The 264,162-nt window shown below is 43.1% G+C and overlaps 2 protein-coding genes and 4 pseudogenes across 7 annotated transcripts; 3 read left to right on the forward strand and 3 right to left on the reverse strand.

Annotated features, from left to right (window-relative positions):
- The first annotated feature begins 25,552 nt into the window (after positions 1-25,552).
- Positions 25,553-25,929, forward strand: LOC113268601 (heat shock factor-binding protein 1-like; annotated as a pseudogene).
- A 10,154-nt stretch (positions 25,930-36,083) lies between these two features.
- KIF3C (kinesin family member 3C) lies at positions 36,084-68,301 on the forward strand. Of its 5 annotated transcripts, none has more exons than XR_003321937.4 (9): positions 36,084-38,132; positions 55,850-55,951; positions 56,593-56,715; positions 57,720-57,838; positions 58,318-58,434; positions 65,140-65,248; positions 65,425-65,597; positions 65,837-66,867; positions 67,347-68,301. XR_003321937.4 is itself a non-coding variant. In XM_026520253.4 (8 exons), exons 1-8 carry the CDS (start codon positions 36,597-36,599, stop codon positions 65,928-65,930), a joined length of 2,373 nt encoding a protein of 790 aa, XP_026376038.2. In that variant the 5' UTR covers positions 36,084-36,596; the 3' UTR covers positions 65,931-67,103. The 5 variants fall into 5 exon arrangements, 2 of the variants coding, with proteins under 2 accessions (XP_026376038.2, XP_026376047.2); XR_007190774.2 differs by having other exon boundaries at positions 67,438-68,301; XR_006411502.3 differs by lacking the exon at positions 67,347-68,301 and having other exon boundaries at positions 65,837-66,008; positions 66,199-67,103.
- Positions 68,302-97,268: 28,967 nt separating this feature from the next.
- Positions 97,269-226,089, forward strand: ASXL2 (ASXL transcriptional regulator 2). Of its 2 annotated transcripts, none has more exons than XM_057308963.1 (12): positions 97,269-97,599; positions 144,431-144,513; positions 172,262-172,370; positions 175,778-175,928; positions 190,437-190,552; positions 193,942-194,071; positions 194,860-195,003; positions 203,161-203,324; positions 205,575-205,671; positions 207,897-208,002; positions 210,432-211,149; positions 215,063-226,089. In XM_057308963.1, the coding sequence occupies exons 1-12, from the start codon at positions 97,543-97,545 to the stop codon at positions 217,541-217,543; spliced, it is 4,356 nt and encodes a 1,451-aa protein (XP_057164946.1). In that variant the 5' UTR covers positions 97,269-97,542; the 3' UTR covers positions 217,544-226,089. The 2 variants fall into 2 exon arrangements, with proteins under 2 accessions (XP_057164946.1, XP_057164947.1); XM_057308964.1 differs by lacking the exon at positions 97,269-97,599 and adding an exon at positions 97,609-98,188.
- LOC113270745 (FAU ubiquitin-like and ribosomal protein S30) lies at positions 112,213-112,641 on the reverse strand (annotated as a pseudogene).
- LOC113247727 (U6 spliceosomal RNA) lies at positions 124,358-124,448 on the reverse strand (annotated as a pseudogene).
- Positions 226,090-251,773: 25,684 nt separating the features above from the next.
- LOC113268589 (40S ribosomal protein S11-like) lies at positions 251,774-260,912 on the reverse strand (annotated as a pseudogene).
- Positions 260,913-264,162: the final 3,250 nt, after the last annotated feature.

The raw sequence follows: 264,162 nt of genomic DNA on the forward strand, positions 1-264,162 counted from the left end.
AAAAAAAGATTTTATCCATTTGTTTGACAGGGAGAGAGAGCACAAGCAGGGGGAGCAGCAGGCAGAGGGAGAGGGAGAAGCAGGCTCCCTGCTCAGGGCTTGATCCCAGGACCCTGGGATCATGATCTGAATCAAAAGCAGATGTCCAACTGACGGAGCCACCCAGGCGCCCCTAGATCGAAACAAAATAAAAGTGAGGAGGGGATTCAGTTGTACCTGGAGATAGGGGCACCTGGGTGGCTCTGTCAGTTAAGCATCTGCCTTTGGCTCAGGTCATGATCCCAGGATCCTGGGATCTAACCCCTCATAGGGCTCCCTGCTCAGCAGGGAACCTACTTTGCCCTCTGCTCTTCCCCCTGCTTGTGCTCGTGCACTTGTGCTCTCTCCCTCAAATAAATAAATAAAATCTTTTTTAAAAAATTGTTTTTGGAGATAGATGAAATCAATACTGATACGCCTCATAGATGTGAGTGATAGCAAAGTGAGAAAAAAAAAACCTAAATAATTTGGTTTGGTTTGAAAAAAGAATAGATTCTTGCTGCTTGTTTTTATGCCTAATTACCAAATAACATAACAGTTATTCAAATTTTAGAATTGGTGACAGATTTCTTTGATCACATCGATTGATTACGGAAGCTCAGACTTCATGGAATTGTCCACTCATGAAGCTGGGAGCTCAGCTCTCAGCTGTCACCTGTCAGCCCTTACCCAGTCCTGCTTCCAGGGCTTTGGACTAAGCACCCAGTTATTTGCAGGCTGTCCCACCTCCTTCCTGGAGCCCGAGAGAGGATGGAAGCATGGGGTATCCAAAGCCTCCACGCTACATACAATTGAGTTAGACACTGCCAAGATAATATCTGAGGGCAGCCATCTCAACTGTCCAAACTACTCCGAAAGGAAACCAGGCCGTTGCCACGTAGCTTGTACAACCAGCATTCCACTACCTTTTGCCCTGCTGTGAGCAATGGCATCCGTGACAGCCATGTAGAAATCCTCCGTGGATTTCTTTGCCTTGTTTCCATCACTGCCAGTCCCCCAGCCCTCACCCATATTCACACTCACTTCCTTGTGGAACAGACATTTGTCAGGTGTTTGGCTGCCCAACATTGAACCCCCTTCCTTTGACAAGCAAACCTCCACGGCAAGCTGCCGGGATGCAGAGCCCTCCTCCCACTGTATTTCCCTTCCCCAGCACCCATGCCCCCTCCCCCAAACACACATCTGCCAGCCTGAAGCCCCAGCCTAAAGCTTTGGTACAGGGGCTGAGGACACAGAGCAGCAGGCACAGTGGGGCATGTCCTGAACAGGCAGTGGGGTGCAGCAGCAGTACTTGGTTCCCAGCGCCCCTGTGAGCCCCAGAGCCGGACGGCATCCCAGGCCCAGTGCTGTCCACCCTGGCACTGCAGGCTGTATCTCTTTGGTGTGCACGGAGCAGTGATGGCCTCATGCAACCCCTGCATGTGCAACCTGCTTGTGCCCTAATTCCTTGGCCTGTTTCTCCAGCTTCAGTAATTCTGAGAGCTTCCCAATAACCCTTCAATAAACTTAGTGTCTGCTTCTATTTACCAAAGTCGGTTTGTGTTGCAACCAAGATCCCAGACTATCACACTTATTTCCGGTAGAACTCCTATGGTGGGGGTGCCTGGGTGGCTCAGTCGTTAAGCGTCTGCCTTCGGCTCAGGGCGTGATCCCAGCATTCTGGGATCAAGCCCCGCATCGGGCTCCTCCGCTGGGAGCCTGCTTCTTTCTCTCCCACTCTCCCTGCTTGTGTTCCCTCTCTAGCTGGCTGTCTCTTTCTGTCAAATAAATAAATAAAATCTTTAAAAAAAAAAAAAAAAGAACTTCTACAGTGACTCCAATTTTGCCTGATGTTCCTGCCACGTTCACTTTCCCCATCTCATTTTCTGCTGACCTTGCTGCGAGGACCTGCCACACCTCTGCTCACACTTGGCCTGTGTCTGCCAGTCTCTCTCATAAGGCTGCTGTACCTTTGATCTCTCTTTCCCATGACTCCATGGCCTCCCTCTAGCCCCCTCCCTAGGACTCAGGCACCCTGTGCTCCCAGCCCATCCTGAGGCCGGGAGAGCTGGGCAGTCATCTAACCCTGTCGCAATGTCAGCACTGGACTTAGTGCTGAGAGGCGAGAGAGTCCTTAGATACTACAAGGAGGGGCCTCTAGGAGGACAGAGGAGGGCCGGCAGGGAGATGGGAGGATAGCTAGACTTTTCCTATTGTTATTATTTTATTTAATAATGCAGGTTTTCATTTACTAAGTTCCTGCACTGTGCTGTCCCTTTATATGCATGATCTCATGTTAATACCTCAAGGTAGGGACTAGGATAATCCCCATTTTCAGATGAGGAAACAACAGTTTGAAGAAATTGGGGTGCCTGGCTGGCTCAGTCTGTGTGAGTACGCCACTCTTGATCTCGGGGCCTTAAGTTCAAGACCCATGTTGGGTGTAGAGATTACTGTAAAATTCAAAAAAAAAAAAAAGAGTTTGAAGAAGTTTAGAGGGATGGGAAAGATGATGCCCGGTATCTCCTTCAAAATAATTGGAGGGAGGGGAGACAAAGCAAGGTGTGATGGAACAAGATTGTCCTCAGGTTGGTAATTGTTCAAGCTGGATAATAGATATACGGAAATTCATCACACTATTATGTCTAATTTCTCCATATTCGAAATTTTCCATAATTAAAATTATGTGTTGTTTTCTTTGAAATTAAGAAACTTGATCAAAGTTATAAAAATAATAAATGATAAAGTTGGGTCTTGATTCCAGACCCTCCAGACTTCAACACCCGCTCCCTTAACCTCCACACTGGAGTCTTGACAAGGTACCTAAAAAGATCTAAGAGGAAAAACTTGGTGATTTTTCAGAGGATTCAAAGGGGATTCAGAGGCCTCTTGGCTAATTTCTGCTCCTGTTTTCCAGGTAAATTTTGGCAAGGATCAACAGAGTATGGCCAGATATTAATCCCCCATGCCTAGAGCTTATTAAAGAAGATGTCCTCATTTCCTCTGCCTGTTTCTGAGGAGATGCAGAAGCAGCCCATGAGGCTCTGGCAGCCAAAGTCTTCTAAAAACACCCAGGCAACAGCTGTCCTTGGACTGTCACCTGACTTGCCAGGCCCTGAGTCAGCGCCACTCCCCCGGCCCAGCCCCCACTCCTGAGCCAGATCTGACTTGCCCTTTCCTGGCTGGACTGAACCGGTTGGGCCAGCCCAGCCCTGCCCTGTCCCAGCATCCTCCTCAGTGGGTTCCTCTTGCTCCCTTACTCTCACCTGGGGTGCCCACCTTTGCACCTCTCTTGTCATCCAGGACAGCAAACTCATGCCTGAAACCTGAACTCTGAAGGGAGCCAAAAGACCCCCTCCCAAATGTTGGAGACTTGGACAGGGCCCTGGAATCTGTCCTTGGACAGAAAAAATGAACTGCGTGCCAGCATCTCCTACTATCTGCAAAGGAAGTCTTCCTTCTCTGGGTGACTCTAGGATTTGCTTTAGGAGAAAAGCAGAAAAAAAAAAAAAAAAAAAAAAAATATATATATATATATATATATATATATATATATATATAAAATATTTATGTATAAAAATCATCGATATAATTTATAAATATATAAATATATAATTCATATATGATTTATTAATTAGATAAATTTACTTAATTAAAATAAATTAAATACAATTTATAAGTATATAAATTTATAATATATAAATAAATATATATACAAATATTTTTGTATATATATATTTTGTGTATATATATATATATATATATATATATATATATATATATATATATATATATATATAAAGACACTGCTCCTCTGCTGTAGAGGATTCCACCCCTAGGCTCAAACCCAGAAGAGTCTGGGTCTGGGGAAATATGGAGACCATATTTTTGGTCTGTGTTTCTGTGGAGAAACTTCTGTGGGTCCTCCCATCACTGCCTTTTTTTGGTCTAGACATAAAGCCAAAGGAAGTGCTCATATGACATACTCCCCAGGTGTTGACGCTCATTAAGCCCGGCACTGGGCGACTGGACAATGCAGACACTGGCCGCCCTGCTAGGTCACCAGAGTTAGCTTTCTCCCTGATGTCAGCTCCGTCCCTCAGGCCTCCAGGCCAGCCTGCTCTGAATCCTGGCTGTGCCACTTAGGCATGTGTGACCCTAGGATAATAACTAACCTCTCTGAGCCTCAGTTTTCATCATCAGTAAAATAGGAATAAAATACCTACCTTGCAGGTTTGTTGTGAAGGTCAAACAAAGTCGCCTATGTAAAGCACTCAGTAGGTACACAGCACACGTTGGTTTCCTTCACCTAGCCTTGGAATTGCCTTCATCTTGCCTTTCCTGTTCAAATTAGACTGATAGCAAAGGTTTCAGGCCTGAGATCAAGCACTGCTCTCATGTCTTAATACTGGACATTCACACCAACCTTCCCGTGGATTCCCACACGGGCCAGCTGTTTCTGATCATCAAAATGCAAAATTCCAAGCATTATTTTCTTAAATTAAGAGTTTTGATCCATTTGTCCATGTCAATTAATGTTGGTTCCAAGTACCCATCTTTTTTTCCCCCAAGCACCCAAAGGTCATTTATTTTATTTTATTTTTTCTTTTTTTAAAAGATTTTATTTATTTATTTGACAGAGATAGAGACAGCCAGCGAGAGAGGGAACACAAGCAGGGGGAGTGGGAGAGGAAGAAGCAGGCTCATAGTGGAGGAGCCTGACGTGGGGCTCGATCCCAGAACGCCGGGATCACGCCCTGAGCCGAAGGCAGACGCTTAACCGCTGTGCCACCCAGGCGCCCCAAAAGGTCATTTATTTTAAACAACCCAATGTTGAAATGTATAGCATCAACAAAAACTCACTATAGTTTGTTTCCTAACATGAAGCTGGGCCAATCACACTCCATCCATAGCCGCACACATGACCCAGGCCATGACAGTGAAAATCTAATTCTGAATTTTAGTTGGAAAGGCAAAACTTGCTAACTTGGAAGGTTGTAATCTTGTAGACATTGGTGGCCATTTACTACCACTTGGGGAGAGTCTGCCTGAGAATGAAACCAACATAGAGGATAGCAGAGCTGAGAGATGGAAAGAAAGGGGTTCTTGGATGACATCATTTGAGCCTCTAGACTCAGCTTTCCCTAAAGCCAACCAACCCCTGTAGCTTTTGGCTATGTGAGCCAATGCATTGTATTCTTTTTATAAACCGGTTTAAGCTGGATTTTTGTTGCTTGCAAAAGAAGTCCTGACTAATACACTATGAGTGTTGTTAGTTGAGCAATAGAATATATCATCTAAAATGTTGTGTTTTAAAGTTTTTTTATTTTTATTTTTTTAAGTAGGCTCCACACCCGGCATGGAGCCCAACACAGGGCTTGAACTCACAACCCTGCGATCAAGACCTGAGCTGAGATCAAAAGTCGGTTGCTCAACCGACTGAGCCACTCAGGTGTCCCTAAAATGTTGTGTTGTTTTATTTTATTTTATTTTATTTATTTATTTGACAGAGAAAGACACAGCCAGCGAGAGAGGGAACACAAGCAGGGGGAGTGGGAGAGGAAGAAGCAGACTCCAAGCGGAGTAGCCTGACTCAGGGCTCAATCCCAGAACGCCAGGATCATGCCCTGAGCCAAAGGCAGACGATTAACGACTGAGCCACCCAAGTGCCCCAAATTCTTTTGTTTTTTAAATATGGTGTGAGGTAGGGGTCCAAATTCTTTTTTTTTTTCTCACATGTGGATATCTTGTTGTCCCAGCACCATTTGTTGTACTTTTCCCCCACCGACACAACATTATTTTTGTAAGCATGTTACAGAAAATATTAATGTGAATTTACATTCTCTGAACATACCCTAGTTGCTTCTGTCAACAATGTTGCATGGTAGGGACTGGGAGAAGGGTGATTCTCTGTGGGCAATTAAACATTTGGCCAGAGAATATTATAAGTATGTGTACAATGATGTCCAAAATTTGGTGCATATCACAATCATCTGGGGAAATTTTTTTAAGTGGGAATCCCCAAGCCCCACCCTAACATACTGCATCAGAATTTCCTGGAGGCAAGGTGGGGAGATAGGCAAAATAGGTCAAGGGGATTAGGAGGTACATACTTCCTGGGGCACCTGGCTCATTCAGTCAGCCAGCATTCAACTCTTGATCTTGGCGTTGTGAGTTCAAGCCCTGCATTGGGTGTAAAGCTTATATTTTAAATAAATAAATAAAAATAAAGGAAAGAAAGAAAAAGAGAGAGAGAGACGCACTTCCAGTTATAAAATAAATAAGTCATGGGGATGAAAAGTATAGGATAGGGAATATAGTCAATAATATTATAATAACTGTGGTGACAGGTGCTAAGTACATCATCATGGTGAACACACCATAATGTATATAATTCTCAAATCAGTATGTTGCAAACCTGAAACTATACATTATATGTCAACTATAATTAATTTTTTTAATTTTTAAAAAGAAGTTTAAAAAGTCAGTTAATGAAATCTGAAAAGATCATAGTTCAGAAACAAACAAAAGAGGAATTTCCTGGCAACAGTCTATTCCATATATCAAATCATAAAATATTAGGGCTGCAAGACCCCATAAGACTACATATCATCTCTTCATTTTTAAATTGATTATATAACTGGAAGATGATTGAATTTTGCCCTCACTCCCTGTACACATCATCCATGTCAAAGCCAGACTGAGCACTCTGTTTGCATCCCCCTAATACATTCCAATTCCAACGTATTTAGGACTAATGAGATTTTACCGAAGACTTCATGGGAAGATGGAGAAGAAGATTACATCACATACCACAAAGCAAAACTTAATTAGATCCCTCCATTTGACCAGTTAGACCTGTTCTTCCTTCAGAAGTTTTCTCCGGGGGCACCTGGGTGGCTCAGTTGGTTAAGCATCTGCCTTCGGCTTGGCTCATGATCTCAGGGTCCCGGGATCAAGCCCTATGTCATCAAGTTCCCTGCTTGGCAGGGAGCCTGCTTCTCCCTCTTCCTCTGCCTGCCACTCCCCTGCTTGTGCTCTCTCTCTCTCTCTCTCTCTCTCTCTCTGTGTCAGATAAATAAATAAAATCTTTAAAAAAAAAGTTTTCTCCATTACCAGGTCTTTTCTCTCCACCCCTCCTACTACATAACTTCTGGAATTCCCTTTTCTTCCCCAAACCATTTAGCTATGGCATCGAGTTTCTTTTTTTTTTTTAAGTTTGTTTATTTATATATTTATCCTTAGTAAGCTCTACACCCAACATGGGGCTCAAACTCACAACCCTGAGATCAAGAGTCACATGGTCCTCTGACGCTTCTGACGGAGCCAGCCAGGCGCTCCTGGTCTCAAGTTTATATACCATGCTCCACAAAGTAAAAGCACACTAGTTGCCTAAAAAAGCAACTGACTCTCTTTCCTCAAGCATGCTCCTTGGGAAGGTGGGGAGGTGTCTCTGGTCATTCTATGGTCATAGGGCCATATCAAGATTTCCTGCTTATTAAGAACAAGACGCTGGGCTAAGTATCAGACAAAATGGCTTACTTAATGTCACTGTAGCTCCTTAGTGGCAAACTGAGTGTGGAACTTTCATCATAAGGGTTGAAGCACAAACTCTGAACCACCTGTATTCATCATCTTCAGGTTTTTTTGCTCCATAGCCTGTGGGACATATGGAAAAGGTGTTATTCCTTCATTTTCTAAAGACAGAAAGAGAGGTAGAGTGATAATGAGTGACTTTGCAACTCAGATAGAAGATGGTCTCGGTCGGAGGTCTAGGATTGTTCATCTGTAGCAGGATATATGAATTGTAGCTGAAATCTCACTGGGAAGCCACAGCGGGAAATGTAACCAGGAAGGGACACTGTGTAATCCTGGGCACAGTAATTTGAGGGAAAGTCTAAAAAACCCAGAGCATTAAGGCTGATAAGGCGCACTGAGAAAGGGGAATGGGGGCAGACTGTCAGTGTTTCTCCCACAGTGACAGGAAAGAGATGGCAGCGTTGGGCAAGGCAGGATCCTGTTTGGCAAGGAACATCTGTCCTCATGTAGGAAAGCATGACTCATCAGGGTGCCCCAGCTCAGTGACACAGTCTAAGATCTTCCAAGTCCCCTTAGTCCAACTCTGTATTTACCAAGCAACTCTCAGATCCACTTTTGGCTTCCGCAGCACGCCTTCCCACAGAGTAAAGAATGTGCTGACTGGGGTTTCTTCAGCCCTATTGTCAATTATGTTTTACAGGATGAATGAATAATGCTGCATCTGGGCTCTGTCTCGTGGGCCTGCTGGAGAGTGAGTTTATTCATTTAACATTAATTCAACAAATATTTATTGAGTGCCATCTACGTGTGCTCTTGTGATACAAGATAAGGACCTATCCTCACGGAGTGCACTCGCTAATGAGGAGTGACACAGAACAAAACAAACAAATCAATAGGTGACTTCAAACTGTGATACTCCACACCTATGTTTATTGAATTCCTTCCAACAGGCTCAGCTGGACCCCAGGTTCTGCAACCCTCCCCCTCTCATCTTGCCCAGGATGACTTAGGAAGTTTTAGCCCAATCTCAGAAGACTCAGCATGAAATTTCCCCTCTGGTCTGGCCTGGACCCTGAGAAGCTGTTTCAGTAACTAAGCTTAAGATCCATGGCATTCTTCATCACCATAGCTCTGGCCCCTGGGCCACCGTCTCGTTTCCTACCCACGACTTGATAACCGCGTCCATTTGTTCATCCCACAGACACTTTCTGAGCTCTTACTGAACACTAAGCAGTTTGCTTGGGGCTGGAGATTCGGAAATGAGTAAGACATGGTCCCCGCCTTCTAGTTCACAGTCCAAGGAAAGAGATACACATTAATGGTTCCCCTGCTTCTCCTATGGGCTCGGAGGGACGGAAGTGCGGGGTGACTATGTGGACAGAAGGAAATCCCAGAGTCATACTGGAGAGTGGTGTGGTCAGGGAAAGTTTCCCTGAGGAGAGGATCTTTAAATTGAGGTTTTGGAGGGTTTTTTCCTAATTAAGTTCTATTTTCTTTACAAAAATAACAAATGTTGAAACTTTAGAAAATACAGAAAATGAAGGGCACTTAAAGCCAACCCATAGAGCCACCATTGATAACACTTTGGTGGCATGGACCTAAGGGTCTCGTCACTATTTGAGCCTCATTTGCTGTTTTGTTTTGTTTTTAAAGATGTATTTATTAATTTTTAGAAAGAGTGTGAGTGGGGAGGAGGGACAGAGGGAGAGGGAAAGAGAGAGAATCTCGAGCAGACTCCCTACTAAGCAGACTCCCTACTGAGCGTGGAGCCGGATACAGGGCTCAATCTCACAACCGCAAGACCCTGAGATCATCTGACCTGAGCCAAAATCAAGAGTCAGACACTCAACTAACTGAGCCACCCAGTCAGCCCGTATTTGAGCTTAGTTTGGAGGTGCAAAACTTTGGAAGCAGGGAGGAGAAAGTATATGGTGAAGGCAATTGTCTTTAGGTTGCGTCTAAGAACCAGACGTAATAGATAAAGGTAAGAAATATATATATTTGCTTTGTTCCCTGCAATATTGCTGGCACCTAGCCAGTACAGGGCAGAAGGTAGTTGTTCAACATGTACTGGTCCATTAAAAAAAAAAAGAAAGAACAAGATGTAATGGAAAGATGAGCCTTTGGATATTAAAGCGTAAGAATGTAATTCCTTTGGGATGTGTGGGTGGCTCAGTCAATTAAACGTCTGCCTTTGGCTCAGGTCATGATTCCAGGGGATTAAGTACCACATTGGGCTCCTTGTTCAGCGGGGAGTCTGCTTCTCTCTCTGCCTACCACTCCCCCTGCTTGTGCTCTCTCTGACAAATAAATAAATTCTTAAAAAAAAAATGTAATTCCTTCTCTGAGGCCCAACATCTGCAAAATCGAAAAGAGAAGGTCCTGGGGTACCTGGCTGGCTCAGTCAATAGAGCATATGACTCTTGATCTCAGGGTTGTAAGTTCCAGCTCCACGTCAGGTGCAGAGATTACTTAAAAATAAAAAAAAAAAAATTATGGGTGCCTGGGTGGTTCAGTCCGTTAAGTGTCTGACTCTTGGTTTTGGCTCAGATCATGATCTCAGGATTGTGAGACTAAGCCCCACATTTCGCAGTCTGCTTAAGATTCTTTCTCTGTCTCTCCACCCCCTTCAAAACAAACAACTAAATAAATAATAAAAATAAATTTAAAAAATAAAAAATGTTCAAAAATTATGAAAAGGAAAAGAGACAGTCCTGAAAAAAGGCCATGCGAGGCCATGGTCTCTTGTCATTTGTTACCAAATTTTTATTTTATAATTTGTGGTTTTGTTATCATGTTCTTTGCCTAATCAAATGTCACAAAATGTTCCTTTCATACGTTCTTCTAGAAGGTTAACAGTTTTAGGTCTATGATCCATTTTGAGTTCAACCTTATACCTGGTATGAGGTATGTGTCAAGGTTCATTTTTTTTCCATACAGATATCCTGTCTCTACAGCACCATCTGTTTGAAAGAATATCCTTTCACAGTGGCACTTTCGTAAAAAAATCAATTGATTTGATGAATAGGAGTTTATTTCTGGACTCTGCGCTGTTCCTTTGATCTGTATCCTGCCAACTCCTGGTTTTTTTAAATAAAGTTTTATTGTAACACAGCCACACTATGCATTTCTGTGTTGTGTGTGGCTGCTTTCATGCCACAATGGCAGTTGGGTAGTTGTTACAGAGACCATATGGACTGCAAACCTAAAATATTTTCTATCTGGCCTTTTAAAGAAAAAATTTGATGACCCCTAGTCTATATGTTTATCCTTAGGGAGATACCACACTCTCTCGACTACTGAAGCTTTATAGTAAGTCTTTTTTTTTTTAATTTTTTATTTAAATTCAATTTAGTTAACATATACTGTATTATTAGTTTCAGGGGTAAAATTTAGTGATTCATCAGTTGCATATAACACCCAGTGCTCATTACATCACGTGCCCTCTTTAATGGCCATCACCCAGTTACCCCATCCCCCTACCCACCTCCCCTCCAGCAGCCCTAAGTTTGTTCCCTATAGTTAAGAGTCTCTGATGGTTTGTCTCCCTCTCTGTTTTCCTCTTATTTTATATAGCAAGTCTTGATCAGACAGTGTAAGTCCTCTAGCTTTATTTGTCTTTTTCAATATATTTTAGCTCTTCTAAGCCCTTTGCCTTTCCATATAAACAGATTTTGATTGGGACCACATTAAATCTAAAGAACAAACGTGGGAGGATTGCTATCTTAACAATACCAAGTCTTCTTTTTTTTTTTTTCAGTTTATTTAACTATCATCTCTACACCCAATGTGAGCTCGAACTCATATGACCCCAAGATCAAGAGTCACATTTTCCACTTACTGAGCCAACAGGTGCCCAACAAGATCCAGTCTTCCAAACTATAACATTACATTCCGTTTATCTAGTTCTTCGTTAATTTCCCTTTACAATGTTTTGTTGTTTTCAGTGTACAGATCTTTTTCGAGATGTATTCCTAAGTCGGCTTTTTTAATGGTATTATGAGTGGAGTTGATTTTTAAATTTTGATTTTCTGGTTATTTGTTGCTGGTGTATAGAAATACCATCAATTTTTACATATTGACTGTGTGCCCCGTCTAACTGGTAAGTTTTATTTATTGTAGTCGGTTCTTCTTGGTAAATTCTTTTTTTTTTTTTTAAAGATTTTATTTATTTATTTGACAGAGACAGCCAGCGAGAGAGGGAACACAGAAGGGGGAGTGGGAGAGGAAGAAGCAGGCTCCCAGCGGAGGAGCCCGATGTGGGACTCGATCCCATAACGCCGGGATCACGCCCTGAGCCGAAGGCAGACGCTTTAACGACTGCGCTACCCAGGCGTCCCCTTCTTGGTAAATTCTTAAGGGTTTTTTTTCCCCCACACACAGCAAGGTCATCTACAAATAAAGACAGTTTTACCAAACACAGAACTATTTGAGCTTTCTATATCTTTACTCATTTTATCAATTGTCAAAAGGGAGAGTTTAAACTTCCAACTATGATTACGGGATTGTATGTTTCTCCTTTTAATTCTATCAATTTTGCTTCAGTTTTGATTTTTCTCTTGAGAATATGTTTTATTGCAGCACCTGGGTGGCTCAGTTGGTTAAGCAACTGCCTTCGGCTTGGGTTGTGGTCCCAGGGTCCTGGGATCGAGTCCTGTGTCGGGCTCCCTGCTTTGCGGAGGAGCCTGCTTCTCCCTCTCCCTCTGCCTGCTGCTCCCCCTGCTTGTAGAGTCTCTCTCTCTCTGTCAAATAAATAAAATCTTTAAGAAAAAAAAAAAAAGGAGAGAATATGTTTTATTTTCTTGGTCTTATATTTGCAAGTAATTTTGGATTGCTGTTTTTATGAGTGTTAAAGAATGTGACTTTGTGGAGACGCTAAAGACGGTTATTGTGACGGTCACTTTTATGTGCCAGCCTGGCTGGGTCACTATGCTTAGATATTTGCTCAAACCTTATTCTGGATGTTTCTGTGGGGGTGTTTTTGTTTTTGGATAAGATTAACACTGAGGGGTGCCTGGGTGGCTTCGTCATTTGGGCGTCTGCCTTCAGCTCAGGTCATGATCCCAGGGTCCTGGGATCAAGCCCCGCATTGGTCTACCTGCTCAGTGGGGAGCCTGCTTCTCCCTCTCCCTTTGCCTGTCACTTCTCCTGCTTGTGCGTGCTCTCCCTCCGTCAAATAAATAAGTAAAATCTTAAAAAAAAAAAAAAAGATTAACATTGAAATCGGCGGACTTTGAATAAAGTAGGTTGTCCTCTACAATGTGGGTGGGCCTTGTGTAATCAGTTGAAGGTCTTACTAGAACAAAGACTGACCTCCCCTGAGCAAAAAGGAATTTTGCCAGCAGAGCTACTTCCTTAAAATCAATTTATTTCTCCCTCTCTCCCCTTGTCCACACACAGACACACAGACACACAGATCTGGCTCTGTTTCCCTGGAGAACCCTGACTAATACAGCTATGTTTCACCAATGAGTATTATTTCCTTTGTTTTAGCAGGAAATTTTCCTGGCTAGGCTGGAATGACAAATCCCACTTCTTGTGCAGCCTCTTCATTCTCTGTCTGTTCCATGCATGAGTGGTTCAAGCATCAGTCAGAGATATGTGTAGAGGCTGCTTTTAGGCAACAGGCTTGAGCACTGGAAACTTGAGCAAAGCAAAAGGGTCCACAGCAACCACCCAGCTGACTGCAAACAGGTTCATTAAGTGAACCACCTTAAAATAGCCATGGACCCTAACTGACCAACCACAGCCAGACACAGTTCCTAAGGTTACCAAAGAAGGGAAAATTCCATGCGTCCCCATACTCCCTCACTCTGCCCTATAACTGTGGCCCCTCACCACCACTTCGTAGCAGATAGTCTCTCCTTTGCTGTCCTGCACCCCCCCCCCCCCCGCTCCCTTCTGGTGCACTCAATAGACTTCTATCTCCTTCGTTCTCCCTTGTGTGAATTCTTTCACCACCCAATTGCCGATCCCCACCCAATTGGGAACATCCACAACATGGCTAGATAGTTAGGAGATCTCCTCTCTGGTTCTTTCTTTTTCCTTTCTTCTTTTTTTTTTTTTTTAAGTTTGTTTGTTTGTTTTAGTGATCTCTACACATAAGGTGGGGCTCGAAAAGACCAAGAGTCACGCTCTTCCCACTGAGTCAGCCAACCGCCCCTGCCTCTCTCCTCTCCAAGGTTCCACTCTCGTCGGTCTTCACTGTTTTCCTGGCTCCTTTTTTTCTGGTTTCCCACATCAGAAGGACTATGTATTTTTCTCTGTGAAGCCGAGGCCTTTTGTGTGCAACGTGGGATGCACTCCTCCCTGAGCTAAGAGAACATCTCCGTCTGACTCTGCCCACCTGCTTCTACTCCCTGATCACCCTGTGCCAACCCCAGCCTCCCTTCGGTTTGCCTTTGGCTGAGCCTGCATTGTGTCTGCCCTGTGCACGAGTCAGCGAGGTGGGTCAGAGGTAGAGACAGAGTGGATCGGATTCTGTTCACTCTCCAGCATCTTCAGGTAGTTCCTTTTTGTATTAAGCCCAGGAGTGATCACTGTTTTCTGCAGGGAAGAGTCACATGGTAAAATCTTTATCCCATTCGGAAGCAGAGTCTCAGCTTTTGTATTTCTGAAAAAGTTTATTTCACCTTTATTATTGAAAGCTATTTCTGTTCTGAGTTGGCAGTTTTTTCTTTCAGTGCCCTTAGGGATGTGTCTCCATTATCTTCTGGCTTGCACGTGGCCAACAAGAAGGCTGCTACCATCCTTATCTTTGCTCCTCTGCACAAGCTGTGTTTGTCCTTCTGGCTGCTTTTAACGTTTTCTCTTGATCATTGTGTTTTAGCCATGTGACTATGCTGCGCCTTGATGTGGTTTTTCTTCACGTTTTCTCTGTGTGGGGTTTGTTGAGTTTTTCTAATTTGTGGGTTTATAGTTTTTGCCAAATTTAAGCAATTTTCAGCCATTATTACTTGCAATATGTTTTCTGTCCTCTCCTCACCTCATTGCCTTTTTCTGGGATTCCAGTTACGTGCATGTAAGGCTGCTGAATGCTGCCACCACTCACTGATGTTCTTCTTATTTTATTTTATTTTATTTTATTTTATTTTATTTTATTTTATTTTATTTTATTTTGTCTTGTCTTATTTTTAAATAGACTCCACACCCAGCATGGAGCCCAATGAGGCTTGAACTCATGACCTTGAGATCAAGACCTGAGCTGATATCAAGAGTCCGAAGCTTAGGGGCGCCTGGGTGGCTCAGTCGTTGGGCATCTGCCTTCAGCTCAGGGTGTGATCCTGGAGTCCTGGGGTCAAGCCCCACATCAGGCTCCTCCGCTGGGAGGAGGAGCTCCTCTCCCACTCCCCCTGCTTGTGTTCCCTCTCTCCCTGGCTGTCTCTCTCTCCGTCAAATACATTTTAAAAATATTAAAAAAAAAAAAAAAAAAAGAGTCAGAAGCTTGACCAACTGAGCCATGCAGGTACCCGCTTATTTTGAAAATCAGTCTTTTATCCCATCAATGTTGTATTTTGGATTTTCTGCTGCTATGTTTTCATAGTCAAGAATGTTTTCTTATTTAATGTCTGATCTGCTATTCATTCCATTCACTATATTTCTCATCTCTAGGATTTTGATATCTCTTTTGTACCTTCTATTCACTCCTCCTGATGCCTACGCTTTCCTGTACCTTCTAGAATATATGGGATATATTTGTAATAGTTGTTTCAGTGCCCTTGTCTACTATTAGCCGTGTCATTTCTGGATCTGTTTCTATCGATTGATTTTTTTCCTACTTCTTTGAATGACAGGTAATTTTTTATTAGATACCAAATATTTGTGGGGTTTTTTCTAATTTTATTGAGATACAATTAACATACAATATTGTATAAGTTTAAGGTGTACAACACAATCATTTGATACATTTGTATGTTTTGAAATAATTACAAGTTTAGTTAACGAGGCGCCTGGTTTGCCCAGTTGGTTAAGCATCTGCTTCGGCTCAGGTCATGATCCCAGGGTCCTGGGATAGAGCCCCATGTGGGGCTCTCTGCTCAGCAGGGAGTCTGCTTCTCCCTTTCCCTCTGCCCCTCCCCACCCCCCAGCTGGTGCACATTCTCTCCCTCTCAAATAAATGAAATCTTTCTAAAAAGAAAAAGGTTGGTTAACATCCAAGAACTACTTTAAAAAAAAATTTTTTTTAATACTTTATTTGTCAGAGAGAGAGAGAGCGAGCACAAGCAGGGGGAGCAGCAGGCAGAGAGAGAAGCAGGCTCCCTGCTGAGCAAGGAGCCTGGTATGGGACTTGATCCCAGGACCTTAGGATCATGACTCAAGCCGAAGGCAGCCGCTTAACCAACTGAGCCACCCAGGGAGCCCAGAACTACTTTGTTTAAACAGCATAGTGACTGGACAAGCCTACAGGTTATGCTATGCCTGCTACAAGTGTAGCTGCCCTCTGTCACCACGCAACACTAGTACAATCCCATTGACCAGATTCCCTGTGCTGTGGCTTTCATCCCCGTGACTTACTCATCCCATACCTAAAAGCCTGTATCTCCCACTCCCCTTTTCCCATTTTGCCCATCCCCCCACCACACTCCCCTGTGGCAACCACCAGTTTGTTCTCTCTATTTATGGATCTGTTTCTGGTTTTGGGGGGGGTTTGTTTGTTCATTTGTTTTTGCTTTTTTTAGATTCCATATACGTGAAATCATATGATACCAGATACTTTGAAATTTATATTGTTGGGTACTAGATTTTTTAAAAACTCTTTTAAATACTTGGTGACTTTAGTATAGGATGCAATTAAGCTACTTGGAAATAGTTTAATCCTTGCAAGGCTTGCTTTTCAGCTTTGTTAGGTGGGTCCAGAACAACTCCTAGAATGGGACTAATCTGGCATTCACAACTGGGGTCACTTTTTTCTGAGGACTCTCTGCCCAAGGTGCTGGGATGTCGTCTTGCTCTGACTGGTAGGAACACCAGCTCTTCCCAGCCTTGCATAGCTGTGCTGGCTCTCCCATCTCCTCATCCTCTACAGGAGGAAATGGCCCAGTGGCGGCCATTTCTACACACACATGTACTGTTTGGTACCCAAGCAAAAATTCAAGGAGACTCCTCTGCGGATCTCCAAGAGTTCTCTCTCCCTCTCTCTCTCTCTCTCTCTCTCTCTCTCTCTGTGTGTGTGTGCAGTAGCCTGGAAGCTCTCTCTAGGCAGTGAACTGAGACACCGGTAGGACTCATCCCATTTGTTTCCCTTTACACAGGGATCACTGTCCTGAGGTGCCTGTTGTCCAATGTCTTCAAACCATTGCTTCACATATTTTGTTCAATCTTATAATTGACTAAGGCAGAGGATACATCTAGATTCTGTGACTTCATCATTGCCAAAAGTAGACATTACTTTAACTCTTTGAAGCAATCTTTTTTTATTGAAGTGTAGCATCCACACATAAAAGTGTCCAAATCCTAAGTGTCCAGCTCAACAAATTCACAAAGTAAACCCATCCGTGTGACTATCCTGTGTTAATAAATTCATGTTCTTTTCCAATCATCTCCTGTCCTCCCAGAGTAAACTTCATTCTCCTTTCTAGCACCACAGTGCTTCTTTTATATAAATGGAACCATGTAGCATGTATATTCTCTTATGTCTGGCTTCTTTTGCTCAACATTATGTTTGTCAGATTCACCCATGTTGTTATGTGAAGCAATAATTAATGCATTTTAATTGCTGTGCAATATTCTATTTTACGAATATACCACATTATTCCTCTATTCTCCCATTGGTGGGCATTTGAGTTATTTCTAGTTTGGACCTATTATGAATAGTGCTGCTATGATCATGTTTGCACGTGTGTGTGTGTGTGTGTGTGTGTGTGTGTACGTATGTATGTATTTCTACCAGAACTGCTAAGTCATAGGCTAGGCATCTCTTCCATGTTAGTAGATACCCCCAAATAGTTATCCCAAATTTACACTCCTACTAGCATTGTATGTGCGTTCTAGTTGCTCCATATCCTCACCAACACTTGTTATTATGTCTTTTTCATTTTAACCATCTTGATGGATTTTACTTACATTGCCTTTCAGAACACCCCATGGGCACAATAAAACTACCAAGCGGAATGAATATATGGTGTGCCAGTTTGAGACTCCTGTATATATGGTGTTTCTTCCCAATGTCTGTGAGCATTTCCCAAAGCATTCCATTATTACTTTTGTGTTCATCAACATTATTTGAGCAGAATTTGAAAGCTATGTTAGATGATTTACCAAGTGAATATATGGTGAGAGGAAGGACCAACAGGGCCATTCTTGGCAGTGGAAGTAATATTTGGGAAGGAAGTCATAAAAGGACCTGGCTCAGGGTTGCCTGGTAAAATTGGCATGATTCTTTCCTTTGTCTATGGAAATGGCACCTCCAAGAATTGCACAGTGCACAACCCATGAATCTGTACACAGCAGCCATGCCTTTCATGGTCAGGAATGATAAGAAATTTGTTACAACTGGAGGGCAAAGTGGATAGGGTAGAGAAGCAGAAGAAGATATATCCAGAGTTGGGGCAACATAACCGACTTGGATTTTGCCAGAGGCTTACTTTAAAAGTCACCCCACCCCCACCGCTACTAGATGAAGGATTGTATAGACTTCTTCCTCTTGGATCCCTCAGCCCCCTGAACCAACAGGGCTGCCACTGAACTGGGGCTAAGGTGAAACCCAATCAGGAAGGAGAAATGCTGAGCACACTCCAGTTTGTCTTGCTACACAACTCTGGTCTCAACAAGTCGAGGAACCAACGCCCTGTCCTTCCTCTATTTTGGGCTTCCTCTCTTGCCTACAGCCTCAGCACACTCCTCTGCCTGGTAAAACTGGGTAAACCTGGATGGGAAGTTGTGCCCCACCTACCTGACCTTTAGCTTTATGTTACTGAGTCACTGGGGGTGGATCCTGGGAGCACAAGAAAGTGAAAGGAAAATCCCAGGGTGCCCACATATCTTCCCTATGGCCTGCCAGAATGAAAGGTATCCCTCCAAAAGAAAGAGATTCTTTGGGTTGACATTCTTTGTCCTTAAGTCCTCCTTACACTTTGTACATATGTGTGTCTTGTACACTTGTTCAGGGCATTAGATGATTGAAGTAGGCCCCCCATCAGGCTGGAAGGAAGGGACTATCTATTGTGGACCAGAGAAAGCAGGGTGTCTTTCAGAAGGTGAGGTTCAAGTTGGAGCTCTGCCTTCCTTCCAGTTACTTGAACAACGTGTATTCCATAAAGTAGAAACTGGGACTGCTGGAAGAGTCCCAAGGAATGTCAGAAGGAGACTCTCTCTTGGCTCTGGTTACAAAGGGAGTAACTCTGGAGAAATAAGTGGTAAGAGGGCACATCCCCAAGGAGGAGACAAAAGCCAGGACATGGAACCCAGGAAAAGGGCCCGGAGTGACACCAGGATTCTGAGACCAGAGTAAATATCATGAGACCAGAAGTCAGTGGGAGATTTGCAGGCCCTGAGACTAAGCTAACTATGACATAAGTAGAAACCCTTCCAACCTAGCTTTTTTCTTGCCTACTTTTCTCCTTCTTCGCAAGATCAGCTTTTTAAAAATTCTTTTGTTGGGGCGCCTGGATGGCACAGCGGTTAAGCGTCTGCATTTGGCTCAGGGCGTGATCCCGGCGTTATGGGATCGAGCCCCACATCAGACTCCTCCGCTGTGAGCCTGCTTCTTCCTCTCCCACCCCCCCTGCTTGGGTTCCCTCTCTCGCTGGCTGTCTCTATCTCTGTCAAATAAATAAATAAAATCTTTAAAAAAATAAAAATAAAAATTCTTTTGTTTTATGTTTTAAAGGTTTTTTAAATATATTTTAAAGAAATCTCTACACCCAGCATGGGGCTTGAACTCACAACTGAGAGATCAAGAGTTCCATGCTCCACTGAATGAACCAGGCAGGTGCCCATAGGATCAACTTTTTTTTTTTTTTTTAAGATTTTACTCATTTATTTGGAAGAGAGAGAGCGTGCGGGAGTAAAAGTAGGAGCAGGAGGGAGAGGGAGAGCAGGCTCCCCACTGAGCAGGGAGCCCGACTTGGGGGGGGGGTCAATCCCAGGACTCTGGGATCATGACCTAAGCCAAAGGCAGATGCTTAACTGACTGAGCCACCCAGGCACCCCAAGATCAACTTTTTTTTTTTTTTTTTAACAGAGATAGAGACAGCCAGTAAGAGAGGGAACACAAGCAGGGGGAGTGGGAGAGGAAGAAGCAGGCTCCCAGTGGAGGAGCCTGATGTGGGGCTCGATCCCACAACGCCGGGATCACGCCCAAGCCAAAGGCAGATGCCCAACGACTGCGCCACCCAGGCACCCCCCAAGATCAACTTTTAAATCGACTAACAGAGATACACAGTACACTGAAAATGTGTTCAGTGTGGCTTGGTCTTAGGAGGTGAAGTAGAGAACAAAGACACAGTTTCTCCCCTCAAGGAGGCTACTAAGTAACTGGAGAGAGAAGAACAAGGCCTGTGAAACTCCTAAGCAACAGTGCAACTGATAGGATTTTTTGTTTCTCTTCTAAGCCAAAATTAAAATTATCATGAACTCCAGGAGCAGACACCAGCTAGGCAACAGTAAGAGAGTTAAGCATCCCAGGCAGAGAGGAGGAGCTATCCTGGGACCCAGAATTGTCTCCTGTTCATCCGTAAGCGTTGATGATCCTTGTGTGAACTGTCAAATAAACTGTAATATTCCTAAGAAACAAATAAACAAGACAACGAAGACCACATCTAGTTAAATATTAAACGACGTGGGTTGAGGGGTTCCACAGGCACCCAAGAGGTTCTAGGTGCTGAAGAAGTTCCCTTGTCCCTGGGGGTGGGGGGGAGCGGAAAGGAGGGCAGGCTTTGGATAACCAAGCAAAGGGCATTCTCAACAGGGGAACAGTGTGGGGGAAAGGCAAAGAAATCATCACCTTCAAAATCACTCCCATTTCTCTTGAATTTTTAAGTTTTCATACAGTTTTCATAGCCCTGATGTATTTTTTATTTTCCCAGTAGCTTTGAGCATTTGGCAGAACAGAGATTCCCATCACAAGGGAAGTGAGAACTGGAGAGTACCTGTTGATCTTGTTTGCTGTCTCTCATCTTCTGCAACAGGGACCCCGCTTTTCCTTGGAAAGCACCTTCTCCACTCTCAGACTCCAACCAGAGCTGGCCCACCACTTTCCACAGTAGTTCAGGGATGGGCACGTGACCCAAGCAGACCAATGAGACACATCCAGAACCTTTGCTAGAACTGAAGAAGAAAATAAATATCCTAAGATTTTTCAGAAAAGTGAGCCATTACATTTCTTTCTTGATTTAAGCCAGTTCGAATTTAGTTTTTGTTACTCACTATTGAAAGAGTTCTGATTGAGGGGCCCCTGGGTAGTAGTTGGTTAAGCATCCAACTCTTGGTTTCTGCTCAGGTTATGATCTCAGGATTGGGAGATCCAGCCCGCTTTGGGGCTCCAAAGTGTGTGGAGTCTGCCTGGAATTCTCTTCCTTGCCTTATGCCCCTCCCCCCACTCACGAGTGCTCTCTCTCAAATAAATAAGTAAAATCTTTAAAAAAAATAATAAAGGGTCCTGATTCAGAAAGCTTAGCAGTATTTTTAAAATCAGACAGTCAATAAATGACAGGGAACTAGAACTAGGTTATAGATTGTGTGTTTCTGATCCTACGCTCTTAGACAAAGTGTAATGCTTAGAGTCAATTAGTGTGGAAGGCAATTATTAGGCCCTATGGGGCCAGCCTGATGGGGCCTGGCTAAAAGACATGTTAGGGAAATTGGACAAAGAGTAGGAGGCCTCAGAAGGTTCTGGAACAATTTAAGAGACATTTAAAGAAGATAATGGCACAAACAGTGTTCTGTTTCCTAACATGGGGGATGGTTACAGCCCACATACATTCGTGCTAAATTAGGCATATATGTTTTGTAAGTTTTTCTGAATACATGGTATACTGAATACTTTTTTAAAAGATTTATTTACTCATTTATTTGAGAGAGCGCGCACAAACGCACATGAGTCGGGGAAGCGGCAGAGGGAGAGGGAGAAGCAGACTCTGCACTGAGCCAAGAGCCTGCTAAAGGACTTGATCCCAGGACCCCGAGATGATGACCTGAGCTGAAGTCAGACAGCAAACTGACTGAGCCACCCAGGCCCCCTCCCAATAATTTTTTTAAACAAAAAAGAAAACAAATAATGTGGTGGGACTGGTCTATAGAATGGGGTGGAAGGGAGACACTCTGGCATCAGACACGCAGGAAGGAAGCTGGTTCCAAGGGGGAGGCTTGGGGTAAGGAAGGGATGGAGTAGAAGGGGGGCGGATAGGGATGGAGGAGGATGGAAAGGTCAGAGCCGCTATCTCGGTGAATGAGAGCATTAGAAAAATGAACTCCAAATACTGGTCATGATGGTGGAGACAGGGCAGCTGAGAGGGAAAGACTTGGCTGGAGATGTTAAAGGGCAGCGTGGGAGGGTGGTTTCATTTGGAATCCACTCAGGTGGGAATTTCCAAGCTGTCCATAGTATTCGGTTGGAAGGAATGGAAGCCTCCTCGGTCCAGCTCAACTGGGGAACTGGAACGTCAAAAAAAGAAAAGGCTCTTCCCTCTGCCCTTCTCTGCCCCTACAGACCACTTTCTTCTGTTTACTGGGAGGGAGGGCACACCTGGCAGAAGCTGGAGCGCCCTGGGAGCCCCACAGGCAAGCAAGGTTACTATCAAAGCAGCCAAGCAGATGTGCCAGCTAGAAAGGCTATTAAAAGTGTGTAGAGGTGACCAACTGGGTGACAAACAGTCCTGGTGTGGGCAAGTTCTAAGGTCTGCGTTCGAAGAAAGCAGGAGAAAAGAGAGACTGGCTTCAGTCTGGGAAGGAGAGGCAGGCGAAGACCTGAAGATGAGGGTGCGAGAGGGTCTGTAGCCAGTGACATTCTCTCCAGGATTCTTGTTTTCCCATCCGCCCGCCACCCCCACCCCCTCCCACTGCCCTGCAGCCTCCAGACTCCTTAAAAGCTGCCCCCGCTCCCTTGCAGCCTGCTTACTGCTGGGACTCCTTAGCGATGGGTTAGCGAGGTCTCCAACTTTCTGGCTGCCATAGCCAGGCCCTAGACACCCTCCAGTTCATTCACTGTTCGTTCATTCATTTACTCAGAGAATATTCGTTAGGTGCCAACTACTTGCCCGGGGTGGGGCCGTGATGCTGAGCAACATGAATGAGGCAGAGGTTCTCCGTGGAGACAGCGTGAACCTACCTCTTCCTCCCAAGACGCCACACGCTCCTCACGCACGCACATGCACGCATGCACGCATGCGCGGCGATCGGGCTTGCCTTCTCGGTGTGGATCCTCCCCAAAGCCTCTGACTGGGAACCCAGCTGCGGGGCACGTGGTCTCTGTGGGACACACGCAAATGGAGAGGAAGTTAGGCCTGTAACTTAAGGCAGCTGGGGAGGAAGAGGGTTCCGACATCCTGGAGGGGCCACCCCAGATGTACACATCCGCCACCTGGCCATTTGCTGGTGGCCTGGGGAGCGCGTAACCCTGAGTGGCAGGCACACCCTGGGAGAAGAGCACCCTGCCGCGATCTCGGGTTCTGGGCCACTTCAGGCAGTTCTGCAGGCAAGCCCCTTTCCAGAAGGCCAGGGAGGGACCCAGGGACCCGGTTCGAGCCTGTACATGCCTGCTACATTGTATTCCTTCGCCGAATCCTGGCCTGGCTCCCGGAGCATGAAGGTCCCCTCCTGGAGAGGAGAGTCTCTGGGCGGGACCCTATGTCCTATAAATGCAAGGAGCCAGTCAGTTAGGGCTCCAGCTGGTTGAATACCCAAGGGTTTTCGTGATGGAAGGTCCCGGAATTTTCTTTTCTTTCTCTTACTGGGGAATTATACAAAGTAAATGAAGAATAAAGAGGAGAAGGAGAAAGAAGAGGGGAGAAGAAGAAAAGGAGCAGATAAGGAAGGAACAGGTGGAGAATTCTGAAAAGCGTTTTTTAACAAAACACAGCTCTGATCACAGTATTTCCCCTGCTTTTAGTAACTTCCCATTGCTCATGAGATAACCACAGCCTTCTTTACTCTCTCCCTGACCTCCCCATCCCTTCCAGTCATATGGGGGTTCTGGGGCCTGCTAGGATGTGTTCACACGTCTTATGGGAAATTGCCCCATGGGGTTGCAGCAACTGAAACAGGGAGTATCATAATGGGGCCCATCCTAAGAAGCAGAGAGAGCAACAGAAAGGGGGTTTTAGTCCTGGTTCTGTGACTGTAGGACCATGGGAAAATCATGGTCTCTAAGCCTCCCTCTCTTCACCTTCTCAGTGGTCAGGGCGAATAATCCCTGCCCTGCTTCGCTGGTTATTGTGGGGCTCAGGTGAGATAAAGAGCCTAGAAACCCTTTGTGAATTCTCAAGTACTGAACAAATAAAGGATTGTTCCTACCACTGAGTAAAGTACCTCGAGAAGTGTCAGCGGCCCACCCCTTTCCGATGTCAGCGCTCTTCTGTCTAATAATCCTCATGTCATTACAACACTTTCAGCTGTTCCAAGTACTTTTGTATACATGTGCTCCTTGTTCTGACTCGGTCACGGTGCGGGGCCTGGGCAGGGCTGCCCCTTGCTGGGCCTATCCGGGCACCAGCTCACAGGGGTGAAGTCACCAGGAGGCCCAGTGTCACGGGGCACCAGGTGACCGAGCCAGGCTGGAGCTCAGGTTTCCTGACTCCAGCTCAGAGCCTGCTCCCAGCTCCTGGGGCCACTCTGCTCCCTGCTCATACCAGCTGTTGTTCTCTTTCGATTCTAAACCTTCGGAGGGTACAGACAGGATCTTCTCAGGGGATTAACTTCCCCTTGGCAGTTAGCATGGCCTTTGGGTGGAAATATCACAGAGAACACCTGAGCCTTTACTGGAGACACAGGCTTGGGTTTTGAAAATCTACTTGCCCTGGCCCATGGGAGTTTGTCCCAGCTCCTTTGTCGCTCCTCTGTGACAGCAGTCAGCCAGCACTCAGGCCAGAGATGTGCATTTTGGACCACCACGGAATCCTTCCTCCAAACACCATTTGATGGCTCCCTCTCACAGCTAGAGGGTGTATTCCGTGTCAGGCTGCGGGGCTGGGGAGAGGCAGAGAAACACACGCATGCTCCCTGACTCGCAGCAGGAGAAACAGCATCGCCTGAGAAACAGCAAAGAGGATGGTGTGAGCGCCCTTTCGGGGGGGGGGGGGGGACACGATGACCCTCCAGGATGAGAGACGCTATGAGCTCAGAAGGTCAGAGATCCCCCGGGTACATGGGGAGGCAGCGAGGAAGCTTTCTGGCTGAGGACACCCTCGTCCCCCTCCCCCAAGTCAGTGTCTGTGTCAGACTGAAACATTCCTGCAGTGTGTGAATCACACCAGGAAACCGCCCCTGCAACATTCCAGGACACAACAGCCAAGACCTTGGTCTGACTGCCGATTGGTGGTGGGGGACCAGGGGAAAGGGCACCAGACTGGGCAGTCTGCAGATGCAGGATTCTGTGCCTTGATCTCCACACAAGTCAAAGAGAGTCGAGTGCTTTTCCTGTCAAGGTCAAATGCCAGGGTGGCTGGAGTTTTGTCTCAACCCAGGTCTCTTGACTTTCCCCTATAGGCACCCCCCACTTCGGTGATGATGGCAAACGTGGCTGACAGGCATCAGGAGAACCATCTGGAATTCAGGAGCAGAGCAAGGCTAGAAGGTTAGCGGGCAATGCCTCCCACCCCCACCTCACCCTTGCTTCCTTTTCCTGAGTCCCAGAGGGCTTGCATGAGGTTGTTCCCACAACATTTAAAGTAGTATTTGAAAAAACAAAAAGGTCACGCTAAATGTGCAACAATAGGGAGAATGGTCTGAAATAAATTATGATCTGAAATAAATTATAAAGTTAAGTTGCCATCTAAAACAATAATGCTTTTAGAGTCTAGATGACAGTTGAGACTTCACTGCCAAGCTGGAAACGGGGCAGATGGCCGAGGCTGACCCCAGCACCCACAGGATCTCACCTTGGTCGTGCAGACACTCCTGCAATAGATGCAAGATAAATGTCAGACTACGTCCGACCAGATCATGGGAAGAATTGAGGACATGAGTTGTCCCATTGATGACCTGGAGAAAAACATTGCAGACCTCATGACACAGGCTGGGATGGAAGACCTGGCAGGTGAAGACAAGATACCTGCCACAACAAAGAGTTGAAGGTTGCTAATTTACATGGAAATCCGGAATACCATTTTTACAAGCCAAGAGAAGACCGAATAGCTTTTTGAAGCAACTACTATGTGTAGACAGGTTTTCTCTGATAAAATGTGCATTCTTCTTCTTCTTTTTTTTAAAGATTTTATTTATTTATTTGACAGAGAGAGAGAGAGTCAGTGAGAGAGGGAACACAAGCAGGGGGAGTGGGAGAGGAAGAAGCAGGCTCACAGCGGAGGAGCCTGATGTGGGGCTCGATCCCAGGACCCCGAGATCACGCCCTGAGCCGAAGGCAGATGCTTAACGACTGTGCCCCCCAGGCGCCCCTGGAGTGTGCATTCTTCTTATCACATACTGTCCAGTGAGTTTATAGGGTGATTCTCCCAGTTTCTTGAACATGGTAACTTCACATCTTGGACCTTGGTCAGTTATGCTGCTAAATATTAAACACTCAAACCTGACAGTTTCTATATAAAATTGTCAAACTTTTTAGTGTAAAAAAAAAAACACAACAGTTTTAAAAAATAATATAGGAATATATCTTTGGGACCACGGGTAGAGGAAGAGTTTTAAAGCAAAACAGGAAAAGTGCTAATCAAAGAAAAAGATGGAGAAGTATGTCTGCATTCAATTTAAGGAATCCTGGATGTAAAATGGCACCACGGAAAGAATGAAATATCAGGCCACAGAGATGTTTGCAACACATCTAAGAAACAGAAGGTTCAAAGCCAAAATATGAAAGAACTCCTATGAGACAATAACAAGACAGGTAACTCAGCAGAAAAATGGGCAAGAGGGGCGTCTGGCTGGCTAGTCGGAAGAGCATGAGACTCTTGATCTCGGGGCTGTGAGTTTGAGCCCCACGTTGGGCATAGAGATTACTTGAAAAAATGAGCAAGAGATATGAAGAGGCAATTCACAAAAGAAGATATGAAACATCAGCAGGCATATGAAAAGATGTTTAATTTTATTTGCCATCAGGGAAATCCAGATTAAAGTCACAATCCAAAACTAAGAATGCCCATATTAAGTGTTGGTTCTGATGGGCAGCACCTGGGACGCTCATAGAGCGTCAGTGCAGCATGTTACACCCAGTTTGGCAAACAGTTTGACATCATCAACTGCAGTTGAAACTTGCATGCTCTATGACCCAGCAATTCCACTCCCAAGGATACGTGAAACAGGAATGGGTTCAATGCGCACAGGAGACACAAACAAGAATGCTCATAGCAGTATAACCTGTAATAATCCCACATTGGAAACAACCCAAATGTCCATCAAGAGTAGATGATAATTTGGGGGTGCTGGGTGGCTCACTCGGTTTGGCATCTGGCTCTCGACTTTGGCTCAGATCATGATCTCAAGGTCCTGGGATCGGCCCCACACATCAGGTTCCTTTTTCAGTGGGGAGTGTGCTTGAGGATTCTCTCTCCCTCTCCCCCTACGCTCTCGCCCCTCTCTTGCTCTCTCATTCCCTTGCTCTAAAATAAATAAATAAATCTTAAAAAAAAGAGTAGGTGATAGGTGGTATAGTCATACAATGAAATACTATACAGTAATAACACTATACACAACAGACACAGCATGGATGGATCTATCAAATAAAAGAAACAAGAAAAAAAGCCAGGTACAAAAGAATACACACTGTATGAATTATAAAACCTCAAAAATGGGCAAAACTGGGGCACCTGGCTGGCTCAGTTGGTAGAACATGTGATTCTCAATCTCCGGGTCATGAGTTCAAGTTCCACACTGGGCGTAGAGTTTACTTTAAAAAATGGGCAAAACAGGGGCACCTGGGTGGCACAGCGGTTAAGCGTCTGCCTTCGGCTCAGGGCGTGATCCCGGCGTTACGGGATCAAGCCCCACATCAGGCTCCTCCACTGTGAGCCTGCTTCTTCCTCTCCCACTCCCCCTGCTGTGTTCCCTCTCTCGCTGGCTGTCTCTATCTCTGTTAAATAAATAAATAAAATCTTTAAAAAAAATAAAAATAGAAAAAATAAAAAAAAATGGGCAAAACAAAACTATATCTTTAGATGGTAAAAGAACAAAGAAAACAAGCAAATGAATATCATAAAATCAGGAGTGGCTACCTTAGACGGGAAGGAGAGAACTGCGACTCAGAGGGTCCTGCAGGGGACTTCCGGGATGCTGGTAATGTTCTGTGTTTAGCCTGGGTGGCTGGTACAGGAATGTTGGGTTTTTTTGGGGGGGGGTTGTTGTTTTTGGGGGGGTAGAAATTATTGTTTTATAATAATTCTTTAAGTGGTATATTCATGCAATGCAACTTTCTGAGTGTGTTTTTTTCAACCAAACTATGTGAAATTGCCAATATCAACCATTTTTAACCTACAAAATGTCAATTTCAGATGGATCAACCTAGTATTTCACAATAAAACCCAGTTTACATTAAGATAAGCTGCCTTCAAACTGATGATTGTAAAGGCCATTAATAACTACATTTCCTTAATTACTTTATTTAAATATTTATTTATTTGAGAGAGAGAAGTGCATGTGAGCGAGTGAGGGGAGGGGCAGAGGGAGAGAATCCTCAAGCAGACTCCCGGCTGAGCAGGGGCTCGATCCCATGACCCCGAGATCACGACCTGAACCAAAACCAAGAGTCGGAGGCTCAACTGACCGAACCCCCCAGGGGCCCGTCATTTATTTATTCAACAAATGTTTCCTGAGGGCTTCTGATGAATCAGGCATACTTCTAGGCACTGGACTAGAGACTCGAATTCTGTCATGGTGCTCTCAGTCTAATGGATTTGAAAACGCAAGTGAATGAAGTGGAGGAAAGAGGCCACGTGAAGCCACGGGAGGAAAACCCCGTGGCAGAAGGAAGAGCGGGTGCACAGGCCCCATGACTGGAATGTGCTCGGCAGGACTGAAGAACAAGGAGGCCAGTGTCACAAATTCAAAGCGCACCATGGGGAGAGTCTGAACACAGGAAACGGGAGAAGGACTCAGGGAACCATCACGAAGGCCCATGTGTCCAGCCAAGGGACTCTGGATTTTATTCTGAGAGTGCAGAGAGGCCATTGGAAGGTTGAGAGCAGGAAGTGGTATGATTTGATTTATAGCGTAGAAGGAAGAGTCTGGCTGTTCTACGGAGAAGGGGAAGTAGGGGGTGGAGGCAGGGATTCCTGTCAAAATGCTGCTGCAGTGTCCAGGTAAGGGATGAAGGTGGCATGGACCAGGGTGGCCGTGGTGGCAGCCCACAGTGTGTGGGAGTCAGGACTGGTAGGTTTTATAGGTAGAACCCAGGTAGGATTTGTTGATGGGTTGCATGGACAGTAAGCAGAAAAATAGTTGATAATATATATAAATATATATTTTAAGATTTATTCTAGTGAGAGAGAGAAGAGTGAAGAGGGGAGGGACCGAGGAAGAGAGAGAAACTCAAGCAGACTGTCCGCTGAGTGTGGAGCCCGCCCGATGCAGAGCTTGATCTCATCACCCTGAGATCACGACCTGAGCCAAAACCAAGCGTCGGACGCTTAACTGACTGTACCACCCAGGTGCCCTGATAATGTGTATATTTTTTTAAAAATTAGGACGCACAATTTTATATATGGTATGGTGAAAACTCTTCAAAACATGCTCTTGGGGCACCTGGATGACTCAGTCGGATCTTCTTGATCTCGGGGTTGTAAGTGCAGGCCCAACGTTGGGTATAGAGATTACTTAAAAATAAAATCTTCAGGGGAGGGGGGTGGGGGAATGGGATAGGCCGGTGATGGGTAGTAAGGAGGGCACATATTGCATGGTGCACTGGGTGTTATACACAACCAATGAATCATTGAGCCTTGCATCGAAAACCGGGGATGTACTGTATGGTGACTAACATAAATATAATAAAAAATCATTATAAAAATAAATAAATAAATAAATAAATAAATAAATAAATAAAAATAAAATCTTCAGGGGCGCCTGGGTGGTTCATTCAGTTAAGTGACTGACTCTTGATTTTGATTCAGGTCACGATCTCGGGGTGGTGAGACGCAGCGCCACATTCGGCGCTGCACTCAACACGGAGTCTACGTGATTCTCTCTCTCTCCCTCTCCCTCTGCCCCCCCCCACTTGCACACTCACCCTCTCTCCCTCTCTAAATAAATAAATAAAATCTTTAAATAAAATAAAATAATAAAAATAAAATCTTAAAAAAAAAAAACAAAATATGTTCTTAAAGCATTTTCCTAACAAGAAGCTCAAGTATGGAGAAGTAGAAGAAATCCGTTGGGGAGACAAAATATTTTCATCAATGGATGGATAACACGATTAAAAAGCCAATGCTAATTAGACATAGTCCCAATGGCCATAGGAGGGAAGGAAAGAAAGAGACACCCCCTCCCCCACTGCCCTGCCCAGGCCTGGAGAAGGCAGGAAAGTGTTTACTGGGGAGGCAGGATTTGATATGGGTGTTGAAAGAAGGTAGAGCTGGTCCAGGTAGGGGACGGACTGAAAGCAGAGCCTCTGGGCTGAGTGATAGAAAGAGCACCACCCACTTTGGAGTCCGAGACCTTCAGCTCAAGTCCCAGGACTGCCAGGAACCACCCGGATGAATGTGAAAGTTAGATAAAACGTCTGTAATCCACCTATTAGGTGCCCAATAAAGGGTAGCTACTAAGACAGTGTTTTCTAATATTCAGATTTTTTTTAATTTTCAGATTTTTCTATATTTTGAGTGGAGGGGATGAGGAGTTGACTCATCTCCCATTTACCAGAAAATATAGCAGAGAAAGGAGAAAATAAACTGTTGGGAAAAGAAGAGCTGCTAGCAATCTAGACTTGGACAGAGCCGGGGGTCTCCAGTTAGATAATCTCACAGCGGTGGATAGTCCAGACTAGGAGCTCAGCCGGTGCTTCTGTCACATAGTCATGTCTCCCTCTGCTGGCAGAAGTTGGTTTTGCAGGGTAACCCCAAATCCTGAATAATTTGCGTCTGAAAATTTGCAGGCCCCTGGATTACTAAAGAGCTAACACGTTTTCTTGGTATAATCTCACCCTGACTGGTTCCTGGGACTGCACTGGAAGAAGATGCTTTTATGGGAATCCCCTGGGAAAGAACTGTCATTGTCACAGAAAGCACAGGGAAGGGAGTTTCTTCCTCTCACCAAGCCAATAATGGGTCTGGGCTCCTATGAAACCGTTATTCAAACCAGTACTGAGAAGCAAGCATCCTGCCACGTCCACACGAAGCTCGCCTTGTGGCATAGGAGACAGACCACCAGGGTTGAATGTTTGGAGTCTGAAGACTGACTGTGCCACCTGATGGTGGGCTGTCCTTCCCTAGTCACTTAGACTGAAGCTTGGAGTCCTCCTCTTAATGGGATATTAATATTTGCCCCTCTCCTGGGGTGACGTGGGAATTAAGTGAGAAATACATGTGATAACACTTTATTAACTGTAAATCATTCTACAGATGTAAGGATTTTTTTTTTTTAATCATTGCTTCTTTGTCTTGCCTCCCCATTTCCTTCCCTGAAGGTCTTGGAACATTCATTCATTCATTTGCTTAACAACTGATTTTGATTACCTAACGTGAATATAGTATCATGCTAGGTATGGGGAAAGGAGACACAGAGACAAAGAGGATAGCTCCTGTCTTCAGGGGGCACACGTTATGGGGGGGATGGGAGAGACTCAGGTAACCATAGTACAAGGCAGACTGATGAGTACTATAAGGCTAATTACACAAGGAGCTATAGAATTACGAGGAAAGGGAAGATTAATTAGAATAGATAGAATTAGGGGAGTCAAAGTAGACTTCCCAGAGGAGCTGATATTCATACAGGGCTTTCATTTATTTCATTTATTTATAAAATATTCCCTGAGCACATGCTGTGTGCCAGGAACTGGACTAGTCATTGTGGATACAAGATGAACAAAACAGAGGCACCTGACTCGCTCAATTGATGCAGCAGGCCGCTCTTGGTCTCAGGGTCGTGAGTTTGAACCCCATGTTGGGCATAGAGTTTGCTTGGAAAAAAAGAAAAAAGAAAATGAATGAAACAGTCATGTTATATCTTCACAGAACAACAAAGTGGTCAAATAATTATTTAATTACAATTATGCTATGAGAGAAAGTACAGGGAACAATAAGAACATATTACAAAGGGATATTAACTAGGTGGGAAAGTCAAGAGATATACCCTTAGGAATTGACATTCAAACTGAGAACTAAAGCATGAAGACTGGTGTCTAGGTAAAGTTGGTGAGGATAAACATTCTATGGAGCAGAAACAGATCCTGTGTAAAGGCCCTGTGGTAGGAAGTTGGAAGGGAGCTAAAGAAGGTCATTGTAACTAGAGCCCAGGGAGCAAGGTGAAGAGTGCCATGAGATGTGACAGGAGATCTGGCAGGTACCAGACTGTATAGGTCTTTGGGGGCTACATTCATGATTTGGACTTTAACTTAAGAGCAGTGAAGTTCAGACATGTGTTTTTAAAAGATTACTTTGTAAAGAATGGATGAGTAGAGGCGAGAGCATACCTAGGGAAACCGGACTGGAGGCCATTGAGGGACGCCAGGCCAGACAAGATGGTGGCTTGGGTCATGATATTGGCTGTGGAAGTGGAGAAGAAGTTGATAGATCTGACAAATATTAAGAAAGTTGAATTGAAAGGATTTGGTGTTTGGAGAGATATATGGAGGGCGGAAGAGCTGTTTACAGAGCTAGGGACCATTCTTGGAGGACAAAGTTTAGAAGGGAGGATGATGAGTTCAGTGTGAACAAGTAGAATTTCAAACACACGGGAGCCATCCAAGTGGCTATGTTCATTAGAGAACTGGGTATATAGATTTGGAGCTCAGAGAAGTCTGGGCTGGAATATGAATTTAGAAGTCACTTAGACATTAATCAAAGCCATGAGCTATAGTGATCATTATAGGGTGACATTGAAAGAAAAAGAGGGCTTAGGACCTTAACGAACACCATGTAATGTTGGAGTTGAATGAGGTCAATTGGTTAGGGAGACTGAAACTGAGCAACCAGAACTCATGAGAGCTGGAGGAGGAAACCCAGAAAAGTGTAGGGTCATGAAAACCACAGGAAGTGAGTGAGAGTTTGCTGAAGAAGGAAGAAGTGAGTTATGTCAAAGGCTCCTATTGAAAGGAGCCTTCTAGAACGGCACCACGGGGTTACTGATACCCTTGGCAAGAGGAATCTCTATTGAGCAGTGGTAGGAGAAGCTATAATGAGTTGCAAAACAAATAGGAGGTGAGGCTGTGTGGGCAGAAACAAAGTTAGGAGAACATTGCAGAGACGCAGCATGAGCAAAGTCATATGGAGGCCCCCAAATTATGGTGTGTTTGGAGGACTTCAAGCAAACCCAAGTGTCCAGAGACTTGAGTGTAGAACAGGGAGAGGGAAGGAAGAATGGCTGACAAAGATGATGCAAAGGGAAACACAAGATGTGAACAACCTTGAATACGAAGGACAAAAGGAGGGAAGACTACGGTTTCTTGAACGCCTTCTACATCCTCGGAATTCTACATGGTCTCACTTAGTCCTCGTGTAAACCCTGTGAGTAACGGCAGAAGTCTTATCTTCACTTTTCCCACTGAGAAAATAAGCTATTCAGAGAGGTTTTACTTTACTCAGGATCCCACATCTTGTGGGCAACAGGATTCCAGTGTCCCTCCCATGTAAGAGGATCTGGGCAAGTACAGTGCCAGGTGGTGGGATCAAGTGGGGACAACGGGGCCAGAATCCCTTTCATCCAGCAGTGCCATAGTGTCAGGTGAGTTAGAAAGAGCAGAGAAAGGGTAGTCCAAAAACCAAAGCCAAGTGCAACAAGAAAATAGTCCAAGAGCCAAATGGTTGGTCCATCTAGAACTCAGGTTGCCAGAGCCAAGAAAGGTTAGCCTGCAAAGCCAAAACCCCACCCAGTCATTGATCCAAAAGCCAAGGTAGTCACAACATGTAGAGCTTGATCAAAGAGAGGGTTGGGGAAATCCAGGACGCTTCACAAGTAGGCAAGCCAGCAGCTCAACCTCAAACTTCCGGTCAAACTGCCATTCAGGTCCTGGAGATTTGAAGATGGGGAGGAGGTAGAGAACTAAACGAATAGGTCCTCTAGAGAATAACATGATTGGAAATGTTTTGTGCAAAGATCCTTCTGGTGTCTCTGTGGAGAGCAGCCTTGAGGTTTCAGATAACACTACCTCCTCAATCTGGATCTCAGAGAGGAAGGACAACTCGGGCTCAGTCCACAGAGGCAACTGCCCTCTGCAGAGTAGAACATGGGAAGGACAGTGGCTCAGTCCTCGGACTTGAGGAATTATACCTAATTTGTACCCTAGAAGAAAAATACCAAACCCGGACCTGGTCTATCGAGGATACTCAAGAAAGCGAGAGCTGTCAGGCAAACCAAGCAGGCCACAAGTTTGTGTTAAGGACTTGCTTCAAAATAAGTCTTCTCAGGGACGCGTGGGTGGCTCAGTCAGTGAAGTGTCTGCCTTTGGCTCAGGCCATGATCCCAGGGTCCCGGAATCGAGCCCCGCATCGGGCTCCCTGCTCTGTGGGGAGCTTGCTTCTCCCTCTCCCTCCGCCTGCCGCTCTGCCTGCTTGTGCTCTTGCGTTCTCTCTCTGTCAAATAAACAAAATAAAATCTTAAAAAAAAAAAAAAGTCTTCTCAGGGGCGCCTGGCTGGCTCCATGGGTGGGGCATGTGGCTCTTGATCTTCACTAGTGAGTTTGAATCCTATGTTGGGTGTAGAGATTACTCAAAACTAAAATCTTAAAATAAAAGTCTTCTCATTGGCAGAATAGTTTATTCATTGTTTCATTGTTTCACTACATAGAGTATTATTGGTCTTCCCCTCTCCAACTGTTTTATTTTTTAAAAAGATTTTATTTATTTATTTATTTATTTATTTATTTATTTATTTTACTTAGGGAGGGGAGGAGCAGAGGGAGATGAACAAGCAGACTCCCCGCTGAGCCCCCCCCCGGGGGGGGGGGGGCTTGATCCAAAGACCCTGAGGTCATGACCTGAGCCAAAATCAAGAGTTGGAGCCTTAACTGACTGAGCCACCCAGGTGCCCTCTAATTGTTTCAAACAGATGAGGAAATTGAGGCTGGGGCAAGGTAAGCGATTTCCCAAAGTCACACCATTGGATGGAGTTCAGAAGTGCAAGTCGAACCCAAGCTTTGTTTTATGCAAATTCTGCCTCTGCTACGGAATAGAAATTGATCAGGGAAGGCGTCCAGGAGGAGAAGTGCCTGGACTGCGCCAATGGCATGCCACCAAGTATAGAAGGGTGACAGCGCCCTCTGGGCAAAGGCGCAAGGATGCAACACAGCACAGCCAGTTAAGAAAACAAAACACGGTTCTCAGAATGTGAGCTCCTTGTGGACAAGAAGGTCCAGCTCCTAGAATGGGGCCTGGGGCTCAGCAGGCACCGGGTAACTGTTTGAAGGAATGAATGTCTGGAACGTAGATTCTCTGTGGGAGAGTACCTGGAGGTGAGGCTGGGAAATCAGGCCTGGGGTCAGAAGATGGAGGGGCTTGTATACAATATGGAAGGCTAGAGGAGGAGGAGGGAAGGGGACCTGGGTGCATGTGCAGAGAAGACGCGAGGAGAGAATCAGCTGGAAGGTGGTTCCAGGAGACAAGAGGAAGGCCAGAAGTGAACCAGGCTAGGGAAAGGGAAGGGCAGAGTCAAGAAACATTCAGGAGCCAAAGTGCCTAGCAACACTGAAGCGAAGGAGTGACATGTACACGTCTGCAGGCTGAAAGGCAGGAGCAGTGGAGAGATGGAGGATGGTGCCTTTGGGGGGAACAAGTGTGGGGGATGGATACCCCCCGTCCCAGGTAGGCTGCCACCTCAGCGGTTCCCCGTAGGTTGCGTGCCAGGGAGGGAGGGGCCTCCCGGACTGGTGAAGGCATCAGCAACCTGCCAGAACCGGGTTAACAAAGGCGGGACTACAATTCCCAGCATGCTCGGGCACAGTGGGGTGACGGCGGGCGGTGGCTGCGCCGCACCCGCCTGGTGGGCGCGGGACCTGGGTCGGCACCCGAGCCTGTCATTCCGGAGGGGTCTGCGGGGGTGCGAGCGGGAGATGCACCCCTGTCCCCCGCGCACGGGCCGCGCAGGGCTAGCGCCTCCCACCCCGCGGCCCCGCCCCTTGCCCCACCCCAGCCGGGCGGCTTAGCTGGGGCCGCAGCGCGGCGGCAACATCACTCTCGCCGCCGCTGCTCCGCCCCATCCCCTTCTGTTTTTCTCTCTCATTCTCCGGTGGCAGCGGCGGGGAAGGTGGAGGCAGGGGCAGCAGCAGCCGCGCTGGCTGCAATGAATGATCCCCCAGCGCGGGGGGAGGACTCCAGGTGAGCCTCTGCCCTCGGGAGGGCCGGGACCCCCGGCCGCCCAGGACCAGCAGCCCCCGCCATGGATCCCTAGAAGAGGAGGAGGAGGAGGAGAAGACAGCTTCGCCGCCCACCCCCATCCCATTTTCCTCTTCCTTTATCTCATTGTTGCCGTAGCTGTTTACGGCAGCGCTCCCTCTGCCCCAGCATGGGGCGGGCTCCGGGCACTGCCATTCGGCCGGCGCGGCTCCCGCGGCTGCCGGGGGATTCTGCCTAATTATCCCCTGCCCGGCCGGTGCAGCGAGGACCGGAGAGCGGTGGAGGCCCGGACTGCAGCAGCGGCGGGGCCACCTCCCAGCATCCCCACCCTAGGAGGCTGCATGCGGATTGAAGAGCGGTGCCTGGGGGCTGGGCTGGCCCCGCTGATCCAGACCTAGGGAGGATAGCAGGACCGCCCAGGCTGCGGAGGGGCCCTGGGGGCAGGAAGCACAGAGCGGCAAGATGGCCAGTAAAACCAAGGCCAGCGAGGCCCTGAAGGTGGTGGCCCGGTGCCGCCCCCTCAGCCGGAAGGAGGAGGCTGCTGGTCACGAGCAGATCCTGACCATGGACGTGAAACTGGGCCAGGTGACCCTGCGGAACCCCCGCGCTGCCCCAGGGGAGCTGCCCAAGTCCTTCACCTTTGATGCCGTGTATGATGCCAGCTCCAAGCAGGCGGACTTATATGACGAAACCGTGAGGCCCCTGGTAGACTCAGTGCTTCAGGGTTTCAATGGCACCGTGTTTGCCTATGGCCAGACGGGCACCGGCAAGACCTACACCATGCAGGGGACCTGGGTGGAGCCCGAGCTGCGCGGGGTCATCCCCAATGCCTTTGAGCATATCTTCACCCACATCTCTCGCTCCCAGAACCAGCAGTACCTGGTCCGGGCCTCCTACCTGGAGATCTACCAGGAGGAGATCAGGGACCTGCTGTCCAAGGAGCCTGGCAAGAGGCTAGAACTGAAGGAGAACCCGGAGACCGGTGTCTACATCAAGGACCTCTCCTCCTTCGTCACCAAGAATGTCAAGGAGATTGAGCACGTGATGAACCTGGGGAACCAGACCCGGGCCGTGGGCAGCACACACATGAATGAGGTCAGCTCCCGCTCCCATGCCATCTTCGTCATCACTGTGGAGTGCAGCGAGCGGGGCTCAGATGGCCAGGACCACATCCGTGTGGGCAAGCTCAACCTGGTGGACCTGGCTGGCAGTGAGAGGCAGAACAAGGCAGGTCCTAACACAGCTGGAGGGACGGTCACACAGTCCACAGGGAGTGGCGGTGGTGGAGGTGGTGGTGGTGGTGGAGAGAGGCCGAAGGAAGCCTCCAAAATCAACCTCTCGCTCTCTGCCCTGGGCAATGTGATCGCTGCTCTGGCGGGCAACAGGAGCACCCACATCCCCTACCGGGACTCCAAGCTGACCCGGCTGCTCCAAGACTCTCTGGGGGGGAACGCCAAGACCATCATGGTAGCCACTCTGGGGCCAGCTTCTCACAGTTACGACGAGAGCCTCTCCACCCTGCGCTTTGCCAACAGGGCCAAGAACATCAAGAACAAGCCCCGGGTGAATGAGGACCCCAAGGACACGCTGCTGCGGGAATTCCAGGAGGAGATTGCCCGCCTGAAGGCCCAGCTGGAGAAGAAGGGGATGCTGGGAAAGCGGCTCCGGAGGAAGAGCAGCCGCAGGAAGAAGGCTGTGTCAGCGCCCGCTGGGTACCCCGAGGGGCCAGTGATAGAGGCCTGGGTGGCTGAAGAGGAGGATGACAACAACAACAACCACCGCCCGCCCCAGCCCATCCTGGAGTCAGCCTTGGATAAGAACATGGAGAACTACCTGCAGGAGCAGAAGGAGCGCCTGGAGGAGGAGAAGGCGGCCATCCAGGATGACCGCAACCTGGTGAGCGAGGAGAAGCAGAAGCTGCTGGAGGAAAAGGAGAAGATGCTAGAAGACCTAAGGCGGGAGCAGCAGGCCACAGAGCTGCTCGCGGCCAAGTACAAGGTAAGGGCCCCAGACAGCTGGGGTACTCCAGAGGTGCCCAGGGGGATCTGGGCTGGCGGGCTTTTCTTGGAGGGTCTCTGATCTGACCTGAGGGGAGGTGCCCTCCCTCAGCAAAACACACTTGCCCTCCTGCCAAATACTGCCCTGGAGCAGCCAGGCAAATTCCTGCAATTCTGGGCTGCCGGGCAGAGCCTCCCAGGAGCATGTAGGACAGACAAACCACACACACACACACACACACACACACACACACACGAAGCAAAGCAGGCAGGTGGTCTTTCAAGCCAACGAGCCTGGGCTGGTCTGACCGACTGCCTGTCAGTCTCTGCTGGTGGCCTTCTGTATCAGTCAGGTCCGCGGGATGACCACGCAGGTCCTGGCCTCATTTGGGTGTGGGTTCTCGTGCATAGCCGTCTCCCCTGGGACCTCCTCCCTCTGCAGCACCTGCACACCTCACACCATTTTAATAACGTCTGACATTTGGATAGCACTTGCCAATCTACCCAATGCCCCTACAGACATGATCTCATTTGATCCTTAGCCATCCAGGGTCCTGGTTCTTAAATCTCCATGTTATAGGTGAGGAATTAAGACTCAGAGGTGACATGGCCAAGGTTCCATCCTACCAAGTGGCAGAGCTGAGCTGCAACACATGGACCTTGTGCTCTCTCGGTACTTGGACGGCAGGGCAGGACTAGGAACGGACCCTGCTGCCCACGAAGGCAGTCCGTGGGACCCATGCAGTGCAGGGCCCAGTGCTTGGTAGCATCAGGAAGGAGATTCAGAGATCGCGGAGAGGGTAGGAGAGAGCACTGGGCTCTACCCCGGAGAACTGGAGTCTAGGCCTCGCTATTCTATCGCTCATCGAGTGACCTTGTGTAAGTTGCCTCCTCCTTTCCTGAAGCCTCAGTTTCCCTTTTTGTAAAATTGAGGTTGCCTGGGTGATCTCTGAAGCTCTTCCAACCTGAGACACAAACTGGCCCCCACACCCAAGCCTCATCCCAGCAAGATCTTAAGTTCCCATTGCCCTGAGAGCTACCCGAGCTTTCCTGAGCTGTTCCCCTACTGATGGGGACCTCCAGGACCACGGTGGGGCTACGCTACAGAGGCCCCTGCCAGGCACAGCCACAGACCTGTTAAATTTCATTGCTGCAGATGCCACAACTCAATGTTCCAGGCATTTCCAGGTCCCTGGATTCCTTAACGCTGAGGGCTGGAGGAAAGACACAGGGAACCAGGAGCTGATTGCTTGCCGGAGAGAACAAAACATTGCTATTTTTTATGCCCTCTCAAGATTGTGGGCTGAGGAGCAGGGAACCCAGCCCGGGGAGGGAGAGCGGCTGCTGCTGGGAAGCCGGGCACATGAGCTGTATGCCATTGTCTGTGTTATGGGAATGTGCTGCTGCACCAGGGGCTCCGGCCTGGCATCGTTAATATTTAATTCACCTCCCTGAGCTCAGCAAGGGTTCTGCTGAGGTGCTTCCTCCAAGAATGGCTCAGGGGCCTGGCACCTTTGGGGCCATCTGGGGAGAAGCAAGATGTTACCCGAGTAGTTAGACTCAGCCCTCCCTAGGAGGAAAGGAATCCAGACAATCTGGTGCTTTCCACTGGGAGATCTTACATGGGCAATCTGTCGTTAGTTTCATTACCAAGGGTTCCCCCTTCCCCCTTGCTTCCCTTCTCCACCCTCATTCCCCTTAAAGCTGGGAGGTAGTGGAGGCTAAGACAGTACAAAAGCACATTTCAGCCCTGAGGAAATGGGTAGAGGGGTTAGTCTGAAGGATCCAGTGGATCCTTGCCATTGGGAACAATGGGATCTCCCATTGTTGGCAACTGCCTGGCTCCCTCAGTAAAATTCTTGGATCTAAGACGGTGGGGAGCACAGTTAATAGGACAGTCAAGAGGTCAGGGCAGCCAGCGCCAGAATTCTTGCACTAGAGACACGGTCCACAGAACCCTCCTTCTTAGAGCTGGCAGAGGCCTTGGGAAACTGAGGCCTGGACTTGCCCAGGGCCACACAGGTGAGTTAAGAGATCCCAGACTCTTTATGCTTGATCCAACCTCTTTCCATTACACCAGAGTCCTGATGTTACTTGTGCTACTTGATAATCAGAATAATTCATTTTTATGTAACACTTTGACATCCTCATCTCAAGCAACCCCAAGAGATGGGTATTCCTGTTCCCATTTGACAGTTAGGAAAACCAAGACTGGGGAGCTTGGGTGACTATCTCCATGCTCCTGGCTGAGAAGTGGTGAGTCCAGGACCGGGACCCAGGTCTCCTCATGCTCCCAGACCTATGCTCTTCCCCAAGTCATCACCATCCCTCCATATTTGCTCACTGTGTGACTCAGGGCGAAGGCCTTTGCCTCTCTAGGCCTCAGGTTTCTATTCTCCTAATGAGGGGAAGTCTGACATATCTCCCTGGGGACTGGGTGAAATGGTCATTATGTGCCAGGCTTTCAGACATTAGTGAAGGGGGCGGGTGGCTGGGAAATTCCAGGAGGAGAATGAGTCGGTATCCTGTGACTTCTTGTCACACCCAGCCCAGGACAAACAGCAACAAGCAGCTCAGAGTGGAGCCCAGACAGAGGACCCCAGCCTCTTTGTACCTCCAAGGCACTGCCTGGTTCGGTGTTGGATCTTTCTAGGATGGAGGAAACAATTTGAGGGCTTTTGAGGGATCACTAAAGAGGGGAGGAGCACATTAGAGATAATCCCAGGCCTGCCTATTTCACAGGTTTGTGCCCAAGATGAAATGAAATCATTAGTGGGAGAGCATTTGAAATAAGTTGAAAGTACCAAATAAATGGAGGGCATTAGCAGGCACGGGGTGGCCTCTGTCAATCCAGCAGGGGTCCAGTGATCTGGGGGATGACATCTTTGTTGTTAGCTTGACTGTTTTCTCCCCAGCCCTGGCCAATCCCAGCAGCCTTGCCATAACCCTACAGCTCTGGAAGCAGAGCCAGGCAAGAAAGATCTAGGAGAACTCAGAAGACTGGAGCTTGGGTCCCTCCTGGAAAGGAACTGAGCTTTTGCTCCCCATCGGCGATACACTCCTCGGGTTCCCACTTCTGAGTTCGGCATCGGCTTCCCAAATCGCCTCCCCCCCATTCCCTTCTTCCAGTTCACACCACCCTCTGGGGGCAACTAAGCCGTTGCCGATACGACCTACTGCCCTCATTCACTCTCTGACTCATCTTACAGTCTGGCTCGCCTGCTTCCCCTGCCTGCCACCTCCAGGCTCCCCATTTCCTTTGTTCTCCCCTCACTGTGTACAAACACCATGCCTGTCTCCTTGGAGTCTCCTTTCATCTCTCCTTCCATATTCACTGTGGGCCCCAGGGGATGTGAGGGTGTGCAAATGTGTGAGGCCTTGCGATTGTGATCAGTGCCCGGTTTCTCACTCATCATTAGCAACCCTTCCTTACGTAGTATCCCCCAGGGCTTGATAGCATGCTCGGCCTAGGAGGAAGGGGGTGCGGGGAAAGTCACGGACCCACAACTACGGCTGTGGCTCAAATGTTCGTGCACAGTGCACGGACCTCAGTGAGGACGGGTGAAAGCGTGTGGATTGGTTGGGAGAAGGTCCACTTTACTCACATTGCATTGTGCGAGATTTTTTTTTTTTTTTAATGACTGCTTTAATTTTGAACTCAATTTTCTGAGGGATTGGACCAGGTGAACTTTGATCCTAGGTACTTCGTAGGAAAGAAGAGTGGCTGGGGGAGGTCAGGGCTGTAGAGGACACAAAATGCAGGTTCTAGAGAGAGGAGTGGAAGAGGCATTGCTTGTTGATCCCCGAGTAAGCAGGTCTGGAGGGAGAAGAGCAGGCAGATCTTGGCTGGAGCCCAGCTCTGTCTGTGGTGGGCGTAGAAAAGAGACCCTGCAGAAGCAGCCCCCACAGCCGAAGGGATGAGCTCATCGCAGAGAATACAAACTGCCCCGAATGTTTACCGTCCATTCTGTGGCTCCCTCTTTTTCCCCACCTCTCAGCACTGGGATTAACCATAAAAAGGTATGCCAGGAGGGAGTTTCAACCCCAGAAGCAGCAGTAATCACAAAAATAATGCTGTTTCCTTAACGCCTGCTATGTGCTGAGCACTATGCTACGTGTTATGTACAAATGATCAAATTTCATCCACACAAGCACCTTCCAAGAACGGTGTTGTTACTCTTCCCATTTTGTAGCTGAGAAAACTGAGGCCTGTAGAGGTTAAGTAACTTGCCCAAGGCCTCATAGTTTGTATGTGGCAAATCCAGTTGAGCCCAGGTTGGTTTAACACAAAATGTGCTCTTCTTTTACCCTTCAAGATTTGGAATGTCGGTTTGGGAGCTGGTTGCTAGGAAGGTGGTGAAAATTGGCAGAAGCTCGTGCCTGGAATTGGAGGTGACAAAATCCAATGGGCAGCTGGAAATGCACCAGTGGAGTCTAAGCGCAAGCACGAGACTAGCAGTGGAGATTGGGGCCCCGTCTGTAGAAGAGAGCTCAAATGAGACCCGTGGCCTCTGTCCTTGACACTCTCTCTGTCTAGTAAATGACTTGCAGATCAGGGCCTCCCATCCTGGTCTCTCTGCTGACCTTACTTGCTAGAGTGCAGTATTCAGATCACGCGCATCAGACACGGCCAGGCCTGGGTTGCGTGACTTACTAGCTCAGTTACCTCATCTATAAAATGAAATAATAACAGTGCCGACATTGGTGTTATTGAGAGGATTAAATGAGATAATGTTAAAGCACTCTGCACACTTCCTGGCATGTAAGCACAGCTGTTTATTACTGCCTACTGGACAGTTTCACTTGGCTTCACCTTGAAAAGTCAAACACACCACATTCTAGACTGGCATTCAAGACCTACCAGAGACTGGCCGCCATATATCTCCTCCATCTTGCCCACCCAGTAGGAGAACCTCACAGCCAGCTGATCTACCCCTATCTTTTGACCCTAATATGCACCTCACTGCCTTTCTGCTGACGGCACTGTTTTTATATCCTATGTTGTCCTGGTAGCCGGGGGCAGGAATTATAGGAGCAGACTAACCTTGATATAAAGAACTCCTTGACACCTAGAAATGGGCCACTTCTAGAGGTAGCAGGCTCCAAATCCTGGAAGTGCTCAAGGAGAAATGGAGTGTCAGGGATTCATGTATCAGCAAAGCCATTGAACTAGATGGTATTTAAAGCCCTCTTCTCCTAAAATTCCTTAATTGTTAAAAATACTATTTTTAAAAAACTATTGTATTTATTTGAGGGAGAAAGAGAGAAAACACGAGTGGGGGAAAGCAGAGGAGAGGAAAGAGCAGGGAGCAGATGTGGGGCTCGATCCCAGGACCCCGGGATCATGACCTGAGCTGAAGGCAGATGCTTAACCGACTGAGCCACCCAAGCGCCCCCAAAATACTATTTTTTTAGAGCAAAATATAAAATGCTCAGTTTATCTTCTTGAAAATTAAGATCAGAGGGTTTAGATTCTAATATATGAGTTCAATCAATAAAAAATAATTTTCAGCTCTCTCTCATGGCCAATTAGAGAAAGACAATGAGACGAAGAAGAGAGAAGAGAAGGGGGAGAAAAACAGGGAAGAAATAGAAAGGGATGGGGAAGACGGGAAAGAGAAGTGGAGTCATAAAGGCAGGGAGGAGGGGGGAGAGAGTGGGTAGAGGGGTGAACAGCAGGGCTTCTGGGGAGAAGCCCCAATAGGAGAGAAGGTGCTGTAGAGGATAGGTAAATACCCATCGCTGGCAGTGTGACCATTTAACAGAGCTATCACGAGCTGGGGCATTTTGTAATGTAAGGATTTGACTGCCAGGAAGCATTTAAAACTAATAGATTTCCATCAGAGGTTTGGGGCTTCAACTTACATGGAGGCTCTGCCGGCCTTTTGGTCCAGTGTTGGGTTTCTCCCAATGTGCGTTGGCCAGAGGAGCGTATTATACATTGCCCTTAGAAATTTCCAGCCCCCAGATAGCACGAGACTGGATGAAGTGGCGGTGATAATGTTTCCTTTGTGCTCTGAGGGCTAGAGGAAGGGCCTGGAATTCAGCTGGAGAAGGGCACCCTTCTCTGGCCATGCCCTGCTAGCCGGTTGCACCTGGCCAGTCTTGCATACTTCTGGAGCCTTCTGGGCCTGAGAGCTGCTGAACCTGGTGGCCTCAGAAGATAAGCAAATGGTCCCTGTTTGCATAAATGCAGCCCTTCAGCCCTGCACACTGCGCAAGGCTCACCCCTGTGCTCAGAGTTCACAGGGCACCAGCTCTTGTGGTTTGGCGGATCTAGAATTTTTAATATCCTGAGAAATTCCTGGGCATTAACCCCTGGTCAGACTAAAGAGTTTCTTCTTAGTTGTCCCCCTTTCCTGCCAGAGGTACTCGGCAGAGGAGGACCAGGCCCTGGGCTGGTCTGTCTCTGTAGCACTAGGTAATGGACCAGCAGGCTTTCTCCTTTCTCGAGGTGAGCCTGCAGAATGATAATGGCAGCAACAGTAATGATGATGACTGCTACCATTTCTTTATTATTATTTTTTTAACTTTAAAGATACTTATTTATTTATTTATTTGAGAGAGAGAGAGAGAGAGCACGAAAGTAAGAGCACAAGCAGGGGGAGTGGCAGAGGGAGCCGCAGAGGCAGAGGGAGAAGCAGACTCCCCACCAAGCAGGGAGCCCGACGTGGAGCTCCATCCCAGGACCCCGGGATCATGACCTGAGCCAAAGCCCATTGCTTAACCAACCGGGCCACCCAGGCGCCCCAACAGCTACCATTTCTTGAGTGCATGTCTAACGCCCAGCATGCTGCTGTTTTCTTCTTTCTTTAATCCTCACAACAGCACCACGAAGTAGTACTATTTTAATCTCCATGTGACAAATGAGGATACTGAGCCTCCTTGAGGAAGGAACAACCCAAGGTCACATGCCTAGGAAGTGGCAGGGCCAGAATAGGAGCTTCTGTCTGCCTGACTCCAGCACCCATGATCTTTCCCTCCGCGCCGTAATACCAACTTCGGAAATGAAGGTTCATGCCAGACCCCTGGCTGATAGGCCCCAGGGGGAGCTCTTGTCTGCTGAGATGCTTAACTCAACCATCCCTGTCCTTATGATGCAACCCCCCAGCTTCTAACTCACCTGGCTCCATGTATTCATGTAATCAACAGATCTTTTTGAGTACCCCTGGCCAAGAACATAAATCAGTAGGTATAGTTAATGAAGTCTTCAAATTATTTAGATTTCTGGGAGGAATCACGAGAATTCACTAATAGTGGTTATTTCTAGGAATTTTAATGGGGAAGGGGGGCTTTTATTTTTTCACTTTATACTTTTTTTTATTTTCACTGCAGGCATGTATTACTTCGTTAAATAAAAACTAATCTAAAAAGTTTAGGGGAGGGGCGCCTGGGTGGCTCAGTCGTTAAGCGTCTGCCTTCGGCTCAGGGCGTGATCCCAGTGTTATGGGATCGAGCCCCACATCAGGCTCCTCCGCTAGGAGCCTGCTTCTTCCTCTCCCACTCCCCCTGCTTGTGTTCCCTCTCTCGCTGGCTGTCTCTCTCTGTCAAATAAATAAGTAAAATCTTTTAAAAGTTTAGGGGAGAAAAAATAGAAAAGAAATGTTAACACCTGGTTGGAAGGTTGGCTTAAAAATAATGAGTAACTCAGGCGCCGGGATGGTTTAGCCGGTTGAGCATCCAACTCTTGAATTTGGCTCAGGTTATGATCTCAGGGTCTTGGGATTGAGCTCTCTGCTCAGCAGGGAGTCTGCTTCTTCCTCCCCCTCTGTGTTCTCTCTCTCTCTCTCTCTCTCTCTCAAATAAATAGAATCTTAAAAAATAATAAATAAAAATAAAAATTAATAAATAATAAAAAAGTGAATAATTGAGGGAGATCCAGGGTTGATAATAATTCTCAGCGGTACCTGGTTATTGGCAATCCTGTGACCTTAGACAAGTCCTTGACCCTCCCGGGGGCTGTAAGAAATGACCAGTAGATGACTCCTTGCTTCCTGTATCCTTTGCTGATTCACCTCAGAAGCAGCGGGTCAGGAGGCCAGGGTTAGAGGTCAGCCTGAATGACGGGCAGTGGCAACTGGGGAGGAATGACCAAACGTTGCCCAGGAGCTGCAGGCCATATGACCCCGGATGACCCACCTAAGCCCTTGGGCCCTGTGCCGAGGCTGTCAAATGCTGAGTCTGCCCTTGATGCCTCCCTAGGTCTCAACCAGTTCTGACACTGTAGCATTCTGTTGTCTGGACGGAGGGAAATAGGGGAGAAGGAGGAAGGTGGGGATCAGGTCTGAGGTGCTCGTGGATTCTCACTGAAGTGGATGGGCCGATCTTCTTCTTCCTGGTTTTCTCTGAGGGGCATCGAAGCACGAGTACACCCAGACCCTGTCCAGGACAAGGTTGCGAGTGGAGCCCAGCTCACCTCACTCCCCAGCCAATACGGTTCCTGATCCCAAAGTGTTTCCTTCTTGATGAGAGAATTCCTAGCATTTGAGAGACCCACCATTCCTGTTGTGTTTTGAGCCATCCAAGGAGACTCAAGGTGGGACACAGACTGGGGTCTCCTGATGTCTATTCCCCAGGGCAGAGAATCACTGAAAATAGCACTGTTCTTCCCTTTACTGTTGTCTCTTTTGTTTCTTTTTCCCTTACTGCCGGCTCCTTGAGATCTATCACCAGGGAGCCCCAAAAGGCGAAATAGGTCTGTGACAGAGTGGCTGTAATAAGAGATAGAAGCAAAGACCAGTCCACTAATTGGGTTTTTTTGCTCTTTGTGATGAGTCGTGAGTACCGGTTAATCAGATACCGATTGACAAGTAACCGCTGACCTGTGATTGCACTTTATAACTTACCAAGTACTCTCACGTCTGTTATCCAACTTTCCATTCTTACCCACGCCTTCAAGGTTGGTGGGTATTCTCTTCCGTTTTACAGATAAGAAAACTGAAGTCCAGGGGCTGACGCCCTAGATTTCAGAGCAAATAGGTGGCAGAGTGTGTGCTAGCCTCCAGGCTGCCTGACGTGCCCAGTGCTCCGCACATCGTCCCTCTACGAAACCTGGGAGGTGGCCTTCCCATGAGCATCCCAGGACTTAGCCTCTCTCCCAGATGCCAGCGATCCTGACAACCTCCTCCAAGCCCGTGATTAACACTCTAACCCACTCATCTCGAGGCCCCCATAAGACGCCTCAGGCAGAAGCATTTTCAGCAGAGACCTGCCTGCTTGAGCTCGCAGAGAAGGGAATGGTGCCCTGAGCTTTCCTGATGGTTCCTGAGTTGGCAAAGGTGCAGACACCACATGCCACTGCTGGCTCTCCAAGGCTCCTTCCTGCCTGAACCCAGGAGACAGCTGTGGCACAGGGACAGGGCCACCAGTGGGATTAGGAGGCTGCCGTTTCCTGGCTCCGTAACCTGGAGGGAGTCAGTTCACCTGTCTGAATCTTAGTTTTCTTTTAAGGCGAATGGGGATCATACTTGTTATCTCGCGTGGTTCTTACGGTGGTTAAATAGGATGATTGATTTAAAAGGACCCAGGCCAGCTACAGGCGCATGTCAGGCTGCATCTGAGACCCGTGTCTCCTGCGGCATGGGAGAGATTAGCTGGCAGCGGCCGAGCAGAGCCTGTCTGGCTTCTCTGTGAAATCGTACCTGATGGTATCTTCTGAGAGGCTGGCTGGGCCCGGCTGTCTCCACTCCGGCTTTCCAGATCAGTCCTTCATGAGTACTGGGGCCTCCTCCCTCCTCCTTCTGGTCTTGCACCCCAGTTACTCCTGGAATAGGAAGGGGTGAGCCTCTGAATATCCTGGGCTGGGTCTGTAGACTTGCATGGTCCGTATAATGAGCTTGACTGTTCATTGTCCCGGCCGCTGACCTGCCTCTAATACCTGGAACCAAGACTCTGATCAAATTGGGAAATTATTCGGAAAGAACATAGTCAATGTAGGAGCAGATACACATAAAAATTCCTTAATTATGAGACTCCAGGCTTAGACTACGCCATCTCTGGGCCTCAGTTTCCTACTCTGTAAAGTGAAGGGGCTCGGGGTCGAGGATTGCTGAGGTCGCCTTAGTTACGCTGTGCTTTGTAGCAGTCTCTCAAGAGTCAGACCACGGCCCTGGAGCTCCCCGCCCTCCCTCTTCCAGCCCCTCAGCGGCTGCTGGCCTTTTAGTTACACTGGACTGATTGAGAACCAGTAGGACCAAACCCAGTCCTGTCTGCCGGCCCCACCCACCTATCTTTTGCCTTGAGGGATCACAAAGGCAGCATTAACTCTGGGGGCTAAGAACTCCAGGGAACTTTTCCTGGGGACTAGGACCCCTGTATTCCCAGCCCCTCTGTTTAGGATCCCCCAGCCCGAAGGGGACCTAGGGATTTGAGACCTCCCTGTCCCTCCCTGCCCTCCATAGATGATAGAGCAGAGATCTGAGGAAAAAGAGCAGATGGCCACTGGTATCCTCAGAAAAATGGAGGAAAATTAAAAGCAAAAGCAAACAAAGCAAAACCAAACCCTGTTTCTAAGCAAAGAACCGAAGTTGTGCATGGTGTATTTCAGAACGTGAGGGTGATGCTGACAGCATGGGCTGAGCCTGGGGAGAGGGTGGGGGCTGAGACCTTGCACCTGGATTGGGGCCTACCCACAGATTTTGTGCCAGGACCAACCCCCTCTTCTAGCACAAGACAGGCTCTGTCAGGCAGGCTTGGCCGATAGTGTGGGCTAGGCAAGTGGGCAAGCCTTGGCGAGTCACCAGAAAGGCAAATTCAGTTGTCATGCAGACCACGTCTGTGCTGGGTCTCAGCGGGACCAGCAGAGAAGCACAGGGGCAGTGGGCGAATGGAATGGGGTGATAATGGACAGTCAGACATATCCAGAATTCTCTTCGTGGAGCCCAGGACCCAGCCGGAAGGAGAGATCTTGAAGCAGAGTTTCAGGTCCAAGGAGGAGAACTAACCTGAAAGCCGACGAGCAAGATCCAACAGAGAGAAGCCTGTCCTGGGCATCACATCGCGGGGGTGGGGACAGGCTGAGAATTTGGGGTCCCTGGTAGTCTTGGCTGATACATCAGATTCGAGGCCTGATTGGCAGCTCAAATTCCTCCTGACAATGTCCAGATGGGTTTCTCGAATCCAGAATTTTGAATGAGAAGAACATGGGACTAGGTGTGGGTAGCTGGAGAAGGTGAAGGCTGAACAAAGAATTGTTTGGAATCAGAGGTCTTTCTCCTTCCTTAAAAATCACCAAGAGGGGCGCCTGGGTGGCTCAGTCAGTTGAGCGTCAAATCTGTAAAAAAAAAAAAAAAAAAAAATCACCAAGGAAGAAAAGTAATTAAAAAAAAAAAAACACATAAAGGGGTTTGTCGTGAAAGGAGAGATCAGACCTCCACAAGTCCACCTCAAAGGTATAGAAAATATAAAATCAATGGGGAAGGGTGCCTGGGTGGCTCAGTCAGTTAAGCATCTGCCTTCGGCTCAGGTCATGTCTCAGGGTCCTGGGATGGAGCCCCGCATCAGGCTCCCTGTTCACTGGGGGTCTGCTTCTCCCTCTCCCTCTGCCCTTCCCCTGCTTGTGCTCCTTTGCTCTCTCTTTCAAATAAATAAAATCTTTAAAAATTTTTTTAAATTTTAAAAATAAAATCAATGGGGAGGCTCAATTTTATATCTATAATTAGAGCAAATTTTTAAAATAATGATAATCATGCCTATGATACTATAGTAAAAGTTGATCCATTATTTATTGCTGGTGGTAATTTAAGTGGTATAATCTTTTTTTATTATTATAAACATTTTGTCTGTCTTAGAACATACTGCCAGGTTACCTTTCTAACAGATTATACCGCTTAGGGGCGCCTGGGTGGCTCAGTTGGTCAGGCGGCTGCCTTCGGCTTGGGTCATGATCTCAGGGTCTTGGGATCGAGCCCCACATTGGGCTCCCTACTCCGTGGGGAGCCTGCTTTTCCCTCTCCCTCTGCCTGCCGCTTGCCCTGCTGTGCTCTCTCTCTCTGTCAAATAAATAAGTAAAATCTTAAAAAAACAACAAAAAAAAAGTCCCTGCTGGGGCTCCTGGCTGGCTCAGTCCGTAGAGCATGCAACTCTTGATCTCGGGGTCCTGAATTCAAGCCCCACGTTGGGCATAGAGCTCACTTTAAAAGAAAAAAAATGCATCCCTAGAATCCCTTAATAAACTCTTAGACATTTAATACAGTCCTCCTGAGATAACAAATTCCAGAAATTTATTACCTTCTGTAAACAGTAGAACTTCCCTTTATTTATTTTTATTTTTTTAAGATTTTATTTATTTATTCGACAGAGAGAGAGACAGCCAGCGAGAGAGGGAATACAGGCAGGGGGAGTGGGAGAGGAAGAAGCAGGCTCCCAGCAGAGGAGCCTGATGCGGTGTTCAATCCCAGGACTCTGGGATCACGCCGGAGCCGAAGGCAGACGCTTAACAACTGAGCCACCCAGGCGCCCCAGAACTTCCCTTTATTTGTCCTAAAAGTCCAAAGTATAGGCTCTCCCTCTATGTACCAGGATTGATTGGAAAAGTCTGGATCATTCCTTTTCACACCTATTTTATTTTATTTTTTTAATTAACTGAGCTCTGTGCCCAACCTGGAGCTCGAACTCACTACCCTGAGATTAAGAGTCGCACGCTCTGCAGACTGAGTCAGCCAGGGGTCCCCACACCTATTTTGATCATATAGTTTCCACGTCTATCCTCTTAACCTTTCTTTGTCTTTGCACACCAAAGAGTCCTATTTTTTAATAGCCCTTGGATGGTTTTAGCTGTCCTTCTCTGGATCTCTCTCTCCTGCCTGTCCCCAGAGACGCACTGAGGGAACTACACACAGCACTCCAGATCCAGCTGCATCACCATTTTATATTAGGGTAGGATGATTTTTGTTTTGTTTCCAAAAAGCCTTCATGATGGTGGCTGGCCAGATGCTAGTGGCTTTTTTAGCTCTGGCAGCATATTAAGCCAATGTCTTCTGGGAACAATAATTACTCCCCCACCTCCTGCCTTTCTTTTTCTTTTTTCTTTTTATATTTCATTTTATTTTATTTATTTATTTTTTATTTAAAAAAAAATTTTTTTTAGCTTATCACTGACGGCACTCCCAGCTATCATTTAATGAGCAGAGCTAGGATTCCTTTTTCCCAGAACGTAAAACTGTAATTGAAGCTCATCTGACATTTTTTGTCAGCTCAGTGGCCTAGAATGCTCTCGAACATTACCACTTAGGAGGATCTGGGGGCATCTGTGGAGCTGGGTGTCTGGCCAGTGCTCTCTTTCTTGCATGATTTCGAATGGAGATCAGTCCTGTCTTTTCATATCTGAACATTTTTCCATCCAGAGACGTGCCTGTTTCTGTTTCCTTTCCCTAATCCACCCCCACCCCTGCGTTATGAGAAAGTACTTCCCTTTCTCTGCCTCCTCCCCTTCCCCCCCACCCCCCATCTAACTTTGACTAATCTCTGATCTAGAACCATGCCATTTTAACCTCTAAAGGGCTGGCCACTGGCTTTCCCGAGTACCGGAATAACCGTGGAGATTAGTCAGACATGATTTCCTCCTGCTGGAAACATGTCGCTTTTCTTATAGCAGGTTTTGCTCCCTAAAACATTGAACAGAACAAATGTCTGGAGTAGAAACAGCATGGGCTTTGGAGCCAGGCCGACCTGGACCTGGATTCTCCATTTAAGTTGAATGGCCGTGATGCGACCTTGCATGGATTCCTTACGCTGTCTGAGCTTACAGGAGGAAAATGACGGTGCCTTAGTGTGCCCCTTAAAGCGTGTCCCACAGGCCACCTGGGGATCTCATTACAAAGCAGATTCTGATTCACTAGGTCTGTGTAGGGCCTGAGATCCTGCATTTCTTTTTTTAAGATTTTTATTGAGAGAGCGAGCACAGGTAGGGGGGAGGGGAGAGGCAGAGGGAGAGGGAGAAGCAGGCTCACCACTGAGCAGGGAGCCCGATGCCGGGCTCGATCCCAGGACCCTGGGATCATGACCTGAGCCGAAGGCAGACATTTAACCGACTGAGCCACCCAGGCGCCCCTGAAATCCTGCATTTCTAACAAGTCCCCAGGTAACACTGATTCTGGGGGATCTCAAAAAGCCCTGATTCTTTAATGTGAACTTTTAAAGACCACAGATGCCTGGGCCTCATCACAGGCTCCCCAGCCCCTTTGCAGTTTGATTGGCCGTGGGGTGTAGTCTGGGCGCTGGGCCTGGGAAAAGCTCCCCAGGTGAGTCTACTATACATCCGAGTTTGAGACCCACTTCTTTTTTTTTTTTTTTTTTTTTTTGCTATAAGGTAACTGAATTTCTTTTTATTTATTTATTTATTTAATGATTTTTTATTATATTATGTTAGTCACCATACAGTACATCCCCGGTTTCCGATGTAAGGCTCGATGATTCATTAGTTGCGTGAGACCCACTTCTTAAAGGGTTATTAGAAGTCAATGTGGAACACCCGACATGCAAAGACAACGATGGTTTTTCTTCCTCCTTGTTCTTTGCCCTGTTCTCTCTCCACCCTAGTCCCCAGCCCTTCAGTCAGTCAGTCAGTCAGTCAGTCAGGAAAACCAGGGCATCAGCAGTTGCCCTGTGCCTTCCTCACTAGACCCCTCCCCGGAGCACCTGGCGTGGGAGTTTCTACAGCCACTCATGAGGGGAAGGGCCCAAGACAATAACGCGACGTGGCCCGGCCGTGGGAATTTTAAAAGCTCCCCAGTGATTCTAATACAGCAACCAAGTTTGAGAAGTCATGCCTTTATGCGGTGGCAAAGAGTGACGAATGCTAGAATGCTGTAAGTTACCAAGGGGAGTGCAAGGACTCAGGGCTGGAGTGTCCCAAAATAGGAAGCCAGGCCAGGCACCAGGTCCCTAAGATCTCATGACCCGGTAGTTAAAGGGATCAGTTATCCATGGCTCCAGCAGGAGGGGGTTTCCTGCCTTGTCTCCTTCTTCCCCCATCTCCACCCTCCTGCCAGGTTTCCCAGATGCTCAGACCCTGCTGCTCTGCCCCTTTGCCCTGCAACAGTGAGTGTGGGTTGGTCCATTGATGGAGGAGAAGCTGGGATCAAGGGTCAGTTTTTTTTGTTTTGTTTTGTTTTCAAAGATTTTATTTATTTGATAGAGAGAGACAGCCAGCGAACGAGGGAACACAAGCAGGGGGAGAGGGAGAGGAAGAAGCAGGCTCCTAGCGGAGGAGCCTCATGTGGGGCTCGATCCCAGAACGCCGTGATCACGCCTTGAGCCGAAGGCAGATGCTTAACGACTGTGCCACCCAGGCGCCCCGTCAAGGGTCAGTTCTATTCTGGATAAGAGAGCCCAGGGAAAGGACTTGGAACCCCCTCTGGGACGACCCCAGGGATTCCTTTCAGTTCCTCAAACATTCATTGAGTACTTGCTATGTGCCAAGCACTGTGCCAAGCCCTGGGACCCTGAGGTCTGAGTAAGACAGGATCCCTTCCCTTGAAGTTGCTCACAGGGGAGACAGGATGTAAGCAATAATGGGCCACCAAGGGAAAAGAAGAGCAGTGTGTGCTGGTTGTTGAGGAGGCCCAAAGGAGGAAACGTGCAGATGTGAGGGGATTGGAGAACACATCCCAAACACTCAAGCTGGGTCTTGCAGGACAAGTAGTGGTTTTCCAGGTGGACGTGGAGTGGGAAGAAGCCCAGTGTTGTGAAAAGGCCCAGCACATTGCAGGAGCTGGAATTCTTTTGGCGGAGCGGGTGCACAGAGCGTGCGTAGTGAGTAAGCAGTAAGAGGAGGCGGGGAGGCCGGGCCAGCCCACCGGGCAGGGCACCGCGGCAGACTTTGGGTTTCATCCTGCAAGGAATGGAGGCCTTTGAATACTTCGCAGCAGAGGAGAGGCACGCTCTGACTTGTGTTTCTGGTGACTGCCCCCGGGCTGTCATGTGGAGAGCGATGGAAGGGGACGCTGAGGCAGGAGGGAGCTGATGGACTGTCGGGGGGAGTCATGAGGATTGAGGTGAAGTCAGCAGGTGCACTCGTGGATGGAAAGGTGGGAACGGTGGGAGCCCTAACAAGAAGGCAGACCTGATGGGATTTGATGACTGGCCCAACGTAGGGGAGGCATGAGACACACGCAGGGCAAGGCCTGGGGCGAGGGACGTAAGGTGCACAGGGCACAAAATTTAAGGAATCGTTCACTCAAAGGATCGTGCAGGTGCTGGCCTTGAGTGAGAACGAAGCGTCTAGGCTGGGTTCAGGCCTGTGCTGTGGGGGTGGACCGGATGGTGAGACAGCCCCCCCCCCAGCAAGGCCTGGGGGGAGGTGCATAAGCACAGCTGGTGGCAGTGGTGTGACAGTGAGGACCGGCAGCTCCCCAGGGCCCCTGGCTCTGCGGCAGCTCTGCCCTTGGCCTCTGAGGACGCGTGGGGCCGCTCTGACTGGCCCACCTTCGCGCAGGGTCCCACGGCATCCTCACACAGCCCAACCTCTGACCCCCCAAAAGCAGCCCTCCACCCCTGTCCCGCTCTGTCCCCAGTGGTGGGGCCTCCACAGGTGGCAGAAGGGCCCCCTGCCCCCACGTGGCGACCGCACCCCCTCCTTTGAGAGCCCGCAAGCAGGTCAGCTGGTCCCACTGGGAAAAATTCCAGCGGGGAGGCAGCCAAGATCTTCTAGTGGCTTCCGGGTGATCTCAACCTTCCGGGAAGCCTGCGATGAAATCAGAGGACAGCTGGAGTGCCCTGGGGCAGCACCCTCCGAGCGGCCCGAGTGAAAATGCATTTTATGGAGTCCCAGTTTACCCAGTTTCTGCGAATCCATGATCTGCTAAGCCCCAGAGTCCACCAGCGCCTACGGCGTGTCTGTGCCAAGCACCGGGCTGGGGGCTTTCACACAGCACAGCGGCTTACGGAGTGGGACTGGGGATGGTGGGTTCGAATCTTACCTCTTCGTGAACTAGCGGCATGACCTTAGGCTAGTTACTCTCGATTTCTTCAGTTGTTGAGTGGGGAGAGGAAGAGTAGCTTTCTCTCAGGGTGAGGACGGAGGTAGTGTTTGCTCAGGGCTTAATTCAGCCCCTCGACGGCAGTGCTCAGCAGTACTTGTCCGCCATCCTGGAACAGAGGCTGTTCCCATGTGACAGATGTGAGAGCCGAAGGGGCTAACTTGGTCTCGGCCTTGCATTTAGTGGGCCGAACCCCGGTCTCCCGGCCATCTCCAAAGCTCATGTGGCTTCTGGGGCCTCATACTGCCCCTTAGTGCTGCAGAGTCTTCTCCCTTTGGCTTTTCTTCTGCTTTCCATGTCAGCTGAAGATTACACCTGTGCTGAGAGCCCTCTTCTTGAGTCGGGAGCCAGTTAGCTAAAGAGCTGGGCTGCCCGGGGACGGTATCTGTGCTCCCCACCCTGGAATACCGGCTGGGAGCTCAGTGCCAGGATTCAAAAGCCTCCTCATGGTGAAGCAACCTTCCATCTGTATCCAGAGCAAACAGATCAGGTGCCTATATTCCCCGTGGGATGCCCTCTCTTTGCCTCACCTAATGGTCTTACCGACAATGGGAGCCTTGGCTGGAGCCTAGGAGACCAGAGGGGAAACTTTGTTTTGGTGAGGGCCACAAGGCCCCATCTGGGACACATCTTTTGTCCACTTCTGGAAGGACCACAGAGCAGGGAAGCCAACCCTCTCACCTGGTGATGCTGTGGCCATCTTTGAAAAGCCCGTCTCTTAACCCCTCTGTGTCTGCAGGCCATGGAGAGCAAGCTGCTCATCGGGGGCAGGAACATCATGGATCACACCAACGAGCAGCAGAAGATGCTGGAACTGAAGAGGCAGGAGATTGCGGAGCAGGTAGGGCTGGCGGCTTCAGGTCCCGTGGGAGCACATGGCCTGGAGGTCTTGTCTGGAGGACACAGGGCAGTGAGCCATCAGACGTGCTACCCTGGGTCCCATGGGTCCACTAGCCCAGGGGCCTGCCTCTGTCAGGGACACAGCCAGCTGGGGGGTGAGAGGAAGTGTTCCCCGTAATGTCAACTGCTATAGCTTGCCCGGTGTTAATTCCCGGGCCTTCCACAAGGGTATAAGTTCTGTATGATGATGTCCTGAATCGTCAAGAACCACACTTTGTTCGTCCTACCAGTCATCTATGATACCACATGGGGAGAGGGTGAGGCAGCTGGGAAGCCAGTGTATGGGAATCTATGTCGGCTTGACACTCCTAGAATGTGCGAGCTATTCGGGATGGGGTCTCCATCCACAGGGGGCAATGTGCGGCAAAGACATGGCCATATGAGCTAAGAAGAAGGTTCAGAGAGGCTCCACTGATGATGCATAGGAGCAGGGGCCATGGGCCGCTCTCTTCTCCTTCCCGGCATCTGTGGCCGCAGTGGAGCCAGATCCCGTGACAGGCAGAGTGAGCTTGTCCCCTGAGCTCCTTGGCCCTCCCCGGTACACGCCGCCCCACTGAGCCCCTGTGCCCTGCCTTGGCCTAGAAACGCCGTGAACGGGAAATGCAGCAGGAGATGATGCTCCGTGACGAGGAGACCATGGAGCTCCGGGGCACCTACACGTCCCTGCAGCAGGAGGTGGAGGTCAAAACCAAGAAACTCAAGAAGGTGAGAGGCCGCAGGGGGCTGAGGGCCCTGCAGCCTCTGCCCAAGACAGTCACCCACCCGGGGGGTCTGTGCTTTAGGGCCCCTTCCCCGCATTGCTCAAACTGTTGGAACCCTGAGTGACTTCGCCGGGGCTGCCGGGCTGAGGAGCGGGGGGAGGCGGGGTCGGTGCTGGCGTGCACCGGAGCCTCTTCTCCTGGGCCAGGCTGGGCCTGGGGGGCTGGGAAGGCCTTCACTTCCAGTCTCCCATTGCCATCGTCACAGCAGTGGGTAACGTCCCCTGCACAGTGTCATCAGTGGGTCCCAGCTGGGTAGCCGGGCCCAGGATAGGAGTGTCAAGGAGGCCTGAGGAGACCCAAGGCTGGGGGAGCGGGGGAAGGGAAGGGATGAGACTGTCTGATCTCAGGAACCCTGCAAAGTCCACAGTCAGAGAAGGGCATGTATAGGGACAGGAAGCGGCGAACGCCAGCCCAGATTCTGGGAAGAACCTGGAAATCCCATTGGGTTGCCCATGTGGCTGGCCCAGAGCAGGCTAGGCAGAGGCCCAGCCACAGTGTAGTTTCCAGGGACAGAGCTACCTCCTGCGGGTTCGGAGCAGGATAGCAGGCTCTCTGCTGCCCTCCACACCCCCACTCTTGCGGACTTAGGCCCCCTCCCCTCCGGAAGCCCTGCACCAGCAGTTCTGTGCTTGGGTCCTGATTCGGACTCTTCTCTTACCTGGTTGTGTGACCTTGAGCGACTGTGTACCTGAGTCACCTCTTCTGTAAAAAGAGGGGGTTGGGACTAAAAGGTCTCTCGGGTCCCTTTCAGTTTGAACGTTCCCCAAGGCTAACGGCAGCAGAGAGGGAGCGGGGAACAGGCCCTAGGGAAGGAGGGACAGGACGGCCCTTTGAATAACCTGGACTCGACTGGTGGAGCCTGAGCCTGCGGCTTCGGGGCCCAGGCCGGGTGACGGGGGCCTCGCCGCCACACCGCGTAGCCTCTGAGCGGCGCCTGTCCCCACGCAGCTCTACGCCAAGCTGCAGGCGGTGAAGGCAGAGATCCAGGACCAGCATGACGAGTACATCCGCGTGCGGCAGGACCTGGAGGAGGCGCAGAATGAGCAGACCCGGGAGCTCAAGCTGAAGTAGGACCCCCTCCTCTTCCCCTTCCTGGTCCTCACAGCCGTCCTTCGCTGCCCGGCCTCTCCCCGAGGGGCTTACTTGCTTCCTCAAGGCCTCGTTCCAGCCCTTTCTTCCCCCAGGAGTCCAGGTGCCTTAGGAATACAATGTGTCTGAGGGGTGAGGACGAGGTCTAACTTCCAGAGTTACGTGTATCTCCTCTGTTTCCTTCTCCTTCCTCTGCTCTGCCATAACGATGAGCCCCCAGAGTGCATGGTGGGTACTGGTCAAGAGTAACCCATAAGGCCCTGAGCCTTCAGTCTTTGCACTGGAAGCAGGGATTTCAAGTTTTGTGATTGCTGTAGGGATCCTCTCTTCCTCCAACTTTCTGGTTTTTCAATCTCTTCCGTTCCCTCTGCCTCTTTGCTTCTTGCTTCCACCTTCGCGTGTCCCGTGTGGTCTCTCACTCCCCGGTTCCCCATCTCTACCTCATTCCTGCTCCCAGGTACCTAATCATCGAGAACTTCATCCCCCCTGAGGAGAAGAACAAGATCATGAACCGGCTTTTCCTGGACTGTGAGGAGGAGCAATGGAAATTCCAGCCACTCGTGCCCGCCGGAGTGTGAGTCTCTCACTGCCTGGTCTGGGCACACCCCCCCCCCACTAGGTTGGGGGTGGCCAGGGGCCTGCGGGGAGACAGAGGTCTCTGTGCATTTGGAGATGGGTAGGAAAGATGCAGGTGGAGGATGGATTTCTCAGGACCTAACGTAGGGGACTTCACGAAGGAAGGGTGTTCTGCCCAAAACAAAATGTCTCAGGTGCCCCGCGAGGGCCCTAAGGAGGGGAAGAGCATCTTAGCCTTTTGGCAGTCCCAGTGAACGATAACATTTTGGTCAGTCTGGTGAATATTCATTTGTCAGGTGCTAAAAATAGCAACAATAGTTAATATTTGCCTTACTGTGTTGGGCACTGTGTACAGGACTGTACGGACAGAAGGGAAATCAGACACAGTCAGAGGAATGCAGGGATGTGATCAGATCAGGAAATGATAGTGGTGTGACCCAGGCTTTATAACCTCACGCAGCTCAGCTTGGTGATTCAGCATTTCCACCTGTTTCCATATAGCCTAGCTCCTAGGTACCCGTTGCATCCACTGGCTGGGTGTGTAGCTCCCTCTGCTGGTGGCTATGAAGAATAACATGCTACTCAAACCCAACACAGGGACTGCCCCACTCAGCTGGACCACTGTCCCTTAATTGAAAATCTGTGTACAGAGCTGTTTAGGAGGCTGGATACCAAAGCACTTCCCTGGAGTTTCTTTGCTCTCTCTGTCTTAGGAATATTAATGACAAGATAGCGCAAGATTCTCCCCAACACTGGGTGGGGAGCTAGCTATAAAGGTCTGTGGCTTCCCACTGGGGCATCACATGCCTACTCAATCTCTCTACTGTCTAAAAGGCTGACCCGGGGGCGTCTGCCTTCGGCTCAGGTCATGATCCCAGGAGTCCCACATCAGGCTCCCTGCTCAGCGGGGAGCCTGCTTCTCCCTCTGCCCCTCACCCCACTCGTGCTCTCTCTCTCTCCCTCAAAAATAAATAAAATCTTTAAAAAAATAAAACATAGAAAAATAAAAGGCTGACCCCACCCAAGCTGACACTATGCTACTTTGTAAGTGGTAAGTTCATGAGTTGAGGACTTTTCAATGGTGTTGCTTTGGACTTTATTCAAAGCTTCCCGGTGATTCTGCAGGAAAGCCAAGTTTGAAAGCCTCTACTCTAGTGCCCTCTACTGGAGGGAGATGCTGGAGAGGCTTCTGATCAATAGGTTGATTTTGTACTTAGAAGAGTTCCTCAAATGAAATTTTGCAGGGGCTCCTAGCTGGCTCAGTTGGTAGAGTATGCAACTTTTGATCTTGGGGTTGTGGGTTCAAGCCCCGTGTTCGGTGTAGAGATTATGTAAAAATAAAATCTTTTTTTTTTTTTTTAAGATTTTATTTATTTATTTATTTATTTATTTATTTATTTATTTATTTATTTATTTTAGAGAGAGAGAGAGAGCATGGGCAGGGTGAGGGGCAGAGGGAGAGGAAGAGGGAGAGGGAGAGGAAGCGGACTCCCTGCTGAGTTTGAGGCTCAATCCCAGGACCCTGAGGTCATGACCTGAGCTGAAAACAAGAGTCAACCACTTAACCAACTGAGCCACCCAGGTGGCCCCGGAAAAGGTTTTTAAACCTCTCCGAACCCAAATTGCTTCACCTGTAAAGTTGGGATAGTAAATGTACCCTGTAGCATTGTTGAAGTTGAAATGAGATAATGTGTGGGAGACTCCAGGCCACAGAGGAGATAATCAATAAATGGGTGCAGTCACACCAATAAGCCAATATTGTCATTACAGGGACTCCAGAGCAGCCAGTTTGCCTTCATCCTTTAGAAGTGTCAGACAAGGGCAGTTTGGTTTACTGCTCTTGTTTTAGATTTTGATTTTTTACCCAGGCATTCTCCAAGTTTAGAGAGGGAGCATTCCTTGCTTGAAATAGAATCAAGATAGTTAAACCGGTTTTGTGATAGAGGCAAAGTTTACCTCAGTGAGAACATTCTCAGCTCTGGGTTGAGTCCCTAGCTTTATTCACAGGTCTGTGACAACTGAGCTGAATCTGAACAGGGAGAAGTTCCAGCCTCCCCGGGCAGGGTAGGGCAGTGCGGAGGGAAAGAGAGTAAGCAGAGGGGCGCCTGGGTGGCGAAGCATCTGACTCTGGATTTCAGCCCCGGTCATGAGCTCAGGGTCCTGGGCCCAGTCCCGATCTGCACTCAGAGGGGAGTCTACTTGAGGATTTTCTCTCTCTCCCTCTTCCTTTGCCCCTCCCCCTGCTCGTGTTTTCTTTCTCTAAAATAAATGTAAAAATCTTACAAAGGGGGCGTAAGTAGACATGCAGGAGAATGCTGCAGGGTGGACAGCTGGCCTTCGGGGACAGAGGGACCAGATCACACAGACAAATCAGGCTCGCTGTGGCAGATGATTGGGAATGACCTGGAAGGAAAACTCACCCTATGATGTTGGATGCCAGTTTTCAGAACAGAAGAGAAAAAGGGGGAGATAAGACAGTGGATAATGACATCGGGGTCATCCCCTAAGACAGAGCTGAGAGATACCTTTATAATATTAAGGGGAAAAAATACTGTGATAGCAGCCATATAGCAGCCAGGGTGGGTCCTGGGACAATTCTTAGGATCTACTCAGCATATAACTATTGTGGGTCTCTGTTGGGAGGGGTGGATGCAGGCAGAGCCAGGCCCCTGCTCTGGGCTGTCAGCCACAACCTGCCTACTAGAGAGGGATCAATCATGGAAAGTAGGCCTGGGGCAGAAGAGGGAGTAGATGGGAAGTTTGGTGTCCCAATTACAGACTGCCCTCCCCCAGCCCCTTCTTCCCGAATGCCACCCAGAATAGCCCTGGCATCTTTACTGGGTCAGGCTGCCAATTCACACTGATCCACTGCTCCGCTCGCCCAGCCCTGTCCCCCGGTCCTATTCCCAGAGCTTGCAGCCTGCAAGCCGCTCCCAGCCCCAGCCTGGCCTGGTGTTCTCCTGAGAGACAGTACAGCATCCTAAAAAGAGTATTTGGGCAGATCCAGTTCCAAGTGTCTTCCTAATCGTTTGACCTCAGGCACAAAAGGCATTTTGCTGGTCTGAGCCTCAGGCTCCTTGTCTGCCCGGTCTACATCTCAGGAGGTTGTGGCAAATTCAAATTGGATATGTAGACACACCTTCTAAATGAGAAGAGGTGACGTCACTAACTCCCCACCCCCCCACCCCGTCCCCTTGAGTTGCGATGGCCGCTGCTGCTGTGTGCAGGCACAGCCTCCCCGCCCCGCTCCTCTCCTCCCCCAACCCCCTCCTCTCCTCCTCCTCCCCTCCCCCGCCCCCCCCCCAGGGGCCACACAGCTGCAGAGTGAGCTGGGGCTTCTACAGTTTCACCCTTCCCTGTTTTTTTCCCTAAAGTGGGGTCAGAAGGGCCCCCTAGGTGGGGTCCAGCACTCTTATGTGCTTGATAAAATGAACCACAAGAATGGCATTTCTGCGGCAGAAGGCAGGCACTGTTCCGTCAGCTCCTGCTCGTGCCACGAGTCAAGGACAGGATGTCCTATCTGTGAAGTACTCGGCCTGTTTCTTCTCTTCTGTCTGCCTTTTGGTTTTTTTGCATTGCTCCTTTGTATCCCTGCTTGAAATTAGCAAGTTGCGTAGAGAATAAATAATCATCACAGCTGCGGGGGTTGAGCCTTTGCTGTGTGCTCTGCTCACTGCTTGTCTCGCTTCATCTCAGCAGTTCTGTGTGACGCGGGAGGGGGTGGGGGGTGGGGACAGAGGTTTTCAGCCACTTCCCAAGGTAACAAAGCTGTAAGAGGCAGAGCCAACATTCAATCTCAGAGAGTCTCACTCCAAAACCAGTGTTACTTTGTTTTAATGGAAATACTTTCTTGCTTTCTTTCCTATCTTTGTTTTGAATCGTAAAAGCAATACACCACACTCGTCACACTGCTGAAGGGAAGAAGTCTGACATACTGTGAGTGGCTAGGATAGAGAGCAATGGAAGCTTTCATAGGTATAACCACTTTGAAAAGCAATTTGGCAATATCTAGTAAAGTTGAAAATATACATACCTTACAATGGAACCATTCCATTCCTAGGTATATACCCCAGGGAAACTGTTGAATATGAACTTGAAGATACCTGTATAGAAATGTTCACAACAGCACTGTGATAGGAAAAAAAAACAACCTAGATGTACATCAATAAGAGAACATTATACATATACATATATATGATGTTATATTGCAACCTTAAAGTGGTTAATATAAGCAAACTTGAATAATCTAATCTAGGGGTGCATGGATAAATCTTAAAAAAATGTTGAACAAGCAAAAAAAAAAAAATGCAGTATGTATACCAGACAGTACAAATTTTAGAAATAGGCATACAAATACCCATGTATATTGTTTATGAATATCCACATAGATAAGTAACTATAAAAACATGCACTGTGTTGATTAGTGCCAAATTCAAGAGAATAATTAACTCTGGGGAGGGAAAGATAGGAGTTTTCAAAAATGCCTACATTTTACTTCTTAAAAAAAAATCTGGGGGCGCCTGGGTGGCACAGCGGTTAAGCGTCTGCCTTCGGCTCAGGGCGTGATCCCGACGTTATGGGATCGAGTCCCACATCAGGCTCCTCCGCTGGGAGCCTGCTTCTTCCTCTCCCACTCCCCCTGCTTGTGTTCCCTCTCTCGCTGGCTGTCTCTATCTCTGTCGAATAAATAAATAAAATCTTTAAAAAAAAAAATTTGGCATAAGTATAACAAAATGTTAAATAGATGATTTGACAAAGCTGAATGGTAAGCATACACATATATATTGTTTTCTATACGTTTCTGAATGTCTGAGATAATTAGATATAAAGTGATATATTTTCATTATAAAATAGTTCAGATTTTGCAGAAGGGCATAAAGATAATAAAAGTCACCTGTAATCATACCATCCAAAAACAACTATTAACATTTTGTTGAATATGCAGACTTTTTTCTAAACATACATACACATCCACACACATTTCTTTTTTTTTCTTTTTTCCCCCTTATTTATTTATTTGAGAGAGAGAGAGAGCACAAGCAGGGGGAGCGGCAGACAGAGGGAGAAGCAGACTCCCCGCTGTCCACGCTGTATCCCAGGAACCCTGAGATCGTGACCCCAGCCAAAGGCAGATGCCCAACCGACTGAGCCACCCGGGTTCCCGCCTAAACATTACTTTAAAAACAAAACAAAAACAGGGTACCTGGGTGGCTAAGCATCTGACTCTTGATTTTAGTTCAGCTCATGATGTCAGGGTTGTGAGATCGAGCTCCGCATCTGGCTCTGCTCTGGGCAGGGAACCTGCTTAAGATTCTCTCTCTCTCTTTCCCTCTGCCCCAACCCCCGCCCAAGCAAAAAACAAAAAACGGGCGCCCGGATGGCTTAGTCTTTAAGCATCTGCCTTTTGGCTCAGGTCATGGCCCCAGGGTCTTGGGATTGAGCCCCACATCGGGCTCCCTGCTCAGCAGGGAGCCTGCTTCTCCCTCATCCCCTGCTTGTGTTCCCTCTCTCTGTGTCTCTCTCTGTCAAATAAATAAAATCTTTAAAAAAAAAAACAAAACAAAAAAACCCACAACCGTCATCCTTTTATTTGCTTTTTTATTTATTGTGTTGTGGAAATCTTTTCATGTGCACATGGAACCACACAAAGATTTTAATGACTCCATCATATTTCTTTACACATTTTTTGGTCCCTATTCCTGCACATTTGGGTTGTTTCTAGTTTTTTGCGATTGTAAATGATATCGCAGTAAACGTTCCTCAGCCAAATCAAGAGTCAGACACTAAAACCAACTGAGCAACCCAAGGGCCCCAAAAGCTTTTCGTTTCAGCGAAGTCCTATTTATCTATTTTTTCCTTTGGTTGCTTTAGCTTTTGATAGCATATCCAAGAAACCGTTACCTGATCTAGGGTCATGAAGATTTACTTCTGTCATTTATTCTAAGGGTTTTATAGTTTTAGCTCTTACATTTAAGTCTGTGGTCTATTTTCAGTTAATTGTTATAGATGATGCAAGGTAAGGATCCAACTTCATGTTTTTGCCTGTGGACATCCAGTTGTCCCAGTACCATTTGTTAAAGAGACTGTTCATTCCCCCATTGAATGGTCTTGGTACCCTTATAGAAAATCGATTGTAGATATAAGGGTTTATTTCTAGACTCTCAATTCTATTCCATTGATCTGTATGTCTGTCCTTATGCTGGTACCACACAGCCTTGATTACTGTAGGCTTTGTATTAAGTTCTGAAACTGGGACATGCGAATCCTTCAACTTTGTTCTTTTTCAGGATTGTTTAGGCTATTTGGGGACCCTTGCATTTCAAGCTTGATTTTTTAATCATTCTTTTTGTACTAACTCTTAAGAAGAAAAATGAAAAGAGGAACCACTAATCATCAATGGTCTTGCATAGTGGGTGAAATCAGCATATGAATCTGAAAGCTAAAAGAAGATTGGATTTCCTTCATTTCATCCCTTAGTCAAACCTTTTTATTGTAGAAAAAAAATAGAAAAAAAAAGTAAAGAAATATATGCTTTCTTGTGTTATAGTGTTTATTTGTCCGGCTGTCTTAGAACAATGAGAAGAAAATTCCTGCAAACGATGTGCAGAGCCTCCTGCCTACTTTGAATGATACTTAATTCTTCAGGATATTATTTTCCCCATTTTCAAAAGAAATCCGCTCTAATATAGCCTCTTCCCCACAGCAGTAACAGCCAAATGAAGAAGCGGCCAACGTCTGCAGTGGGCTACAAGAGGCCTATCAGCCAGTATGCTCGGGTTGCTATGGCCATGGGGTCCCACCCCAGGTACAGGGTAAGAAGCTGGGAAATAGAAGGGGGAAGGAGAGAAAGCCCAAGGGAGGCAATGCTCATCATCTCTGCTTGCTCAACTTACCTCGCCAGCTTTGCTATACCCAATATTGACTGGGCGCCTAAGAGCTAGGATCATCAGGGCCACTGCTCACGTCTGGTCTGATGTTCTCACCGCAGGCTGAAAACATAATGTTTCTGGAGTTGGATGTGTCCCCTCCAGCCGTCTTTGAGCTGGAATTCTCTCACGACCAAGAACAAGACCCCCGTGCGCTACACATGGAGAGGCTCATGCGCTTGGACAGCTTTCTGGAAAGACCTTCCACATCTAAAGTTCGAAAGTCCAGGTCCTGGTCAGTACCACTGTGGTTGGAGTGGGCAATGGACTTAGGAGGCATGGAGACCCTATGGGCTGGTTGAGGCCGAAGAGGGTTTTGGTTGTACCTGTGAGGCATTAAGGGAGGGAGAGAACTGGGGTCATCCGGGAGGAGGTCCCACAGCAAGCAGATGAGGGAAAGGCAAGTCCTCACTTTTCTGTTTCCTGCTGTTTCCCAGCCTCCCCATTCACCCACCTCATCCCTACCCTCCGCAGGTGCCAGAGTCCGCAGCGGCCTCCACCATCTACCCCACATGCCTCACTGGCCTCCGCTGCTCTGCGCCCCACAGCAGTGCTTGACCACGAGTGACAACCCTCCATCAGGCTGCCCGTCCAAGAGCCCCCTGGGACGGGGAGCCAACCCTGGATCATCTCACCGACGCTCAGTGTGCGTGCGTGTGTGTGCATGTGCGTGTGCGTGAGGGGGTGAGAATCTGGCAGACCGTGCCTCGGCCTGCTCTTCTTAGCCTCCTTTATTTAATTAATGTTATTTATTTGTGGAGCTCGGTTGTGGGGAGAGATGCCCTCGCCTGAGCCTGCCGTGGTCACTGCATAGCCTCCTTTCCTTCTGACTTTAGACCCTCCCCATGTCAGACCTCAAGCTCCTCCCGTCAGCTGCTCCCACAAGGGAAGGTAGCCAGTGCCTGAGAAGAGAGTACTTTTTCTACCTGTCTCGCTCCATAATCCATCCCCTCCTATGCTGACGGTGAGCAGTTCCTAAGCACTTTCTGGGACTAGAAAAATGCTAGATGTCCACAAAGGACCAGAGACGTCCTGACAGTGTTGGGCCTATGCTCCCGGCGAAAAGAGCCCTGCACTTCACTTTCTGGACCTCAGACAACCTCTTGTGGCCTCTTGGGCTCCTTTTCAAGGACTTACATGACCTCACCGACACAGCTCATGCTCTTCGGCTTTGGCAAGAACTCATGGCTTACCAAACTCGGCTTCCTGGCCACCTTCCCAACCTTTGGATGGGAATTGTGAACCAGCCGGTTGCTGCCTCTTCGGGACCTGCAGAAAATGAAACAGTCGTGGAGACAACATGGACAGTCATCAAAGGAAGTCCCTTCTCTGAGTCCCTTCGTTTCTGTCCCCTTGGAGAAGTAACTTGGATCAACAAGCGATCAAGCCAACTCCCCATTTTTGAGAAGCTGCTCCTTCCTGCTGTGGTCACTTTCCTCTGCAGCTGCCTGGATCCCAGGTCATAGTGGGGGAATCAATGTCATTCTCCCCCTGGCTACACAAAGGTATTGGAACCTGTTGCTTCCCCCTTCACTTAGCACAGGAGACAGAGAGCCGGGCACAATCTGCCAGCTTTGCTTCTGCATCACGTTTGTTGAGCACTGTTTTGTTGAAAATGGATCCCTTCTTCAGAATTGTGCAAATTGGTCCCTAGGGAAGTACTCCCCACCTCCTTTTGTGACATCCTAAGATATCTCCAGGTATCTCAAGTAATAAGTAAATTTCTACCAAAAGAAAGAAACTAATTTTCATTGATTTACTTTTTAAGTGTGTATTTTGGTAGAGGAGTGAAGAGGTAATCATGAAAGAAACAAGTGATTTAAGATCTCAAAATGCCCTAATAGTGGCAATCTCTGGTTTCCAGAAATACAAGGATTTTAGTCATTGTAGAAAAGCGTGAAATTGACAAAGCTGCTTGAATTTGGTGAGTGGGAGGTGGGGGCGGGGGTGGGGGCTGATTACCTGGTTCTTCTCTTTCCATCAGGAGGTGAGTCCTTCTTGCACAGTTCAAGTTCTGCTCTAAGGACCAAGCTACGGTTTGGTTTAATTCAATGATGCTATCATTTCTGCCGTAGTTACTGGACTAGATGGTTGGACAACTCAATTGCCATTTGCTCCTGTCCTTCAAGGAAGTACCGTTCTTCATCGGAGCCCAAGAGATTATTTGAGACTCAGGATTCAGGTCAGAGGTTTGGCTGTGTCTGGGACAGGAATTATGTGTAGAAATCCCCCAGGTGGCCTGGGCCTCGGGGGACTTCATGCCCACATCGAGCAGCCTCTCCCACTGACCTTTCTTGTTTGTGGATGAAACCGCACGTATCACCCCCATTCATCACTTGGACACATCGACTCTGCATCATCTGGTCACTTGACCCTCACAGTCTTATAGCACAAAATACCCAGTTTCACCACCCCCAGTCTGCGGGCTGGGCCCGAGGTGTGTCGGAGGAGGAGCTCCTGCCTGCGGCTTTGTGTAAATGTGTATGTGTGTGTGTGTTTGTGTGTGTGTGTGTTTACCTCCGCTCTATGCGCCGGGGACACTCTGCACTCGGTGTGCGCTATGCTGGGAACAGGGCCACCGGGGTGGTTGGATCTCAGTCTCTCTGTCTCTCTCCTTTCCCTTTTGATGTATCAAACATTTGACTGACAAAGTGAAGGCCTTGATAAGGACCAAATTTCCATGTCTGTTGTATGGTCTTTATTTAGGATAACAGTTACTGCAGTGGCCCATTCTTGTCACTCTATACATATGACTATACGGGGACATATGTAATATATAAATATATATAAAAGAACATTACCCTCTGTCTCCTTGGCTTCAGATGAGGCCTCTCTGTTGAGCTGAAATGCACCTGCAGCTCGCCGCTGCCGGCAGCCTGCAGCCCAGCCCTGTTCAAATTAACACAGTCGATAATAAAGGAATGAGTATCGTCACAGAATTGGTCGCCTACCTTCTCTTCCCTCTGTTCTTACTTACACTGTCTCATGCACTTTCTCCTTTCTCTCTCTTCCTTGTCTTTCCAAGGGGGGTTGGAGAGTATTCGGAGCTCAGCTGCAGCTATCAGGACCTTGGGGGAAGAATGGGCTGCTTAAAAGGGACCCGTCTGCCCAGTAGGGCCGGGAGGCAGGTCCGAGGCTCTAGCCTGAAGTCTGTGCCAGAGCCGTGGGCAACAGCTGTTCGTGTTCTGGGCGAACGGCCCCACCCAGTTCACCCTGAGCTAGTAGCAGATGTCAGAACAGCCTAGATGTCCGATTAACTGTCGATATCATTTCACAGCTTTGCTCCTCCACGGATCGGCCAGGAGAGATGAGAGCGGGTAGTCATGAGCGAAAAGCACATAGATGTGCCTGGCATGTGGTGGGCGCTGAATTACAATTGTTCAAAAGACTAACATCCCATTGGGGTCTCTTCCCAGGGCTTCTTTCCCTTCCTCTGGGTTCTGGCTATTGGTTCCCTGTAGCATGGAGGTCTCATGGGAAATGAAAAGTACTCGCTGCTAACACACACACACAAACAGAAAGCTCCTGACTCCCAGGGAAGCGCCGGGGTTGGCCTGGTGTCCTGAGCCAGTTGGTCTGGCAGGGAGGATGCTTCTGGAGGGGCCCCCGGCCTGCGTGCACTGCGCCCGCCCCCAGGGCCAGCGCTGGAGTGGCTCTGCTGATGGAGATCTGCCAGGTGTTGTGTTAGGGACGTGCCGTGCACACTCACTTCATCGTCCCATGTGGAAGGCGTTGTCACCGGTTTACAGACGAGATTTAGGAAAATTAACTAACTGGGCTAAAGGCGTGGTTAGCGACGAGGCTGGATTTCCACACTCTAAAGCCTGTGCTTTTTTTCCTTCTCTGCCACCCCTCGAGCCCAGCCGCACCTCAGGAAAACGGATAGGCACCCCGTGTGTTTTATAAGGAGTGAAGGCCGGGGACGGAAGGGCAGTGGTGGGAAATAAAAACCAAGGTCCTATTTTAAAGCCACTCATTTCTCCTGTTAGCAGTGGGGCCACCTGTATGGCTGACACAGGTGGTTTTCTAGAGCTTCCCAGAAAAGCCGAAGCTCTCCCTTGGTGCCTGGGTCTTTTGTTAACTGTTTGTTGATAAAGAAGCTGCCAGGTTTCACTTCCTCCAAGGCCGGGCAGGGGTGTGTGTTAGTCATAACGCTTGGCCACAACTAAAGACGCATTTAAGATGGCCTGAATGAAATGAGGACACAGAAAAGCGTGCCATGGACCCCAAGGGCAAGGACAGAACCAGTCCTCGGGAATCATGGAGTACCGGGGACTCCAACACCACAAAGACCCTCTCTAGGTCACCAAACTTCTTTCTGTGTGCGGTTCGCGCTCTTTCCTCGGCTGCTTCAGTTCGTGGTTCAGACAATCCATCTGCCAGCAGCAGCTCTCTGTTGACACGGTCCCGTCGTCCGGAGAGACTTGAATCTCAGTCCCAGGGCCAAATCCATGGGAACGTGACTCTAATACGGTGCTTTGGGTCAGGTGGGTGGAAACATGGTATCTGACCAAGACCTCCAGAAGTTCTACTGCTGTAACCATGTGTAGGGAGGAGGGGTGGAGGTGAAGATTTTCTCAAGAAAGATGGTGGGGGTAGCAGTGGGGATGGAGTGTGTTCCGCTCGGCCAACGTAACAGCCGTCCATGACCAGCGCATCTGTGACCCACGGTGGCTTAAGAAAGGTCGTTCTAGGCTCATCCTATTATGCTGATTAGTTTTCTTACAACATGGTCCAAGGCTCACGTGCGTCAAAATTAACACCCTCAGAGATTCCACTTCATTAAGTCGAGGACAGATCCATGGGGGAGACACTATAGGCTGCCTTTCCAATATCTGTTCTTCTTTTCTTCCTTATTTACAAAAATTGTGCAAGGAGAGCCGTGTACCCAAGTAAAAATATTCATATTCCTAGACTCTCCTGCAGCAACAGGTGGCCATGTGATATGGTTTTGGCTAAGCAGACGTAAATGGAAGTCGTTAGGAATTTCTGGAAATCTGTTTCCTCTTCCCCTTTCTTCTTCCTTCCTAAAAGTCACATGTACCTCCTGGAAATGCATTCTCTCTTTGAACAACTATTTATTGAGCACCTGTTACTCATACCTTCATTCCAGGCATTGTTCTAAGTGCTGGGAATATAGCAGTGAATAGAATAAACAGAAGCCCCTGCCCCCCCACCCCTCCCCCGCTGGTGCTTACACTCTAGGGTGGGGAGAAAAAGACACTGAACAAGAAAAACACATTGCATGTCAGATGGTGATAGTGTGGTTGAGAAAAATAAAGCAGAGAAGGGAGACGGGGAGTTCCCAGATGGTTGGGGTGGGACGGAAGGAGTTGCAGTTTTAAAGCCTTTACTAAGAAGGTGACATTTGAGCAGATTTCTGGAGGTGCAGAAGGGGACTCCAGGAGAGGAAAAGCAAATGCAAACTTCGTGGGTGGGAGTACGTCAGGTTTGTTCAAGGAGCAGCGGCCATATTTCAACCCTGAGGCAACAAGCACAACATGTGAGGGTTGATGGAGCGGAAGATGTGGAGAACCAAGTTCCTGATAAAGTTTGTGCCGCTGTACCAGCCTGGGTCTGTCCACCTCCGGATTTATAATGACGGCAGACAGGGGCACCTTGCTGGCTCAGTCAGTGGAGTGAAGCTTGCCACACTTGATCCCGGGGTTCTAAGTCCAAGCCCCACATTGGGTGTAGAGATTACTTAAAATCTTAAAAAAAAAAAAAAAAAAAAAAAAAGAATAATAATGGTGGCAGACAAATCCCTACAGATTTAAGCTAGTATTAGGGGGATTTGCCAGGAATTTGCATTTGAAATGAGCAGCTCCAGGTGATTGCAGTGAATACTCACTAAAGTGTGAGAATCTCCATTGCAACCATTTGCAATTCCAAGCCAAGCTCACAGTGGGCCAGCCTTTCAACACCTGCCAGCGCTGGGGCCCTGGGCCTGTGTAGACACCAGGACCACGCTCGAGGATGGTAGAAGAGGAGGGCACAAAGCACCCCTCAGGGCCTGTGGAGCCCCTGTACTCAGTCATGTATCATTTTTTCTAAACAACTGGGCAGAGGGAGGGGTAGAGTGCTACCTTCTTTGGGCTAGAAAACCAAAGTGATTATGTGTTCACATCTGAAGCTCCTACTTGGCTACAAGCAAAAGTAGACCCAGAAAAGGAAAGTGATTTCCCAAAGTCACACAAATGGTTAGCAGGTGAGATGGGCCTGGAAGGCATAAGGATTTACTAATCTAGCTCACTGTTTATGTTTTCTGTTGTGTGTTGATTTTATTTTTATTTTTTAAATAATTTGAAACTCACAGAACAGTTGCAAGATTGTACTAAGAACACACATAGACTCTTTTTTGTTTTTTTAAGATTTTTTTTTTTTTTTAAGTAGGCTCCATGCAGGGCTTGAACTCATCACTGTGAGATCAAGACCTGAGCGGAGATCCAGAGTCCACTGTTCAGCCGACTGAGCCACCCAGGCGCCCCCAACTCCTCCACTTTCAACCCAGCCTCTCAGGGTTCGTTTTGGTGTTCCCATTTTTCATATTATAAAGTCCTTTCCCTGACAGATGAGACACCTGGCTTCCATTAACCCCAGTGTATTTACTTATTTGCCCAATTCCCTTGTGCGTGGCCAATTTCTTGACCCCCAGAGGACTGCCACCATGCTCAGTTGTCCTCCTCTCGTGGGTGCCGAACTTTGCCAGACCCCCTTCGCTGCACAGCCATGCCTGGTGGCTTTTTAACTCAGTCGATAAGGAAAGGAGGGAATAAAGAGGGACGACGGGAGAGACATATTCTCTTTGCGGCAGGAACCCTCCCTGATTTTACGTTCCTTTCCATGTGCAGCAGCAAATTTCGAAAAGTACAGGAAGACGAGAAAAGAAAAATGTGAGCTGCCCCTGCTCTAGGGGTTTACAAATAGAACAGTCAGGTGTGAATATTAAGAGCAAAAAGCCAGGGGACGCCTGAGTGTCTCAGTCGGTTAAACGTCTGCCTCCGGTTCAGGTCATGATTCCACAGGCCTGGCATCGAGTCCAGCATCAGCCTCGTGCTCAGTGGGGAGCCTGCTTCTTCCTTTGCCTGGTTCTCCCTCTGCCTGCTCTCTCTCTCTCTGACAAACAGACAAATACAATCTTTAAAAAAAAAAAAGAGAGCAAAAAGCCAGCACGCTCATCACCCACACTGATGCCCAAAGTGCACCCATCAGTTTCCGTCTGGCACTCGTCCCCGCTGGTGAGGTAGCTTTATCAGAGACCCTCCCCTGTATGCTCCAGGCAAGTCAGTCAACATCCTGGGCCTCAGGATCCTCATAGAAAGGGTCAAAGTGATGACCTTCCCCTACCCCACCCGCTCACCAGCAGTTACTGATCATAAGAGACACTTCAGAATTTTATAAAGAATAAAGAACCCTATGTTATTATTATGGTTGTATCAGTTAGGGTTTAAGACTAGCTGCCTAATGGCAATCCACAATAATTGGGGCTTAAACAAGACAGAAAATGTATTACTCCTTCACATAATATTATGGGTCTAAGTGGACCAAGGCTAGTTTGGGGACTGATCAGGCTGTTCCATGAGATTAGAGACCAATACTCCTTGCATACTCTTGGTTCAACATCTTTAGAGTGTTGTCCTTGTCCACATGGCCGAGACACTCACCACCACACCTGCATTCCAGTCACTGGAAGGGAAAAAAGAGGTAGAGGGCATGCCCTGTTCCTTTATGGGAGCCTGGAATTTGCATAATCCTATTGGCCAGAACTTTGCCACACCTACCTTCAAGGTGGAAATTTGTGTCTTTATTCTAAGTGGCTGATTATCAGGGATTTTATTATGGTACTTACTACTGCATGTATTGGCCCTGTTCCCGCTCGCAGGGTATGCTGTGTGTTCTTTTTTTTTTTTCTTTTAAGATTTTATTTTTAAGTAATCTCTACAGCCAGTGTGGGGCTCGAACTCACAACCCTGAGATCAAGAGTCGCATGCTCCACCAACTGAGCCAGCCAGGAGCCCCCGCCCTGTATTCTTTGGGCTTTTCATGATGGCCTCTGCAAAGTCCAGATGTGTCTCTGCCCGGAATAGCAGAGACAAGGTTTGCAGGATTTGGACCTTATACAATTTTGGGGAGAGGGGAGGAGAGCCCTTATTAAGAAAAAGGACAAATATTATGAAACAAAATTAAATATCAAAGTATTTGTTTAGAATGAGAAAATAAATCAAAACATACGACATAGTTTAAGAGCTGAAAAATACCACCTTGCAAAATTCAGAAAAATAATACAATATTGGTATTATTTAAATACCTGACGGCCATCTCTAAAACCTTTGCCCTGTATTTCTCTACTGTGCATTTTTTGGATGCCTCTGTCTTTGACAGCAATTTTGTAATGTTTTCTAGCCAAAAAATAGAAAAATAATTCAGTCTTTTTGTTATTGAGAGTTTAGAAGCTTCTTTCAGCTTCAACTCTTTATTGGTAATGCCATGTAAATTCTTAGAATTATGGTTAAAATTGGGAAAACCTCTATCAAATTTGTTTTTCATCTATGAGCTCTAAGATTTCAGGGCATCCTGAGTTGTGTGTGTGTGCAGTAACTAATCGTAAACACCATTTGAAATAATAATGCTTATTAACCAGTTTGTTGACAATGTTCTAACTGTGATGGCTTCATATGAACTTCTGGTATTATTTTCACATGTCAGTATCCGTGGGGATGCAGAAAACACGCAACATACCCACAGATGTACTAGCTCTTTTAGTATGGCTACAAGATTGTGCCTGTAAACACAAGAATCCTGATAAATTCTCTTGTGCACAATTTCCATCAAAAAGAGGAAATACAATGAATTTTAGGCTTATGGTTACATACACTGTGTCATGTATATTCCTAACGAGAGGGAATTTCCAGTTTGATCAGGCATTGCAGAGAACCAAACGGTCCAGTTACACGGTTTTGCACATCTGATAGTTGGAAGAAATTTCTGCAGACTAGCTCTTCTCTGTAAATGTCAGCCTTGTCTCTCCTTCACTACCCACCAACGTCTGGTGCCAGGCACTGCACGACTCTTCATTATCCTTTTGTAACGTCTGGCCTGGCGTCTTCACGTTTTGCCACCAGGTGAGCTGGCAGAGTGGATGACAGACATATTCCCGGCAGCCCTTCCTGCACTAGGTCAGCGAGCCATAATGTATCCATACACGCAAGTGACTGTGAACCACAGAAATACATCCCGCTAAACCAGACTAAATTTGTCTCCAACTCAACTTCTCTTTCGTTAGATCTCAAAAATGCCGCAGCCATGCCATGAGGGTATGAAGGAAGTGGGAGTGGAAAGACAGTGGTTTTAAGTAACTGCAGTTACAGTATCTTTTTTTTTTTTTTAAGATTTTATTTATTGAGAGAGAGAGAGAAAGAGCAAAAGAGAGCAAGAGCAGGGGAGGGGCAGAGGAAGAGGGAGAAGCAGACTCCCCGCTGAGCACGGGGCTGGATCCCAGGACCCCAAGATCATAACCTGAGCTGAAGTTCAGACCCTTACCCGCCTGAGCCACTCAGGCGCCCCTAATATATCTTTGAGAATTTTTTAAGGAATATATGACCATATAAATACATTGTTAAAGCCCCTCACTGGGCCCTGCAAGCAGGGGTGTCCTGGGGTTTAAGCTTCAGCAGCTTCCGAGTAAATTTACCTCAGTCCCTGCAGCCACAGCGCAGAGCTTTTAAGGCAAGTGCTTCAAGTTAGAAAGCCTCACATTCCCCTTGGCTACCTTAGCCCCCTGGTTTTTCTGCTGTCCCCTCCATGGCACTTCACCTCCCCAACCTCCATCCCAAAGACGGCTCTCCTCTGGATAAAGAAAACATGAATAGGCAAGCATCCCCATGGAAAAAATTCTTAATGTGAAACAATTTTTTTTCTAAGTTTATTTATTTTCCTAGTAATCTCTACACCCAATGTGGGGCTCAAACTCACGACCCCAGGACCCAGAGTCGCATGCTCTTCCAACGGAGCCAGCCAGGTGCACCAGAAACTAGTTCTTAAAATTTAAGAGCAATAGATGCCAAGTTAGAAAATGTGAAATAAATAAATAAACATACACATACACGCACACATATACACAGGAAATTAAACAATACCTAGATAAGTAATTTTACTATTTCGATCTATGTATTTGGGGGACTATAGAGACGGGGTAGCTAAGAGCTTGCGCAACCCAGTCTGGGAAGGCGCCTGGTTCACAGGCCGCATTCCCGCCGGCGGAGCTCCTCCCGCGGTGCGGCTGAGCCTGTGGCGGGGCTGAGCGGTGCGCATGCGCAGGCCCTCCTGCGCTCCCACACGGGTTAGGCACCTGGGCTACACATGTGGTACCGCGTGGAACGTGTGTTCTGTTTGGCTAGCGCTCTCCTTTCCACGGTGCCCTTTGAACACATGCTTCCTCACCCAGCCATCTGTTCGGTCTCTCTCCAAAGGAGAGGATGAACAATTTCGAGAGCCACATATTCACGCAAACGTTCACTTGTGATGCCCAGTCTGTGGGACCTCCCTTTCCTGAGCTAGTGCCAACCCTGCACTGTAGATGATGAAACAACATCTTTATTTAAAAATAGGCATAGGGGCGCCTGGGTGGCTCAGTCCATTGGGCGTCTGCCTTCAGCTCAGCTCAGGATCCCAGGTCCCTCAGTCTGTTCCTTGCTCAGCGGGGGAGCCTGCTTCTCCCTCTCCCACTGCCTGCTGCTCCCCCTGCTTGTGCTCTCTCTCTGACAGATAAATCAAATCTTAATAAAAATAAAAATAGGCATAAAGTCTGATGACACAATTAGGAGACCCCCACAAAAAGGAATCTAAGTTCATAGAGATTCTTCCCTCCCTCCCTCCCTTCCTTCCTTCCTCCCTCCCTCCCTTCCTTCCTCCCTCCCTCTCTTTCTCTCTCTTTCTCTCTCTCTGGTCAGTGGCCCACAGGGGATAAACTCGTAATTTAAAAACAAAACAAAAATAAATTGAAAAAATAAAAACAAAACAGATTTTTTTCCTATTTTTGAGAAAGAATGCTAACACATCTTACGTACATTTTTAATGAGGAACTGAGAACATAGAACTAATAAATATATTTTTAAAAACCCTACTAAAGTTCTGCAACTTGTTGCGTTTGTATCTGCCTGGTTAAGAGACGTTAGAGAGAGAGAGAAATGGGTTTGCAGGAAAGAGAAAAAAAGAAAGGTGCGAGAAAGCTCTCCAGGGGCCTCATCCAGAAAGCCCAGGATCTGGAAAGGACGACGCCCGGGAGGCAAGGACTCGGTGGGAGACAAGAGGGAGCTCAGCGGGAAGCCCTTTGTGCTCACGCAGCTACAGGGTGCTGGGAGCTAAAGGAAGTTAAAGCTGACCTTTGAATCCTTGTGACTGGTGCAAGAATTTCAATGTCACCGCTACAAGGAAAACTAGGCTTTTTCCTTTTATTATTATTATTATTTAACTTTTGAAACTGAATGCTAAAACAATAGCTCAGTCTAAAACGATGGAATTGTTTGAACTGGGAATTCTAAAAGTTTTGCCAGCATCTGAAGGAGTGACTTGTGTTGCAGATGCTTCCCCCCACACCTCAGCTTCCTCCGTAGTGCAATTTGACAGCTCTCCTTAATCTGCAAAAGCTGCCTGACTCATCTTTGTTCTTGCAGAGATCAGGGCTGTCGTCTGCCACAGTACTGACAATTTACAGTTGCTCGTGGCCCTTTCCCCTTGTCAAATTAAATCCATATTTTGATTGCATTTTGTTCTAGCAGGATCAGATGCAGTGGAAACGGTAATAAAAACAGCTCAGTGAAATGACTTGGAGGAATAAATTGATTTTGCCCTCAGTGCAGCAGGGAAGATGGTGCTCATCACTCCCAGCCTCTCCCAGCAACCAGAGTCCCCAGAGACCAACCAACGCCTTACACCTCCCGGGGGAATCGCAGAGCTCCCAGGCCGCCCCCTCTCAATTTGCTTTACAAAGGGAAAATGATTCTCAGCGAGGTGTTGGAAACTTGCATTCTATCCGGCAAAAGGGGGGAGGGTAGTAGTGAAATATTTAAAAGGAGAGCTAGAGAGTGAAGGGGCAGAGGAGAGCCAAAAAGATTTCAACTAATGCGCACCCCCGCCCCCACCCCCAGCTCTACAAAATCCCTGTGACCAAGTAGGCAATGGAACCCAGTTTGGGGAATGATGATTTGCAGAATTCTTCATTTCACCAATGAAGGGTTATCATTGTGTCATTTCAGAAGGGAAGGGAGCTGCATTCTCTCATTCGTTTGGTGACTATCTGCTGATGCTTACAAGGAACCAAGCAGTGTGATGGGTTGTTCCGACAGCCTATAGCTCACCATTGCTCACCATTTCCCCTGTCCCCATCATGAGCCTCCTAACCGGTCTGTCAGCTCGGCCTTGCTGTCCCCTCCTGCCCCTCCCCCATGGTACACCATCCCCACAGTAGCTAAAGAGGCATTTCACAGCAAACAGGTTGTTTTTAAAATGCAAAAGGAGGTCACACTCATCCTCTGCTTCGAAGTCTCCAATGGCTTTATGCGGCACTTCAGAAAATCCTGTCCGCTTTTAGGACCGTCTTGTATCCCTCTACCTTCTTCAAAACATCCTGCAGCTACACTGGCATTTTTAAAGTCCTATTTTGTTCCTCAAATAGGCTCTGCTTGTTCCCTGCTCGGGGCCTTTGCACTTGCTGTCTTTTTCTTGGAATTGCCCACACTCCAGATTTTTAAGTGGCTGGCTCCTTTCCATCATTCAGATCTCAATCAAATATCACCTCAGAGAGGCGTGCCCTGGTCAGCCATCTAAAGTGGCCCCCCCAACCAGATCATGTTCCACTCCCTTCCCCTTTTTTATTTTCTAAAAACGTAACAGTTAACCATTATCTGAAGGTAATTTAGCATTTGATTATTGACCTCAGTTCGCAAAGTGTGGCCCCGGGACCAGCAGTTTTAGCATCCCCTGGGAATTTATTCGAATTGCATATTCTCAGGCCCTACTCCAGACCTACTACATCAGAGCATCAGACCTTCTGCAGGTCGGGGCCAGAGATCTGCATTTTAACAAACTCTCCAGGTGATTCTGGTGAAAAATGAAGTTTGAGAACCACTGCCTTACACTAAATATTGCTTCTCTCCCCTGTGCCCCGCCTAGAATGCAGACTCCAAGAAAATAGCAGCCCATCTCTCTTGTCCTGCGCAGTGCTACCAGCACTGAACTCACAGGAGACACTCGATAAAATAAATTGTTGAATGGTGACAGATTGAATGAATGCTGGATCTGGTGCATTGCGTTCTGCCTCAGGGGCCACGTGGGAGAGACACAGCAGAGAGGGGGGAGGGTTCTCTGGGTCTGCTGGTCACCTTTCCACTAGCGCTTTTATCTGCATAGCATACTGATCTTGCAGGCTAGAAAAACACGAAGAAGGGGTTCTGAGATTAAAGAAACACTTGAAAACTGTGGTTCAAAGTGTTATTAGTTACAGTTTGGAAACTTCAAGTGTGTTCAAGGTCCTTCTGAGAGAGCCAGAAGGTCTGTAGATTTGTAGATGGTATTCAATTAGAGGGGAAGGATAATATCTTTTTCTTTCCAGTTCTGTAGAGCTCTTAGAGGATTCGACCCAGAGCAGGCTGCTGATTGACAAAGTGGCTTTGTCTTCCCTCAGTCTTTCTGCTTTGTATCAATCTTGGAATCTTAAAAAATAAATAAATAAATAAATAAATAAATAAATAAAGTGGGGGGTGGGGCTCTAAACCAATTAATCCTGTCTCCAGTGCTTTCTAAAAGCTCTCCGACTGCAAACACCAAGTCAACACCCAGTCCAGATCAGGGAGGAAAAACCCTATCTTTGCAGAAGACATTGAACTTTAGGAAAGGTTAGATCAACACCAAGAACAATGGAAGGGCCTTGGGAGCCTGGCCTGAGAAATAACATGCTGGCTTGAAGCAAATACTACGGGCCAGGCACCACTCTAGATACCAGGGTTACAAAGACTCAGAGAATAAAGTTCATGTCTTCAAGGAAGTCACAATCTGGGGAGAGACAGGTGTGTACACAGACCAGTGTCAGTGCCGTAGGAGTGACCAACTGCCTAGTTTTGCCAGGGAAAGATTTCTGAAGGAGGTGATATTTGAACAGATTTGGAAGGCTGTGTCTTGCTCAGGAGGTGAGAAAGGAAGCACAGTCTAAGCAGAGGAGGTAAGTGTAAAAGCAGAGATGAAAAGGGGCAGGCAGGGTTCAAACACAGTGAACAGAAATGACTGATTTGTTAAAATATATATATACACACACACACACACACACATTTAGGGAAATTTGAATACTGACTGGCTAGTTAATGAGATTATGGAATTATTAATTTTTTAAAATTTATTTGATAGAGATAGGAAGTAGCAGACTCCCCACCAAGCAGGGAGCCCGATGCCCGGCTCAATCCCAGTACCCTGTGATCATGACCTGAGCAGAAGGTAGAAAGACACTCAACCAACTGAGCCACCCAGGAGCCCCATGGAATTACTTATTTTTAAAGTATGTTAATGATTTGTGGTTATGTTGTAAATGAGTCCTTATTTTTGGAGATACATATTGAAACATTTCTGGATGAAATGATGTGATATCTGGAGTTTGCTTTAAAATAGTATGGGCCTAGGATATACCATTTAGGCAAAATTTAAAAAGATTTTGGGAGGAGGTGGATATAAAATATAACCCCCACTTCTCTCTGAAAGAAGCCTCCCTGGAAAATTGAAACACCCAGACAGGGCTGAACTACTTTATAGGTAGACCAGATGACCCTCTCTTGGCCAGTTGGAGAGACATCAGGGTAGGTTCTCTAAACACAACTTCCTTAAACACTACAGAGATTAGAAATATCACTATTGGAGAGTATTTCTTTGATACTAAAATTTATAAGAGGGAACATACATTGTGCACTTAGCAGACTATAATTATTAATAACTTTATGCTAATAGTGTCTTAAATTCATGTCGTATCGTGACATTTACAATTGACTTTTGTTTTTTTTAAAGATTTTATTTATTTATTCGACAGAGATAGAGACAGCCAGCGAGAGAGGGAACACAAGCAGGGGGAGTGGGAGAGGAAGAAGCAGGCTCATAGCGGAAGAGCCTGATGTGGGGCTCGATCCCATAACGCCGGGATCACGCCCTGAGCCGAAGGCAGACGCCCAACCTCTGTGCCACCCAGGCGCCCCTACAATTGACTTTTTTAAAAAAGATCTTATTTACTTATTTGAGAGAGAGACAGAGTGAGCATGGAGAAGGGGGAGAGGGAGAGGGAGAGAGAATCTTAAGCAGACTCCATGCTGAGCACAGAGCCCCACATGGGGCTCGATCCCATGACCCTGAGATCATGTCCTGAGCTGAAACCAAGAGTTGGCCACTTAACTGGCTGAGCCACCCAGGTGCCCCACAAGACATTTTTAAAGTTTATTGTTTTGACTAATCCCTACATCCAACGTGGGGCTTGAACTCATGACGGGGAGATCGAGAGTCACATGCTCTTCTGACTGAGCCAGCCAGGTGGCCCAATACATTTTGATTTGCCTTATCTCATCCAGTACTCATGAGGGGGCCCTACGTTAACAGACAGTATTCCTTTCATTTCCCTCCAGATCCTATAACTACTGGGGTTTGCATTCAAAAAAAATTTTTAAGTTTTATTTATTTAAGTAATCTCCACACCCAGCATGGGGCTCAAACTCTGAACCCCAAGATCAAGAGACACATACTTCCCTGACTGAGCCAGCCAGTTGCCCCAAATTCAAACTTTTTAACTCCCAGAATAAACTTCCTCCCTACATGTTTCAGTCAACGATCACTGTATAACAGACTACCAGAAAACTCGATTCTCATACATCTGTGAGCTGCCAGAGGAGTCCCAGTCCTGGGTGGAGTCACTCATGTGCCTGCACTCAGCTAGTGGCTGGGCTGGGGTGGCTGCTGGGGTACCTTGCTTCCCCTGGCTTCTCCCTGTGGCCAGCTTGGACTTGTTCACTGTATGGTTGTCTTAGGGTTAGTTGGACTTTTTTTTTTTTATAAAGATTTTATTTATTCATTTGACAGACATAGAGACAGCCAGCGAGAGAGGGAACACAAGCAGGGGGAGTGGGACAGGAAGAAGCAGGCTCCCAGCGGAAGAGCCTGATGTGGGGCTCGATCCCAGAACGCCGGGATCACACCCTGAGCCGAAGGCAGACGCTTAACGACTGCGCCACCCAGGCGCCCCAGGGTTAGTTGGACTTCTTACATAGCAGCAAGATGCCAAGAATGAAAGTGGAAGGTATAAGGCCTCTTAAGACCGCATTCAGCGGTGCCTGGGCGGCTCAGTTGGTTAAGTGCTGCCTTCAGCTCAGGTCATGATCCCAGGGTCCTGGGACATGAACACTGCCTCAGACTCATCCTGCCCATTGTTGCACTTTTACATAAACGGAATAAACAGTATGTACTCTTCTGTGTCCGGCTTCCTTCACTCCACATTATGTTTCTGAGATTCGTGCATGTTGCTATGCTTGGTTGTAGAGGAGCCTTCTTGCTATGTAAATTTCCCACTCTGGCCTCCCCACCCCAAGAGTCTGAAATGTACCATGTTTCTCAAATTTATTTCATTGCTGTCTGAGGTTGGGGTCCTCAAAAACAGACTCTGAGACACGAACATAAGTGCAAGGAATCTATGGGGAGTTGATCGCAGGAAGCACTGGTCAGGCAGTGAGGAAGGAAACTGAAGAAAGGAAGCCAGGCAGAGGAGTTAACGAGCAAGCAGAGCTCAGTCATGAGGGAGATCCAGCCAACTGTGTAGAACCTATCTCAGCGGGGTCCCCCAGAGAAGCAAAGAAGCCGGGGTGTGTATATACCACCTCCTTTCAGTTACTGGTTCAGAGTTGCTTCTGAGTACATGAACACTCCGGCCATGGCAGTCCGCTCCAAATGTGGGCTAAAGAGGCACCAACAGAGAAATCTGGCAGGCAGAGGGTTGCAGGTACTGGCAGGAAAAACCCATCAGAATGAGGAGAGGTGTTGGCCAAGGGAATATGCAGGGCACAAACACACCGTGTCCCACTCTGCTCTACTCCTAGCCCACCTGAAGTCCGTTCTGTCATTGACTCTTCAAGGTGGTAGCTGGCAACGATATATAAAATTTATATAAAAGTAATTGAGATGAGTTCAGAGAACAGCCTCACTCCATGTGATTGCACGAGTCCTACAGCTGTCCTGATGTCCAACATCTCCCTCCTCTACCACTCATTCTGGTCTCCCTCACCCGCAGTCTGGTCTTCGCTGGTCTTCGTTGCTTGTCTCCATCCTTGAGGAATCTGTTTGAATGTTTGGTTATGGAGCCCTTGCCTGAGAACCAAGTGCTCTGAACCACGCTGGTGTTTTGAGTTACCTGTTATCCGTGTCAACTCATAACTCTTGAAAGGTCAGGATACTCCCTTTTCCCCATTGTTCAGTTATTCTAATAAATGGCCAGTCCCCCTGTGGAAGGAATAATGGCATCACTACTGTATATAATTGTTGCGGCATTGTAGGGTCCTTCCTCAAGGGGACTTGGCATCCCCTTCAACTGATGGGCTCCAGATCTGGAAACTGGGTGAGGGTTGATGATTTTCCATCATAGTGGCTGACCTCAGCTTTCTACTCACTCGTATAATTTTATGTCGCTGCATAACAAGTTACCACAAACTTAGCAGCTTGGAACACACCCTATTGTACTCACGGTTTCCATGGGTCAGAAGTCTAGATATGGCTTAGCTGGGTCCTCCCCCTAAGGTCTCACAAGGCTGTAATCAAAGTGTCAGGTGGGCTATTTCCTTTCTGGATGGCGCTCCCTTCTGGACTTTGGAGCACTCTTCCAAGGTGAAGTCTTTATTCATGCAATTCGGTTTCTTTCAGTTGTAGGACAAAGCGAGCGCTCTTGACACATGGCCCTGTCTCTTCCAGGTAGTTCACCTCTTAGCCGCTTCCTTATTCAAGGCCAGCATCTCAGGGCCGTTGACTAAGATGGTGTCTTTCATAACATAACCTAATTGAGGAAGTGACTCTCCCATCACCTTTACTATACTCTATTGGCTAGAAGCAAGGTGTAGGTTCTTGAGAAGATGGGATTATACAAGAGTGTGACTCCTTGTGGGGGTGGGGGGGCTCACCCTAGGCAGAATGTATCTCTTTCACATTCATTCTTGATCTTTTTTGTTGTTATGTAAGTTAAGCAAGGCCCCTATTTTCTGCCCATCTTTCCTGTTCCTAGGTGTCTAGGAGCCATTGCCCCTTGACTCTGGGATGATCTTGTGACTTGCTTTGACCAATAAAAATGGCAGAAGTGATGCTGTGCCTGCAACAGAGCCTACCCCTCAAGGTGCCTGGCGGCTTCAGCCTCTGCCCTCCTCAATGCTGAGAACTCTGTGTACAGAAGCTGGCGTAGCCCAGTAAAGAAGAAAGGCCATGTGGAGGAATACGGAAGTGTTCCAAGCCAACAGCCAAAGCGAATTGCGAGGCATGTAAGCGATCCCAGGTTGGACCTTTCCGCCCAGCTAACCACAGTTGAACGCAGCTACGTGAGTGAGCCCCGGCAAAACCAGAAGAGGAACCACTGAGTCCACCCACAGAATCATGAGAAATAACAAATCGTTGTCTTAAGCCACTGGTTTTGGAGTGGTGTGTCACACAGCAAGAGGTGACGGAAGCACGTGTTTCTAGTCGAGCTCCAGTCAATCGTTGTTGGATGGTTGCTCTGGGGACATTAAACCCTGGCTTTTCTGGTCTGCCCCGCTCATGAGTCAAGCGTGCTCTAGCGATTAGGGAAAACTCTCAGGCTGGGAGTCCCACATGTTCGCAGGAAGGAGCTGTCAGCATATACAGGAACACTGCTTCTTGGGCGGATGTGACGGAACCAGCCGCATTTCCTACAACCTCAGTAGCTCTTCTTCTCCAACTTGTATGTGGAGTGGGGGTGGGAGGTGGAGACGAGGAGGTTTCTTTGAGGAACTGCAGATACTGGAGAGGATGATACCTCCGGGAGACAGCACCAGCTCGGGGAAGAGTTTGCAGAACACAAAGGTGGGGGCTGTCCAAAACTGCGACGGTGGGGGGGTGTCTCCTTCGTTCCTTCCGACTTCTCTAAGAGCTGGAGTTCTCACAGCCTGTTCTGAGCCTGCATGCCTAGAATCCCACATTTTGCCTGCTCTCAGATTCCTCTCCATTGCTCCCTGCTTCCTAGTGGGCGAGCCCACTTACTCACCCTGGCTGGACTCCTCACTAGCCTCCTACCAACCCACCGTTCTTCTCACCTCTCAGCACCTCCCTGTCTTTCAGCCTCTGTCCTTGAGGTCCCCACCCACTCCATGTCCCTTCCTGTTCAAATCTAATTCATCCATATCAGCTTTTCCCATATCAGGACATCTAAACCTTAAGGAGTTTTAAAAAGGGATTTGTCAAAAACAGATCTCATCAGTGAGATGAAATTACAGAAAATCTCAGGTGTGATTTTCTCCATTTCTGCCATTGCAGAGGAGATGATATTTAAGGTTGCAATAGATGCGATATCCTCAGTTGCAGAGCTGTTCCCAGGTATCAAATGTTGTGAACGAACATTTCAAAACATCTTGGAAAGTTACCAGAAGAAATCTTTCTTTTGTCTGAACATGCAAATAGATAAAGAGAAGGGGCGCCTGGGTGGCGCAGTCGTTAAGCGTCTGCCTTCAGCTCAGGGTGTGATCCCAGCGTTATGGGATCGAGCCCCACATCAGGCTCTTCTGCTATGAGCCTGCTTCTTCCTCTCCCACTCCCCCTGCTTGTGTTCCCTCTCTTGCTGGCTGTCTCTATCTCTGTCAAATAAATAAATAAATCTTAAAAAAAAAAAGATAAAGAGAAGCAAATTTTGTGCATATACTGACATGAGCTGTGTTCCTGGACTTGGAATATAAGGAAGTGGTTCTACAAGAGACTGATGAAAGAAATTCACTTCCAGTTTATTAAGACCACAAAAGCAAAAATCACAGCATTTTGCATTGGGTATCAAAAACACGCAGGTTTAGAATATCCAGATGCAAAAAAAATTAGAAGAAAAATTTAGTCTGAACCCAAGGATCAAAATACATAGTATATTATTTACCACTCCTCTGAATTGCAAATGGTGGCAAAAAATAAATGAGTTGGTTTAGTTTTCTCCATCTTAACGTCTTCTCCCTCATAATAGCTAGTGAATGTTTTTGAGCATCTACCACGTGTCAAAAACTTCCATTCACTTGATCTCATCCTCAGAGCAACATCCACTATGCCAACTAGTTCTAGTTGAAATGCATGACCACACATCTCAAAAGGAGTCTCAATGCTGCCAAGCAACCCTACTACACTTCTCCAGTATGTTCTCTCCCCCATTCTCCCGAACAAGTATTTCACACATTCTCATCTCTTCTCAAAGCGCTCACATCGTCCTCCACTTCCTCAGTCCTGCCTACCTCTCCCATCTCTCCCCAGACCTCTCTCCACCTCACTCCCTTCTAGGTCTTCTTTACATTCCAAGGACACACCAAACTCTTTCTTCTGCCTCAGGGCTTTCAAAAGTCTCTTTCCCTCTAATTGGAATGCTCCACACCCTCATCTTCACAAGGCTAGTTCCCTCTTGTCTTTCTCCTCTCCTGTCTCAGCTCAAATGTCAAATTCTCGGAGAGGCTTTCCTTGTAATCCAAAGATGCTCCAACTTAGTCACTGTCTTGCACATCATCTTGCTTGTTTGTCTTCCAAGAATTTATCAACATCCAGTACTGTCTTATCTCTTTATTTCTCCTGGGTCTTCACTTAAACGAAGCTTTCCTACATGGTTTTGTTCTGTACTCGCAACATCCAGATGTGAGCCTGTCACATAATAGGGACTCAGAAATGAATATCTACTGAGTAAATTACCCGAATTTTGGGCAGATGAGGAAGCTGAAGATTACAGATTCTAAATAAACTGCTTATGTTCACTTGGGTAAATGACAAAGTTGGGACTTGAACCTAAATCTACTTAGGTCCAGGCTGTGTCCCCACCTATGTAAACAATCTCTTGTTAGGACGAACATTTAAAAATGTATTTGGCCTCCGAGGAGCATTGGTGAATGTGGACAGCATTTAAGATAACTTCAGAATGAATAGTCAAATTCCTCAGGCAGAAAACCAAGGAGATGCTGAGGACATCTGGCTGGACAAAGCCCATGGTAACTAAGGAGTAGTGCAGCCCGGCTATTCCCAGCTTGTTCCTGGCTGGCCTCCAATTCCTCTGCCTTCCTTCCTGCTTCCTGCATCTCTGAGCCTTTGACCACCTGCAGTACAACACAGTTGAAGCTGGGCTCTCATACCCATGAAGTGAGCTAGTTCATGCCTGTCAGTAGCATTGAGATTTGTGCCTTAGAAAACCTGGAACAAGATACTTTCTGTGGGGACCTGTCAACTCTAAATCTTTGCTTATATGTCAGCCTAAATTCTCAGGAGGTTGCCTTTTCAGTTCTTTGCAGAAAATGGGAAACTTGTGTTGACATTTCATCGATCCTCGAAATGACTAATAGAGGGGCGCCTGGGTGGCTCAGTTGGTTAAGCAGCTGCCTTCGGCTCAGGTCATGATCCCAGGGTCCTGGGGCCCAGCCCCGCATGGAGCTCCTCAGTAGGGAGCCTGCTTCTCCCTCTCTCTCTGCCTGCTGCTCCCCCTGCCTGTGCTCTTTCTATCAAATAAATAAATAAAATCTTTTCCAAAAAAAAGACTAATAAAAGGTGAAGGAGAGAAAATGAGGACCCTTTTAGGGCACCTGGCTGGCCCAGTCAGTAGAGTATACAACTCTTGATCTCCGGGTTGTAAGTTCAAGCCCCACATTGGGCATAGAGCTCACTTAAAAAAAAGGGGGGGGGGGCGCCTGGGTGGTTCAGTCGTTAAGCATCTGCCTTGGGCTCAGGGCGTGATCCTAGCGTTCTGGGATCGAGCCCCACGTCAGGCTTCAGGCTCTTCCACTGGGAGCCTGCTTCTTCCTCTCCCACTCCCCCTGCTTGTGTTCCCTCTCTCGCTGGCTGTCTCTCTCTCTGTCAAATAAATAAATAAAACCTTTAAAAAAAAAAAAAAAGAAAAAGAAAATGAGGACTCTTTTCGTTGTTATTTTAACTAGCATTCAGGAGAATCTTCACAAGTAGGTTATAGCCTCAAGGAATGCTGGATTTAAGGGATTATTCATTGGATTTTCTTCAGAAACCAAGATCCAGACAGGTTATGATATTTAAATATTTATCATATACCTGACATTATTTTCAGTTTTCAATGTGTATTTATTTTATTTTTACAACACCATGAAATAGATACTATCACTATTACACCCATTTTCCACATGAGGAAACTGAGGCCCAAAAAGATTTTGAAAATTTGCCTAAAGTTACACACTAGTACGTGGTGGAGCCAGGAATTCATTCGCTTGGTCTGACTCTGGAGCAGGGATTCTTAACTACCCCCTATTTTTGTTTTCATTTGTTTTTACTATGGATTCCTTAGGCAGTTTGTGGAAGCCTGTAGACCCCTTCTCAGAATCTCTTCAAATGTGTAAATAAAATACATGGGATGACAAAGAAAAACATTCATATTGAAAAATAGTGATTAGCTTATTAGAAAAGCAAATTTATGTTCTACTGATACATGTGCTTCATTATTAATGCATCAAATAAGATGCAGTGGCCGTTCTAATAATACTCAAGTTGTGATCAACGTAAAAGTATTCCTGGGTATCTCAACTGCAATATAACATGGAAATATCTGTGACTCCTGTTCGTGACAAAGTCGTAAGTTTAAGGTTAGTGAAAATAAAGATGTACTTTAGTCTAAGCTAATGGACCCCTCCCCTGGACTGCAAGTTAGGACATAATGCCCCCTGAAGTATTACAAGACTCTCCTAACTGGTCTCCTTGCTTCCGGTCTCATTCACTCTCCCTGCCCTGTCCACTTTCTCACTGGTTGCCATTCCTCCATGGAGACTTGCTGGATACCCTCCCTTGCCCTATGATCCGTAGAGTTTATCACCTACTCTTCTGTGTCACTTTAGGATCTTGTATGTACGTTTATGATTGCATGTATAGCAATGTATGGGATTTGTTAGTAGGTCTTTCTTAGGGCGCCTGGGTGGCTCAGACATTAAGCGTCCGCCTTTGGCTCAGGTCGTGATTGGGATTGAGGTGTGCATCGGGCTCCCTGCTCAGCGGTTAGCCTGCTTCTCTCTCTCCCACTCCCCCTGCTTGTGTTCCCTCTCTTACTGCCTCTCTCTCTGTCAAATAAATAAATAAAATCTTTATGAAAAAAAAAAGGTCTTTCTTATTTTATTATTTTTTTAAAAGATTTTATTTGACACATAGAGAGCGCACAAGCAGGGGGAGTGGCAGGCAGAGGGAGAAACAGGCTCCCCGCTGAGCAAGGACCCCCCCCCCCCCCACCAATGCAGATACAGCTCCATTCCAGGACCCTGGGATCACATGACCTGAACCCCAGGCAGACACTTAACTGACTGAGCCACCCAGGTGCCCCGGTCTTTCTTATTTTAATATGAGCTATTTGGGAGTAGGGACAGTGTCTTGTTTATTCATTCCTTTATCTACTTATTCATTCAATAAAAATGTATTGAGCACTTCCTGTTACAAGGTGCTATTCTGGGCACTGCAAATATAATAAACATGACAGACTCAGGCCCTGTCCTCCCTGTTTGCGGGCTTGCACTCATTTCTGGTCCTCAGTATTTGGCTCATGGTTGAAATATACTAAATTAACCTGTTTAATTGAATTGGATTGCGTATTTCAAAGATCATATTACCAGCTGGCAGAAATTGTCCCTAAAAAAAGGTTTCTTTTTTAAAAATTTTTAAAAAAGATTTTACTTATTTATTTTAGATAGAGAAAGAGAGACTACACGTGGAGGGGCAGAGAGGGACAAGCCGACTTTGTGCTCAGCATGGAGCCCAACTTGGGGCTCAATCTCAAGACCCTGAGATCATGACCTGAACTGAAATCAAGAGCTGGAAACTCAACCGACAGATCCACCCAGATGCCCCTAAAATAATGTTTCTTTCTTTCTTTCTTTTTTTTTTTTTAAGATTTTATTTATTTATTTGACGGAGAGAGAGAGACAGCCAGCGAGAGAGGGAACACAAGCAGGGGGAGTGGGAGAGGATGAAGCAGGCTCCCAGCAGAAGAGCCCGAAGTGGGGCTCAATCCCGGAACTCCAGGATCACACCCCGAGCCGAAGGCAGACGCTTAACGACTGAGCCACCCAGGCGCCCCTAAAATAATGTTTCTTGAGAAGTTCCTCAATCTTTGTATCTTCCTATAAATTGCCACATATATAGCAGACATTCAAAGATTCCTTTCCTCTAGGCTCCTGCTGGCCCTGCCAGCAAGTAAGCTAAATCTTGATGCTTAGTAGAGAAATGGGAACAGCCAGTTATTTATAAGTTTTGCAGGAGGGAAGAAGAGTTGAGAAGGTCGGATATAATATTTTCTGGTCGGATATAATATATAAGATATAATAGCCAACATTATGGATAGCTTCCAATGTACCAGACACTATTTTGGGTGCTTTACATGTTACACCTCATTCAGACTCAGAATAATCCTTGTAGAGAGAACATAGGCTTAAAAAGGTTCAGTGGCTTGCCCAACTTCTGATAGGTAGAAGTACGCAGGCGTGGGAATTCCGGCCCAGTCTGAGCCTAGCACCTCTTCTCCTATGCAGCAACTGCTACTGACTGATGTAGGGTCAGAGGTGAGGACTTGAAACACCTACAGCGTGCCTCCTGGTCATGACCTAACTCAAGGCAAGCATGTTTGAGATGGCCAGCTGGTTAAAGCTGAAGTCCGTGGTGAGGGCACAGTTAATGAGAGCAGAGCTAACAGTCCCTGTTCTCTGGCACATTCAGACTGCACTGTTTATCTAATATTGCATTTTTATAACAATTGCTCAATCTATTTCCCTCTGGAACTAATGTTGGTCCTACTATCTGTGAAGCTACAGGAAGAAGTCTCTTAAAAAGGAAATTCTCTTTGGATTGTCATTAGACAGAATTGGATAAGTTCTACCAAGCTGGGGTATTTATTTAAGTTAATTGCAATGTATTCTGATATAATGATATAAATAATACATGTGCATTATTTACCTAATTTACCAAACTGAAACGTAAGGCAGAAAAACGAGTACCTGGGTATCTTTTTCACATATGGACAGAAGTATGGGACGCCTGGGTGGCTGCCTTCCGCTCAGGTCATGATCCCAGGGTCCTGGGATGAGTCCCGTGTCGCATTAGCAGGGAGCCTGCTTCTTCCTCTGCCTGCCGCTCCCCTTGCTTGTGTGGTCTCTGGGAAATTAAAAAAAAAAACAAAAAACAAAAAAACAACTTTAACATATGGACAGAAGTAACTTCAAAAATGGTTTTTTTCCTTCCCCAGTCAAAAGATATAGAGTGGCTGAAAGGATAAAAAAGTAAAACCCAATTATATGCTGTCTAGAAGAGACTCTCTTCAGCTTTAAGTGCACAAATGGACTGAAAGTCAAGGGACGGAAAAAGATATTGTATGCAAATGGAAACCAAAAGAAAGCAGAGGTAAGCTATACTTACATCACCCAAAATAGACTTTAAGCCAAAGCCCGGAACAAGAGACAAAGAGAATCATTATATAATGGTAAAGGGATTAATTCATCAAGAGGTTGTAATATTTGTAAATATTTACCACACAACATGGAAGCACCTAAATATATAAAGCAAATATTAACACTGAATGGAGAAATAGACAGCAATACAATAGTAGGGAACTTCAATATCCCACTTGCAAAAAAGGATAGATCATCCAGACAGAAAATCAATTAAGAAACATTGGACTCAAATGATACGCTAGACCAGATGGACTTAACAGACATTTATAGAACAGCAGCAGCAGCAGAATACACATTCTTCTCAAGAGCACATGGATAGATCATATGTTAGGTCACAAAACAAGTCTTAATAAATTTAAGAAGCTTGAAATCTTGTCAAGCATCTTTTCTGACCACAAGGGTATGAAACTAGAAATCACTTACAAGAAGAAAACTGGAAGCTTCGCAAGTATGCAGAAATTAAACAACATGCTCCAGAACAATCAATGGGTCAAAGAAGGCAAAAGAGAAAGAAAAAACCATCTTTGAGACAAATTAAAATGGAAATATAATATATCAAGACTTACAGAACGCAGCAAAAGCAGTTCTAAGAGGGAAGTTTATAGCAATTAACTCCTACATTAAGAAAAAAGGAAAGCTCTCCAATAGAGAACCTAATTTTACATCTCAATGAACTAGAAAAAAAAAAAGAACAAATGAAGCCCAAAGTTAGTAGAAAGAACAAAATAACAAAGATTAGAGCAAAAGTAAATGAAACAGAGACTAAAAGACAATAGAAAAGGTTAATGAAACTAAGAGACTTTTTTTTAAAAGATAAACAAAATAGACAAACCTTTAGCTAGACTAATCAAGAAAAAGAGAGAGGACTCAAATAAAATTACAAATGAAAGAGGAGATATTACAACCGATACCACAGAAATTTGAAGAGTTGTAAGAGAGTATTATGAACAACTGTATGCCAACTAATTGGAAAACCTAGAAGAAATGGACGAATTTCTATAACACACAACTTCCCAAGATTGAATCATGAAGAAACAGAAATCTGAGCAGAATGATTACTAGCAAGGAAATTGAATCAGTAATCAAAAACCTCCCAACATGGGGCACCTGGGTGGCTCAGTTGGTTAAGCCTCTGCCTTTGGCTCAGGTCATTGGGATCCAGCCTTGAGCCTTGCATCAGCTCTCTGCTCAGCAGGTAGCCTGCTTCTCCCTCTCCCTGCCTCTCCCCCTGCTTGTACTTTCTCTCTCTGTCAAGTAAATAAATAAAATCTTTAAAAACAAAACAAAACAACAACAACAACAAAACCAAAAGGAAAACCTCCCAACAAAGAAAAGTCCAGGACTAGGTGGGTTCACTGGTGAATTCTACCCAACATTGGGAAGAATTAACACCAATTCTTTCCAAGTTCTCGAATAGAGAGGAAACACTTCCAAACTCATTTTATGAGGCTAGTATTACCCTGATACTAAGCCAGACAAGCATACTACAAGAAAAGAAAATTACAGGCCAATGTCCCTGATAAACTTGAATGCAAACATCCTTAAAAAAAAAAAAAAAAAAAAAAAGCAAACCATAGAACAATGAAACCAGGAGCTGGTTCTTTGAAAAGATCAATAAAATTAATAAACTGCTGGGACGCCTGGATGGCTCAGTTGGTTAAGCATCTGCCTTCAGCTCAGGTCATGATCCCAGGGTCCTGCTTCTCCCTCTGCCTGCTGCTCCCCCTGCTTGAGCTTTCTCTCTCTCTAATAAATAAATAAAATCTTTAAAAAAATTGATAAACTGCTAACCAGGCTCATCAAAAAAAAAAAAAAAAGAGAGAGAGAGAGAGGACTCAAAAAACGAGCAAACCAAATTCCACAGTACATTAAAAGGGTGATACACCTTGAATAATTGAGATTTATTCCAGGGATGTTCACTGTCTGCAAATCAATGTGATACACCACATTACCAAAATGAAAAATAAAAATCATATGATCATCTCAATAGATGCAAAAAAAGCATTTGACAAAATTCAACATTTTTTCATGATAAAAACTGTCAACAAACTAGGTGTACAGAGAACACACCTCAACATAATAAAGACCATATTTGACAAGTCCAGAGCGATCATCATACTCAATGGTGAAAAGCTGAAACCTCTTCCTCTAAGATCAGGAACAAGACAAGGATGCCCACTCTTTTATTTATTTATTTATTTATTTATTTATTTATTTATTAAGATTTTATTTATTTCTTTGACAGAGAGTCAGTGAGAGAGCACAAGCAGGGGAGTAGCAGGCAGAGGGAGAGGGAGAAGCAGGCTCCCCACCAAGCAGAAAGCCCAAAGCGGGGCTTGAGCCCAGAACCCTGGGATCATGACCTGAGCCCAAGGCAGACGCTTAACCAACTGAGTCACCCAGGCACCCCTAATTTACTTTATTTTCCCTAAGTAATCTTTACACCCAATGTGGGGTTCAAACTTATGACCCTGGATCAAGAACTACATGATCTACTGACTGGGCCAGCCAGGCACCCCAAGGATGCCCACTCTTGCCACTTTTATTCAACATAGTACTGGAAGTCCTAGCTAGAGGAATCAGGAAGAAAAAGAAATAACAGGTAACCAAACTGGAAGGGAAGAAGTAAAATTTTCTCTATTTGCAGATGACATGATATTACATGTGGAAAAACCTAAGGATCCCAACAAAAAACTGTTAGAACTAATAAACAATTTAGTAAAGTTGCAGCATATAAAACCAATATATATGGAGGGCCTAGTGGCTGTCAGTTAAGCATCTCCCTTAGGCTCAGGTCATGGTCCTGGGGTCCTCGGATCCAGCCCTGCATCAGGCTTCTTGCTCAGTGAAGAGCCTGCTTCTCCCTCTCCCTCTGTGTTCTCTCTCTCTCTCTCAAACAAACAAATAAATAAATGTTAACAAAACAAAACAAAACCAATATATAAAAATCAATTGTGTTTCTACACAGTAACAATGATCTATCTGGAAGAGACATTAAGAAAATGCCATTTATAAAAGCATCAAAAAGAATAAAATACTTAGGAATAAATCTCACCAATGAATGGAAAATCTGAACACTGAAAACTGTAAGACATTGACGAAAAAGATTGAAGAAGACACAAATAAATGAGAAGGTATTCTGTGCTCATGGGTTGGAAAGATTGTTATTTGTTAAAATGTCCATACTACCCAAAGCTATCTAGACTGAATAAAATCTCTATCAAAATTCCAATGGCATTTTTCACACAAATGTGAAAAACAATTCTAAAATTTGTATGAGACCACAAAAGGCCCTAAATAGACAAAGCAATCTTGAGAAAGAATAAAGCTGGGGGCATCACACTTCCTGATTTCAAGCTATATTTTACAAAGCTATAGTAATCAAAACAGTATGGTATTGCTACATAAGACATGTAGATCAATGGAGCCTAATAGCCCGGAAAAACACCTACACATATATGGTCAACTAATTTATGACAAAGGAGCCAAAAATACATGCTGGGGAAACGATAGTTTCTTTAATAAATGGTACTGAGAAAACTGGATAGGAAATGTTCCTGGTATCAGACAGACTTGGCTCTACAATGGAGCTCTTTTTTTTTTTTTTAAGATCTTATTTATTTAACAGAGAGAGACAGCCAGCGAGAGAGGGAACACAAGCAGGGGGAGTGGGAGAGGAAGAAGCAGGCTCCTAGCAAGAGAAGCCTGATGTGGGGCTCGATTCCAGAACGCTGGGATCACACCCTGAGCCGAAGGCAGACGCCTAACAACTGTGCCACCCAGGCGCCCCTACAATGGAGCTCTTAGCCGATGAGAAAGTTAAAGATTATGTGAACTAGGGGTTCAATATCCAGGATTCAGTTCAATATATAATAATATCATTGTCTACTTTGAAGGGACAATCAGAAATTCAGTCCATGTGGGTAGAGAGGTTGGGATAGTGGGAATCCATGGTTGTAATTGTGAAAACTTGAGGAACTGGCCTCAGGAATTGCCAGTCTTGACTTCTTGCTTATGTGAGCAAGGAAGTGAAACCAGAATGACTCCTCTCTCATCCCATCCGGTGGAAAGCCAAAAACTCTAAAAGAAAGAGCACAGAGGGAGAGTGAGAGGGAGAAAAAGTCAAAGTCAACTGTTCTATTTTGTTAAAAAAAAAAGAATTTTTTTTTTTTTTTAAAGTAGGCTCCATGCCCTCACTGTGGAATCCAATGCAGGGCTTGAACTCACAACCCTGAGATCAAGACCTGAGCTGAGATCAAGAGTCCAATGCTTAACTGACTTAGCCACCCAGGTGCCCCAAAGATTTTTTTTTAAACGATTTTATTTATTTATTATAGAGAGAGCACAAGTGGGGTGAGGGGAAGAGGGAGAAGCAGACTCCTGCTGAGTAGGGAGCCTGACGCGGAGTTTGATCCCAGGGACTCACCAATCATGACTCGAGCTGAAGGCAGATGCTCAACTTGACTGAGCCACCCAGGTGCCCCAACCCCAAAGGCTGGCTTTCTTTTTCTTTCTCTCTTTCTCTCTTTCTTTCTTAATATTTGTCAGAGAGAGAGAGAGAGAGAAAGAGAGAGAGCACAAGCAGGGGGAGCGGCAGGCAGAAGGAGAAGCAGGCTTCCCTCTGAGCAAGAAGCCCAATGTGGGACTCAATCCTAGTACCCCCTGGGATCATGACCTGAGCCAAAGGTAGACACTTAACCACCTGAGCCACCAAGGTGTTCCCAGAGGCTTTATTTTTAAGTAATCTCTATATCCGAGGTGGGGCTTGAACTCACAACCTCAAGAGTTCACGTTCTATCACTCTACTGAATGAGCCAGCCAGGTGTCCCTAGACCTAGGGTTTAGAGGGAGATGGTACGTATCTTGAGTACTATGGATAGTGCTAGAAGGATTTGTGAAAATATACCCATTTCAATAGCTGTTTTTTTTTTTCTTTGGTGTAACAGCTCCTTTTGAAAAATTTAGTTAAAGTTATGAATCCTTCTTTTTTAATTAATTAACTTATTTAAAGTAGGTTCCATGCCCAATGTGGGGCTGGAAGTCAGACCCAAGATCAAGAGTCACACACTCTACCAATGGAGACAGCCAGGAGCCCCCTGAATCTTCTTTTCAAAAATGCACAATTACACACAAAATACTGCTTACAATTTTAGGAGGTCCGTGAACTTCTGACACCAACCTGTGGACTACAAGTTAACTACTGCTCTCACCATTCTTTCCTCCCAAGAGGCAGCCTCTCAGTCCTATTTTAGAATACAGTAGAGGGCTTGGTTTACTAAACTAGACCAGAAGCAACTTCTGGAAGCAGATGTATTTTGTAGAACAGGAGGTGTTAGTACACATATTCTTTTTGCTTTCCAAAGTATGAAAACATGGATAACAACGATGGAAGATGCCACATTCTGGATTCTTCAGGAGGCTGTTATGGACACTACAAATAATGATTTCTGACCACAGACATAGCCGAACCGTTCAGCAAATATTTACTGGGTGCCTGATATTTACAGGCACTGTGCCTGTGACTGAGGTCACCCAGATAAAAAAGACACCATTTGGGTCCTTGATGAGACTCTTCACTGAAGAAAGAGCCTGAACGTAGTTACTGGCAGCCTTTAAAAAGGGGGTGGAGAGGTCATCTAAATTTGAGAGGCATTGTGGGAGATGAAAAAGAGGCTCTGAGTTGGCCATTTGATTCTTGGTTTCTCCACATCCTTGACAGGTGAGCTTGGCAAGTCACTCAAACTCATCTATCATCTATCGAAAGTGTTAATAAGCAGACAAGAACTGCTGCAAATCGTCAAAAAGATAACCTTTATAAAAATGAAGACGGACAAACGAAAAAACCCAAGTACGAGGCTTATTGGAAGTGACAGCTAGGAGGGTCGCCCTTTGATGGAAAAGCCAGGCTCTTCCAAAGCTCTAAACCCACCACGGAGCCCAGCATGCGGTCAGAATCTGCTCAATAAGCCTTCCGGGATGGATCAAGTTCCGCTTCCGCAGGCAGATTTTCGCTGTAGGCGTGAGCGCAGGACGGCCGACGCACATCAGCGTCGGACCTCCCTCCCGCGCATGCTCCAAAGAATAGGCGGAGAGCGGAAGGGCGGGGGAGTGAGGAGACGCAGCCGATCTCCGGCTCGTTCGCCCTGCAGGCCCGCGCGGGAGGCGGGGGCGCGCGCGCGCACGTTCGCGCGGCCGGCTGCGTACAGTAGTGACGGCCGCGCGGGAGCGGTCACGTGACCATAGCGGCTGCCTGTACAGTAAGGACCCAATATGGCAGCGGCGGTAGCAGTGGCAACGGCAGCAGCAGGACCGGCCGCCCCATAGACCCCCGCCCCCCCGCGCACCACCCCGCCGCTTCCTCTGCTTGGGTGCTCCTCCGGCCTGACTTCCCCTTTCTCCCACCTTTCCCGGCACCGCGGGAAAAGCATCGCAGGGCAGAGCAGGCAGGGCGGGCGGCCGGAGCCCGGACACAGGAGCCTCCCAGTCAGTTCAAGACCCGACATGAGGGAAAAGGGCCGTAGGAAGAAGGGCAGGACCTGGGCGGAGGCCGCCAAGACGGTAAGGGGGAGGGAGCGAAGGGGAAGCCCGGGAGAATTTTGTTCCCTCGCCGCCTGCCGGTCGCAGGGGAAGGGAGGTCATTGGCCCAGCGACCCGGCTGAAGGGGGCACAAAACCGCGCGGAGAGGGCGGCGGTTAGTGTCGGGGTTGTGATCCCTGTGGGAATGGAGGCGCCTAGCGGAAGAGGGTCGCCGCGGGGCTGTGGCTTTTCCCTGCGTCTGCGACGAGTCCCTTTGGTGTTTTGAAGCTGCCTTTCGGGGTCACGTCGCTCTCACCTCCACTCTGTGGTAGCTCGCGCCCCGGCATGGGGAAGTCGGTTGTGCTTGCACAGTAACCGGTTCTTCTCCCTTGTGCGGCTGAAGAGCCCCCATTGGATGCAGATAGGAGAAGGCTTGTGCGTGCACCCAGCCCCGGAAAGAAGAGAGGAGCGCTGGTTCTTGGTAGAATTTACCCGCTATAGCGGACATGCCGCCTGACCCCGGGTTCCCTGCTCGTCTGGGCTCCCAGATCCAACGTGAGGTCACGAGGCTCTTGTTTTTGTTTGCTGTTGAAGCTGAAAGTGCAGGAGGTGTTTAGAAACGAAGTAACAGGTGGGACTTGTAGAATTTTTTTTTTTTCTGTTTCCGTAGAGACCTACTCTGAACAAGGCAGCAATGCATGGTGGGACGTGTAGTTTACCCGGCCTTGACTTTTCCGTAGCTAAAGTGATGGTGGGTTCACGAAGTTGTAATTAGTAGGTAAAACCATCTTTTTTTCCCCCCTAATTTTTAATAAGGAGATTTAGAGGTAGGATTTAAGTGATCAGTGAGACTTTTATTGTGTTGTATGAAAAAATGAAAAGCGTGTATGTATGTAGAAATGAAACATTAGGAGATGCAGCAGAAAAGTAATAGGACATAAAACAGCAGCATGTTAGTGTTGGCAAGTGAGAAAGTGTGGAGACGTTGTCTTTAACGGTGAATCATGTCAGTAATACTTGTATAATATGGAGAACCCTTCTGAATGAACCCTTTTTATATGATGTACGGTTTATTTTTTAAATGAGGTGTTTTTTTCTGATTATGAAAGTAATAAATGTAAACCGTGGGAAAACTTGGAAAATTATAGGAACGTATAACGAAGAAAATAAGAAATCACGTATTTCCCCCCTCAGCTATATTTGCTAATGTTATTTGTTATATTACCATCCAGTCTTTTTATTTCCCCACATTTGGATCCTGCTGTTTATTCAATCTTGCGCATTTTTGTAAACCTTGTGCGTTTGTTTTGTAAATTTGATGTGATAGGGGATTTGATGAGTCTTAAGCTTGTATTTCTGTTTTAGTTGGAAATGTGAAAAAGTTAGTGAATAAATAAAAGCACATTTTATTTATTGAGTGTTATCACTTAACAGTCTTTTCATAATTGTGGCTGTGCTAATAGTTTTCTTCTAAAAGATAAACCCTAGAAATTTTTTTGGTCCTGAGGAAATTGCTTCTTCACAGAAGGCTGTTACACTTTATTCTACTTGATGAATACCTCAAGGCTTTTTCTTTTTATTAAAAAGATGGCAAATTTTAATTGTAGGTAAACAGACCACAACCCTAATTATGTTAATTAAGTCTCTAGAATCTTAAGAGTACTTTTGAATTATGGTCTCTTTGGATAAAATAGTCTAATCATTAGGAGATTGTGACAAGTAGGAAAATGTTTCTTCTGCTGTTTAGATTTTCCTATAATTAACATATGTGTTCATTCATAATAAACATTTCATGCCTGGCTAGCTGTGTGAAAAATAGTATCTAAAAGATGGAAAGTCTAGTTTATTAAGTAGAATACTGAGTGAGTTCTTGAAGGGATCAGTGTATTAGCAGCTTGGTATTATTATTTGGTTCTGGCAAATGTAAGGCCTCAATCTTAGTAAAAATGAATTTTAGAAGGAGAATGGTTACACTAAAACTTTTTTTCCCCTAGTGGGCAAAATGTAAAAAACACCCTACTCATTTTGGTTTGTTTTATCATCTGTAAAGTGAGGAATTAAACTAAACCTCAGTATTTAAAAGGTTTCCGTTTGTAGAAAGGACTATTTAGAAGTAAATGTAGAGGGAATAGATAAAAGTAAATCTTTATTTTTTCAGAATATTGAGTTCGGAAAATTAGTGATTTGACAAATGAAAGTAACTTTGACCTAAATTAAGAAATGTTTCATATATTTATAAGATCAAGAGGACTAGGAGAAGTATGTCTTAAGAAACTTATTTCATAGGCATTAAGGTCAGGTGTTCTAGGAACAGTTTGAGCAAGGAAAGAATAAAATTATTTATGAAAACAAGCAATAGCCGCTTCTTGTTTCGTTGTGTTCTTGGTACCTGCATTGTAGAGCTGTCCAGTTTTAGGGAGCACTTATTAAAATGGGGCTGTATTTCTGAGCAATAATATAGCAATAGATAAATAAAATTATATATACACACACGTATGATGTGGAGGGTATGTGTGTGGATGTGAGAGCTATGGGTTGATGTAAGGTTATTATAAACAATCTGAAAAATCAAGAAAATAAAATTCATAATTACTGTAAGATAGTAAAATTATGCCAAAAGGCTGATTAAATCTAAAGTATATAGACTGGTTCCAATAACTAGGGACACCAAAGAGAGGGATAATGAGTTGAGATTCCACAGAACTTGAATGCTCATTCACTACACTGGACCATCTGCCTACTGATCTTATATTTGCCCTATATAAATACATTAGTTATAAAAATCATTACTCAAATATTTAGTTAACAGTCGCACATGTTTTGAATTTTAAGGATGGCAGTGATGGTGATGAAATGATTTGGGGTTAGATCTGTAGTATAGTGTTTGGTTCAATTTGAATAGAAAAACTTAATAGTAAGCCAGAAATCTTAAGAACCATTACACTGATTTTAGAATTGTGGGCAAAGTTATGCTCATTCTTTAAACAAAACCAAGCAAAAAACCCCCAAAATATGAAAACATAAAACCTCGTATCATCTAAATATTTAATGACACCCTGAGGAGTTTAGCTGTTTTAATAAAGCAGAGCTTTGGAAATAGTACAATCCTGTTGATCCTGTTTTTCTTTTGACTTTTCCCTTGTTAACGGACCACAGCTAGGGAGGCATTGTCCTAAAAAGACAAGTTTGTTGTGATTTTAAGTGGAAGGGACAGAGAGGCAGACCTTAGAGATTGTACATTAGAGGTACTTTTGGATATCTTGGGAATAAGGTGATTAGAGTATGAGAAGTGAAATAAGTATGGGTGTTACAGGTGAGGAGCACAGCAGTGTGTCTTGTAGATCTTTAGCATGTGGTTTGTAGACTGACGAGAAGGTGTTTTTTTTTGGGGGGGCAGGATGCTATCTATATAGATTTCCCTTAGTGGTTAATACTATTTTGAATGAACATAGATTTTTATTTTTGTCATTTACCTAAAGTCATTTAACTTTGGGGAATAAGATGAAGGATAGAAAATTTCTGTTTAAAGGAGTAATCAGAGTCTAATTACTTTGTGTAGGAAGTATAGAAAATGAAAAGTAACTAAAAGTATAATAGGTGCGCCTGGGTGGCTCAGTTGGTTAAAGCATCTGACTCTTGATTTCACTCAGGTTATGATCTCAGGGTTGTGAGATCAAGCCTTGCGAAAGGCCCACACTAAGTTGTGAAGCCTGCTTAAGATTCTCTCCCTTTCCCTCTGCTCCAGTCTTAACTTAGAAATTTTCAGGACCCTTAATCTTTATTTTGAGTAATTTTTTTCTTAAAAATTATAAATACAGGGCTGCCTGGGTGGCTCAGTCGTTAAGCAGCTGCCTTCGGCTGGGGTCATGATCCCAGGGTTCTGGGGTCGAGCCCCACATTGAGCCCCACAACGGGCTCCTAGCTCAGCGGGGAGCCTGCTTCTCCCTCTCCCTCTGCCTGCCGCTCTCTGTTCATGTGCGCGTGCGCTCTCTCTCTCTCTCTCTGTGTCAAATAAACAAAATCTTAAAAAAAAAATAACTGGGGCACCTGGATGGCTACCTTCCACTTGGCTCATGATCCCAGGGTCCTGGGATTGAGCCCCACGTCAGGGCTTCCTGCTCTGCTGTGAGCCTGCTTCTACTCATCCCCCGCTTGTCCTCTCTAGCTCTCTCTCTCTCTCTCAAATAAATAAAGAAAATCCTTAAAAAAATAAAAATAAATTATAAATACAAATATAGACTTAAAAGCCAGGCCTGGTTATGTCCCTTTGGATATATATTGACCAGTCCAGAGTCATTTTTAGTCTGTATTTGTATTGTATTTGTAGTTGGATTAAAAATCTCTAGGAGAGAACATGTGTTTTGGAAAAACATAATACATCTATTGCAGTTATTTATTTATTTATTTATTTATTTATTTAAGATTTTATTCATTTGACAGACAGCCAGCGAGAGAGGGAACACAGACAGGGGGAGTGGGAGAGGAAGCAGGCTCCCAGCCTAGGTGCCCTATGCGGGACTCCATCCCAGGACTCTGGGATCAAGCCCTGAGCCGAAGGCAGACGCTTAACGACTGAGCCACTCAGGCGCCCCTATTGCTTTTATAATACAGACTATGGAAGGTAAAACTGGGCAAAATCTTGGTTTGTGGAATACATAGAAAATAGAATGAGAAAGCATTGGGATCATGGGTTAAAAATTGAGAAACTGCTCTGATCCATAATTTTCAAAATACTAACTGCATATTTATATTTATTATTCCAGCTTTATTGGGGTTTAATTGACATAAAATTTTAAGATACTTGATACATTCATGAAATTGCTATTTGCAAGTCTGTTTGTGCTAGGTGATTTGATGTAACACTCTTCACTTGACTGATCCTCCTTCTTGCCATAACATTAAAGTTACCCTGTCTTTGCTTCTTGAATTTTGTATTATTTTCATTTCACCCTTATTTCTGTCCTGTTTTTATGTGCCTGCTTTAAAAGCCCACAAACTAACTAGTTGAATGAAAAATCAAAATCTTTTTTGAACACATAAATTAAAAATTTCTATGAAACATACTGCTGCTACTGCATCTCCTAGAATTCCGACAGGAGCTGAGAAAATAGCATCCCATTTGCAGAATTCTTGCTATTTCCTCCTCTACAGATTCTGTCTTCTCTTAAAAGGCTGTGCAGTTTTGCTGTTGGTGAAATTTTGCTGTCGGTGTTTTCACTACAAAAGCTGTTTGGAAGGAGACCACCGTGTGGAAGATAAAACTACAGGGAACTGAGTAGTATGGTTTGTTAAAACCTGCCTTGTCTTTTTTACCAGAGACCTCTGAATGCCCCTCTAGTTCTATAGTCTTTCCTTCCATGTTGCAGAGACCATCCTCATAGTTTATAGTAGTGTGCAATTTAGTATTTTTCTTTTTCTTTTTCTTTTTTTTTTAAAGATTTTATTTTTAAGTCATCTCTGCACCCAACATGAGGCTTGAACTCAGAACCCTGAGATCAAGAATCATATGCTCCACTGACAGCCGGTCGCGCACCCCTTTAGTACTTTTAGTACAGTTTGATTTATCACGTTTGTAATGTTGTTTAAAAGGTTATTGGATATACTAAATTTTACAAGAGATATCCTAAATTTTAGAACTCTTCAAATATGACTTAAAAACAATAGTATTACTTGCTTTGAGTTTCTATTGAAGTTATATAGGCTCATTCTTAGAAAAAGATGGAACAGAAGAGTGTAAAGAGTTAATCCTTGATCAATGAAAATGGGAGTAAGTGAAAGTCTGCATACTGAAATAATTGCAAATGGAGTTACCATACTGAAATTATGGTTGGTAGTTCAAATATAGCTTTCTGGACTTTTAACCCTGTATGTGGAGATAATACATAAATGTGTGTATACCTATTTATATTTTATATACAGTTCTGCAACTTGTTTTTTAGTTATGAATATCATGGATGCCCTTTTTTTTTTTTTTAAGATTTTATTTATTCATTTGATACAGAGAGAGAGAGAGCGTGCCTGCGAGCGTGGGTGCGCGTGAGCACAAGCAGGGGGAGTGGCAGGGAGAGGGAGAGGGAGAAGCAGGCGCCCTGCTGAGCAGAGAGCACCATGTGAGGCTTGATCCCAACACCCTGGGATCATGACCTGAGCTGAAGGCAGCTGTTTAACTGACTGAGCCATCCAGCGCCCTATCATGGATGCCTTTTAATGTCATGACTTAACATATCTGCCTCATCACTTTAATGTTTTCTTAATAGTCCACTGTTTTTAGATGTACCATCATTTAAAAAAAATTGGTCCTTGAGTTTTTGACGTGTAGGCCATTTATAGGTTTTTTCCTTCAGTACTTCAGTATCTGCATGTGGGCAAATATGTATGTATGCATGTACATTGCGTGTGTGTGTGCACGTGCATTTGTGTGAATGGAATAGTTAAAGAGTTTGTAAACTTGAGTTTGTGCCAATTTATATTCCCCTCCAAAATTTTGAAGGTTACTGGTTTTTTCCTACTTTTCTCTTTTCCAAGGAATTTATCAGTCTTTACTCTTTGCTACTTTGATTTACATTTCTTTTGTTCAGTAGAACCTAGTGGAAATGTTCTATATCTGTACTGTGCAACACAGTAGCTGCTAGTCGTATGAGGCCATTGAGCACTTCAAATGTGGCTAGTGTGAGTAAGGAACTGAATTTTGAATTTTTCTTAAAAAAGATTGTATTTATTTATTAGAGGGAGAGAGAGCACGGACGCACAACTAGGCAGAGGGGCAGGCATAGGGAGAGGGAGAAGTAGGCTCCCCCATAAGTGGAGGGTTTGACACAGGACTCAATCCCAGGACCCTGGGATCATGACCTGAGCCAGCGGCAGAGGCTTAACTGACTGAGTCACCCAGGTGCCCCTGAATATTTTTTTTAATAAAGATTTTATTTATTTATTTGAGGGAATCCTCACAAGATAGCTTGAGCAGTGGCGGGGGTGGGGGGAGAGGGAGAAGCAGACTGCTTGCTGAGCAGGGAGCCTGATGATTCAGTGATGTGGGGTTTCAACCCAGGACTCTGGGATCATGACTGGAGCTGAAAGCAGACACTTAATGGATTGAGCCACCCAGGAGCCCCTGAATTTTCAATTTTGTTTAATTTTAATTTAAGTTTAAATAGCCTCATTTGTTTAATGGCTGCCATTATTGGACATTGCAATTATAAAGTCACTTCCTATACTTATTGACTCTCTGGATGTTTTTCAGTAAACTTGTCTGTTCAGATCTTTTACCTTTTGTTTTTCTTCCTGGTCTTTAAGGAAGTAGTTTTTTTGTCATACGTGTTCTAGCTCTCGATTCCATTTTTGTTTCTTGATTTGACTGATACAGGCTTTTTTTTTTCCTGTCCAGATATTTTTAATTGTAATGTAAACAGATTTGTCAGTCTTTACTGTTTGTGCTTTTCTAGGTTTTGAGTTGTTTTCCCCACTTAAAGATTGTAAATTGAGTATACTTTTTTTTTTTTAAAAAAGATTTATTTGTGAAAGCCGATGAGCAGGGGGAGGGGGCAGAGGGCAAGGGAGAGAGAGAACCTCAAGCAGACTCCCTGCACGGGCAGAGCCCAATGGGACTCTATCCCAGGACCCTGAGACCATGATCTGAGCTGAAATCAAGAGTTTGCAGCTCAACTGACTGAGCCACCCAGGCACCCCAAATTGAGTGTAAATTTTAAAAAATGTTAGATTCAAAGGCATATCTTCCTTTTTTTTTTTTTTTTTTTTTAAGATTTTTATTTATTTGTTTGACAGAGAGAGACAGCCAGTGAGAGAGGGAACACAAGCAGGGGGAGTGGGAGAGGAAGAAGCAGGCTCCCAGCAGAGCAGGGATCCCGATGCAGGGCTGATCCCACTGGGACCACGCCCCGAGCCAAAGGCAGCCGCTTAAGGACTGAGCCACCCAGGCACCCCAAAGGCGTATCTTCAATAAAATACATGTTTTATTGTGAACAAATAAGAGGAATTCAGTTTATATTTTAGTAAGACTGCTGGTGGAAGACAGACTTTTTTTTTTTTTAATGTGTGCTCTATGCCCAGTGTGGGGCTTGAAATCATGACCCTGGGAATAAGAGTTGAATGCTCTACCACTTAAGCCAGCCAGATGCCCCTAAAGGCAAGACTTTTACCTGTTTTTATCTGCAGAGCTTAACTCACTTTATTGCATGAGTGCTAAGTCTTTTTTTTTTTTTCCACCTTTTTTTATTGGAGATAAAAAAGAAGACCCCGTTCTTTCAGGAGAGCACAATTTGAATAAAGTTAGTCAACTATAATCAGTATTGTTAGGAAAACTGGTCAGGTATCTCTTGTTCTGAGAAAAATGATTCCAAGATACACCAGGGTATCCAAAGACCCTTTTGAGTTATGGTTGGACATGGGGAATTTTCTTTTCTTTTAAAAATTTATTTTAGAGCGAGCACATGGACATGGGTTGGGGGGGGTGCAAAGGAGAGGGAAAGAGAGAATCTTAAACAGGCTTCCCACTGAGCCTGGAGCCCCACGTGGGGCTTGATCCCATGACCCTAAGATCACCCTGAAATTACTACCTGAGCCAAAATCAAGAGTTGGGCTCTTAACCTACTGAGCTCCCAAGGCACCCCTTGACGTTGGGAAATTTCTGTGATGATTCTTACTTCTGACCTTGCTTAACAAAGCTAAAATTGGTTAATGGTAAATGCGCATGTACTTAGTACTAGGCATCAGGGAACACTTATAAAATCTTATAGTGTCTTTTGAGTAATTTGATCCATCTTTTGGTAAAAATCATGTGAAGACTTTTCATTTGAAAATTCTTTGGCTGCTGACATTTAAAATTTGATACTTCCTTTAGAATTGACTGTCACTGGAGTTCACAGCTTGGGATGGCCCAAATCATCTTGAATCTTTAACCCACTGATACCTGAATTATTTAGTAGCTGGTTTAGCTATATTCAGTTTCAAATAAAGTGCTTAATGGTGTTAGTGACTGACTTCTAAATAGTAACATAAAAATTTTAATGTGTTCCTGTTGATTTATAGAGATTAGTATACATTTGATTTGAGTGGTTTAGACAATTTTTAAAAAAGATTTATTTAGGGGCGCCTGGGTGGCTCAGTTGATTAAGCGTCTGCCTTCAGCTCAGGTCATGATCCTGGGGTCCTGGGATTGAGCCCCACATCAGGCTCCCTGCTCTGTGGGGAGCCTACTTCTCCCTCTTCCTCTGCCTGCTTCTCCCTATGCTTGTGCTCTCTCTGCCAAATAAATAAAATCTTAAAAAAAAAACCCCAGCGCTCAAATATTAAAGTAAGAATCATCTGGGGAGCTTGTTAATAATGCATATTTAAAAAAAATTTTATTTTTAAGTAATCACACAATGTGGAGCTCGAACTCACAATCCTTAGTTTGGATCACATGCTCAACAGACTGAGATAGCCAGGTGTCCCATATAATGGATTTTTATTAAGTAGGTCTGCAGTGTAGCCAGAGATTCTGCATTTCTTTCTTTCTTTTTCCTAAGATTTTATGCATTTATTTATTTGAGAAAGCAAGCACATGGTGGGGAGGAGGAGGAGCAGAGGGAGCAGGACAAGTAGACTCTGCGCTCAGTGCAGAGCCCGGTGCAGGGCTCAGTCTCACAACCCGAGCTGGAACCAAGAGTCGGGACGCACAACCTACTGAGCCACCTAGGCACCCCCCAGAGATTCTGCATTTCTAACAAGTTCCCAGGCGATGCTGGTACTTTGGTCTAAGGACCAGATTTGGAGTTATAGGGATTTACACTATGCTTTCTCAATTTTCCTGATGTTAAAATAGAGATAATAATAGAATTTACCATTTGGGGTGTTAGGTGATCAGGTTAGAATGTCTGAAAAGTTCCTTGTATAATCCCTAGTATAAGTACTATTTGTTGATGTTACTGGAAGGTTAATAAATACGTATTTTTTATTTTATGTTTTTTGAATGGGAAAATGAAATACTGTGAAGTTACTTCTTAGCAAATAAGCACAGGTTTGAGACTATTGTAATGAAAAGCCAGTTTAACCTCAGGGACCCCATTCGCCCCCTGTTTCCCAAGGTGAATGAGACACAGAGTGAAACTAGCTTTGAACAACTTTGGGAACTGACTGAAAGATCCATCTCTTGCTTCAGGAGATTCTGCACAAAATCCCACTCTTGACTTAGACACTGTGAACTGCCTATGGAGAGGGCCATGTGGCAAGGAGTGGCAGGCAGCCTCCAGGAGCTGAGTGACTCCTGGCCAAGAGCCAGCAAGGAAACAGAAAGAGACTTGAAACCTGCCAACAAGTAAGCTTGTTAGTAGGCTTGGAAAAGAACCCAAAGCCTCAGATGAGTTCACAGTCCCAGCTGATACTTTGATTTTAGCCTAGTGAGACCCTAAGTGGAAGACTCAGTTAATCCATGCTCAGAACCTGACAACATAGAAACAGAGATAGGGTCGCCTGGCTGGCTCAGTCAGAAGAGCTTTTGAGTGTTGATCTCAGGGACCTGTGTTTGAGCCTCACATGGGGTGTAGAGATTACTAAAAAAAATAAACTTAAAAAAACTGAGATAAATTTGTTTTAACCTAAGTTTCATAATTATTTATAAATAAGCACAAAATAAATTTGTGTTATAGAGGCCATATAATAGCAAACTAGTAGTAATACTAAAATTTGGTGGAGAGGGGAACATGGCAGGGTTGGTCTCAGAATATTTTGCCTGGGTATTAAGGGATGATGGATAAAACAGGTGAATATGAGTAAGGGCATTTTAAGCAGAGGGAAGAGCTGAAAAGAGGAAAAGAATTTAAAAATGTAGGGAATGTTCGATGCATGGCTAATTTACCTGTGAGTATTGTAAAGTATAGTGAAAGATACGGCCAGAAAAGGTAGGTTGGGGCTAAAATGTGGAGAGCTGTAGAAGTTGGGCTGACAACTATTTTTATTCTAGGAGCCATAGAGCGTTTTTATGTAGGAGATAACATCACATCTGTATTTGAGCAGTTTGGGTCATTTGTGGGATTTATTGTAGAGAGGTTATGAGGGTGAGAGTAGGGCTCTCTTGAATTAAACGGGTAGGAGGTATACATTTTCTATATATCATTCAGAATTTTTTCTCATTTTATATCTGGTATACCTACACCTATCCCATTTACAGCTCTCCAACAGAAGCCTTTTTTTTTTTTTTTTTTTAAATAAAGATTCTACCTATTTATTTGATAGAGAGAGAGGGGAAACACAAGCAGGGGGAGTCGGAGAGGGACAAGCAGGCTTCTTGCTGAGCAGGGAGCTCGAGGTGGGGCTTGATCCCAGAACCCTGGGATCATGACCTGAGCCGAAGGCAGCCGCTTAAATGACTGAGCCACCCAGGTGCCCCTCCAGTAGAAGCCTTTACTGAAGTTCTGCTAGTCTTCTGAAGTTTTCACACGTACAGGAGGTTGTGGAATGCTGTTGAGCACAACAAAATGTTACTATTTTTAAGATGAAAAAAGAAAGCAAAACTTTCCCAGTTATTCTAGCTCATGTTGATTTTTCAATTCCTGAATGACTGTTCTTTCCATACTACTGTCCTCTGTACCTGGTCTTCAGGTTCGGGCAGGTGGTAGAATCAATCAGGGCTGTGTGTTGCACAGCTCCAAGAAGGAGCCATTTGTACTGTATTTTATGTGACTACTACTACCTGGAGTCAGATACCGCGGTAGCTCTGGGATGCATGATGCTCTTTATGAAAACACCATTAAATATTGGTTATTTCCCATTTTTTCATTTAGTACTGGATTTGCTTCATACGTATTTCCCAGGTTTGTTTTCTAGTTGACAAGAGGTAGCAAGTGACGCAGATTTAATGAAAATGATTGTTTAACTTTCTGTGGACCTCCCACCAGGAATTTGTAGATTATTTAAAGGGGTTTTGAAAGTTGTCTATGAAGAATATATAAGTCTTATGCTTTAAAGCTAATCTTAAAAGTTGTCTGAGCACGTTTGTGATTTGAATTGTCTGTGCCTCGAAACCCTGTAATTTGTAAATGGCTTCACTCTACTTTGTATCATTTTTAGATATTTTCTTACTCTTTATTTAATCAAACATTTTTGTCAGTCTTTTTTCTTATTAATGATCAAGATGAAGTTTGATGTTTTATAAATTTTACTTCACTTTATTGTTTATGAACCTTGGTTCAGAGTTAGGATTACTGTATTTTTCACTCTGTTGAGATTTGCTTATTATTGAAGAATAATTAACATACCATATTGTATTAGTTTCAGTTGTACAACACAGTGATTCAATATTTATATACATTATGAAATGTATATAATTTGTCATCAAAGTTTTTACAGTATCATTGACTGTATGCCCTATGCTGTACATTATATCCCTGTGTCTTACTTTACAACTGGAAGATTGTACCTCTTATCTTTTCTTTCTTTCTTCTTTTTTTTTTTAAGATTTTATTTAGGGGTGCCTGGGTGGCTCAGTCGTTAGGTGTCTGCCTTCAGCTCAGGTCATGATCCCAGGGTCCTGGGATTGAGCCCCTCGTTGGGCTCCTTGCTCAGCGGGGAGCCGCCTCCTCTCTTCTCCAGTTCCCCCTGCTTGTGTTCCCTCTCTCACTGTCTCTGCCAAATAAATAAAAATCTTATAAAAAAAGGATTTTATTTATTCATTTGACAGAGAGAGAGTAAGCACAAGTAGGGGGAGCAGGAGACAGAGGGAGAGGGAGAATCAGGCTCCCCGCCAAACAGGGAGCTGGATGCAGGGCTCGATCCCAGGACCCTAGGATCCTGACCTGAGCTGAAGGCAGACATTTGATGACTGAGCCACCGAGGCGCCCCAAGATTGTACCTGTTAATTCCCTTCACCTATTTGGTCCATCCCCCACTCCCCTCTCTTCTTGCAACCATCAGTTTGTCATCTATATCTATGGGTTTTTTTTTTTTTTTTTTAAGATTTTATTTATTTATTTGACAGAGCCAGCCAGCGAGAGAGGGAACACAAGCAGGGGGAGTGGGAGAGGAAGAAGCAGGCTCCCAGTGGAGCAGGGAGCCCGATGCGGGGCTCTATCGCAGGACCCTGGGATCACGCCCTGGGCGGAGGTCAGATGCTTAACGACTGAGCCACCCAGGCGCCCCTCTGGGTTTGTTTCTTCTTGTTTTGTTGGTTGGGAAATCATACGGTGTTTGACTTCACTTAGCATAATACTGTTTAAGTCCATCCATGTTGAAATATAAAATAAATATATTTTAGTTATAGTAATATGTCACAGGTTGCCTTAGTTTTGCAAAAGTTTCATGAATTATTTAGATTATGGAAATAATATTAACTTGGAAAAAATGCTTATTCTACTGTTTGACACAATGTAAACATTTTGGGATATTTCCTTCTAGTCTTTGATACTTTTTTTTTTCTGTGTGGTCGTAATTAGTCTCTCAGTTTCTATTCTGCTTTTTCATGTTAAAAAATACTTTTATGTGTTATTTTGTGGTGTTGCTAATATTAACCCTTTTTTATCGCTGAAGAATATTCCATTATGTGGTTATGGCATAAATGCTCAACAGTATTTAAAATAGAAAACTTAAAATGGCCACTTTAATGCTGTAGTGACTATCTTATTTTCTACTTACACATAGCTGTGGTACCTCACTCCAGTATTTTGATTTAGAAGTTTATTTTAAAAATTACCATATAGTAAAAAATTGACCTTTTTGTTACACGGTTGTGTTGAATTTAACACATGCAACCACCACCACAACCACAACAGTCGTTACAAGCCAGGAAACTCTTGTCATGCTTTCCTGCTGTAGTTACCCTCTACTTGTCCATAACACTTGGCAACTACTGATACGTTCTTCGTTACTAGTTTTGTCTTTCTGAGAATGTTATAAATGGTATCGTATAGCATATGACCTTTTGAGATTGGTTTCTTTAATTCACTTTAATGCCTTTGAGATTCATCTATGTTGTTTTGTGTATTAATAGTTCATTCCTTTTTCTTGCTGAGCGGTATTTCATTGTGCTAATGTATAATGGCTTATCCATTCACTGTTCAGGAGTTTATGGGTTGTTTCTGTTTTTGGCAAAGAAGGGAGTTGCAGTAAATATTTGTGGGCAGATTCTCTTTCGAACATTAAGTTTTCATTTTTCTAGGGTAAATACCCAGAAGTGGGATTGCTGTATGATTGGTAAGTGTATGTCTATCTTTGTGAGAAACTGGGAAACTTTCAGAGTGGCTATATCCTTTTGCATTCCCACCAGCAGTCTATTTGAAATGCAGTTGCTCTTCATCCTTGCTAGCGCTTGGTACTGCCAGCATTGATTTTAGTCATTCTTTTTTTTTTTTTTTTTCAGATTTTATTTATTTATTTGAGAGAGAGAGAGAACATGAGCAGGGGGAGAGGCAGCGGGTAGAGGGAAAAGCAGACCCAGACACCCCCCCCCCCAGCAGGTAGCCTGATGCTGCAAATGATCCCAGGACCCTGACAGCCAAAGGCAGATGCTTAACCCGCTGAGCCACCCAGGCGCCCCATTTTAGCCATTCTAATATATGTGTAGTGGTAAATCATTGTGGTTTTGATTTCCCTATGGCTTATGTTGTTGAGCATCTTTTCTTTTTCTTTCTTTCTTTCTTTTTTTTTTTTAAACTGAACTAAGTGTCTTTATTGGGGAAAGCCAGGATTACAAGGGACGACTTCAGAGTTGGCACTGGGGCCCTTTCTCCTGCCAAAGATGGGCACAACATTGACAAAGCGCCGGTTGTACTGCATCCGCCACTTGGCTCAGCCTGTCTTCTTTTTCTCCTGTTTGGCTACCTTAGGAGTCTGCCCTCTTACTTTCCCAGCACGGGCCAGGGAACCATGGACTTTACCTCCAAGCGTGAGGCCGGTTACTTCCAGGGTGGTCAGAGCCTCTCCGTCACACTGACCCACAGTAGCCTCATCCTCTAGAGGCATGGCTGCTGGGAACATGACTTGATCTTGTGGAGCAGTGCCCTCCGGTGAAGCTATATGAGCCTTGATCTGGGCGACTGTCTCCTGCCCAGTCACCTTATGGGTGTGTAGCTCCTGGGCGCCGATAGAGAACTGCATGTTGGAGACAGAACTGCGGCCACTGCAGCTGCTGCTGCAAAGATGGAGTCACAGAAGAGGAGGGAGCAAGGGTGCTGTGTCCTTAACCGCCAACTGTGTGCCACGTCACTCTGGAGCGTCTTTCTTCGTGCTTATTTTCCAGCTGTATGTCGTCTTTGGTGAAATGTCTGCTCAAGTCATCTGCCCACTGTTTAACTGGGTTGTTTATTGTTCTGCTGATGGAATTTGAGAATTCTCTATGTATTCTGGGTACAAATCCTTTTTTTTTTTTTTTTTAAAGATTTTATTTATTTATTTGACAGAGAGAGACAGACAGCGAGAGAGGGAACACCAGCAGGGGGAGTGGGAGAGGAAGAAGCAGGCTCCCAGTGGAAGAGCCTGATGTGGGGCTTGATCCCAGAACGCCAGGATCACGCCCTGAGCCGAAGGCAGACGCTTAACGACTGCGCCACCCAGGCGCCCCCTGGGTACAAATCCTTTCCTGGATATGATTTGCAGATACTTTTTTTCTCATTATAGGGGAAAGCATTCTGTCTTTGATCGTTAAGTGTACTAACTGTAGGTTTTTTGTGAACACTTATTATCAGGTTGAGGAAGCTCCTATATAGATACAGATATAGATATAAATATAGATATAAATATAGATATAGATATTTGTTTGTTTATTTTTAAGAGTTTATTTATTTGATAGCACAAGCAGGGAGCCTGATGTGTGGCTCAATCCCAGGACCCTGGGATCATGACCTGAGCTGAAGACAGACACTTAACTGACTGAGCCACCTAGGTGCCCTGTATTTTTTATTTCTAGAGAGAGAGCATGAGCAAGTCTGGTAGGGTGGGAGACAGAGCGAGAGGGGGAGAGAGTCTTAAGCAGGCTGCATGCTGGGTGTGGATCCTGATGCAGGGCTTGATCTCACGACCCTAAGATCATGACCTGAGCTGCAGTCAAGAGTTGGAAGCTTAACGGACTGAGCCACCCAGGCGCTCCCTAAAGTTTACTAACACCGAAATCAATACTCATGACATTTTTCTGGTCATTCATGGACACGTACAGTGTGACAAAAATTTGATTCACCTGATGCGTATATTCCCACCTGAGGTCCCTGCTCTGCCTTTTCTTATCAGATACATCATTTGAAATATTTTCTCCATTCTGTGGGTTGTTTTTTCACTGTTTTTGTTTTTTGTTTGTTTGTTTTAAAGACCTGTTTTTTTTTTATTTATTTATATTTTTTTTAAAGACCTGTTTTTAAATTATCTCTCTACCCAGCATGGGGCTTGAACTCACAGTCCCAAGGTCAGTAGTCTCATGCTCCCACCACCTGAGCCAGCCAGGCACCCCTATTTTTTCACTTTCTTGATATCTCCTTTGGCATACAAAAACTTAAATTTTGAGTAAAGGTTCCCCCCCCCATCATTAGATAATTTGTTTTTCTGTTTTCATGTTCACTTCCTCTTTTGCTATTGATTCATTCAGTGAGGTGTTTTTTTTGTTTGTTTTGGTTATTTTTCAGTTCTAAAATTTCCATTTGGTTCTTCTTTATATTCCACTTTGTATCTTCCTCTTCCTTCAAGAGTGTTTACCTTTACTTGGAACATTTTATAATAATTGCTTTTAAGTCTGTGAAACATTTCCCCTATCAGGGTTATTTTGTTGCTTCTATTTCTTGATTTTCTTTCCCAAGCAAGTTGAGGTTTTCCTGGGTTTTGCTATACCAAATAAATTTAGATTGTAATTGGTACTCTGTGTCTTGTTTAAATTTTATGGAGAATGTTAATAGTTTTGTTTTAGCAAACAGTTGACTGAATTGTGTTTAGGCTTCAAGTTTTGACCAGCCTTCTGTGGGTTGTTGTTTAAATGCCAGTTAACTCTTCAGGGACTTTTGACTGCTATTTGGATTTGTCCTTTGTGTGAACCATCATAGTATCTGGGATTTGGGTAGTGGTCTTCCCTGTGGGTTGTGAAACTACAGCCTGTGGGCCAGATCCAGTTCACTGCCTATTTTTTTTTATTTTTTATTTTATTTTATTTTTTTTTACACTGACTATTTCTATAAATGAGATTTTATTGGAACACAGCCATGCCCACTTGTTTGTATTTTTTGTGGATGCTTTCTCACTTTAGTAGTCACAGTTGAACAGTTGCGATGGAGACTGTTGGGCCCACAAAACCTAAAGTATTTACTATTTGGCCCTTTATAGAAAAGTTTTACTGTCCCCAGTCTATCCTATAGTTCATTCTCAAAGTTTGTCTATACTGTTTTAGTATCCAGTCCACTATGCACAGCTCAGGTGTTAGCAGAGGAGTTCATACACAATTTTAAGAGGTCACTTTCCTGAGTTCTTTTGTCTGATTCTGTGGGACTCCCATTTTTCATCTTTGGCCAGAAATTTTCTTTATTCCACTCTGTGTTTTTCCTACACATGTGTCCCTCTTGGGTCAAGCAGCAGGAGACAAGAGAGGTTAAAAGAGCAATGGGGTTTTGTCTCATTGTCTTGGTACTGTAACTCCTCTGATATGGTGGGAAAGGTTTCCCTCCTTTGAGAGTTTTAGGCACCTATTTGACTCTGTTATTGTTGTTGCCACAGAATTACTTGGGTTTGATGTATGAGAGAACAAGGAAAATTAAAAGTAAGAAAGAAAATGGGGAAATTCTTGCTTTGTTGCTGTGCATTAGGAGACTCCTATCCTAATGGAACTGTCTACATTGATGCCCATCCGTTTCCAGGTTTTGGGCTATGGTGAGATCGGATTGAGAGATACTAGAGGGGGAAATTTGTTAAACTCATTGCTAGTTGGTGGTATTTTGAATTCTGGTCTTTTCCAATCTGTCTGCTACCATAAACTTCATTGGATTTGATTTGTTAATATTTTGTTAAGGATTTTTGTATCTGTGTTAATGAGAGATATTGATCTGTAGGGTTTTTTTTTCCCCTTCTGGTTTTGGTATTAGGGTATTGCTGGCCTCAGAATGAGTTAGGAAGTTACTCCTTCTGCTTCTGTCTTCTGGAAAGGATTGTAGAGAATTGGTATAATTTCTGCCTTAAATGCTTGGTAGGGGGGCACCTTGGTGGCTCAGTCATTAAGCATCTGCCTTCATCTCAGGGCGTGATCCCGGAGTTCTGGGATCGAGCCCTACGTCAGGCTCTTCTGCTGGGAGCCTGCTTCTTCCTCTCCCACTCCCCCTGCTTGTGTTCCCTCTCTCGCTGGCTGTTTCTCTCTCTGTCAAATAAATCAAATAAATCTTCAAAAAAATGCTTGGTGGGGTGTCTGGATGGCGCAGTTAGTTAAACGCTGACTCTTGGTTTCGGCTCAGGTTTTGATCTCAGGGTCGTGAGATGAAGTGCCTTGTCCAGCTAGTTGCTGGGAACAGAGTCTGCTTGAGATTCTCTCTCTCCCTCTCCCCCTCCTGCTCTCTCTCAAATAAATAAATAAATAAATAAATCTTAAAAAAAAAAATGTTCAGTAGAATCCACCAGTGAACCAATGTGGGCCGGGTGTTTTCTGTTTTGGAAGGTTACTAGTTATTTATTCTATTTCTTTAAAAGATACAGGCCTATTCAGGTTGTCTTTTTCTTCTTGTTGTATTTTGACAGATTATGCCTTTCAAGGAATTGGTCAGTTTCATCTAGGTTATCAAATTTGTGGGCATTGAATTGTTCAGTGTTCTTTTTTTTTTTTTTTAAAGATTTTATTTATTTATTTGACAGAGATAGAGACAGCTAGTGAGAGAGGGAACACAAGCAGGGGGAGTGGGAGAGGAAGAAGCAGGCTCCCAGCGGAAGAGCCTGATGTGGGGCTCGATCCCAGAACGCCGGGATCACGCCCTGAGCCGAAGGCAGACGCTTAACGACAGAGCCACCCAGGCGCCCCTGTTCAGTGTTCTTTTATTATGCTTTCAGTGTCCATGGGATCTGTAACGATGTAATGATGTCCTCGCTTTCACTTATGATACTAGTAATTTGTCTTCTTTTTTTCTTAGTCTTAAGTTTATTGATTTATTGATTTTTCAGAGGACCAGCTTTTGGTTTTACTGATTTTCTCTATGATTTCCTGTTTTAAGTCATAGTTTATTGCTCTGATTTTTGTTACTTCCTTTCTTTTTTCTTTTTTTGAATATTTTATTTATTTATTAAAAGATTTTATTTACTTATTTGTCAGAGAGAGCGAGCAGAAGCAGGGGGAGTGGCAGTCAGGGCAGGGAGAAGCAGGCTTCCTGCTGAGGAAGGAGCCCAATATGGGACCTGGGATCATGACCTGAGCAGAAAGCAGATGCTTAACTGATTGAGCCACCCAGGCATCCCACATTTTATATATTTATTTATTTGAGAGAGAGCGAGAGAGAGAGCAAGAGCATGAGCAGGGTGTTGGGGAGAGGCAGAGGAAGAGGGACAAGCAGACTCCCTGCCCAGCAGGGAGCCCGACTTGGGGCTCGATCCCAGACTCTGGGATCATGACCTGTGCCAAAGGCAGACACTTAACCAACTGAGCCACCCATGCACCCCTCATTTCTATTATTTCTTCTACTTAAATTTGAATTTACTTTGCTCTTTTTCTAGTTTCCTAAGGTAGAAGCTTAGATTATTAATTTTGGATCTTTTTTTTCCTGATGTATGAATGTATGCATTCAGTGCTGTAAATTTCTAAGCACTGCTTTTCCTGCATTTTGAAATTTTGATTACTTGTATTTGCATTTTCATTTAGTTCATAATACTTTAAAATTTCTTTTGAGATTTCATCTTTAGTCTGTGTATTATTTAAAAGTGTGGTGTTTAATCTCCATGTATTTTGGGACTCTAGTTGTCTTTTTTTCTTTTTTTAATGGCTGTGTGTGTGTGTTTTATTTTTTAATTTTTTAAGTTTTATTTTTTAATTTTTTAAGTGAGCTCTAGGCCCAACATGGGGCTTGAGCTTACAACCCCAAGATCAAGATTTACATATTCTACTGACTGTGCCATCCAGGAGTCTCTCTAGCTATCTTTATGTTACTGATTTCTAGTTTAATTCCATTATGGCCCAAGAACAGACGTAGCATGATTTCTCTTTTAAATTTATTAAGGTGTGTTTTATGACTCACAGTGTGCTATATTTTGGTGCATGCTCCATGTGAGCATGAGAAGAAGCCATTTACTTTGCGAGTCCTCAGCTGCTCCTTTCATTCTGCTCAAGTTTTTTAGGTACATTCCAGTGGGAGTGACAGGGTGGAATATATTTACCCCATCTTACCTGGAATTGGAACCTATCCCTGTTTTTGGAGTATTTCCTTTGGGGAGATTAGAGATATAGTTGGTTATAATTTGCTCTTGGACTTACTGCCTTTTTTAAGGGTTGTATTTATATTGATTGCTACAAGCAATGTATGGGATCACCAGTTTTGCCACATAGTGGATACATTTTAGGGCTAACATTTTTTTTTAAAGATTTTATTTATTTATTTGACAGAGAGACAGCCAGCGAGAGAGGGAACACAAGCAGGGGGAGCGGGAGAGGAAGACGTAGGCTCCCAGCGGAGGAGCCTGACGCGGGGCTCGATCCCAGAATGCCAGGATCATGCCCTGAGCCAAAGGCAGATGCTTAACGACTGAGCCACCCAGGCGCCCCAGGACTAACATTTTTTGGAAGTTATGAGATAGCTGGGAAGTTCAATTATAATTAAATAATATTGCCTTACATGGCTAGAAAAGCTTAAAATATAAGTAATTATTATTTTTTAAAGATTTTATTTATTTACTTGACAGAGCAGAAGCAGGGGGAGCAGCAGGCAGAGAGAGAGGGAGAAGCAGGCTCCCTACTGAGCAGGGAGCCCGATGTGGGGATGGATGCCAGAACCTTAGGATCCTGACCTGAGCTGAAGGCAGATGCTTAACAACTGAGTGACCCAGGCACCCCCAAAATATAAGTAGTTAAACACATATATCAGCCTGAAGTTTTTGTCTATAAAATTCTGGTTTCTTTTTTGTTTTATTTTTTAAAAAATATTTTATTTATTTATTTGAGAGAGAGAGTGTTCATGCGTGCGTGTGCACATGCATAGGAGCGGGGGGGGGGGGCAGAGGGAGAGGGCGAGGGAGAAGCAGCTTCCCTGCTCAGCAGGGAGCCAGAAGGGGTCTCATCCCAGAACCCTGGGCTCATGACCTGAGCTGAAGACAGACTCTCAACCGACTGAGCCACTCAGGTGCCCCATAAACCCATATTCTTTTATTATTACCCCTTCCTTCCTTTACCAACTTCCCTCTTTTTTTTTTTTTTTTAAAGATTTTATTTATTTATTTGAGAGGGAGCGCAAAGAGCACAAGCAGGGGGAGGGGCAGAGGGAGAGGGAGAAGCAGGCTCCCGCCAAGCAGGGAGCCTGGTACGGGGCTTGATCCCAGAACCCTCAGATCATGACCTGAGCCAAAGGCCGACGCTTAACCGACTGAGCCACCCAGCTGCCCCTGAATATTGTCAATTTTAAAAAAGTCAGGTCTTTAGATTTGTAAGCTAATGGAAGGAGCAGTTCTTAGGTGAATATCTTAGGTTGGCTTAAGTTAGGATCAATTTGCAAACACTATATGTCACTGTCATATCTTTGGAGATTCAGTCTATGGAACATTTAATTTATTTAAATATTTATTGAGGACTTAACCATATGTCAGGCACCATTCTGAGATCTGTGGATGTAGGAGTGAACAAATCAGGGGGAAAAAATCCCCGTCAGCATGAAACTTTACAATATGTGGGTGGGTAGAAGACAGGCAACATAGTAAATACGTAAATTATATATGTATTATATTAGTGATAAGTGCTGTAGGCAAGAGGAAAGCAGGATGGTTGGGGAATGCTGGCTGGGATTAGAGTGTTTGCAATTTTAATTGCGTATTCAAGGAAGGCCTTGCTGAGAAGTTGACCTTTGACCAAACCTTTGAAGGAAGTGAAGGATCAAGCTTTGCAGATACTAAGGGAAGAGTTCTATACGGAAGGAGCAATTAGCGTGAAGACTGAGGCAGTAATGTGCCTGCTTGGTCTAGTATTATTGGTGAAGAGGCTGGTGTTGCTGGAGTACAGAGATAAAGTCATGGAGGTAAGATGTGTCATTACTAGGACCAAACTGTGTTCTCTGGGATTCTTGGTAGGTTTTACTTCCTTTCTGTCTCAGTTTACTCTAGCTTCTCTCAGTAGGACATGTTGGATGTCCTACCAATAACCCAAGATCTCCTGGAATGATCTGGATTGGCACTGGCCTGTGGAAAGTAGTTTACATAGGGTATCAGTCTTCCTCCTTGTGGCATGTAGTGGCCAAGGTTTCATCAAAAAATTTATAGAGCCCTTTAAGGGCTTTAGGAAGATTATGGCATTTTAATTTTAAGTTTTATTTATTTATTTTTAAGATTTTGTCAGAGAGACCGTGCACAAGCAGGGGGAGCAGCAGGCAGAGGGAGAAGCAGGCTACCAACTGAGCAGAGACCCCAGTGCGGGACTCAATCCCAGGACCTCATGACCTGAGCCAAAGACAGACACTTAACCGACTGAGCCACCCAGGTGTCCCAAGCTACATGGCTATTTTTGTAGTGGAATGTGAACAGGAGTGATGTGTGTCACTTCAGAGTTAAGCTATTTAAGGATAGGGTGTACTCTCTCCACGTGTTCTCAGGTTAGATGTAGAGAACTTCATGGCCTAAGGCATGGTGAACCACATACTGGAAAGACTCTGGTTACTTGAATTACTTGCTTGAGAAAAACTGTGCAATGACTAGGAATCAGCTGCATTGAACTGTTAATAACATGTCATAACTGAATAACTGTTGATAACCAAATAACAACCTGTATTGTGTTAAGCTAATGAAATTTTGAGATTTGGTTACAGCATCTAGTGTTACCAGACTAGTGTTATCTTATGTGTCAAAAAGGCAATTATTAATATTCACTATCTGTTTAAAATCTTTTAAGTAAAAGAAAGTATTAAATATCTACATACCCAGGTGGATAAACACGCATAGAATTTCTTTGTGTGGGCAGTTTCGATATAGTTGACTGTCTTGCGAATAGTGGAAATGAAACTAAGCATATTGCTTTTTTAAAAATTTATTTTATTAATTTTTTTTTAAAGATTTTATTTATTTATTTGTCAGAGAGAGAGGAAAGAGAGAGCACAAGCAGGGGGAGCAGCAGGCAGAGCAAGGAGCCCAATTCAGGACTCAATCCCAGGACCCTGGGATCATGACCTGAGCCGAAGGCAGATGCTTAACTGACTGAGCTATCCAGGTGCCCTTTTTTTTTTAAATAATGAAGCACAGCAAGCAATCCATTGTCTGATCACTTTAATTTTGCGTTTGGGCAGAAGGATACATTTAACAAAAAGATTTCTTTTTTTTTTTAAAGATTTTATTTATTTATTTGACAGAGATAGAGACAGCCAGCGAGAGAGGGAACACAAGCAGGGGGAGTGGGAGAGGAAGAAGCAGGCTCATAGCAGAGGAGCCTGATGTGGGGCTCAATCCCATAACGCTGGGATCACGCCCTGAGCCGAAGGCAGACGCCCAACCGCTGTGCCACCCAGGCGCCCCAACAAAAAGAATATTTCAAACTAATAGCCAACATCATAATGATGGTGAAACTATAGAGACAGATATGTGAAAAAGTTGGAAATATGACAAAACTTGCTATCACGACTTTTATTCAGCATTGTTTTGGAAATTGTAGGTATATCACATGAAAAGTGAGGTATAAATATTAAAGAGAAAAAGTATTGCTGTTTGTAGGTATTGTGATTGCTTATTTAGAAATCTCCAAAGAATCAACCAAAACCTGTTAGATTTAGGTAAGAGTTCAGAAGGTGATTGTTAGGGTAAATATAAACGTTTCAGTAGAGGGTGCCTGCAAGGCTCAGTTGGTTAAGCATCCGATTCTTGGTTTTGGCTCAGGTTGTGATCTCAGTGTCATGAGATCAGGCCCTAAGTCAGGCTCTGTGCTCAGTGCGGGGTCTGCTTGAGATTCTCTCCCTCTCCCTCTGCCCCTTAACTCCTGCATGCGCTTACACAGACTCTCTCAAATAAATACAATCTTTAAAAAGTTTTTCTTTCTTCTTGTTTTCTAAAAGATTTTATTTATTTGACAAGAGAGAGAGAGGGAGCAGGAGAGCGAGCACACAAGCAGGGGAAGCAGCAGGCAGAGGGAAAGGGAGAAGGCAGGCTCCACTCGATCCCAGGACCTTGGGATCATGACCTGAGCCTAAGGCAGACGCTTAAGTGACTGAGCCACCAAGGCACCCCGAAAAGTTTTTCAGTAGAATTCCTTTATACTAATAATTAACAAAATATAATGAAAAATATAAAGTATTTAGAAATAAGTTGAATAAGAATTGTGTAGGATCTAGGTGAAGAAAACTGTAAAATCCCTGAAAAGGATGAGGGAAAGACTTGAAAAATTGAAGAGATCCAATTTGTATCTGGGTGGGAAGAATCAGTATGATAAAAATTTCAGTTCTTATCAGGTAAGTTTATAAATTTAAAACAGTTCCACTGTGCAAAACAAAATCAAAAGTTCAGCAGGGTTAGACTAAAAATATTTTTTAAAAGAAGTGTAACATTAAAAGAAAGGTATAACATATTAGTAGATGTTAAAATGTATTGCAAAGGTACAGTGATTAAAGCAATGTGACACTGATGTGGGACAAGACAAGACTGGTAAATACTATAGATGTGAAAATCCAGAGACCGTGACATATATTTAAGAAATCAGTATAAAGGTCGTGTTGAGAAACCTAATCATCTTGGGGGAAAATGTATATATCTGCCTTCTGTTACACACCAAAACAAATTATAGAAGAGTTGAGATTTTTAATGTAAAAAAAAAAAAAAACGAAGCCATGAAACTAGATGTCAGTAACTGAATATTTGCTTTGTAATGGGGAAATGAATGGTGGATAAACCTGAATAAACATAATATGTATACAATACAAGTAATAAATGCTCTTGGCAAAATTTCCAAATATTTAAGTGTATAAAGACTTTTACAGGAGCTCCTGGGTGGCTCAGTCAGTTAAGTGTCTGCCTTTGGCTCAGGTCATGATCCTGGGGTCCTGGGATCGAACCCTGAATCGGGGTCCCTGCTTGGTGGGGAGCCTGCTTTTCCCTCTCCCTCTGCCCCTCCCCGCTTGTGCATGCTTGTGCTTGCACACGCGCGCACGCACGCGATCTCTCTCTCACGTAAATAAATAAAATCTTAAAAAAAAAAACAAAAACGGGCGCTTGGGTGGCTCAGTTGTTAAGCATCTGCCCTCAGCTCAGGGCGTGATCCCGGAGTTCTGGGGTCGAGCCCCATGTCAGGCTCCTCCGCTGGGAGCCTGCCTCTTCCTCTCCCACTCCCCTTGCTTGTGTTCCCTCCCTCGCTGGCTGTCTCTATCAAATAAATAAATAAAATCTTTTAAAAAAATAAAAAATAAAACAAAAAAGACTTCTACACCTCCAACTCTTTCCAGAGGTAAATATTGATAATGACTAAGGTCATTAAGATGTAAGGACAGAAATTTTCTTTCCATCTATGTAATTCCACCCCCCCAAATTTTAGAGGGTAAAGCAGTTAAACTATATATAATTCTGCAACTTGCATTTTTCACTTAATAGCGTGTGACTGTTTTCATATACCTGCTCAGAGTGCTACATTGTTGTTTGTCCTCAGAATATTTTATTATGAAAATTTAAAATGCAGCTAAGTTGAAAGAATTTTACAGGGAATACCTGTATACCCACCACCTAGATTCTATCATTAATGTTACTGTCTATCAATCACATTGCTCTTTTTAAAAAGTTGTGGTAAAATACATATATTTTACATTGAATGTGCAGTTCAGGGAGCTCTCTAGTGGCCCAGTTGGTTGAGCATCCGATTCTTGATTTTGGTTTGGGTCATGTTCTCAGGATCGTAAGTTTGAGCCCCGAGTCAGGTCAGTCTCCGAGCTCATCGGGGCTTGAGATCTACTTGAGATCCCCCCCCCCCCCCCGCTCGCTCTGTCTCAAATAAATAAATCTTAAAAAAAAGGGTGCAGTTCAGTAGCGTTAAATATATGCACATTGTTGTGTGATGAATTTCTAAAACTTTCCCAACTTATAAAACTGATTTTTCTGTACTCATTAATATTCCTCATTCCTCCTCCCTCCACAGTACCTGGAAGCCACCATTCTATTTTCCATTTCTGTCAGTTTGACTACTCTAGATACCTTATATAAGTGAAATCATACAATGTTTGTCATTTCATGATTCACTTTTTTTTTTTTTTAAAGATGTTATTTATTTGAGAGAGAGGGGGAGAGAGCATGGGCAGGGAGAGGGAGAAGCAAGGAGCAAGGACCCTGAGACCCTGACCTGAGCCGAAGGCAGATGCTTAAAGGACTGAGCCACCCAGGCCTCTCAAATCAGTACTTTTGTATTCTTTAGGTAAATACCTGGTAGTGCAATTGCTGGATCATAGGGTAGTTCTATTTTTAACTTTTTGAGGAACCTCTATACAGTTTTCCAGAGTGGCTGCACCAGTTTGCGTTCCCACCAACAGTGTAAGAGGGTTTCCCTTTCTCCACATCCTCGCCAACATCTGTTGTTTCCTGTGTTGTTATATTTTAGCCATTCTGACAGTTGTGAGGTGATACCATTGTAGTTTCAATTGGCATTTCCCTGACGAGTGATGTTGAACATCTTCTCATGTGTCTGTTAACCATCTATCTGTATGTCTTCTTTGGGAAAAAAAATTTGGAATGCTTCACGAATTTGCATGTCATCCCTAATCTTCTCTGTATTCTTACAATTTTGGTATATGTGCTGCTGAAGTAAACACTGTTCTGAATATTAGCTCTTTAGCATACATGATTCGCAAATAGTTTCTCCCATTCTGTAGGTTGGCTTTTCACTGTGGTGATTGTGTCCCTTGATGCATAGGTTTTAAATTTTGATGTAGTTCAGTTTATCTCTTTTGTTATCGGTTGTTTTGATGTCCACATTGCTCTTTTTCATGGTGGCATATTCCTCCTTTATTTGGTTAATTATAAATCTGTTTTACTAATTACTTACTGGAATTTAGGCCATTCCAGTTTTGTGATGTCGCAAAAATATTTTAAGTAAATGCTGTACATATTTATTTGTGCTCTTATAAGAATATAGCCATAGAATTAGCTTTTATATTAGAATTGGTGGGTCAAAGATATAGCCATCCAGGGCTGTAGAGTGCCAAATTGTGCTTCAAAAGGATTGTTCCATCTTATGGCAATGGATGACAGTATCTGCTCCCCACACCCTGACAAATAATGGGTTTTTCAGTCTTTTTCACTTTGACCAACTCCGTAGGTGGAAAAAAAAAACTGGTTTTGATTTCAGTTTCTGTATTTATGGTTGTATGGCTGTGGTCGAACAGCTTTGTAATGTTTACTGACCACTTGTATTTGTTTCTCTGAACTACCCTTTTATACCCTTTGCCAGATCTTTTTTTTTCGAATTGTTTTTCTCATTTATTTATAACAACTTTTTTTTTTTTTAAAGATTTTATTTATTTGAGAGAGAGAGCACGAGCAGCAGAGGGAGAGGGAGAAGCAGGCTGACCGCTGAGCCTGGAGTCATGGCCTGAGCTGAAGGCAAACACTTAACCAACTGAGCCACCCAGGCATCTCTATAACAACTTTTTCTGTGTGTGATATATTTTCCAATTTTTTCCCTCGTTTTTCTTTAGATTTTGTTTATTTGTTTGTGTGTGTACATGTGCATACATGTGCAGACATATGGTACCAAGTTTTTCATTTTTATGTAGTCACATTCGGTGAGATTTTCCTTCTTGTTGCCCTGGTTTTGTGTCATTCTGTGGAAAGCATACTTAAAAGCAGAATCCATAAAGGACAAGATTTGACTGCATAAAAATGAAAAATACTTTTGTGGGTCAAAATAATAACTTGCACATGCTAAAAAATATGGGGACGGTTAAAAGGAAAAAAATCACACATTGACCTACTACGCAGTGGCAACCACCGTTGGTATATCAGGTTAATTTGTTTCATTCCCCCCCCCCCAATTTAATCTTGTTTTGGTTTATGGAGAATTATTAGTATGTAACATGGTCACTAATGTTGAGATAACACTGGGCTTACTAATTGTGGAGGAACGATGGCTCTTATTTCTCGTATGACCTCTAGGAGTTCGCTAGACCTCCTGTCAGCTGGTAAGGAGGTGGAAGGGCAGGCGCTGGAGCAGGGAGTATTGGTCTTAGGAGGTCGTCATGGTGAGATTCGTCAGTCTGTTCATAGAGAAGTGACTGAATTATGTTGTCTTTTCCTTCCTTGTATTGTGCAAATGTCCCTCATTATTTAATAAAGTTCTCTTTGGACAGTGCCTGCAGTTTTGTTTTGTTTTGTTTTTTTTAAACTTTGCAAGGGCAGAAAAAGGGTATTTTAATCCACTTTTTCACGGAGCTTTAAATAGAAATTGTACGTCGGGGGGGATCCTGTGGGGGTGGCGGTATTAATCACAATGAGAAGACTGAGTTTTCTTCTAAAAGGCGAAATTCAGTAAATCTAGGTTGGAACTACCTGGTTACCTGTCCTCTTCAGGAGCTTTTTTTCTAGTTCTTCTTTGATTAAAACCTGGACTGTTTCATCTCTGTGAATGAGTGCATTTCAGTATGTGCAGACAAGAGTAAGAGACTAAGATAAGTAGGAATGAGGGGCGCCTGGCTGCCTCAGTTGTAGAGCACGTGACTCGATCTTGAGGTCATGAGTTTGAGCCCAATGTTGGGTGTGGAGCCTACTTAAAAAAATAAATTAAAATATTAAGAAAAATAAGTAGGAATGATAAATGTGTAGTTAGCTCCTGAAATTGCCCATTTTAAGTACCTAAGATTGAGAGGGAAGTGTGTCACTGAGGATGCGAGCAGACTTCATGGGTGAAATGAGACTTCAGGTTGGTTCTTTGGAGCAGGGATTTAGAAGCCCAGATTCTGTTTGATGTCTGTGCAATTTCTCAGTCCTAAGACAATTACCTTGTCTTGGTAGCTTCAAAGCATTGCTTTCACTGGTTTCTGGGAATATTTCATCATATAGTTAAGTAATTTACAAAGCTTAAATAAAAAATAATGTTTTTTTGTTTTTGGGTTTTTTTGCTAAACTAGGCTAAAAGCTTTTTGTGACTAGTAGGCTCTAATTATTGCCAGTGTATTCACCATAATTAGCTTTACTGTTATGAACCCGTGTGTATGGATTCAGAATATAGATTTGTTATCTACTTCAGGAGATCTTAATCTTGATCTAGGAATGGGCTCTATGTCGGGACTATTTTGAAAATGGTAGAAAATTTATCCCAAAATGGTAGAAGAAAGGAAAAGAGAATTTGTTGTCATTGGAAAATCTGGGGGAAGAGCTTCAGGTATGGTTGGATTCATTGTTTAAATAAAGGCATTATCAAGATTTTGTATCTCTTGCTCTTTCTCTTTTTGTTTGTCTTTGGGGTGTTTGAACACTATTAGCTTCAGTCTCCCATCATCTAAGTTTAAGTCCAGTAGTTCCTGGGGCAAAAAATGTCTTTCACGTGTTGTTCTGCTCCTATAGCCCTAGTTTGAGTCTTCTGCCCATTTCTAAGCGAATTACTGAGGCCAAGAGGTTGGAAAGTGCTCATTTGTTTCCTGCTTTATTGCTAGTGTTGGTTCCCACCATATGGACTGAGAATGGAGGAGGGAGGTGGATCTCCAAAGGTAAATCAAGGCCTTTTAACTAGAGAAATGTTGAATGGTACATAAGTGGTTAAAATCACAAATCTACCGTAAGCTTCATGGGGTCTGTGGACCCATAGAAACTAACCATAAAAATTAATTTTTTTTTTTTGAGAAGAGTTTTCATAGCTGTCATCAGACTCTCAAAGGGGTATGCACCTGTACAAAAGGTTAAGTTTTTGATACGGGTCTGGAGAGAAAAGGACATTTTTAACAGAGGATAACTTTGTTACCAAAGGTGTATGTGAGAATGATTTTTGAGAGACAGTGGAATTGGATTAACTTAATCCTGTGAAGATAGTATGTTGAGGATAGTAGAGTATAAATTTGGATATTTTAGATGACTTGTTATGTGATGGAACTACAGTTGACCCTTGAACAACATGGGTTGGGGGCACTGACCCCCCACACAGTTGAAAACCTGAGTGTAACTTTGGACTCCCCCGACCTTAACTACTTATAGCCTACTGCTGACATATGCCTTCCCGATAAAACAGTTGGTTAACGTGTGTTTTGTATGTTATATGTAGTACATACTGTGTTCTTACAATAAAGTAAGCTAGAGGAAAGAAAATGTTAAGGAAATCATAAGAGAAAATACATCTGTAGTACTTTATTCTATAAAAAAAATCTGTGTGTAAGTGGAACCGTACAATTGCAACCCATGTTGTCAAGGGTCAGCTGTATGGAAGGTGCTTAGATATTTGTTGAAATCAGTTAATATTTGTTGAAATCAGTTAATATTTGTTGAAATCAGTTAAATATAAAAAAAATTCAAGTAGTTTAAGAAAATAAGAGAAACACTTAAAAATAATAAGTTGCTTCCTTCTTTTCCATAATTATGCCTTTCATTTACTTTTTTTTTCTTTTGTCTAGCTACTATAGTTGTGATTTCCTTCTTGGTCCAACATTTTTTTGGGGTAGGGATTAAGAACAATTTTAAGGGCTTTATTTTTTATGATTTATGGTTTTATTGCATTACGATCAGAAGTTTGAACATTTTATGGTTTTTGTAATTATTGGGCTTCCTTAAAAACAGGCAATTTTTCTAGCCATTTTCACTAGTGATTGTGAGAAAAAGTAGTTCTTGAAGAGTTTGAAGTTTGATATCTTCGAAATCAACCTTATTCATTTTATTATTCATATACTCTTATCTGTCTTGTAATCGTAAGTGGGAATTGTAGTGAAAGGAAGATTGGGAGAGACGTGCACCCTAAGTTTAATTAGGAGCTATACCAGCTCCAGTTTTTAATTTTTATTTATTTATTTTTTAAAAAAGTATTTATTTATTTATTTTAGAGAGAGTACGCGTGTGTGCACCCCCAAGCGGGGGGAAGGGCAGAGGCAGAGGGAGAGGGAGAGAAATCCTTAAGCAGACTCTCTGCCGGACCCTAGGACCCGTAGATGATGACCCGAGCTGAAACCAAGAGCTGGTTGCCCAACCAACTGAGTCACCCAGGCATTGACTACTCCCCCCCCCCCCCCAGCTCCATTTTTTTAGTGTGTGGTTAGCTTACTTAATTTTATTGGAAGTTTTTATCAGGGATGGTCTAACAACCCTAGAATTTGGAACCTACTTTTTATCTTAGAATCCTTTTACTGAAGTACTTTTCCGGTAGTAACACTTTTGTAGAGTGGTATTACCAGCGTTGTTTGCCTATTCTTGTTCCTTCTCCTTTGATAGCTGGCTCATCTCTTTGAGGGTTTGTAGCTTACAGAGGGCTCAGAGTTGGCCTTTTTTGATGACAAGTTTTGGATACTCCACAGCAGCAGTAGCTAAGCTTTATCAGTTTTCATGAAAGGAAGGCTCTATGCTGTTGGGTTCATAAACAGCCTTCATCCCTGTCATCATGACTTCTTCATTTGTGGGTCTTTTGCATGTGTACATAATGGGTCAAGACAGTCTGGAGCATTTTGTTCAACCTGGGAGGGGTTTAGAATTTCTGGTAGGGTTGCTAACTCCTCTGCACTCGTGGGCTGCCCTGCTGCTGTTTGGGTTTCCTTGGCTTTGGAGAAAGCCCTGAGACAGAAAAGTGGAGAGACTCATGGAAACTTGAGATAGGCCTATTATCAGCATGAGGTGGGACACTGTTAGTGGAAGTGGGAATTGTCCACAGCGAATGTAGCTGAGTTCACCTGTGGACTCGGGATATGATACAGGGCACCAACTGTTTCTGCTACATACTGTGCAAAAGATGGGAAACAGTCCCCAAATTGGAAATGGCTAAGTAAATCATAGTGTGTCTATGCAATGGAATATTATGCAGCTATAAAAAAAGAATAGATGCTTTCCATATAAACATAAGGACCTTCAAGATATCCTAAATGGATAAGGTCATATAGTGAATATTGTGTGTGACTTGCTGCCTTTTTTTGTTCAAAAGTGAGAGTGTTTGCTTATGATTCTTTTAATGTTAGGAGGATATGTAAGACATGGGGAGAATAAGGGTGGACAGTGAGGAGGAGGAGGGAATAAAACTTCACTGTCTATTTTTTGTTTTCTTTAGATGTGTTGTTTGTTTCTTCTTTTTTTTTGAGCGCGCACACACATGCTGGGAGAGCAGCAGGCAAGAGGGAGAAGCAGGCTCCCCGCTGAGCAAGGAGCCTGACGTGGGACTCGATCCCAGGACCCTGGGACATGACCCGAGCCAAAGGCAGACGCTTAACTGACTGAGCCACCCAGACACCTCTGTTTCTTTGTTTTTTAAGTAAAACCACCCTGATGAAATATTTATTACTGAGTTTGAATTTTATTTTCCATGTGACTAAGTAAGCTAAAACTTTTCGTAGCTTTTGAGCTAAACTATTCAAATGGGCCTTTGCCTTTGTTTTGCCCTTAAATATTCCCATGTCTGGCAACTTGTCACTCAGTTCTCAGTTACATGTCGGGTAGTCACTGAGACCTGACTACTCATTGAAATCATTTCTCTTACCATTTGCTGTCAGCGTTATCATCCTGTTTTATTTTGTGTATTGTACTTATCAGTATGTGAAAAAAAAATTTTTTTTTCTTACATACTTGTTGCCTGTTGCTACCATTAGAAAGCTCGCTTGCCTAAAAGCAGGGCCTGTTGTATATCGTCTGCTGTCTCTTGGCATCCTACTTTTATTTTTGTTTGATGGCCATACAATTATATACAAATAATCTTTTTTGTAAAATATCTTTTTATGCAAATATCTTTTTTCCTAAAGATTTATTTATTTTTTCCCCAGAAAACTTGATCCTTTCTGCTTCTCACCCCTCTTTCCCTAACTTTTTCTGTTGGATATCCCTTCACTGTCTCTGTTGTATGGTCATTTCAGGCATAAAAACAGTCTGATTCTCAGTATGAATAAGTTGAGTTTAATACAGATCATTTCCATCCTAGCCCATTTTCAAATTTTCTTCCATAATTTGTGCTTACTCTTGAATTTCAGGGAGTGTGGTATGTTTTTCCACTATTCCTTCATTTTGCTTTAATTTTGTTTTTTAAGATTTTATTTATTTATCAGCACAAGCAGGGGTAACAGCAGGCACAGGGAGAAGCAGGCTCTCTGCTGAGCAGGAAGCCCCACTTGGGGCTCCATCCCAGGACCCTGGGATCGTGACCTGAGCCGAAGGCAAATGCTTAGCCGATTGAGCCATCCAGGCACCCTAATTTATTTAAAAATCAACTAGTTGAGGTTGTATGCCAGCTTTATTGAGGTGTAATATTTATTTCGTGTAATGCACACGTTTTTAAAAGTACAGCTCAATTCATTTTGACAAATGTGTGCATCTCTGTGTTACCACCTTAGTCTAGGTATAGAACATTTCTGTCTTCTCAGAAAGTTCCTTCATTTTCTTTTGCAGATTAGACAAAGCTTGTCCATACGTAAGTTTTCTTTTATTTTGTAGTTTCCTCTATATTTGAAATATTGCATAACTTTCATAGGAAGAATTAAATTTGTTTCCATGGTTCTTTATATCTTTTTATTATTTTTTATCTAATAGTTGTCCCGTCCTTTCTGCCACTCTCTCTCTACCCTAGTTGTGAACTATAGGACTTGTTGTTACTCATCTTTGCAGCCCCTGGTTTTGGCACTTAAAATTGTAATTGTAATGTATTTTAATACAAGTAATTGTATGTTATGGTAACAGTTAATTTTAGGAGTAGTATGCATGTGTAACTGATTGAGAGAGGCAGTATAGCGTAATACTTAGGAGCAAAGAATCTTGTCCTCCATCACTTACTAGCTGATGGGACCTTGGGCAAGTTACTTATTTTCTCTGCCAAAGTTTTCACATCTGAAAAAAATGCCATAATTATATCTACCTTATAGGTTTATTATAAAAATTAAATGGGCTGATGTATGTAAAGCACTTCAGACAGTACCTGGCACTTAACTGCCAGGTAAGTATTAAATCAAGAATTTTGGGAGAATTAGGTTTTGAGAATTTTTTTTTGCTTGAACTAAGGTGTGTGCATAACATACAGACTTCTTGGATAATCAGGTAAAAAGAATCTAAGTGGAATGAACTAGATCAGAATGACTTGATAGAGCTGTTCAGAATTGAGGGACCTTTAAGTAAAACTATACTTGTGAGTTTACGAAGCCAGCCTATGTAGTAATCTTCTCTGGCCATCTCTAGCTGTCTCTTTTTATTTAGATATCCTCAGCCACTTCTTGCATTTAAGTTTCTGCCCTGAATCTACTAACTTATTTGCATTTGCATTCAACCTTTCATCCTTCTTTCTTATTTAAAACAAAACAAATATTTTTACTATTGTCTAAAGCCAGTTTTGCCACCCGTGTTCCTAATTCTGTCAGTCAGCCACCACGTTTTAGACCTACCATATGATAGGCACTAGGGCTACTCTGTGAACAAGACAGAAGGTCCCAGCCCTTATGGGGCTTATGTACCACTGGGCAAGACCAATGATTTAAAATGCAGTTATAGTAAGTGCAGTGTGATAAGCACTACTCAGGTTGTATAGAATACTGCTGTAGGAGAGTATTGATTTTTGAAACCATGTGAGGATGAAAATGTGCAAGGAGATTAGAAATTAAGAGAGAATCCTGAGGAAGATCAACATTAAAGGATTGTGGAGAATGAAAAGTCCGTGGAGAGGTAGGAGGAAAAGGGGAGTCTGGTGTCACAGAGCTGAACGGAGGAGTGCATCTCAGGACAGAGGTAGTGATCAACAGTATTGCTAAGCAGCCAGGTAAGGTCCTTTTCCCTCTTTTCCTTTTCAGATATTTGGCTCTATTATTCTTTCAAAATTCCATGGATTGTTATTATCTGTTTAGCTTCTAAACTCACATAGAGAGTTTTTGTATGGTTAGTTTGGTAGGTGGGGGATTCTGCATCCTTGGAATTCATCTTGTTCCCAAGTGTGAAATTCTAAGTAGCACAAGGTTGGATAATGAAGGATTTGTCCAACTTGATCTGAGTAATCTATTCGCCTCTCATGTTGGGATGGGGGAGAATTGGGCAGCTAGGGATACTTTCATTTCCTTTCATCCTGGTTCCGTAAAACTTGTTCAGGTCCATTTGACTAAACAGTTTTTCCTTGACTCCTTCATTTCCTTCACTGTTGTAGGAAGAATTGTTTTAACTCCCTGTTGACACCTCTGGACCTCCCATTGAGTGCTTAGACCCTCTCAGGTTTGATTTCTTCCCTCTTGATTAAGTGGAATCTGAACTTGTAAAGCTAATTAAAGAGCTCCTTGTTGCAAAATACAGTGGATTTTGAAGTTGTTATCTCAACTCGTAGTCGGTTTTTGAAGTTGCTGACCATTTCATCCTTCTTAGAATGCTTTTGTCTTTGCTGAGGCACCATGTTCTTCTGATTTTCTTCCTATTCTGGCCACTCCTTAGTTATTTGCTAGTTTTTCTTCTCTGACTCTTTAACATTGGTATGTTGGTTCTATAGCATAGGCTTTCATCATTCCGTATATATCCTGCGTGACCTTATTCATTACTGTGACATCAGTCACACCATTTGAAGCTTTTGGATAGTAAGCCATATAACACTCATATAAATCTATAAAGATGATCATATTTTCATCTGTACATTTTAAGTGCAAAGTGAAATCATCTAGATGATGTAAAATTTGGGCTCCACATATCTGTGCATATCTGGAAGGAACTCATAAGTGCAGCAATAATTGAAATACTGCTGTTATTTAGAGTTAAACTCGAATCTTAGGGGCTCTCTAGATTATTCCTGGTACTCAAAGTATAATTTTAATATCTTTTTTATTAGCTGGATGTGAGAGTCTGCCAGTAAACAAATAGATGTATTAAGCACACTTTATTTATTTATTTATTTATTTATTTATTTATTTATTTTTAAAGATTTGAGTTATTTGATAGCACAAGCAGGGGGAGTAGCAGGCAGAGGGAGAGGGAACAGCAGACTGAGCAAGGAGACCGATGGCGGGTCTTGATCCCAGGATGCTGGGATCATGACCTGAGCTGAAGGCAGATGTTCAACTGACTGAGCCACCCAGGCGCCCCTTAAGCACACTTTAAAAAACAATTTATTTTATCATGTTTTAATTCAGTGTGGTGTTAATTTTAATTCTTCTGAGCAGAGGAGCGTGGCTGGTGACTCTTGATCTTGGGGTCGTGAGTTCAGGTCTCACATTGGGCAAAGGGTTTACATTGAAACAAAAAATTCTTATGAGTAGCTACTCCGATTGTCATAAAGTAGTTCTAAAAATTGTGTTTTGTAAGTAGTTCCATGAACAATTCCAAAGGAATGGTACTTTTGTTTGATAAACACTGCCCTCCTGTGGTTAAAGTAAGCTAAATGTTTTGTAAAAGCACTGTGATCTTTTTGTTTACATTAAACTTGCGGTAAAATAATGTAATAGTAATACAATATCATAATAGTATGTAATAGTAATTTAATGGAATACAGTGTTTTTGCTCAGATATATATGTGACAATTTTGTTCCTTTCTCCATCTCTCACTCTTGGGTGTCTCTAGTGTGCGTACCTTTTTTTTCTCACTCTGTGCATATTTTCTTATTGAAAATTAAGTGAATTCAAAGTTAGATGTAAATGAAAAGATGGAAAAATATTAAGCTATCGAAGGGAGAGGAGATAAATGTAGACGTGCTAAAAGAAATAAAAAGAAAAGACCAGTCAGTTGTAATATGTGAAGTTAACAGAAATCTCCATTGAAAAGCAACAATAATGGAAAGATGAATAATAAACTGGAAAAAATATTTGTAATAAATGTGACAGTAAAAGTTTTATTATTTCTTTATCTTAAAGTTTTACTATGCTGAATGTGAAGATAGAACTCATACAAATGGAATATATACTAAATGGACAATGGTCATGAATAACCAGTTTGCAAGTGAGGAAATACAGAAATTAATTCACAAAAATATATTAAAATTCATAATGATATTCCATAAAATGGTATTCATAATATATCTGATGATGCTTCCAACAAACAACCCGACTTCACTGGTTACCTTTGGAGCATACTACGAAAGCCAGCTAATTCTCAAACTCATTAAAAGAAACAAGGACTTAGCCTTTTTCTGTGTGAGCCGTATGTCCTTCAGGTAACCAAATAGTAGATGGAGGAAAACCTTTCTTTTTAGAAGTGTTCTAGCTGATGAATGAAGAAGGAATGGTAGACTTATCGCCATTGTGAACACCTAAATAAAATAACAAGTCTAGATGGTGATCATCAGTGGCTGCAAAAAGAACTAGGTTGGAATGATGGTGGGAAACTTTATAATAGTTTATTGTTTATAATTTAAAATAGTTTGTAGTTTATAAAATGAAACTTTATAATAGTCATTTCCGAAAAAGAGACCACAGATATTTTGTCTGTTCTGATGTGGTGTGACAGGAAGTATACAACACTTCCTATGAAGTGTTTTTGCTAAAATAAAATCTGAATCTGAGTAGGCCTCTAGGTGTTAATTCTGATTTTCAGGAAATACAGAGACAAAGAACTATACAATTAGCAAAATACAGAATGTGGGAAACTATAGTACAGTCTACCTGGTTTCTTCAGTAAATAAATTGGAAGAAAAAAGAGAGAAACCCATAAATTAAAAGAGAGTTTAAGACCTGTGTTAAGTGATATGTAGGGGTCTTTGGATACTGATTTGAGCAAACCAACTGTTAAAAAGGTTTGTTTTGGGGGCACCTGGGTGGTGCAGTCTGTTAAGCTCGGGTTGCGTTCTCAGGGTCATGAGATTGAGCCATGGGTCAGGCCTTGAGCTCAGGGCAGAGTATGCTTGGGATACTCTCTCCTTCTTTTTCTGCCCCTCCCACTTGTGTGTGTGCTTGTTCACTCTCTGTCAAATAAATCTTTAAAAAAAAAAAGTTTTTTTCATGAAAATTGGGGACATTGTCTAAATAATTTGATATTAAAGAACTATATTTTTTGAAGGTTTAAATGATATTTTTCTTTTTTAGAGGATGAGTCATTTTTTTGGCGATTTAACTAAAGTATTTATGGATGAAATGTTTGAGATTTGCTTCAAAATCATCCAGTTTGTGGAGGGAAAGAAGCTGGTGGTATAGATGAAATAAAATATAAGCCATGTGTTGTAATTGTTAATTGTAGTGTTCTCTTTACTTTTGTATATGTTTTAAAATTTCCATAATAAAACATTTAAAAATAGAGTACTTCAGTCTTTAATTGAAAAACATTTCTGTTTCTCCCCCTAACTAAATGATTTATATAGCTCTAAATATGGAGAAAATTTAGCACAAATAATTTTCTTTTGTGGGTTTTTTTTTTTTTTTAGATTTTATTTATTTATTTATTTGTCAGAGAGAGAGAGAGGGAGAGAGCACAAGCAGGGGGAGCAGCAAGCAGGGAGAAGCAGGCTCCCCGCTGAGCAAGGAGCCAGATGTGGGGCTTGATTCCCGGACCTGGGATCATGACCTGAGCCGGAGGCAGACATTTAACTGACTGAGCCACCCAGGCATCCCCACAAATAATTTGCCTAGTATTTATTTTTATTTATTTATTAAAATATTTTATTTATTTATTTGAGAGAGAGTGCCAAGTGCGTGGAGGAGCCGGGGGGAAGGGAAAGGGACAAGCAGACTGCATTGAACGCAGAGCTCCTGAGATCATAACCTGAGCCAAAACCGAGAGCCACCTAAGTGCAGTATTTAAAGGAACTAGTGATAAACATTTTTTTTAAAGGAAAATAAGTTATCTCTTATGCAGTTTTAACTAACGGATTTATATTTTATTTTATTAAAGAATAGTAGACCTAGAAAATCTGTGAAGTCCTCACTAAAAGGCATACAAAAATTTTAGGTCTTCAGTTTTAATAACTTTAATGTCTTGTGTTAAAATAACGTATTTTTGTATGAATAGTAAAATGCAACCATATTAAAGTAATTCCTTGCTCTGGATAATAAATGAGAACATATTAATTTTTATCATTACCATTACCATGAATAATATAAATGTTTTAAATTCTGAATATGCCTCATTTGAATAGTGGCTTAGTAGTCACCTTTTTTTTTCTTTAAAGATTTTATTTATTTATTTTTAGGGTGTAATTTTATTTTATTTTATTAACACATAATGTATTATTTATTTCAGTGGTACAGGTCTCATCAGTCTTAACACAATACACAGCGCTCACCACAACACATACCCTCCCCAAAATATTTTATTTATTCATTTGAGAGAGAGAGAGAGCACGAGTAGGGTGAGGGGCTGAGGGAGAAGCAGGCTGTCCGCTGAGAGGGGAGCCTGATGCAGGACCCAGAACTTCGGGATCATGGCCGAGTCCAAGGCAAATTAATGCTCAGCCAACTGAGCCGCCCAGGCGCCCTAGTAGTCACTTTTCAATTTAGATGTGATATGTCAGAGAAATTTTTTTTAAGATTTATTTATTTATTTGAGAGAGAGAGAGAGAGAGAGCGCGCGCGCGCACACGCATGCAGGTGTGTGGGAGTGGGGGTGGGGGAGGGGCAGAGAGGGGGAGAGAATCTTAAGCAGACTTCCTGATGAGTGCAGAGCCAGACTTGGGGCTCCATCTTCATGACCCTGAGATCATGACGTGATCCAGAATCAAGAGTTGGATGCTTATCTGACTGAGCCACCCAGGTGCCCCTAGAAATTTTTATTTTTAAGATATTTTATTAATTTTTTTAAAAGTTGGCTTTACACTCAATGTAGGTCTCAAACTCATGACCCTAAGATCAAGAGTTGCATGTTCTGACTGAGCCAGTCAGCTGCCCCGTCAGAGAAATTTTTATTAATTTCCATTTTCTAGCTCCTTGGGCAGACAAAGAAGCCTTATTATGATTAATTAATCAAAATATTTTTGCATATGAATGCGAGTGCCTTATTCAGTGATATTTCACTCTTGTTTTTTTCTTGCAGAATAGTCTTATATCTGGTCTTTTATAGTTGGATATCTGTAATGTAAACAGGATTTAAAGTCTAGAGAAATGATATGATTGTGAAGTTCTTGGCATTTAATGTAAAATTATTTCATATCGTAAATTTTGCTTCTTGTGTAATGTTTTTTTTGTTACCAGCAGGAATTAGTGTAGGGTATTGTTAATTATCTGAGATGAAAATATTGGAAAAATCAAAGGGCAGGTAGCCTGAGAGAAGCATGCTATCTTCTTTGTTTTTCTTTCTTTTTTTTTTTTTTTTTTAAATATTCGGCTTTTTAAAAAAATATTTTATTTAGGGGCGCCTAGGTGGCTCAGTCATTAACCATCTGCCTTCGGCTCAGGTCATGATCCCGGGGTCCGGGAACGAGCCCTGCATTGGGCTCCCTGCTCAGCGGGAAGCCTGCTTCTCCCTCTCCCACTCCCCCTGCTTGTGTTCCCTCTCTCGCTGTCTGTCTCTTCGTCAAATAAATAAATAACATCTTTTTTTTTTTTTTAAAGATTTTATTTATTTATGTGACAGAGAGACAGCCAGCGAGAGAGGGAACACAGCAGGGGGAGTGGGAGAGGAAGAAGCAGGCTCACAGTGGAGGAGCCCGATGTGGGACTCGATCCCGGCACGCCAGGATCACGCCCTGAGCCGAAGGCAGACGCTTTAACAACTGCGCTACCCAGGCGCCCCAATAAATAACATCTTTTAAAAAAAATCATTTATTTATTTGACAGAGAGCGTGCATAAGCAGGGGGAGCAGCAGGTAGAGGGAGAAGCGGGCTCCCCACTGAGCAGGGAGCTGATGTGGGGCTGGATCCCAGGACCTGGGATCATGACCTGAGCCGAAGGCAGCCGCTTAACCCTGACTGTGCCACCCAGGCGCCCCTCTTTTGCATTTTTCTTCCCCCTTAATGAACACTGGTGAAATTTTAAATGAGGGTAGTATCAGAAATGTGAACTGGCAAACAGTTTTGTCATATAGTTGATTAATAAAAACAAAAGCCACTTTGGTTTATCAGCCACTTACAGTAACTTAAGAATACTGCAGAATGTGTTATTTCATTTTCCTATTTATGAGAATGTTATAACCCTCACTCTACCAATGAAGGATTAGGGTTTAGAGCCTTTAGTCACCTAGGATGTATTCTTAGAGCTATTAGAAGCAGGCTGTTTGACCTCTGTACCTATGCTTTGAAATACTTGAATGTTTTCCATTAATTAAAAATTTTTTTCAGCCGAAATTCCTTGCTTATATTAATAGCTCTTACAGAGACCACAACAGAGTCTCAGTCAATGTACTATTGTGTGTCTGTATGGAGAGGAGTGTTTGTTATAAGCACTTGATACCATTTAAGAAAATCAAGCAGATTTGTGCTCTTATTTAAATTTGTGTTATATGTTTTTAGTATTCAGGATTTCCTAATGATAGTAACAAGGTGAAATTTAATTGCCCCCTGGATGATTTTATCCGTTTCCCTAGAAATCCCTTCTAATTCTTGACCAAGGCAAGCAATAACATCTGTTGGACAAACTGGTCTTCTTTTGTCAACTCCTGGGTTTTCAGTATGGTTTACAGAAACCTCTACATCTTCCCACTTTCCCAAGTAGAACTTGCAGCAGCAGAGTTCCTCATAGATTTCAGTAGCTGTGTGTTTTCTTCCAGCAATCAAATGGGTCGTTTGAGGGGAAGTTCTGTGTTGGAACTGCATCTGCCTAGAATATGGAGCATGATTTATACCCGTAACAATGCTTTTAATGTAGTTTTCTGCTTTGGGCCAATAAGTTGTACAGTTTTACTCTTTTAACTTGTTGATAGAAATAAATTTAGTTTGGTGAAATCATTACTTGGTGAAATCATTGGTTCTACCTTCTGTAATGGAATAAACGAAGTGTATTTCTAGTTTTCAGACATCTCTGTCATATTTCTGTGATGTAGTTGCTAAGTTTCTTGTTTTTGTTTGTTTGTTTGTTTTTTAAGTAGACTCTGCGCCTAACATGGGGCTCAAACTCATGACACTGAGACCAGGAGTCCTGTGCTCCACTGACTGAACCAGCCACGCATCCCTGTGGTTGTTAAATTTTATATATTTTTTATAATTCTATTTTTTTTTTAAGATTTTATTTATTTATTTGACAGAGATAGAGACAGCCAGTGAGAGAGGGAACACAAGCCAGGGGAGTGGGAGAGGAAGAAGCAGGCTCATAGCGGAGGAGCCTGATGTGGGGCTCGATCCCAGAACGCCGGGATCACGCCCTGAGCCGAAGGCAGACGCTTAACCGCTGTGCCACCCAGGCGCCCCTATAATTCTATTTTTTAATCTGATTTTTATTATTTAGATCAAGTAGCTTATTCCCTCATGTCAGGGTCATTAACAGAGGAAATGTAAATGTCTAATGATGTGAAAAATCCAACCTCATTAGTAACTAACATTTTAAGCTTATAGTATATGTATATTTAAAATAGTTACCAAGGATTTTTAAAATTATACAAATGCTGGTTAATGGTATGGTTAGACTCTATACTTCTGGTGGATAGCAATTTGGTAATATTAAAATAACTTTATGCAGGAATTCCACTTGTTAGAAAACTTTAAAAAAATAATCAGAAACATTTGGCATTTGTTGCAGTAAAAAAACCCCAATAACACACAATTATTGACAATATGCTATTTCTTCAGTTCTAAGCAAAGCAGCTCAAAATAAAATATTCTCTTTGATGCTCATAGTTGTTCCATAAGTTAAAGATGTTCTTATTTTAATTTTACTGATAAAATTGAGGCTCAGAAATTGACTTTCCAAAGTCACAAAGCTTTAAATGGTAGAGTCAGGAATAAAGTTAGGATCTGTCTCACTTTCTAAGCCTGTGTTGGTATAGTGTCTCAGGATATAGTGCCTCTTTAAGTGATTCTAATATGCAACAACAGGAAATAAGGATTAAGTGAATCAGGGTGTATATGTGTATACACATTCAGCGGAGTATTATGCTGCTATGAAATATATCATTAATATCTCAAGATTTGCAAGAAAGGGCTTGTGATAATATTAAAACAATACCAACTGGTATATGCAGAAGAAATCTCAACTGTGTACAGTGTTACTGAAAAACTCCTGGAAGGGAGTATGCCAAAATGTTAAGTCCTGTTCTCTCTTGGCAGAATCCCTTTATACATACAATCAAACAAAACCTTTTTTTGTTTTGTTTTGTATGCTTTAATTTTCTAGAATGAATATGTTTTATCATTGGGGAAACCCGTGTTGCTTCACATATGGTGCATATGACTTTGTATAGTAACTCAGCACCTGGAATTAATTTCTTTGTGGAATACCATGAAATGTCATTGGAAGTTGGTGAAACACCCTTGTCTAGCTTTTATTTTTTGTTTTTATTTTTAGTGGGGGTGACGCAGAGGAGAGAGAGAATCTTAAGCAGGCTGCACGCCCAGCCCGATGTGGTGCTCTGTCTCACAACCCTGAGATCATGACCTGAGCCAAAGTCCAGAGCAGGGACACTTAACTGACTGATGTTACCTAGGTGCCTGAAGCCTGATTAATAATAGATTTTGAGAAACACACCCAAAATATTTGGAATCTTCCCAGGCCCCACCAGGATCTTGTTTTTCATTTTTATGTACTTGCTCGTTACTAAAGCCCGAGCCAGGAACCTACCTCTTGAAGTATCGACTTAATTATAGACATATGTGGAGGCTGACGTTTTCATTAAGCTTATCTTGTCATGTTTCAAAATAGACCTGTAAGGAAAAGGTCTCTGTCTGATCTTTATAGTTGAATGTCCCATTCCCATCTTAATCAAAATAGTAAGTGACATTTCTGCAATCCTGTTAGGTTTTTTTTGCCTCTGCAAGTAAGAACCTACCCATCCAGCAGAAGCACAGTTTTTATCATTCCAGTGCATATTTTAGTTAACAAAATAAATATATTTTTTAAATCATTGAACTGTTTGCTTTGTATAAAGTGTTATTATTATCTTCTTTAGCTTAGGGAATTAAGATTTTTACCATCTAAGTTCAGGCTATGCTTCATAACTTCTCTGAGTCTTACTGTAAAATAGACATAACTAAACCTCTTCTGCTCTTTCTTGGATTGTTGTGAGGATCAGATGAAACAGAAATGGCTATGCAATATTTGTAAACCGTAAGGCAGTTAGAAATATTTACAAATAAGGGAGAAATGTAAAAATTTTGTATGTATTATCTGGGCAGCACTACAGGAAGATAGTCTTTATAGGAAGATACTTTTTTTGTGGGCTCGGGTTTGTTTTTTTAGTAGCTATATCAGTCTTTTTTGTTCTTATTTGACCTTCTTTTGTGTGTATATCTCTATATAAAAGCTCTTTTTGTGCTACATAAGTTGGTATAACCATTATGGAAAACCATATGGAGTTTCCTCAAAAAATTGAAAAGAGAACTACCAGCAATCCTACGTCTGGGTATATATCCAAAGGAAATGAAATCACTATCTCGGAGAGAGATCTGCACCCTTGTATTCATTGCAGCATTATTCACAATAGCTGAGAAATGGAAACAACTTTATTTTTTAAATTTTTATTTTTATTTTTTAAAAACGATTTTATTTATTTATTTGACAGATAGCACAAGTAGGCAGAGGGAGAGGGAGAAGCAGGCTGAGCAGGGAGCCCAATGCGGGGCTCGATCGCAGTACCCTGGGATTGTGACCTGAGCCAAAGGCAGACACTTAACCAACTGAGCCACCCAGGCGCCCCTGGAAACAACTTTAGTGTCTAACAACAGATAATTGGATAAAGAAAATTACTATATGTATGCAGTTGAATATTATTCAGCCATAAACAAGGAAATCTGTCATCTGTATATTAGCTGTATACAGAGTGAAACAAGTCAGACAAAGACAAATAGTGCAGATTTCCCTTAAAAATCCACCCCCCCAATCATTCTCCGTTGGATTTAAAGAGACATACAGTAAGATAACATAACATCAGAATGCCTAATATACAATCCAAAATCACTTGACAAATGAAGAACTAGGAAAATGTCAAGAACTCATAAGGAAAAGACAACCTACACACAAATGTTGGAATTAGCAGACAGACTTTATTAAAATATTTTATTTATTTGTCAGAGAGAGAGATTGAGTACACGTGCACAAGCAGGGAGAGTGGCAGGCAGAGGGAGAAGCAGGCTCCTGCCCAATTTGGGATTCGATCCCAGGACTCTGGGATTATGACCTGAGCCGAAGGCAGACACTTAACCAACTGAGCCACCCAGGTGTCCCCAGACAAAGACTTTAAAGCAAGTATTATAACTATGCTTTAAGAAGTCAAGCTTAAAATCAGTAGAGAATGACGGGGGGGTGGGGTGTCCTTTTTTTGAAGTAGGCATTTTACTTCGTTAGGTTCAGATGACAAACTTCCAACCCATTTTCTCTGCACTAAAATTCCTATGTTTTCAAAGCGTTTGCAGAGCTGTTCTGATCTATTCTGCATGTGTACCACCTAGTGGCTGATTTGGGAACCTGGTAGTATGATTGGGGTCAGATACACATATGCATAGTTCTAGACTGACCCCAGGAGTGTTTATAGATCTTCACGGTATCACTTTCTCGAGCTCCTTTCTCTTTGCAAGTTCCCTGATACTTTTTGGCTCCTAGTGACCCTCTTCCTTGTCCCATGGCTAGACATTTGGGGCTTCATTTCTCTGCTTTGCTGTATACTTCCACAACGTCTGCCTTTGATGCCAGACAACAGGATGGCAGAGAAAGCTGTGTGGCTTCCCTTCATATTTACGGGAACAGAAGGATTCTACTTTGTTGGAGTTTTAGGGCCCTGTTCAGCCACTGCTGATTTTATCACTGCCAAGACTGCTGCCCTTGGCTTGTTTGGGGGCATAGGTCAAGAGGAAGAGGGAAAAACCCAGAAAACTCTGTCTCCTTAGGGGCCCCTTTACTGATCCTCAGACTAAAAAAAGAGAATTCTTTTGGAGCCATTTCTGTCTGCACTTAGTGGACAATTCTGAATATGTACTGCCCTTGAGTCTAGGCTGAGTGGTCCCAGAGGAAACAAAACCAGGAAACTCACTTTGGGGTTAGTATAATTTCTAGTTGTGGTTTCCTCCTCCAGACCCACTGCTCCCATTTTCAGAGGCCTTAGATAGCTGCTCCATGCATTCTGTCCAGGTTTTTAGTTGTATTCAGCCTGAGAGAAGGACAAACTATGCTTAACTCCTTTTTTTTTTTACCAGAACCAGAACATAGATACCTTTTAATATTGCTACAACTGTATTATTCATTTGTTTTGGTTAAGAATTTACTGAGCATTCATCCCCTACCTAGCTTTGCTGGAAATGTAAAGATGGATAGTCTTTACCTCTAGTAGATCCACAGTTAGGCGTGTGATATGGGGGTGGAGGCAGAAAATAAACATTTCATATTGCACATTAATAATAATTTAGTTATTAATCTTATCCTTTTTGATCCATTTCTACTTCAGGACTTGACATATTGTTTGTGGCTGAAAGAGAGAAGAACCTGTTTATATTCCATTAATTTTCTGTTTTTCTTATTGTCCCAAAATATAAGGGATGGAAAGTCTCTGGATATGTATGTGCTGGATGAAATTAATACATAGTTTTAATAAGAATAAGAAATATAATTACATATATAATTATAATAACAAAGTAAGAAGAAATAATTTATTATTATATACTTGTTTCTCAGGTCTTAGAAAAATACCCCAATACACCCATGAGTCATAAAGAAATTCTTCAAGTTATCCAGAGAGAAGGACTAAAAGAAATCAGGTGAGTTATTTAAATATTATTAGTAATAATTATAATACTTGATTAGAATATTTCATAGTGTACAGCAGTATACAGTTAGTCCTGAAGATTGATGATTTCGTAATAACTGCTTTGCTAATTTCTGATTTGTTCAGTTGTCAGATCTTTGACGTTTTCAGTCATAGCACAGTTACAAAAACATAAGTAAGTTAAAAAAAATTCTTAGCTGTGTCCAACCCATGCACTTTAATTCTTAGGAGGCCTGGAGCCATCTTCAAGTCTTCATCTATGAGTTCAGGCTTTTGATTTAATAAGCTTGGTCATTAGCAGGTAAAAAATATTCTCTAGTACATGGAGAATGCCAGAGGTGGACAGTCTAGGAAGAAATAACCTTGGCCAAAAGGAATAAAATGGAAAAGATACAAACAAAGCAATATATATTTCGAATAATAGTTTTATGTACAACAAATAAAACAGCTTGGGGTCAGTTAATACAGGACCAAAGATAAAATACACTTTAATTTCTAAGAGCCTTATATTAGCAATAGCACATAATAGTCACTTCATAATCAAGACCCTCTGCCATCAAGAAATGTTAAAATTATGGTCAACATACTTGGTATTGTAAACGTGGAAATCGGGGAGTCTACCTGACAGATATTTATTAAGATGGAAAACATTGCAGTGCTTTAAAATTGCGACCAGTTGTTCTCGAGTGGGGGTGGTATTCTGTAGATGCCGTTAGGGAAAGTGTTCAGAATTTATGGGGTTATTTTTGATTTTCAAAGTTTCTAGAAAGAAGTGGAGCACTGTAGCATTTAATGTTCAGGAAACAGGCATACTAAATGTCTCACATTGTGCCAGACAGTCCTTCACATGAAGAATTGTTCAGCTCAGATGCCAGAGTAATAGTGAGATATGCTGAAATATTTGTAAATGGACAATAACAAATTTTTTGATACATAGCTATTGCATGTTCCAGATTTTAATTCTCATTTTCTTTAATACAAAATTGAGTTTCTGGCCCTTTGCTAACACAGCTTAAAAATTTTTGTTTTGACTTCTGGCCAAATGTCAGTAGGCTGGGAATAAATTAGGTTTGTTTTATTACTATGAAACAGTGAAGTATAAGTATTATTTCAGTTTATGTAACATATGTCTCTGAGAAGTTGTGTGAACATTTGTAAATTAAAACATTGAAATGCATTTGAGGAATTAGCTTTTAAACATTTTTGTAAATTAAAAAAATTGACTATCAATGATACAATTCTAAATTTTTATTTGAATTAGGTAAGATTTATTAGATTAAAATTAAAGCATAATGCCTATTTATTTTTTACTTTTTTACTTTTTTAAAAATTTAAATTCAATTAGCTAACATACAGTGTATTAGTTTCAGAGGTAGAGTCCAGTGATTCATCAGTCTTATGTAATACCCAGTGCTCATTACATCACGTGCCCTCCTTAATGTCCATCATCCAGTTACCCCATCCCCCCATCCCCGCATAATGCCTGTTTAATACCACCAATTTGTACAAAGGTATAGGAGAAAAAGACAGTGATTTTCGAGATCTGATGAACAGTTCTGCTAGGGTATTCTAATATTCTTTTATACCGCTGTTGACTTACAGAATAGGAATGAACAAGAGATTTCATTTTTTTTCCCTTAAAATTAGACTTTTGATACACTGGGGAAATTGACCAGGATATCTGGTGTATAGAGACCAGACTCCCATCAGCCCCTTAGGTCTAAATTCCAGTTGCAGGTCATCTAGCTCCAACATACTAAGGCTCTATGACTTTACACTTGTCATTATCATTTCTAGGGAGCAGGCAAGAATAGTAAGTAAAGAATAGTAAATGAATAAAGAAGGGAAAAAGAAATCTAGAAAAGTAGCAAGATGGTAGAGTCATCAAAAATAGCTTCTGGCTTTGCTTAGTGATAACTTAGATTTATAAGTAGCTGTTCTTGGTTAAACTATATTGTTGTGGGGGCACCTGGGTGGCTCAGTCATTAGGCGTCTGCCTTCGGCTCAGGGCGTGATCCCGACATTCTGGGATCGAGCCCCACGTCAGGCTCTTCCGCTGGGAGCCTGCTTCTTCCTCTCCCACTCCCCCTGCTTGTGTTCCCTCTCTCGCTGGCTGTCTCTTAAAAAAAAAAAAAAAAAAAAAAAAAACAACAACTATATTGTTGTGATGCAGTTATATGACCACAAAGCAGTTCTAAGTCACCAGTGACTTCCATTTTGTTAACTCCATGGAACTTTTAGTTCCTGACTCTTATTTAACACAGCTGAATACTGCTGCTTTCTTGAAACTCTGTTTTGTTACTTGAAGCGACCACGGACATTCCTCCTTCCTTTTCAGCTTTTTTGCTCATTACCTTCTAATTTAGGTGCAATTTTGTCCATTCCCCATAGCTTTATTTATTTATTTATTTTTTAAAAAGATTTTATTTATTTATTAGAGAGACAGCCAGCGAGAGAGGGAACACAAGCAGGGGGAGTGGGAGAGGAAGAAGCAGGCTCATAGTGGAAGAGCCTGATGTGGGGCTTGATCCCATAACGCCGGGATCACGCCCTGAGCCGAAGGCAGACGCTTAACCGCTGTGCCACCCAGGCGCCCCCATTCCCCATAGCTTTAAATATTATATGTTGTCAGTTCTCAACTAGGTAGGGAAGCTGTTTCGCACCTCAGCCTTTGTATATGCTGCCTTCATAGTGGGGAACGTGAGTTCTCTCAGTTCCTTCTTATTTTTCAGGTGTCAGTTTGAATATGTCTTTGTCAGAGAACTTTGGCTGACTATACGAGCTAGAACAAATTCTTTTTTTAGTGTATTATAGTGTTCTGTTTATTTCTTCATACCACTTAAGGATTGAAATTACGTATTTTTGTGATCTTAAAAAAATCGCATAGCTTCTCTATAGCTTACATTAAGGTAGCTCCCTGAGGCCATTGACATCTGCTGTTTTTTCCCCCTTCTCTTTTATGCTTGGTATATGTCAGACATTGAAAACCTACTTGTTAACACATATATGAAGTATCAGGGGTTGGAAGATCTTATTCAGGTGCAGTTACAGCATATGCTCTTGCTGCAGTGATGTGTTAAATGATAGTCTTATAATCTTTAAAGTTTTTAGATAGGTTACAGAATGAAATAGTTAATTTCTTTATTGAGGTTGTGCTACTTCTTACAGTTAATTTTCATTCTTCAGTCTTTAGTACATGGCTTTCAATTCTTTTTTCCATTTGTAGTTTTCCCTGTGTTTCCCATTCTGAAGAAGCTCACTTAATTTTGATTATTCCATGTTATGTTATTTTATTTTAAAATACATTAAAGTGGAAATAGCCCAAATGTCCATCAAAAGATGAGTGGGTAAGTAAAGTGTAGTATATACATTCAGTGGAATATTACTCCCCCTTAAGAAGAATTGAAATTCTGATACATGCAGTGTGGATGAACCTGAAAAACATTATGGTGAAATAAGACAGACACAAAAGAACAAATAGTGATGTGGCAGCAGGGAAAAAAAAAAAAAGGACAAATATTGTACAGTTCCATTTATATGAGATACTTAGAACAGGCAAACTCATAGAGACAGAAAATAGAATAGAGGTTACCAGGGGCTGAGAGTAGGGAAGAATAGAGAGTTATTGTTTAAATTAGTATAGAGTTTCTTTTTGGGATGATGAAAAAGTTCTGAAAATGGACAGTGGTAATGGTTGCACAACATTGTGAGTGTACTCAGTGCCACTGAAATCTACACTTACAAATGGTTCAGATGGTAACTTGTATGTTACTTATCTTTTGCCGCAAGCAACCAACAAAAAAATATTAAAAATGAAGTGATTGTCTCCTAGCTGAGAAAGACTGAGGTACTAGTAGTCTTAAAGAGTTTTTCAGAGACGCTTTCTGCAGTCTTTGAGCTATACAGTTTTATAAGTCTCGGGGTCTGGTCAGCAGACAAAAGCTACATGGTAGTTTGAACAGGGAAGTTATTCAGTTAACTGGCTAAGTTATTTCTTGGTTAGCCAGAAATTAACTATTTAAAGGGAGGAAACAATACCTGTAGGGCTGAGGCACTGTGCCCTAAGAAAGAGTAACTTTCGAGATCTCCCTCTATGTCACAGGTTGCGATTCAGATCTTGATGGAATAGGTGGGGCTCTGGTCCAATGGATGACAAAGTTCACTGGTGCTGTAGCCTGGGCTGGCAAATAGGAAGCTGCCTACTGGGTATTAGTAGAACTTGCTGGAAAGCCTCCTGCTGGCACCTATCCCACATTCACAGGGGAGACAGCTGAGGCACCAGCAGAATTTTCTGGGAAGCCACCCACAGTCATTCTGCTGAACCTTGCTGAAGGTTGGGTGCCATTGAGTGTCCTTCATCTTGCTGGGTGCTGCCTGTCATAAGAGCAGGCAGGCAAGAGCACAGTAAAACCTGGAAGAAAAGCCCCCTTTTACTCTGCAGTGTTCTTCCAGCGCTTTGCTGACAAAACTTAGTATCAGGCCAGCTGGCAAAGAGAAGTGTTATAGGGTCTAGCTCCATTACCACAGAGAAGAACAAAGAAGGTTGGATTTGGAGCTAAAAGTCAATAAATTGATAACTAGCACAGCAGCCTTCAGTAGTTTTTCAGTAGAATAACAGATCATTGTCTGGCCCTACACACCTCTTTGGTTTACTTGATTTGTTTCCACCTGCACTCTAGCTAAACGGTTACGCGGCTGTTCTCCGTATGGGATCTAAGCTTTCTCACCTTAGGACGTAGATCAATCTTTCATCTTGACTTTTTTATGAAAAAATCTTGGCAGTCTTTCAAAACCAACTCATATTTTTTTTTTCTTATTTATCCTGTTTATCTGGTAGATTATAGGGGTTGGGTTTTTTTGTTTTTGTTTTTTTAAGATTTTATTTATTCATTAGAGAGGTGGATCACAAGCCAGGGGAAGAGGTAGAGGGAAGGGCAGAGGCAGAGGGAGAGGGAGAAGTATACTCCCCGCTGAGCTGAGAGCCTGGTGTGGGGCTTGATTCTAGGACTTGGAGATCATGACCTGAGCTGAAGGTAGACGCTTAATCAGGCTGAGCCACCCAGGCTCCCTCTCTCAAATAAATAAATAAATCTCTTTAAAAACAAAAACCAAAACATTCTATCTGATAATCATCCCAATCACATAGGGATGGTTTACTGGTTTACTGTTATTAATTTTACTAGTTTGTCTTTCTTTTTTTTTTTTTTTTTTTAAGCTTTTATTTATTTGAGAGAGAGAGAGCACATGAGCATGAGTCGGGGGCAGAGGGAGAGGGAGAAGCAGATTCCCTGCTTAGCAGGGAGCCTGATGCAGGACTTGATCCCAGGACCCTGAGATCATGACCCACTTGGAAGGCAGACACCTTACCGACTGAGCCACCCAGGCGCCCCTTGTTTTTCCTTCTTATTTTTTAGTTTACTGTCCCCTCCCTGCGTCCTTCTTTTGAATAATATGAAGGTTTTGCAGTATAATATATTTTATTTCATTTATATTTTAGTTCATTTCTCTTTACCTCACAGGGTATAGTAATATTAAATGCTTTAAAGTTTTTGTCTAATTAAGTCTGACATCTGGATAATCTCAGGGTTGGCAACTGTCGATTATCTTTTCCCCTGAGAACTTCTTACATTTTCCTGGATTGTCGTTTATTGAGAAATTTAAGGTTGTATTCTGGACATTTTGAATATTATGTTGTTTTAGGCTCTGTTTTTCTGTTATAAACCTCTGGAGAATGGTGATTCCTTCCTCTGTTCCTTCGTTCCTTCCAATCTATCCAGTTGTCCTCAGACTACATGTTCTCTCTTATCTTCTGTAGGTGTTGGTTCAATAATCAGGTCGTTTTCAAAGCGTCTGCTCTACTGTTCTGGATTTCATGCACATGCCACTCTGGATTATTAGTCTGAGATGTGAGCTGTGGTTCAGTTCTCAGAGCCTTTCCTGTGTCGGTTGGGAATGTCCCAAGTATGCAGAGCTCCAGAATGAGCCCATGCCTTGTGTGAGAATTAAGATATTTCCTTCCCCTGTTCTCTTCTCTCTGGAATACCATCTCCCCTACCTCCAGCCGTCAATGTCCTTTTTCCTGTCTTGGCCAGAAAGATAGAGCTTTTCTCAGAATTTTATCTGTCCCTTACAGTGGTATGTCTCTTCAACCAGAGTCTGCTCTTTAGTAAAATGGTGAGAAAACCCCCAGAAAACTCACTATGTGAGAATTTAGCCAACTGCAATGTTAGATGGAACAGTCCACATGATTGACTTCACTTATTAGTCCCAACTGCTTAGTTCAAGGAACTCCAAGACTACTCTCAAGGCTCGATAATTTGCTGGAAGTACTTGCATAAATCACTGAAAACTTATGATTATGGGAAGGATACAGGGAAAGGATACAGATGAAGATTAGCCAAGGAAAGAGATATATAGAGCAGAATTAAGGTAAAGTACCAAATACAGACCTTAGTAGTCATCCTCTCCCTATGACTTAGGATAGTGTTAAATATCAACATCAATGTGTGGTAATATGCATGGATATTGCCAATATCACTCAAGCCTTGGTGTCTAGAGTTTTTATTGATGGTTCATCACATAGGGATGGTTTATGACCTATTTGGCTGATTCCAGTTTCTAGTGTCTAGCCCCTCTAGAGATAATCTATACTGTGTGACCCAGGCCCTCACTCTTAATCCTGTTGTCAGTGTGGCTAAAAGCTCCTACCCTAAATTACAGTGTTGCTGTCTGACTGTCTTCAGTCTCTCATAGGGCCTAGTGATTATTTCTTAGTCCAAAGGAAAAGGCCAGACCTCTCTTTGGGTAAAGGTAAATTGTTTACTACATACTCCCATATGAATCAAATTTGACTTCCCAAATGTGCCAGCTTTCTTAATTTTTAATGTTTAAGATAGTTGCTTTTTGTTTATTTTTATTTTTTTATTATATTATTATTTTTGGATAAGATAGTTGCTTTTTAAAAATTAACATATAATGAATATACTGTAAAAGCATTTTAAAGCATACAGTTCAGTGTTGTTGTTGTTTTAAGATTTTGTTTATTGAGAGAGAGGGAGAGAGAGCACAAGCAGGAGGAGGGGTTGAGGGAGAAGCCAACTCTGTGCTGAGCACAGAGCCTGATGTGGGACTTGATCCCAGGACTCTGGGATCCTGACCTGAGCCAAAGGCAGACGCTTCACCGACTGAGCCACCCAGGTGCCCCACAGTGGTTTTTATTTAATGTATTCACCCAAAACATTTCTATTACCCCCAAAGAAACCCTGCAATATTAGCTGTCACTCCCCTCCTTGCCTCACCCCTAGTAGCCTAGCCCTAGGCAACCAATAGTGTAATTCTGTCTCCATGGACTTGCAGTTTTGGATATTCCCTATAAAGGAGTCGTAGAATATGTGGCCTTTTGTGACTGGCTTCTTTCATATAGTGTAATGATTTGAAGGTTCATTCATATTGTAACATCTATCAGTACTTCGTTCCTTTACTGCCAAATAGTATTCCGTTGTATGCACATGCCACATTTTGTTTATTCATTCATACATTGATGGACATTGGGGTTATTTTCACGTTTTGGCTGTTATGAATAATGCTACTGTGAACATCCGTGTACATGTTTTTGTATGAGAAGTTGCTTTTTGTGTTTTTGTCCACAAGCTTTAGTTGAAACCAGCCAGAGGGTGAGAGGCTGTTTTGGGTCTGCTCTATGCTTACCAAGTCTCACTCACTCAATCTTAAATCATGAAATTGGATTGAGCCTTAAATTCATGGAATTCATGGAAACATGAATTAACTCACAAATTTCAGTTCAAAATCATTTGTGTTTTTCTTTGGCTTCGACAGAATTCTGGATTTTGGTGTAGCTTTTGTGTTTTAGTCATTTTTAAATTGCTGTAAGGGGGTTTATCACAGATAATCTGGTGTAGGCTATTTAGCAAATGTTTTATGACTAGTGTTTAGAACCTCTGTGTTGACTAGTTCCATAATTGGATCTTGTTTTTTATACCAAATAATAAGTGGATGTGAATAGAACACGGCAAACCAATATGAATCCATTGGTGTGGTTAAATGTTTGCGCATTGCTCTGTCCAAATTTGTAGTCAGACCTCAAAGGGAAATAATACACCTGCCACAAAACATTTGTATCTGATAATTACAAGATGGTGTGTAGTCTGAATTAATGATTTAGAGAACTGTATGTATGTAGATGAATATAGTTTATGAAGAACGGACTGCAGCATTCAGGAGTTGAAGGGGTTAAGGAGACTAGTAAAGGTTCTGTTTTACTAGAGTAGATGAAATGTGGTTTGGATTACCTGAGTAGTGCTGGAGACAATAGACTGATTTGAGATACGTATTTCAGGACTTGCTGTTGGATTGGATGTGGGAAGTAAAAGGAAGGAGGAAATAAATGATTTCTAGGTTTCAGGATTACATAGCTGCCATTTACTATAGAAAAGAACCGAGGAATTAAACTGGTCAGGAAAGGAGCTGATAAGGATTCACTGAGCATATACTTGTGGGTTCAGAAAAGAAGTTTTGAACCTCAGGAGGGGGGAGAAGGTATTCAGGTGCAGGGCCTGGCTATGTTATAAATCTCAAGCTAGCAGTTAAAAGGTGGAATGATCTGGAGCTGTAGAGTAGTAAGTATTTGTTGTCAGAGGTGAATACCTAGTACCTGTTTTGGACATCAGTGAGTAAAGTGTTCTCCTGGTGTGTTATAGAATCCAAGAGTACACCCTTTTCTTTTCATGATACTATACTTTCGCTTATGTTACAAGTCTAAGTTAGTAATGTGGGTACTGAAGTCAGTTACTTAGATGTAAAGTTTTACTTTTGGAAAATTGCAAATTGAAGCAAAGTATGTATCCTCCAGCTAAATTATAAATGGTCTTCCCACCCCAGACTGTTTTGCAGTGACTCTTAGGCATTTTATTACTTCAGCATTGCAGTATATATCTAACAGCTAAGAACTCAAGAGATTGTATAAGTTGAAGATTGTGGCTTATTAGAGAGCATCTAAGCACAGACATTAAGTACGCATACTATGGGTAAAACATACAAAGAATAGTCTGTAAATCAAATGCTTATGTATGCTGTGAGACCATTCCTGCTAATCCTTGCTGTTACCACTCATTACTTCTTTTTTCCTTAGTCTTTTGTACAACAGGTTTTCCCCCTTCATCAGCTGTGGCAGCCATTGATGTTTACAATGTACTTTTACAGCATTAAGTTGGGACTTCAAGTCTTCCTTCTAAAGTAGCCATTGCTTTTAGTGCCTGCCCCCCACCCACCAAGTTTTCTTAACGTGCTCTGTTCATCCTATTAACTATATTACCTTGACTCTTCTTTTACCTGCTAATAGAGTTTTTAGGAAAGAATAGAAAAATAACAAAATAATTATTTTCTGAGACCCTGTTCTCTTACGGGTTTTTCTTTCCATTCATAATTAGAAGAGGAAAGACAGGTTAGGAAGATACTTGGTTTTATGAATTAACATCCACAGATTGAGCATTTTCTGAATTAGACCACTTATGAGTGGTCACAAGGATTCTTGATATATAATAATGATTTTGGCGAGGCATGAATTTGAATCTAGTACACCATAAAATGGATGTGGGAGAGTTAAGTTTTGTAGCTAATAAGAGGGTAGTCACCTACCTAGCTCTTAAATTAGGCTGATCATTGCTTATTTGTCATCTCACAAAGAAGTGAAGTATTCAAAAGCATTGTGGTTCTTTAATGGAAAAAAACCTGGAGAGGAAGACTAAGTGCTAGTCATATAGTAGCATTGGCAGATTTGGGGACAAACAGATGACGTCCTTGTGGGTTTCTTGCAAATGAAGTTTATCTAGTTGTTTACAACATCATGGTCCCAATTAAAAGGGTAATCTCTTGCATTCCTCACCCTTTTGTCCCTCCCCAACCGCTTTTCTAAGCCACTCACATTATTTCGGTCACAAAATTTGGCTGAAAAAGATAACTGGGATATCACCATTATATCCCATTTTATTGCTGAAGAATTAAGGCCCAGGGAGATTGGTCAGGGTCATACAAGTTCTGTGGAACTAGAAACCCAGGCTTAATGCTTCTTGTTTTGTTCTTATTAGTATATCATATGGCCTCTACATGCCTAGTTCTCCCTACTCTTCTGATTCGTCTCTTTGCTCTCTTTTTCAAATCAAACTTATATTATGTGCCGACATATAATAACTTTAGGATAGTTGCTGTCTAACTGTAAATGGCTTTCTGGAAGAATTTGAAACAAAAACCCTCAGCCATTATAATAACTTGGCTTCTGAAAGGGCCAGTACTTTTTTTTTTTTTTTTTAATGTGAAGCTTGAACTCATGACCCTGAGATGAAGACCTGAGCTGAGATCAAGAGTCATGCTTAACCTACTGAGCCACCCAAGGGCCAGTACATTTTTAAAGAACTTACGGTAATGGGACATTTAAATCGATCTTCATGTTGTTGTATGTTGTTGTTTTGTAGAGCTACAGTTTCTTCCCTAGCAAGAGTTGTTTTTCTGTTTTTTGTTTTTTTAACATCTCAGCCTTATATCCCAAGCTCCTTTAGAGTTGGAATTGTAAAGAATCCTGGGAACGATCTGGCAAAGATGCTCAGTAAACTTTTGCCAGATTGAAATTTTACCTCTTGGGAGGAGTCCCAGTTGAATTTGATTAGTATTAATACATTTACTTATGAACAAAATAATCGCTCTCGTATGGTCTTAAAGTATGTTTTAGCTCATCTCATACCAAAAACTAATCCTAGCACCAATTTTTTTCCTGTCTGTCCTTTCGTAAAATACGTAGCAAGGGAAATAAAAGTCAACATTCGATACTACTTTTCAGCAGAAATCATTATCTCCACAGAATAGGTCATTGGACTGTTCACCAAGCTGAATTGTCTTAAGGTGATTTACTAGAAAGAGCTCAGTTTTAAGAATGAAGAACATTATTGATTAAATTGATACCATACTTATCTAAAAATTAACTGACTTTGAGTTTAGCCTGTGTTTACTTTATCTGTCCATTGCAGTCTACTTTCAAGCACACAAACCTTGTAGGGATGTCAAAAAGGATTAATAATGAAAAAACAAAAACTCCCAAATGCTTACATATTGACAGAAAAGAGTATTTTTGTCTATTGTATTCAGCTTCATGGTAGTGAGTTCATTATGGATCAGAGGGAAGCTAATAAACCTTAGGGTCCATAGCTGAGGGCTTTATGATGGCTCCTTGAAATTGAAATGCATGGGAAGAATATTAAAGAATATTCATTGTATCCACATTTAACTCCAGACTGCTTTAATAGTGTTAGTATGCCACATAATTAAGGTACTGCAGCTGCTATCTGAAATGGTTTAGACTATTTAGCTGAGTTTAACTGTGCGTTTTTAGACAAAGTCATATTTTGGGCTAACTTGTAAATCCTAAAGAATAAATGAATGTTTTATATAGCAAAGTGGAGGGAGGGTGCTAATTTGAAGAATTGTGGATATTGCTGGGAGGGGAAGGGAGAGTTTATTTTTTGACTTTATTGTTAAAATTAAAAGTTTTTTTTTTCTTTCTTTCATTTTCTTGGGTGCATTCCAACTCCAGAAGGTAAGAAGTATTACTTTATTCTAAGGAAGTATATACAATGATAAAGTCTCTTCTACAAGTTAAATAGAACTCATCTTTGGATGCATGATTTCTATAAACAGTCCAAAAACTAAGTAAGAGTGAAATTACTATGTAAATATTTATTCTTTGTGCCCTTTTTGTCCTTGCTGTTTGTAATAATCATATTTGGTCATAATTTTAGAAACCAGTCAACATTAAGTTTTAAAATTATCATTTGACTTACTAGCATTGGGATACCTAGTGTTCTGCAGAAACTATTTCAGATTGAAACTGTGAACTCACATTTGGTTTATGACTATAAGATTGGAAATATATATGTTTTTGCTCTGATTTAGAGAGCATATTGGTAAAATCCTCTGTGGGAATGGCACTTAATTAAAACCAGGCTAGAACAAGTTAAAATTCATAGTTCGGATGCGTTACTGAATTGGCTTTTTTTCTGTGTTGACATAGCATTTTAGACCCTCTGTCTCAACAGTTCCTGTGTTACAGTTAACATATTATAATTATCTGCCTTGCCTGTGAGACTTGAGAACAGGAACCACAACAATGTATTTTCACGTAACTTTTTTTAACTCCTGCTAATTTGCATTCCATTAAGTTCATTTACAAGAATCTATTCATTTTTGAGTATCAGTTTATGGAGAAAACCTTAATCCAGGTTGTACAAATTAAAAATATTTAAAACTAGATAAGAAAAGTTTCGTGTGTGTGTATGTATGTATCTATGTTTTGAGGGGGACTTATATTGATTAGGTTCTTTAGGTACAAATAACAGGAACCAAATATGAATAATTTAAACAAAATGGGATTTTTTTGAAGATTGTGGGATAGCTCATAATCTCAACGGAAAGAAACAGCTTCAGAGATCATGATGGTAGCTAGAACTAATGGATGGGGTCATCAAGACTCTCTAGCTGGGATGAGTCAGTCTATGTCTACTCTGTTCAAGGTTAAAATTTAAGGAAGAGTGAACCTGGCTGGCTTACTGTCTAGGTGTGGTGAGATATCTTAACTTTCCAGTGGGGTAGGTCATAGTTCCCCAGAGCAGAGTGCACATTCTTTCCAGAAGAAGAGAAACAGCAGATGTCCACTGTATTGCTCACTGCAGAAAATTAGAGTGCAAAAGAAGAACATAAGCTACAAGCAATTGTAAGAAATAACCCTTTATACAGATTGTCCCAGTGGTAACATATGCAATACCTGAGTACAGTATCACAACCAGAATATTGCTTTTGCTACAGTCTACTTTGTTTTACTTGTACTCATTTGTGTATATGTATGTATATGCACATGTGGATGTATATTCGGCTCTGTGCAGTTTTATCACATGTATAGATTCATGTATCTGCTACCAGTCAGAGAACAGGTTCATCAACAAGAGGATCCCTTGTGCTGCAAGTTTCACAGCCACACCTCCCTAGTGCCACCTCCATCCACTCCCCTTAACCCCAGCAACCACTAATGTGTTCTATATTTCTGTAATTTTGTCATTTCAGGAATTTATATTAATGGAATCGTATGAAGTATGTAATTATTTGGAATTGGCTTTTTTTTTTTTTTTGGTGTAATTCCATGTAGATTCATCCAAGTCGTTGTATGTGTCAATATTTCATTCCTTTTTATTGCTGAGTAGTATTCAGTGACATGGCTGGTACCACAGTTTATTTAACCACTCACCCATTGAAGGACATCTGAACTATTCCTGCCCCCCTGCCCCCCCCCCCCCGTTTTCGACTGTTACAAATAAAGCTTCTATGAAAATTTGTGTACATGTTATTGTGTGAACATAAATTTTCCTTTCTCTGGCATAAATGCCCAGAAGTCCAGTTGTTGGGTTGTGTGGTAAGTGCATGTTTAGTTTTAAAGAGATTTTTACATTGTTTTCCAGAGTGGTTGTACCATTTTACATTCCCACCAGCATTATATGTGAGATCCAGTTTCTCTGAATTTGAAATTAATTTCTTGTAAATAGCGTATAGTTGGGTTGTGGGGTTTTTAAGCCAACTTTGCTAGTCTTTGCCTTTTAATTTGCATATTTACATCATTTATGTCTAAGGTAATTGTTGATAGATTTATGTCTGCCATTTGATTATTTGTTTTCCGTTTGTTTCCTCTGTTTCGTGTTCTGTTTTTCTTTTCTTGCCTTCCCATGGGTTATTGTTTTTAGGATTCCATATTGGCTTATTTATACTGTGTTCCCTTTTTATCTCTGCATAATTTTCTCAGTGTTTGCTCTGGGTATTAAAGTGTACATACGTGATTTATCAGTCTGATGGTATGAACATTTTACCACTTTGAGCGAAGTTTGGGGAAGCCAGTCCATTTAGGGTCTTATCACCTGGTGTAATTTTTGTTTCAATCATCAAATATTAGTTAAAAATTCATGAGAAGGGTAGTCTCTTGCACGTACCCTTATTTCTATTCTACCTTCTTTCCTGATGCTCTAGTATCCCCCTTTTTTTAATCTTTTTTTTTTTAAAGATTTTATTTATTTGAGAAAGAGTGTGCAAGAGTGTGGGGGGAGGGGCAGAGGGAGAGGGAGAAGCAGACTCCCCCCTGAGCAGGAGGAGCCCGATATGGGACTCAATCCCAGGACCCTGGAATCATGACCTCAGCCAAAGATAGCCGCCTAACTGTTAACTGATTGTGCCACCCAGGCTCCCTCCAGTACCCCTTTTATGTTTTTCTTAATGTTTGAAGAAATTCCTTTAGCCATTCCTTAAGAATGGGTCTGCTAGCAACACATTTCTTTAGTTTTACTGTTTCTGAGACTGTCTTTATTTTTCCTTTCCTTCTGAAGGATAGTTCTTCAGATATAGAATTCACAAGGAATTTTAGAATTGACCATTTTGTTCAACATTTGTAAGACATTGTACCACTTCCTTCTGGTCTGTGTGGTGTCAGATGAGAAATCTGCTGTTGATTAAATTAGTGTTTCCCTACAGGTAAATGTGTTGTTTCCCTCTGACTGACTGCTTTCATGACTTTTGTATTTAGTGCTCAGAAATTTCATTATGTGTCTTTGTATGTGGACTTCTTTGAGTTTATTTTATTTAGATTTATTGAGTTTCTTGAACAGTTTTGTTTTTTTTTCACCAAGTAAGAAAGCTTTTAGCCAGTAGTCCGTTGAGTATTCTGTTTTGCTTTTCCTTCTGGAACTCTAATGGTATGAACTTCAAATCTTTTGTTATTATCCCACAACTCCCTCAGGTTCTGTTAATTTTTTTCAGTGTTGTTCACATCAGGTAAATTTTGTTGATTTGTCTTTAAGCTCATTGATTATCTCCTCTGTCATCTCCATTCTACTATTGAACCCATCTAGCACATTTTTACATTTCTTATTGTACTTTCCAGATTTATAACTTCACGTCTTTTTACAACTTCAATTTCTTTGCTGATATTTGTTACATTTTCATTTGTTTCAAGAAAATTTGTAAGTGCTTATCAAAGAATCCTTTCCTTAATATTTCAACATCTATTTTAGTGTTGGTGTCAGTTGATTGTCTTTTCTCATTTGGGTTGTAATTTTCCTGGTTCTTGGTATGATGAATGATTATTACATTTGGATCCTGGGTATTTTAGTTGTTATGTTAGGAGATGTTGGGTCCTATTAAATTCAGATCTTTCATTTAAGTGGGCATTCACCCTGCTTGGGTTTACCATGTGAGAACTAGACTCCTTTGGTGGACTGTGGTTCAATAACGATTTAATTTTCAAAGCCTTGCTATGCTATTTTGGTCTTCTTGTTTTATCTGGTGACAGAGGCTCCCAGTGATCTCTGCTGCCTTTTTTCTGAGGGGTAGAAGGCATTTCCACAGACCTGGCTGTCTAATGCCTCTAAATGTGGGGTAAAGGGAGTCTCCAGCCTGTGGGGGCAGAGAGGCTTTCCAGACCAAGTGTTTATGATGGGACTGTCTCTTCCTTGTGCCACTGGGCTGCTCAGCATCTCTGGGGAGAGGGCTAGTATTCCCAGGCCCACAGGGATATAAAGAGACTTCCTGGGCTGGCCTGCTGCTTGTGTTTTGATCCCACTTGCAGGTGCCACTTTGCCTTTCTGTTTGTACTCTTTATTTTAATTTTTTAGAGGGGGAAGATAAAGGAAGAGGGAGAGAGAGAATCTTAAGCAAGCTCCACACCCAGCACAGAACCCAAGGTGGGGCTCTATCCCATGACCAAAACTGAAACCAAGAATCTGATGCCTACCTAACAGCCACCCAGGCACCCCTAGACTTTATTTTTGAGGTTTGAGGGAAGCTCATTTGCAGTCAAAACCATTTAATTATATAAGCTTTACCTTAACTCTGAGTTACTTCTGTGAATTGGAAAATGCTAGGAATCGGTAAAATCAATGAATCAAGTGGCTCCTTCAAAATTTTGAATCTTGAGGTGCCTGGCTGGCTCTGTTGGTAGAGTGTGCAAGTCTGGATCTTGGGGTCGTGAGTTTGAGCCTCATGTTGTCAGGTTGAACATAGAGATTACTTTAAAAAAAAAAAAAAAAGTCAAAATTCTGAATCTTGATGTAAGTGACTATGTCAAGACCGAGAGTTCCTGTTCAAAAGCAGAAAATAATTGTAATAAGTAGCTTTGGCTCATTAGCTATATAAACTATATTGCTAAATGAAAAAATGCCAAATAGGACAAAGATACAAAATTACAACAAATTCTTTCTTCTTAAAGTCCTTAGGATTTTTAAAAAAGATTTTATTTTTCTATTTTGAGAGAGAGAGAGAGTGAACGAGCACTACTTGGGGGAAGAGCAGAGGGAGAGGGATAAGCAGACTCCGTGCTAAGCGCAGAATGCAACATGGGGCTCGACCTCACATTGAGATCACAACCTGAGCCGAGATCAGGAGTCTGTCGTTCAACCAACTGAGCCTGCCAGGCACCCCAACAAATTCTTATTTTTTGAAGTACTTAATCATATCTGTTGAATTTTATTCTCCAGCTTATTTCTTTTGGAACTATGTCCATAGCTTATATTGACAAGTATTCTGTTTTTAGTTTCTATTTTCTTCACTGCTACTTCTTTTACCCTGAATAGTATGCCCTCATATGCAGCCCTCTCCAACTCTTTAGTTCTGAGACATGCCGTTCAGAAACTTGGCGCAGCCAGGTAAGACACGTTAGCATCCTGATGACCTGAGATAAAGGCAGTTTGGTGATACTGTTTTATATGCAATAATTTCAGAGTGACCTTTCTTAGAAGGATTGTGTTTCTCTTAAAGTCTCTATTTTCTTTTTGTTATGTATTTCTCATAAGATTGAAAAGCAAGATGCTTCAGTTAATCAATAGTGGAAATGGCTGCTGGCTAAGATAGGAGTCAGGTACTTTATGCATATGATCTGTTTAATCTTAAACCCTCTGAAGTCTTTATTTCTTAGACAAAAAGACATTGAAGCAATGAAAAATTACATAACTAGTTAGTGCTAAAACATGAGTCCACATCTGTCTGACTCTAAAATATAAGTCCTGCTTCTGTTGCCTCACTTTTGAGTGGGATGAGGAGACTGAGTAAGGCTCTTAAAGAACTCTTTTGTATTTCTCGTTAGGTGAAAAGTTACGGTGTTCTCCGAAGTCCTTCTGTATCGAAAGTTTGTGATTTTCTTTTTCTTTTTCCTTTTTTTAAAAGATTTATTTATTTATTTATTTATTAGAGACAGCCAGTGAGAGAGGGAACACAAGTAGGGGGAGTGGGAGAGGAAGAAGCAGGCTCCTAGTGGAAGAGCCTGATGTGGGGCTCGATCCCAGAACCCCGGGATCATGCCCTGAGCCGAAGGCAGACGCATAATGACTGCGCCACCCAGGCACCCCGAAAGTTTGTGATTTTCTAATCTAAATACAGTTGAACCTTGTTGTTCCATTTATTTACTTTAAAATAAAACAGAATCAATCAATGAAGTAAAACAATCACTGGACCATATTTTTGTCCCCCCCCCCTTTGATGAAATGATTTTGCTCACATCTTACTGGTACCGGACAAAGCATGCTTTTGAAAAAACAGTAGTGGGGGGAAAGGAAATAATGGGAAGATAAAGATGAGAGGATAGAGAGCGTATACAGACAAATTTTTTAGAGTCTGTGTTTATTTCTGTGACCTCCCTCTCCAGGCTAGTCCTAGATTTACTCTCTTACTTGTTTTATGCCCTTTCACTACTCTGCTAATCCACAACTCTCATTTTGGGCTCCCAACTGGGCTTCTCCAAAAATGCCTATTTAAAAATTTCCCTGCACACCCTTTCCCTCTCCCGTGATTCTTTCCCATTTGTTTCTTGGTATGTCTGGGGAGGAAAATAGTTTGAAGAAAAACTAAGTCATTAAAGTATGGATGGGTCAGATGCTATTTTTAAAATTTAAAAACTTAAAGTTATTTTCCTTTTAAAAGTAGATTCGTTGTTATCCAAATGAATTTCTTGTTGGAAGAATTGCTGGTAACATGACCAAGAGAGAGCAAGCAAAAGACTTAAATGAAAGAGTTTTTTAGAATACACAATTTCCAGTGAATTAAAAACCTACCAAGATTATTTATTAATTTGGTGATTTATAAACTCCCTATGTTTCAACGTAAGGGTGCTGTTGAGTTTGGTTTGGTTCTGTGTGGGTAGGTATGCCGGAAAAATCAGTTTTTAAAGTTATGTGGTGCTGAATTTTTAGTTTGTATGTGGATAATGATTACTGTACACATGTATCTGTGTTTGTATAGGTAGATGTATAAGTGTATCGTGTGAGTGAAATATTCTTATGTGTTTATTATCTCTGTATATTTAAAATTGACCTGAAATAGGACATTCAAGCATCTGTTGGGGAAGTTAGATGACTCTACATTTCTTTTAACCTTGGAAGTCTGAGACTGTTATTTAATCCTATTGAAATTCAAGAGATTGAGCTTGGAAGGATAAATATAGAGTGTGTAATAGTTTAGTCAGAGATAGGGAAGCTGATTAATTGAGGCCTAGTTTTGACAAGCCTGTTCTGTAGGAGGGAGTACCAGAAAAATGAACAAGAGATTGGGATTAGAGATTAGGCTAGGTAATTTATTGCAAGGGGAAATATCAGTAAGAATAAATAAGATTGGTGAAGTCTCTTAAAGCTTTTTTATCAATGGCTTGAAATGGGCATAATAAATAGTGGAGGACATTGGTGAATTTTATTTTATTTTTATTTTTTTAAAGATTTTATTTATTTATTTGTCTGGGCGAGAGAGCACAAGGAGAGGGAGCAGCAGGCAGAGGGAGAAGCAGACACCCCACTGAGCAAGGAGCCCCACACAGGACTGGATCCCAGAACCCTGGGATCATGACCTGAGCCAGAGGCAGATGCTTAACCAACTGGGCCACCCAGGCATCCCACAGTGGTGAATTTTAAGGATGGACTGTAAAGTTTATTAAATTTCTTTGAATTGGTTGCAGGAGGGGATGCTAATGAGAAGAGAACCAAAAATGCGAAAAGGTGTAGACTTTAGGATTTTTATGAAGAATCTTAAAGTACATGAAGGGCTGTCCTATGGAATAATGAAACAGTGTTAAATGGTTTCCCTCACTCACAGAGATAACTTATTGCAAGGTCATTTTGGAAAATTCAAAGTACAGAAAATCACAGATTTTCTCACCATGATAGCCACTGATTCCCAGGAAAAATCAAGACTAAAAATGGAGTTACAGGAAGACGCATACTTGGCTTAGCTTAAGGAAGAATTGATGAATTATTGGAAATGCTTGAGGACTTAGTTAGCCTCCACCACCTGATATGCTGTGTGAAAGATTGGACGATTACCTATTGATGATTTAGGAGGGGCTTTAAGCGCCTGTAGTAGATGAGCTAGATGACCTATGAAGCGCCTTGTCAACCTGTAGATTTGTCTGATTCTTATCTGTAGGTATTGCCTAAACTGAGAGTAAGGTAAAGAATGAGTAAGAGTTACAGGATTTTATTTGACCTAGCAAGTCTATTTTTGGGTATATACACAAAGGAATTGAGATTAGGGACTTGAAGAGATCTTTTTACACCAGTATTCCTAGCGGCAATAGTCACAACAGGCAAAAGACAGAAACAACCCGGATGGCCACTAATGGATGAATGGATGAATAAAATGTGGCATATATATTCAAGGGACTATTATTCAGCTTAAAGAGAGAGGAAATTCTAACATATGCTACAATATGGATGAACTTCGAAGACACTGTACTAAGTGAAATAAACCAGAGCCAAGAAGGGAAATATTGTGATTCCACTTCTATGAGTCCTATTTATAGAGACAGAAAGTAGAAGAGTGGTTGCCGGGGGTTGGTTTTAGGGGAGAAATAGAGAGGTGTTTAATGGGCATAGAGTTTGAGTTTTGCAAGATAAGAGTTCTAGAGTTTGGTTGTATTAACAGTGTGAAGGTACTTAAGTGTAAGTGAAGTGTATACTTAGAAATGGTTGAGTTGGTAAATTTTATGTTTATAGTTACGTATATAGTTATTTCTCATTGTGTTCAGTTCTTGAATTGATAGCAGAATTGCAAATATGGCTAAATTTTTTGTTACTGCACATTTAAAATTAGCACCAACTTGCCTCATCTCTCTGGTGGGAAGGAAATATCAGTTAATCATAAATTAAATGATCGTTTAGTGTGTGTGCACACACTAGGAAATAAAGGCGTACCATCTGGCTCTGCTCAGTGCCAGTTCCATTATTTTTATTTTATTATTTATTATTATTTTTTTTAACAAGAGATTGTGTGCATGCATGGCAGCAGGGGGAGGGGCATAGGAAGAGGGAGTGGGAGAGAATCTGGGCTTGGAGCCCAACTGGGGGCTCATTCTCCATCCAGAGGTCATGACCTGAGCCCAGATCAAGAGTCAGATACTTAACCTACTGAGCCACCCAGGCACCTTCTGTTATTTTTGCATTAAAAATGTAAGAATATGGGGCACCTGGGTGGCTCAGTCGTTATGCGTCTGCCTTCAGCTCAGGGCGTGATCCCAGAGTCCTGGGATCGAGCCCCACATCAGGCTCCTCTGCTGGGAGCCTGCTTCTTCCTCTCCCACTCGCCCTGCTTGTGTTCCCTCTCTCGCTGGCTGTCTCTCTCTGTCAAATAAATAAATAAAATCTTTAAAAAAAAAAAAGTAAGAATATGTACTTACGGAAACCTCTTCTTCCTTTTTAATATCACCAACACTTACTACTTTGTGCTTACATGATGGCTCCTCTGTAAATGTTCAGTGAATGAGATACTAGATTAACTTCTTTTCCACTTTTTCAAAGCAACTTTATTGGTGTGCCTGGGTGGCTCAGTTGGTTGAGTGACCAACTCTTGATTTGGGCTCAGGTCATGATCTCAGGGTCATGAGATCAAGCCCTGCATCAGGCTCCGTGCTCAGCAGATTCTTTCTTCCTCTCCCTCTGCTCCTATTCCCCCTCATGCTTTCTCTCTCTCTGAAATAAATAAAATCTTAAAATACAGAAGCAACTTTATTGAGGTATGGTATACGTACTATAAACTTCACCCATTTTAAGTGAACAGTTCGATGATTTTTAGTAAGTTCACTGGGTTGTGTAACCATCACCATAATCCAGTTTTAGAATACTTCCATCTCCCAGTAAGATCCCTCATACATGTATCCAGTTAATAGAAGTTTCCACCATCAGGCCCTACTCTACTTTCTGTCTGTAGATTGAACATTTCTGGATATTTCATATAAATGGAATTATATATGGTAACTGAAGTTACTTCTGTTCTTGGGCCTTGTGGATAAAACATCTTAATTGTATTTCCTTACATGAGGTGGATTCAGCATAAAACTGTAGCACTGCACTTTTTCCTTTCCTAACCCTCCTCCCCAACTCTGCCATCTTGAGCATGGATAAGAAAAATTAGAAGCTGCGTTGTCCCATGACAATTATGTAATCTTTTGAGGTGTTCTTGTTTAGCTGCCTCAGGTGTCAGGACTTCCCTTGTACTATACTGTACTTGGCATTGATCTCCTCAGTACCAGGGTATTACTGCATATTCAGACGGTAACTGTTTCTTTGAGTTATTCAGTTATTGTTATTTCATTATATAATTCTGGAGTTATTTTCCTTGAAGATCTATTCCTGCCATCATGGGAGGTGTAGCCTGTTGTACTTCTCTGCCATTCCTTCATTATTCATAAAAATAAACTCTGCCAGGATTCTGACTTTTTATATTTTCCTGAAACCAAATCTAAAGTTTTGTTTTAATTGGTGTAGTGTTCTGGGGGTGCCTGCGTGGCTCAGTTGGTTGAGTGTCTGACTCTTGGTTTCGGCTCAGGTCACGATCTCAGTGTCGTGAGATTGAGCCCTCATGTTCTGCTTGAGATTCTCTCTCCCTCCCTCTGTCCCTCCCCTGCTTGTGTGTGTGCTCTCACTTACTCTCTATCAAATAAAAAAAACAAATCTTAAAAAAAATATAGTGTTCTGTATATCTTATGGGTTATCCAAACTTCTGTTTCCTTTAAAGGAAAATTATACCCAGATTTGCAAGGAAAGGATTGTGATGGCGTTTGTATGGCTTTTACCACATCTTTTTACCAGATGTATGTGTCATTTACTTTCATTTCTTGAGTTTTACTTTAAGGAGTTTTTTTTGGTTTGGGTTGGGTTATTTTGGTTCTGTTTGGTTTTGGTTTGCTTTTTTGGGGGGGGGCGGGTTCCTAGGTACTAGATCCTAGATCCCAATATTTGTTTCTTTCTCTGAGTTAAAGTACTTTATTATTTAAAAAAAATCTTTTTAATGATTTTATTAATTTTTTTGACAGACAGAGAGGGAACATGAGCAGGGGGAGTGGGAGAGGGAGAACAGGCTCCCCGCCGAGCAGGGAGCCCGATGCTGGGGCCGATGCCAGGACTCTGGGATCATAACCTGAGCTGAAGGCAGACGCTTAACAACTGAGCCACCCAGATGCCCCTATTTTTTTTTTAATTTTTAAAAGATTTTTAAAAATATTTTTATTTATTTTACAGAGAGAGAGAGAGACAGAGTGAGCACAAGTAGGGTGAGAGACAGAAGGAGAGGGAGAAGCAGGCTCCCCACTGAGCGGGGAGCCTGACTTGGGGCTTGTTCTCAGGACCCTGGGATCATGACCTGGGCCAAAGGCAGACACTTTACTGACTGAGTCACCCAGGCAACTCAGAGATTTTCTTTCTCTTTTTTTTTAAAGTAATCTCTACATCCAAGATGGGGCTGAAACCCGGAACCTGGAGATAAGAGTCGCAGGCTCTACTGACTGAGCCAGCCAGGCCACCCCTGAAGTACTTTAAATACACAGATCGCAGTCTCTATTCCATAATTCTAAAATCCAAAATGCTTGAAAGAATTTTTTCATACATTTGATAGCAAAACTCATTTGACAATAGCACTTCTCTTAAACTGACATAAAACTATATATATTATTAGTTTATCCCACTTAGCATAAATACTTGTTTCAGTTATGGGATGCTGTCCTTAATCCTCCTGATGGTGTTACATAATAGATGGCATATCATGTTACTTTTCTAAAATTCAAAAGATTTTTATGCCTAAAACATTTGTCCTTAAGTGTTTTGGGTCAGGGATTGTGGACCTATGTCTCTATTTATAGCTGATTACGGTGTGCTGTGGCTTTGTTCCCCTGTTTGTCTTTGCTTTTCTGAGCTAAGAAAGATTTCTGCCTTGGACCTATCCACAGACCCTAGTTTATTGGCCTAAACAGAGTGTGTACTTACTACTGAAATTGAATACCATTAGATGGGGCAAGCTTTTACCAGATGGATTATTGAACTATTTACTTGGTCTTTCTTTCTTTCTTTCTTTCTTTCTTTCTTTCTTTCTTTCTTTCTTTCTTTCTTTCTCTCTCTCTCTCTCTTTCCCTTTCTTTCTCTTTCCCTTTCTTTCTTTTCTTTCCTTCCTTCCTTCCTTCCTTCCTTCCTTCCTTCCTTCCTTCCTTCCTTTCTCTCTCTCTCTCTCCCTCTCTCTCCCTCCCTCTCTCTCTCTCTCTCTCTCTTTCTTTCTTTCTTTCTTTCTTTCTTGGTTTTATTTATTTATTTGACAGAGAGACAGCCAGCGAGAGAGGGAACACAAGCAGGGGGAGTGGGAGAGGAAGAAGCAGGCTCACAGCGGAGGAGCCTGATGCGGGGCTCAATCCCATAACTCCGGGATCATGCCCAAGCTGAAGGCAGACACTTAACGACTGAGCCACCCAGGCGCCCCTGGTCTTACTTTCTTTCTGAGCAGTCTTTTTCCTGTTCTTCTGTTTTCTTCTTACTGGAATCTTGGCTCCACCATTTACTAATTATATGGTCTTGTTAATTAACACCCTTATATGTTAGTTTTTTCATTTATAAAAATGGCATAACAATTTTGCTTGCCTCAAAGGATTGTTGTGAGGGCTAAACCGAATGCTTCTTAGAATTTAGCACTCCTTTTGTTGTTAATGTAGTTGTTACTGATTCATACATGTCCTGTTGGTTACTTCACTAACATATGGTCAATCGTTCCCTTATTAATGGACTTTGAAGTCATTTTCAGTGCTTTGACACTTTTAACAATGCTGTATATGATCCTTCCATATATGGCTGTAAATCCTTGTGGCCTTATTTTTGTAGGATAGATAGAAGTGGGATTGTTGGATCAGTGGGCCCTAATATTTTTCATTTCAATAGATACTTCCATGTTACTTCCCTAAGGCAGAATTGAGATTGGGTGGGAAAGGCACCAGTTTTTAGTTCTGCCAACAGTCTATTAAGAGTGCTCATTTTCCCATAACTGTACTAGCAGTGGATTTTATCATTTGCTTCTTTGTTTTTTATTTAATTAACTTATTTATTTATCTTTAAAGATTATTCATTTATTAGAGAGAGAGAGAGCACGGGTGCACAGTCACAGGCGGGGTTTAGGGAGGGGCAGAGGGAAGGGGACAAGCAGATTTCCAGCTGAGCGTAGAGCCTGATGTGGGGCTCCATCCCAGGACCTCAAGATCATGACCTGAGCTCAAGTCGGATGCTTAACCGACTGAGCCACCCAGGTGCCCCTGTTTTTTATTTTAAAGTGATTATAGACTCACAGGAAATTGGAAAAATAGTCCCATGTATATGTCATCCAGCTTCCTCCAGTGGTAACGTCATATAACTATAGTACAATATCAAAATCAGGCAGTTGATGTTAGCACAGTACTGTTAACTAAGACTTGGGTTCTTTTGGTTTCTTGCAGTCTGATCAGTGGTATCTTGATTTTTTTTTCCCTTTGATCACTAGTAAGTTTGGGTTTCTTCATGTGTTCCAGTGACCATTTATGTTGCATGTTTTATGATCATTTATTCATATCCTCTATCCATTTTTTAAAATTAGTTGTGTTGTTTTCCTAAAAGCAGCGCTCTTAGGATTATTCATTGTTTTGTTTGCCATTTGTTTTGCAGTTACTTATTTCAGCTTTGTATATACTTTCTATAGTTTGGTTGATCTTGTTTTTTTCCCTACGTAGAGCCTTTTATTTTTATTTAGTCAATTTGTTTCTCTTTTGCGGTTCTTAGGTTTTCTCTCTTAGTTAGAAATTTATCCATCTGGCAGGATATATACTATTTTCCTTTTTTTTTTTTCCACCCTTTAGATTTTATGTATTTGAGAGAGAGCACAGGCAGGGGGAAGGGCAGGGGAGGGGGAGAAACAGACTCCCTGCTGAGCAGGGAGCCCAAGGCAGCTTCATCCCAGGACTCTGACATCATGATCCAAGCCGATGGCAGACCCTTAACTGACTGAGCCACTCAGGCGCCCCCCATTTTCTTTTTAATACCTTCTACTTTACTTTTTGGTCTTTAATCCATTTGGAATGTGTTTTGAATATATTGTGAGAATTATTTTCCCCATATGTATAACACGCTATTCCAGCACTATTTAACGTGAATTATTTTATTTACAACTCTTTCAGTTGCTTATGACTTAAAATCTCAGCAATTCCAAAAGTAGGAATGGATCAAGGCAAGGCTTGATACAGTGGCAAAAGTAATATTGCTAAAATTATTGCTGTCCCCCCCCCCCCCAGGTTCAGTGCCTTTTTGGGTGTTCTTTTTCCCTATAGTCCTTACCCAACCCTTCCTTACATAACCCTTATAGTTACGGGAAAATGAGCATGGGTCCTGTGTGTTGTTCACCCCAGTCCCAGATATTTTCCTCATGGTCACATGATTGAAAGTTTTAGGCATTACTTCCTCTTACTGCTCAGGGGAAGAGAAGGAGTTTCTGAAGCTTCTCAGCAGAAATGCCCAAGTAAATAGCTCCTTAGATTGTTGCCCCAGATTGAGTCATGTGTCTGTTCCTGAATCTACACTGTGGGAGTGGGGAAGAATGGGGGTGCACACAAAAATGCTGATTGGCTTTTTCAACCAGGAAATGTGGTTTAAGAGTTTGGATTTACACCTGTGATGCGCATGGGATTAATTCTGTCTCAGCCACTTGTATGAGTGTGGGAAAGAGATAATGTTTTTGGGAAATTTTAGGTATTGTCTCCAGAAGAGGGTTTGGGTCGATGCTGGGTAGTCAAACCACAGGTGACCAGATCATGACCCTGTTTCCTTCCTACTACACAGATAATACGGAAAGGTACAGAATTGTACAAAAGTCCCAGAGATTGTACCTTTTACATTTATTATGATCTGTTTCTGTGTTTTGTTTTGTTTTAGCAACAGTCTAGAGTGTTCGTTTGCCTATTTATCCTGTCTTAGAAACATACTGTTTCAATAATTGTAGCCTAGAGTACATTTTAATATCTTCTTAAGAAGGCTCCCATCATTTTTCCACCAGAAATTTCTTATATATTTATTTGATACAAACTTTGGGATTCTGACTAGAATCGCATTATGTGCATTTTTAAGATGGAAGTTCCAAATTATATAAAAATAATTATGAGAATCAACCTGGAGACTCTCAGAACTTTCTTAACAAAAAAAGTTTTTTTTAAATTTTCTTGGTTGCCCTCCGTCGTCTTTACAGTTTTTGACCCTCAACAGTTTTGTAAGTACCAAAAGATAATGGACCCCTGGTCCTGCTCTCCCCTACAGAGAACGCCTATCTCTAAGTACATCCAGGATACCTAGCAGCCTCTTCTAGCAGGCTTATTTGGGTTGAGCGGTACCGGCAGAAAACTAAGAGGGAGAACAGCTGGAGATGTGCAGATAAGCTGCCTTATCCCTCAGGTATTAGGAGAGAGTTTTTTTTTAATTAACGGTGCCACACATCTTCCATTACATTGCTATTTGTTATGTTAGGTAAGTACAAAAAGATAGGAAAAGGAAATGCAGTAACAGGAAAATAATACATATTTTTTTACAGATATTTATTATATGCCTAATACTCTAGAAATACAGTAAATGTATATTGGAATTAGTAAACATTTAACCAAGGTGCTGCATAGACGATAAATATCCTAAAAACCTACTTTATACCTCTTTAAGTGATACCATGATGGGTACGTGTGTGTGTGTGTGTGTGTGTGTGTGTATACACACACATGACATCACTGTGTTGTACACTTGAAACTAATATGTCAGTTATATCAATAAAAAATATTAAAAAATAAATACAAGAGACCATAGAAATGTGTTCATTTCACACCTCAGGTTCAGTCTGTTGCAGCAGTGTGCACGGAGAGATATATATACGTATATATATACGTATATATATATAAAATTTTTCTTAAAGGAGACTAATATTGTTTATTTGAATCTGTAGGTATGTTCTTTCCTCCCCGTTTTACTTGACCTGTAAAGCTTGTATTAAATGAAGGAGAATGTTGTTATTGTTTTTTTTTAATTTCAGCTTTACTGAGGTATAATTGACAAAATTTTAAGTGAAATACAATATTTACAAAATATATTTGTAAGACTTCTGTGAGGTCCATGTTTTCTTAAATGTTAAATACTAGATCAGGATTAAGAAAATGAAATATGGGGATGAATTTTGCATCTGTTTTCTCCGTGGCAGCCTCTCTGTAGATTGATAGACTTTTTATAGTTTATAAAATGTGTTTATGTCAAATGATGTTGATCAGTTAACTTTATCTTAAGTCAGTGTTATGTAGGATACTCAGAGACAGAAACTAATCATTGTGTTCCTCTTGTTCTTTTTTTTTTTTTTTTTTGCAGTGGGACTTCCCCTCTTGCATGCCTGAATGCAATGCTGCATACAAACTCCCGAGGTGAAGAGGGCATCTTTTATAAGGTTCCAGGTAGAATGGGAGTATATACTTTGAAGGTAAATATTTTTGTTAGGGCATCATTTATAAAGTAAAAACAGGAAGTGACTACATCTAAATGATACTTGCATCATAGAGACAGAGCTCTGTTCAGCTTATTTTCAGGAAGAGGTAATATGTTCAACTCTGTATCCTGTACATTTTTATACTAATCTGTGGCCATCTGTAGGTAGACCAGAGAGCTAACTTTACTTTTTATTCTTTATGATAATGCTGTCTTGAAAGGATGAACTGAAAATGACTCCCAGTGACTTTTTAAAGGACCTCAAAACATTTGAATAATGACTGTTACCTCAGAGTATACAGCCTTGATGCTTTATATTACTTTGTTATTTAATTCTCTGTTACAGTTCAGAGCTGCTGTTCTTTTTTTGTAGTGGAGAACACCCAAGTTCAGATGATTGGATTTTCTTGTTTTGTATTCCCCAGATAGTGTAAGAACTGGAATGGGGACCCAGATCTGACTGAATTCTTGAGCTCATGTTCTTTTTACTATAACAGTCTTGCTGATTTCTAATTCTGGCACTGAGAAGGCACCATGACTTATCAGTGTCCCTTCAGTTACAAACAGGAAAACCAACTCAAATGAGCTTGATTAAAACAGAGAGTTTATTTGTTCATATAACTGTAGATTCTAAGAAAACTCAGCCTGGATCCAGGAGCTCAAATGACGTCATCAGGGATTGATCTCTCTGCTTTCTCTTGGCTTTGTTCTCAGGCAGGCTGTTTCCTATCATACATGTCAGCCCCCACTCTGCAGGCTCTTAAGTCTGGAGAGAAAAGAGTCGCAGGAAGTGGGAGCCCTTCAGTTAGATTGGTTTGGCTTGGCCCATGTGTCTATACCTGAATAATTGCTGTTGCCAAATGCATTGAGTCTTCTGATTGGCTATACATAGGTTCATGATCACTCTTGACGTGAGGTTGGGGGTAAGCCCTCTGCCAATTGAATTCAGGAAAGGGATTGTTTGCCAAAGGAAATTATTAGCAGAAGGAGGATTAATACGCGGCATGCACTGACTATTGTCTGTGTGTATGTGGGACTCTGTCCCCTTTCTTTTTTTTAGCTTTGAGCTGTAGTCATTACTATGTTCAGTGGTTGTGTGTAGCCTACTAATGTTAGGAAGTTCTAATTTACCTATAGTACCTCCTTCTTATACACTTTGTTAAACTTGCTATGATTACAGGGCTCTACTTCCGTAGGGAGCTTTTTGTGTTGCTTTTAATTTTTAGCTGTTCTAGACCTTCCATATTGTTAATAACATTAATTAAATGCCTACTCTGTGCAGGACACTGTAGAGACTATAAAGAAGAACAAACTATGGTCCCTGAACTCTTGATGCTCACATAGTTATTGAAGTTACTGCACACAGACAAAACGTACTGTGATATAAAGTACTGCGCTATAAGACATCGTCACAGTGTAGAGAAATAAAGATTAATTTTGAATAAGGGGATCTAGAAAGCTTTTGCTTTTGTTTTAACTTATAAGATTTGAGTTGAACTTTGGCTGATAAGTAATGAGGGGAAGGACCTTTTAGGATAAGGAAATAGCTTAATCAAAGGCACAGATAGAAGGATTCAGAATGGATTTGAAACTAGGGTAGATTGAAGTGGTTACGGACATCTGTGTGTGCACTAGTGTGGTAAGGAGTTGGGCGGGGTAAACTTTGGTGAAGATCAAATTTTGGAGGCTTCTTGGAAACCTGACTTAGCAGTTTGAGAGAGAGAAAGAGAGAGCTGAGGAGATGGGAGAGGTTTTTCAGGTGAATAGTATGATCAAATCTGTGTTAGGAAGATAATTCAAATCGGATAGATTTAAGGGTAAAACAGGGGTCATTTGCAGCAGATAATTGGCCTGAACTACGAGAGTGGTAGAAGAGAGAGAGGCAGGGGACATTAGAGAAATAAATGTATACTATGGAGCGGGTAAAAGGAGGGGTGAAAAGATTTTGAGATTCGGGGCATGCGCAATTGACCAGTTGATCCTGTAAGGGTTACAAGTTTAAGCTTAAGAACAGTTATATTTGTACTTAAAATACTTGTTGAGCCTAGGTCAGGAGGTCTGGCTGGCAACTAACTCTGGAAAAGTTGCTCCACATTTTGGAGGAGAGGGTAGAAAAGTATGGGGTGTGTATTTTAAGAAAGTATATAACGTGAGAAATGGCTTTGAGAGAAATGGCAGGAGGTCATAAACCTAAGTGAGAAGTGACAGTTCCTTACTAGATCAGAGGTTATTATCTTGGCTATAATGTTGTGACTGTCAGTTGTAGGAAGGAGCGTCACATGTCAGAATTAAATATTTTTTTATCTGATTATAAAATGTGGGAAAATAAAATATATTGAGAGGAGAAAAGAAATAGTCATAGTTTCATAACTTAGAAATTCACTAATATGTTTGTTTACATGTGTATATTTTTATATACTACATGAATACATAGTAGCTAATATTTATTGAGCTCTTATTATATACCAGGCACTGTTCTAAGCATTTTACATTTAACTCATTTGATTTCAGAATGATCTTTTAAGGTAGGTACTATTATCTCCATGTTATAGACAGGGAAACGGAGGCATAAGAGGTTAAGACTTTGACCAGACTCCATAATTAGGAGAAGATAAGACTAGAATTCAATTCCAGAAAGTCTTAATTTTCTAGTTCTTGATCTTATGCTTATCCTACTCAATCTCTTACATACTGTGCTGACACAGGTATCTTTTCGGATTAGCAGTCTCACCATTCATTGTAGAAATCAAAGATTCCTATGAGTTTTTAAAAAAATTATTCCTTTTGGGGTGCGTGGCTGGCTCAGTCAGTAGAGCATGCCAGTAGAGCCTGCGACTCTTGATCTCAGGGCTGTAAATATGAGCCCCACATGAAGAGTTTACTTAAAAATAGAAAAAAAATTTGTTTATTCCTTTTATATTTGACTCTTGCTATTTATTAATCAATATTTGGGAATCAGTTAGATTCCAATAATGCACTATTTCTTCCTATCCAGAGTCAACTGAACTCACTTAATGGTACATACGCACAAACACATATCTGTGGATAATGAGTATATCTACCTTTTACAAAATTGTTATTGTAGTTTTTTGTATTCTGAACATCTTCTCATTTACTTGGACTTATATATACTCAGTTTTTTCTAATTTAAGCCTCTTTGTTGTGCTTTCATGTAATTGTCATGTATAATTTTTATCTTTGGATGTAGATGGAAACATTAGCTAATTTGACCCAAAGAAGAGAGATGACAGGAATTCAGAAAATATTGCTGGTTCTGCTACTGAATCCTATATTACTAAAAATTAATCAGCACAGTTAAGTTGCAACAGTACATATCAGAAATTTAATTCCGATTTGTTGAAATGGTAATGATTAATCCTAATTGGATGCCTACATTTTCAGAAAGATGTGCCGGATGGGGTGAAAGAGCTATCAGAAGGTTCAGAAGAAAGCAGTGATGGTCAGTCAGATTCCCAGAGTTCTGAGAACAGCAGCAGCAGCAGTGATGGTGGCAGCAACAAGGAGGGAAAAAAGAGCAGGTGGAAAAGGAAAGGTAAATCCACCTGATCTCTCAATAAAGTACTGAATGCTATAGGACAAATGCCCTTGTTAGTAGTTACTCTTTTTTCAGACCCCAGGACAGTTGGTCTCTTTCCCTTCCCTTTAGATTGGTACCATCCAATGGAGTTTCTTGCAATGATGGAAATGTTCTTTATCTGTGCTGTCCAACCCAACACAGCCAGTAGCTCAGTATGTCTGTTGAGCACTTGAAATATGGCAGTTTGACTAAGGAACTGAATTTTAAATAGCCACACATGGCTAGTGGCTGTCAGTTGGACAATGTGGCTCTCCAGGTTTCACCTGGGTTTATATTCAGCTCTTGGTCATCCATAGCCTTTTTGAAGGATGCTCTTATCTTATTTGCCTCTTTAGTCCTCTCTTCTAAAATTTGAGCACTTATTACTCTAACAGCTATCTGCTTACCAGGAAAATAATGCTTTTAATTTCTACTGGCGAAGACTAAATTTAGTCTGCTGTTCTTTACTCTCCCCTGCTTGGTGTCTGCTTCATAGCTTACCCAAAAACATATTTTAGGGAATAAGTCTGTTGCTGCAGCTTCCTTGGAATGGATTTTCCACTTAAGGATACATTTTATTACCTCTTCTTGCTAATTATCCATAGCTTCTTGTCAGAGTCTTCTTGAAGAGGGCAAATTGTTTTTACCTCAATATTTATAAATTTAGCTGTACATAGCAGGACAGATTTAAGCCGACTCATGATGGTTCCTTTACAAGGATTAATATAGTGATATTCTGGAACAAAACATCCAAGAATTTCCCTAGCTTGGATACCCTCTTAGGTTTGTGTTACAGGTGAGCTGTCTTTGGATCTAGAAGCTGGAGTTATGTTTTTGGGAATACTTGATTCATTAAGTGCCTTTGGAACTGTTGATTTGGAACTGTATCAGAAAAGTAGTCTGATTCATTACCATCCCTGCATTCTTTTGTCTGCTACTCCTGGAGAAAACTGAGATAATTGGTGGTATCATTTGTGTTCTCTGGTAAAGCTACCACACATGCAATTTGGGCAAATTTTGTAATAAGAGGATTTTAGCTTTAAGATCACAATCACTTGGAAAGTAACCCAGACCTCAGATGTTAGGAACAAATGGAATAAAGTCAAGATAAAGCTAGCTACTCTGACCAGTATTCTTAGAGAGAGAGAGAGAGAATATTTTTTTTTTCTCTATCAGTAGTGAAAGGAGGTGTGGTCCAGGGCCTTACATTTCTCAGAGTCCACGAAGCATCTTTTTTGCAAGGATGGAGCCAAAAGTGTTAAGGACTCTGCCTCTCCTCCTTGTCCCCAGTTTAAACTTTTTTTTTTTTTTTAAAGATTTATTTTTATTTATTTGAGAGAGAGAGCACAAGCAGGAGGAGCAGAGGGGTTCCCACACTGACTCCATGCTGGGTGTGGAAGCAGTCACAGGGCTTGATCTCACAACCCTGAGATCACGACCTGAGCTGAAACCAAGAGTCAGACGCTTAACTGACTGCACCACCCCGGTGCCCCACCTAGTTTAAATTTTTAATTTTGGAAGTCGTTGATCTAAGATTAGGAACCAAGCCAAATCATCAAGCAAGAGAAACGGTAAGATTCATAATTTCTGAATGTGGCTAGAAACAGGAAAATCAGTAACTAAGCAGGCCAGACAAGTGAATTTGGGAACAGAATTACAGTCTCAGAGGTCATTCCTTTTCACTTTTCATTAGCCACATATGCTGCAGTAGCTAATTTGAGTAGTGGCTGTTACATGTTTGGTAAAGGCGATCTCTAAGAAATTATGGTGTATGTATGGTGATATAGGAAGATCTAAGAAATAACAACAGAATCCCATTGTCAATAGGTTAATAGATGTAAATAGCATAACCTTGCACTATAATTGGCGTTATAATAGAAGATATTTAACAACAGAGTAATAGGAAATTCAGAATTGTGGTTCAGATAAACTGTTATTTTATTTTTTATTTTTTTAAGATTTTATTTATTTATTTGACAGAGATAGAGACAGCCAGCGAGAGAGGGAACACAAGCAGGGGGAGTGGGAGAGGAAGAAGCAGGCTCATAGCAGAAGAGCCTGATGTGGGGCTCGATCCCAGAACGCCGGGATCACGCCCTGAGCCGAAGGCAGATGCTTAACCGCTGTGCCACCCAGGCGCCCCCAGATAAACTGTTATTGAACTGCTTTTGTATTCATTCCACTTCTAGAAATTATCACATTATTGAATATTTATCCTCAATTTACATTAAGATGAGATGTTCTGTAAAGATCTTTTCTGATTATAGGTAGTCTATTAAACTGAGAGTAGAATGGGCTTTATATGGTGTTTGGAAGGTGAAGGTAAGAGGTGCACATAATGTCATATGGAATTCATATGACATTATTTGCTGAGCTGCCAACAATGAAGAATGATTTAGTTTCTCATACAATGTACTTCTCTCGTTCATGGGTCATACCTATGACATGTGGCATAGATACATAAATTTTTAGGTATATCTTATATAATCTGTGAATGTTTTTGTAGTCCAGTGCAGATTAACGTGGAAAACTTGTAGTTAGCAGCATGCAACAGAGTAGTTCTAAATCAGTTAGTTATTAAAGGTAAAGCAAAGTAATTGTGCCTATTCCTTTGTCTTATTTAGGGCTTTTACTCTCAATCTGACATCACTTTATTTCAAATGCATTGTAAGACAGGAAGAACACTGAGATAGTATCAAAACCCACTTCCTTTTATGTACAAAAATAAAGAGCTCTGACAGCAAAACTGATACTTCTAGTTGAAAATCGATAGAAACTGTCTTGATAATAGGTATACCTTTCAGCCAAATAGGAACAGAGAGCAGAACTTTGAAATTTAGTCCAATATTAAAAGTAGTTTATTGATTTCCATGTAAAGTGGAAGAAATTAGAAGTTCATAGTTTTGGTTCCTAATTGTCAGACAGGAAACAATGTTCAGAGAAGAACTTTATGGAATTCCAAGCCAAGGTAAGGTGGAATAAATCCAGAAAAAAAGATTAAAATCAACTCTTTCTTTTGCTTTTTTTGTAGAATCATAGCTAAGCAAAGTCTCTGCCTTTTCCCCAAAATAAAATATAAATATTGCTGCATGAAGCAACGATAGAAGTATTATTTTTATCTTCTGGTAGAAGAAAGTTTTGTTAAATTTTGGCCTTTTAAAGTGTCTTAAGAAAAAAGTTAATTTTGTAAAATATACCTTTTTACTTACAAGAAATTACTAATTCTTTCCAGAGGCATAATCTGATGTTAACCTAATCACTTGTTCAAAACTACTTTAAATCAGGAATTTGATAAACGCTATGTTTGGAGTTATTTCAAATACCAGAGACTTGCCTGCCCTCTAATATCATTTCTATATATAAGTTTACTGAATGGGGATGATTATGTATAGAAATGTCTCCGTTAAAAAGTATACTCGGGAGAGAAACTCCCTTGGGCAAAGTTAACATATATGGAGAGAGATCTTTGAGAGAGATCTTTGTCTTCTGTGGTGTGGTTGGTGTCTGAGTCAGAGATTATAGCTCTGTCATGTATTAAACATGGCTCCACTATTAGGACTTGGGTAGGTAAGGTACCCAGAAGCAAGGAAAGTGCTCAGGTATGGCCTCTCCATCTTTGATGAGGGGATTGTACGAATATTAGTCAGTAGTTGCAGCCTGCCATGTTGGAGGTAGACCGCACTTGGTGAAGAAGGTACTTAAAACTGAAACAGTCTGTTAACTTCTGGAGATGAAATTCCTCAAAAGACAGACTATGTTGAAAATAAAAACCCTCCCTTAAGAGAAGGATTGCTGTTTAGGAAGATAAAAACAATTTTGGATACTTCAGTTCTTAATCACTATTAATCCTTCAACTATAGAAAGCTGAGCTTCAATTTTGATGTTACTGCTTCATTATTTCTGATAGTATTTCTAATACTTGGGAGGGGCCCATTGAATGTCTTCAGGAAGAAATAAAATAGTCAAGGATTATTCATTAAAGCCTTTAATTTGAAGGCATCTAATGTGGATAGTCTATATCCTTTTGACCTTGTTCAATATAATAATCATCCATTGAAATGGAAAATTCTCAGTGCTGTAATATATCTGAAAAATAGTACGTTCTGAATGTATACTCCGTAGTTAGTACTAATTGTCCAACAACCCGAAACTGCTTCAGGAAACTGTGTAAAACTGGCTTTAAGTGCCACAAGTTCTAGGGTGGGTGACTCAATTGGTTAAGTGTCTGACTCTTGATCTCGGTTCAGGTCTTGATCTCATGGTTGTGCGTTCAAGCCTTAGGTTCTAAAATTTGTTTTAAATATTTCTTTAAAAATAATTTTAAGCTTAAAAACTCATTTCTCTACTGAGGTACTGGGGGCAGGTTTTGGTTTTTAAATCAAATGACAAGTAACTGTGGGTCTTTTGATCAGAATTTGTTAATATTTAAAAAATTTGTTAATATTTTATGTCTGTGTATTTATATGAAAGCAAGTGTTTTTATTTCTTTTTTTTTTTTAAGATTTTATTTATTTGACAGAGAGAGACACAGTGAGAGAGGGAACACAAGCAGAGGGAGTGGGAGAGGGAGAAGCAGGCTTTCCGCTGAGCAGGGAGCCCGATGCGGGGCTCGATCCCAGGACCCTGGGGTCATGACCTGAGCCAAAGGCAGAAGCTTACCGACTGAGCCACCCAGGCGCCCAGCATTTTTCTGTCTTTCTTTCTTTTATTTTAAGATTTTATTTACTTATTCGACAGAGATAGAGACAGCCAGCGAGAGGGAACATAAGCAGGGGGAGTGGGAGAGGAAGAAGCAGGCTCACAGAGAAGGAGCCTGATGAGGGGCTCGATCCCATAACGCTGGGATCACGCCCTGAGCCGAAGGCAGACGCTTAACCGCTGTTGCCACCCAGGCGCCCCAGCATTTTTATTTCTAATCAGATATTTAATATGTTCCTAAATGAGAGAGCTTTTAAGTGTTAAGCAGTCTACATTGGAGGACCGTTAGATCAGGAGATAATATTGAGAGGTATTATTTAGGCCATTCATTAGTTCATTTAACAAAATCAAAGAAATGCCTCTATTTAGACTGCTTGCCACACTCATTCTTTCTCCAGTACGTATGTACTATTGGCCGGGTATTTGGGAAACCAATTTAAATAAGGTGCAGGTCCCATCCATATCTAAAGGTATAGAAAAAGAAGCAGACAGTTAGCAAAGGACTTTAATAAATAACAAGTATTTATATGTGTCATATTATGGCAGCATTAGAGAAGGGAGCTGTTAACTTTACCTGGGTTAGTAAGTATTGTCTGAGCTATAGAATATTTTAATATACTTCCTTCCATTGGGAGTATAACCCCCAAGGAAGACAGGATGTATCATGGAAAGAAAACATATATAAAGACAAGAAGGTAGAAAGGAGGCTATATGAAGATAAGTTTTGGTGAAAGAGGACATTTGTGGAAAGAAAGAAAGGGAAAAAGGTAGGGATCAGGCTATTAATCTTTAGTGCTGATCTCCATTATTTATAGGGTACTGGTGTGCATAAAGTGATTTCTTAGGAGAATTAAGAAATGTGATATGTATGGATCAGAGAATAGCAACCTGCTTGACTATTTGCAATTTTCATAGCCGCATACCAAGAAGAACAAAAAAATTTTTTTAAAGATTTTATTTATTTGACAGAGCACAGCAGCGGGGAGCGGCAGGGTCCTGGGATCATGATCTGAGCTAAAGGCAGACGCTTAAACAACTGAGACATGCAGGTGCCCCAAGGAACAAAATTTTTGTTTATAGATCTTTTGCTGTTGGTTTCTTCCTCTTGTCCATTTAAGATCTGAGTTAATATGCTAGCTTTTTTTTAAATTTTAATTTATTTTTTATTTTTATTTTATTATTTTTTTCTTTTGAGTTATTTAAATTCCAATTCATTAAATATATACTAGCTTTGATTTGTTTTTCTGTTATTATTTATTGTGGTGTCTCTCCCAATTGGATGGGGGCCCCCAAATGTGGGATGGCAATCAGGTGGAAGCTGGTGGTACTGGTGGCGCTGGTAGTCCTGGTGGTGCTGGTGGCACTGGCAGTCAAAGAATTCACCTGAGGCAGAACGAAGGAGATAGAAGTTTATTGAATACATTGCAAGGGAGCAGCAGGCAGGACAGCAAAGGAGAGACTATCTGCATGAGGTGGTGGGTGAGGGCTGTTTTTAAAGGGGGAGAGTTAGTACATATGGGGATGTATGGTATCTTCCTCCTTTTTGGTAACTGTGCCTGGTCGTAAGTAGCGCATTGGTCAGTTAGGGCTTATGGATATTTCGAGGTGGGTCCCCTGATGGGCCCTTCCGTATTCAGCCAGGGGGGCGAGGTGGGCGCTTTTGCCTTGTTCTATATTCCATTGCTCAAGCCTGTTGCCTAAAAGCGACCTCTACATTTATGTTAGTTCAGTTTATTTCTAATCACTGGTATTTGGTTTAAAAGAACTCATTTCCATTTCACTCTTGAAAATCATTTGTTATGGGTAGTAGATTTCCTTGACACAGGATGAAATTAATTGGTGACATTAGTTTGGTTTTACTTGAAGTAAAAACAAACTGGTAGTACAGAAGTGTGAGGGATTATTTTTCTCCAGGTGCCACTTTATAAGATAGGATTATGAACAATGTCTCAGTCCTTGTGGGATTTTGTTGGCCAACACACTGGTGTCCCAGCACTAACCAGTGGTCTATGAAACCCAGGAAATGTTGAATGAAGGGAAAACAAAAAATCATAACAAAGGTTTGATTTCCCTCTGCTTTTTGTTGATTTGAGAACTTTGTGCTCCCTTCTGCTAATAACCATTGCCCCAAAGTAACCACTGTAATAATTTCTGATAGTATAGACAAGACCTGTCTGGAGCGGAATCAGAAACTGTTTTTAAACTTAAGTCAAATCATACCTTTTTTGGGGGGAGGGACACATAACGTTTGTAAGTTTTCATCCATGTTTTGTGTATATTCGTCAGATTTTTAAAACTGTATAGTATTCTGTTTTATAACTATTCCTCAGTACCTCTGCTTATCCATTCTACCACTGATGAGCATTAGGTTATTTCTAGTTTTTGCCTATTCTATTGTGAATGCTTTTGTATCTTTCTTTTTGTACTCTTTTCTTCTGGGTATGTACTTGGGAGCAGAATTAACTGTAGTGTATACTGCCAGACAGTTGTTCAGAATGGTTGCACCAGCTTATACTTCCACCAGTAATGTGCGAGAGTTCCAGCTATTTCACGTGCTCACTAATTGTCAGTCTTTTAAATTTTAGACTTTGGTTAGTATGTAATAGTGTTCCATGTGGTTTTAAGTTGTATTTTCAGGATGGCCAACAGAATTGGAGCCTTTTTCATTATGAATCATTTGGATGTCCTCTTTTATGCAGTGCCTTTTCCAGTCTTTTCTTTCTTTTTTTTTTTTTTTTAAGATTTTATTTATTTGACAGAGATAGAGACAGCCAGCGAGAGAGGGAACACAAGCAGGGGGAGTGGGAGAGGGAGAAGCAGGCTTCCCGTTGAGCAGGGAGCCTGATGCAGGGCTCAATCCCAGAACTCTGGGATCATGACCCAAGCCGAAGGCAGACGCTTAACGACTGAGCCACCCAGGCGCCCCATCCCATGTCTTTTCTATTTTTCATGAGTCATCTTTTCCTTAGTAACTTGTAGTTCTTCATATATTCCCTAATTGAATATATATCTTGTAAGTAACTTCTCTCTCTTTATGGCCTGTCTTTTTACTCTTTGAAAAGTATCTTTTGATGAATACTATTTCTCCCTTTTAATATAATCCGGTACATCCTTAAGAAAATTGCCTCAAGGTGCCTGGGTGGTTCAGTCGGTTGGGTGTTCGCCTTTGGCTCAGGTCATGATCCCAGGATCCTGGGATTGAGCCCGTGTTGCTTCTCCCTCTCCCTTTGCCACTCCCTCTGCTTGTGCTCTCTCTCTCTCTGTTAGATAAATAAAGTCTTTAAAAAAAATTGCTTCTTGCACTGACATGAAAATAGTTTCTTCTGGGCCATAAAACATGCCTTAACAAATTTAAAGGAATGGAAATGATCTGATATCTGCTCTCAAATCACAGTTAAACTAGAAATCAGTAATAGAAAGATAACTGGAGGGGCGCCTGGGTGACTCAGTTGGTTAAGTGTCTGCCTATGGGTCAGGTCGTGATCCTGGAGTCCTGGGATTGAGCCCCAGATTGGGCTCACTGCTCAGCATGGAGTCTGCTGTCCCTCTCCTTCTGCCCCTCCCCTGGCTTGTGCATGTGCACTTGTGTGCACGCTCTCTTTCTCTCTCTTAAATAAATAAAATCTTAAAAAAAAAGAAAGATAACTGGAAAATTGCAAAATACATGGAGATTAAACAGCACACTTTGAGTAACACATGGATCAAAGAAGAAATCTTAAGAGAGATTTTAAAATATTTTGAACTGAATGAAAATGAAAACAACATATCAAAATTTGTGGTTTGCAGTGAAGAAAGCACTGATTCACCTTTTTTTAAAAAGGGAAAGGACCTAAATATACAAATTCAGGCTGAAGTAATACCCAAACAAGAAAAATGTAAAACTATGAGGCTTTTTCACAGTGCTTTAAGAACTTAGATGAAATGGGATGATTTTGTAGGAAAATGGAACGCATAAAACAAATTTTTCTAAACAATTTTCTTACAAATAGGGATATAGAAGAGCTCCCCTTCAAATGAACACCATACTTAAATGGTTTTTTAGGGAAATTCAGCCATATGTTTAAGGATCAAACAATCCTAATGTTTTAAAAACTATTCCAGTGCAGGAAAAAAAGATTATCCAGATTCTTTTTGGAAGTAAATTTTCAAAACTTTAAAGAGAATGCAGCACTCTTTTGTGAATACTAAGGAAAAATCATGAAGTTAGCATATAGAATCCAATCATACACTAAAAATTATAAATCCTAAACAAATGGGGTTTTAGGTTGTAAGTATGATTCATTAATGGGAAGTCCGTTATTATTCATCATGTTAATAGAGCTGATATGGAAAATCCTGTTGCCATCTCTGTACTTGCTGAAAAGGCCTTGTGTAAATTCAGTACTCAACAAAATTGAGAATTGATGGATACTTCTTTAACATAACAACTTAGTCAGAAAACCAGCATCTTAATGGGGAAGCACTAGTGGCTTACTCTTTAGCTAGAAGAAGTGAAGAACAAGGTGCCCAGTATCTCAGTTCTTATATTTCAAAACAAGGAAGCAAGAGAAAGCAGTTGGAACAGTGAGGGACAAAAAAGGGGAAAACTGCTTCTATGTGCGGATGGTACAGTTACAGATCTGACAAAAGAATCAGTGAATGAAGACTGATGAAGAAGATAAAGAATTCAGTAAAGTAGCAGGTGTAAGTAAAATTAGTATTTGGCAACCAGCCATATATATATGGAAAAAGGGAATACATTCAAAATAACTACAACAGCGGCAGAAACTCTGAGCATGGCCGTTGTAAGATATGTGTAAAGGTGTTAGAACTGAATTTCCAAGAAGATGAAAATGGGTTCCTTTTTCACACCATACTCCAGGATAAATTCCAAACAAATGAGAAGTACAGTGTAAAACATAAAACCAAGTTCTAAAGGAAAACATGCGTGAGTTCCTTTTAAAACCTGAGAATAATGAAGCTTTTTTAACTTTCTGGAAGCCTATGATTTTATCCCCTGAATCAACAAACCCACCTCTGAGAGTCGATCCACAGACACACCGTCAACAATACAGAATAGCATAGTTTAAGACTAATGCTTCTCAAACTTCAGCATGCATCAGAATTACGTGGAGCTTTTTATGACACAGATTCCTGGGCCCTGCCTTCAGAGTTTCTGATTCAAGATCTAGTAATTTGCATTCCTAACAGAGTTTTTGATACTGATGGTGTTTTTCTTAGTGTAACACCTTAAGAGCCACTGGTTAAGACATTGTACTAATAAAAGTCCAGAAAGAACCAATATACTCATCATTCTGGTTGAAGAAATTATAGTACATCTGCACAGTGGAATTCTGTGTACCTATTAAGAGGAATGTGGAAGATCTCTATATTCTGTTCTAGAATATTCCCCAGGATATATTAATTATATTAAGTTTAAAAAAAAAATCCGTATTCTGGACAGCTTATGGTACTTGATTTTTTGCTTAAAGCAGTGAGTGAAAGTATAAAATAATCTATACTATGTTTTCACCAAAACAAAAATAACAAACAATGGAAGGCTACAAATTAATATAAATGATTTCCTAAACAGGAAGAGAAGTAATAAAGGGGTATAGACAGGGGAGGGAGCTAGACTCATATGGAAGTAAGTGGTTTACAACTTGAAGACTCTCCCACAAAACCAAAAAGGGACAGTTTGAGTGCCAAATTTGTAATGATTGTTTTCGATTCAAACATTTAAAAGACATAAACATCTCTGGGTTGATAATGACACTTCAAAATCACTTTTACATACTATTAGCTTTCAGAGACTGCTATAACAAATTACAACAAACTAGATGCCTTAGAACAACAGAAATTTATTTTCGGGGGCGCCTGGGTGGCACAGCGGTTAAGCGTCTGCCTTCGGCTCAGGGCGTGATCCCGGCGTTATGGGATCGAGCCCCACATCAGGCTCTTCCGCTATGAGCCTGCTTCTTCCTCTCCCACTCCCCCTGCTTGTGTTCCCTCTCTCGCTGGCTGTCTCTATCTTTGTCAAATAAATAAATCTTTAAAAAAATAAATAAAAAATAAAAAATACTTATATATTAAAAAAAAATTTATTTTCGCATGTTCTGGAGGCCAGAAGTCTGGAATCAGGGTGTCCACAGGGCCACACTCCCTATGGAGGCTCTAGGGGAGAACTCTGTTTCTTGTATTCTTTAGCTTCTGGTGGTTGCTGACTTCCTTGCCTTGTGGCCACATCACTGCAATCTCTGCCTGTCTTCACATCACCTTCTTTTCTGTCTGTCCTCTGTGTCATTGGATTTAGGACACTGAGATAATCCAGGATGATCTCATCTCAAGATCCTTAACTTAATTACATCTGCCAAGACTCTTTTTCCAAATAATGTAACATGCACACATTCTGGGGATCAGGACATAATTTTTTGTTGGCCACCATTCAGCCCACAACAAGTACCCACTCATTCTGAAAATATACTGAGTTTGGATCTTGGCTGTGTCCCTTACTGTCTGAGTCCTCTGGCAAACTAATTAAATTTCCTGATATGTAAAATTTAGATGATATTACAATATACAGAAGATGATATTACAATATACAGAAGAATGTGTATATTTGAAATTTATGTATAAATCTATGTCCTTGGATCAAGCCCAGCATCAGGCTCCCTGTTCAGTGGGGTGTCCGATTCTCCCTCTCCCCAGGTACCCCCACTTGTGTGTCTTTCTCTCTCTGTCTCAAATAAATAAAACCTTAAAAAAATAAATGTATGTCCTTAAAACTTGATCCCGGCGTTATAGGATCGAGCCCCACATCAGGCTCCTCCGCTATGAGCCTGCTTCTTCCTCTCCCACTCCCCCTGCTTGTGTTCCCTCTCTCTCTGGCTCTCTCTATCTCTGTCAAATAAATAAATAAAATCTTAAAAAAAAAAAAATGTATGTCCTTAAAAATCTTCCCATGTTTTAATTTGTGTAGAAAAGTGTTAGGATGCTAGCCCAAATACATTATTATTTCTGAGGGTAGAATTGGAAGAGTTTGGGAATAGAAAGAGGACTTGTACCCACTTTAGAGGGTAGTTCAGTGAAGTCCTGTTCAAATGAATCTAGCATGCTATTAGATGCATATAAGATAGTTACTTTTGGTTGCTCTTATTAATAAAATTGTGTCTGAAGACAGTGTAGCCACTAAAAGTAATTACGAAAAAGAAGTTTCTCAGCATGTGTTTAAGCCTTAAATATTTAAAAGGTAGGACAAAATTTAAGTTTCATAAAAGTTGTGATACCTATACTTGGTATTAAGTCAGTTCTGGGAGATGTTCCTTACTGGTGAATCCTGAAATTTTCATCATTTATTTCAAGCTGGCTTTGAGATATGTTTATGGTTCAATTGTTAGAAAGGGCTTTTGCCTTATGGGGGAATAGTCCAAATAGTTTGCCCTGGTAATTAGAGATAGCTTTATTGTCTTTTTTTCAGACTGCAAAGTGGAATTCTTATATACGCTAATAGAATTATTTTGTTTGTTTTCTGTTTATTCTCAGGCAGTATTTGAGGCAGGTAAGGAAACGTATATTTTCAGATTTCTGTAAGCCATTACAAAGAAGGAACATAGTCAAATATTAATGGTCTTTATTTTTGTTATGTCACTTTAAAAACATTGGTCAAATCAAAAAGGCAATAACAAGTGTTGAGAATGATTAGAACCCTCATACATTCCTGTAGAATCGTAAAAATGGTATAGCCATTTTGGAAAATATTTGACAGTTCCTTAAAAAGTTAAACATAGAGTTGATAGAAGACCCAGCAATTCTAGAATTGAAAATACATGTCCAACACAAAATCGTGCTAATGAGTGTTCTTCATATCATAGTTCAGTGACCAAAAGGGGAAACAACCCAAATGTCTATCAGCTAATGAATAAACAAAGCGCAGCATATGCATACAATGGCCTATTATTCGATGATAAAAAGGAAGTAGTGATCCGTGCTTCAGTATGGATCAAACTTCAAAACATGCTTAGTGAAAAAAGCCACTCACAAAAGAGCATGTATGGTATGATTCCGTTTATATAAAAGGTCTAGAATAGGCAGATGCATAGGGACAGAAAGTAGATTAGTGATTGTATAGCACTAGGGGCATAGTTAGGGAAAAGCTTTTTGTGGGTGGTGAAAATTGATTCTGGTGATGATTCACAACTTTCAACCAAAGTGGTTGAATTTTTACACTTTAGGTGAATTGTATGTTATATAAATCTTAGTAAAGCTGTTGTTTTTTAAAATTGGTCAACATAAGTAGACTGAGGATGTGGTTTCTTTTCTCTGCTCAGTTATCTCAAGAATTATCCAACCTTATTTTTGTATGATACATCACAACGAATTTTTTCTTAATGTCGCACTTTATGTCAGTTCTTTCCCATAGATAAACCTTATCGTAAGGGTGGGAGTGCAAAGCCAGGTATCCCAAGTATGATAAGTCACCTTCTTCGTATTTTCTGCTGTTGGCCTCTTTAAATGTCATCTACTCTGTATTCCTTCCTTAGGACTTATAAGAATCCGTTGAAAAGCTGTTTTCCTAAACTGTGTATTCCAATGAACCATGCTTTTGCATTTTTATGTCAGGTAGCTACCTACCAACATACTTTATAGTATCTTCAACTCTTTAGCCATACCATGGAATGCCATGTTGCTATCCAGGCCTTTTCAGTCCAATTACTGTGGAAAGGAGAAGGTGTTAGTAAGCATGTACTCCTCCAGAGTCATTACTACCAGTAGCAATTATTATTTTATTATTTCTGTCATTAAAGGGTCTTAATCAGCATTTTCTTTGTTACCTCTTATCATGAGAAATGCACTGCTGAACTTTACAGAACATAAAAGTCTAATTGGTGTGTTAGTATAATAGGGTATAGGCTCCTCAAGGGAAAACCCTTATTCACATAAGACTGAGGTTTGGCCAAGCTCTGATGAGGTATAAAACAAGTAGTGATGAAGTAGAGAGGGGTTAACCCTGTGCAAACGTACATTGCTTCCCTGAGAGAAATCCTTTTTTTTTTTTTTTTTAAGATTTTATTTATTTATTTGACAGAGAGCCAGCGAGAGAGGGAACACAAGCAGGGGGAGTGGGAGAGGAAAAAGCAGGCTCCTAGTGGAGAAGCCTGATGTGGGGCTCCATCCCAGGACTCTGGGATCACACCCTGAGCCAAAGGCAGATGCTTAACGACTGAGCCACCAAGGTGCCCCCCATGAGAGAAATCCTAAAGTACCCTCTCACACGGGTAGGCCTGAAACTCTTGATTTAAGAGATGAAGGAATATAATAGGTAAAGCTATAGTAGAGTTTTTGAGGTGGAGTGGCCTTATTGCCTTCATTTTAAAGATAGGGAAAACTGGGACCCATTCTGTCAGTCGACGGCTCTTTCACTATATCATGTTGTCATTAGATTTACCTTAAGAACATACATACTATCCAATAGGCTCTAGAATCTTCTCTAAGTTTTATCTAATTTGATGACTCATGGTTTGTATTCTGCTTCCTGTTTCAGTCAGTCTATTGAAAAAAATCAAATAGTGAAAAGTAATGAATACTAACACCCATCCCTTCCCCATCCTATCATCCTTCACTAGAGCTTTCTGAGGAAATATACTGAAAAGGGAGGCTGTTTGCAGTAGAACTCCAAAAAGAAGATCCTTCCCAAAAGTGTTTGGTCACAGTTCTTAATACAGGTAGCAGCATATGATTGGGGAAGGAATGGTGCTTGATATCAACTCTGATAACCTCATTATTTATTGTCCTTTTTCTCCCCACTAGTATCGTCTAGACTGTCACAGCCATCTTCTCCCCAGTCAGGCTGCCCATCACCTACCATTCCAGCAGGTAAAGTCATTTCTCCATCACAGAAGCACAGCAAGAAGGCACTAAAGCAGGTAATCATGCTAGCCTGTGTTTATCAAAAGTTTAATCTCCTACATTAACAATTCAAGATTCTAGAAGTCATTGAAAATTTCTTGAAAGGACACTAGGTCCTTTTAAGGAAAACTTTCATGCAGTTTCCCAATTTGGATTTAATAATTTATGTACTTGTGTGTTATAGGTTTGTGGTAGCTAGTCTTTTTATCACATTTTAAAAGCTCTTCATTTGTTCCTAATTTGCTAAGAGGTTTTTGTTTGTGTGCATGTTTGTGGTTTTTAAATTATGAATAGGTGTTGAACTTTTCAGGTTTCTTTTCTTCAGCATTTATTGAGATGGTCAGGGAGCTTTTCTGTTTAAATTTACTAATATACAGACTTCCATGGCTGGATTTTCTAATGGTAACATATACTTAGCTTTCAGGAATAAACTCTATGTATGTTTGTTACGTATTTTTTAATATGTTATGGATTTTTCTTTTTTAAGATTTTTGTTAGATTTTGCTGTTTTCTTGTACAGTTGTACAATTTTGGAATCAGGGTGGTTCTAGCATCATAAAATAAGTTGGGTAGCTCTGTATTTTTCTAGACTTTTGGAAAACAATTATAGAATTCTTTTCTTAGCATTTCAGTTTCATCTGTTACTGGTCTTATTTGATTCCTGCTTTTTGAACTAATTTTGGAAAAAATTCTTTTCGTAATTTTGGGTATTTATTTCTCTTAGAAAATGGTCCATTTCACCTGACTTTTAAAAATATTTGCATAAAGTTGTAGTAGCATTCCTTTATGTTTCTTTTTCCTTCCCCTCAGTGTTGTTCATTTATAACTTTTTTTTTTTTCCTCCAGTGTGCCTTGCCATTGGTCTGTGTTATTGGGCTTTTCAAAGAACTTTTATTTTGAAATGCAAATGATCAATAAATACAAATTCACTAGTAATTAACTGAACATTGACAAACTACTTTTATCCTCAGATTGGTATAAACTAAAGAACCTAATTATCAGGCATTGGCAAGTGTGTAGAAAAACGGCTACTGGTAGTTTGCTGGTGGAATATAAATTACTGTACTTTGGAAAGAAATCTTGTGATTATCTATTAAAGTTGTAAATACACATGCCCTAATGACTAAGCATTTGAACATTTTGGAACTTAGGTTAGAAAAATACAAATATATATATATATATATATATATATATATATATATATACCAATTATACACACACAGAAAAATATTTGCGTTAAAGTTTGTAATAGCAAAAACTTGCAAGTAACCAAATATGTATCAGGGAATTCCTTCATAAATGATGCCATTTTTACGTGCTGGATATAATTGTGAAAGATTAAAAGTTTGTAATGTGGTCGTTACATACACATGGAAGCATCACCACACTATAATGTCGAATCATTAAAGTTAAGTTGTATTACAACATGTAGAGCATGATACCATTGATAAAAATAAACACATACCCACAATACAATATTACATTTTAAATAGAAACATACACTGTTAGTGTAAAAAAGAAAGTTAAGTAAGGAAAAATAAATTGACTGTAGTTACTTCTGAAGATTAGGGGACAAGACTTGAGTGGTGGTCAAGAGAGCTTTATGTTCGACTTAAGTGGTAAAGATGTAATTATGTATTATCTTTGTAATTGAAATTTTAAAAATTATGTAGGTCTTAAAGTATTAAAAAAAGTAAAGCAAAAGTGCTTTTATTGAAAGAGTTTCAGAAATTTGATAGGATTAATTGCTGTCTGCCTGGATAATCTCATAGCAGTTGTATTTTTATAAATTCTTTGGAAGATTTTAAGAAGTATAAGATGCTTATTTCTATAAGAAAAGGCATGTATTTTCCTAAACCTTGTTAGATAATGCATGACATGTTTACTGCTCCTGTATTATACTCCTATAATCCCAAGAGTCAAATGTATTTTCTTTAAAGAATACCAGTATGGAAAAGTAGGTAAATAGATTATTGGTATGTAAAGTAAGACCTTGCCTCCAGTGTATGTTTTTTATAGTATTAGGTGAGAAAAATTACTTCAGTATAAGTTATCCTTTAAGGTTTTTGTTGTTGTTGTTTTTAAATAGAATTAGGAACAGTGTTTGTAAACTACTGAGGGAGGAAAAAACTGAGTACAGTTCTTAAATAGAAAGGCTATAAGTTACTCTGTTTCCATCATGTGTCTGAATTTACATGATCACAGCAGGAATAGATGAGATCAAATGGTTCTATTAAATTTTGCATTAACCTAGAATGATCTGGATATTGTGAGTGACACAAAGGAAGATCCAGTGGCTGCCACCCAGGAGGCCTATGAACATTTTCTGTTCTGATTGCAGAGAATGAGAGATAAGCTGTAATCAGTGATCAAACAACACTGACAATTTTTTATATATTGTGCTCTGCCTTGGCTGTTACAAATGTTATAGGTGAATATAAGCCGGATCCCTGACTCCCTCAGTTAATTTTTTCCTTTGGCAGCTTAGGTCAAGATCAGTTGTTGCACCATGCCTGTATAACTTAGCCAGAGATGAGTGTGAAGAGGCAATGGGAATCAAGTAGCCAGTTATTCCACACTTTTTTTGCATGATAGTCTTGAAGGTTAAAGCTTGAACTGGCGATTTGCAAGGTCATAGATTTCCAGTCTTTTCCTGAAAGCTTTACTTTCTTAGTTTCTATGTTTTGTTTTGTTTTTTAAACCTTGAGTTTAAAAGTTGCTTTCATATATTTTCATGACTAAACTCTGGGAAGTTAGCTGTCTTCTTATTTATTTTAAACAGTTTATGGTGGTGTATTCTGTAAACTAGAAACATTATAGAAATAAAAATATGCTGAAATAGCCTGAAGAAATTATACCGTTCTTAGAACCAGTATTTTCTAACTTTCCTTTCCTTCTATTTGTTGTGTTGCTGTAAATTGCTGAGGATTTGGTCATTGGGCCAAATCTTACTGCACTTACAGGAGATCAGAATCAAATAGGTATTCAACACAAATTGTTCAAATGTATCATCTCTGAGAAATATGGAAGCTAAATATTTACACTTCTGCATAGAGCTGATGCAAATGGGACTCTTTTTGGTCAAGGATTTGGAAGCCTCTAATTTTCTGTTGCTCCAAGTATGGAAAGTCCGTGCCTTACTGGTGATTTTTTAACTTCTAAAAATGTTCTTGACTAATTTTCACATTTATACACAAAAGTCATACTGCCAGAAAATATTCAGACTCTTAAGTATCATTTTGGCCTTGCATTTAATTGGTTTCATTTAGGTTTTTGTTTACTTTGAGGGCTTCAGAGAAATTGGACGATCATCTTGCTCTTCACCACTTAGAAGGCAGTCATTCACTTTCTGTTATTACTAAAAATGATTTTATTTTGTTGCTTATAGTCCGTTTTCTTTTTATAGGCTCTCAAACAGCAACAGCAGAAGAAGCAGCAGCAACAGCAATGCAGGCCAAGTATGTCCATCTCCTCCAACCAGCCTCTGTCTCTGAAGACGGTCAAAGCAACCAGTGACTCTGTACCTGCCAAACCTGGTAGGCAGACTAGGGTGTCTTTTCAATGGGAATTTCTATTTCCATTATTTTTGTGCTGTTTTTCTAATTTGTATACCTTATCATTTATTTTTAAATTACTGGGTTTATTTACATACTCTTTTACTGCCAGATCATCAATATAAATCCTTTCAGGAAAAATGGGAAAATTTATGCAGAATCATCATGCAGTTATGAAAAAATAAATCAGCGAGATTTGCATGTTAGAATGAAATCAATGACTGACTTCCAAGATGTCTAATCTAGTAATATTTGGAAGCCTTGAATTAGTGACCTTACAAAGCTGATGTTGCCAAGACACTCAGACTAAACCCTTCACCAGTTCTCTCCTTTAAAGATAAAATGTTTTCGTAAGAACATAGGCTACATTTGAGTTTCCATTGGATATAAACACAGGCCTTTGGATTTTTGTTGTTGTTTGTTGTTTTTCATCTAAAGCAGATTACATACAGACTTTGTATTTTATTACACAGTTCATTCAGATACTAGCTGATTGTAGGACCTGCCAAATTTAAACGGTATCTTGAAGAACTTTGCATTTTTGTTAGGAAGGAAATTTACCACCAGAAGCAGATAATGTGCTGGGGAGAAGGAAGTGATTTTATTTAACTTTTAAAACCTGAATTTGGAGACTCAGAACTCATTTGCAGGGTCACATTGCATCATACGTAACTCCTTTTAGTTTGTGTTGAATGATTTGATTGATTGATTGATTGATTTCTATCTATAACCTCAGTGTCACCAGTCTTTGATGTATTTTTTTCTCTTAGCAATATGGGAAGGAAAGCCATCTGATGGGCAGTCAAGCAGCCCACAAAACTCGAACTCTAGCTATTCTTGTTCAGTTCAAGTGGAAAATCCCTTGCTAGGCTTGGGGAAGAAGTCATTCCAGAGGTCTGACAGGCTCCACACAAGTAAGTTAGTTTACAAAAGATTTCAGTTCTGAGTCTTAATTTGTCACCTCTGTTTGAAATTCATCAGTTGTTTTGTGGTTTAGTTCTTTTTCTGACAATAGGTTGCTCTGTCCAGCATTATTTATGTCTTATTTCTGTGTACAGAAAAGTAGGACTCATAATTAAACATGGCGAACTGACCCTTTTCTCCTGCTGCCTCTGAAATCCCACTAAGATGGGAATATGGAAATCCAAAAGATTAGATCCAAAAGGGTGAAGAAAACAAAGAGACAGCAGATGGGCAAGCAGTGTCAAGAAATTTTGATGAAAACGATGCTGAGCAACAGATGCCAATAAGCCAGCCAGCTAAGGCTGCAGAACAGCAGAAAGATTCACGAACGGGAGACACCATGTGTCATAGTGGGGAAGGGTAAAGCCTGGGGTTGAAAAAAAGAGCCTTTTTAAAAAGTTAATGAGAAGCAGTTGATGCCTCACCTTAGCAGGATAGATTGTTTATTTTTGAGGTGAAATTAAACCATACAGACTTCAAACTGAGAGATACCACTCATGGCTGAGGGCAGATAATGAGACAGTGAATTGAAATCAGGGAAATCAAGAAAGATATAAATACTAATAGTGTTCCTTCTGCTTGGCTTCCAGAACGCTACTAGTAAGGCATATTTCTGTCACCACAACTTCCTTCCTCCCAGCCCCATATGTGTTCCAGCAGGAGACGGGTGGGTTGGTGCCTAAAGAAATTGATTAGCCTCAGAAGAAGATCTGCAGGCAAATTTATAGATTCCCAAATAGGAATCATCTTGGTCAAACTTCTGTGAAGCTCACTAGTCTGTAAGACCCACCTATGCACCCAGAATTTTGAGTGAGCCTTTTTAATGCCTTTTCCTTGTGATTATTTGTGATTACCTTTGAAGAAGATCTCCATCATGAGACACAGAATCTGAAATACAAATTCAAAAGAAACAGACAATTCAGGAAGATTTAAAAGAAATAACTTTAAAAACTGTAATATCCACAGAAAGATAAAAAGGCGATATTGCAGCCATGAAAGAACAGATTGCTATTTTAAAAATCGAAAAATAAACGAAGAGTTCCAGGGTATTAACTAATATGGCAGCCGAAGTTTAAAAAAAAAAAAAAAAAAAAAGGTGGGGCCCCTGGGTGGTTCAGTCGGTTAAGTGTCTCTCTTCGGCTCAGTCATGATCCCAGGGTCCTCACATTGGGCTCTCTGCTCAGCAGGGAGTCTTCTTCTCCCTTTCCCTCTGCCTGCTGCTCCCCCTGCTTGGTCCTGCTCTCTCTCTCTGTGTCAAATAAATAAATACAATCTTAAAATACTACTACTAATAATAGAAATACTAAAATGCGGGCCGCCTGGGTAGCACAGTCAATTGAGTGTCTAGCTCTTAGTTTTGGTTCAGGTTGTGATCTTGGGGTCGTGGGATCAGGCCCACATTGGGCTCCACTTTCAGCATGAAGTCTGCTTGGGTTTCTTTCTCCCTCTCTCCCTGCTCTTCCTCGCCCGCCTCCCCTCCCCCCACTTGCTTGCTCTCTCTGTCTCTCAAATGAATAAATAAATCTTAAAAATACTGAAAGGTGAAGAAATTTCTGTGAACATAGGTCAAAAGAGAGATTCAAATGGAGTGAAAAGGTAAAAAAAATTGGAATACCGTTCTAGGATGTCTGCTGTCTAAAATAGTAGAACCATCAGAAAGAACAGAAATTGAAAGGGGGGTTAAGATAATAAAAGAAATAATAAAAGAAAATTCCAAAGAATTGAAAGCCACAGATTTCAAAGATGAAAGTTCATAATTGGTGTGAAGAAACATGTATAAAAAGAAACCCTATTCCAAGGCACATTCCTTAAAAATTTCAAAACATCTGGGAAAATGAGAATATTCCAAGGAGAAAGAAAATACTCCACATAGAAAGATGTAAGAATTGGAATGGTAAACATCTCAGCAGCAGAATAGGAGCTAAAAGATGTGTAGCAATGTGACAAAATTCAAAGGATTAATTATTCTATACCCATTAATATGTTCCAGACCCTTCCAAATTATTGTGTGAATTAATATTTTCAGACTGCTTTATTTTTTTTGTTGTTTTTTGATTTTACAAAATTATTTATTAAAAAATAAGTAAGATAGCTGCCTGGTGGCTCAGTCAAGTTAAGCATTTGACTCCTGATTTCAGCTCAGATCATGATCTCAGGGACATGAGATCGAGCTCTTGAGCTCTGGGTTTGGCATATTAGTATACCTTCTATAAGTATTTATGTAATTTATGAATATTTTTGATCTTTGGCACTGGAATTGATGATCGAAGAATATGCTCAGTTTATGGCGGATACTTCCTCTAAGAAAAACGCACCATTTTATAATCCACCCAGAAGCAAACCGGATTTTTACAAAGAAGTTGTCTGGTTCCTGGAAGGAAACCAATAAGACAAAGAAGCTGGCATTCCCAGCAACTCGTAGACTAAGTTCTTACATTTCATTGCTTCTGTTGTGCCTGGTAATCTTTACATTATCCCCCTTCCTGCCTCACACCTCACTTCAGTGTCTTCTTGGGGAGCAGGAACAAATGAGATAGGTTTTGCTCTCTGCAGGTACCAGGACCCCTGAGCCACAGTTCCTGCAGGACTGGAAAGGCCTCTATATCTCCATAATGTAGTACAATTTTCCAAAAAGCACTATAAGTAGAATTTAAATCAATCCCAGAAAGGCAAATGTTGGATTTCAAAATTCTTTTTCCTTTTATTTTTTTAAGATTTTATTATTTTTAAGTAATCTCTACACCCAACGTGGTCTTGAACTCACAACTCTGAGATTTAGAGTCACATGCTCCACTGACTGAGCCATCCAGGTGCCCCCAGATTTCAAGAATTCTTGCTTATTTATTTATTTATTTATTTTAAAAATATTCATTTATTTCAGAGAGGGGCAGGGGAGAGAGAGGGAGGAAGGGAGATAGGGAGCACGTGCATGTGCGAGGAGGAGGGGCAGAGGAAGAGGGAGAGAATCTCAAGCAGATTCCAGGTTGAGCTCAGAGCCCAACTCAGGGCTTGATCCCAGGACCCTTGAGATCATGACCTAAACCAAAATCATGAGTTGGACACTTAACTGAGCCATCGCCCCCACAATGAATTTTTTTTTTTTAAAGATTTTATTTATTTATTCGACAGAGATAGAGACAGCCAGTGAGAGAGGGAACACAAGCAGGGGGAGTGGGAGAGGAAGAAGCAGGCTCATAGCAGAGGAGCCTGATGTGGGGCTCGATCCCGTAACGCCGGTATCACGCCCTGAGCTGAAGGCAGACGCTTAACCGCTGTGCCACCCAGGTGCCCCGACAATGAATATTTTTTAATGTATGAAAGAAGCTGTACATTTTGTGTAAAACAAATGATTAAATTAGATAATTTACATGAAATCTGTATAATTTGTTTTAACTTCAGTAAAATAGTGTATATCATATATTTTTACATCCCTGATTTAATCAGAAAAAAAAACATAGCTCAGATTTCAAGTATAATACAATAGAATACAGCAACCTCAAGTGGGAAAAATAAAAGAAACAAGGTCAACACCAAAATTGGAGGACTTAAACTTTAAATTCTAGAAATGAGCCAGTTTGTGTGAGGCACATAAAAATATCCTCGGGCACTATTTGATCAATAATAGATGAGAATAATTTATAACTCCTTCTCAGTCTTGTTTAAAGAGTTAAGAGTTCAAATTTTAATGGTGCACCTGGCTGGCTCAGTCAGTGGAACATGCAGCTCTGGATCTCCGGATCATGAGTTCAAGCCCCACATTGGGCGCAGAGCTTACTTTAAAAAGAAATTTTTTTTTTTTTAATTTTAACTAAAGTTTGACTCCGATGTGAAGGTACAAAATGAATGAACGAATAGTGAAAACTATTCAAGGAATGCTGACACTATCATTTCATCAGACATATGTGAGAACAGAACTAGAATGTTGCTCTCAGTCCCTGGAGCCATTGCAACATTGTTTATGCAAACCAGAAAATGGTAACAACCTATGGGTGGGTGTCTAATTAAATGAATCGTAATACATATGTTGGAATATGGTGCAGCTTTTTAAAAAGAAAGAGGTAGGGGCGCCTGGGTGGCACAGCGGTTGAGCGCCTGCCTTCGGCTCAGGGCGTGATCCTGGCGTACGGGATCGAGCCCCACATCAGGCTCCTCCGCTATGAGCCTGCTTCTTCCTCTCCCACTCCCCCTGCTTGTGTTCCCTCTCTCACTGGCTGTCTCTATCTCTGTCAAATAAATAAATAAAATCTTAAAAATAAAAAATAAAAAAAAATAAAAAGAGGCAGCTTTGTAGGTAATAGTTTGGAAAGTACTTCAAGATAGTGAAACGAAAAACAAAATATTGGCATGTATATTGTTTCATTTATTCAAATTAAAAATGTCATCTTTGGTAGGAAGCCAGGGCTTGAATGTTGAAACCTTTACTTTTCATTTTATATATTTTGGTACTATTTCAGTTTTGGGGACATTTACCTTCACCTCTCAAATGCTTCTTTAATATGATTCAATTTGAAAAGTTTTAAAATATTTTATTGTGATTTCTCCTTTGTCCCAGGAGTTATTTTGAAGTTTTAAAAATTTTCTTAAAATATTTAGGGATTTTTGGGAAAATTTGACAGCTACATGCAGAAGAATGAAATTGGACCACTTTCTTACACCACAAACAAAAGTGAACTCAAAATGGATGAAAGACCTAAATGTGAGACAGGAATCCATCAAAATCCTAGAGGAGATCACAGGCAGCAACCTCTTTGACCTTGGCCACAGCAACTTCTTGCTAGACTTGTCTCCAATGGCAAGAGAAACAAAAGCAAAAATGAATTATTGGGACTTCATCAAGATAAAAGGCTTTTGCACGGTAAAGGAAACAGTCGACAAAACTAAAAGGCAGCCTATGGAATGGGAAAAGATATTTGCAAATGTCTTACCAGATAAAGGGCTAGTAGTATCCAAAATCTGTAAAGAACTTACCAAATTCAACACCCAAAAAACCAAAAAAATAGTCAAGAAATAGGCAGAAGACATACAAATGGCCAACAGACACATGAAAAAAGTGCTCAACATCACTCGTCATCAGGAAAATGCAAATCAAAAGCACAATGAGATACCACCTCACACCAGTCAGAATGACTAAAATGAACAAGTCAGGAAACAACAGATGTTGGCAGAGATGGGAAGAAAGGGGAACCCTCTTACACTCTTGGTGGGAATGCAAACTGGTGCAGCCATCCTGGAAAACAATATGGAGGTTCCTCAAAAAGTTAAAAATAGAACTACCCTATGACCCAGCAACTGCACATACCCAAAGGATACGAACATAGTGATTTGAAGGGGCACAGGCACCCCAGTGTTCAGAGCAGCAATGTCCACGATAGCCAAACTATGTTAAGAGCCCAGATGTCCATTGACAGATGAATGGATAAAGAAGTGTGTATATGCAATGGAATATTACTCGGCCATCAAAAAGAATGAAATCCTGCCTTTGCAACGACGTGGATGGAACTAGAGGGTATTGTCCTAAATGAAACAAGTCAGTCAGAGAGAGACCAATACCATAAGATTTCACTCATGTGGAATTAAAGAAACAAACCAGATGAACATAGGGGAAGGGAAGGAAAAATAAAATGAAAACAGAGAGGGAGACAAACCATAAGAGACTCTTACTCTAGGAAACAAACTGAGGGTTGCTTGAGTGGAAGTCCCTTGGGGGGATGAGGTAATTGGGTGATGGTACTAAGGAGGGTACTTGATGTAATGAGCACTGGGTGTTAATGCAGCTGATGAATCACTAAATTCTACCTCTGAAACTAATAATACAGTATATGTTAATTAAATTGAATTTAAATAAATTGAAAAGTATATATGGGGATTTGGGGGCGTCCGGCTGATTCAGTGTGTAGAGCATGTGATTCTTGATCTTAGGGTTGTGGGTTCAAGCCCCACAGTGGGTGTAGAGATTACTTAAAAATAAGGTCTTTAGGGGGGGAAAAATATATATATATATATTTTATGTTTCTGTTGTGAACTTTTAACTTAAATACCTAGTAGTCAGAGATCATGCACTTCATGGTAGCTCTGCCTCTATATAGTGATAACAACAGACTCTGAAGCCACAGTGCTGAGTTCAGATTCCTGCACTGTAACTTAATAGTACAGTTTTGGGCAAGTTACTTACCAGGTCTGGGCCTCATTTTCTTAATGTGTGAAATGTACAATAATAGTGTCTTACTTCATTAGGGTTATGTGAAAAACAAATGAATTAACACATGTCAGTGTTTAGAATAGTACCTGGCACTACTGAAGCCTTATCAAAAGTGTGTGCTGCTGCTATTATTGATCATTACATGAAATTTACTGAGACCTGATTGTGTTCATTCCTGATTACTTTATCCCCATCTTTACAGTCACATTCTTTATTTCTTTAATCATTTTATGCAGCACTGTTCTGTATTTTATCTGTGACAGTTTCAGTGATAACAGTACTTTTAAGTCTAAAGCTTTTATTTTTGGTTTCTATTGACTCTGTCATAGTAGCATGTCTGCTGGTTTGTCAGGGTAATCTGTGTGAGATAGTGCAGGATTTTAATTTGTAGGAATCTTACGGGCCTAACTTACGGGAAGTCCTTTCCTCTTAAGAAAGGTTACTTTTGCTTCACCTTCAGCCAGGAGCAGAGGTTATCCACATTCAAGATTGTGTAGCTTTGTGCATGTATTTCTTTTTTTTTTTTTTTAAGATGTTTATTTATTTATTCGACAGAGATAGAGACAGCCAGCGAGAGAGGGAACACAAGCAGGGGGAGTGGGAGAGGAAGAAGCAGGCTCCCAGCAGAGGAGCCTGATGTGGGGCTCGATCCCATAACGCCGGGATCAGGCCCTGAGCCGAAGGCAGACCCTTAACTGCTGTGCCACCCAGGCGCCCCTATGCATGTATTTCTAAATGTAAAATTTCTGGGTCTTAGATTCCTACGCACGTTAAATTTTGCTATATATTATCAAATTTTCTTCCAGTAAGATTATATTAATTTGGGACCCATCAGCAGTATTTGAAAGCTGTCTTTTCTCTGTGGAGTCTCATCGCCATTTTGCAGTATTTGCCATTTTGATAAACAAGGAATGTTCATTGGTTTAACTGGGATTTAAAAAATACTAATACTATAGCATCTGTTTATGGTTAGTCAGCTATGAATTATCTGTAATTCCCTGTGCTCATTTTTGTCATGGTGATATTTCTTTTTCATATTGATTTTATAGATGGACTTAAAAAATTTTAAAAATATCTATCTACCGATCTGTTTATTTACTTAAAGTAAGCTCTGCAGTCAGTGTGGGGCTTGGACTCACAACCCTGAGATCAAGAGTCACATGTTCTACCAACTGAGTCAGCCAGGTGCCCCATGTAGATGCACATTTATTTGTTTGTTTATTTAAAAGATTTTATTTAATTATTAGAGAGAGAGAGTGCACAGCGGAGGGGGGATGTGCAGAGGGAGAGGGAGAAGCAGACTCCCCGCTGAGCAGGGAGCCCCTGTGGGGCTCGATCCCAGGACCTTGAGATCATGACCTGAGCTGAAGGCAGACACTTAGCCAACTGAGCCACCCAGGCGCTGCTAGATGCACTTTTAATATTAAGAATAGTAAAGTTTTGTCATGATTTGCAAATGTTTTTGGCAAGTTAGTCTTTTGTTTATAATATTTTGACTTCGTGTACTGAAATCTGTCAGTCATTTGAAAGACTATAACCTTTTGATTGTGACCAAGTTTCTTGAAACATTTTGTAACGCAAAATGTTAGAACGTTTTTAGGTAATCAAAATTAAAATTGATGAAAAAATTCTGATGGCAAAGGAAAAAGGATATCAGTACGATATATATAGATTTGAATTTTTCTGGTTTTTTTTTTTTTTATTTTTTTTATTTTGTGTATGTGTCATGCTTTGCTTTTGTTAGTCTTAGGAAATTTCTAGAACCCTTAAGTGTTCTCTTCTTCACAGTGTGATGTTTAAAGTACTTACAATTGTGATTGTTTTGCACTGCAGTGTAAGCTATAGTTTATATAGAAAGAAACATGAATGTAAAGGAGGCCCAGATGATTCTTCTCCTCTGTTTTTGTAGGGCAAATGAAAAGGACTAAATGTGCTGAAATTGATGTTGAGACACCAGACTCCATTCTGGTGAATACAAATCTACGAGCACTGATCAACAAGCACACCTTTTCAGTCCTTCCTGGAGATTGCCAACAGCGACTGCTTTTACTGCTTCCAGAGGTGGATCGACAGGTGCGTTCTTTTCAAGCATAAGCAGTTTTTAAAAAACCTCGTGAGGCTTTCTTCACTCATCCCCTTTAACACTCCTTAAGACTTTTTAAATAGTTTTTTATGTATACTTGTAAAGAAGTGGTATCAAAGGTAACTGAAACAAGAAGAATATTTTCATGTAAATGTTCTTAATAGTTTTGCCCTGTAAGTCTTAGAAAGGAAAAAACTCTCTTATCAGAATGTCAAAATTATGGAATAAAATTTGTGTAGCTATCATATTAGGAGGTAAGTTATTCATTGCATACAGTCCAGGAGGAAGAGATGTCTTGTTTAAGACCTTTAACAGGGATTTTTTTTTTTTTTTTTTTAAGATTTTGTTTATTTATTCGACAGAGAGAGACAGCCAGCGAGAGAGGGAACACAAGCAGGGGGAGTGGGAGAGGAAGAAGCAGGCTCCTAGCGGAAGAGCCTGATGTGGGGCTCGATCCCATAACGCCGGGATCACGCCCTGAGCCAAAGGCAGACGCTTAACCGCTGTGCCACCCAGGCGCCCCTTAACAGGGATTTTTAAATGTATTTTTTGAAGGGAGTAAGAACGTTAATTATTTTCATTCTTTTGTTAGATTTTTAAAAAGGAAAAACATTTATTGCTTCATAATAAAGAACTTTAAAAACCCAATATAGTTTACATTCTAATAAAAAAATATAGCTAGAAGAAATACCAAAGGTTTGGGAAAGTCTAGGTATGGACCAGAGAGATTTAGGTTGGTAAGGAATAAGGTCAAAAGCTGAGATGTGGCTTTTATCAAGGAAAGAGTGACTAGTAAGTCACTCCCCCTTCTGATCATCTTTCTTCCTCTACAAAAGGAAGATAGGACCATTATGATTTTCTAAGGTTTATTCAATTCTGAGGGTTTTTTTTATTCATTATTTCCAAACACATAGTGTGTCCTAAGCAATCTGATAGGCCTCTTTTTTCTAATCATTATAAAAACAAGATGAAAGAAAGGCATTTTCTGTAGTTCACAATAAGAAAACTAGATTTATACCCTGGTTTGTGGTAAGAGATTAAAGGAGAGTAACTTACACGCGTCATCCTAACTGACTATATCAAAACAAAATATTTCTAATTCTTAAAATTATCTTCCTATTGAACTGCATCGATACTAGTTTCAGTCGCATAATGATGTGAATCAGCACATAGGAAAGCAGGTCAGACTCCCTTCCAAGGAGACCAGGTAAGTGAGGTACACTACCAGTAGTAGGGCAGAGAAGCAAGTAAAGCTGATCCTTCCCAGCTACTGCTTTTCCCTCCTTAAAACTTCTTGGGGGAAATTTCAGCTTTTGGGATGCCCACCTTTTGGTTCGAACAAGTTAGGAGACTGATGTTTCTGCAGAGTTTTTAAAGAACTTCTCACTGGGGATTGCTCTCGTCTTTTTTAAAGGCTCGGGTTGTTAGGTTGGGACTAAGATAGGACCTAAATGAAGGCCTATCTCTAGAATTCTAGTGCAGGTTCCTTAGAACTGTCTTTTGTCTAAAGGTCCTTATCCTTTCAGAAGAAGGATTGCACATAGAATTTTAGGAGGAGAAGGAACCTTACAAGTTATCTATTCAACTTCCCATGGAGTACAGTCCTGTGGGGAATTCTTAATAGGACGTTACTTGGCCTTTTTGAGTATGGTGAGAGCACACAGTAATCTGAGAATTAATGTCCTTAAGCATAGAAGTATGGAGCCTAAAACACTGGAAACAAGGTGCATGTTTATGATTAAGAAACTGGTAAATGAATTGAGGTGCATGCATACAATGAAATATTGTATTTCGTTGTATGTACAGCCCCCAGCTGTCATAAAGGGGCTAACACTATACCAGTTGACTTGGAGAGACTTCCACAAGGTATTACGTGAGAAAAATAAGATTCAGAGCTGTGTGTGGAGCTTGGTCACAGTTCTATTAAACAAATAATAGACCTCTCAGGAAAAAGACTTCTTGCATGTAGATTGTTTGTGGATGATTCTTTGAGTATAATTAATGGGAAATGGAATTGAAAGAAGAAGAAGAAGGGAGGAGAGGTAAACGGGAAAGAAATTTATTAGAAAAAAATATGTTATAAAAAAAAAGTATCCATAATGAGCAGCATGGTATGATATAGTCATGTTTCTATAAAATTAAATGTATATACATTCTTCTCTAAAATGAAAGAAAGTACAATTCCACATGTTACATTTGGCTTTCTTTGTAAGCTTCTCTTGGCGTATTCTTTGACTTAGGTTGGTCCAGATGGTCTGATGAAGTTAAATGGCTCAGCCCTTAACAATGAGTTCTTCACTTCAGCAGCCCAGGGCTGGAAGGAAAGACTCTCAGAAGGTAAATGTTCAACCTTATGTGCCTCCTAGATTGTATCTGTACTTGGAGCTACTGTGAGGGCGTATTGGCACCTTTGTGCCTCAGTGAGTTCTTGAGCAGTTTTAGTAGGCTAAGGACGGGATGTCTCCACAGGGTGGAACTAGCTAACCTGTGTGAAACACTAGACTGACTTTTTTCTGGAGCCGGTATAAGGAGGTCCGGCTCCAAATGAGGTCTAGCAATGTCTCTTTAAGGATGCAAAGTCACCTTTGAATTTAAGGAAACTAAAAAAATACAGATTTCTAGGACCTCTTCTTAAGATTTTGATTCAGCGATTCTAGGTTAATGCCTAGGAATTGAAATTTTAATAAGCAGAGCGTAGCATTAGAGTTACAGTGTTCTCATGTTTGTTTTTCGGTAAACTAACACTTGTAAGGTCATATGAAGTTATACCAAGGCATAGCTGAACAGAAGTGTGAGAAGCTTTAAAATGAATACATTTGTAAGGAGAGCATGAGGAATGGTATTCATTGCTGACATTTTGTCACCTCAGTAGCATTTAGAGTTAATTGACCAGCTAATTAGTGTCTGTGTTATTCACTGCAGTTGTTGACATTTGCCTTTCTGTTGTTCTGGGGGTTTTTTGTTGTTTTTTGGGGGGGAGGCAAAGTCTGTGTAGAAAGGCTCTCTCACTGATTACTCTGGTCCTGTCTCTTTCTTAAAGATTTCCTTGAGCAGAGACCACTTTTTTCTGAAAGAACTGCAATCACAGAAGCACTTTAAAACATATGCGTTACCATTACCTTTCTTTAAGAATAATTTGATGAAGGGTTTATGCCCTGCCCAACCACCCCGTGTTTTGTTTTTTGTTTTTTGTTTTTGAGAGAAAGAGCAAACTGTGGCAAGGGTGAGGGGGGCAGAGGGGGAGAAAGAATCTTAAGTAGGCTCCACACCCAGTGCGGAGCCGGAAGCGGGGCTTGATCTCTTGACCCTGATATCATAGCCTGAGCCAAAATCTGGACTTAACCAACTGAGCCACCCAGGCGCTTACCCCCCTGGCTCCCCCCTCCACCCAATTTTTTTAAAGTAGGCATTATCAACAGTGATAACCTTGATCGTTATCAGTGTTCCTTTTTTTTTTTTTTTTTTTTTTTTTTTTTTTTTTTTTTGGCATATGAGTAGTCACTGCTATGCCTAGTCATGTGATCATATTTTTTTGGGCAGCAGAAACTTTGTACACATGTGAACAGAATTCAGTACTTTTTATTCCATTCTCTTGCGCACAGCAGACTCAGTGAAAAAGTAGTTCTGGGTTGGATTCTGACAGGCAAATTCCTCTTTTCCTACTCCTATGCTCAGGACTGTGTCCTTGAACACTTTTCTTTTCTATCCTCTTACCCCGAAGAGACCTAAACTTCAAGTCTACAATTCCTACCTCTTTTTCCTTGCTGTCCTGGGTATTAGAATAGAAAAGAGAGCAACCTTTCTGAGCCGCAGTTTGAGGATGGCCTGCCCAGCAGGTCCTCTGCTGTTGTAGTGGGAGGGATTGAGGTGATTGGTGGTGTATGTCAATAAATGCCATATTTGGAGTGGGAGGGATTGAGGTGATTGGTGGTGTATGTCAATAAATGCCATATTTGGAGCAGCGGGGTCATTGGCATGTTGAGCGCCTTACTGCCAAGGCACTAGATGCAGTTTCTGGAGCAATTAGAAAACAACTTCCGAGTAATTTCCTACATTTTTACTGGAACCTCAAATGCCTGTAAGCAGGGTCACAGGTCACAGCTGTTCATTATGCAGTAAGAGATCAAAGGCACAAAATACAAGCTGCCTGAGAGAAACAGAACTTGAAAATAACAAAATGCCCAGTGGCATTGTTTACTGAAACCACATGACTCTCTTTCCAGTGGGAAAGAAGTGACAAATTCAAGGTTAGTGATAAAAGAAATCTGTAGGGAATATGATGTTTGGAGCAGGAGGGAGGTGCAACAGGAGAGCCCAGAGAAAAGGCACAGGTGGCCTCAGCTGAGTACTGGAAACTGCATGGAGTGGTAGGCAAGCATTGTATGTCCTTCGATGGCTTCCAGGGGCTCTTTTCCAGTGAGGAATTGTGGGAAATTTCTCTTACTTTCACATGATAGTATTCTGACTCCTGCATGAGTCTTTCATGATTTACAAATAGTTACAAACACCATATTTTTACTGAAGATCCTTTTTTTTTTTTTTTTTTTTTTGGGTCATTACAGGTGAGTTTACACCTGAGATGCAGGTGAGAATTCGACAAGAGATTGAGAAGGAGAAAAAAGTAGAGCCATGGAAAGAACAATTCTTTGAAAGCTACTATGGTCAGAGGTAATACCAAGACAGGTTCTATAAACCAAATGTGAATTCCTAAATATATGTCACATGGTGTTTCATCTTAACTACCTTCTAGAAATCTAGTCCTCTATTTCCTTCTATTATTTCACCAATTCTTTTTAACTAAGAATTTTTTTTCTTTTTATGAATCATGGGTGCATAGTACTGGGTTACTTGACTCCTGACACATTACCATTGTGGGTTGGATGGTTTCATTTAAAAAAAAAATTATTATCTTGAATTGGAGTCCCTTTCTTTGAATAGGCTGAATAGTTCTTCCAGTAATTTTGTAAGATTTAGAAATACTGAAGTTCAGTACATTCTTTCTAGTAGTTAATTATCCCACAAAATGGTAATTTATCCAGAATCACCAAGGAGTCCTTGGAATCCCCTGATATGGACTGTTACACCCCGGGCATCATTAGACAGCCTCTCCTCTGTAGAAGGCGTCTGGCAGGTCTTCATAGCTGAATGAAGATACAAACCCTGTTTTCAAGGGGATGTACTTTAAATCATTTTTCTCCTAATAAAAAATCCAAATAAAATGTTAATGGGGACATTTATATAGATGATGGTGGAGCTATATTGTTTGAAGTAGAATTGAACATCCAGAGATTTATTGGTTTGTTGGTCTCCCTTGTTGCCTTCTGCATACCTAGCGGCAGTCCTTAAAGACACTCTGTAACCAGAGTTTGACAAGTCGTGGCTCTTTTTCTTATCTCCCAGTAGTTCACTGATCCCTTTATGGTCACAAAGGAAGTGATTCCTATTGTGATAAAGGGTCTCACGTATGGGCATGCCTGACTGGCTCAGTCAGTGGAGTGTGCAACTCTTGATCTTGGGATTGTGTGTTTGAGCCCCACGTTGGTCTTACAAATAAAATCTTTTTTTTTTTTTTAAGATTTTATTTATTTATTTGACAGAGGGAGAGACAGTCAGCGAGAGAGGGAACACAAGTAGGGGGAGTGGGAGAGGAAGAAGCAGGCTCGCAGCAGAGCAGGGAGCCCAATGCGGGGCTCGATCCCAGGACCCTGGGATCACGTCCTGAGCCGAAGGCAGATGCTTAATGACTGAGCCACCTAGGCGCCCCATTAAAAATAAAATCTTAAAAAAGAGAGTCTCACATACTGATATTTCTGCACTCTTGCTATGAGCTTTGAGCCTTTCTGCAGAAATGATGGTGTATCCATTTAGACTGTTCCCACAGGTAGCTGTCTCTCCATAAATATTGTCATTCCCTCTGTAGGCAGATAGAGCGTTATAGTAATTTTTGGGTCTTTCCGTTTTCAGCTGTTACTTTTTTTTTTTTTTTTGGCCAGTTTTTAGAGGAGGACTGTTTTTTATTATTGTCTCGTTTTGTTGTTAGCCACTCCATTTCGGAGGTGCAGTACTGATCATTGGAAGTCACCAAAGAGGGTCCCTTGCTTTTGCCTGTTTAAACAGTATTCTAAAACATTAAGAGGAGTCTCCAGTGACCGCTGCTGAGTAGCCTGCTCTAGAGAGGCCACACTGTGGAAGTCCCAGTTGACCTTCACTCCCTGGGTAGTTCTGAGGCATTGGTCTCAGAATTATAGAGCTATACTAAGTGAAATGTAAACAGACTTTCCAGAAACTCCACAGTTTTAATTTTCAGCCTCTGGAGAACGTTGACCGCCACCTCCTCCTCTCTCCTCAGGGGCCTATAGATTCCTTGGGCCAGGCTTTCTACAGGTGCTGTAGAGCAAAGTTGATCAGGGGGGATCGGTTTTGGCCTTCTTTTGCTTCCTTTGTGGGTAGTCTGTGATGCTTGCCTCTAGACAAGGTGGCCCCTCTTATAAGCATAAGGAATAATGACAATTAACATTATTGAGCTTTACTATGTGCTAGGTACTGTTTTAAGTACTTTATATACACTAATGTAATTGTACCAACAGTATAAAGTGATAAACCTCAGGGGCGCCTGGGTGGCACAGCGGTTAAGCGCCTGCCTTCGGCTCAGGGCGTGATCCCGGCGTTATGGGATCGAGCCCCACATCAGGCTCCTCCGCTAGGAGCCTGCTTCTTCCTCTCCCACTCCCCCGGCTTGTGTTCCCTCTCTCTCTGGCTCTCTCTATCTCTGTCAAATAAATAAATAAAATCTTAAAAAAAAAACAATTCTTTAAAAAAAAAAAGTGATGAACATCAGTATATAATTGAAGAAACTGAGATACAAAAGACTGGCGACTTACTTAATATCACATGGGTGTATCCGAGCCAGGATTTGCATCCAGGCACTAGAACTCAAGAACCTCACTAATAATAGTAATAATAGTGATGGTACATGAGGAATACCTCCTACGTGTCAGGGTTTCTTCTACGCATTGTCATATACTATTATCTTCTAATTCTTTCAATGACATAAGGCCATTTCTCAACTAGAATATTTTTTTTCTTCTACCTTTTAGTTCTGGCCTGAGCCTTGAGGATTCAAAGAAATTGACAGCCTCGCCCAGTGATCTCAAAGTAAAGAAAACCCCAGCTGAGCAACCAAAATCCATGCTTCCTTCAGAGGCCTCACCTGTCAGTATAGTCCCAGTAATTCCCCAGTTAGGGTCTAAAGAAGAAGTGGTGCAAATGCCGTCCCCAGTAAGAAAAGAAGAGCATGAAAGCCAAGATACGGTGCAGCCAAACCCCAAATCCACAGAGCCCCTACTTCCCTCAGCAAGCAATACACAGGAGCTTAGCAGCATTCTTCCCATCAAGTGCCCAAAGGATGACGTGCTCTTGGAGCAGAAGCCAGTTGCCTCCGCTGAACAGGAGTCTGAGAAAGAGAATCATCTCACTACAGTTTCTAATTATAACAAAGATGAAGGCCAAGAAGCTTTAGTGACGTCCCCAAACAAACCCAAGAGTCCTGGGGTGGAAAAGCCAATAATGAAGCCCATAGCAGAAATGGGTCCACAGGAGACCACTGCGAAAGAACCTCCATCAGCTATGGTTGATCACAGCCCAGAGAGCCTCAAAAGGAAATCTTGTCTCATCCAAGAAGAGTCCCCTGTCAGCTGGGAGAAAAGGCCACGTGTCACGGAGAATCGCCAGCACCAGCAGCCATTTCAAGTCTCGCCACAGCCCTTTCTCAGTAGAGGGGACAGGATCCAGGTGCGAAAAGTACCACCTCTCAAGGTAAGAGAGTGGGAAGAATTGAAAAAAAAAGAATGTCTGAACACGAAGTTTCTGGTCTTACTTATTAAATTTCAAGTTACTTGTGGTATTTCTTAATGCAGAAGCAGTTGTATATATTTGATAAGCATGTAACTGTGTTCTTACATGAGCAAAATTATTAATAAACAGGCTTTTAGAACTGCATTCCTGCAGGTCTTTCTCAGTGCTTGAGTAAAGTAAGGTACCTGGGCATCCAATGTAGACCGCCTCCACCCACCCTCCCTGCTGGCTCCTTTTGCATCTTAAGATAGGTGTGCAAACTATTCTGTCTCATGCGACAAAATAAGAAATAAACAGAAGGAAGCCATTGATGTGATCAAGAGCTCTTTGTGGCAAGAGCCATGATACTCGTGTGTACCTCGGCCTTTTCCTTACTGCCGTAACTGATTTGATGATCTGTGGCTCTAGGACTACCTTTAGTTCCATCTTTTTAAAGGAGACCTGTGTGGCTGCCATGAGTCACTGCCGGGTACTTGAGGGACATTAGTAAGGTGGGACCGCCTTGCTGAGCTCTACTGCTTAGGCTGTGTCGTTCACTTTCATGTTAGCGTTGTATCGCTGCTGATCAGATCTTGCACATTCATAAAGCGGTCCCCTTATCTTAGCATATAAAGAGTGCATCTAACCAGGAGTGAGCCCTTTAAAACCCAAACACATTTTACTTCTGATCTAAAGGTTTACCAATACTTGGGCTTGGGCTTAATATCAGTTTGCAGTTCATTTATTCATTTAATAAATAGATAATATGTGTTAATAAATTTTTACTAATGGTATTTATTAATACTACTATAAGCCCAGGCACTGGATATTATTCATTCATGTTAGGATATAAATAGTAAAAGAAGCCACATAGAAAACTCTCCCCCCCCTTTTTTATTTTTTTTATTTTTTATTTTTTTAAGATTTTATTTATTTATCCGACAGAGATACAGACAGCCAGAGAGAGAGGGAACACAAGCAGGGGGAGTGGGAGAGGAAGAAGCAGGCTCATGACGGAAGAGCCTGATGTGGGGCTCAATCCCATAACGCCGGGATCACGCCCTGAGCTGAAGGCAGACGCTTAACCGCTGTGCCACCCAGGCGCCCCTCCCCCCCTTTTTTATTTAACTTAGGTGAACCAAAATTAGTTCCATTGGGAAATATCCCTTAGAAACATTCAGTTGCTAGTACTTGACCCATTTCATTTACTATGTACTTCTCTCTCATTTTGTTTCTTATTACTAATCGTATGACATCCTCATTCCTTCTTAATTTTAAGATTTGTGCACTTAGGAATCTCCCCTTTTAAAAAATGTTTGCCACTTTTCTACCATTAACATACCTTGCGTGCTTTGTCAGAGATTGTGATTTTTTATGAAAATCACTTCACTATTCTTTTTTTTTCCCCCCACTTTTACTGTTATGAAAGTACTAGAAACCTCTCTGTAATGAATGTCAGTCAGAACTTCTATGCAGACCTGAGAACTGAGTTAGAGTTTAGGTTTTACTTCATATAATACTGGGTGAGATTCTTCATTCTGTTTCCTCATCTGTATAGAGGCTGAATTACGTCCTACTTGGTCTGCTTTCTCTAATCCAGAGAGGCTCCACACTGAAAACTTAAGTCCACCATGACCATGTTACTGTTATTTAATTTTTTCTCTTTCTTTTGCTTTCTTCTACCTCATCCCCCTCCACCCCCTGCAGAATACTTCCTACCAGAAGTTGTTTTAATAACTCTTACCTTAGGCCGTATCTCAGATCCCACTTTCTTAGACAAAATGTAATGTAACTTACAAGAGAGCAAAATCTTTTAACCAAAACTTAAGTAGAAAAATAAAATATTAATTTTATTACAAATGTTTTATGTGTGTATATATGTTATATATATGCATATGTATGCACATACATTTTACAACATGGACATCTGTAAGAATATGTATGGAGAAAGAGGGAGAAGGAGAGAGGATGGAAAACTGTGTTTCCTATTTGGTATACATTTATTTTAGTTTATTTTTTTTAAGATTTTATTTGAGAGAGAGAGCGAGAGAGAGCACAAATGGGAATGGGGGCGGGGCTGGGGGTGTGGGAGAGAGGGAGAAGCAGACTCCCCACTGGGCAGGGAGCCCCATGCAGGACTCAATTCCAGGACTCTGTGATTATGACCTGAGTTGAAGGCAGAAGCTTAACCAGCTGAGCCACCCAGGCACCCATCTATTCAGTATACATTTAAAAAGAAAAGAATCTACCTTGCTCTACGAGGGTAAGGCTTCTTGGTGTTAAACCAGTGCCCAGACAACATTGAGCCCTTAGTGCTTGGAAAGTGTAACATCTCATTTATTCCACATAAACAGGTAATGGAGCTATTTACATAAATAACTGAAACTTACTATTTTTACATATAAAAACTTTTTATTTGAACCATTTTTAATGAATTTAATCAACATGTTAGTAGTGATTTTCAGTCAGTGCAATAGGTATTATTTATTGTGCTAGGTATGTTATTATTCTCCAGATTATTCTTACGTAAGGTTGTTTGTCCCTACATACAGTTCACCTAAACAGCTGTACTTTTACTTTCTTGGATTTAATTTTCTGGTTTTATCTATTTTCTCCCCTTCCTAGTGGTCTCTTCTAGAAGATATTACCAAGCGGCAACAATTGCTTCTTTCCCTCTATTGGTAGCTTCTGAAATACTGTGCAGTTAGATGTAAAAGGGATTCAGTGTTAAGAGACAGATTAGGTACATCTGATGTGAGACGTGTGGACTGTGTGACGGCTATGACACGATCCCACAGCTTTGACTTCTGAATAACAGAGAATCTGTTTCTCAGGACTACTGACCTTTTGAGAAATGGATATTGCAAATAATGAAAAATTTTTAGTGACTTTATTATTCTTAATTTAAGGAGTTCTAGGAAGATGACATGCATTTTCTTAGAGCCCTGTGACTTAATTTTTCTTTTTTTTAATTAAATGACCTAGAACGTCTGTAACAGTTCATTTGCTCCTTTAAAGTCTGGCAACTACTAGAAGGGTCCAGACTTTGATGCATTCTAGTTAAACTCTGATAGCTTCCAAAGTATTGTTTCAAACAGGAGTCAGATTCCTTTCAGATATGGTATTTTATGCTATGAAAATCAGTGTTTTCAAACTTGGTGATGTATCAGAGTTTCCCAGGAAGTGTTTCAGAAAAGCGTATTTTCCCTAGGGTTCTAATTTGTCAATTTTGGGATAGGACCCAGAGCACATATATTTTTAAACAGCTCCCCAAGTAAGTGTAAAGGCATCAGGGATGAAAATAACTATGGTGAACATTATATACATTATGTATATATCCCCTCGTGTGGCTGGACGGAGTGGGGCGCCTCTGTGAACCACACACTGTCTGCCTTCCAGTGCTATCTAGAAGCCTCTGTCACTGAGATAATTCAGCCTGTGTGCTTAAGTGTGCATGTGTGTATATGCGTAGAGCAGAAGAGAGCAAGAATTCTCTTCAGAGCTTGGAAGGAGAGCTAAGAAGAAAAAGACAATGGTATGCTTTCTCTCTCACACACACAAATTCGAGAGAGCAAATACCCTGCAATCTTAAGTAATAAGCAGTCGCGAGTAGTGATGCCATTAAGAGGGAGCTGTGTTGAGAAACGAGGCCTGGCGATGTGGGGTGGAGAGGGTGTCGGGGGAGGAGAGGCTTTGGCAGGAGGTGGAAGGACCTTGGAGACAGAGTCATGTTGCTGTCTCCACTGTCTGGTCTCTCGGCCACGGACCTCCCATTTGTGTCACTGGTGTGCAGTGGTTACCCTCCTGCAAACATTCGAGTGTTCAGGAAGTTCTGTTTTTCTTGTCTATGAAAACTAAGCTCTGGGTTTTTTTTTTTCCTCCCTCCTCCTTTCAGATCCCGGTCTCCAGAATCTCCCCCATGCCTTTTCCTACATCGCAGGTCTCTCCCAGGGCTCGTTTTCCAGTCTCCATCACTAGTCCTAACAGAACAGGAGCCAGAACTCTTGCAGACATCAAAGCAAAAGCCCAGCTGGTCAAAGCACAGAGGGCAGCCGCTGCCGCCGCCGCCGCCGCCGCCGCTGCTGCCGCCTCAGTTGGAGGGACCATTCCAGGACCTGGCCCCGGGGGTGGACAAGGTCCAGGAGAGGGTGGTGACAGGAAAACGGCTCGAGGAGGGAGTCCAGGCTCAGACACAGGCAGCGAACCTGGAAAGGACCCCACACTGGAATTGGCAGGAACTGGAAGCAGGGGAGGTACGAGAGAGCTTTTACCCTGTGGTCCAGAGACTCAGCCCCAGTCTGAGACCAAGACCCCAGACCAGGCACAGCCTCATAGTGTCTCTGGAGCACAACTACAGCAGACCCCCTCAGTGCCTCCCACATCTGCCAGCAGCGGAGCACGCACAAGTGTCCCATCACCAGCCCACACTAACGCACCCCCACCAGCTGTAGGGAAGCTGACTAACGAACAACTGAATCCCTCCAGGGCAGCAGCCGCAGTGGCCTCTCTCACCTACGCACAAGGTCCCAGGACCTGCAGACAGGAGAAAGCGCCTTCTACTCTGACAGATGCTGCTCTCATCTCAGGTGCCTCACCTGTCCGTTTTGCAGCTAATGGCGCAGTTGAACCCAGAGCAGGTTCTAGTAAGAATATGCCAGACCCTTCAGCCTCAGCAGAGACAACTGCTACTACTTCAGCGGCTCTGACTCCCTCTCCTTTAACATCTTTATTGACAACAGCCACTTTAGAAAAGCTTCCTGTGCCCCAGGTCAGTGTAACTGTAGCACCTACGGGATCAGCTCCATCCTTGAGCACTTTGCCAGTAGCTTCTAGCCTTAAAACTCCAGGAACGTCTTCAAATTTGAATGGACCCATGTCAAGGCCAAGCTCTAGTATCCCTGCGAATAATCCTTTGGTCACTCAGCTGCTTCAGGGCAAAGATGTTCCCATGGAGCAAATTCTGCCTAAACCTCTCACCAAAGTTGAAATGAAAACTGTTCCACTGACTACGAAAGAGGAGCTGGGGGTAGGAGTGCTCACAGGCACCGGCGCCGCAGAGAACAGCGGCAGAGAGGAAGTCAGTGAGAGGCAGTCCCACCCAGCTCTGCAGCAGCTGGGTAAAGCCTTGCAAAGTAAGCAGCTCCCCCAGGTTCCAAGACCCCTTCAGCTCTTTTCAGGTAAGGAACTGAGGGACTCTAGCATGGACACACACCAGTACCAGGAAGGGCTAAGTAAAGCCACCCAAGACCAGATCCTTCAGACTCTCATCCAGAGGGTTCGGAGGCAGAACGTTCTCCCATTTGTGCAGCCCTCCCAGTTCAACTTCACTCACTCAGGTTTCCAGTTAGAAGACATCTCCACAAGCCAGCGGTTCATGCTGGGTTTTGCTGGCAGAAGGACATCGAAGCCTGCAATGGCAGGTCACTACTTACTTAACATTTCCACCTACGGCCGGGGTTCAGAAAGCTTTAGGAGGACCCATTCTATAAACCCTGAAGACCGTTTGTGTCTAAGTAGCCCCACAGAGGCCTTGAAAATGGGATATACAGACTGTAAAAATGCAACAGGAGACAGTAGCAGCGGCAAAGAAGAAGATACCGATGAGGAGAGCACCGGTGATGAGCAAGAATCCGTCATGGTGAAGGAAGAGCCCCAGGCTGCCCAGGGTCCTGGCAAGTGTGAAGCAAGTTCGGGACCCCACAGTAGAGAAACCCTATCCACCAATGATTGTTCAACAAAAAAGAATGTGAAGGCGGAGACACTAGTGCACGAGCAAACCGCTTTAAGCAAGGAGAATTACCTGTTCCCGAGAGGCCAAACATTGGATGAGAAGACCCTAGCCAGAGATTTTATTCAGGCCGCACAGAAACAAGTGGCTCATGCAGTGAGAGGCAAGGCGATGCGTAGCAGCCCTGAGCTTTTCAATTCTACTGCTCTTCCCTTGACTGCAGACAGTCCCACCCATCAGCCTCTCCTCCTGCCACCACTGCAAACCCCGAAGCTGTATGGAAGCCCCACCCAGATCGGGCCAAGCTACCGGGGCATGATCAATGTCTCCACCTCGTCCGACATGGACCATAACTCTGCTGTCCCGGGGATGCCTGACTGTAGCCAGGTGGCTAGCAATGTAGGCGATGTCATGTCCTTTTCGGTGACTGTCACTACTATCCCTGCTAGCCAAGCGATGAATCCCAGCAGCCATGGCCAGACCATTCCTGTTCAGGCCTTCCCTGAAGAGAACAGCATAGAGGACACACCTTCGAAATGTTACTGCCGATTGAAAGCCATGATCATGTGCAAGGGGTGTGGAGCATTCTGCCACGATGATTGCATTGGCCCCTCGAAACTTTGTGTCTCCTGCCTTGTCGTTCGGTAACGAGACTAGAAAGACAACACGCTGTAAAGGAGGCAGGGAGGGAAGGGTTGATGAGATGTGTTTTTTGCATCCTTTTGGAATCACAGAAATATTTAATAAGTAGGTTTCAGTTGTCTTAAGAGACAAATGTTACTTAATCAGGAATACAGAGTACAGATCTTACATTTTAGAGGAAGAGCACCTTGTATAGTAAGTCTAGGTCAAGCAAGACTTTGTGAATTTGTGACAAGTTTGCACTTACAAAATCATGTAAATATGTCACATTTTGTTTTAACATTGTTTTCCCAAGTGTTTAGGTAATGATGTATTTGAATTCAGATTTATGTTCCACTTCACGTGACTCTGAGGAAAGTTTAATGCCATGCATGGTTAAAGGAAGCTGTCTCTCTTCTCCTTTCCTAAGAGGCCAGGAAAAGGAAGGAATGAAGGAATGGTCTGGAGAAATGACCATTCAAGCTGATTATGTCATGACGGTCTGACTGCAGGCTTTACGTAGATTAGTCGGCCTTGCAGGATTTGGATTCAGGGTTTACTCAGTCGCTTTACCTTAGACAGAACCTTCTTATATTCAAATTTTTGATACCATATTCATTTCACAGGTAGTAATTCAGACTCTGAAAGCTCTTGACCTGGTTCTTGGCTTCCACAAACCAGTACTGTTGCCAAGCTCTCTGCTTGCGATTTGTGGCCCCCTGCCGTCAAGTCCCCCTACCCTGCCCTGAGACCGTGAATGTGGCCCATGAAGGGTGTGCCGCCCTGGGCCCCTGCCGTTAGCGGAGCCTGTGTGGGGCAGCAGTTCTGGCAGTAACATCCGAGTACTTCGTCAGTCATGGGAGCTTACAAACAGGTGTGAAATGCTCGTAGAGCAGTAACAAAAAATATTAGTGATGGGGCGATTTGAACTATGTGTTTTGTTGGGCAAGGGAGTAAAGTGCAGAAACTGTTAAACCTAACATAAAGAACTTTGGAAAACGATTTTAACACTAGAAACAAGGTAGCCTCTTTTCCTTTTCTTGCCCAACCCTGTTCCCTTATGTTCTGTAGTCCGCTGTTGTGCAGGAAGGAAAGCTCCTTGTTGCCACACTTGCCCGTTCTGCTAAGCCTGTTTTGACCCCCCAGGCATCTGAGGAGTATGGAGTAATCTTATTAGATGTTACTTTGAACACAACATGCGCGCGCACACACACACACACACACACACACAGTAAAAGTTAGACACTTCTCCTGTTTCAGAAAATATGTCCTCTGTTTTGGATTACTGCTGTCTATGCACTGGAAATCTCTTAATATAAAGAGGCTTCAGTAAATGACTAAGGGAACATCTAGAAAGGAAGAGAAACTAGCTCCAGAGTTTTGTTGCTTGTTTCTGTTGATTCTTTCTTTCCTTCGTTATTGTTTTTTAAATCTTGTCGCTAGTGACTGAAGAGTTTATGAGTACATACATTTAGGTCATGGTTAAAGAACATTAAAATAAATCTACAGTTTACCAGAATTTGGTATTAAAGAATCGGGTATTGTCAATGTGCATCATTTGCATATTGATTTTAAGTTTCCTGATTTCAAGTGTGTAAAGTAAAAATATTACTGCAACCTAGTACACTTGTAATTGTACTTAGTATTCAGGATGTGATATTTACCATATGCAGAACAGTATAAACTTACTAAGTCACATTCCAGATGAGGAGAAAGTAGACAGTAATACTCTTTGCTCTTCCCCATTCTGTTACCCTTTCTTCCTCTGCATTATACATGCTTTTAATACTTTTGAACCCCATAAGAAACTTACTACTTCACTGTTTCCAGTTTTTGCCTCTGTTATTTTTTGTGGCTCAAGGTGAATTTAGGATTAATATCTGTGTTCTAGTTCAGCCAAGGCAATAGGATGTCCTGCTAACTCTCCTTTTTCTTCCAGCACATACATAGCTTAAAAATACAAAGGCTACAAGGATCCAGGGATAAGGAGTAAGTTCTCCAGCCAAGATCCAGTAAGAAACAAACATGGTTCGGTTCCACAAACTTTCAGTACTCTGGGGTGATCCAAGGGCAGGGGCTAAAAGGACCTGTTGCTGGTTAAAACTCTCCATGCTCAGCTTCTTCACTCCTCACGTCAGTGCCAGGACTGAGAGCTGGTCTGTGTGCTGGAAGTGCCTGAGTAATAGAACAGACCCCATGCTAAACACTGATTACCAATTTGGATTGATCAAAGTGAACTTTCTTCTTTGCACCTTTCTTGTTGTAGAAAGTCAGTCCTCCGTGGTTCCCATGATCTGAGGTTGGACAGACTAACCAGGAGGGGAGGGGAGGGGAGGGGAGGGGAGGGGAGGGGAGGGGAGGGATCAGGGATTTTCAAGTCCATTGGGAGAGCAAACCGTATCGTGCCTCTTGTTGACCAGGCTCTTGCAGATAGGTCCTAAGCATTCTTATTCCCCAGCTTCTCTTAACAAATAATACTCAGCTAATAAAATATCTGCATGTATGAATGAATGTCCCTATAACAGGATTTGTCAACTGGATACACTTCCTCAGTCTTGACAAAATGAGAGAGTAGGTTGTCTCGGATTGATAGTCAACTGAATACAGTCCGTTTGTCAGTTTGTTTCACAACAGTGGTTTCAGGTAGAAAGTCATTTAAGAGCCTAACTGACAGACCACAGCAACAATCCAAACATGTTACAAGCTGGCCCTTTTGAAAATGAAGCAGTAGGAACAAGAAAAATATATTATTGAGAGCATGGTACTCCGGTACCTTTAAAGCAGTTTTTATCTTAGGTTTTCGGAGTTGCTTTACCTTTCAGTTCAATCTGAAAGGTTGCTAATAAATGCTAAGCTTTTTTTTTTTTTTTTTAAATGGTATTTAGTTGCACTATTTCCAGTGACTAGTCAGGTATTATGCCTGATGCTTATGCCTCCAGGGTATGCTTCTCAAGCCTTGAGGTACCTTCCATTGTAGGTCGCCTTGGGGAGATAGCATTAACAATAAATCCGTCATCTCAGTCTTAATGACTGTTCTGAGTTGTCTAGTAGAGAAGGCTCCCTGAATCTTAAAAAAAAATTCAATAAAAATTCTCCATCCTATTAAGCAACCTGGGGTTTTTCGCCCTACTATTCCTTAACCCCTGTGCTCAAGATACTGAAACTATCTGTGGTATCCCATGTAACATTTCTAAGAATAAGATCTGGCAAGTGGGACATTTTTCTTGAAGAAGAGGAAGCATACTTGCATGGGCTGGGAAGACACCCATATGTAGGTGTTTTAGGAATTATCTCAGATTTAAATAGCCAAAGGAAGACTTCATTGCCTTCCCGGTGAAGGTGTAAATTCATACATACTGATAACTTGACAGTTACCATCCTAATTGCTTATTATTGCCTTTCTCCACCTTAGAGCCATTAAAGAACTCTTGGGTGAAATGATTCCTTATAATGGAGGGGGTCTTCTCCGGCCATCACACCACTATTTATTTCCAGAACTCACTGTCAGTGAGCAGTGCCAGGGTTTTCTCTGTGACCTAGAGGTTTCACTTCATAGCAAGGAGGGAAAAGTCCCCATTGCATTATAACAACGTGCTAAGTAAAAAACTTGGCCAACGGTAGTTTTCAGCTCAATTTATAGAATAGTCCAAAGAGACTCTGAGAAACATGATGATAGGCAGGGATCTTTCCTACCATGTTTCAATACCTACGTACCTATTGAATGGGAACAATAGGTAAAACATTTCCTAAAGTTGAAGTAAGAGCTTCATAGATTCTTGGTTACTTTATTTTTTTTAATGCTTTACATTTGATACAACTATTAAAGATCAATTTTAAAAATAGCTTTCCAGTAATATATTTTAAGTAATATATATTTTAATATCTATGTAAAAAGTGACAGTGGAAGACTTTGAATTTCTCATATATGGTATGTTTAATGTAGGACCTCACTGTTAAGGCACAAATTATTACAAAGGAAGTTACTCTAAAGACACTCAGATTATTTCCGAAAAATGCAATAAGGGGAATAGTTTTGGAGTTTATTTTTTATTTTAAAAGAAGATCGACTTATTTACCACAAGCTATTTTTTTTCCTTCTGGCTTATAAGGTTTGTACAGACTGGTTTGGTAAATGCAAACTTTTGTGTCTTTTGCCTTTTTAAAGGAATTGTTAACATTGGAATTGAGGGTATGTACAGAGAAGTTGGTGTCAACACCATTTAAAAAGTCATATTTTTTCACAAATATAGAAAAATCATTTTACATAAGAATTTTAAGTATTTGCAATAAATATATGTATATAGATTGTATGTATTCATATATTCTTATTTTTCATTTTATTATTAAGTAAAAGATAATTAAAGTGAAAATAAAACCCTTGGAGTTTTTGGTGAGTCTTGAGGTCTGACATACATCTGAGAGTGGTGCGGGTAAGGGCCCTCAGCTGTTGCCTTATATTATCATTGGAAGATTACTACAGATTGTATAGAAGAGTAAAATGAGGAATTTGGTGATAAATCAGGGTAGCATATTTCTTTCAGAACTCTAGTAAAAATATTAAACTTGCCTAATCTGTCTGTCTCTGTTTTCACCCTCGAACTGGTCTGTCTCTTAACCACGGGATGTTACTGGGAATGTTAAAAACAGGCAAACCCAAACACATGGTGCATTCTTTTTTTTTTTTTAACGTGCCCACTGTTTGCTTCTAAAACAAAGAATGGTAAGAAAATATCTCAGGGGTAAAAATAGGTTTTTATTTCTCAACAGTGGTTAATAATTCATTAGCAAACATTCACTGCCACCACCTTCCAGGCAGTAGGAGTATGGGAAGAAATAATCTCATGAAGATAATCGAAAACTTGTTTTCTGTTTCCCACTTCTTCTCTGAGAAGTGAGTTTCCTAACCAGTTCTGTATCCTTTCTGATTGATCTGAGAGGAAGTTTCCTAACCAGCTTTAGGTCCTTCCTGATTGGAGAGCTAGAAGAGCTAGGGGAACTTGCGTTTTGATCTCCCTAGTGTCAGGAAGAGCATTTATGCAAATGAGGACTGAGCCATATATTTGGGAGAGCTTAATCGCCTGTAGTCCCATACCTACAGATAGCCTGGAATCCTGCTGTTCAAGAGAATTTTGTGGTTGCAAATACTTGGTTTTAGGATATGATTGAAGGAGCAAAATGTTACCTAGATGGTCTTTGGAAATAAAGGTATCTAGCCCATTCTTTAAAAATGAATGATTTATAGATTCATTGATGAAATAAAAAATAAGGTCAGAACTTCACGAATGTATCTTTGTGACCCATGAAACTTTTTATTCTCGTTCCCTAGTTCTCCCCATAATTGCTCAGTTGTGACTATTTTCACTGATAAAAATAGCATATTTTGGAAATTAATAAGGATACAAGGAATGCTTTTTAAAAGATCGCCTTGTTATTTTTCAAAAATTTGAAATTTCAAAAATCAGGCTTGCGCAAAGACATTGAAGATCGTTTACCAGTCTAAGAGAACAGCGTTCTAAATCTTTGTTGAAAATATGCTTTTTCTAAAGGAAATTTCTTATGTCTCAGGGAATGTCTGCATCCTTATAATTCCCATATATAACAGGAGTGAAAGTGAAATATTTAAATGTGTGTAAACCAGCCTATTATGGCCATTTCCAGAACCACCCGCCCACCGTTCCTAGTACATATTTGTAAGTACTTAAATGAGCCTCTTACCTCACCGGAAGTGAAATTCATATTCAGATTAATGACGTAGGGGCCGAAGTGGCTAGTTGATCTGCAGTTGAATGAGAAGGAGCAATATACTAGAACACAACTTCAACTTGAATCCCCAGCTGTCCTTTATTTACATCACAGTCCAGAAACCTGTGTTCCATGCTTTTCGTGCTACTTGACCACAAGTGGTCTTAAGAAATAAGATTTTGCATAATGTTTCTAGCTGGTTTTGTGTACAAATCATGTTATTCACTAATTCACATATTTCTCGGAGCACTTACTATGTGCTAAGTAAGCACTGTACTACGGTTTGGGTTCTGCAAGGGTAAACAAAAGCAGCCATGTAGATTGCAAACGGTCTTCCTAACGTAGTAGTAGCCATACAGCATGTGTCTAGTTCAGGGCCCAAGGAGTACTGTATGCCACTTATTTTCTAAGACATGATGGAAATTTAAGTGTAGATGAGTTATGGAAGGGAAGCAGTTGAGGCACTGGGTGAAACAGTGGCAAAACATGAAGCAAGGAAGGAAAGGCATTGCTCGTAGGTGAAATAACAATGTGGAAGTGAAGAGCCATGTTTGTAAAATGTACCTTTTCTGAAAATAATCATTGGAAGATGTAGAATTCTTCATAGAAACTTCAAGAAATTCCTTAGCAACATCACAGTTGAAGAGAAGAGAGAATCCCTTTCAATTAATTCTGGTCAGTGCATCTGGAAAGATGCTATAATCTTAACTAACCCTTTCTAATAACTGTTAGGTATAATCAAGCCTGTCTGTCACTGATGTTCAAACCCAAAGGAAGCTAAAGGGAATAGAAACTAAACCTTGATTTTTATCTTCTGGTCTGGTGAGAAGGAAGTATATCCCTTTATTTTATATTGTTAAAGAGATTTTGCATCCCTGTTTTTTCTCCATAATGGATAAAATTAGTGTTCTAAAGTTTTTATTCTAATACTGTAGAATTGGTTCCCCTCACCCCCATCTCTCTTGTACAATTTGAATTACAAGAAACTTCAGCAGGACCGTAGTCCTTTGTAGTGGCCTAAATTCCCAATTCTTACTTTGAGAATTTCTGGTTAAAAAAAAAGTTTTAAAAAGATAAATCATTGTATTTTGTTAGTGCTTATTCTTGAATTTTCCTTACAATTTATCATTAACTTGGATTGTTGGATTTGCAGCTCAAATTCCGCCTGCCAAAATAGCCGTACTCACCTTTCAGTCGAAGAAGTATTTGGTGTATTCCACTGTGAAATGTCTCAGCTTTGTCCAGGAAGTAGGAGGGTGGGTATCCTACATTTTCCTAATACTTGGTGACCTTAAACAGAAGATGGGTTTCTTTTATCGAGAGTGTATAAACTAAGGAATCTCTATACCTCCATGGAGCTTTCAGTCTTAACCGATAAAGGGCATCCCTAGAAAGACTTCCTCATAACAGGAAGGAGGGACTGGGCCTGGAAGGGAGAGCCTCCATACCAGGCTATGGAGACGGGCTATGACCGGATGGTTCTCCTGAAGATAACTTCCAGTTCAGTGTTCCTGGCTCTTCAAACTCAAAAGAGGCCAAAGGGAAATAAAAAAACCTACTGATGTCCATCTTGACTGCAAAACCCTGAGAATGCCTAGGGGAGAAGAAAGGTAAACCAAGATTGGATTTAAAATAGGTTTAAACTTTCAATTATTCTTAACTTACTCTTTTATGAAATTTTTTTTTCAGGTTTTGGGTTCACATAATGTTAAATTGCCATGATTAGAACATGGAATTTGATTTGAGACATTTTATGGGCTAAGTGATGGTTTCCTGTTGAATTATCTAGCGGCAACTTTTGAATTATCTAGCTGCTGATCAGGATTTAGGGTTGTGCACCTGTGTCTATTAAATAATGCTGATGTTGGTCATAAACACTATTAAGCCAACTTGAGTCAACACTTAATTTTATTTAATCATGGATCCTCTTCTTAAGTATTTAAAATTCAGATTAATCTAAAAAGAAAGCAATGCATTAAATGTTACCAAAATATTTGAAGATACTTCAGAACTATTATTTTACACACAGCCTATTTCCTTTCTATGGAAAGTGTGGTACAAAAGGTTTTACTTTTTTACTTTCTTTCTAAAAACCAATGTCTGATGTTTTCAGATACCTAGAGCTTGAAAAAATGACAGAGTTTGATTTTGGCCCTAAATCAGCAATTCTCATTTTAGGTTTTTAGGCAATAGCAATTTGAAGACATGGGTTGTGACCCCAACTGACCCTAGATATAATCACTTAACACAAACTTTAAATTAATGAAACACTTGCAGAGTCTCATTTTTGGTTTCCCCTTTGTTGCATAAGGAGATAGACTCTGGGCTGGGAAGGACCTGATAATTTGTTCTTTGATAATAAACTACTGTTTGAAGGGGAAGCTCTTATTAAATTCACAAAATTCATAGAATCCATGGAAGATCTCAAGTACATGACTAATGAAACTCTAGAAATTAAAAACCTTTCTCTTAGCCATAAGTGCTATGACCTATTTTTTAAAAACCCACTTAATCCTGTGACTCATTGCATCACACCTTAAAACCTTCACCAGCACCAAGAGAAATCAGAATGGAAGAAATGACCTTATACTGGTCTTGTTCACTTTAAAATCTTTGTGCATACAGGCCTTAGCACTTTGACAGATAAAACTGCCTTTTAGCTCCCTCTCACTATTGTCTTTATTCCTCTCACTTTTAGACTGTTCCTTGTACTGGTTGTATAAAACTACCTTTCCTCAGAATTGAATGTATAATGTTTCTGCACATGGGCAAATTGTATTTTCTCTTAATGACTCATTTAAGTTGAATAAAGGCATACAGTTTTACTCTAATAGACCCTGCCTTCTCTTTTCCAAAGAAACCAGATACCATGTTGAATGACCTACCTGTTTGTTGCTCCTTTTCTTGCATCCAATTGCACAATTATCCCTGGGTCCTGGGTAAATTTGGGTACTACAGAAAGTGCCAGTCTCTAGACAACACTCAAAGGGGGTTAAAGAACTGAACAAGAGCCAAAAAGAATGTGTTGTGCATTTCAGGAATAACAAGAAATCTATACTACAAAGCCACAGTAATCAAAGAAGTGTGGTAATGGCATGAAGACAGACATACAGACCAATGAAGTAAAGTAGAGAGTCCAAAAGTAAACCGTCACATATATGATCAAGTGATTCTTGATAAGGGCACCGAGACCAGTCAATGAGAAAAGGGCAGTCTTTTCAATAAATGTTGGCAACACTTGATATCCACATGCAAGAGAATGAAATTGGGCTCTTACTCTATACCATATGCAAAAATTAACTCAAAATTGATCTAAGACCTAAACATTGAAAGCTAAAAATATAAAGCCCTTAGAAGAAAATTAGGAAAGCTTCGTAATTTGATTCAACAGTGATTTCTGGGGTTTGCCAAAAGCACAGGCAACAAAAGAAAAAATAAATTGGATTTCACTAAAAACTAAAAACTTGTTAAAAAAGAAACAACCACCTAAAACTAAAAACTTCTACATCAGAGGACATTATTCATAGTGAGAAGGCAGCCCACAGAATGGGAGGAAATACTTACAAATCATATATCTACAAGAAATCAATATTCAGAATATATAAGGAACTCCTACAGCTCAACAACAAAAGAACCAATTAAAAAATGAGTGAAGGACTGGAATAGACGTTTCTATAGAGAAGATATACACAGATGGCCAAGAAGCATGTGAAAAGATGCTTGAGATCACTAACCACCCGGAAAATGCAAACCAAACCACAATAAGACAACTTCCTACCCATTAGGATAGCTATTAAAACGAAACAAGGGGGGCTGGCTGGCTCAGTAAAGCATGCGACTCAATCTCAGGGTCATGAGTTCAAGCCCCACGTTGGGAGTAGAGTTTATTAAAACAAATTTTTTTTTTAAGATTTTATTTATTCGACAGAGATAGAGAGCCAGCGAGAGAAGGAACACAAGCAGGGGGAGTGGGAGAGAAAGAAGCAGGCTCAGCGGAGGAGCCTGATGTGGGGCTCGATCCCATAACGCCGGGATCACGCCCTGAGCCGAAGGCAGACGCTTAACCACTGTGCCACCCAGGCGCCCAAAACAAATTTATATATATATACATACACAAGAAAATAACAGTGTTGGCAAGGATGTAGAGAAATTAGAACCCATGTGCATTGCTGGTGGAAACGTGAAATGGCTCTACTGCTGTGGAAAACAGTATGGCAATTTCTCAAAACGGAAGTACCGTATGATCCAGCAATTTCACTTCTGCCTGTATACCCCAAAGAAATGAAAACAGGGACTTGAACAGATTTGTTCCTCAATGTTCATAGCAACATTATTTATAATAGCTTAAAGGTGAAACAACCCAAAAGTCTATCAACGAATGGATAAACAAAATGCGATACACTTGGAATATTATTCAGCCTGAAAAAGGAATGAAATTCTGACACACACTACAACGTGGATGAACCTTAAGGGCATTGTGGTTAGTGACATAGCCAGGCACAAAAGGTTAAATACCATATGATTCCACTTCTAGAGTGTACCTAGAGTGTTCAGATTCACGGAGAAGATAGAATGGTGGTTGACGATGACTTGGGAGTAGAGAAGATTGGGAACTTGTGTTTAAAGTTCTGGAGATGGATGGTCGTGTGGTTGCAACAATCTGAATGTACTTAATGCTACAGCACTGCACACTTAAAAATGTTTAAAATGACAAATGTTGTGTATGTTTTACCACAAATTTAAAAAAAAATACTTAGAGCGTGTGTGCCCACGTGCATGAGCAGAGAGAGGGGCAGAGGGAGAGGGAGAGAGGATCCTTGAGCAGGCTCCCCACTGAGCATGGAGCCTGAGGCGGGCTCCATCCCAGGCCCCTGAGATCATGACCTGAGCCAGAATCAAGAGCTGGTTGCTTAAGTGACTGAGCCACCCAGGTGCCCTATTTTACCATGAATTTTTAAAAAAACGATTCTATTGATTTGAAAGAGCACAAGTGGGGGTGGGGGAGCAGGGGCAGAGGGAGAGGGAGAAGCAGACTCCCTGATGAGCCGGGGCCCTGACTGCCGGCTTGATCTCAGGACCCCAAGATCATGACCTGAGCCAAAGGCAGACAATTGACTAAGCCACCTAAGTGCCCCTTACCACAAATCTTTAAAAAGGGGACTCAAAGTGAATTAAAAAAAAGAAAAAAAGACTTGTATGACATTTTCTTTTTTGAGCAACCTGAGAAGGTTAATTTAAAAGTGGTTTTTTTGGGGGTAGTTGCCAAGGTGGCTTAGTGGGTTAAGCCACTAACTCTTGATTTTGGCTCAGGTCATGATATCAGGTTCACAGAATCAAGTCCTGCCCTGGGATCCTCACTCAGCACAGAGTCTGCTTGAGAATCTCTCTCCCTCTCCTCTGTCCCTACCCCGTACCCCTTCTCCCTGCTCGCATTTGCACTCTCCCCCTAAAATAAAGAATTAAAAATATTTAAAAAGTCATTTTTGGGGTGCCTGGCTGGCTCAGTCAGTAGAGCATGCAACTCTTGTCCTTGGGGTTGTGAGTTCAAGCCCCATTTTGGGTGTAGAGCCCACTTATAAAAATTAATTTAAACAAACAAATAAAAAGTTTTGTTTAAAGAAATGCAGAACCTAACATCCACCAGTGGAATTAAGAAAAACCCTGTAGCTCTAGAAAAACTGGTAATGATGCTAGCCATGTGTCTTTGAGGAAAGCAAAGCTCTTAGAATCCTCGCTGTGCAATGACTCAGCAAAATGTCCTTGATCTAAGAAATTACAGCTGAAAATGGAACCAAATTCAACATTCTAGTATAGCCAGGAACCCGGACTGTAGCATCCAAGCTGAAGATGACCAGAATGTTATACGAACTGATGGCAACACGGAGTGGGTACCTTTTAAGATACGTAACCCATTAACCATCCTTCTCCCTCATATCAAGCAGTTCTAGTGAACGCTGGAGTTCTTGGAGTGGCCATCTTTGCTGATCTGAGAGGTAAAAAGTTACTTCGTTTTAAAGTTTGTCTTTGAAAAATTTGTAGTCCAACATCTCTTTATATGAGCTATTTATTTCTTTGTGAACTGTCTGCTCAGGACTTTTGTCAGGCTTTCTACTGGCATGTTCCTTTTTTTTTTTTTTTTAATGACTTCTAAGTGTTCTTCCTACAGTAAAGATATTAATCTTTTGCAATGTGTGTTGCATGTAGTTTTCTGGTTTTTCCATGTCCCCCATTCTTGTTTATAGTCTGTTTTGCCATACAGAGACTCTTAAATTGTAATTCAGTTGTTTTCCTTTAAGATTTTTGTTTTCATGATCTACTTAAGGACCCCTTGTACATTGATTATAAAAAACATTTAACAACCCCCCTTTTTCAGTTCTTTATTTTTTTTAAAGATTTTATTTATTTATTCGACAGAGATAGAGACAGCCAGTGAGAGAGGGAACACAAGCAGGAGGAGTGGGAGAGGAAGAAACAGGCTCATAGCAGAGGAGCCTGATGTGGGGCTCGATCCCATAACGCCGGGATCAAGCCCTGAGCTGAAGGCAGACGCTTAACCGCTGTGCCACCCAGGCGCCCCTCAGTTCTTAGTTTAATTAAAATTTTAAAAATTACATATATATGTAAATAATCCCTACACCCAACATGGGGCTTGAACTCATGTCCCCAGGATTAAGAGTTGCATGCTCTACTGACTGAGCCAACCAGGCATTGATTTCTACTCTTACTATGTTTTGTTTCTTTTACTTATTTTAGATTTAATATGTCATTCTTTGTCTAATGTCTTAACATGGAGGCTGTTGTCAATAATTTGAGAACTTTATTATTTTCTAAAGTAAATGTTCAGTACTATGAATTTCCCCCTAAGTACTGCTTTAGTGGCATCCCGACAATTCCGATATGTTGTTTCATTTCTCTTTGGTTCAAATTATTTTCTAATTTTGATTTTGATTTCTTCTTCAACCCATGTGTAATTGAGAGATGTGCTATCTGGTTTCCAAATATTTGAAGACTTTTCAGATATCTTTCTCTTGTAAATTTCTATTTTAATTCCATTGTAGTCAAAGAACATACTTTGTGTGACTTGAATCATTCTAACTGTACTAAGTCTTGTTTTTTTGTGTTTTTTTTTAAGATTGATTTATTTATTTCAGAGAGAGACTGGGAGTAGTGGAGGGCAGTAGGGGCAGAGGGAGAGGGAGAGGGGAAGCAGACTCAATGCTGAGCGTGGAGTCCAATGTGGGGCTTGATCTCCCCATCTGGAGATCATGACCTGAGCCAAAACCAAGAGTTGAATGCTTAACTGACTGAGCCATCCAGGCCTCCTTCCCCTGCCTTTTAAAAAAGATTTTATTTATTTATTTATTTATTTATTTATTTATTTATTTATTTAGGGGTAGAGAGAGAGAGAGCACACGAGCAGAGGGAGGGGCAGAAGCAGAGGGAGAAAGAGAATCCCAAGCAGACTCCTCACGGAGCACAGAGCCCAATGCGGGCCTTAATCCTACCCCCCTGAGATCATGACCTGAGCCAAAGTCAAGAGTCAGATGCTTAATTGACTGAACCACCAAGGTGCCCCCTGAGGCTCATTTTATAGCCCATAAATATAGCCCTGTGTGCTTTAGAAAAGAAAGATGTGTATTCTGCTGCTGTTGAGGTAGTGTACCGTGAATGTCAATGAGGTCAAAGTAGTTGATAAACTGTTTGTGTCTTCCATATTTTTACTGACTTTTCTGTATACTTGCTCTATCAATTATTGAGAGAGGAATATTGAAATCTTTAATTATAATGGTAGATTTCTTTCTCTCTTTTCAGTTCTTTTAGTTTTTGTTATATATATATATAAAGATTTTATTTATTTATTCGACAGAGATAGAGACAGCCAGCAAAAGAGGGAACACAAGCCGGGGGAGTGGGAGAGGAAGAAGCAGGCTCATAGCGGAGGAGCCTGATGTGGGGCTCGATCCCATAACGCCGGGATCACGCCCTGAGCCGAAGGCAGACGCTTAACCACTGTGCCACCCAGGCGCCCCTTGTTGCATATATTTTTAGACTTTTAAGAGCACTTTTAGGTTCACAGCAAAACTGAAGGGAAAGGACAGAGTTAATACATACCCTTTGCCCCCACACATCCCCTGTTATTAACATCCTATACCAGAGTGGTATATTTTTTTAGACCAGTGAATCTACATTGACACATTAATGTCACCTCAAGTCCAGAGTTTACATTAGTGTTGTAACTTCTGTGGGTTTTGACAAACGTATAAGGACACGTATCTACCATCATAGTATCAGACAGAATGGCTTCAGGGCTGTAAAAATCCTCTGTGCTCCACGTTTTCATTCCTCTCTCCCCTCAACCACTGATCTTTTTACTGTCCCCTTTCCCAGAATGTTTTGCCTTTCCCAGAATGTCCTGTAGTTGAAGTCACACAGTATGTAAGCTTTTCAGATTGGCTTCTTTCAGTTATGTGCATTTAAGTTTCCTCACGTATTGTCATGGCTTCATAGCTCTGAATAATACTCCATGGTCTGGCTGTATCACAGTTTATTTTGTCCATTCACCTACTGAAGGACGTCTTGGCGGCTCCCAAGTTTTGGCAAGTATGAATAAAGCTGCTATAAACATCAGTGAGCAGGTTTTTGTGTGGACATAGGTTTTCAACTCATTTGGGAAACAGCAAGAGGCGTGACTGCTGGATTGTATGGTAACAGTATGTTTAGTTTTGTAGAAACTGTCGAACTGTTTTCCAAAGCGGCTGTACCATTCTGCATTCCCGCCAGCAGTGAATGAGAGCTCCTGCACCCTTGCCAGCACTCGGTGTTGTCAGGGTTTTAGGATTTTAGCCATTCTGATAAGTGTGTAGTAGTGTCTCGTTGTTGTTGGGTTTTTGTTTTTTTTTAAGATTTTACTTATTTATTTGAGATAGCAAGAGAGAGCAAGCACGAGCTGGGGGAGGGGCAGAGAGTGCGGGAGAAGCAGGGTCCCCTCTGAGCAGGGAGCCTGATTCGGGGTTGGATCCCAGGAACCCAGGATCATGATCTGAGCCAAAGGCGGATGCTTAACCGACTGAGGCAACCGGGTGTCCCAGGCGTCCCCATTTAGATAACAAACTTTTATCAAATACGTCTTTGGCAGATAATTTCTCCCTCTGTGTGGCTTGTCTCATCATTCTTTTGACAGTGTCTTTTGAAGTTTTCAGTTTTAGAGAAGTCTAGCTAACCAATTATTTCTTTCATGGATTGCGTCTCTGCTGTTGTATCTAAATAGTCATTGTCATCTCCGAGTCACCTAGATTTTCTCCTATGCTGTCAGTTTTATATTTGTGTTTTACATTTAAGCTTTTATTTCATTTTAGATCTTGATTCCTGAGAACCTGTCATGTTCGTATGTGTGACAAAATGGGAGTTTACACATAAAACACTCCTGCATACTGAAGTATAGTGGCTATTTTGAGAAAATGCACTGGTGTCGTTCTTTGGATGATGAGCTGATCTAACTGCTTTTTTCATGTTTAAGAAATGGGTGAAGGGGTGCCTGGGTGGTTCAGTCCGTTGAGTGTCCCATGCTTGATGTTAGCTCAGGGCATGATTTCAGGGGTATGAGATTGAGCCCTGTGTTGGGCTCCATGCTCAGCAGGGAGTCTGCTTGAGATGCTGTCCTTCTCCCTCTGCCCCTCCCCCTGCTCTCTCTCTCAAATAAATAAATAAAATATTAAAAAAAAAAAAAAGAGGGGCGCCTGGGTGGCTCAGTTGGTTAAGCATCTGCTTTTGGCTCAGGGTCCTGGAATAGAGCCCACATTGGTCTCCCCTGCTCAGAGGAGAGTCTGCTTCTCCCTCTCCTCCCTGATCATGCTCTCTCTCACTATCTCTGTCTCTCTCTCAAATAAATAAATACAATCTTAAAAAAAGAAAAAGAAATGGGTGAAGGTGGTCAAAGGAAAAAAATGAAAGAAAGGAAGAAAAACCATGTATGAGTATGACTGACAGACAAACTATGGTTATTCAGATTTAGGAATTTTCTTTTTTTTTTTTTAAGATTTTATCTATGGGGCACCTGGGTGGCTCAATCATTAAGTGTCTGCCTTCGGCTCAGGTCATGATCCCAGGGTCCTGGGATCGAGTCCTGCATCGGGCTCCCTGCTCCACTGGGAGCCTGCTTCTTCCTCTCCTACTCCCCCTGCTTGTGTTCCCTTTCTCACTGGCTGTCTCTCTCTCTGTCAAATAAATAAATAAAATCTTAAAAAAAAAAGATTTTATCTAATTATTTGATAGACAGAGCAAGCATGAGAGAGGGTAGGAGCAGAGGGAGAAGGAGAAGCAGACTCCCCACGGAGCAGGGAGCCTGATGTGGGGCTCGATCCCAGGACCCTGGGATCATGACCTGAGCCAAAGGCAGACGCTTAACCCACTGAGCCACCCAGGAGCCCCCCAACTTTAGCATTTCTGAGAAATGTCTCTTTATTTCTCAAAAAAAACCCTGGCTCTCAAGACTAGTGTCTCATGGTGAACTTTTAAAAAGTCTCATGGAAGGCACAAAGCTCACAACTTCTTTGTTTTAGCCCCTGTTCATCCTTCTCTTCCCTCAGGCAATAAACTCCAGTCTAAGGGAAAGGTTGGCAGTGGGGGGGGGGGGGAGAGGATGAGCTACCAGGAAGGGAAAGTACATTATTTCCCAATAATTATGGATCGCAGGTGCTAATTAGGTTGAGGAGAAAGTCCAAAACACTGAGATCCAGGGTATCGAGCGGCAAGTCCTCGTGGAGATGGGAACAGGAGGTTTACGACAGGGTGAGCTGGAGGAAAAAAACCCATACATTTCACACATCTTTCTCAGTTCTTTCTCATATATGTAAATGTATGTTGAATCAAGTAGAACTCTTCATTTGCAATTTTAAAATTCTTTTCTTTTACTTTCCAGAATTGGGGAAATAAAGGAAAAGCAAGGGAAAGGAAGTTGTTTTTTTTTTTTTTAAAGATTTTATTTATTTATTCGACAGAGATAGAGACAGCCAGCGAGAGAGGGAACACAAGCAGGGGGAGTGGGAGAGGAAGAAGCAGGCTCATAGCGGAGGAGCCTGATGTGGGGCTCGATCCCATAACACCGGGATCACGCCCTGAGCTGAAGGCAGATGCTTAACGACTGAGCCACCCAGGCGCCCCAGGAAGTTTTTTTTTGAAGCACTGTCAGAAAGAGGGAAGAGTTTATTAGACTCTCTAATTTCAAATCTGATGCCAAATTAAATTAAAATTATTAAGTTCAAAAATGTGCAGCTGACGGGATAAACAAGATATATCGATGTTCTGTACTGCTTTAAGTGTACTTGGGAATGAAAAAAATGCTCACCTCTCCTCAATTTATTTGCAGAATGTATATTTGGATAAATATACAGTTGTCGCTTCCATTTGCTGAGTCAATAAATCTCTAGTTTGATATTTTAATTGCAAATAGTAACATTAGCCATAAAATATTTATTGAGCACTAACCATGAGCCTGAGGACTGGGACACTGTGGTCCCAGAGAGGAGGAAGGTCGAGAAGATGATGACACATTTCACAAGCAGCCCAGAGCCTCGCACATCAGCGTTCAGCGGCCACCGGCCTATGGTGAAGGGCGAAATCTGGGCACTTCGAGGATTGTTTGGAACATACTTACACTGGTATCACACATCTACAGTTTATAAAGTACTTTACAAAATGTATCACATTTCACCCTCATCACTCTCCTGTTAGGTAGAGATTATCGCGCTTATTTAACATACAAACATTGGAGGCTTTGAGGGGATAGAGGGCCCCCAGTTGCACAACTCGTCGGTGGCAGAGCTGGGAGTGGAAGCCCATTCCCTGAATGCTGGGCCCAGGCGCGGGTCTGCCTCAGAGCCTGTCCTGCTGTGGCGATGGCCGGCCTGCTGGATTTTAGTCCTTCTCTGGCATCACCATCTACAAGGGAAGAATCCCAGGCTCCTCCAGGGGAAAAAAGGTCTGCAATTAGACTAAATATAGTCTGTGAGAGGCTGCATCTCATTTGGGCTAATTATCCTGTCACCCATCAGAAGAACAAAGAGTGAAGAATTTTCAGGCCTCATCATTTCCATTCCTCTCGCTAGCTTGGCTTCCATGGGATCAGCCTGGAGACAAATGTTAACAGAACAGACGTGCCGGGGACTGAGGAAGGTCTGGGCTTCCCCCGCCAGCACAATGAGCGCATTTAGAACTGGAAGGAGGCCGGCCTGGGGAGCGATGCCTCCGTCCCGGAGACTTCTGGATGAGAGACCGTGGACAGTGCGGCCCGCCGGGCAGTCGCAGGATATATCGACAACCCATTTCGCAAGCCCTCCTTGTTCTTGCCTCCAGCAAACACTGAGCACAGGTGTGAGCCACGTGGGGAGTTTATGAAACATCTCGCAGTAAGGAAAGCAGAAGAAACCCTCCCTGAATCCCTAAGTGTTGAATTCAAAACCAAAGTTAGAAAAATTCAAGAGGAGAAAGATACTTTGGTCAAGACATGTGCTTGTACCAGTAAGTTTGGGGGTTGAGTTTCATTACTGAAGGCTATTATGTCAGGGGCAAGTTTAAGCAAGGAAATATTGTCTCAGGAAGCTTTTACTAAGTTCTTGTTTATATTAAGGAAGTGCCATAGAACACCTGGCATTAGCCAGGAACAAAATTTTTTTTTTAAAGATTTTATTTATTAGAGAGAGAGAGAGAGCGCGAGAGCGCGAGTGAGCCCACGAGCAGGGGGAGGGGCAGAGGAAGAGGGAGAAGCAGGCTCCCCACTGAGCAGGGAGCCCAACACAGGGTTCAATCCCAGACCCCGGGATCATGACCTGAACCAAAGGTTCACCAACTGAGCCACCCAGGCACCCCAATAACAAAATTTTTAAAAGTGAAGAATGATGCTTAATAGAACACAAAATTCTGTTAGTCAAAAGAATTACAAATAATTCTCATCAATTTGTTACTGGCTGTCATGGATGATTTTATGTTAGAGGCATAACATCTGCAGGTGGGCTCAGACTTTTTTTTTTTTTTTTTTAATTTTGAGATAGAGAGTGAGAGCGAGAGCACGAGCGACATGGGGCTTGGTCCCAGGACCCTGCGATCACGACCCGAGCCGAAGGCAGACGCTCGACCCACTGAGCCACCCAGGCGCCCCAGATAAATTGTTTTATCGAAGAATCTGTAAGCACATCTGTGACAGGTTGCAAGTAAAGTGATGCATTGGAAAAGACGGATGGCACGTTTCAGATCACGTATTTGCCTATTTTAAAATCAAATCTCATTTCTTAGAAAAGGTACGTAGCTTGTTCAGCCTATGGGATGTGAAATACAGAGTTCAAAGGGTTCACACTCTAGTTTGAATCATAATCTAACCCAGATGAGTGGGGACATGACTCACACATCCTGTGTCTGGTACTCACTTGTGGCTATTCCGGCTTTGTCAATAAAGTACCGATAATCCACGATGATGAGGTGAATGAAAATGGTAAGCAGCCTTGCATTTCAGGAGCACATCTAGCTTCCTTTCGGATCTGCATGCTGTTTCAACACAGGATTGTGCTGCAGAACCCCGTTATGAGACAGGAGTTCCCACCTCTACCCAGAAGCTCTCCCGGGAAGAGAGGGAAGGAAGCTAGAGCCCAACACAACGCTTCTGGAAAGCACCACAGGAGGCAAAGGAGTAAGCTGAGGTGAGGATCCAGAGCTCCTGATGCTGAGAAGGTTAAGACCGGCCATTTCCATTCTTTTCAGGCTTGGTAGCCCCCACCCCCAGTCCTTTGGTTCTCTCCTCTCTCTCTCTCTCTCTCTCTCTCACTGTCCTGAGCTCTTGCTCTCTCTCCCTCCTTCCTCCCTCTCTCTCCTTCTGGTTTCATGTTATTTTGCCTCACTAGTCCTCATTCTCTGCTTCGTCCAGAATTTGTATTGCTTTGCTGCACAGATGTGAGAAAACCATCAGATCAAAAGCCAGCCACTCTGGAAGTCTGGGCTGCCCTAAAGACCAAATTGGATTAATTACGCCCAGACAAACTTTTAAAACACTTTAAAAAGAAAGAAAACCAAATGAACCGAAAACTTGGGTTCAGTGGCCTTGAGAGAATTTGGATCATTTGCATATCTTGGTAGGGTTCTCAAAGGGTAAAAAAGATAAGTCCTTTTCTAGGAACTTCTTTTTTTTTTAAAGTGTAGGCTCCATGCTCAGCATGGAGCCCAGTGTGGGGCTTGAACTCATGACCCTGAGATCGAGACCTGGGATGAGATCAAGAGTCAGACGCTTAACCAGTTGAGCCCCCAGGTGCCCCAGGAACTTTTTGTTTGAAAACTTTTTTTCTGTAAGAGAAACAGTCAAATATAACACTCATGGAATGCAGTTACAGTGCTGAAGACAGACTCCCAGGTCCATTCTCCCTGTCCCCGAGAGGCATACATTTCTGGTTTGAGAAACTATAAGAGCCGCCTCTAACCTGGGCAAGTGTCATAGAGCCTGGAATAGAAGGGCTGGTTTTTCTATGACTTTAAAGGGTGGAATGTGTTTCTCTCCCTTTGTGGCCCAAAATAACCAATTGTGGACTAAGCAGGTCCCCTCTAGACCATGGTTTCTTAGCCTCGGCATATTGAAATTTGGGGCCAGGCGAGTCTGTGCTGGGGGGCTGTCCTGTGTATTGTAGGATGTGTAGTAACATCCCAGACCCCCACCCCATTACGTGCCAGGAGCACGCCCCCCTCCCCCAGGTTATGACAACAACATCAAAAAATGTCTTCAGGGCATCAAAACTGACCCCTGTTGAGAACCACCTCTTTAGAGAAGAGGATGGAATATTCTGTTCCAAAACATACACATAAGAGGGGTGCCTGGGTGGCTCAGTCGGTTAAGCGACTGCCTTCGGCTTGGGTCATGATCTCAGGGTCCTGAGATTGAGCCCTGCATCGGGCTCTCTGCTCAGTGGTGAGTCCGCTTCTCCCTCTCCGTGATCACTTTCACTCTGTCTCAAATAAATAAAAACTTTAAAAATATATATATATACACATGTAAGATACTAGGTTTTTAAAAGTATTGGGAAAAGAGGATGTTTTAGAGGAAATATGGCGATGATACCTTCATAGCTTGCAAGGCATGGCTCCAAGCTGTTATTTCTGCTAAATTATAAGCTTTCAAGGGAGGGAACAATATGCATCTTTCTTGTTTATTGCCATAGTCCTAGGATCCAGTATAGTGCTGGGAATATACTAAGTGTTTAATAAACAGTCGTGGGATGAAGGCACGATTTATTGAGCAAATACTACATGCCTGTGCACTGTGCCATGTTCATATACTAACCCTAATCGTCACAATGACACTAATAGGATAGGCTTTAAAGTAAAACTCTTAAATAAAACAAATCAGATATTGCATAATTGTTATTTGCCTCTCAGTTCCTGTCCTTCCCCCAGGCTCTGCTCTCAAATGGATGAGCTAAAGTTCTTACCGACCAGAGTGGGGAGGGCTGCAACTCCCTCTGGGGAAGCGGGAGGGGGTGGGTGGGCGGAGTGTGAGTCCCTGTGTCCTCGGTGTTCCTCCAGCCAAATTTCCGTGGGTCCAAAAGACACTATGGGTGGCACGTGACGAGGAGATTTCTGGATTTATTGCTCCTGTCCTGGGAACTTTAGCCGGGTGCAGGACCCATCCTTGTCCCCATCAATATTTAAACCAGAGTAAACAGTATTCAGGTGGCACCAAACCACAGCTGAGACTGGAAAGGGCTTAGCTCACATCACCTGAACGCTGGGAATCCAAGTCATTTCATTAACTTCTCAAAATGGTGCCCTTGTGTTTTACAAGATTGACCTCTTTTCGGCCTACCCATCTTATGCTGGGGTTTTACTGTATCATTTCTATGGTACGAATGGAGAAACGGAGGCCCTAAGAGATCGCAGGACTCGTTCACATCACAAACCGGCTCTGTGGTCACCCAAGAGCCGAACCATGCAAGGCTGGGCTGACTCCTTACTCTGCCAGACTGTACGGAGCGGGACACACGAACGCTCCCAGCGCTGAGCAGGTGACTGCCATTCCTGATGTCCACGTGTTACAATTCCCTGGACGGGGCGGTGTGGTGGGTCACAGTCTCTATTGTGTGGGCTGGGGAGGGGCAGATGAACAAGCCCTGGCTTAGGGCCAGTAGCCTCTGAGCTACGCCACGCCGGGGTGCAGCAGACGTGCCGGGCTGAGCCGCGGCGGGCCCAGACTGGCCCGGGACGAGCAGGCAGAGACAAACATGCAGCATCCACCCCATGGGGAGCTTGCTCAGCACTTCTGCCGAGGACCCGACCCCGCGGGGTGGCTGGCGGCGTCCTAGAACGCTGCGAACAGGAAACTTGGGATCAGAGAAGCCAGGAGTCCTGCAGCTGCCATGCTGGGAGCCTGGCCGTTGAATCACATGCGTCTACGACTGTTAGCAGGAAGAAAGCGAGCCGGTGCAGGAGGCAGCTCATGTTCTTTACACATACCCTCCCCCCCACCCCAGCTCTCTCATTCTTTAAAAAGCGTTAGGCTCTAGGCGGTTGTTGGTCTGCATCAGTGAGTGGCGCAGACAGGACGGACCGGGGATCCCGCTGGTCAGAGAAGTCAAGCACACCACCGTTTCTAGCACAGATGTCGGAAGCCAACACGCTTTAATATCGGGAGGAGCCACGGGACACATGACCCCATCTTCCTGATCTGGGAATCCCACCGCAGGGAGGCAGCCAGCTCTGCTTTGGGAGCTGGAAACGGAAAAGGAAGTAGACCCTGAAGACAGTCCACGTGAGCAGGTGGTCCCAGAGGCCAGCGAGGGGGGCGGGGCTCCCAGGACAGGAGAGCAGGCCTGCTGGGTGGCGGAGGGGGCGATGGCACGGGAGGGAGCTCGCTGCCTCACCCCCGCCCCCTGGGGCAGGGTCGCTGTGTGACAGATGCACCGGCCTGACAGAACATCACTCTGTGTCCTCCCGGCCCTCACCTCCCAGGGTGCTCTCTTTCCTCTGCAGGGAGGATGAGGTGTGAGCGATTGTACTTATGACATCCCTTTCCTTCATAGTGTGAGCCCATGTTTTCCTATTATCTCATTAATGAAATTCTGTCCACGCAGGGAGCTCAAATGCTAGGTCTTCCATTCTCATTTATTTTTCGATGCGTGGAAAGTTAGTAGCATATATTTTTAAAACATGTACCCAGACATTTATTGATATTTACTAGGTTCTAAACTTTGTTGCACACCCTGGGACATAAGACAAGGAAGCCTCCTGCTCTCTCACGGTGTTGGTACTGTGCTAGGGAAGCAGGGTGAGAAAGAAACATGTGTATAAACAGATAACGTAATTCCGGATAGCGATCATCGTATCTCTGAAGTTAACGCCGTGCGTTACAGTTTCCTGAATCACTACATTTATTCATCTATAGAATATTCCGATGCTCACTATACGTGATATTTTCCCTGCTCCTCGGGGTCCTGGAGAAAGCATGAACCCTAAATGCAGGTATGCTTCTTTTCGGCAGAGCCGCTCAGCTCTGAAGCTGTTATGTTGCCAGTGGGCTGGTTTGGGTGATCCCGTCTCTTCCCCGCAATGTTATATCACATCCGCGGTCGCTGAGTCAGCCGTGTCATTGATTTTACTGCAACGGGTAAGGAGGCGAGAGGCATCAGGGAAGAGCTTTGTCGGTAGGCAGGGTTTTGTAATGGCAAAGAGCTTCACCTTCTTCGGCAGGTTGTAACAGGCTGAGTAATGGGCCCCTGAGACGTCCACACCCTAACGCATGGACGTGGTGTTCCTTTCCTCGACAGACAAAAGGGCAACCGTTTGCAGGTGTGATGAAGTTCAGGGTCTTCAGCTGGGGAAACGCTCCTGGATTGTCTGGGTGGGCCCAGCATCACCCCAAGAGTCCTTATAAAAGGGAGGCAGGGGATCCGAATGGGCAGAAGGCTACGGGACGATGGAAGCAGAGCAGAAAAGGTGACGTGATGTGGGCCAAGGACTGAGGAGAGCCTCGAAGACCTGGCGAGGCAATGCATTCTCTCCCAGAGCCTCCAGAAGGACACAGCCCTGCAGACCTTGAGCTTAGTCCTGTAAAACTCATTTCACACATCTAACCCCTTGAACTATTAAAAAAATCATTTTGTGTTGTTTGAAGCCACTAAGTGTTTATAATTTGTTACGGCAACGACAGGAAATCACTGCATGCGTGACTTTCATTCAGACTCCACAACAGGAAAATGTATGAATCCTTCTCCCTCGGGTTCCGTCTCTTCCATCTGGTTGCAGAGCAGGACTCAGTTTGGGAAGCCAGAAGGAATGATAGAGTTGTCTAGGGAAGGAAGGTCACGCAAGAGCAGGCATCTGGTCTCCTTCTTCTCTAGCTGCTAACATTACACCCCCTGCCTCCTGCCTTCTTTTGTAGTCTCTCCTCAGGAAACATAAAAGGGAGCCCTCCATGCCTCTCTCTGTGCTCCCAGCTGAGAGGGGCTGCATTGATCTGGGAAGACCAGACTGATGGAGAAATTGCAATCCTGATATTGATTCCCTAGCCGCCAATTGAGGAATCGGTAAGGAATAAATGAGCAAAGAAATACACAAGGAATTCAATGAGTCACCAAGCGTTTACTGAGCTCCTCCAATTTGCCAAGAACTGCACTGATACTAGAGAGCCAAAGATAACGAAGCATAGTCCCCAAACTTGAGGAAAGGCAGACATGTACACAGTGGATTATAAAGCGATGCATCAAATTCCGTAACAGAAGGCTCCAATGTGCCATAGGAACACAAGGCACAGGCAATAATTCTGACCAGCTCCATTCGGGAAATACCATCTGATCTGGGCTTTGAAGGATGCACAGGAATTTCACAGAGAAGAAGAAATCCGTGTCCCAGGCAGAGGAGAAGAGATATGAAAATGCATGGTTTAGCAGCCTGCAGTCCCGCATCACCCATCTCTCTTCTTTACCGTACAGACCCCTCATGTGGCTCCATTAACAAGATGATGCTAAGTTTCGTGGAGAAAGAGTGTGGGTAGGAGTCATGCACAAAGGACCATGGAGACCAGAAATTGGCAATGGGGGGGGGGGGCAGCTTCCTTCCAAATGCAGAATTACTGGCCTCCTATTAGCTGCTGCCCAGCCTTCTCTTAGTTCTTTGGCTGTTCCAAATCCACCGTCCTGTCTTAGTCACTATTCATATACAACCCACGGGCGGTGGAACATTTGTCCCTTTATACCTATGTGGAGACCGCTACGTAATTGTTCAAAAATGCATTTTAAAAACTATGAGCACAGACATTATAGGAAAAAAGGGGGCAACCCTCTCTAGTCCCTTCCCTCTTTGGGAGCTTTATACTATCACTCAGTGAACTTTGCTTTACTATGTAACTCAATAAACTTTGCTTTGCCGCCCACCACTCTGGTCTACCTCTTCGTTCTCTGAAGAAGAGGGGTGACCAAGGAAAAGAAATCCTGTAACAATTCCTCCATAACCATTAACCATAGCAACGAGTCAACCCTAAGGCAGAACTTCCAGATCAGCCCCAGGCAAGGCAACGAAGCTGGCTACTTTGGCTTTTCTTTCCCTCACCCCATCCTGTCCCCCCCTTTCTACTTTTTCTTCACCCTCAGTTAACCATTCTCCCGAGCCCCTTCTTAAGGCCAGCCCGCAGGCTCCTGCTCACCCCCCTGCTGTGTCCCTGACGAGGGTGCTTGGGGCACGTTCATTGTCTTCCAGGGGCAGCAGAGACGTCCTCCACAACCAGCCCTTTTCCCTCTCTCCCCAAGTACAATGTGTCTTTGCAGGGCAGGGACCTTGGCGACAGAGCCTTCCTATTTACTTCCCAATGGAAAGGACGGAGGGCGTGGCGACTCCCCTTCCTGCCTTTAAGCCTGGGGTCCAATCTCACTCCTGCCAGCCTCTCCTGCGCCACACTCCCCACTAGGTATCAGCTCCTTTGCTTTCTCTGCCTCAGACGCCGCTACCGAATGGAGACGTGCGCGGAGAGCAGCAGCAGGGGCGGCGGGGGCGGCGAAGCCGGAAGCCTCCAAAGGGGACAGGCTGGGCACGTGCGTGGGGAGGTGGCACTTCCGGGGCCGGCGGGGAACAGGGCCAACGCTGCAGCTGCCTGGCTCCCCGAGGCCCCGCGCTGTCACCCGTGGAGCGGCACTGTTGGCAGACACCTGTTTCTGCTCCGGGGCCAGAAACGCAGGTGGCAAAAATCAAAAATGAAGGACAACCTTACCACCACCAAAAAGACAGAGAGAGAGAGAATGCAAACCAAGAAACGGACTCTTGGCTAGAGAGAACACACTGATGGCGACCAGAGGGGAGATGGGCGGGGGGATGAAGGAGGGCACCTGTTGCGAGGCGCACCAGGTGATGTATGGAACCGTTGAATCACTATATTGTACCCGAAACTCATATTATACTGTGTGTTAACTGGAATTTAAATAAAAACTTTAAAAAAGGGGAATTTGATAAATGTTCATCTTGCATGCACCATTTCAGCTTCTCTGGCTTTTGTCAGGAAAGTCTTTTTAGGCCATGGTTGAGGCCTGGTTGAGAAAAGGTTCTGAGGAGCCTGGCTGGAGGTTGGGCAAGGAGAGAATGGTCGTTGCCACTCAGAGAGCCTAGCCTTGTCCCTGATGACTTTCCAGGACATGTCCCTGTCTTTGAGACACCTGGGTCTGTTTGCTGCTCTTGGGACCCCAAAGATATCTCTCAATAAATTTTCCTAGGCTCTCAATAAAGGTTCCTTTCTTTAAGCTCCCTGGCTGCAGTGTGGGCTCAGTAGCGATGCCTAACCGAGACAGACCACCTTACCTGCGGCGACACAGTCCACACACTTGTCATTTTCAAAGGTTCAATGGCCGTTTCTTCTTGTTAATGCCCCTCAGCTTGTTTTACAATGACTGAAGTCATTTCTAGTTTTTTCTAATGCTCTTGCTAGAGCTACGGTGAACATATGTAAGAGTTACTTTTTTCTCCTCCCAAAAGCTCAACAGGGGCAGGGACTTCAGGGCTCCTCTCCAGCTGGAGTGCAGGGCGGCTCTTCTCCCACAGCCCCATCTCAGCAGGGGCTCATTCTGATGTATTTTGGTTTGTGTAGTGGTACCTTGGAGTTGTTTCACTGATAGTTTAATTTGCTAGTGAGGTTCGGTAAGGATTAAATTGGATACTATGCAGAGAGAACAGAGCCCAGAGCCCGGCATATAGGAAACTATCCTTATTACTATTGACAGTTACTGAGTAAAAAAAATTAAATATTGACCTTATATATTTGTGTTTTTTCTTTTCTTTTTTTAAAGATTTATTTATTTATTTCAGAGAGAGAGAGAGCTCCCGTGTGCACAAGTGTTGGAGAGAGGCAGAGGGAGAAGCAGGCTCCCTGCTCAGCAGGGAAACCGACGTGGGGCTCGATCCCAGGACCCTGGCACTGTGACCTGAGCCGAAGACAGATGCTTAACCGACTGAGCCACCCAGGAGCCCCGTTTGTTTCTTTTTATCTACATGGTAACATCTTAGTCTGTGTGCTGCCTCTTGGCTCAGGCCGCTTCTCTTTTCTCTACTCACCAATTAGTGATTTCATTGCATCCTGTGTTCTTACTACTATCCGCGTGCTGGCAAAGCACACTCCTATCTCTAGCCTGGACCTCTCTCCTGTTCTCCAAGCACGTCTAACTGCCCCCTCCACATCTCCACTCGGATGTGGCATCTCACAGTTACGAACTGCCAAAGCTGAGCCCCTGCTCCACCCTAAAGCTGCTCTTCCCGTGGTCCTTTTCCATCTCAGCGAATGGCCACCATCCTTCCAGGTGCTCAAGTGAAAGACCCTTGTCTTGAGTCTTCCTTGATTGATTTTTTTCCTCTCACTCTTCACATCCCTGGCCTCCAAATCCTTTGGGCACTATTTTCAAAAGAAATCCAGAACCCCGTCACTGGCCAGGACCCCACCATCTGTCACCCGGCTCTCACACCTGCAAAACCAGCCTTCCTACTCGGACACTCGTGCATCCTCGGCATTTCAGCTCTGACCTTGGCCTTCCTCCTGCTCGTGTCCCACGTCTGGCCATGGTCCTGCCTTCGTGGTGAAGGTGCAGTGGAAGAAGAGGACCCCTCTTATTTAGCGCGAGAAACCATTTGCAGAAGCTTCCCAGCAGAGTTCCCTTCACCTGCCCATCCCCAAACCAGTCACCGGCCAGAGGGACGGATCGCTGGACTGACCTGGCCTGATCGGGATCACACCTGAGCCGTGCTGGGGACAGGGTTATCTTCTCTGACAAGCAGACCCCTGAGCAACGGGGAGGCTCTGTTTGTGGCGGACGAAATGGGGAACAGATGTTGGGTGAATACCCGGACAGAGTCTATCGCAACGTGGGAGGTCAAAGAGTAAGTAAGAGAGTCCACATACTGTTTTGAGCTGCTTCGTGTGGGTGGCCCCGGAGCCACAGGCCTTGGCCATACACCAAAGGAGGGACAGGGATGTGGCAGGGAACTTGGGTGTATTTCTGCCAACAGGAGGTCCCCACCTTTCTTGGGGGGCCCTTTATTTCAGGTTAATGGAAGAGGGCTTTTAACAGTGTTCGTATCCTCAGGTTATGTAACAGACTACCACAAACTGGGGCTTAAAACAATAGAAATTTATCGTCTCTCAGTTCTAGAGCCTAGGAGTCAGAAATCAAGGCGTTGGCAGGGCCACACTCCCCCAAGGCGCTGGGGGAAAACGGGTTCCGTGCCTGTTTCTTACTTTCTGGTGCCGCCAGTGATCCTTGGCGTTCCGTGGCTCATGGCTGCATCACTCTGTCTTGACCTCTGTTGTCACATGGCCTTCTCCCTGTGTGTCCCTGCCTTCTCTTTCTGCAAGGACGTAGCCATACTGAGTTAAGGACCCACCCTACTCCAATATGACCTTATCTTAACTGATTACATCTACAACTACCCTATTTCCGAGAAAGGTCACCTTTTAAGGTCTGGGGGTTAGGACTTCAACAAATGTTTGGGGGGGGACATGAACAAACCCATAGCACATATTCACAGTACTAATTAGAACCTGATTTTTCTTTACTTCTTCCTTTCTGATCTGAATGCCTTTTTTCATTTTCTTGCCTGACTGACGAGAACCTCCAGGCATTTATAACCATAAGTTTCCGTCTATGTACTGACTAGCTGCACCCCCTACATTTTGGTACGATGTACTAAATTTTCTTTAGAAACTATTGCGTGTCGAACCTTGACTAAATTTGCTATGTCGGTATTAGTAACTGAAATTTTGAAGATAAATATGTATAAAATATTCCTTCCTTCTTCCCTCCCTTCCTTCCTTCCTCCCTCCCTCCCCCTTTCTTTCTTTCTTTCTTTCTTTCTTTCTTTCTTTCTTTCTTTCTTTTTCTTCCTTCCTTCCTTCCTTCCTTCCTTCCTTCCTTCCTCCTTCCTTCCTTCCTTCCTTTCTTTCTTTCTTTCTTTCTTTCTTTCTTTCTTTCTTTCTTTCCTCACCTTTAAAGAGTCAGGGCCATTTACTGGAGTAGCAGCCACGGATTGAGAATTATTCACGAGCATAAAGACTTTCTATATTAACATCCTCTGTTTTCTAATAGCTGTTCCCACCTGGGTTATGTCTCTCCCATCGGTGCTAACGGGGCCAAAGCTTGATCCCACTGCAGGCATCCTGTCACTACACAAATTACAGACACTGTGCTTAGGAGGAAGCAGCCGTAACAGACTATATAATCTTAAGACTCTATATGAAATCTGCATTTTTCATTTCAGTGCACCACTGTTTTCAGTTTTATCTGTAAGCCAGCAACTTTTTGTCTAGTTAATCACCTTCATTCTACAGAACCATTTTTAAGACCCGTGGTGGAATTCATTCAATGATGTAGTGCTTATATCCTTCAGCTTCCTAGGGATTGGAAGAGCCAAAAGCCCAAAAGGGAAGCATCACAATGGGACCGTTATCTTCTATTGTTTTCCTCTGAAAAAGACGCTTTTCTTCCCCTTCCGCTCCTGCTCCCCCACATCACCCGGCATCCCTGTGGCACCAATGCTCTTCCAGTCCCAAGCGTCCCCCATGCCCCAACCCCACGTTGGCCCCCTCTCTCCAGCAAAGTCCTCCCAACCTCTAATTACATCTCAGGACCTGGCATTCTCCTCCTGCCCTCTTTCCTCAGGGGAAGATGCTTCTGCTGTCTCACTGAGTTCACTGCAGGGAAACCCGACTTAGAGGCGAGGATTTCTCTGACAGCAACACCCCTTCATGCACTCACCCGGGAGTGACCAGCCCCTGGCTTTTCCACCAGGAGTGTGTACAGACTGTTATCACGGCTCCCCTCCCCTCACAGGCCGCGAAGGGAAGGTGGCCCTTCCCAGCTTGCTCCTTCTAGACCCCTCGAGGCTGGAAATCTGGCACTGGGGGGGTAGAGCGTGGCATGGGGCGTGAATCCACTCGTGGTATAGTTCAAGCACAATTCGTCCAAATCCAAAGTCAGACTGTCCGCTCTTCCCGCCGCCTGGCCCAGACCTCCTCCTCCTGCTGGGGCAGAGCTGCTCCAGCAGCTGCTAAGGGCGGCTCTGCGTCACCTGCGCTGCCGGAGACCGTCAGCTGCTGGGAGCCGGGGCTCTGGAAGCTGCGAACAGGCAGCCCATCGATCGTGGATTTCACTGGATGCTTTCTGACCTCTCAAGGTTGGTGAAGACTCAGCGGTACGTACAGTTCTGTTATGAAATGTTTCCATCCCGAGTGTGGTTTCTCATCTTGTAATTCGGAGGAGAAAAGGCACAGTAGTCAAGTCGTTTTTAGTGACTGTCATACCGTGACAGTTTTAAAAGTTTTAAAGAGACAAAGATGGTTACAACTCTCCTATGTTTTATTTTTTTAATATTGCTTTGTTTTTTATTTTTGTGTAGCTATAATGATATTTTCTGCACTTAATAATACATATTTTTTAATTGAAGTATAGTTGAAGTATAGTGTTGCATTAGTTTCGGGTATAAACACAGTGATTTGACATCTCTGTACGTTCCACAGGCTCAGACGAGGGTAGCTGCCATCTGTCACCGGGCAACACCGTTACAGTATCTTCGGCTAGAGTCCCTATGCTCTATCTTTATCCCCGTGACTTACTCATTTCGCGACAGGAAGCCTGTACCCCCCACTCCCCTTCACGCACTTTGCCCATCCCCCGCCCCCGCCCCCGCCCCTCTGGCATCCACCGGTTGGTTCTATTTATGGGTCTGTTTCTGCTGTTTCCCCCCCACCATTCGTTTGTTTAGTCGTTTCATTTTTTAGAGTACACACAGAAGCGAAATCATGTGGCATTTGTCTTTCTCCGGCTTATTTCACTTGGCACAATACCCTTTAGGTCCATCTCTGTTGGCAAGAGCTCATTCATTTTCATGGCTGAGTAACATTCCATTGCGTGTACCTACCACCTCTTCTCTGTCTGTTCATCTGTCAGTGGATACTTTGGTTGCTACTGTATCTTGACTAATGTGAGTAATGCTGCATATATCTTTTCAAATTAGTGGGTTTTTTTCTTTGGGTAAATACCCAATAGTGGCGTTATTGGATCATACGGTATTTCTGTTTTTAACTTTTTGAGGAAGCTCTGCACTGTTTTCCACAGTGGCTGCTCCACTTTATATTCCCACCAACAGAGCATGAGGGTTCCTTTAAAAATCAGATCATTTATTTTTTTTTTAGTGTTAAGCTGTGTAAATTCTTTATATAGTTTGGATATTAACCCCTTGTTGGACATATCATTGCAAATATCTTCTCCCATTCAGTAGGTTGCCTTTTGGTTTTGTTGATGGTTTCCTTTGCTGTGCAAAAAAGCATTTTATTTTGGTGTAGTCCCAATAGTTTGTTTTTGCTTTTGTTTCCCTTACCTGAGGAGACATATCTAGAAAAATGTTGCTAAGGCCAATATCACAGAGATTAGTGCCTATGTTTTCTTAATAATACATATTATTTAATAAGTATTGCCCTAAGTTTCTTTTTTTTTTTTTAAGATTTTATTTATTTATTTTGACAGAGAGAGTGAGCATGAGTGGGGGAGGGACAGAGGGAGAAGGAGAAGCAGAGCAGGGAGCCCAATGTAGGGCTTGATCCCAGGACCCTGAGACCTTCCTGGGCCGAAGGCAGATGCTTAACTGACTGAGCCACCCAGGCACCCCTTGCCCTAAGTTTCTATACAATCTTTATGGTAGTTTTTTTTTTTTAAGATTTTTATGTATTTATTTATTACAGAGAGCATGCATACGTGGGGGGAAGGGGAGGAGCAGAGGGGGAGGGAGAGGAAGAGGGCAAGAATCCCAAGCAGACGCTGAACTGAGGATGGAACCCCATGTGGGGCTTGATCTAACGACCCCGAGATCATGACCTGAACCAAGACCAAGAGTCGAAGGTTTAACTGGCCGAACCACCCCGGCGCCCCTCTCTATGGTAGCTTTGAAGGCCGCCTAATCCATCGAGTTCGTATGCATCACAGATGACAGAGCGCTTCCTTACTCATTGCATATTTAGGTTTTTCCTGAAGTCTTTTAGTTGAAGAAGGTGCCAGAGAATGCAGTACTCACCAGGGGGGTGGGAAGGGGGGCCACAGTGAAGGTTCTGGTATCCACTGCCATGTGAAGCCTATGGGTACCTTTAGATGGGGTTGTAACAGGACGGAAACAAACCACTTATCTATTTTGTCAGAGACTAGCCCGGGTTCTATGTACATCAACTCATGCTTCATCTTAAAAGAGAAGAAGGAAAGAAAAAGAAAGAAAGAAAGAAAGAAAGAAAGAAAGAAAGAAAGAAAGAAAGAAAGAAGGAAAGAAAGAAAAAGCCAAAACCAAAACACTCATGTAAGAAAAAAGTGTTGAGGCCTGTGTCATTTTTAGTAGTGCAGGAATCCCATGGTGTCCTGTCAGGGTCCAAAAGCCGGAGCCCACTGGTCAGCACACGGTAGAACTTCTGTTAGTTTCCAGGACTAGCATGACTGCAGCTGGGCTTTGTGAGGTGTGTAGTGTACAGACTTCCCGCTCCCCCACCCTTCATCCCATAGCTCTGGCCCCCGGGCCCTGCCCAAGGACCTGGGATGGTCCTACTGTTGGCCGAGGGAGAGCTAATTAGCTTTAGGACTAGAAACAGGAATCACGTCGGGGAGGGCAACCACAAGCACAGATCCCTAGCACACCCCCACCCCACCCACCCACACCCATGCCACGAAGAATGGTAAGTCTGTGATGTGGCCCAGGAATTAGCATTTCGACAAGTATGCTGATTATCCTGATACGATGATCAACCAGGTGGGCGACCCAGGACCTCTGGACATAGCTTAGGGCTTGTGGCCAAGACTACTTTCAGGCCGGAATGTACTCCTGATGCAGATGCTGGGTCCTACTGTGTCCTCTGCCTGCTTCTCAGGGACCGGGGCGTCTGCTTGCCTCCTCCACCCCTCCCAGGTTCTGGCTGGGCCCAAGTCCTGGCTCCTGGACCTCCATGACACTGGCCGCTTGAATACAGGGCACAGCCTTCTCCCTGCAACCATCCTCATCCTGCCTGGCTGTCCGACACTCCCCGGGTGACTGCTTGCAGAGACACTCACCAGTCTGCCCGCTCTCAGTCGTCTAACACCTCCCCGCCCAGTACCAGACAGGCCTCCTCCTCTCACCTGCTGCCAGGCCCGCTCCCCCTCCTCCCGACCCCTGGAGCCTGTCCTTATTCTGGTCCTACCTCCCCTCCGCTGGCCCCTGGGCCTCTGAAAGCATCACTCTCCAGTCAGAAAGCAAAACAGGCATCCGGGGAGCTACTATGAATGTCGTGTTTGGCAGCTGCTAAGGCTTTTCTGAAAAAAACTGCATGGGTGTCTGACCCTCTGTCATTTGGGTCCGAAATGACGCCCTTCCCGGCCTCCCCCGTGCCCTGGTCAGCGCTCCGATCGGGTACGTTGTGATGTCTCTGGGCTTCAGGAGCCCGGGTGGTGCTCCCCGGCCTCCCGCTGTCCTCCGCCCTCAGTGCTGCCATGTACCAGCAGATGGACAGGAGGCCAAATAGGTCCAGCGAGTGTTGGGGGTCAGTCCGTCAAACCAAATAAACGTGATCTATTTAGTGGTGCCTTCTAATTATTCTGTAGATAGTATTTCATCGTGAGTAATCATCATGTACTGCTGATGACTCAGACATGAGTTTGGAAATGAGACCTGACCCCTGCTTCACAAAGCCGTCGAGGGCGAACGTGCGGCCCGCCGTCTGCGCCTGCAATGGGCCTGTTTCGCCACTAGAAGGCAAAGATGCTGTGTTTCTGCCTCTTTCTTTTCTCGGTAGCTTGAAGCTCTGGGAGAGGGTAGAGAGAACAGAGGGTTCCTAGGCTCCTGGAGTCCAAAAGGGGGTGAAGGAAGCTACTAAGGCGGGAAAAGAAGGAACCTGACGCTGACAGTTTACAGCGCCCTGGCTTCTGTGTCCGTCTCTTCCGCACACGTATCCCTTCAGCCCACATGACAGATGAGACAGAATCAGGGGACGAATGGCCCGCCCAAGACAACGGGCTAACTCCGGTGCACGCGGATCGAAGCAGAGGCCGTCTGGACACCCAAGCCCGTGCTTGAAGGCACCAGTAAGACCCACAAGGGAGGGTCAGGGTGCCTCTTCACAACCGGGCTCCCCTCGTAGAAGGGACCAGCCCTGTTCTTACCACCTGGGCTCCAACCCCTGCCGCCGGTGACCTTCATGCTGCTGCCTCCAGAAACCGTGCTTCGGAGGCCTGGCAAGACTCCTTTCCTTCCCGAAGCTGATATCCTCAAGTGTCCTTTTGGGTCAGGCCTTGAGTCCTAAAAGACGGGCCAGACATCCCAGTCTAGGGCTCTAGAAACGGGCGTGAGCAGCTGCCATGGCGGCCGCCCGGCCCAGGCCAGGCTGCTCTGCTTGTCCTGAGTTTCCATACGTTCAGCATCCCCCATCTGGTCAAAGTTGTACTTGTCTATTCTTATTCGGTTGTGTATATTGTTTTGAAGAATACACCGTGGACGATTCCACTTCTGGGCACGTGCGCAGAAGAATCGAAGAGACTGAACAGATAGCTGTCCTCCAGAGTTCACAGCAGCCCAGTGCGGGACTTGACCCACGCGTCCACTCACTGAGGAAGGGATAAACAAAATGTGGATCCATACGATGCAATGTATTTTTTAAAGGTTTTATTTATTTGCTTGAGAGAGAGAGAGCGCACAGAGGGAGAGGGAGAAAGAGGCTCCACGCTGAGCAAGGAACCTGATGTGGGACTCGATCCCAGGACTCTGGGATCATGACCTGAGCCAGAGGCTCCCATGACTGAGCCACCCAGGCGCCCACGACTGAGCCACCCAGGCGCCCTCATACAATCCAGTATCATTCAGCCTTAAAAAGGGCAGAGGGGCGCCTGGGTGGCGCAGCCGTTAAGCGTCTGCCTTCGGCTCAGGGCGTGATCCTGGCATTCCGGGATCGAGCCCCACATCAGGCTCCTCCACTAGGAGCCTGCTTCTTCTTCTCCCACTCCCCCTGCTTGTGTTCCCTCTCTCGCTGGCTGTCTCTCTCTGTCTAATAAATAAATAAATCTTTAAAAAAAAAAAAAGGGCAGAAATCCTGGCACATGCTATAACATGGATGAACCTTGAAAACTTTATGCTGAGTGAAATAGGCCAGTCACAAGAAGACAAATATTGTATGGTTTCCCCGATAGGAGATACCTAGCGTATCAAATTCCTAGAGACAGAAAGTTGAACAGTGGTTACCAGGCACTGGCGTGGAGGGGAAAACAGAAAATTCATGTTTAACAGGTACAGAGTTTCAGTTGAGGATGATGGAAAAGTTCTGGAAATGGATGGTGGTGATGACTGCAAAATAATGTAAATTATTTAGTGCCACAGAACTGTACTCTTTAAAATGACTAAAATGGTAAATTCAATGTTATGTACAATTTACCACAATTTTAAAAATTGGGTTAAACATCTCCCTGAAAAGCTCAGTCCAAAGTTGTTGATAACCTGTCCCTGAAAGGAGGCTCGTCTCCCACCGATCGCAGCCAAAGGAGTGCTTCCCTGGGCACCCGGCAGAGCCTGGCTCTCTGGCTTGGCAGAAAGGGGACACCAGGAAAGGCTGGCTCCCTTGGCCATGTCCTTGGAAGCTCCTGAGATCCCCCCGATGTCCCAGCCTCCCATCAGACTGTGCCAGCCCCCGCCTGCATAGGTAACCAGCGTGCAAGGCTGCTTCTGCGTGGGGGGTCGGCCTTGCAGGATTCAAGCTCTCACTCAGCATTCAAGCATTCCCTCAGCAGGGACCTTCGTGGTGCTTGGAAATCCCACGTTTTCCAGCTCAAGTGCCGTCGGTAGCTCGTTTTTTTTTCACTATGACTCTACCAAATTCTTTCTTTTGTTAAGCTTTCCGTTTTTCAACAGCCCCATCACGCCTGCGGCAAAATCTCTCCGTTTCTCTTTCACTAACTTCATGATGTTCCCTCCGCCTCGTCTCCTCCCTCTCTGTTCTGCTCGGAGCTGACGCCCCAGGAGAACGAGGGCCTTCCGCGCCCCCCCCCCCCATTTCAACTCAGCATCAATGATTTTAGATATTGCGGTTCTGAATAAGGTTTACCCGAAGGAACTTGCTGTCATTTTTAAAGTTTCTTCTTTTTTTTTTGTTTCTTTTGACAGCATTGCCTTGCAGGTTCAGGTACCTCCCTTCTGCTACAGCTGCCACCACTGCCCCGTCCATGCCCCCTCTCCCAGGGTAGTGACGCTCACGGTCCTTTTATCACCATCTTCTTACCTGCAAGGATGCTCAAGGGTGTACACCCCCCAAAACACTTTCCCTTGACCCTGCACCCCATTCAGGGGGCCGCCTACCTCTCTTCTCCTTACCACCAAACTTAATGAAAAAGTTGTCAGAGTCTGCCCCACTTTGTGAAGGTGTTCTCAGCTTCTTACAGCCTGGCTTCCGCCGCCCCCATGCTTATTTGGGACCCCCCTCACCCCCGCCCCCCGCTGGCCTCGCCACTTTCCATTCCAGCCCAGGGAGCTGCTCTCCTCTGCGCCCTCTGTCCCGCCACTTTCTCCATCATTCTTCCCTCTGCCACCTGCGGAGGTTGCCCTGAGGTTCTGCTTTCAGCCCTCTCCCGCCGCAGCCTTTGAAGGGCTACTCTCGAATGCAGCCCTGACTTGCTCTGTCAAGCCTCCTGTTGGACTCACTGCATCCTGAGCGAAACCTTTCCCTTTCACCTCCTGCTCCAGCCCGTTCCTTCTGGCTTCCTGTCCCCATTGTCAGTGTCCCCAGCGCTCTGTCTCCTGGACTTCTCTAGGGCTCCTTCCTCCCACCGGACACCAGTCAGTCACCAAGCCCCATCAGTTCTGCCCCTGCAGCCCTCCTCATGTCTTTTCCTTTCTGTTCGGCTGCCGACACCCCAGTCCCATCCAGCTCTCTCCGCCCCTCCCTGGCACAGCTGCTCCTTCCTGTCTTCCCTGCTCTGACTGTCCCCGAGGTCCTGTTGCTGTGCACTCGGCATTATTCTAAAGCCCAGCCAGGCCGACCATTGGAGGTATGACCCCCTCCTGGCTCCAGTCCCCCTTCCCACCAAATCTCTAGCCGCCCTCACTCCGTGGGCTCTGGCCCAGCCTCACCGGACCGCTCACGGCTGTCCCGGTGCCCCAGGGCCTTCCTCTACCTCTGCCTTTTCGGCTCCTCAGCCTGAACACCTCCCCAGAGGTCATCTCTGACAAAACCCATCCTTTAAGGCCTGTGCCAGGGACCCTTCTGGCTGGACATGATCTCTTCCTCCTCCTGACTTTGGTAGCAGTGGTTTGCCCCACTGTTAAATATTCTGCCTCGGACCCTAAACCTCTCTCTCTGTCTCTGTGTCTCTCTCCCTTCTCCCCCTCCCCCTAACCCCATGCTGGGACGCAAAGTCCTTGCAGCCACAGGCCTGTCTTAGTCATCTTTGTATCCTCTGGGGTGTCTTATGCAAAGTAGATGCTCAAAAACACGGGTTACTTTGACAGAAGATGATCTTACCTTCCGATGGTGGTGGAGGGCGTGAGGTGATGTCACTTCCGTCAGTGTCTCTCTCTGGTTTCCAGCAGCAAAACCCCTTGGTCAGGTCACCTCTCGGGCTGTGTGGTTCCCTTGTTGTCAGGTCTCCTGCCAGAACCATCTTGGCAAAAAGTGGGGCACCTCAGGGTCTCTCACAATTGCCTTGTTATCCTTTCTTCCCGAGTTACAGACAGCCTGAATAACCCCTTCATAGCATACGGGCTCCGGCGCAGCCCCTCTGTGTCACTGGTGGGTCTCCTGGATGCTCCCAGGAGAGGCCTGGGCCTATGTCAGGGTTCCTGCAGTGTGAAGGGTCCCAGGGCACCGCCAGAGTGCGTGTGGTGGGCTTTCCTGTTCTCTTGCTCACACAGGAACACCCGATTAGTCACCAGAGTGAAGAGCAGAGATAATGGGGTTTTAAAACACTTTATTATAAAGGCAACCTATAAGAAATAAGAAAAACCTTCACCATGATCCCAGAGCTTTCATACAACTATTTTCATATTTGCATGTTTCTTTCTAGCTGTGTCCATATGCAGCCTATTTTTATACAGTTGCTGTAATATGAGATAGATATATATATAGACTTTTCCACTAATTGTGAAATCACGAGCACTTTCCTGTGATTTTACACCTTTCATAATAGTTCTTGCAATAGCTATAGAATATTGCCCACACAGTAATTTATTTATCCTTTTCATTAGGTATTTAGATTGCTTTTGACTTTTCTTTTTTTACATTGGAGTTGATACATACAGCTTTTATAGTATGTTTAATTATTTTCTTGGGATAAATTCCCAAGAATGGGATAACAAAGTCAAAAGACAAATATTTTTACGCTCTCAATTCTTTTTTTTTTGCTTAATATTTTTTTATTATAATAATATTTTTTAAATTATATTATGTTAGTCACCATATAGTACATTCCTGGTTTCCGATGTAAAGTTCGATGATTCATTAGTTGCATATAACACCCAGTGCACCATGCAATACGTGCCCTCCTTACTACCCATCACCAGCTTATCCCATTCCCCCACCCCCCTCCCCTCTGAAGCCCTCAGTTTGTTTCTCATAGTCCATAGTCTCTCATGCTTCATTCCCCCTTCTGATTACCCCCCTTTCTTTATCCCTTTCTTCCCCTACCGATCTTCCTAGTTCTTATGTTCCATAGATGAGAGAAACCATATGATAATTGTCTTTCTCTGCTTGACTTATAACGAGTTCTCAACATTTGCTGCAACATGGACGGCACTGGAGGAGATAATGCTAAGTGAAATAAGTCAAACGACTCTCAACTCTTATTCCCGTATTGCCTTCCAAAATCATTGTACTGACCTACAGATCACAGCATTTCAGTGCTACCGCGGTCCATTTTATTGCTAAGGCCTACTCAGATTCAACGACTATTTGACTGCTTGGTTTTTTTAAAAAGATTTATTTATTAGACAGAGGGATCGTGCGCCCGGGAGCAGGGGGAGGGGCAGAGGGAGATGGAGAGGATCCCAAGCAGACGCCCCACTGAGGACAAAACCCGATGAGGGGACTCGATCTCAGGACCCTGAGATCACGACCTGAGCCAAAGTCAAGATTCAGATGCCCAACCGACTGAGCCACCCAGGCCCCCTTGACTGCTTATTATGTGGGAGGCACTTACATATTTACTTATGCATTAAAATATCTTCCCAGAACCTTGGGCTCTCAGAGCTGGAGGACACCTGCTCATTTTACAATTGAAGCACGAAATCCAGAGAAATCACGTACAGCGTTCATCGTTGCGTGGTTGGAAAACAATGGCACGGGTATAGTCACCCCCGCTTCTCGGGTCCTCGAGCCCCCTGCGCTCTCCGCTGAGCAGCTGGTGCAGTTTGGGTGTTTGCTTCTTTCCGGTTAATACTCAGCAGAGAAGTGACAGTGCGTATTTGCCCTCCAGCCACCACCACCCAGAGAATCTCCTGCCCCGGATATGTTTGGGCTGTAGAAGCTGGAAAGTTCCAGACCTTGAAGACCCCACAGCTAAGCCAAGGCCTCTGATGGATAATGAAAGACGGACTGGGGCTGCTTTCTAAATGGGGGTTCCTTTACTGCTTCTGGGTGTGGTTCTGCAGACTGGCATATTAAGCGTGAAGTAGCCTGTAACTCCCTGTCCTTCCCCTTCCCCACGCCTCCGCCTATACTCCTACCTTGCCGTGCCTGGAATAACCTTTCTCCAGCCTTCTATGTGCTCGCCCTCTCTGAACTTAAGTACTAGCTCCTCCAAGAAGGCTTTTAAACATCTTCCCATGTATCACTTGTCTATCGTTGCCTAACAAGACCATCCTGAAACTTTTTACTCAAACTAACAATTATTTTTTTTAAAGATTTTATTTATTCATTTGACAGAGAGAGGGAGCACAAGCAGGGGTAGTGGCAGGCAGAGGGAGAAGCAGGCTCCTCAATGAGCAGGGAGCCCGATGTGGGGCTCGATCCCAGGATCCTGGGATCATGACCTGAGCCGAAGGCAGACGCTTAACCGACTGAGTCACCCAGGTGCCCCGCAAACTAACAATTATTTATAATTTCCCATCGTTCTGTGGATTGACTGAGTGGTTTCAACGCTGGTTTCACCTGAAAATACTCATTCAACCAGGGTGGGAGGGGCTGAGGGTCAAGATCTCTGGCAGTGGGTGGCTCACACCTGGGGCACTTCCGTTCCCCTTCCTGCGGCCTCTCCTCTGCCAGGGCCAGATGGGCCTCCTCACACGGGAGGCGCAGGCAAGGTTCTAAGAGCACCTGCCTGTCAAGCCTCTGGTGTGGCCTTGTCCCCTTGGCCGAAGCAAATCACAAGGCCACCTGCAGAGTCCATGGGAGAGGGAGACACACACGGTTGCTATACGGGGACCGTTCCTCCAACAAATGGCTCACATCCCTCCCACGTGCAAAATCCCCTCACTCCTCCTGGTGCCCTCACGCCTCATCGAATCACGCCCCAGGCTCGCAGCGCAGGGCCTCCGGATTGGATCGGGTCCTGGGGCGTGCACGCCTCCACAGGTGCGGTGCCTCAGTGGCTCCTCCTGGGCCAAGGACTGTGAGCTTAAAAGATAAGCCATCTCCTCTTCTCCAAACACCCAACACACGCTGGTGAGAGCAGGCAGGATGACCTTGTGAGTACTCACACCCAAAGCAGGAGCAGGGAGACACACAGCCACTGGGTGAATCTAAGAGCAGGGTCTGGGTGTCAAGGCTCTCTACTTTGGAGGTAAGGGTGCTCCTGCCCCAGGGCCCTGCTGGCTGGCTGGGACTGACTCCTCCGCCGTTGTCTCTAGGCCTCCCAGCTTGCCTTCTGGGCTTTGGCTCCACCTTCTGAGATACTCTTTCTGGTCTGGAAGAAGTGTGTCTGCGCCTGAGGGGCTCTCAGCCTGCTTTCTGCACCTAGAACTCTCCCTGTCCGACGACCCCCCTAAAACAGTGTCAGAGAAGAGTCTACTTGGTTAGACAAGAGCCATTCCTTCAGTTAATTTAAAGATGGTTCTCCCTTCACTTTGGGCAGCCTGTTGGGGGGCTACGGGGCGGGGACCTGGCGCTGCGAGGCACTGCCTTCTGTCTCTCTGAGGGCTTAACAAAGAGTCACAGCCTCAAACTTAATTTGATCTTTACCCTGAAGCCATGTCTTACTTGGAGACTCTTGTGGGTTAGAGAGACTAGAAATACAAAACACTTTATTTTGTTTTGGTTTTTTATTTATTATTATTATTATTTTAGAGAGAGAGAGCACGCAAGTGCAAGCGGGGGGGGGGGCAGAGGGAGAAGGAAGAGAGTGAATCCCAAGCTGACTCCCGCTGAGCGAGGAGCCCCTGACGCAGGTTTCCATCTCACGACCCTGATATCATGACCTGAGCTGAAATCAAGAGTCTGACGCTTAATCAACTGAGCCAGCGCCCCCTTCCCCGCCCCCGCCCCCATCCCGTCCCATCTTTCTAAATTCTTATGGGACACTGAACAGTTCCTCCTTCCTGTCCCTTACAGGGATAGCTGCTAAAAGACAATTTAGTCTTTTTTTTTTTTTAAAGATTTTATTTATTTATTTGACAGAGAGAGACAGCCAGCGAGAGAGGGAACACAAGCAGGGGGAGTGGGAGAGGAAGAAGCAGGGTCATAGCGGAGGAGCCTGATGTGGGACTCGATCCCAGAACGCCGGGATCACGCCCTGAGCTGAAGGCAGACGCTTAACCACTGTGCCACCCAGGCGCCTCCCGACAATTTAGTCTTTTAACGTTCTGCCTGGAAATTCCCTGCTCCAGATTCCTAGGCTTATCAGGTACGTTTTCTACCTTCTGAATTCCTGCTGGGGACAGTTTCGCGGGACTGCTGTCACTGCTGTTTCACTGCTAGGGTACGCAGGTGGCTGTCCTTCCCTTCGATTTCCCCCGGAAACCTCCAGCCGGCACTCCCAGCCTCCCTTTGCCACGCAATCCAAAGCCAATACTACGTGTTTTGTGTTTTCATTATGGCGCTACCTTATTTCTGTATACTATCTATTCGTGCAAACAGATCACTCTAAACTTTGAGCCTTAAAACAATGCTATTGTTTCTCTCCTTTTTGTGGGTCAGCTGGGAAGCTCCTCTGTTGGTGTTACTGGGGTGCTCAGATCCCTGCATTTGAACTGCAAGGTCCACAGGACTGGAATGTGGAGGATGGCCCTGCTCTGTGTCTGGCAGTGGGTGCTAAGCAATAGTGAGACTGTCTCTGTTCTCCTCCGCTTGGCCTCTTCATTAGGCTACACTGGCTTCCTTACGTGGCGGTCACAGGGCCATGCTCCAGGAGAGCAAGTCCCACCGGGCAAGTGCTTCTCAAACCTCTGCTTGTGTCTGTGCACCATTGGACGATGCAAGTCACGAGGCCAAGTCCGAGTGGACGGGGTAGGGACACACAAGGGCATGCGTATCAGGAGGCGTGACTCACGGGGGACCGTGACTGTTACAGTCTACCACACCATGCCTCTAGACTCCATGCGTCTTCTCCCTTGGGCTCCCTTAGTGCGCTGAACCTCTGTTAAAATGCACTTAACATAGTTTCTCTTTAAAATCGTCATTTCTGTATAACTCGTTTGCCATCAGTAAGCTGCTTCTTTTTTTTTTTTTTTTCTTGACTGGGAAAATAACTTTTTTTCTTTGGGGGTATGGGCAGATGTCTAGTCTCAGAACTTCTGGCTTCTTATTGTCAGTGGCCTTGGTGATCTTGAGCATATGGAAGCCTACAGTCTTGCTCCAGGGCTGGCACTCGCCCACAGTGACAGTGCTGCCAATATGGATGTCCTTGTGTGGGGGGGGGAGGGCAGGTGCACGGGTATGTTCTTCTGGTGTTTCTCCAAGTAGTTGGAAGTAGCCTCGGCGGGTGAAAAGGGTCCTTTGCATCTTCATCTTGGTCACCACACTGGATGGAATCTGCCTTCAAATGGAGACACTACCAGTAAAGGGGCATTTCTTGTCAGTACAGGTGTCTTCAGTGGCTTCCGTGGGCATCTCAAAGGCCAGACTGATGTTACTTTAGTATCATAGGAGCTTCTCCTTGCCAGTTTCTCCAAACAGGCCTCTCTTCTTATTTTGAAAGCTGGTCAGCTGTTTCTGGTAGGCATGCTCAGTCTGAACGTCCGCCATCTTCCTGCCCACCCAAGGAAAGGTCTGTAAGCTTCTTTAAGCAGAAATTTCCAGGTCTGTTTTTTATCCCACCTGCTATTTCATAGCCTAGCACACAGTAAGTGTTCATTAAATATTAGTTGTTGGTGAGAAGGTCTTAGAAACACAGCACAGGGCGTGGTGGTTTGTGGAGGGTTGGCATGGAGTTCCTCCTTGACGTTTCTCACTAAACACCCAAGTACCGCTCAGGTTCTCAATCTCCTCAGGCCCATGACTTTTCCAGAGTTCTGAAGACCATGAAAGGATGCCGACTGGTGGGAATGTGGTTTAAGCTGTGTTAGTCTACCTGTAGAATAGTCCCCTCCGCCATAATCACACTTAACGCCTGCATTCCAGCCCCGCGCAGACCTTTGAGGCCCAACCCAAGCCCAAGGCCTCCCTCTCATCTCTTACGGCCACAGCTCTCATCACGTGCTCTGACCATGAGTCCTGGGTTTTGAGGAACTTGAAATCTACTTGAGGAAGCAGAATGGGCACATACGAAACCACCCAAACTACTTACTGGTCAACAGGTCAACGGAGGCAGAAATCAGTATACCACCCCTGGGCCTGGCGGTGTATGGGACACGACACGGAAGTGGTCAGAACGCGGCGAGGTTAATGCTAATAAGCCGTCTCTTTGGAGAAGGCGAAGTTTGAGTTGGATCTAGAAACAGGATATGGACGGATTGGCGTGGACGATAGAGGGTGATCTGGGACTGTGTCGGTGAAGGGGTGGAGTCCGATGAATGAGGCAGGAAATTCACACTCGACGTGTGCCAGAGAGTAAGCAGATCGGAGGCGGGAAACAAAAATCTTGGGGAGGTAAGTGGAGTGACAGATATGCCTTTAAAAGCCTCAGCAAATCAGACTATACCCAGTGGGTCATCTGGGTACCTGAGATCGCCTCTGTGGGTGAAGTTTGTTTCTGGAGTTTTCCTCACCCTACAGTGGTTTTGCATTCGGGGCAATTAAAGAAGTGAGGAATAGAGGGGGTGGGAAGCTGCCCCACCCCAAGGGGGAGCCCGGAGCTCTGGGGAGCCTCGCTGGGCCATTCCCGGTATGGAGGGCGGGACTTGGCTTTCCCTATGTTCCACACGGTTTGCTGGAGCTGTCGCCGCTCGTCCAATTCCAATGGGTGACTTTTTCCTTTCTGCAATTTGGGCTCTTTGCTCCTGTATCTTTGCAAAAGATGAGAGAAAAAGGAGAAAGTTTTCTAGGCACACCGTGGTTCTAACCCATACTGGAAGCACCCTTAATAGGACATGAAATGAAGCCACAGAGGCCCCTGAGGAGGCCCAGAGACACGCTCCACAGTGGTGACCCAAGCCCTAGAAGAATTCGGGGTGGGGAACAAGAGGAGGGAGAGGGCTGCCCTGGGCTGAGCTCGGAAATGCTGAGATGAGGAACACGAATGTGCTGAGGCATGGAGCAGGAGAGGCCAACCGCAAGGCAAGGAGACAGTGAATGTTGAGAAGCGAGAAAAGCCAGAACAGCTCAGCACTGGTGACAAGGAAGCACTTTCTTTTTCTGGGGCTTGCGTGTCTCATGCGTCCTTCTTTCTAGTTCTAGAGAGGGGCCCAGAAGAGGAGTGGGCATGCATAGTTGTCTTCTCTTTCTTCCCTCACATGGTAACAGGGACCCGAAAAACGTATATTCCGATGTCCAAAGCTGTTTGGTGACGTTCTGGAATAAAAAGCAGCTCAGCACCCCTGCCCCGGTCACCCATGCGGGAACAGCCGGGGGTGCACTCAGGCCGGTGTGGGCACGAGCGAGAGGGCAGAGCTGCCTTCCTCCTTCCACTGAGCTGGTCCACAAATGCCCTTTGCCCTCTTCCTACAATCAGAACCTCTTCAAATCATTAACTTTAACAAATGGAGAAGCTCAGTGGTTCTCCACGGTGGCTACACATTACATCACTTGCAGGCACTTAAAAAAAATTCAGTTCATCTAGGGTGGGCCTGAGACAGAGGGATTTTTTAAAATTAATCAATTCATCAATCAATTAATTAATTTTAATTTAAATTCAATTAATTAACATATAATGTATTATTCGTTTCAGGGGTACAGGTCTGTGATTCATCAGTCTTATATAATACCCAGTGCTCAGTACAACACATAGACGGAGGGATTGTTCGAAAAGCATACCAGGTGATTGGTACGCAGCCAGATTGAGAACAGCTGGATTTACTAATCTTGAGCCACTTTAGAAAGTTTAGTCAACATAGAATTTGTTGATCTTTTGAGGTGTCTGAAAACACCACATAAATAATTAGCCTTTGGTAAACCAGCAAAACCTAGGAGGTACCTTACCTTGGATGCTGTGGCCTCTGGGTTGCCTTCCTGGGGGAATTCTTTATTTTTTTCCCCTCTTTTTAAAATAGATTTTATTTAATTATGAGAGAGAGGGAGGGAGAGAGCACGGGGAGGTGTGGAGGGAGAGGGACAAGCAGACTCTGTGCTGAGTGTAGAGCCCAATGTGGGGCTTGATCTCAGTACCCTCAGACCATGACCTGAGCCGAAACCAAGAGTCGGATGCTTAACAGACAGATCCACCCAGGCGCCCCTCCTGGGGGTATTCGTGAGGATTTTAGTGTACTATTTATTTATTTATTTATTTATTTAGATTTTATTTATTTATTTGACAGAGAGGGAGACAGCCAGTGACAGAGGGAACACAAACAGGGGAAGTGGGAGAGGAAGAAGCAGGGTCCTAGCAGAGCATGGAGCCTGATGCGGGGCTCGATCCCAGGGACCTGGGATCACGCCCTGAGCCGAAGGCAGACGCTTAATGACTAAGCCACCCAGGCACCCCTTTAGTGTACCATTTAGCCTCTGGCCTCCTGAGCTTTCTACAGTATGGCAGAATGGGAGCTCGTCCAGGGACCCTCAGCACACGGAAAATACCCTAGTGGCTCAGTGTAGCTGTCTGTCCGGTCCAGCACAATCTTCAGTGTGACACCCAAGGACAGTTTTGTTCAAGAGCGCAACTGCTGGACATAATGTACATCTCAGAAAGTTTCATTTGTAAGGTTTTCCACACCATTTGTCACAGACTCTCAGACCTCACAAGACATTGTGGAGGGTGAGAATATCCCTGTCTCGGTACTGCCACTCTTCCTGGCAGTCCCGTCCCCATCCAACCTCCCAGTCGGTCTCCTGGGCCGTCTTCATTTCACGTTTGGACAAGACTGAGAACCAATGATTCAGCCTCTGTGGGGGGCGGGGTGGG

The sequence above is a fragment of the Ursus arctos genome, unplaced genomic scaffold (genome assembly GCF_023065955.2).
Source record: "Ursus arctos isolate Adak ecotype North America unplaced genomic scaffold, UrsArc2.0 scaffold_8, whole genome shotgun sequence".
Lineage (NCBI taxonomy): Eukaryota > Metazoa > Chordata > Mammalia > Carnivora > Ursidae > Ursus > Ursus arctos.

Bases quoted from the DNA above. Each gene is read 5' to 3' on its own strand.
- KIF3C (XM_026520253.4), top strand. From the start codon at position 36,597: ATGGCCAGTAAAACCAAGGCCAGCGAGGCCCTGAAGGTGGTGGCCCGG. The intron at 56,716-57,719 runs GTGAGAGGCCGC...GTCCCCACGCAG, and splicing joins AAACCAAGAAACTCAAGAAG to CTCTACGCCAAGCTGCAGGC. The intron at 57,839-58,317 runs GTAGGACCCCCT...TCCTGCTCCCAG, and splicing joins ACCCGGGAGCTCAAGCTGAA to GTACCTAATCATCGAGAACT.
- ASXL2 (XM_057308963.1), top strand. From the start codon at position 97,543: ATGAGGGAAAAGGGCCGTAGGAAGAAGGGCAGGACCTGGGCGGAGGCC. The intron at 172,371-175,777 runs GTAAATATTTTT...CTACATTTTCAG, and splicing joins TGGGAGTATATACTTTGAAG to AAAGATGTGCCGGATGGGGT. The intron at 203,325-205,574 runs GTGCGTTCTTTT...TCTTTGACTTAG, and splicing joins TTCCAGAGGTGGATCGACAG to GTTGGTCCAGATGGTCTGAT.